Source organism: Dunckerocampus dactyliophorus, chromosome 1 (assembly GCF_027744805.1).
Source record: "Dunckerocampus dactyliophorus isolate RoL2022-P2 chromosome 1, RoL_Ddac_1.1, whole genome shotgun sequence".
Taxonomy (NCBI): domain Eukaryota; kingdom Metazoa; phylum Chordata; class Actinopteri; order Syngnathiformes; family Syngnathidae; genus Dunckerocampus; species Dunckerocampus dactyliophorus.
In genome coordinates, this window is record NC_072819.1 from 20,541,889 (window position 1) to 20,752,737 (window position 210,849).

Consider the following 210,849-nt stretch of genomic DNA (forward strand, 5'->3'; position numbering starts at 1 on the left):
AGTCTCCTTAATGACATCAGGAGGGAATCCGGAGCGGCGTGTCGGGCGCGCTGGACATCTGCTGATGGTGTGGTTGGGCTCGCCGCAGTACAGGCAAAGGCGGAGTCGTAGCCTGCGTGACCTCTCTGCAGCAGACAGGCGTCTTCCCCCCAGTTGCATCGGTTCCGCAAAATCCTCGGTGGCCGCCGTAGATGGGACTCCCTCTGTTCCGCTGGTTCCAGGTGTTAGTGGTATCAGCCGAGTCTCCTGACGGTGGTTCTTGGCTGATCCTGCAGGTAGTCCCTCACTCCGTTCACGATCACGTTCCCGGAGGCGATTATCCAGCCGTATGGCTAGGTCGATAAGCTCGTTGAGCGTGGTGGTGAACTCCCTCACCGCCAGTTCATCCTTAATCCGCTCGTCAAGAGCCTTGCGAAATATTCCGCGGAGCGCCTCCTCGTCATATCGGCTTTCTGCCGCCAGCACCCTAAAGTCCACCGAAAAAGCCGCTACCGAGCGTTTGCCCTGTCGTAGGTCCAACAATTGGTTACCGGCCTCCCTACTACAGATAGGGTGATCGAAGACCTGTCGTAGCTCCTCCAAAAAGACGGAATAGGAGGTGCGCAACTCCGGCTTAGCTTTGCTCACCGCTATAGCCCACGCTGCCGCTTTATCAGTAAGTAAGCTCATTATAAACGCTATCTTGGCCTGGTCGGAATAGTAAGTGCTGGGTTGTTGGTCAAAAATCAGGGTACACTGGTGTAAAAATTGTCTGCAATCCATAGATTCCCCTGAAAAGCGTGGGGGGGGTGGGAGGCTAGGCTCGCGACTATTACTGCTGCTGGCAGCAGGTGCGATTCGAACAACCTCTGATGAGGGAGCTGCACCCTCCGACTGTCCTGGGTGAGCGCCAAGTCCCAGATGCTGCTCAATAGCACTAATGCTAGTGGCGAGGGCAGCCAGGGACTCCATAACTCCCCGGAGGGATTGCTCATGGCTGCCGACAAGCGCACCTTGTTGGGATAATGAGGCCTTGATATGTGCGAACTCTGCGGATTCCATGTTTGGCCAGATTGTTCTGTTAGGAACGGCCAAGGCCGTGATACAGGAACCCAAAATGCAGAGTCAAATACGTGTAACAGAAAAAGTCTTTAATACAAAATGGATAACAAAAGGTACGAAAACAACACAAGGAAAAAAGTACAACAAAAATACCTCCGGACCTAGTCGCGGGAATAGTAACGAAAAACACTGCTAGCACGGAGAGCTGAGCAGGGAAAAATACAGGCACGTAACGAAGAGAGCTGCTAACAAAAACTAGCAGAAGTACCGAAAATACAACTACTGCTGAGGACGTCAAGCAGCTGGTTAGGTACTTACAGGTGAGACGAGCGTGGGTCAGAAAGCCAAAAACACAATGCACGAGAACAAGCTGGAAGGAGCTTAACAGGGTGTAGCAAAGGGACAATCTGGCACTGGATGTGAGTAAGCACACAGCTTAAATAGAACAACTAATCAGGCACAGGTGAAGATGATCAGCAATCAGGGTGCTCAGGAGTGTGCTGCAACAGAGAAGCAGTAGAAGGCAGTACCGCAGCACACAATCCTGACACAGAAGAGTCTTGATCATTACAATGATTGTTCTGTCAGGTTCGTTTTTTTTTTTTTTAAGTTTTGTTTTTTATTTATATTTATTATATACAGTATATATATATATATATATATATATATATATATATATATATATATATATATATATATATATATATATATACACATTCATATTTTTATTTTTTTTGTCTTCTTACTGTTATCCATTATGATGCTGCTATTAAATGCCATTACTAAGTGAGGCCCAGTCCACTTCCCTTCCCAAGGTAACCTCCAGGGAGGATCAGGTAACTCCGCCTCATCCACCGGACTTTCCAGGCACTAATCAGGCAGACTTGTGGGTATTGTTCCGTCACACTCTGTTGGTCACACACCTGCCTCAAATCTTCATTGTCCTCATCCATCATGTCATTGATGCCCAGTCACATAACAGCAAATGTGTTAAATACTACTACAACTGTCAAATCATTAGTATTACCTCTGTAATGTAGCAACATCGTTATCATTTCTTCAATGGAAAAGTAATGACTGCTCTTTTATTGTAATATTGCACTCTGGGAAAGAACAGAAAATGAAACTTAAAAACTGTAAAAAAATTTTTTTTATGCATTTCAAATTGTTATTAAACGGTGGAGAAGCTGTTTGCAACAAAGCAAACTGTTTTTAAAAAATTTAGCATTTTATTGAAAAAAATTGAACATATGTATGTATGTATATAGACAGAAAATTTTAAAACTACTGTACTGTATGTATATATGTATGTATGTATGTATACAGTGCAGTAGTTTTAAAATTTTCATTTGATATATATTTTAAAAATTATTAAATATAGCAATTAAAATATAGATGTGTATGTGTATATATGTATATATATATACACACACACACATATATACTGTATATATATGTATGTATATGTATTTATATATATATAGAGAGAGAGAGATAATACAAGAGTAGAAAGTCTAAAAATGTGTGCAAAAATGAATGTTATGTGTATGTATTTTGAAAAAATTAAAAGCATTAAAAATTGTTTTTTAAAAATTCAATACAAAATGTACAAAATGTCTATAGTAAAAATAATAATATTATAAAAATAACAATTGAAAAAAACGGTCTGCAAAATTTTAAAAAACGTCAAGGTTTTGCCTGTAATACAAATGATTGTACTCAGACTCAAAACAATTTGTCATAATAAACCTAAAAATACATAAATATATATATATTTAAGTAAGCTAATAGATGTTGCTGTTGCGTGTGTTTTAAAATGCAGAATATGAAAAAAGTGATCAGAGTAAGTCATTAGCCCATGTCCAGGCAGGAGTTGAAAAAGGAAGCGAAGGAGGAGTTTGGTCTTGTTGGGAGAAGTGAAAGTGAAATGAATGTGGAGAGCGTATAAGAGGAAGTTTGTGTGAGAAGACGCCAGTGCATGAGGAGGACGAGGTGGAGCAGCAGGAGGAAGAAGAAAAGCAGGAGGACACACTGCAGAGCTGGTGAGACACAACTTTAACACACTCGTACTAACTTTATCCTCAGTGTGGCACTTCATTTGCGTGTCTCTTGTGACAACTGACCTATCAACTTTGCCCTCAAACTAAGAGCAGGTCAGTTTGTGTCACTTTTTTCACCTCTTCGTTGTGTGATGGAGGTCAGTGTGTTGCTTCAGATGCACTGAAAGCTCCTCTCAGTGCTCTTCCTCCATTCACCCCTTATGGCTCTTCCTCATCATGGCTGCTGACCTCATGTGACACTTTTCCTTTCCTTTTGTGTCAACAGGTTTTTCAAGACGTGCAAGTGCCAAGAAAAACACTCACAATGTCCATGAGGAGACACTACAGGTGACAGACAGTTCACTAAACTAGTGCTGCACTCACACTACGTGGCACAGGATGTCAGCGCTGTTATGTAGTGGTATGTACTGTACGTACATCTTAAATACACACAAATAACCGTTACATAAATAATGCATTCATTCATTCATTCATTCATTTCCTCATAGTTAGATACTGTATATTAGCGGGCCTATTTTGAACACACACTCCAGTTACTAAATATGGTATGACATGTACAGTATACATGTACTTCATTAGGTACACCTGCAGTATCTAATGATATCCAATACAAAAGCTGTAATACATATTACATCATAATCTACAGTGCATCTTATATTCTTTAATACTCTTTTACATTTTACAGTGTACATATATAAGTTATTATAATATATATGTTTATATATAATATTTATATTACACAAAAACTTGCTATTGTAATTAATATAAATACGTATAAATAATAATACAAAAATGAATAAAACTATATAATTTTATTCTTATGCTGAATATATATATATATATATATATATATATATATATATATATATATATATATATATATATATATATATGTACACTTGAAACCCCACATGAGGAAGCACTTGGCGATGGAGGCAAGGAAAAATTCCCTCTGAATTATATATTATTAATATACTATCACTAACTAAATAAGGCACAGAGGGAAAATAGCAGGTAGCTGACAAAACGAAAAAACTAACTGGCTGCAAAGTGACGTTGAATAGCGATAACCCACGAGGGAGCAAAATGATGGAAACCGAACTAAATATCAAACAGAGATGACAGACCTGTGGAGTAACGAAACACCAGGTCGTCTCAGGAAACAAGAGGGGATTCACATCTGGCGTTCAGTGGCATCTACAAGTATTCTTATCAAAAACAACTACCAGCGTCTCTCATTTAATAGCCGATGAGATGTAAGCAAACAGGTAGTATTAAGCACCAAACAGGAAACGGAGGGAACAAAATAAAAGCACAAAGCAGGAACTAATGGTGAGAACGGAAATACAGTAAACAACAAAAAAGAGCTGCCTGTTATGCGGAACACGACACTCACATCACATCATTTGTTAGTAATAAGGTAGTTATTTGACATCAAATTACAGACAACAAATGTGTGTGTGTTTTTTTTAAGAAATTATGTAACATGATGTTAATGTAATTACAGCATGGCACATTTAGCACTGTATGAGGGTTGGGACCCACAATGTGTTGGTTATTGTCTGTTGTATTTATCATCTATCATCTATCATCATTTGTGTTAGTATATTGTGTTCTTATATATATATATATATATATATATATATATATATATATATATATATATATATATATATATATATATATCTGAAAATTCTCTTACATAGGGCATTTAGATCAACAATACTGTCTGCACTAATGGCTGGACAGGACCAAAAAAATGCTCTTTCATAAAGCTGTATTTTGGCGGGTGGGTTTGTAACGGAACCCATAATGCAGCTGTGATGTTGACCTCCAGCTGGTTATCGGTTCCGTTTCCATCCCACAATGCACAACACATCTCTACACACCAGGTCTCTCTGTCTACGCCCTGGCTCGAATTCTTCTATTTCTAGGATGATGAATATTCTGGTTGTTTTGTCATTCAGAGTGGACATTTTTGGTGAAAAAGTTGGTGTTTTTCCTCAATGACACGTTTTCTCTCGGCTTGCATAGACAATAACAATGGAACCGGGAATTCCGTGTCAGCCAAGAATGACACTAATGGAAAAAAAACACCTCGAAGATAAGGTTCTGCTTTGAATTGCTGCAGTGAAGTGTCTACATTTTTAAAAACATTGTCATTATAATATACTAGAATATAATATACAAATTGTTTAATTGTAATATGACTGTATTTGTGTAAGCCATATGTTTTCCTCATGTCATTCTTTTAATAGATATTGTTCATTTTCATTCATTCGTTTGTAGGTTTTATTCTGTTAAGTATTTCTCCAGCAGTATCTACAAGAAATCATCACACAATAAATGTTACTTTTACATGAAGTGGTATTTTTTGTCCATAAATACAAGGCTGCCGGTGGTTGTGGTTTTATTTTAACAAGTCATCAAGTCAACAAGTCAATAAGTCACAAGTCATCATAACTACACAATGACTCCAAATTGACAGTTGAAAAGAATGAAAATGGTATCATGCAATATCATTATTATTCTGATTATTTGGTGAAGCTCAGGGTGAAATAAAAAAATCCAAAAGCAGTCAACCTTATATAGTTTTATCAAACTGTGTTAACAATACAAAAATCACATTACATAAAAGATTACAGTGGACAGTCAATACATTTCCAAATATAAACCAGTCAGAATGTACATATATCAAAAAATTACATTACATGCCTAATACATTATATAGAGAGAATAATAATATTTTAACATATTTGCAATGAGTAAATAATAAAATAAACCCATCATCTAATTCAACCAAGCAGTCAAAGTTTTGGAAGTCAATTTATGGTTAAGGCTACAGTTACTGTACAATCCACAAGATAGCGGTAAATGTATCGTCCCACTAGTCCAACACGGAAATTCCCCCGTAAGGGAACACGAAGCAACATGTATAGTTCCGCTGTTAGGAAAAACATCCTTCCCAGCCAATATTTGACATCGACCAACGTTCGACTGTTCTTGTTGATGTGGAGGCTTCGAACGAACAAGCACCCATATACGTCCATGTTCTAGCATGGCGTGGATCTTCTTCTTCTAAACTTCACCTGATTTTTGGTTCGGCCCGGTGACAGCTATGGAGAACATGGAGGAGTCGCCCCTTCGGATCACTCCCACCGTCCGGGCGCTGAGCTCCGCACTGCGGGCCACGCGTGGAAATGTCCACGACTGTGTCCGGAGAGGAGACGGAGGCAACAGGATGTTCCCTGAGCCGGAGAAGCTGTGGTTTAAGGAGAGTACCGGCAAGAACCTCCGAAGCAGAGACTTCTTGTCGCCGAGCACCATGCTCAACACTCTCTATGCGGATGGACAGGTTGGTTTGTAACACATTCACATCCAGAACCTTGTGAAATTTACTCAATTTCTATAATATTTTAACCCAAGTAGTCACTAGTCTAATATCATAGTCACTCATACTTTATTTTTTTACGTTTTTTAGGACGAATATTTCATATTCATACGACCCATCCATAAAACACATGTAATATATCATGAAGGCCCCTATCAGTGGTTGTATCTAGAGATGTGTCAGCTATAGCATCCAATTGCTAACGCTAATGCTTTAGTTTATTTCCAAAATGCTTAACAAAGTTGCATTGACTACTCAATCAATTCCATAATTTTACTCATACACATACATATTGACATGCTAAAAGGGTTTTGCATACATACAGATGTTTTAGGTGTACAGTAATATCTCGTTTATTGTGGTTAATTGGTTCCAGACCTGACCGTGATAAATGAATTTCCATGAAGTAGGATTCCGTATTTCTAAATGGAATATTTTTGTAGTTAGAGCATAGAAAACCTGTTTACGACATTCTAAATATGTTTTTTTAACATGATTAGAGCCCTCTACAGTAGAGAAGAAATAACACCCATATTGCCACCTTTACACTCATATTACTATACTATAGTAGAGACAAAATAAGCCATTGAAGACATAAATAAAACGTGTGCTCATGTGTGTTGAAATAAATGCGTTGCAAATGTCAGGGGTTCAGAGTTAACTTTTAGCTTGGCATTGGTTACGAGCACAACAGTAGCCCGTGTTATTATTAAGATTATTATGTTATTATGGTTGTGCCTACGTAACATAAAAATTTAACATTTGCTAAAATATGCTTTTTTTAAAAAAATTTTTTTTACAAATATTGGGCCGTATTCAGCCACAGCTGACAGCATGATTTATTAATTAATGTATTTTTGAAAAAACATGATAGAGTGAAGCCATGAAATTCGAACCACGATGTAGTGACGGACAACTGTATTTTACAAAAATGTCAGCTTCCCAAAACCTGCTGTAAAAATATATTTTCATGGTTTTGCCACTTTAAAAACAAAAATAACTTCCCTATACATCTCCTTATTACTATTATGAGTCCCTAAGATGAATCAATCATCGGCAGCTGCACTGGTTTTCATGCACTGTTATTTTTCTAAATCAAAATAACACACTCAGGTTCCTCAGGCCAAAAAATGGTTTCCAAAAACTGCTGTAAAAATTTCCTATATCATTCCCCACTGTAAACAAGTAAATCTTTTAAACGTACTTCAGCCTGAATCACACATATGAAATCTGACATATTTTGGAGATTTTATTACATCTGTAATAGGAAAAACACACAACTCCAAATGATTAGGTATGTGGTATTATTGGAGCAGACGCGTCTACATCATGAACGACAAGACAGTCAGCCTGAGGCGATAATTGTGAAGCCATCAGTGGCAGCAATTTGGGTCAGACAGTCACGCACAGCTGCAACTCTTTGTGTGCGTGTGTCTGTGTGTGTGTGTGTGTGTGTGTGTGGACTGCAAATGCCACAACATTAGGTACATTTCCACAATTGTCTCCAATGGGAAGCAATGTAACGTGAATGAATCTGTTCCAACTGTCACCAATATAAAACCTGTACCAATAGTACAGGCAATCATTTGGGTAACATTTACATTAACTGTCACGCAAGTGGAAAAATACAGTTGAAACCAAAACTTTACATACACTATGTAACAAGACACACCAACATTTTTGTCGCTATCTATTATTCAATCAGACAAAACTTTTCCTTTTTTGGGTCAGTTAGGATTACCAAAATGATTTATATTTGGTAAATGCTGCAATTATGAGAGAGAGAATAGTTGAGGGATTTTTATGACTTTTTTCAAAGTCAAAGTTCTTCAAAGTTTACATACATTTCCTTAGTAGGCTATTTGGTAGCATTGCCTTTAAACTGTATGACTTGGGTGAAGTGTTTTGGGTAAAAGTTAAGTTGAGGCGTTGTAAATGGGAAACGAGTGCTGCAGCTATGAATCCAGAAGAGTGTACTGTTTCATTACTCAATTCACTCAATATTTTCCAGCAGGAAGATGCTTTGACATTACGTGATGTTGTCTTAACTTTGTTTTGTAAGTACAATCCTGTATACCGTTTGCCTGAAATTCTTTCTTAATGTGTAAAACTGAATTTAAAATGTGTTGAATTTTATAGGGTTGAGAGTATCGAAAGTAGGCATTTTTAGGCCTTTTTATGGGTGTGTCCATTATTTGTGTTTTTTTTCACCATTCACAAGAGGTCAAGAAATGTAACCCGTACTGTATATACTCTCCTGATCAAAATCTTAAGACCAGTTGACAAATTGCTAGAATTTGCATTTTGCACATTTGGATCTTAATGAGGTTTTAAGTAGAGCTACAATATGCAAAAACAAGAAGGGGGAGTGAGACAAAAAGCACTTTGAAAAAGTAATTTATTCAAAACTGAAATAGGCTGTTGATCATGTTATCAAAAGTTTAAGAACATCGCTCAAAAAATAACAAAATAACTCTCCAAACCAGAACAAAAAATGTTCTCAGCAGGACTCAGTAATGAGTAGCTCCACCGTTCTTGTTAATCACTTCAAAAATTGGTTTGGCCATGCTTGATGCGAGTGTTTCCAGGAGGCTAGTGGGAACATTGCTCCAAGTGGTGAAGATGGCTTCACGAAGGGCATCAACTGTCTGGAACTGATGGCCATTTTTATAAACTTCCCTTGCCATCCATCCCCAAATGTTCTCTATGGGATTTAAATGAGGGAAACATGCAGGATGGTCCAAAAGAGTGATGTTATTCTACCTGAAGAAGTCCTTGGTCAAGCGTGCATTTTGAACTGCAGCGTTGTCCTGTTGAAAAACCCAGCTGCTACCACACAGACGAGGACCCTCAGTCAGGAGGGATCCCCGCTGCAACATCTGCACGTAAGCATCCGCCCTTTGACGACCCTGCACCACCTGAAGCTCCAGTGTTCCACTGAATGAAAAAGCACCCCAGGTCATGATGGACCCCCCTCCACTGTGCCGGATAGAAAACATCTCAGGTGGGATCTCCTTGTCATGCCAGTAACGTTGGAAGCCATCTGGACTGTCAAGGTTACATTTTTTCTCATCAGAGAATAAAACTTTTTTCCACCTTTCAAAGTCCCATGTTTGATGCTCCCTGACAAAGTCTAAACGGGCAGTTTTGTGGCGTTGAAGGAGACGAGGTCTTTGAATTCCTTTTTTGTTTTTTAACCGTTTTCTCGCAGATGCCGTCTGATGGTTATTGCGCTGCAGCCGGCACCAGTAAGGGCCGTTGGGTGGAAGACCACCCTGTGTCTTGATGGATCCTCAGCGCGGGTGTGATTTTTTTTGGGGGTATACCACTTGACTTTTTTGTTCCATAATGCTCAGGATCTTTCAAAAAATGTAGAATGTGTGTCTTATTGCTCCCAACCTCAGCAGCAATGGCACGCTGCGAGAGGCCTTGCTTATGCAGCTCCACATCCGACCACGTTCAAAAAGAGAAAGCTTCTTAGCTTTAGCCATCAGGAGGGCTGGACTGTGTGAATGCCTGACAGAAAATGAAAACTTTGAGCAGATTTTGGCTTATTCAGCCTGTGGTCTTTTGATCAGGTAATAAACAGCCTATTTCATTTTTTTTTTTTTTTTTTAATTACAAGTTCCAAATGTTTTTTGTCTCATTCTCCCTTCTTGCTTTTGCATATTGTAGCTCTATTTAAAATCTCATTAAGCTCCATCCATCCATCCATCCATCCATCCATCCATCTTCTACCGCTTATCCGACATCGGGTCGCGGGGGCAGAAGCCTAAGCAGGGAGGCCCAGATTTTCCTCTCCCCCGGCCACTTCGTCCAGCTCCTCCCGGTGGATCCTGAGGCGTTCCCAGGCCAGTTGGGAGACACAGCATGTGCGGGGTCTTCCCCGAGGCCTTCTACCAGTCGGACTTGCCCTGAACACCTCCCTAGGGAGGCGTCCGGGAGGCATCCTGACCAGATGCCCAATCCACCTCATCTGGCTCCTCTCAATGTGGAGGAGTAGCGGTTCTACTCCGAGCTTCTCCCGGATGACAGTGCTTCTCACCTTATCTGTAAGGGAGAGCCCAGCCACCCTACGGAGAAAACTCACTTCGGCTGCTTGTACCCGCGATCTTGTCCCTTCGGTCACTACCCAAAGCTCATGACCATAGGTGAGGGTAGCAACATAGATCGACCGGTAAATTGATGGTGCTGATTGTCCTTAAGATCCAAATGTGCAAAATGCAAATTCTAGCAATTTTTTAACTGGTCTTAAGATTTTGATCAGGAGTGTATATAAAAACAAACTAATCTAATAGATTCTTATGTCTTCTCAGCTCCCTCCAGCAGTGATGTCCAGGGTTCTGTCTGTCCGTGGCCGTGGTGTCCTCCCAGTGGCGGGTGGCGAAGTAATGGATGAAGGTCTGAGGGTGAGGATCGACCGGGCCGCAGCCTTCAAGGCAGTCCTGGCGGGTGGAGCCACAGAGTACCTGACACCCAGTGCCCAGAGGCAGGGTTGTGTGGTGCTCAACTGTCCTGCCCTGCACCCTAAAACCAACCCCCCTACTCCTGAAAGCCTCACTTTGGGCCAGCTCAGGACCATTCTGTTGGCTGACCACATGGGGGCGCTGTTGAGAGGGCAAGGGTGAGTCAGTGATGTCAATGCTGTAATAATGTAGTAATGTCAACTGTTCAAAATACTGAATTACATTGAGTTAATATATGATTAAAATATGGTAAAATATGAACATATACTGCATGTTGTGATTTTTTAATTTTAATAATTTAGCATTTGCTGTTATTATCCTAATTGTAGGTATTTAATAGGTACTATAATTTGCATGTATATGTTTTTCTTGTTTAATATCTTATTTTTCTTGTTTATTATCTTATGAGCACCTGTAGTGGTTATCTTGTTATGTTATACAGAATTCTTACATTATATCGAATATATATTGGTTTTAACAACTGGCTCTTTGAAATACAGCGTTTCAAATATTGTTCATACAATTTCAAACCAATGTTCCTGACTGTGTCAGATTTTCAGTTTCCCTTTGCCCCCTCATCCCGGAAGACAGCGACATGGTCAGCTTCCTTCGCACACTGGACATCGACTGGCCCACATCCCCGGCCAACTGGACCAATGAGGAAGGTGAGGAGAAGATCCAGGAAGCGCTGGAAAAGTCTACGTACAGAGAGAGGGAAACAGAGAGAGGCAGAAGGACCAGTGGTGGGGGAGGAAGGAAGAACACGGAGGAGGGCGAGAATGAAGCAGCAGTCAGGGTTAACTTGAAGCGAGTGTTCCAGGACGAGGGGCTGCAAGGATACGATCCCAGCCTTGGAACATGCACAGGTGAGCCCGCTCGTGTGTATTCACAATGGACCTTTTATGCATAGACTTTCCTGATTAGAGTCGACTTTGTCATTAACAAGCTACAAATACACGGCCAGTTAAATACAGTCAGCATCAAAGGTTAAAGTCTAGGAATGTTTCGAGATATCATTTGAAGATTGACGTGTGTACATTTTGTTGTAGTTTGACTCAAGTGTATTTTTATTTGTATGGTGCAACAAAGACTTGTTGAAGCCATGTTACAGCTATTAATGGAAATTAGTCACAATTTTGAAAATTACTCGTACCCTTGCACGTAGAACCAAATTTTGGGCCCCCTTAGGTAAGCCTTCTGAAGGGTCCCCCATCCCACCCCTACCACCCCTCATACACACAAGTCAGTATGTTTACATGTACTAAAAAAACAACTAATTATTGCATGAATTTGGTTGAATCCAGCCTTTTTGTACTTTATTCTGCGGTCCATGAGCCCACCACACGTGCGCTATGAAATACAAAAGTAAAAACTTATGCATAAGTGTATTTTATGGACATTTCTCCCTTTCTTCTAACACCTCATCCTTGTTCCCAAATGCTGACGCTGTGTGTGAATGCCTAAATGTGACGTTTGAAGAAGTTATGACGTCTGTGTTGACTGCAAGTGTTAGCTGGGTGCACTTACTATTCGCCCCCACCAGTTGGAATGAACCATTTGGCATTTTTGCCAAGTGGGTGTAGGCAGTCAATCAGACCATAATTCATCAAATCATAATTTGATTCAAGCAACCTCATTATTGAACTTTCACAGCATTTTTTTTTAATTCTCGACATTTATGACGTCTATTTTTACAACTGACTTAAGTAAAGAAATGAATCTTCAAAACTTTACAAAAGTCCACAAAAACAATTAATAGTAAATAAATATGAGTATGATAGGCTAAAAAGATTGTGTTACACCCCTGTTGGGGAACATCAGGGCTTAACATACTGTAAATGGAAGATTTCCCAAGTCCCAAATTACCACTGGAGCAAACATTTTGGCTGTACAATGAATTTATTTACAGAAAAGGGGGAAAAATGAAACAGCAGGTATTTAACAAAGTGTTCACAGTCCAGCATGTCCAGATGCGGCAGGTTGGGAGGAGAGCGAGAGAGAGAGATGGGAGGTGCTCATCCTCTTGCCGGCGTCTCCCTCTGCCTCTTATGGAGGGCTGGGTCCTCGCTGCAGCCAATTAGGGGAGCGGGAGTCCTCCATACAAAAAAAACAAAACAAAAAGCAAAGCAACAAGAACACAGCTGCACCAACTTTGGGCAATCAGCCACAACTACTTGTACAAACAAAAATGCAAAAATTTACGATCCAGCCTCGTGACAGATGGACATGATTTAAAAACTTTTCAAATGTGTCAAGGGAAAAAGGTTCACAACAGACAGGACAAGCACTTTGAGGATAATGGTAGATACAATTTCATAAAAACGTGGATGCAAGGAGACACTTCACATACAACCTTGATGGATGGTAAAAGAAATGTCTTAGTTATTCTAACACGTTATTCTAACGTGTAGCTATTCTAGAAGGAAACCCCAGAGCAGTCTGCTTCAACTGTCTCAGCGAAAACAGAAGCACATTTATTCAAATTTTATTAGTAAGGAACGCACAGGCGCAAGCTTGCCTCAGCCTGTTGACAAGGAGACACCAATGTAGAAATTTGTGCTGGAGAGACAATGTCTCTAACACTGTGCATTGGATCATTTCATTATACTGACTTCTAAGCAAGCCAATGTGACAAGATGTATCCAAATCTTTGATTGGTACTGTATGTAAAATCTGAATTAAAAGTATCTTGACTAAGCCCTGATTGATGAATTATACTGTGTATTTTAGTACCTTTATCCACATTATAATCCATTTGCATGTGAAATAGTATTGTTGTGTGTGTTTCAGTGCACAGAGACAGTGTTTCCCACCTAGCACAACTGGACCTGGCCACAGCTGACTGTACAGTAAGTAAGAGTCATTAGCAAAGGTCACATGATCACAGAGACACATTGCTTTAAAAAAAAAAAAAGTCCTACAACAGTGACATGAATGATTGCTAAGCATTTCATAACAAACGTTGTCAGCAGGTTGCCGCAGCAACCGCCTTGCATGTGACTTCCTGTCAGGACGAGTTCCGCCAGCAGCAGATAGCGATGCTGTGGAGAGCCAGTGGAGCGACGCACACACAGGTAACTATCGCGTCTGCACGCACACACACACACACACACACACACTCTACTGGCTTGTGTTACTATTTTTACCTGCTTTGGGTGTTTGCAGAGACATCTGGTGTGTGGGCCTGTGAAGACTCCTGCTTCTCAGCTCTCTGCTGCACAGTACCTGCAGTAAGAAACACCATCTTCATCCATAGTGTTTCTCCTTCTCCTCCTCACTATACTTTCTTTCTCCCTGCACAAATCTCCATTGGACTTCATCAAAAACAATATTCTCTGCACAATAACAGGCAAATGGCATTTTAAAGAACTTTTCTGCATTAACTCAATGAGGTGTGTATTTTTTTTTCACGTTGTTATAACAGGCTGAGAAGAGGTCAAATGAAGGAGGCCTCAGAGATGAAGTATGGAGATCAAGTAGAAGGTGTGTGACTAACGTTCCACATTAACCTCAGCTGCAGTGAATTAGTTATTTTTTTTCCTTACCCCTTGTAGGACAGACATGGGATGACATCATCAGGGTCATGACCTCTGCTACAATCAGATTTGAGCTTCTGTCCACCGTCCACACCAGTCCTGTGAGTCTGAAACGCAACATATAGTAGCGGGTTATAAAGATAACATATTTCATAGACATTCAGAGATATTTCTTTGAATTTGTTGGTATACATTTTTTAGTTCAGATAGCAGAAAATATAAAGACATTTTTAATATCTCATTTTTGCATCATATTTCCAACATGTCATTTGATTTTTATTTTTACCAAGAAAGGATTGGGGATTAGTATAACATGACAATTAACCGCCTTGATGAAAACAAACAACAAAAAAAAACAATCAAACCAAAATGATGAAAACAAAGGCAGTGAAACCTGGGGCTGAGAGCTGAACATCTTTACATTAAAATGTAACAAAATACAAAAATACATAACTCTCATATGCCATTTTGGGTTGAAAAGTATTACAAGAAATAAGAAAACCTTCAATGAGAATGTTGTGTCACAGAATTACAGATTTTTTTGTTGAAAATGATTACACTTGTACTTTTACTTCCTGTTTACTTGTTATTAGGCAGCAAACTAGTCGAGCATGAATTCATGAATTGCTGGTCGCTGCCAGATGGTGTGATTCATTTTTGTGTTAATTCTTACTTATATAAACAACACAACATTGATATGAATGTTGATGAAAGTATTTAAGCCCCTTGGGTCCCTTTAATTTTCTACCCTTTGAGGTCCTGAACACAAAAAAGGTCTACTTCCAAAAACTGCAATAAAGACATAACAGGTTCATGTTTTTTTCAAGTTTTTTGCTCAAATCTTTTGCTCAAGTCTTTTAACCCGGTTAAAATCATACAAATATTTAAATGTTTGGTATTTTAGATTAGAACTCAAGTTGATTGAGATATTTGAGGAAAAAAAGTAGGAACAAATATTGATCTGTTATGATTTTATAGTAGTTTTTGGGAGTAGACTTTTTTTTGTCAAACGGTAGGAAATTTGGCCTGGGTAACACAACCAAAGTTATGAGCAAAAAACAATCAAAAATGCACCTGTAAAGACAAAAAGTTCTTTGGGAACCCAGAGGTTTGGCAATTTCAACCCCTCATTTTTGTTCTAGTTAGTTATGTTTGTATGTATGTATGTATGTCTGTCAACTCATCATTATAATCCTAACCTTACTTCACTGATTGGCAGGTACAAATCCCGTAGTTCCTCTGCCTCACAGTGGGAATGGTTACCAATTTTCCATAATCACTGTTGCTCCGAGACATCACAAACAACACAATTATGCACAATGCTTCTGTGCGTGCAGCCACATTGCCACTATGACGGGCAGGGGTTTGTGTTATGATGTAACACATGGATGGACGGTGTGCTCAGGTGACTCTGGATGTCCAAAGGGAAGGAGGCGTGTCCACCAAAGGGCCGCGAGGAGGCGTGTTTGTGATGTACAACTGCGCCAGATTGCACACGCTTTTTGACAGCTACGATAGAGGAGTGGAGAAAGGTAGGAACACAACTACAGCACTATTCAGCAACTTTAGATCAGAGGTGAGAGATGGGCTAAGCTGCTGACTTTAAAGGCACTGTGAGTCATTTCGGTAAACTGTTGAAGCAACAATAAAAAAAGACGACAGGAAATAGCATGACCTCACGTCAATCACTATGATTAAACCCTTATTGTCATTTATGGAGGAGGCAACATATTCAGGTTTATTCATGTTACTTTTAACAGAAGCTCATCACATTGTGTATGTTAACAGTCGCATATTACATAACATATTTGTGTCAATGTGCGTACTGCTGACCATTTTATTCAGTTGTGTGCTGGCCCAGTGTGGTTATTCATGGTATCGGAATAAGTGCATCAACAATAATATTGTTTTATCAATGTTGCATACTTTTACCTTTCATAAAACCGCAGATTTTGCTGCACATGAACACACCAGGGACTTGTTGTTTTTATTTTCACTGCCCATCTTCAGGTCTGTACCCAGATATCCCTGATGGTTCCGAACTGGACTTCTCTGCCCTGAAAGAAGAGGTAGCATTTGATTTATATAAGTTCAAGTTGACACTTGTTAGTGTTTAGTACTGTGTGTATTTTACTCCTGCGTCTATTGTGTGTGGTTTTTGTTGTTGTGCAGGGCGAATGGCTCCTCCTCTTCAATTACCTCATTCCCTTCTCTGAGGTGCTGGACCAATCAGGGCCGGCGTTGGACTGCGAAGGAGGTGGGGCTAGAGTCAATCTTAAAACAGAGCAGGTGAGAGGGGAACCAAATGTTGACATTTTGCAGGTTTTTGTTGTTTTTAAGTAATGCGCATTACGTTGTTTGTCCATCAGATCTGCAAGTTTCTGGTGTCTCTCAGTAGAGACTTCAGCTCCTACTACAACAGAGTGCATGTGCTGGGGGTGAGGCCATCCTTTAAGTTCTTTACACTCTGTTTCCCATAGCAATGATTGCAAATAGAACAAATAATCTGTTCCAGGGTCAAACTGTGGCCGTCATGAAACTGTGCAGACTGCAAAAACAGATTCAGTGTCAATCAAGGTCAAAAATACTCACTTGTGACAAACAATATTTGTTTTCTTATTTGCCCACTAAGTAATATGTATTAATTGACATCTGAGATATATGACTTAAATTAAGCAAACTAATCGAAAATGTGACTTGCCAAAACTCTTAAATGTAAAAATAAAATGGCATTTTGGCAGATTATTTAGCTTATTTTAAGAAGTTTGCCTCATATTTTAGTGCATATTACTTAATGTAAGCAAATTGGTCTAACATACAAATTGGTCTAACATAGAAAGTGCTTGGTTTGTAATAACACATTAAGTATTTTATTCCTTCAATCCCAGCTATTTCATTTTGTATTTGCAGTGGAGATGATGTTTTCAGTAACATATTAACATCCATAATTGTGTAAAAAGAAGTGAACCGCTGTAAAAACAACAAAACACTGTGCCTCAGCGTGGACAAAAGGAATGTCGTAACGTCCAGTGTATATTCTTCCTCTCTTAATGCCCTTCTTGAGACTTTCTTGTTTTGGAATAAGTAAAGAAAGGCCCAAAAAGCCCAAGAAAACATAAAACAGGCTGAATGAATACTTTTGCTGCTCACTGAACGGAGCTCTTATGCAATACGCTGACATCGTGCATGATGGCGTGCTTGGCTTTTGGAATAAAACGCCACAAAAAGCAAAAGCAAAAGAAAAACGTACACTCGGATGTATTGCTTGCTGAGCAGTTTGAAGCTCACATTTTGGTTCGGTTCCAAATTGTAAACGCTTAGGGGGCATTTTCCTTGTCTCTCATTTCTGGGTCTTTTCTGCTTTTCATAATGTTTCACTCACTTTCCTCCTCTCCTTCCTCCCATGCAGGAGCCGCTGCCTCACCTCTTCAATCAGATGTTCTGCCGCCTGTACCTTTTGAGAGCCCTGCGAGAGCTCTACCACAGCGCCCTGGAAACACTCAACCTTCCCCCCATTCGACAACTATAGCCTCTCCGCCTGTGTCACTCACTCACTCACCTTTGTCACCTTACGTGCACGTCTTGAAGCCATTCGTAGTACCTACCTCCCGGCCTTTTTAATTCAATTTCAAAATGATCCAGTATTATTAATGCCAATGATAAGATGCTCTGACCTGCCCACTATGTACCCAAACACACCATAGCTGCAACCTTAAAGAGACACCACATTTTTGCACCAGTATTTCCCCTAAAATCTTGTTTCTAATAGTTCTCCCTTCATTGTTATGCTGTATATCTATTTCACTGACTGAAGAGAACAAAAATGGCTTTTAATGTGATTTACCCACCTTGTATTTATGAATGCCACAAACTGTAATATTTATTGAGGCGTGTACAGAATAGATATTCAACATATAAAGTTAAGTCTAAGAAGATGAAAATATCACATATGATTGCCGAAATTATTCACGTGGGAAGGGCAAGCTAGTGACTTCTTTTTGATCCATTAGTATTGTGTTGCCATTTCGCTCGTGTTCAAATGTGCCATAGCTTTTTTGCATTGCAAAACTAGACTGCAACCACATTTTCCTGACTGCATGAACTGAAATGTTGCTTGTTCACATTTTTGAACTGCCATTTTTTTTCCGTTTACGTAAAAATGAGAGCTGATGTATTCACTCGGTTAACTGCCTCCACTCCTATGATCCTATTATTAAAACAGGAGAATTTTACTCCAGTATGTTGTATGTTTCATCCTTTGGCATCTATCACGCTAACGTCTGTCTTTTAGTTCGTTATTCAGCCAAATTGACACTTACTATTTACAATGACTATTAAGCGCCTTTCCCCCAACAAATTTAAATTGGTAAAATATCCAGTAAAATCATGGAAAAAAATATCTATATATAATTCATATAAAACTATGTAATAACTTAGTATGGCGGATGGGGGCGTCACAAGATCTCAAGATTAAAAAACGTGGCAAAATTTGACTTACACAAATTTCTCGTGTGCACTAGGCCTGGGACGTTAATAAATAAATGAATGAATCACACAGTAAATGAAAATGAACTCGGTGATTTTGCCAGCTTCAGTATATTGCCATGTGCGTGCGTGTCTGTTTCCCTTGGCGGATTCACTCTGTGCACTAGCTTCAGCACCTTGGTGCGTTTGTTCCATAGAACAACTGCATGAACAGTGTGAGCCCTTTTGTCGTACATATAGTCTCTTTGTCTTGGTGGGTGGAGCCAGAGCCGGTAGGATACACACACAGAGTGCAGCAGAGTGTAACATAGTAGAAATTATATTAGTAGATTGCAATATATTGTCATATATTTTTTATATTTTTCATTATACTTTTCTTAAAAGTAAAATTAAAATCTTGCCTTGTCTCGTTCTCATAGACCCAATCTTGTGTATCGTCTCATCTCGTGAACTGAGTGTCTTGTGACACTCCTAATGGCAGATGTACTTTTAATAGAGGTACTGTATACTCAAATGAACTGCTAATGCACTGTTGAAAATGTATAGAAACTGTCATTCGCCTGTTATATTTTACTTAGTGGGAGGGAAAATAGCTTCAGCAATGTCTAGTCTGTTTGTACATGTAAATGCTCTATACAGTAAATATAGTCTATACCAGGGGTCACCAAGGTTTTTCCTTGTGAGAGCTACTTTTACAAAATGAAAATGGCCAAGAGCTACTCATTTTTGTAACATTTATTTTCAGAGCTTTTTTTAAAACCAAACAAAGCGAATATGCTTGTTTTACCAGAACATTAACAAAATGCTGGTGTCCACAACTCACATTTTGTATTTCAGAATGCGTTTCTTTCTACTGTTCTTTCATTATTAACTGAAAACCTGAATGAAAAGCAGGCTTGCGGGCACCTCATGTGGTGGTGGGGGGCTACCTGGTGCCCGTGGGCACCATGTTGGTGACCCCTGGGCTATACAAACTGACATTTGTACATTTTGTTGTGTGATTTTTCTTCCATAGTAAGTGTGATGTGTGCACTAGTGTTATCTTGTGGTTTAACACAGACAGAGACATGAATGAATGCAGGTCAAATCCTATAAACGCACAAGGTCTTCGGGGTTTGGGCAGGATAACGCATGCAGTGCACAAGGTTCACCGTTAGAGGGCGACATGTTTCCAAGAGGCTCAGAAAAACTTCAACTCATTTACTTGTGTGAAAGTAAATCGAAGTTACATGACACGGTTTCACTAACTACGTCATTAAATTAATGCTAAACAGATTCCAATCATTTATTAATAACTCTATGGTGGAAAATACATGCAGATTGCTATTATATTAACATAAGTACATATCTTGTATTTATTTGTATTTTTTTAGTAGGCTAATTTTATTAAAATACTACTACTATTACCACAAATAGTAATACTGGAATTATAATTAATAATAATAAAATATATGATAAATGTGTTGATTATTCATTTTTTAGCAAAATACCTCATAAAACGCTCATTGTCATTAAAATAATATGGGCCATGTAAAAACAATATGTGTAAATATATATAAGAATAAGACATTTTATTAAGCTTCATGCACATTACCTGTGCACACTATAAATACGGGTAACACACAATGCATTCAAGTAAAATCATCTTAATTTATGTTTTGTCAAAAAGGTGCTGTTTTTCACACGACCCCTTTTTGCACATGTAATAACGTGATGCAGTAAACACCGCTATTCATTGACATTATTCACTTGCTTGAAGTCTATGTCTATTTGTCTATAATGTTTTTTTTTCCCATCCTTTTTCCAAGTGTAGAAACGCCTGGTCCAGAAAGCATTGTATGTTTTTCATCTTCACTCCACTCCACCACCAATGAAAAAGTCCCTTTTTACAGTACAAGACCGCTGCTTGCTTGTTTGTCAATCACTTCCCACAGGCGATAGGTTGGAGCGAGACAGAGGGGGAGGGGAGGGACAGAAAGGGACTACAAAACCAGGAGAAGGAAGTGGTGGTGGTGGTGGTGGTGGGGGCGGGGGCGGGGGATGTGTAAGTGGTTGGGGGAAAAAAGAAAATACAAAGATATTAGAGAGAGTGGAGCATGTAGAGTCATGGCAGTGTTGAAGAAAGATGAATGAATGAGGTCAGGGGCGCTCCAGAGAATAGAGGCAGGGTGGTGTAGGGTGACTTTATAGGAAAAGAGAAAGGAAAAGGAAGTTCAGATGGAGTGTCTGGGTGTGATTGACACTGTCAGAAATGTATTCATTTTGCAATATTTTGATTATTTGGCTAATATTTCGGCCACGTCAAATATCTCTATTAATGTTAAAAGACACATGTTTGATTTGATTTGACTTATTTCAACATTTCCTTTCACTTCAGTATACATCACATATCACAATTCCACATGTTCAAAAGGAGTAGGATGAAGCAGAGCTTTGATCCATTTGGCCTAAGATAGCCTGAGGTAGCCGAGGTCAAAGGTCAGATTCCGTGCCGAGTTAGTTTTACAAATAAATCATGAGTGAGAAATCTAAGGTCAAAGCTTAGCTTGCTGGGTGTAATTTATTGCTGACTTGGATTGAGAACTATTTTTCTCGATAAGAAATAATGTAAGTAGAAATGGTCTGTTCCAGGGTCAAACTGTGGCCATCATTTAACCTTTATTTACAGTCCAGGTGACATTTTAAGCAACTTTTGGAGCATAAAAGTGAAAGTAAAGGTAAGCTAACCACTGCGTAATGAAGTTAAATACAACTAAAGCAAAACCACTCACACTGTGAAGACGCCTGACAGATGTTCATGGTCATACAAGTGTAAAAAGAAGTCACCGCTTTGAATTTGAGTGTGCTTACTTCATGTAACTTCCAGTATATGTGTTGAGACTCCTCCTTCTTTTGGAATGAGTTGCAAATGTGTTCCAAAAAAGCCAAAGAAAAAGTAAAACACACACACAAGTAATCCTTTGATTTGAAGGTGTCATGAAGTACACAGTAGTTGGGGGATCAATGTTGTTTTGGTCCTGAAGCAGCCATTTTGTGGCGTCTCTTTAGGACAGAAGAATGACCGACAGGCTGGGGGTGTGGTCATGATGAAGATAAGAGTGGGGGAGGGAGAGGATGATCAGCTGAAGCAGAGCCTGTTTTCTGCCTTAATGGAACAAACGGAGAATTGAATTGAATTCAATTATTTTAATTAGGATTCCATGCATTTCCTAATTGCCGTGGACTGCTGTGGTGCGTTCACGACCACAGCTTGTGTTTGACACGGTGCTTGCTCTGCCCTTGGGAGGCATATTACAATTATTAGTACTTGTACAGACCAAAACCATTTTAATTTGCAACTACAGCAATTTGCCCCCTTTGCAGTGAACTGAAGCAATTCAAATCCTAGAAACTTGTTTTTACTTTGGCCATATGAGAATACTGTATGTGCAGCCCCACTGAAGGGTGCATTGTGGGTAATTGCTGTGCTGTACAACGAGGCAGCGTTTTCCCGATAAGACAACCCTCCGTGTGAAGCACGGCCATTTAACGGGCAGCCCATGTATGTCATCAGACTGGCACACGACTAATGTTGCAGGGATTCTAAAAAAGCTAAACACAGTGCTCCTGTCATCTTTGAGAGGATCTTTGACGAGCATACTTGCAGTATCCATCCATCCATCTTCTATGCCGCTTATCCTCACTAGGGAGCCTATCCCAGCTGACTTTGGGCGAGAGGCGGGGTACACCCTGGACTGGTCGCCAGCCAATGGCAGGGCACATATAGACAAACAATCATTCACACTCACATTCATACCTATGGACAATTTAGAGTCTCCAATTAACCTAACATGCATGTTTTTGGAATGTGGGAGGAAACCGGAGTACCCGGAGAAAACCCACACACACACGGGGCGAACATGCAAACTCCACACAGAAATGCACAATGGAGATTCAAACCATTCTTGCAGTAGTTCCTTAAAAACAGCATAGTGCTCCTGGCATATATAGAACATCTTTGAATAGCTTTATCATGGTGCTTTTCCTTAAATTGGACTGTATTTCTTTATTCATGAGCATGTATTTGGTGAAGTATATATTTAAAATATGACATCGGGTCATGCAGTGAGACTTGTGTTGACATTTTACACAAACTAAGACGAGGGAAGGGAGAAGTTGGCTTTCTAAACATGCGGCTCGTGAAACACTTTACTTTCTGTAAGCAGCCATCGTGCACAGTATTGTGCACACACTTGTCACAATACAATGTTTTGTGGGTGTTTTTGGACCAGGTCAAAGGTCACCCCCTCAGCAGAAGCTCATTTGGAAGGAAATGGGCCCCACACACCATTAAGTCAGATCGGGTTAGGCGCTGCTCTGGAGTCTTTTCACCAAAACTAATTGGTTATTACATGAAATGAAGATGAGAAATTCTGGGTACCTAATGTTCTAATGTTCTAATGTTCTAATGTTCTAATGCAGAGTGCTCTGGCAGTCTGTGTGGGATTTCATACTGCCCTAACCCTTCCTTGGAATAATCTGTAGCAGATGTTCTGTGCACAGATGCACATATGCACACACACACACACACAAACACACACATCATCAGCCAAATTTAACAACCACCACTCACAGCGGCATCAGATCACAGATACAGTGTCATCCAAAAGTCTCCAACAAGGAGCGTAGCGGGGGCCGCAAGAACCCTCTAACTTGTTGACCTGTGCCAGCTCCATTGTCACGTTTCTCTCATACTTCTGATTGATTGCCACTTGTTTAGCCTTAGATTGGTTTCGGTAAGCTATACCGTCTTCCACCTGGACAACACAGTCATAGTCCATACTACAGTCAGCTGTTACAAAAATAATATGAAACATATTATAAACATAATATGAAAAGCTCTCTTGTATGTATTAATATACAGCAGGGTTGTCAAACTCGTTTTCATGGAGGGCCACATCGCCGTTATGGCTGCCTTCATTGGGGCACTTGTAACTGTTAAGATCTATGAATATAAATATAACCTCATGATATTATTACACAATTGCCCGTGCATTTGATTATTATATTTTTACTAACAGAGTGATGGATAACTTGCTTGGAATTGAGAAGTGAAATGAAAATGTCAAGGTGACAAGCAGGCATTCAGGGATTTATTTTTGATAACAAAAAATGCTTGGAAGATAATATTAAAGTTTAGAAAAACTGCACGCAGTACAAATTTTCCATCAAAATGAAAGCATAAATACATTTAAAAGGAAAAAGATGAAGTCATTATTGACACACATTATTCCCAGGCTTTCCCCGGGCCTTGAGTTTGACACCTGTGATATACAGTATGTCTATCATGTCACGCTACAGCAGGCATCACCCCCAGATTCATTAATTCCTCTTTTTGCAAGGGACCTACAAGATCTTGGACTCCAGAGAAGACACTCTCTTTGCAGGAAAGAAAAGATGTCCATAATATCAGGCAGCTGCAGTACTAATGTGGAGGGGGATGGAGGAGGACTATCCCTTTCTGCAACGTCCGACTCTCCTTCTGTCTTGGTTTCTTGTCTTGACTCTTCAAGTTGAGGCACTGCTGGCCTTCCTCTCTTTCTGGCTGTTTTCTGGGGCGACATCTTGAAGCAGTATTGTTTGAATTTTCTTTGCGCTCTGGCATTCAGCCCCGTGCAGTTTATACATACTTCACACCTGTTTACCACAAATTTACTCATTGACACGCGTACCACTGCGGGGACAAAGTTTTTGTTGTAAAAATCTTCTTACCTTCTGCTGAGTTAGGATATATAATCCTCCATCTTGGCAGTCAAATTCATTCATTCATTCAGCAGAGCATAAAAATATATTTAATGCATTTGACTTGCTGTTCAGCAGCTGCTGCTGCTGCTGTAAAAAAAACAAAAAAAAGCTGTTTTTTCCTCTGGATGGAAGGACGGCAGTGACAAGCACCTTCCAGCTCACGCACAACCTCGCCCCCTTCACGATGAGGAGAGTACTGCAGGCGCCTCACCTGCCTCCCCTGACTGCCTGTCCTGCCCTGATGTGACTGACTGTCACATATCCAAAGAGGCCTTAGGGTTGGCAAACGTGATTGAACTACAATTTACTAGCTTGTACGCTTTTGTGATATAATCCACTGATTGACTTAATTTGTTCCAATCATTTTCATTGGCGCTCTATTAGTCATGTGCATTACTGCCACCTACAGGACTGGAGTACGCGTGCGTGTGTGTGTGTGTGTGTGTGTGTGTTTGGTGCCTTTGGGGGTCATTGGAGGGGATAGTTTAATTTAATCTGATGACGTTGTCTTGATTGAACAGCTGTCACCCAGACTTGCTCTGAGTTTGTTTTTGTTTTTTTTATCCCAACACCCAACGCCTTAATGTTTCTCTACCACCACGTTGCTTGTTTCTGTGAAGAATCTGAGCCTCTACTGGCCTACAAAGGCATCCGGCCATGTATTTTTGTATGTATTGTATTTATTTGGCAAAGGATCTCCAGCAAGGGAACTCACAATCTGGTGATACCCGTGTGTTCTATCATTCATTCAACATTAAAGTGATGGTTACATTTACAAGTAGAGTGGTACCTCAGTTTTCATTATGAATTCGTTCCGAAAGATCTGACGAAACCAAAACTTACAAAAACCAGGCTATTGTTCTCATAGGAAATGATTTAAATCCAATTAATCCAGTCAGTCAGTCTGTGAGCCTCATTTACATCTGATCTCAATGTGGCAGGGAAGCAAAGCATTGACCAGTTCACGGATATCCAGCTGCTTTTTGAGGAATAATTATATGCAGCATATAATTCATGTGATCTGTCATCCTGACAGTTTTTAATGATAACCACCACCTAGCACAATGGAAACAGAACAACCTGAAATAATAAGAAGAAGAATCTCCGTTGGGCATTTCTGTGTGGAGTTTGCATGTTCCCCTCGTGCATGCGTGGGTTTTCTCCGGGTACTCCGGTTTCCTCCCACATTCCAAAAACATGCATGTTAGGTTAATTGGAGACTCTAAATTGTCCATAGGTATGAATGTGAGTGTGAATGCTTGTTTGTCTATATGTGCCTTGTGATTGCCTGGTGACCTGTCGCCCGAAGTCAGCTGGGATAGGCTTCAGCATACCCCCGCGACCCTAATGAGGAGAAGCGGCATAGAAAATGGATGATAACATGGGCTGAAATGTTCTTGTTCCACAAGCAGGTCCATAATAATAATCCATCCAGTCAGGAAGGTTGCAGTAATATAGCGTTGTATAGTGCAGTGATGGCACACATTAATGGGGTGACGTGTGAATGCTGTAGAGTAGTGTGAGTTTGGGGGGGGGTCTGTGCCTTTATTTTTCAGCTCATTTGAATGTCTGTTCACATCAAAAGTGTCAGTGATGCATTGTTTCTTTCATCAAACACTAAAAATGTTCCTCACACTTGGAGGTGGTTAGCACATCTTTGGTGTTAAAAGGTGTTGGATTTTCTATAATTGAGGCCTCTTCTTACCTTCTCTCATGCGTCTGAGCTCCGTAATTACCCTCTTTGAAAGGCTTTTTATGATAACATGATCATTTTTTTGGACTCTCTCCAACTCTGCTGCTGACTGCACTTACGATAAGTGCTGTAATGGCACTGGAATGTAAATGTGGAAATATAAATGTAGTAGAAGAGCCTGGCTGATATCTGCTGATATTCCTAAGGAATACAAGACAGTACCGTTGCTAATATTGAGCGCTAATGTATGTCTTAAGACCCTGTTCTTTTTTTGGCGATTACGGTATGTTCAAAGAACGGGTACGCCGCAGAGAGATGGCTGGCATTAACTTCAGTTATCCTGTCAAGAAATACGGTCATTGAATTGTAGTTTAAGTGTCCGCTCAAAGTGATTTAATAGGCTTTAGTTTGGATTCATCATGTGTGCTTCACTCCCTTACACGAGCATGTAAAAAGTGACATGGAATAAACTGAAGGTCACGGTTCCTTTCTATTTTTGAGCGCATGTGATGTTAATGATTTACCAAAAAAGTTCAAACTTTGAAATAACTGTTAACTGTAATATATGAAATAGGAAAAAAAAGAAGTATAAATAAGGAATGTGGCTTTAATGCTACTTTATCCACTTTTTACATATACAGTCCCTCACAATATCGCGATTCGTTTAACGCTCCCTCGCTATATAATAAATGATCGCAATTTCGTGGTAGTCTATGGTCTATTATTAGTCAGAATATATTGAAATACAAGTGATATGTAGTATTCTGGTCACTAGGCGGCAGTAATGACACAAAACATTGAGACATTACCTTACATTACATTACCTTAACACTGCATGAAGTCATGAAGTCAGCCGTGGCATGTGCGACATGAAAAAAAGTTATCCCATTCTGTGTTGAAGTGGTAAGTTAGCTTCTTTCTTAAATCCAAGGTCCCCGCAACAGTGTACCAGAATGATTTAGAGGACTTCATGTAGTTCAAGTTTTGAAGAAATAAATTAGAGGCTAACTGATTAGCTCGCTAGCTTGATAGCTTGATAGCTTGTTAGCTTTAAGGAGTGGGGCATGAGGCCACACACGTTAGCAATACTAACATAGCTATGTGAGCTACAGTGCTAACATACCGCTCACATTTTAACAGCAACATCATGCTACATTAGCCTATTTGCTGAAGAAAAACAAAATGATCAAACTGACAGCTCCCACTAGTGATATGCAATACCAGTGATTTCGTTTCCGATCCGATACTGAGTAAAATTCCGGCTGGTATCGGCAACACCGCTCCGATGTCGATATTTTGTGGAAATTCATTTAATGTGTCTTGTAAATTTTAAATAGTAGTTATAGCATAAAGAACACAAGGCATTTAAGTGATTTATTGATTAAAAAAATCTTAATTTAAATAGAGGCTGCATGGTGGCCTAGTGTTTAGCATGGTGCCACACCATCAGGAGATCTGGAAGATCAGGGTTCCAATCTCTGTTGAACATCTCTGTGTGGAGTTTGCATGTTATCCCCATGCGTGGGTTTTCTCCGGGTACTCTGGTTTCCTCCCACATTCCAAAAACATGCATGTTAGGTTAATTGGTGACTCTAAATTGTCCATAGGTATGAATGTGAGTGTGAATGGTTGTTTGTCTATATGTGCCCTGCCATTGGCTGGCGATCAGTCCAGGGTGTACCCCGTCTCTCGCCCGAAGTCCAGCATACCCCTGCAACCCTAGTGGGGATAAGCGGCATAGGAAACAAATTAATTTAAATAATTTAATTCATTAATTTTATTTATTTAGTAATTTATTTGAAACCCTGAAGTATTTTGGCGTAGCAGGATGATTTACGATGTAGCCAAGCCAATATACAGTACGACACCAGAAAAAAATTGTGAAAATGGTATTTTAAACAATAAAAAAGAAAATAAGTAAAATAATAAAACCATTAAAAATTCAAAAGTACTGTCAAAATGAAAACTTTATTCACAATTCACACATGGCTCCGTTTCAACAGACAAATGTTTCAGACAAACATTACCCCGAATGAATATCAAAAGTATTGATATTTTGATTTGAGAATCAATTTTACAGCATGAAGAGTTGGTATCAACATTTTACTGTAGTATCGATCTGCACATCACTAGCTCCCACATCTGTAGCTGACTGATGGAGAGTTAGCAAAGCTCCATGCATATATACCGTGTGTATATGTGTATATATATATATATATATATATATATATACAGCGTATATATATACAGTATATATATACTGTATATATATAATTTTATTTTATTTTTTCCTTGAGAACATGAAAACCAGGAACTTCTAAAGTGTGCGTTTGAGCGCCTCGTCTCTCTAAAGTGGAGCAAACAAGTGAGGGGGATGATACTACACCTGCAGAGTTCTTGCTTTGACCTGTACAGTTCAAAATGTTAAGTCTTGAGTGTTCCTCAAAGTAAAATATTCACTCGTTGCATTAACTTCCAAAAAAAGCTGTTGAGATGACACTTTGAAGTGCTTTGGCCGTGTATTCATTTTATGTCACGCTGGGAGAGGGTTGTTGTGTGGAGTGAGCCGATGTGCCACTTTTGCACAACTTTCAGCAAAAATGTAAAATAGGCGAAGAATAACAAGTTGAGATATTTTTATCTCGCTTGCTGCATAATTTCAGCTCCAGTAATGTCATCGCTCTCCCTCTCTTTGTTTGCCTTCATTTTTCATGTTATTTTATCCACTCTTGTTTCTTGCCTCCCCTGCTGTGTTTATTCTTACCACAGAGTTGATCTGATAACCCACATCATCCCACTTTCACACTCGGTCTTTTTCCCCCCACCGCCTCGTTCCTTTTATTCAGTGATTTAGGTCAGTGACTGAGTAAAAGACGACACACATCTGGCTTGTAAAGAGCTCTGTTCTCCTCTTCGGCCACCTCCCATCTCTTTCTGAGCGTGTTTACTTTGGGCCATGGTGTGTGTCTGCACGGCGTTACAAACCTCCAATCTATCCCATCGCTTCCGCCTTTACTCTCCTGCCGTCTCTTATCTTTATGACTGGGGAGTCTCCATCTTTTAATGGTTTTTCATAGCTAAAAGCTACACTAACCCCTTTCTGTGTGGGCTCACTTATCGGACACAATTGCCGAGCCACGGGAAATCATGGAAAAAGAGATAATCTGTTCTATTGTCAAACTTTCGCTATCATATGACTTGTTTACTTGTTTACTTTCATGTTTATCCACCAGTTAAGTTCATTTTAGTTATTTTTTTGTGCAATCATGACACAACACACAAAGCAAAATGCATTTGTTCACGCAATAGGAACAATTTATGTATTATATTATGTGATTGATTGTATTATGTTGTCTATCTGAAGCACGCGTGCGCATGCACACACACCCACACACACTGTCATTGTCATTCATATTGTACAGGGCAAGCTTAACCACATAATCTCAAATCTCCCAAATAATTAATGACATCATTTTGTTTGTCGCTGTTCCAATGCAGAGCCAATTGGGCGCCAGCAGTAATGACAGAAAGATGGTGAACAAAGAGAGAGAGACAGAGAGAGAGAGAAAGAGGCTGTTTTAAAAGAGAGAAGAAAGGCAGACGATGAAAAGATAAGACAGAATTGAGAGGAGGGAAAGTGACTGAAACTGAGAAGAAAAAAGGTTCATTGGCAGAGGTTACCACTGTTAGCGCTGTTCCATCATTTATAAACGCAATACTTGCTTCCTTTTCTCTGACTGACTCTGACTGATTCTGCTTTGTTTTCCATAGATCACAAAATGTTTCTGCAGACTTCATAATGACACAATTTCTCACACGAATTGTTGCTTTTTGTTGGGGAAGAAGCAACAAAAATGTGTTTGGCTTTCTTGCAGTACTTATTCCAAAGCGGGTCTTATTCAAAGAAACGTTTGTTTACCCAAAATGCAAAGAGGACGAAGCAGACGGTAATTTGAGACTGTTGTCTTTGAAATGTAAATACAGTCAAACCTGTCTTAGCGGCCACCTTTATAGAACGGCCACCTGCCTATAGCGGCCACTGAAAAATCCCCCGCAGAAAATTTACATGTTATAGACCCTGTGTATAGCAGTCACCTGTCCAACGCGGCCAGCGGCCACCCATTTTGTCTCCCTTGGTCAATATCTGACCGCATATAGCAGCCAAATTACCGACTCAAGTAGAAGCTTCATGCACGAAAAAGTTTTGTTTTTTAAGCAATGAAGCCATCGTGTGTACACTTTAATTACTGAGTCCTAGCTCAGTCACAATCATTCACAAGATCCACACAAACTGTCAGTTGTTCCACATAAAAAAAGCCGTCTTCTTTGGAGCTTGTTGCAGACAGTGACACCGTTTATTTCCTGGCGTGAGACAATGTGCACTGGTCAATACTGTAATGCCCCTTGTTGTGGGGAAGGAGAGACTCACGTCGCCGATGCACTTTAATCGCTTTATTAACAGAGGTTTATTAACCTAGTAGTTCTTTACAACTTTTATCCGCAGTCTCACAGTGCCCTTTACTGGTCAACATGTAACAGTATAATCATATGTATCTGCAAAGACAACAAGCGTCTAATCACAGACATGTTAATATTTGCGTGCACAAATTCAAAATGGCCGACAACCTGTCAATAACGGCCACCTGCCTATTGCGGCCACTTTTGCCGTTTCCTTTTAGTGGCCGTTATAGACAGGTTTGACTGTACATACTGTATATTTACACTTTAATAATGGATTGGCGTGCTTGAGATACATACGTTATTTTGGTGCGACAAGACTTATGTCCAAGCACAATCTGACCTTTCTGCCCTAATTAAATGATAAAACTCAATGAATGACACAATACTTAATTTTGCTAAAATCAGCATAATCGAGAGGCCTTTGCCATTCATATAAGTTATTTCTCAATCCAAATGAGCAACTAAAAGTGAAGTTATTATTTACTGCTATTGTAATGCTGTAGGTGATTTCATTATAAACAACAACTCAGCAAGTGTAATAGCTGAGCAGTGCAACCAACATTTTAAAGTGCACGCAGAGGCACAGTAAATAAAGTTGCTGGATACTGACTCCTTGATACGTGATACTTAAAATGCAGCAACTGCCATCTTGTAGAATGAATAAAATGTACATCAGGAGGTTGCCTACAGCCACAGCTGGCTGTTATTGTAATTTTTTTTTTACTCCCGCAAATGAAAGGCTAAAGTGGTCATTTGCTTTGCTAGAGCACACAACCAGCAAGTACTGTAATCCCTCATTTATCACGGTTAATTAGTTCCAGACCCGACCGTAATAAGAATTTCTACAAAGTAGGATTGAATATTAGCAACCGGAATATTTATTATTTATTTAGAGCGTAGAAAACCTGCTTATGACAGCCTAAATACAATTTTTACCATTATTAGAGCCCTCTAGACATGACATAACATCCCTATAGTCACCTTTACACTCATATTATACAATATAGCCGATATAATCAGAGAAAATAAGCCATTTAAGACATAAATAAGACTTGTCCTCATGTGTGTTTCAATAAATGTCTTCCGTTGGACAGGAAGTTAGATGGCATACGACCACAGCAGTAGATCGTGTTATTTTTATGATGATGATGATGATCATGATTATTATTATTTTATTACTGCGCCTGTTGTGAGATAAATAATTCTAAAATAATAAAAGTCCGTCATTGGGAACCAAGTCTGGTGCATGTTACTAGTGACACCTAGTGGCCAGTGTAGATTACAGTCCATTAACATCTTGTATTACCTTAAACTGTATTTGTATTTTAGTTCATTTAGAACATTTTTTATGCTTGAAAATGATTAATTTAGGCCAATAATACATACAATTTTTTAGACTAATAATAGGTCGTTAATTAATAAATTTTTCAAAAACTGCGAGAGTGAGGGAACGATGTTCGAAGTGTGATGGAGAGAGGAACGACTGTGTAGGAGACCCAGAGATTAATGGAATACACGCGTTAAAACGGGTGTATGTCACAATTGGCGGCGGCCCATCGAACGCACTGCAAACATTATATCCCACCCTCTTCCTGCTTTGATCACGCAAGTTACGTCCTACATAACATACATACACGCATAACTTATGTTTGTTGTCAGCCCATGATAGCTCGTTGGCAAAGTTTAGCTATGAATGTTAGCTACCATTGAATGTATAGCCTAGTGCAACAACAACTTGAGTGGAAATTGTTGATGGCTTCTCTGAAACTGCTTTTGAGCGCGTTTACGCGCTACGAACATGTACAGTACATGAATATGAATACCAGACTGCGGTGAGTGACCAGTCGTTTAATATTTGTGCTGAATGACAAGTTATGCCACTTTTCTTCTTTTTTTTGTCCAAACTGGTGTTTTAAACATATTATATGATATTTTTTTGGTGAAAAAAGTGTAGTTTGGGAGCCTGGAGCCAAGGAGGGACAGCACCTTTAAGATCAAGTGTGCTTTTCCATTTTACTATTCACAGTGGTTAGCTTATTTTTACACTCCATATGACAGTTTAGAGTGTTAAAATGTTGCCTAAATGGATGCTTTTTTTTGTTGTACAGAAGATCCACAGATCAACACCTCGTAGGTCAAAGAGGTTAGACTTGAAGACTTCATGTCTTTCCTCTCCATCATTCTTTCGTCTTTTCAACACGTGAGGAGAGCCTTGCAATTTAGACAATCACGGCACGCGCCAGGGCTGCTCACACCATATGTCGCCTTCAGACTGTGCGGAGAGAGAACGGGGGGTGCGGGGGGCGGGGTGGGGTGGGGGGGTGTTCTAGCAAGTGGCTCTTCTGTCATTGACTGCTCGCTTCATTTGAAAGGGAGAGGTGTCTCTCTGTGTGTAACACACACACACACACACGCACACGCATGCCACACACTGAATATGCATCATTTAGAAAGTGGACAGATGAGCAGCAGGCCAGTGACCACCTGCTGGCCTGCCGCTCACAATCTCCCCAGGCTTTTTCGGATGGGGGGGCGGGTATCAGGGTTACAGACAGCCTGTGGCAGACTGCCCCCTTCACATCTTCACCCCCTCCATCAGTCCAACCCCCCTCTGAACCACCACCCGACAGAGGCGGAGGGGCCAGCAGGCAATTAGAGGGGACCACTATATGCATATAGGGGACAATATAGATCTATCACTCAGAAGGACGTCTTTTTCTCTGTCTATGTGTTTGTTTACTTTCCTTCAACCTTTCTACTGTACCATCTGTCCCTATCTCACCTTAACACACACAATTGTGGCAATAATCCACCAGTCCCAGCGTACGCCCCAAACCCCATTCTCACACACACACATTCTCTGTTACCATGGAAACCACCATGCACACAGCCCGATGCCTGGAGGCGCAAGACGGCGAGAAGACTTCCCGTATAAGGAGTCAGCCGGTTATTGATCCCCCTAGTGCACAAGTCCAGATGATTACACACACAGACACACACGCACGCACGCACACACACACACACACACACACACACACACACACACAAAAGCAAGTGAATGCATCCTGTCCTTTCAGAAAGCTGTCCAGCTTGCCCTTTTGTCTTCAGTCAATCAGAAGCTACTGTACTTAAAAATAATATTCGTTAGCGGGAAATTAGCCCTAAAAACCTCCACTAGTGCTTGTTAAATCATCATTGATTAAATGCTGACGTTTCCAGTTTAAGAAGCAAAATGACATACTGTATCTGGTGTCCAAAAAGCACAGGGTTTCCGCTACATGTAACTGATCGTGGCGGTGCGCCACTACAAAATAAAAGCCGCCACACCTTAAAAATTAGGTTGTTTTTTTTTTAACTTGACAAAAATGTTAAGTAATATATTGTGTGAATGTATTGTGTATGTATTGTGTGTATATATGCTATATACTGTAGATACATATATATTTATTTTGATAAGCATGCACTGGAATTGCCTGTTTGCCTGGCTGGCACTTGATCAGTGACCAGATACACGACTCTGTTGACTTTCACTTTGTTTCTTATTATCGGTAGAATGAACAATAGCCCTTAAAATGTGCAGTCAATTGATGACAGCTTGTCACATGCTAAGCCTATCTATGCCACTTTCTGGCATTTTTGTTTACATGCCTTGCTGGCAGCATCTAGCTAGCTCGGAGCTACAAGTGGGATACATCAATCATTGATTATCATCACAGGTACATTTTTTTAAGTGTCACTTAACAGTCTTGCTCTCTTGTTATCATTATAATACTGATAGCTTGTCTTTAAAACACTAGTTGTGTGTCAAAGCTGTGCACCTGAGACACGTAGTGTGTCCAGCTTTAGACAGTGATGCTATCACAGGTAGCACATAAGCTAGCAGCAGCTCACCAGCTGATGTTGAGTAGTTCACCAAAGAATATTTGTTTCACCTCTTAGTATTTTTGTAAGTGTTCTATTCAAACATGACACCTGTATTTAATGACAAATGAGCACACTGAGTGGAGATGTGCTTTGTAAATAAAGTTCCATTCACAGTAAATGTTGGCAGTGCTCTCAGCAAGCTTGCCATGTTCTCGGTTCATGTTCGGGGAGTTGAAAAAGTTAAATAAATAATAGTAAAAAGTCATAAAAAATTGCTATTTGTCTTTTTTTTTTTAATGCAGACGCAGCAGCAGCAGCACGACACAGCGGCGGCAGTCCGCCCTCCCATGCAGCCCACCAACACAGCTTCAAAAAATCCTACGGGAAACCCTGAAGCATATCTATAAATGGATTGCACACAGCAACTGAATGGATCAGCAGCAGGCAGGCAAGATCCAGCTGTTCATGTCCCACATTATCTCGGCTAGACTGCTGGGAATAAGATTTTGTCATTAGAATTAGACCTCAACAAGCCATGTTACAACCTACACACTCAATCCATCCATCCATTTTCTATGCCGCTTGTCCTTATCAGGGTCGTGGGGGTATGCTGGAGCCTATCCCAGCTGACTTTGGGCTAGAGGTACAGTACGTCCTGGACTGGTTGCCTACACACTCCAATCATTAAATGAAATGCAGTTGAAAGTGCATATTTTTATAATAAAGCTAAATACACATAGACAAACACTTGCTATCTGTGATAATGAGAGCTTCACACCAAGTTCCGGTAATGTTAGTGTTTTTGTGTTTTTTCGGCTCCACTTTTGTACCACTATCGAACTAAAATAAGTAGAAATTTATTGTACGGCCCACCACAAAATGACAAAACAATGAGATTTCCACCATCAGAGTCTATGCAAAGGCCATTTAAGACTGCTTCAAATGACATGTCCAAAATAAGGTTTTTCTCTGTGTCTATAAAGTCTACATCAGGGGTGGCCATTATGTCGATCACAAGGTACCGGTAGATCGCAAAAGCAGTTTGGGTCGATCACGTCAACGTCACTTTGTAGATGTCATATGACATCAGTCAGCTGACATTAAGCTCCCCTCCTGATTTGCTCTTGCTCCCCCGTGGCGTTTCAAGCTACACACAGAGATGCAAATTTCATCTTTATTTTTCTGATTACAGATAAACTAACTCAGCGGAAAGATGCTTACAGCTATAACAAACGTTATCTGTTCACTTGTAGCGGCTAGTTATGTAGAAAAAAATTGTATTGTTTGATGGCTTTGCTTCACGTCATGAACTCTCCTACAAAAATCTGTTTTCTACACGTCCGCTTCTTAAACTATTATTTCATGATGAAATTAAAATTGTGCCCATTGGTGAAACCTTTTCAATATGTTGCCTTGACTTCGGCTGCATTTTCTTTTGCATAATCATTTTAAATTCTTGTATATTGGTAATCTTTGATAGCAAATGCTAACTGGATGTAATACATGAGCTGTGTGCCCTAATGAATGTTACAGAGCTAAATTTGGCTGACATATTACCAGTACTCAACTCTTTAGGAGTTAAGTGGAATTATCTTGAAAGTCATATTGAATTGGATTGTGAAGTATTTGTGAATGACATCAACTACTTTGATTACCTGTAAACTTTGAAAATGTGAATGTGAAATACTAATCAATATTTACAACAGAATTTCAAAGTTCTCCTGCTGCCATCCTCCTCCTCGTCCTACTTGAACCGAAGATTTATTTAGCCGGTTAGCTTCTTCTTCTTCTATTGTTTATTGGTGGTTAGCAATCAGCTCACACAGTTAACGAGTTAGTTAGTGACTATTGACCACAACAAGAAACGGCACAAAGGAGATTGATTGACAATGGTCTACAGGACACAGCGCACAATGGGTGGGTTCTCCCTTAGCCAATAAGGACTGTTGTGGCTTTATATTTAACCGGCTATTGTCTACTGTGGGTTTCTACTGTAATATGCTTACAGGCACGTAAACACATATGAGGCGGAGCTGCACTGTCTTCAACTCTCACGTGAGTATACAACACCCTCTACTGGTAGTAGTAGTAAATGCAATAACAGACACATACAACAGAGCACCAATAGATCGGTCTAATACACCACAAGAACGCAGAACACAATGCACATTATTATGCATTCAAAGCAAAATTGCACTTAAAAAATCGGCGAAACAGCGAATCCGTGAAAGGTGAACCGTGATGTAGCAAGGGAGCGCTGTATATGTACAGCATATGTATATGTATTACATTAGTGCCCTCCTCTCCTGGAGACCAGTGAACATGCCCGTATGCCTCACTGCCCTCCAGGCAGCAACCCGCATGCTCCAGCCTAGAGCCCAGTCCCTAAAACTCGGCCAGGGAAATTAGCGCACGTGCACTGGCTCCCCTCGCCGCGGGTTGAGTGAGCAGCGTGTAGAAGGGCTGCAGAAACAAAATAACATTTAAAAAAGAGCAGAAATGGTAAAAACAGAGCGAAAGGCACAATGATAAGATGTTGCCAACAACCAACAATAACACAAAGCTTTATATTTAAAGACGATGCTTTAAATATCTTTAGTTCTACAAAATAAAAGTAAACCTTTCTACAATACATACATTACATTACATTACATTACATACATTTCATATCCTGTTTTAGATCTTCACGGCCGAGGGATCTTGGCCTCAAAAAGGTTGGTGACCACTGGTTTACATTATCGGGTGATGTTTAATGGACCAAATAAAAAGTTTTGGCGGGTCGGATGTGGCCCGCGAGCTGCCTAGTATTGAGGACCGCTGATATACATTTTTAGGTTACAGCATCTTAGCGTTTGTCTCATCTTGTCCCCTTACTTCCTCTCCTCCCGTCATGGCTCTCTGATGTCAGAGCCCCACAGGGTGTTCTACTGTCAGTCAGTCACTTTCGCTTAGCTTTTGTAGTCCGTGGAGCCTCTCTGATCCATTATAAATAGCTCTAAGTGGCACAATGCAGTGCTCAGTGCTGTCACTCAACACCTCCTATTAGACCTTCTACTTGTTATCCTGACCAGGTTCTCAGAGTGGAAATGAAGATGGACATGAAGCATTTGTATATCATTACAGAATTACTATTGAGCCTCTTCTCACAACATTTTAGTAGCATTTTGTACAAAAATGAATCCCCCAATTAAGTCCCCCAAATATTTTACAGTATATAAAATGTGTTTGCATTAAAAATAATAGTCCAGTTATTTTAATCCACTGCCTATTCCTGCTAATGCATCCTACTTAAATATGTTAGTCTCTCATTTGTCTTTTATTGGCCTCACGTGGCTGATTATTCCCCCTCTAGTTTGATTTTACTCTTCAAATATGTTTAAATTTCCCTCTTATTTCATATTCTTCTCATACTATACAATACAATATTATTATTACAGTTCCCGCTCGACTGTATATAATTAACTATCTATATTCCAGAATAGGAATGAGATGATTTCATGGCAAGAGTGTTCTCCTGCCTGGTGATGAAATATTATTCACCGTAAAAAGACCACAGTCCAAGACTTTCAAGGCCAAGCAAGGATTAAGCTTTTTGCTTTCAATAACATGAATTATAGGAAGAGTTGTATTAGAAGGTCATGTGATGGCGATGCTTTCTTCAAAGCCTTTAAAATCTGTTTACTTCACACAGAAGTTGCTTACATAAAAATGGCTTCTGAAAGTAAGTCTTTTCGTGTTTTCTGAGTCTGGTGACATAGAAATTATACAGCTTTTTTTTTCTTACACCGAGCTTGTTTGACAGTTAATGAGGATGCTAATAAAGGGATAATCTAAGTACTAATTTATTGCCTTTGCTAAAACTTAAGGGAGATTTTCCACCTATTTAAGTTTCAGACCGAAGGAAGACCTTCCTGTTCACCTGGAATTCCAACCATCTATCGAGATGAAGTGACCTCATGCATGACATTGAGTCCTGGCATAAGAAGAAAAAGGTACAATTTGCCCTATGACCTTGCACATCATGGATGGCTTCGTTGCTTCACTGCTTCCTCAGCATATCAGCGCATCTCAGCTGTAATGTGTGAGTATGTAATAACAGTGTCAGACTGCGTTTCACACGCTGCCTCGTCACACAACTTCACTAGACATCCTCCGACACGCTCCCCCAACATGCAGCCATTCCAAATCCTATTAAGGGCACTAGCCAGTGCCAAGTAACCTACATTCCACTGTAATCACACTGTGTAACCGAGGCGTGCGATGCAGCCACATTGAAGGGGGGAAAAACCCCACAACAAATCCTGTTGACAAAGTGAAAGGCTGCAGGAAGGGTGCAGGCATCCCAAGGCCGAGGGAGGAGAACAGTATCTTTTGTGTGTTTAAATCGTCTTTAGAAATAGACGATGGGCTTTTGGGGGAACCATATCATTTTGGATATGCTCCAAGTTTCTATGGGATGAGGAAAAAGGAGGAGAAGCGGAACTTCACATTAAAATCGCCTCACTGGGAGCATATTCTTGGTTAGGGTTTAATTTTAGTCTATTGGATGTCCATCCATCCATTTTCGATATACCGTTTGTCCTCATTATGGTCGCGCGTGAGCTGGAGCCTATCCCAGGTGACAATACAAAAAATAGGGAAAATTCTAATTTGGTGACAACACTTGCCCAGGGGGGCCCAATGTGATTTTTTTTCAGAATTCCTGGTGGCGCCCCAATCACACGGCTTATACAGACAAACAACCATTTATATTCACATTCTCACATATGGACATTTTAGAGTGGGGATGTCCAACATGCAGCCCGGGGGCCATTATTGTTATACAAAATGGATCAAAGTGGCTCCCCACATCCTTTCATGTTTCTGTATATGATTTAGAGTCTCCAATTAACCTAACATGCATGTTTTTGGGATGTGGGAGGAAAGAGAGTACCCAGAGATTTGACCTGAATCTGTTGATTGGAATTATTTGACATAAAAAGCGGAACTTTTAGGTTGCATTTTCAAGTACACATCTGCCTATTTTTACTGTTTTTCATCATCATATTTGCTATACAGTACATTTGCACTCCAAACAAATCAACCCTCATTGTAAATGACATATATTTCCAAAGTATGCAAACTTTTATTTAACAAATAGTGACAGTTTGTAAATAATGTTTTGCTGGTTACAAACCACTGCAAGTTTATACCCTTGCTGACATGCAACTTATAATTGACAAACGGGGGATAAATGATTATGAGTGCAGCGGTATGCGAAACACTAAACTGGCCACACAATTAGAAACACCTGCACACATCATTGAATGAGATCATGTCCAAAAAATTGCCTTTACAAGGATAATGTACATTATCAGAGTCCGGTACAAATTGTAGTCATACTTTAGCCATCTACATTGATTTTTTTTTTGTGCGCTAAATTTCAAACTTCAGTCAAATAAAAATAACGTATAAAGGATAATGTATGTTTGAAGTTTACTCGAATCCGCCTTTATTTAGGCTACCTACCCTGTACTGTATCTTTCCACAAAATCAAAATCAAACAAACAAAGCACCCTACGTGTGGCTGACTCACTGTCTGTGCATTTTTTATTGAGTGTGACTGCTTAATAACCCACCATGGGGCCAAAGGCATTTGCGAGTGTCAGCAATTTGGTAAAGAAGATGAGAAATAGCGATGTAAACTCAACTACTTTTACGGACTCAATGTCTTGCTCTGCTGCTGCCTGTCTGCCACTTTGTTGCAGTGCACCCCTTGCTGCAGAGGCGGAGCCAGAAATTCCACACCTGTTGCCAATTAAACAGTGGACTACTTATAAGGCTGGCAAACCATACCTCCTGGCCAGATTGCCTCCCTTGCTCACCTGATCACCGACCCCGGTCTAGTTTTGTTCCTTATGTCCTGCTTTCTGGTCTGACTTGTAAGTATGTTTTTACCCGCTACGCGTTCTCCAGCAGTGGAAATCTTTTGTTGTTAGAAAATTTTTATCCTTGCTTCCTGCCCGGTTCTCGGCAGCACCTTTAGTTCTGAGTATTTTGTATTTTCCTGCCAGTTTTTTTTCAGCGTCTTTAGTTAGTTTTTTGACTTCTGCCGTATTTTGTTTTTTGTTTCTAGTTCATCTTTTGCATGCCTTTTTTCCTCCTGTGATTTTCTGGAATAAACTTTTTGTTGTACTTTTTTGGCGTCATTTCTCTGCATCTTGGAATCCAAATCAAATTGTCCGTTGACAAAACTAACACTGGTAATTTGCAAGTCAAAATATTAGTTCTCATTATGCACATACAGTATTTCATTAATAAATCTCTGAATGTGTAATTATTGTTGTAAAGGTACATACAGTATCTTGTATTGTATCTTATATTGTGCAGGTGTGTCTAGTGAGTGTAAACACCTGACCATGTAAACAAGACCTTTTTATTGAAAAATATGACTGTTGTTGCCAATATTCAAACCAATTTTTTTTGTCTTTTGTATAGGCTCCATGACGTCACATTGAAGCGCCGACGCCCCCCCAGACAAATTTTGTACCCTACATAATTAGCAACACACATAGAGACATTGTGCACACGCATGCTCGTGCACATTTGGATGCTGCTCAGCTTCTTCGAGACCGACACGCCTTGTGTGTTTGTGTGTGCGTTTCCTCCCATCATCCACGGCAAGAAATCACGCTCAATCCCACCCGTGTCCCATTAGGAAAAAAAAACCCTGCCCACGCAGCCAGAAGGAACGATTTGCTGGAGAAAATGTGCAGACTACATATTTGCATAATGGGATTTTTGGATTCTTGCTCCAACACTATCAAGCAAGGAATCTATCCATTTAGCCATGCACAAATTTGTGTAAAATTGGAGCGATTGATTAGTTGTGCGCATGCGCTTAATTGATGTTAATAAGACACCTATAAATACTAATATTAGCCACACCTTAATAATGATCATGCTGGGAATACTACAACCATGTCATGTTGCTTTCCACCTGGTGTGTGTATGTGTTGATGTATTACACATCAAAGCCGAGCCTGAACATTACGTCACTGTTGAGCGATACACCGGCATCTCGGAGGTTACGTCACCTTACTGGAATTTGCACAGTACACAAAATGGTATCAGATGATATATTTGGCCATTTGCGACCTAGAAAATGTGTAGTGTAATGTGTAAAAATAACATTTTGTATGGTAAGTGAATTTGTTGTTAAAAACACAGAGTTCATTAGAAGACACCACGTCATTTCTCACAGCCAATCACAGATTATGTCATGTAAATAAATATAAAATAAAAAGTAGGGAAAAGAGAAAAAAAAATATTTGTTTAAAAACCCTTTTAAAAAACCCTTAAAAAACCCTTACAGCTAATTAGAAAGTTACCACATTCTCGTAGTCAATGTGAGACAATATAATGAAATTAAACAAATACAATGAAGTAAAACGGGTAAAAAAAAAAAGTTACAACTCCTGCCCAAATATTACATTCTGTATCCGTTTTATCTTCCATTTCAAGGAAAGTCAAAGTGTTGTAAGACTTACACTTTCAATGTTATTGTGTGACTGTATTCTACAGACTGAATGGCCACCACATTTTAGACTGATCGTGGGTTGCGTGTTCAAGCCCACGCTAACCATTATGAGAATGAGAGATGTAAAGATGCAGGACATGGGAGGAGGGGTAGAAATATGGGGAAAAGAGGAGGAGAGTTTGATTGCATGTGTGTGCGTGTGCGTGTGGATGCAGGGGGCGTGCACAGACGCCAGGAGTGTGTGTGTGTGTGTGTGTGTGCATGTGTGTGTGAGGCAGCCAGTGAGAGCGTGAGCCATGTTGGATGTGAGTGAAGGTGTGGAGAGATGCTGCTGCCGCCGCGCCGGTCCTGACTCACACAGCCTGAGCATCACACACCACAGCGGGTAGATGCCAACTCTTCAGGCCGAGGAAGAGACGGGGGACCCTGGGGGAAGGTGTCGGGCGGTGCCGGCGGTCCTGGAAGTAGCCACCTAGCCGGAGTGGAGGAGTGAGAAGTAACGGGGGAAGAAGGCAAAACGAAGAAGAGAGGGGGAGAAAAAGGAGACCGAGATAGGAAGAGACTAAATGGCTACACTGCTACCGGGCTTTACCCAGCTCTCGCCTCTGGTACTTCACCTGCTTCTCCTGGGCTCTTTGTTCGCCCTCACCCCGCGGACGGTGGATGCAGCCGGGGCTTCCGGCCTGTGGACCCAGGGCCCCCGCCTTAGGGATGCCGGCAAAGCGAGCAAGCGGTGCGAGCAAGCATGGGAGTCGCCGGAGGACAGCTGGGATCTCCCCGCAAGCAGGTGGAGCGTGGAGTGGACGCAGCCTGAGGGATGCACCGGAGCGCATCGCTTAGGAAGAGGAGGAGGAGGGATGCCGGGGGCACGGAAGGAGACGCTGGAAGGAGTCGGGACGTTCTGGAGGCGCGGGGACGCCCCGCCGATCGTACCTCCACCTCCTCCTCTCCTCCCTGGTGGAGTCAGTGCGGGATGGGGAGTGGAAATGGAGAGGCCAGGGAAGAAGGGCGTTGTTCCGCCCTCCAGCTCCTCGCCGGTTCACAGCGGCAAAAAACGGACAGTACAAAGGACTACAACGTGCGCGCTGCCACGGCCACACCTAACTAAACGTGGCGCCGTTACAGCCTTTGTGAGAGCATTTGGCCTGTGCAAGGCACCCGGAAGTGGAGGAAGGCACTGTGGAGGGGTGTGGAAGAAGACTGGTGATGTGAGCAGGCACAGATCCTCCTCTATGAATCACAAATTATCACTAGTACCGTCTTATTGCAACCCTTATCTTTGTGGATACAATTCAGCTTTTCATCATACATATGAATCTCATTCTAACATTTCTCTTTGGGTCCAAGCATCAAGATGTCTGAGTTATGAGAACAAAAAGGCTTCTGATGATGATGATGGTGGTGGTAGTGGTGGGAGCCCAGGCAACATGGTAAGGGCTGGTAATTGTTCTCATTTGGGCAGGCACAATGTTATCAACCCAGGCAGCATCCGTGAGGGGGGTGAGGGTGCATGTAGTACCCAGAACGTTAGCGAGGAGAGGGAAGTGTGGTCAGAGGAGGAAGAAGGAGACACACTGGCAATGTTTATGTGCAGTGAAAAAGGTGAGAGGAGGATTAAAAGAGGAGGGGTTAACCAAGGCAACAAACACATGAACTTATCTAATTATGCGGATAGTGATTTGGCTTATCCAATTCTGACGCTCCAGCATAAGGTGCGTAATGAAGGGAACTCTGCAGATGGAACCAGGAGCAGGGGAGAGAGCCAGGAGACTCCTTGTGGTTGTTCTGATTGTTTGGAGGGACAAGAAGCAAAGTGTGGATTGTTAGCTGAGTTTATAAGTCTCAAGGGAAAGATAACTCAGAGTTATCCCAAATGGCAATTTGCCACCAAAGCATCAGGTCAGTGTTTTATATGTGACAAAATGCAAAATGTGTCACTCATCCAAATACAAACAAACAATTATGCAAAAATTGAAACTCTTGAACAAGTCAGTTTGTCTCCAGCAAAGGTTAAATCAGAGGCAGCTGACTCAGCATCGTCTGTGCCTGGGAAGTTTACTGCTCACTTAATCAGGCTAAGTCCTCCTTCTCAGCATCCCTCTTTTTCTTTACAAGCCAACTTGACCACATGGCCCAGTGAGTTTCCTCTTTGGCCCCTCTTTATGGGGGATGAGGGGGGTTCAGCACAAGGGACAGCTCTTACAGATAGAGTTTTTTTGTTGGGAGGTTTCAACAGAAACAGTAACAACAACAACAAAGAAGATGGGGGGAAAGAGATGCATGATTTTGGTGATGAATCAGAGCTGATAGAGTCCACTGAGCAAGTGTTGTTAGAAAGTGTCAGACCGTCAGGAAGGCGGAATATTTGGGGTGAGGAAGGAAGGGAGAGGGACATTCAGCCAGAGAGGGACGGACTGGAGGGCTCTGCTGCTGATGCTGCTGGGGGAGGAAAATTACAGGTGGGGGAGGGTGAGTTAATGGGAGGGAGAGGACCGCGGGGAGAAGCGAAGGATGAGAAGCAGAGTCAGAGGGGGACAACAAAGCTAGGCCAAGCTGAGGAGAGAGAGGCAGAGGGAGGGAAGGGTCAGGATAGGGTCAGTACTACCACCACCATCACACAGCCAGATAGTAAAAGATGGAGGAGAGAGAGCCAGGCTGATGAAAGCCATGAGGGTGAGAGGGAGCCAGAGGGGGAGGCTGAGGGGAAGCGCAGTTCAAGGGGAGAGAGGAGCCTGGAAAGGCTGATAATAGAGCCAGGTGATAAAACCTTGCAGGAAGAACGGGCGGATAAGGTTTTGATGGCATGGCCTCGCTCTCGACGGGCAGCCAACAAACATCCCCATTTTTCCCTGTATAACTACCAAGTACAAGTAGCTGAAAACCAGCCACCTGGGACCTCTGTTATTGTCATGTCTGCCACAGACCCGGATGCAGGGGATGGAGGCAGGCTCAGCTACAGCATGGCCCCACTGATGAATAGCCGATCCTCTGACTATTTCCACATCCACCCCGACACCGGCTTAATCACCTCCACCCAGATTCTAGATCGAGAACATATGGATCTGCATTATTTTCGTGTCACCGCGACTGATCATGGCTCCCCTCGCCTCTCTGGCACCACAATGGTCGCCATTACTGTTGCAGACCGCAATGATCACTCCCCTATATTTGAGCAGACAGAGTACAGAGAAACTATCAGGGAGAATGTAGAAGAAGGGTATCCAATACTTCAATTGAGGGCGACAGATTTAGACTCCCCGTCCAATGCTAATATCCGCTACCGATTTGTCGGCGAAACTGCTACAGTTGGGAGAGCTGCTTTTGAGATTGACCCCAGATCAGGCCTCATAACTACCCGTGGAATTGTTGATCGAGAAACAAGCGAGCACTACACGCTCCAGGTGGAGGCTAGTGACCAGGGAAAGGAACCAGGACCGCGCTCGGCCACAGTTAAAGTCTTTATAACCGTGCTGGATGAAAATGACAATGTGCCACAGTTCAGTGAGAAGCGGTATGTGGTGGCAGTGAAAGAGGATGTGAGGCCTCACTCGGAGATCCTCCGTGTGAGTGCCACAGACCAGGACAAGGACAGTAATGCTGCGGTTCACTACAATATAATCAGTGGGAACAGCCGTGGACAGTTTTCCATAGACAGTTTTACTGGAGAGATCCAAGTAGTGGCACCCCTGGATTATGAGGCCGAGAGGGAGTACACACTGCGCGTACGTGCGCAGGACAATGGCCGACCCCCTCTTTCAAACAACACTGGCATTGTTAGCGTGCAGGTGACGGATGTCAATGACAACCCACCCATCTTTGTATCCACACCTTTTCAAGCATCTGTGCTTGAGAGTGCGCCCGTTGGAAGCTCCATCCTCCACATTCAGGCCATCGATACTGATGCTGGTGACAATGCACGCCTCGAATACAGACTGACAGGCACCAGCTCAGACACACCGTTCCTGATCAATTCTGCAACAGGCTGGGTCACTGTCAGATCCATTCTTGACAGAGAATCTGTAGAGCACTATTTCTTTGGCGTAGAGGCCAGAGATTATGGAATGCCACCTCTTTCTGCCACAGCAAGTGTCACAATAACAGTGATGGATGTTAACGATAACCGACCAGAATTTTTACAAAAGGAATACTATGCTCGCCTGAATGAGGATGCTGTGGTTGGCACCAGTGTGGTAACTGTCACAGCTGTGGATCGGGATGTCAACAGTGCTGTGACCTATCAGATAACAGGTGGGAACACCAGGAACCGCTTTGCCATCAGCACTGCAGGGAGCGCTGGGCTACTGTCTTTAGCCCTCCCGCTGGACTACAAACAAGAGCGGCGCTATGTCTTAACCGTCACCGCCTCAGACCGCACACTTCATGACACCTGTCAGGTGCACATCAACATCACTGATGCCAACACACACCGGCCTGTGTTCCAGAGTGCACACTATTCTGTTAGTGTGAATGAGGACCGGCCAATTGGGAGCCAAGTGGTTGTCATCAGCGCAACAGATGACGATGTTGGTGAAAATGCTCGCATCACATACTTCCTGGAGGACAATATCCCTCAGTTTCGCATAGATCCTGCATCTGGGGCTATTACGCTCCAAGCGGAGCTTGACTATGAGGACCAGATGACCTACACTTTGGCAATAACAGCCAAAGATAACGGCATTCCACAGAAATCAGATACTACATACGTGGAGGTGAATGTCAATGATGTGAATGACAACGCGCCTCAGTTCCTCAGCCCTAGATATCAGGGAACTGTGAGTGAAGACGCTCCTCCATTCACAAGTGTCCTCCAAATCTCAGCCACTGACCGAGATGCACACGCCAATGGCCGCGTTCAGTACACCTTCCAAAATGGTGAGGATGGGGATGGAGACTTTACCATTGAGCCAACATCTGGAATTGTCCGAACCGTTCGCCGTTTGGACCGTGAAAGTGTGCCATTTTATGAGCTCACAGCATATGCCGTTGACCGAGGCGTGCCTCCCCAGAAAACTCCTGTTCACATCCAAGTGACAGTTCTTGATGTGAATGATAACGCCCCTGTCTTCCCTGCAGATGACTTTGAGGTTCTAGTCAGGGAAAACAGCGCCGTGGGCTCTGTGGTAGCCCAGATCACAGCCACAGACCCGGACGAGGGTGCCAATGCCCAAATCATGTATCAGATTGTTGAAGGAAACATCCCTGAGATCTTCCAGATGGACATCTTCTCTGGGGAGCTGACCTCCCTCATTGATCTTGACTATGAGGCTCGCAATGAGTACGTCATTGTAGTCCAGGCCACCTCAGCCCCTCTGGTCAGCCGAGCTACTGTGCGAATCAAACTGGTGGACCAGAACGACAACAAACCCACTCTGCAGGACTTCCAAATTATTTTTAACAACTTTGTATCCAACCGTTCGAACAGTTTCCCCAGTGGGATAATTGGGAGAGTCCCGGCCCATGACCCTGATGTGTCGGACCGGCTGTACTACACCATTGACAGAGGGAACGAGCTTCACCTGCTGCTGCTCAACCACACCAGCGGAGAGATGCGACTGAGCCGTAAACTGGATAATAACAGGCCGCTGGTGGCTCCCATGCTGATCACTGTCACAGGTAAGAGAGCATGAAAGGGGACGTCGGAGGGAAGTGCGGGAGTGGGGGGGAGTGTATATAGCTGCATCCATTGTGACAAATAGCGTGAAGATAACTGACATAGAAGGTTTTTTGTGTGTACATATTCATATTGTTGGGATTTTGGTATGAGAATGAGATGAGTGTAGGATCTGTCAAAACAGTAGAGCAAGGCCTTTTAACTGGCGTCCTGTGGAACCACCTGTGGTCATTCCAGGGTCATTGAAAACTTGGGCACGACTAACATTTTTGCAGCACATTCCTAAAAACACCACAGCGCTGCTATATAGAGGCTCTTTCACTAGTATTTTAACAGTAGGTTCTTAAAAATCTAAATTCTCTCCTGTCATATTGAGAGAGTCTTTGATTAGCATTTTTCAATAGGTCCTTAAGAACAACAGAGCATTTCTGTTTTAATAGAGGATATTTGACTAGTATAAACATATTGCTTGTGTTTTAATTTATGACTCTTTAAGCCATTTGGTGACATTTTTGTAGGTACAGCAGAGCCTTGCCCTATCAGGATAATTCTGAAGGGAGACATCTGGCCCCCCCAGTCCTTTAGTGTTCTGAAAATGTGGCCACAGAACAATTTAGTTCAATAGCCCTGCAGTAGTGCTAACAATCAAATGAGGTCATGAGTAAATTGGTGAATGAGGTTGCAAGTAAGTGAAATAATGAGTGAATGAGTGAGTAAGGTGTTAGGTAAATTAATCAAATGACTAGTGACTTGTGACTAGTAAATAAGGAATGAGTGAGTGTAAGTCTAGTAATGAGTGGGTACTGCAAGAATGTCAAGTGCAACCTATCCACAAAGGTTCATGGAAATCAGTGCTTTGCAATCTTACTAACATAAAAAACAACACATAATATGCGTGTGTGTTTACTAGGGCCTTTAACGTGTATACGAGTGTGTATATCCTTCTGTCTGGTTCGAACACAGCATTTAGCATGCTTGAACCAGATGTATGGTTTCGTGTGAGATTTGCCTCACTATCTCAGCCCCTACAGTATGTGACAGTTATGAGATTATAATGAAACTACAGTTGGTGCGAGTCAAGCTCGAAGCAAAGCTATCACTTTTTGTGTGTATATGTATGTGTGTGTGTTATCTGTGACTCCTCTGCTTTATTCTATCAACTTGTGTGCACACGGGTGGATGGATGAATCCATTCCAATGAGCTGCCCTTCTGGTCATCTTCCTCTCACTTCAGCATATACTGTTTTCCACCAGTATATTTTTCCACTCATGTACAGCAGCTTATGTTATCTTCCCTTCATATTTAGTCATGCTTCCTTCTTCTTTCATTTTAACCCCACTCTTCTTTCCCAGCAATTCCCTGTTATCGCCCCAACGTCTCCTGGGTCGGCTCTTCTCTTTTTGTCTCTGCTACTTCTTTTTGTTTTCTCTGTTTTTCCCACCGCATATTTCCTCTCACGGTGTGAGTGTGTGTTGTCTATTTGCACGTGCATACCCGATTTGTGTTGTTGTGCAAGTTATGCGCAGCATTCCTGCAAGCGTTTCTTCTCTGAGTACAGCACAGTAATGCTTATGCATGATTTTGTGTTTTCCCATGTGTGACATCACGGAGTGCGTACTCTCGGGTGTCTCAAAGATTTGCACTCCACAGTGTATTCGTGTCTTTTTAGTCAATAATATCTCTGCATGGCAGAGAGCGCTGGGCCTGCACTCCTCTCTTTTGTCTTGGTCTCAATGCTCCCCTTTTCTCTAGTTCTTTGTATCTGCTTCCACACTATGGATTCTCTGGATAATTCCCATTTTTTTACGGTTTGTGGTTTAAATATCTATTTATACACACAATTATGCAGGACAAACATCTGGCTGCAGGGTCAGTAGGCTGAGGAAAATCATGTTTTATTCTGGTCAGGCACCCCAAAGGGCGTCAGTTGAAGGTGACCTTGATCAAAGCAACCGGCAAACTGTTTGGCCAAGAATGGCTTTGGTTGTACTCGCCAAATTGCAGAGGCAAGGCTTTGCTGGAGGACAAAAACAAAAAAGGAGGACAAAAACAAAAAAAACAAGCTCAACGGAACATGTGTAGTTGTAGTTGTAGTTTACACTGGTGACTATCACAGCATATGATGCATAGCATAGTCCTCCAAAAGTATTGGAACAGTGAGGTCAATTCCTTTATTCTTGCTGTAGACTTAATACATACGGGTTTGACATCAAAAGGTGATATCTGGATCGGATAGAAGATAACACCTTTTTGTTTGAACCCACCCATTTTTCATGTGAGCAAAAGTAGTGGTGTGTCCTATTACATTGCTTATTCAATCAATAAATAGCACTGAATGATGAAGCTCAGTTTCAGACTGGGTAGGATATGTTTGTGCCTATGTAGACTGCATTTAGAGGCAAAACAACATGAAAACCAGAGAGCTGACCCTCGATGTCAATTGTCAATTGTAAATCTGAGAGAAGACGGAAAATCAAGCAGAACCATTGCACAAACGTTCGTCGTAGCCAGTACAACCATTTGGGATGTCCTGAAGAAGAACGAAACCACTGGTGTACAAAGTAACAGACATCGAACAGGTAGACCAAGGAAAACATCAGCAGTTGATGACAGAAACATTGTGAGAGATGTAAAGAAAGACCCTAAAACAACTGTTGGTGACATCGGCAACAACCTGCAGAGGGCAGGAGTGAGGGTATCACTATCTGCTGTTCATAGAAGACATGAACAAAAGTACACCAGAAGATGCAAACCACTCAGTAGCAAGAAGAATAAGGGAAGGTCAGGATGGATGGAACTTATAAAAAGTAACTTCTCAGATAATTCATGAATCCTAATCACAAAACTCAGGCATCTACTTGGCCTTGGTGGAGGACTGTGCTCTATTGAGTGCCATTCTAGCTTAATATGTAATAGATTTTATTCAGGGAGAAGAGACCATTACTGGCTCAAATCCCATGAGCATATGCAGCTGACTATGCAAGCACAGCTGCCAGATGCACTGTACAGTATACATTCTGGCCAAGCCACTATAAAGAGCACCTTTACCAGCTCATTACAATCCATTAGATGTGTTCTCTTCCACCACGGTTGCTTGCCAGGAGTTAAATGTTTCAGGTGGAGCAGCCAGACCCTGTTGCCACTCTCCTAGAGGCTCAGAAGGCCAGATGGTAGCTTTTTTTTTCTTGTTGAAATGTCATTGGCCTGCAGTGACTAGAGACCAAACTTGTGACCCTGTCTGTAGCCACGGTGGCCTGCATATTTTCTCATGTTGCTCATTGTGTGCTTAAACCGATGAGCGCACACACACAAGCAAGCGCGCATCACAGGAGTTATCCCTGCTGCACTAATATGCCGCCTAACAGGAGCAATTGTTGGGGAAAATGTAAATTTAGGCAGGCTTCATGCCACAGGCAAATCAGCCTCAGGTGCTTGACTGAGGCAATGATTTTAAAAGCTTGCAAAACACAGTTATATCATAGCCACACTGCACATAAGATGAGGGACCCAAACAAACAAACTTCTGACTTTAGTACAATTGCACATTTTGAGAGATTTGTCCACAGAACAAATAGAAGACAGATGCAGGAGGATGGCATCTGCCACATCCAGCTGCTAACCGCTGTCCTGTGTAGAAGAGGTCAGTGGATTTGTGTGAGGCTGCAGATCTACTTAAGGACTACAATAGACATGATGTGTGTATACATGTGATACTGGCTAATGGGCGGAGACTTGACATGCCGCTGGGCTTTTGTGTCAGTGCAAGTATCCTCTTTAATGTAAAGGATTAAAGCTTCCCTTGTAAAAGGCTGCTTTAAACCCTAATGTCGCCAAGGTCGTTAACTGTGTGTGTGTGTATGTGTGTGTGTATGTGTGTGTGTGTGTGTGTAGCTGTTTTTTCAACTGAGTTCTACTTTTAGTATAATGACTGACCTCAGGGCTTGAAAGGCTTTCAAAACAAACAGAGCAGAAATCAGCTGTCAAGTCAGTGCACAAGCTACTTGTGTATGTGTGGTCTATGTGTGTTGCAATGACAACTGGAAATTGAAATTACGCTATAAATTACATTTGAATACTAAGAGCTGCTGATACTGAGGTCCCTGTGTTGCGGCTGCAGCTCTCCAGGTCACTGTTGTATTTTCTGTGAGTGAGTAGAAGAAAAGCTTGTGGGGTGAAGTCGTTTGGCGCGGCTTGTTGGTTTTCATGTACAGTCGGCCCTCGGTGACTGTGCAATGCTCCCTCACTCGTACGGCGTTTTTTCTAAAATTAATTCATAAATGACCGCTGTTTTGTGGTTGATTATGGATTATTATTAGTCAAAAAATATTGAAAGAAAGTTATATGCAGCTTCCTGGTCACGAGGTATCAGTAGGTACCTCATTTATGAGACATGACATTAGATTAGATTATCTTCACACTGCATGTATTCAGCCATGGCATGTCCGACATGACTGAGTGGAAAAAAAAGTTCTCAGATTCCGTGTGAAAGTGGTAAGGTTTTGGCTTCTTACTTTGTCCTTTTTCCCCACTCCGTTTGAAACCCTTTCTGAAGTTTAGAAAAAATAAATTGCAGGCTAACTAGTAGGAATGAGCGAGTACACCACTATCTGTATCTGTGTCTTTATCTGTTCACCCATCTAAATTATCAGTATGTGTATCTGTACTCGAAGTGGTTGCGGCATAAACCAGAAGTGAGCGTAGTTTAACCAAAATGGGTGGAGCTTAAATTGGTACGTTATTATTCTGTCTGAAATTGACATGAATTGATTAGAAGTTGCTATATTTCTGGTCTATTATTCAGCTATATGTGTAAGTGATCTGTAAGACTTTATTATTTCATTATTTTTTAATGATCTGTGTGAAGTTGGTCATTCATGCAAACATCCAGTGATGGCAAACAGGGAAAGAATCTGTGAGCTTTGTTCACTGTATTTTTCTCAAAAGCACCACGTTCAGTACTACGAGCAAAGTTTTCCACCCGACTTTATATCTCCAGCCAAATTATAAGGAAGCAGGCAAAAAAAATAACTGACGCACGAGCCATATATAGCTATCTTGTGAAATGCACCACGTACGTTACGAAACAAGTTTAAGATTGCAGCGTGCACACTGCATCGTATTGAGAGGGGTATAATATTTCACCACGCTTATGTATATAATGTAGTATGATAGCCATACAGGCAGAATGTTTGATGTAACTGTACTGTGAAGGTGTACCTAATGTTGTGGCCAGTCAGTGCATATTACTGTTACCACTGTCTGTGTACTGCCAACTGAAAATTAACAAAATTATTTTATTGTAGGTAGCACGCCAGTTTTAAGATGACTTCATGGAATAATTGAAAAATACATTTCAAGGAAAAAAGCGGTCATGCTACCCCAATTGAGTTGCAATAGTGACTGAAGCAACACAAGCCTGCACAGCGCTGTCTTGTCAAATGCACTGCGTACTTTACGAAACACGTTTACCAAGTAACTTTAGATACAGACCAAAATAGAGGCGAGCTATAGAAAACCTAATAAAGTGGAGGCAGTGGGCAACGCCGCACGAGCCGTTTTCAACTTGCCAGTTGCACCTTGCACATGAATGAGGCACCAATTGACTACTCTGTGGCTCCAGCCTGCACAGTCTGTCTCGGGAGGGGCGGTTGCTGTGTGTGATTGGCCAATCACAGAGCGTGAAGGGTGAATACGGATAATGAGGAGATGTACGTTTCATGCTCGTATTCGGCAAAAATGCATTATCCGTAACGGATACTCGTTTATAACAAACTCACTTAAAAGACCCAGCAGCTAAGCAGAACTAAGTTCCTCGTCACGGAAATCCGACCAGAACTGGACTCGCGGGACCAAATGGAGGAGTAAGTCACTGTTGAAATAGTCCACTGCTGATGGGGATGTCATACAACTTCATGTCAAAAAATCCAAACTATCCCTTTAAGAAACATTTACATTTTAGATGGGCGAGATCCACCCCGGCGGCATCACGCGTAGTGTACGCGTGATTCATGGATGGTGCTGTGTGTGCTTAGCCCCGCACCTCCGCTACTCAGTGTGAACACAGAGACGCCGCCACACATCTTAACCAACAACATTCGCTTTTAACAGAAAAAAAGATGAGGAAAAACTAATCGGCTAGCCACTTTAGCAGAAGATGGAGACGGCTGTAGCAACGGTTGTAGAAACGGTTGTTGCCTGACAACCAGGCTCAAGGCTAGATCGTGGGTTTGATTCGATTCTATCTGTTCTATTGCTCATTTTACACTATTATCCATTAGTGGTGAGTACCTATACATTTTAAATGTGTTTAATAAGTGTGTGAAATGAAATGCTGTAGAACTAAAATGTGAATTAGTCGGGAGCAGTGTTTTATCAAGTCAACCTGGTGATGCATTTGCAGGCTTTTCAGGCAACAGAGAGGAGAGCCAAACAAAACCCTGTTGACAGCACAGTGTGAAATAGGATTGAGCCCATCTGATGGTGGATACACTAATGGGCTGAAGGCACCATGTCAGATTTTTGTGTACTTTGGAGAAGCAAGCAAATGGCTTTTGTTCACTCTAAATTCAATTTTTGCTGTTCATTTGAAGATGGTTTGTGTGCTAGTTTGTAACAAATGCACTCCCTTTGGGCTTTTTACTTTTGTAATCCTCATCGCTTACATTAGCAAGAGAGCAGCTACTTACTTAGACTCTTTAGCACAGCAGTGCCAACCAGTGCCAATGAATATGAATGACGGGACCAAGAGGGGCTTTTAAGCATTTAATCTTGTCAGACATGGCTGTCTGCATGTACAGCCCATGACGTTGATGGGATATGGAGAGACATCTTTCAAATAGAGCATAAGCATTCTTCCTTAAAGGTGTTTTCCCTTTGCCACCATTACCAAACTGATGCTGTGGCATTCAATGGTTTTCTTTAATATGTATACTGTAGGACTATAGCTCTAGACCTGCACTTTGTATAAAGTGCCTTGCAATAACTTCTGCTGTAAATTGGTTCAATATCCAGATGGAAAGAGTACTAAAATATTGTACTCAAATAAAAATACAGTTTATTTGCTGAAATGTTACGGTACAAGTAAACTGGGCAAACAATTTCTCCTGAAAATGTCATTTGATTTCTGAATTACCTTGTAGGCACTGACAGTCAGTGATATTTGTGGTGCCCCTAATGTGCACAAAATGCATATATAGTGGAACCTTGGTTAGCGGCATTCATTTGTTCCAGAAGGTCCGACTCTAACCGAAACAGAGGTTCACCGATCAACTTTTCCCTTAAGAAATAATTTAAATCCAATTAATAAAAGGCAAAAATGTTAAAGGGATGGTTTGGATTTTTTGACATTACGTTGTATGACATCCCCATCAGCAGTGTAGTCCATCAGCAGTGACTTACCCCACACTTGGTCCCTTGAATCCAGTTTTGGTCGGATTGCGGTGATGAGAAACGTAGTTCTGGTAAGTTATTGGGTTACATAAGCAAAGAGTTTGGCTTCTCAAAACAATATGCTTTCCAAAGAGTAATACATTTGCATGATAAAAATGCTTGACAAATCCTCGAAAAAATCAGACCTCAGAAATCTCTCGGCTTTACTTTCTCTGACGTCGTATTAATGCGCGCTATCGGCTGTCCATTGTTGTGTTGAAGATGCATCCGAGCGTTGCAGCCATCTTGTTTACGTATATGTTCCACAGAACATGAAGATGCGAGGGTCGCAGCCATTTTCATCACACTAGTGCAATAGCAGCTGGACACACTACCATAAATTCTGATGTATAAGCCGCACTGGTGCATAAGCCGCACCCATTAAATTTAGGAAAAAACAGATTTGTACATACAGTATATAAGCCACACCGGTGTGTAAGGCGCACATGTCCACATCATATAATGGCATACTGTGGTGCACACAAGTCTGTGAGATCCAGGCAGCTGTTTATTTGGCACCCACAACAAGCTTGTCAACCCACTGGAAATCACAGGAGGTCAGTGTGACAATATGACAGTCTGACTCACTGTGTCGTCCTACTAGGAACATTAACCTCATCACACAGCAACTTAAACACTCAAAAGGTATAAGAGAGAAATATACAAACGTACCAATACGAGTTTAAAATAAAAAAAGAAAGCATATTAAAGTTTCCCCATAATGCATTTTGTTTGAGCAAAGCATTTCATTGGAGGACAAGCAGCATAAAAAATGGTGCTGCAATGCTGTCTCTGTCCACCAGCGGGAGCCAGAGGAGCCCAGAGTCCAGCGGGAGGCTGATGACATTCCAATGAATGTGTTGCTCACACGCAATGCATTATGTGAAAACTTTAAAAGTTTTTTTTTCCATTTTAAACTTGTATTGGTACGTTTGTATATTTATCAGGTATACCTTTTGAGTGTTAAGTTGCTGTGTGATGAGTTTAGTGTTATTTGTAAGATGACACGGAGTCAGACTGTTATATTGTTATACTGTTATACTGTATATAATGACCTCCTTCGATTTCTAATCGGTTGACAAGATCGTTGTGAGTGCACTGATAGCTTGTGATTGGCTCCTGCCAAAGAAAGAGCTAGTGTTTCCTCACTGGCTCGTGAGCAGCACAGTATTTGAACAATTCGTAGTAGTTCTGAAGTAAAGGAGATGTCACAAGAGTAGAACTTAGCCATAAATTAGCCGCACCGCTGTATAAGCCGCTGGGTTCAAAGTTTAAGAAAAAGGTAGCAACTTATACACCAGAATTTAGTGTTTTGAGGACAAGACATAATTAATGACAACAAGAAAGTAAAGTTGTTTACTGACACTTGAAAAAGTTAGTACGTACCCCATGAACGTAATATCCACTTCCCCGTGGGACAAAAACTACCTCCGAACTAAAAGTCACATTTGGTGTCTGAAGACCGTAAGCTAGGCGCATAACTCTAGCTAACTGCGAGGTAGCTGGCTGCCACCAATGCAAAGTACAGCCAGTGACAGCTAGGCAAAGCTTGTAAACAAAGATGCAACAATAACTGAACTGAGATAGATTTGCTAAGCGAGTGGCATCGATTGGCGTAGCATGTGTCAAGCTCAATACGAGACACGTCATTTTGTTGGGAACCCGAAGTGACACACCAGAAATGTAGGATTTGCCGCCAAACGCCGATCGTTTTTTTGTGACCGGCTTTTGTGATCCACTTTATCAGCATACGCCGATCACATGGGTTTCTTATGGAAATCAGCCGATATTGAGCGATGGCCGATCGATCGGAGCATCCGTAGTTCATTTATCCCTTTCATTTGTCATTTATGTACCGGTACATTTTTATGCATTTTTTTTATAATTGGAAAACTATAAAAAGGTGTTTTGTGTGAACATTTTGCGTGTCTTGGACGGATTAAATAGGTTTGCGTTATTTCTTATGAGAAAAACTGATTTGGTTATAGTACGTTTCGATTTGAGGCGAACCTTCTGGAAGGGATTAATGATGCTAACCGATGTTCCACTGTATCCTACATGTTTTAGACAAATGGCCAATGACCTAGGGGCAATTACTTGCTAAGTCCCACCCATGCTTGTGCAAAGACATTTTGCTTGATGTTGGCAATGTTTTTCAACCAATCGTGCTCAAATTTGACAGAACATGTGCTTGTCAGTCACCTAAAGGTCTGTGCCAAATTTTGTGGTGATTCAACAAAAACACCCTCAAGTTGCAGCTGGTGTTTTGTAGCGCACATTGAGCTGTGCGAGAAATTGCAAGCCAATTTGACTTATGGCGTTAATAACGGCACCACCGTGTGTTGTATTTGTCATATGGGGGAGAGAAGGATGTTGGCTAAGCTGACATCCATCATGGACAACACCTTTCACCCGCTACATGACACTGTGGGTTCCCTTAGCAGCTCCTTCAGCAGCAGACTGTTACACCCACGGTGTAAGAAGGAGAGGTTCCGCAGGTCCTTCATACCGACCGCTGTCAGGCTCTACAACACCTGAACCACCTGAACCATGTTGTAGTCACTATGTATTCTTTACTTGCGTATCTTGCTTGCTGCTGTAACAAGTGAATTTCCCTGCTGTGGGATGAATAAATTACAATGCAATGCAATGCAATCAAAACAGTAGCACAGGCATATGGTGCATGTTCTAGCCAATTTTTACCCTTTTGCATCCACGGATTCAGGAATAGATGAGTTAGCTTACACAAATAAATACATCTGTCCTATTTTTTCCACTGTTCATAGCGTGAGACCACTTTTCAAAGCTGAACCTGAGTAGACAGCTCGCTTGCTTTCCAATGCAGCTGTTAAAAATATTTTTCTCGAACTGGCTTCTATTATCCACTACTTTGCAGACTATTTCCATACACATTGCCAGCAAGTGAAAGTGGGATGCTCTGACATTTGAAGGAGCTTTCAATGTGCTATTAGTCAGGCTACCTGGCAAAGTGAGATAGCACTGAAATCCCCATTTGTCGACCCACCAAGCATCTTCGAGGCAGAACACTGATCGAACCCGCCTTTTTCCTATCACTAGTGTCTGGCACCAGTGAGACCCCACTGCTGATTCTACATCGGCGTGCTCATTCTTTAAAGGCTTTATGAGCACTCTCCCCTCCTCCTGTGAAGCTTAGATGGGAAGCTTCTTGAAAGCCCACAGGGGTTGTGAAAGCCTCTCTTGAGTTGTTATTTACAAAATGCTTTGTTTTGCCACCATGCACAAAGACGTCAAAATAGCTTTCTATTTTGTGGTCTTTGTGTGATATTAATGTTTTATTGTTTCCATGCACGCTAAAGCGGCAGAGTGGTGATGCATTAGTTATGACTGAGCTGTTTTATTTGGAGGTTATAAACAAAATCACCTGTCCTCACTTCGCATCATCACTCTAGAGAGATTCACAATGCAGCCAAACCTTTCTATTCCACAGCTGGATGTATTTCTGAATTAATAATGGCATCAGTCAACATCTATTCTTCCTCTTGAAACCTCTTTCCATCTTGTTAGAGTGAGCTCAGCTATTGTTCTTTGTAGAAGCAACTTCTGCTGCACTGCAGGCTCTTGCATCCCCGCTCGAGATGAGGTTTGACCTTGTTTGTTCATGTACGCTTGTCTAAATGGTTGACAGTGGATCTGGGATTTGCTAAATGTCAATCAAAGTCCCATGTGCTGTACTGAAGAATGCTGAGACTTCTTAAGCTTCTTCAGACCCGTGGGGCTGCTCTTGCTGATGAGTCAGATGACTGACTGTCGTTGCTATGGGAAGGTCAGCAAGCAAAGTGAAGACTTTTTTCAAGACACAAACCAAACTGCTACATTGTATTATACATTTCTCATTTTTTGTTTCCTTTCTGGGGACTGCCTCAGGTTTGAAAACTGTATTTTATTTGCATTTGAGCACCTAAAACTGACCCCGGACTTTTTAATTGTGCAGGGAAATTTCCTGTATTGTGCCTGCAGACGCATTAGCTATGACTTTTTTGTGCTTGAACAGAACATATTGTTGTATTAAGTCCACCATAGGTTAACGTAAACAACTCTAAACAATCTAAAACTTTGTCTATGTACACAAGAGCCTATCTCTCTTAAATACTGTTCATAAATCTATTATTGAGCTCGAGTGATGGAAATTTTGGCTCTTTTTAGAGAGATGGTTCTTTTGTCTCGGCTCACTAAAAAGAGCCGTTTCTTTCGACTCCCAAGTGGCTCCTCAGATTTTTTTGTTGTGTTAAATTAATTTCTTACCAAATTATGTGTATTGTGTAAAATGAATTACTAATGTATAAAATACATGTCATCAAATGTTTATTATTTAAATGGATTTATTTAAGGGCCACACGGTGGTTTAGTGGTTAGCATGTTGGCCAACACTGTAACAGTCTGGAGATAGGGAAGACCTGGGTTCGAATTCCCGTTGGGCATGTCTGTGTGGAGTTTACATGTTCTCCCCGTGCGTGCGTGGGTTTTTTCCGGGTACTCCGGTTTCCTCCCACATTCCAAAAACATGCATGTTAGGTTAATTGGAGACTCTAAATTGTCCATAGGTATGAATGTGAGTGTGAATGGTTGTTTGTCTATATGTGCCCTGCGATTGACTGGCGACCAGTCCAGGGTGTACCCCGCCTGTCGCCCGAAGTCAGCTGGGATAGGCTCCAGCATGCCCCCGCGACCCTAATGAGGATGAAGTGGTATAGAAAATGGATGGATGGATGGATGGATGGATGGATGGATGGATGGATGGATTTATTTAAACCTTGATGAGCAGCTTCAAAAGTCTAATGTTATATTATATGTTATATATAAAAATACACACACATATATATATATATATATATATATATATATATAATACAAAAACAAAGACACATTGTCAATAGACAAATCAGGTCAAAACAGGTCAAGCCTCTTCTTGCATTCTTCTCACGAACGAATCGGCTTTAAGAGCACCACAGTGTGTGTTTAACCCCGCCCCTCCCTCTGCTCAGAGTCGCTGCCACACATCTTGACCAATGACATTCGCCTTTAAGTGAAACAAAGACGAGGAAAAAGCTAATCGGGTCCCAGTTGGCTCCCGAGGACTCAGCCAGCTCCTGTTGTGCATTTCAAAGAGCCGGCTCTTGGAGCCGATTCGTTCGCGACCGACACATCACTATTGAGCACTTCATAGTTCATCCACGTCACAGGTGTGGTGATTAATAAAGTTACACAAAAGGTACAAACATGCAGGAACAAAAAAAATATTGTGCACATAAAAAGAGTTGGAGAAAGCCGCAGGGAAAGTACACGCCAAAGGTTTGGACATAACTTCTCATTGAATGCGTTTTCTTTATTTTCATGACTATTTACATTGTAGATTCTCCAAACTATGAATGAACACATGGAATTATGTACTTAACAAAAAAGTGTGAAATAACTCTAAATATGCATTATATTTTAGACATACCTGTATATTTTATGCCTTAGAATTTTTCTGATAGCGCTGCTAACCCTTGGTGTGCTCTCAATGATCTTCATGAGGTAGTCACCTGAAATGGTTGTCATTTCACAGGTGTGCCTTGTCAGGGTTACTTAGTGGAATTCCTTGCCTTAGTAATGGGGTTGGGACCATAGGGTTGTGTGTCCAAACCTTTGCCCTGTACTCTAGAAGGCACCAAAAACGGAACCAAGGCTACATGAAAGTCAGACAAGCTACCTGATTAGCAGGAAGGTGAGCAAGCTTGCATTTACAGGAAGACTTACACAGGATAGTCAAATGCTAGCAACACCAGAATCTTTGAAGAAGAATATCCAGTTTGTGTGGCATGAAGCATCCAGCACAAAGAATAATCCGTCAATTTCACCGCCCAGCTCAGGGAATGTCAGCGTCTACACAAGAGAAAAGAGCAGTGGGAAGTCCAAAACACAGCAAATACAAGGAGAAACAAGACAAAAGCAATAATAACAACAAAGGTGTAAAACCAGTGTCACAGCGGAGTACGACAAAGTCGTTGTCATGGTCCTTATTTCATAATGTTACTTTTCCATCCATTTTCTATGCCGCATACCCTAATTAGGGTCGCGGGGGTATGCTGGAGCCTATCCCAGCTGACTTTGGCAAGAGGCGTGGTCATCCCAAAATATGTTACGACTGGCCAGGACTTTGGGGTCACTTGTAATATTTCACCCCTTGTTTTTGAGATAATGCCATGCATTTTTCGTTTGTGTTGCGCCGGCATTTTTTGGGCCATTTATTAGCAGACACTTGAAGCTAGTTTGTGAAGCTGTTTGAACACATTGGGTTAAAAGATCACAAAGCTACACTCTAAAAAATAATACATTGCCTCAACGACCAAAATTAACGCAACGATTTATGTTCATTATTTTTAAGTAATGAGAACATCTTCTAAAATTATGTTCAATGGGCAACCTACATTGAATGAGAAGAATGATTTTTTTCTGTTTTGTCAGAGGAAGTTTAATTTGCATGGACTTAATATTTGGACAATTCAATCACTTTTTTGAAAAATTAAGTTGATCCAGTTACTTTTGTATATTATTGAAAATGATTTTAAAAATAAAATGTTCTTAATTGGCATAGCTATTACTAATTAATCTATTATTAATTTACTTTTAAATTGACGTGTTTTTTTTAAATTAGGTCAATCAAATTTTTATCAAAATTCAAGTTTTCTAAACAGTTTTTTACTTGAATAAAAAAATATTCAGTATCAACATGCAATTACAGCACAGCTGGCACAATTATCCTTTTGTATACTTAACCAATGTAATAAACATCTGTGTCGTGCTATAAACTACATAAATACAAATCAATTCAGGTTCAATAATGTGCATTAAAAGCAGCTGGCATACTTAACATTACACTTAACCGTTTTGCAGGTGCTTAGTTGGAAAAACACAAAGAAAACCCTTTAGATGAATTGTCAAAAGAAATGTGATTTTTTTTTTATTAGTACTGTGACAAACTAGCTGGACATACTGTATGTAGGCCTAATGCTAAATTAGCATTAGCTTTCTCGACTAGTAGACAATGTAGTCTCTTAGAAGTACTTACCACTAGTCTGTTTGTATGTTCTAACATAAATCCATCATAAGATGCTAAGTGAATGTATTTGTATGTTGCAAAATGGATTTATAAATGACAAGATACTCACTTGAAAATATCCGTTTACTTTCAGCTTCAAACTTGCTCAGGCATGTTCAGTGGGTGGGAGGAGGAGACCTCAGAAATTTGGTCAAGGTGGAAAATTAAGTTCCATCCATTCATTTTCGATGCCGCTTATTCTAATTAGGGTCATGGAGGTATGCTGCAGCCTATCCCAGCTGACTTCGGGCAAGAGGCGGGGTACACCCTGGACTGGTCCCCAGCCAATCGCAGGGCACATATAAACAAACAACCATTCACACTCACATTCATACCTATGGACAATTTAGAGTCACCAGTTAACCTAACATGCATGTTTTTGGAATGAATTAAATGAATTAAACATATTAAGTTCATGCAATTACCAGCATTACTAAGTTAATACAACTCATAATAATAAAGTTGTCAACATAGTACAGTGTTAGTATTTTTATTTTTTAAGGATGTATTTAATTAAGTTACTATAATACATATGCTAAATTTGTTTTTACAGTGTAGAGATGTAATAACTGTCCCTGGTCTCCCTCACATTAAAACAAAAAAAACACAATATCATATCCAGTATATTATTATTAAAACGTGGTGCTGATTGTCAGAGATAAGATAATTATATTAATTCTGAGTGAAATTACAGATGTTACCCCACAGTGGCAGCACACAGGGGACTTGTCTACCATTCTTGTTTTTTTTTGCTAAATTATGTAATTTCTGTGAATTTAAATACTAAATAAGATTGTATTATTTGTGGAAAATAAGTCCTGTTGATTACACCGGATGCTAGAGGAGTAATTACAAAATGTGTTCTAATACTCTAACAGTAACTGTGTGTGCGTGTGTGTGCGTGTGTGTGTGTGTGTATGTGTGTGTATGTGTGTGATTAAATCCTACTCCAGCAGATTATCCAAAGTCGTTTCCAAGATCGCTGTGTCATTTAAATGACAATAGCAGATCAGCTTCAATTTGTGTTACATGATGTGAAGTGCTGGCAATAATGTAATAATGCTGCCTTTTGTCTGCCCCCACACCGGAAGATGACGCAATGAAGACGTGTCATTGATTGAAACTAATGTGCAGTTTGTGTGTCCATACAGTAGGTCTGTGTCGCCATGTACTGTTGTACTGCATGTGTTCATTTTTAAGTGTAAGTCCCTCTTTCCTTCTTAATGTCTCTCTTCCTTCTGCCTCCTTATTTATCACAGAGGGTCCTCCGCTATAGTGTGTGTGTGTGTGTGTGTGTGTTAGAGGTCAGTGGGGAGTGAGGCGTTTCATAATCCGGTAATCAAACCAGCTGCCACCCCCACCCAACCCCCATCCTCACATACCTTTTTCTTCCACTTTTCTCTCTGTGTCTGTTGCTTGTACTTATTGTGTTTTCTTCGCAAATTGTTGTCCCTCTATCCACAGTTTGTGTATTTGTTTTGTTATTTCTAACATCCTACATTTACTGCTCAAATCCCCTGCAATGTGCATGTTGTGCCAAATCCATTCTACAGTAAGACAAAAAATAAATACAACAGGTTAATTAAACAACTTAATTGTTTCCTTTGGGGGGAGGCCATTTTCGATGTCTATTAGGGGCAGAAACGGTGTTCTGGGTGTTTTTTTAAAACGACGTCCAGAGTGAGAAAATCTGAAATTGTCCTTTTTGTGTAGACAAGCCAAACCACTGTTTGTCAGAAACAATGATGTCACCGACCCGTCGCCACCCCGTCGCCGTTACGTGACCAGAAGTGAGCTTTGACGACCAGCCAAAATAATGTCTGAATATTTTGACGGATATGACTCACCCCAGTCAATATTCTCCTGATGTTTCTTGTCTTTTTTTCCAAAATGGCTAGTTTGATGTGTCACGTAGTTCCGTCTGTGTGTCCGTGTACAGTGCCACACAAAGGTATGCCTTGTGTATTACATTGTTTTCACCTAGTGATCCCTTCTTGTCTGGATGGAACTATTTATTAATTTGGCACAGTGTGGATGCAATTGTTTTTCAATCCACTCCCCAAAAAACCCCCCAGGAAAGTTCCCGTGCGGCCAGGGCCTTAATCTTCACTAGGGTTGCGGGGGTATGCTGGAGCCTATCCTAGCTGACTTTGGATGAGACTGGTTGCCAGCCAATGGCAGGGCACATATAGACAAACAACCATTCACACTCACATTCATACCTATGGACAATTTAGAGTCTCCAATTAACCTAACATGCATTTTTTTGGAATGTGGGAGGAAACCGGAGTACCCGGAGAAAACCCACACACACCTGTAATGCTAGTTAAATGTTGGACAATTATTGATTTTCCATTTGCAAACAGGCAACATTCCCGATCATTATTTCATGGTGTTCTACCCTACTTCCTCATTTATCTTTAATAAAAGGGCCCTTCTTGTGTTCTGAGTCCTTTTTTTTTTTAATGAAACCATCACCCTCCATCACCTCGCTGTCCTCAAGCTACTTCCTGTGTTGACATTCTTGCTCCGTCACCTTCCATGTGTCCATGCCCGTTTTGTTTTTCTTCCTTGTGTTATTTGTTTGGTTTGGTTTGGTTTAGTTGATTTGAACATGAAGGTTACAATGGAATACATCTCATGAATCATTCTTTCACAGTTCCACATGTCCAAAAGGAGTAGGAAGAAGCAAAGCTTATTTAATCCTACCCCCCATCTATTCCACATCTTGTACAGTACATATTATTCACTTCCTGCATTCCAGCTCATGTTTTATATGACAGTCATTAGAATAATAAACAAAAAACGAGCATGACAGAACAATCATTGTGATGATCAAGACTCTTCTGCCTTGTATTTAGCAAACATCAACTGCTTGTATTGTTTTTTGAATTTGCTCATCTCTGTACATTGTTTGAGTTCCTTACTCAATCCATTCCATGATTTAATTCCACATACAGAAATGCTGTGGGTTTTTGTTGTTTTATTCTGTGTAACAGGCACCTTATTTGTTTTAATCTGCAGTAATTACATCATAATGAGATAAACGGTAATAGGAGTTAGTTTTCTGTTTTGCGTGTGAGTGTGAGTGTGACTTTGTGTGCGTGCAGAAAACATGCCAGTGTGAATTGTGATGTGTTCAAATTTAGTACATTTGCTTGATTTTTCAGCATCAGCCAAAAAAAAAAGCATTTTCAATTTTGGTGAATCTGACGTTTTTTGCCAGCTGTAATTTATAATCTTCTCCGCTAGGTTGAGCAACTCTACCGCAATTTGTTTTTCATCCACTGAATCCAAATGCCCAGTGGGATACATTGTTGTCTTCTACAAGTATGCATTTCTACTTTGTTGTAGCGTATTCGATCTGTCAATGTTTTACTACAGTATATTTCAACAAAGGACAACACTATAGAAATTAAACTTGGATATACTTTAGAGTACTCAGTATACAGCTTGAACAGTATATGCAGCTCTGGTGAATACCATACCCAAGACAACTAAGGCAGTGTTAGATAATAATGGTGCTCATCGGGTGTCACGAGCTCTCATGTCACAAGATCTTGCGATTAAAATGTGAAATGTTAAATTTTGCCGGCCTCCATATATTGCCATGTGCACGCGTGTCTGTTTTTCTCGTGTCTCGCCTCCAAATAAGAAGGTGTACAATCTAACAGCTGGGAGGGAAAAAGATGCTTGCGAAGCCAAATACTACAGCCCCAGTGTGGGAATATTAATATTGAGCAAGGTGAGCCCATCAACACGAACGATCCAGTAGGCCGAAATTCATTTGAAAGTGGTAGCAACATAAAAGGCAACAAAACGAGCTCGCCCACCTCCAACATATCCACTCGACCCAATTTTCTACCCATCAAGATGCAGACCCTTCTTCCCAACAGTCAACACTCACTGAGACGTTTGTTTTGCAAAGTAAATACAAACGGAACAGCGCAAAATTGTGTGCGTGCACAGAAAGTCATCGCAAAGAAATGCTACTCTTTAATAGAGTTAAAAAGCCAGCATTTCAGTACGAATTGCCTGTGAGAAAATACAATTCACAAACGTCAATTCCACAACTTTACAGAGTGTGGCACACACACACACATGGCATATTAAAGAAAATAAATGTTGACAATAATCTTGTTTAGCGTCAATTTGTGGGACAGTAACCATTTCAAAACACACCTGCATTGTTTTGTGATGGGGTTAAATAAAAAAGTTTGTTTATCCGGTCATATTTTTTCACTGTACTTTTCTTACAATGAATGCAAAAATCTCATCTCGTCTCATTCTTGTGGACCCAATCTCGAGCAGTCGGGTGTCTCGTGACACTACTACTATTTAGAATGGCTGTGTGTTGACTTGTTTTCAGATGAAAGTAAATCTATACTGCTCTACAAGGTGTACATAGACTACATCCAAGTATGCTGTAGTAATGCTGTAGTATTGTACTTTTAGATGATGCAGTCCTTGTTATTCCATTCACTTCTTACTTATCAATCTAAAAGTTTCTTTTTTTCCTCCATAGATGGCGTGCACAGCATTTCTGCTCACTGTGTCCTACGTGTCCTCATCATCACCGAGGACATGCTGGGCAGCAGCGTCACTGTCCGACTCCAGAACATGTCCCAGGAGCACTTTTTGTCACCGCAGCTGGGTCACTTCTTGGAGGGAGTGTCGGCCGTGCTCTCGGTGCCTGTTGAGGATGTCTTCGTCTTCAACATCCAGCCGGACATGGATGCCGCCCCGGGAGGGATCCTGAATGTCAGCTTCTCTGCCGCACTGCCGGGAGGACGCTTCTTTCCTTCTGAGGCCCTGGAGGAACAACTGTACCTAAACAGGCCACGCCTGACGTCACTCACACAGATGGAGGTTAGTTAAATGGGAAAGTTGCAGGCTTGATCCCCAATTCCACCTCAAATCCAGTCAAATTATTCCAACAAGATGCCTTTGTTGCCATGGCAACATGGGCCATCATGTGAATACAAGTACAAGTACAGAAGCACTTTACCTTGAAGGTGCTCAATGAATACAGACATTTTCCGTTTATGTAAGAATTATTTGAATGCTAAAAAACAAGAATTACTGTAAAAATGATTTCCACATTCACACAAAAACCATTGCTGAGAGACATTTTATTTCTTTATTTTGCTTTCGCACTCATTCAACAATCAATGCATTTTGTTCAGGTTTTATCCCTCTACTGCTCACAGCTCAACACTCAATCGAAGAAAAAAACCCCCGATGTACTACCGATAGGTGGAGTAGTGCAATTTTATTTTGTATGTTTGCATAACTGATCAGTAAAAAGTTACCTAACCATCTATTTTTGCAAAATATTTAATAATGGCGTATACATTTGACAGCTGATATTTGAAGAGTATTATTTATTTCCCTAACCAAAAAGTATCGGTAAAACAGTTTTACTTATCATAAAATAAAAATGTGTCGTATGACCCACTGCTAACAGTGTTTTCCCTCTCATGTCCCTTCAGGTCCTCCCATTTGACGACAATGTGTGTCTACGCGAACCGTGCCAGAACTACATGAAGTGTATCTCTGTGTTGCGCTTCAATAGCTCCGCCCCCTTTATCTCCTCGCCCTCCATCCTGTTTCGGCCCATCCACCCGATCGCTGGCCTTCGCTGCCGCTGTCCGGTGGGCTTCACTGGTGACTACTGCGAGACGGAGATCAACCTTTGCTACTCCAACCCCTGCCTCAACGCAGGGGTTTGTGCCCGAAAAGAGGGAGGGTACACGTGCATTTGCCGCGAGGACTACACCGGTGAGTAGCGATAGACTGTGTTTTGAGAGACAGTGCACTTATAGACAGAACAGAACAGAAATTCTGTTGCAGATTTACAACAGTGTCAGATTGGGTAACCACACGTTCGACCATTTTCTTAAATCTAATAAAGACGCTTGTGTTTTTTCTTCTTTATTGAACTCACTTGCAAGTTTCGAGCTGTCCTGCAGCTGTGGTGTCAAGCTATTTACTGTATGTACATAGCTTATGCAGCTCACTGTACTGTGGTGGAAACACTAACCAATCTGGGTTTAGGGCACTAAACCCAACCTGACCTGTACCACTTGGTGGAAATGTGATTATAGTAAAGGTACAGAGTAGCATAACGTGTTGTTTTGGTGTCTTTATTGAGGGAGGCAGTTGGTTGTTTAAATGGATCATGTACTCAGAGACTAATTAAGACATGGCTTCTATTACCAGAAGGCAACTACAGTGGAATCTCGGTTTATGTACACCCCAATTTTCGTAGATTTTGGTTTTCAACAAAAATGATTGCTAAAAATATGTCTTTGGTTTTCACTGTCACGGTTTTTGCACGGCCAAACAAAGTAGTTGAGTGGCCAAACAAAGCATCCATGAGTTGGTGATTGAGTCTGTGAAGAATGGATAGTGGTTCTTTTAGAGATAGGACACTATGGATAGATTCCGGTCAGGGAATCCTTTCATCATCTCTATTATGTGTGTGTGGTTTATTTGTTCATAGAATGCACATAAAACGATGAACAACTCTGTATCTGTTTCCTTGTTCTTCTTAATAAGTAGTATGCACTGTTTGCTGATGATGCTTTTAAGCGCACTACGTATTTCTGAGTGCTAGACAAATTGGTGCTTTTTTTTTAAATACGACTGCAAAAAAAGTTGTAAGTGCCAAACCTTTGATAAGGAAGGTGCAAAACACTATTGTGGAAATCTCACATCAAATGTATACAACACATATAACATACAACATATACTCTGGACTCCGTGGAGGAAGTGGGGGAGAGAAGGATGTTGGCTAAGCTGACATCCATCATGGACAACACCTCTCAGCCGCTACATGACACTATGGGTTCCCTTAGCAGTTCCTTCAGCAGCAGACTGTTACACCCACGGTGTAAGAAGGAGAGGTTCCGCAGGTCCTTCATACCGACCGCTGTCAGGCTCTACAACACCTGCACCACCTGAACCATGTCGTAGTCACTATGCATTCTTTACTTGCGTATCTTGCTTGCTGCTGTAACAAGTGAATTTCCCTGCTGTGGGATTAATAAAGTACTATACAATACAATACAATACAATACAACAAAAGGTGGTGAGAAATATTTCAATAATGAATAAAGCAAAAATCAAAAATCACTCCATACACTCTCTTGCTTTCTAGCATTACCATATCTAACTTATTGTGTGGAGATACGGACTAATAACTATAAAAGCAATCTTCACTTGCTAAATGTACTGCAAAAAGGAACAGTGAGGATAATCCATACTGCCGCGTATAGTGAACATACAAATCCCTTATTTCTAAAATCACAAATATTAAAATTTGCTGATTTAGTAAATTTTCAAACAGTTAAAATAATGCATAAAGCTAACAACAACCTCTTACCCAAAAATGTCATACAATACTTTTCTACAAGAGGGGACAAATATGACCTTAAGGTAACACTAAACTTGAAACACTTATATGTGAGAACAACGCTAAAAACCCACAGCATTTCAGTATGTGGAATCAAATTCATTATTATGTATTTATTATTACACTGGTTATTATGAACGATTTCTATTTATTATGTAAAAATCTTAATAATTACGTCACCATATTGTTACATTACTTTATCACTGTTCTATGTATTAAAAATAATCACATATAGAATACGTGAAGTGAATAAATGCACTGCAACAGATGTGGAATGGATGAGGGGTAGGATTAAATAAGATTTGCACCTCCCTACTGCTTTGCAATTGTGAATTGAATTATTTGATGTACTCCATTGTAACTTGTTGGCATGTTCAAATGAAATGAAACCATTAGGATTACCATTACCATATTGTTTTGAGAAGCTAAACGCTTTACTTAAATGACCCAGCAACTAAGCAGAACTACATTCCTCGTCACAGAAATCCGGCCAGAACTGGACTCGCGGGCCGAAATAGGGGTGGGGTAAATCACTGTTGTTATAGTCCACTGCTGATGGGGATGTCATACAAAAAAAATCCGAACTATCCCTTTAACAGCGCCAAATTAAATGAAAATTTAAATCAAGTTAAGAGATGGCACACGTCTGAAAATCTCTTTACATAACACTGGTTTCTTGAATAGCAGAATATTTGAATCAGACTTTAACTGTGTTGTTATGACCAATGAGGAGCTGCGTTCAAAGACACCACGTCATTTAAGTTGAATTCACCTGTTTTGAGTGAATTTTCTGGGATTTCCGAGCACACTTAAATGCAGCAAATTGTACTTCCGCATTAAGAGTTACAAAGTGAATGATAAGAATATCCACTTATTGTTTTTCATTGTATTTCTGTTGATTTAGACCACCCATACACGCATCATAAAGATGTTGTTGTGATGTTCGGCGTGTCCATGAATGCATCTCGCGGCCTGTCTCATGACAATGACGAAGTGTCGTTGCAATGACGAATGGACTAGAGATGCGTTTGTTTGGAGTTGGAGGTACATATATGGTGTTGGACTTGCACGGCTGTTGTTGTGTTCAGGTCAGAATAAAGTTATAAAAGACACTATGTGACTCTGTGGGGAGCTACACAGTGCCGCCGTCTGTCGTCATAACATAGCCGTGGCTTGCCATAATGCGTATGCGTTAATTACGCTAAAAGAATTTACGTAATTAATTTAATTGATTAGTTACCGCCGTTAACGCGCTATTTTTGACAGCCCTAATTACAATACAAAATGTTTTTGTATGAAATCCTATTAAATACTAAAAGCGAAACTGCTGTTGCTTAATAAAGGATGGCGTTTGTTCCTGTATTGGTAACACAAGTAGGGTTTACTACTCATTGTCATGTGCTTATGTAGTCCTGCATGTGGTCCCTATCTGAGACAGATAAATGTGTATTTCATGGATTTTCAGTTTGGATCACCTGCAAAGAATAAATGAAATGTAGACGTTTCAGGTGTAAAATAGGTTTTTGGTAGGAAGGTGGTGAGTATGCTTGTATGTTTGTTTGGGTGAGGTCAATTGTAGCTGATTGAGCTGAGAAGCTGACTGTCTTGTTTTGACGTCCCACATCGGCATCCTTTTTGATGTGCTGCGTTTTCCCCTCTTTTGTCATGTTGAGCTTGACAACATGGCATAATGCGCTGCAGCCCCGTAGGAGAACCTCCTTCCTCTGCAGTCTACATGTTACTTTGAGTTATTCGCACGCACACACCTCCACTACATCACACTATTGCTTTAGTCTACAAGCCATTGTGATGCATAGATGTCTTTCAGGTGCTTCCCTTTTTTCACTTCATCTTTTATTTTAATTCAAAAGAGGCAGTTTTATAACTCCCACTGAGACATGCAGGAAAAGAGTCATTGAGAAACGTAAGTGATGAAATGTAGGAGTTAAATGGAATTCAGGAAACAGGTAGACTATCTGTCTAATGAATTTATATCTTTCTGTATAATCTGTCTTCCTATGTTTACTGTACCATCTGTTTCTGTAGTTGTTGCAGGCTAGGGTAACCTTATTGTAAGGTATATGCTATAAGAGAGATCATTATTTAAGCATTAGGTCATATGATTTATAAATAGAAAATGGTCAAAACAATAGAGCCTAAGTGTAGCCTCACTGTTTGGCAAGCAGGTGGTCATTCTTGCTTTTTTTTATCTTAACAGTAACCTAATTAGAAACCGCCTATGGGGGTGCCCATGCTAGTACCCATGTTGGTACTGAAATTATGGTTCTGTATGAACCAAAGAGTGTAAAACCTCCCATTTAAAATTTTAGGTGGTGACACATGTAAAATCTATCCACATGTAACTTGGTTTAAGATGGCTATTGTGGAAGTATACTTACCCCTATGCTTTGAGAATATACAATCACTCAAGATGGACTCATTCTCATTAAGACAATGGCTGTTTTTCAAAAGTGGGGCAGCCCATGACCATAGCTGTTGCAGGTGTGGAGGAGTAAAAATAGAGTGATAGATGGATGAGGACAAGAGAACACAAAAGGGATCAAAAGCTGAGTGGAGACCGAGGAGAACGATACATTTACAGAGGACGTTATATGGAGCGAGCACTGCAGGGGAAATGGGATGAGTGATGTCCTCGATTGAAGCGAAGGAAATCCAATGGCTTCTGGGTGGTTGGTGTGTGTGTGTGTAGGCGTCGGGTGAGTCTGCCTCTTGTCAAAGCCTGGGGGCAAAGAGGTGGAGCATAAACAAACAGGGCAATTGATTCTGTAACACACTGAAATCTCCAGTGTGCTTATACATTTTTTCCACACAATTTTGCCTACATTTTACACCCATTCACTCTCTGATTATGAGAGGACCTTTTTTAACCCTTATGTCTCTGGACTTTCAGTTAACCTTTAGCTCTGCCTATGACCCTGTTTTACATCTACTGATTGTGTGTGTCGGCTGATTTAGCGAAAGTGAACACTTGTAACCTCTAGTCTTCCTCACTTGGTAAAGGATGGGAAGCTTGCAGTGATGTGCGGTCAGGAGAGGCAGGAGAGGCAGAGCTTTGACTCCAAGCTCACCAGAAGGTGATCAGACTTTTACCACAAAGTATCAGAGCTTTTCCTGGATAAGGATAGGTCACATTTGTTTTTCAGTTAATTAAAAGTTGTACAGAAAGGACACTCATGGAAAGAGCTCTGTTTTTTACTACCGGAGTTTTAAGCTTTTTGGGAATATTCCTGAACATAGCTTGTTATCACAACTCTAGAAGAGTATGCTGACATTTGTGCCTTAATTCTGACTAGCGAAAGGACTGAACTCAGCAAAACAAAGGAACAGTTGGAACAGCTGTTATAGGCAAGCTATCAGGCTAGCTGCGGCTTTGAATTAGTGGCTGTTCACAAAGCCGGACTCTTAAAACATCTTGGACTCTGCTTGAAGAGATGTCTCCGACTGTAACAAGGACTGGTGAGAGACACAAACTCGCTGTTATAACGAATATTAAACACTGAAGGAAGTGTAAAACAAGCTAATGGGCTAATCGACAACACGGCGAGACAGTGTTGCTTAGCAACCACAATAATGCCAAAGATAAAAGAGAAAAGAAGCAGATCTGATGGTGGCTCGTATAGTTCAGGTGGAAGCGCTCCAACTTCGATTACAGACATGGAGTCACCTATGATGAAAGAAGGCGCAGGTTTTGTAACCTAACCTAACCTATACTAACCCTAACCCCCCCACCGCTGAAACCTGCCGACAAGCATTTAACCTATTTGAAGTGCCAACTGACAAAGCATGCTGAATTACAACAAGAGAGAGTGTCGAAGCAGTTGCAAAAGACGGTGAAAAAGCAAGAAGATACCCAAGAACAAATACTACTGAAACTAGAGAGGCTGGATCATATAGATAAGAAGGTACAGATGCTGGATCACACGGAACAAAACATGGGCTCCATATTGCAGAAGGTCCAGGACTTGACGGATGAAGTACAATGTCTGAGAGTGGAGAACAAAGAATTACAGGAAAGTAATGCAGCACTGAGAGCCACTCTAAAAAAAGACATTGAAGAAAAAGACAAAATCATTGAGCAATTGAAAACCAACTTAGATGACATTGATCAGAACACACTAATAAATGATGTGATTGTGAACCCAGGTCTTATGCCAGGGAAGTTGGGTATTAGGACTAACCAGATGAAATGGATGTCGCTTCAACGGAGCAACCAATTGTCACTTTTTTGCAATCTAAGGAGGTGGAGGTAGACATTCAAACTATTGACATCTGTATCCCACGGTATGGCAGGAACAGCACTACACCCATCATCATCGTCAAGTTTACTAACAGGAAATTCAAGATTGCACTGCTGAAACAAGGAAAGAAGCTGAAAGGAACAAATGTCTACATGAATGACCATCTGACAAAGCACAATGCTGAAATCACTACGAAAGCACATGATCTGAGGAAGCAAGAGATGCAAAAGATGTGGATGAACATATGAACACTTTCTATGCACTTACAGTATATGGAACTCTACGATAAGAACTGTCCCTGGCAAGAAATGTCCAAGAAGCAAACGAAAAATAATCAGCCATGAATGACAAAAGGATTAAAAAATGCCTTTAAGAAGAAGAATACATTATACAGGACATTTATCATTCACCAAACTAAAGAACATAACATAACACAACACAACACAACACAACACAACACAACACACACACAACACACAACACACAACACACAACAAAGAAAGCAGACTACCCTCATTATGTTATGGTTGGAAACACTAATAATGATGATATGAATGAGGTAGTTGTAATGTTTAACAACTACTTTGTAAATATTGGATTAAAACTGGAAGAAGAAATTCCAAAATTCTGTACAATGGAGGACAGGAATGAAACCATAGATAGGGATCCTAATTCCATGATTCTCACTGATGTAACTAAAAAGGAAATCACTGACATTGTCAACAATTATAAAGCAAAAACTTATTCTAATGGAATCGAACTGGAAACAATAAAAAGGGTTATCAATGAGATCGTAGAACCGTTAACGTAACATTTAGGAGCACTGATGCCATGAAGAAGATGTGAACTGGAAAGCGAGTATGCCTCACAATAATTCTCCATTTAGACACTCAATATGGGGAGCATTAATAAGGTAAATGCACCTTGGAGGTAGAGCTGAGGTGATGAGAGGCAGGCTGAATGAGTTTGTGAGCAGACGAAACGGGAGGTGCTGAAGGCGTAGAGAAGACACAAATAGAAAATAAAATCTCTCAGCGGTTGTGCAGCAGGTTTTATTTCATTCAGAGCCAAGATGAGACAAAGCTAAAGAGACAATGAGGAAATGCAGTAAAGGAAAAGGTCAGATTAGTTTCTGTTGTTAAAGTGAGAAATGTAATTCAACTGGTAGAGGTGGAGAAAAAAAAATCACAATAGTTCAGGAAGTACATACAGCAGTGTGAAAAAGTGTTGAAAAAGTGTTCCTAATTTCTTATTTTTTTTTTGCATGTTTGTCACACTCAAATGTTTCAGGTAATCAAACAAATTTAAATACAGACCACAGAAAGTGTGCAGCTGCAGTATTTATGGATCTGACAAAAGTTTTCGATACAATTAATCACACCATCCTTATTACAGAATTAGAAAGGTACGGAATCAGAGGGTTAGTTTTGATATTGGTTCAAAAGCTACCTAACAGGAAGCAATATGTGAAGCTAAGAGAATGTACATCTGCAAGTTGAAATATTACGTGTGGAGTACCCCAGGGGTCAATACTGGAACTAAAACTGTTCAACTTGTATATTAATGACATTTGTAAAGTGACAAAAGACTTCAATTTGGTATTATTTGCAGATGATACTACTGCTAAAGAGTTAATTTAAAAAGGTGCAGATGAAATGGCCATATTAAAAAGATGGTTTGATAAAAATAAATTATCCTTGAACCTAAGTAAAAATAAAATAATGCTATTTTTTAATAGCAGAAAGGACACGTATGACCAAATACAAATAGACAGAGTGGACATTGAAAGGATGAAAGAAAATTTGGGGGATCATAATAGATGAAAAAATGAGCTGGAAATCTCATATTAAAAATATACAACATAAGGTGGTGAGAAATACTTCAATATTGAATAAAGCAAAATTTGTGCTTGACCAAAAATCACTCTATACTTTTTACTGCTCACTGGTATTTCCATATCTAACTTATTATGCGGAGATATAGGATATTAACTATAAACGCAATCTTCACTCGCTAAAAGTACTGCAAAAAAGATCAGTTAGGATAATCCATAATGCCGCATATAGAAAACATACAAATCCTTGATTTGTAAAATCACAAATATTAAAATTTGCAATAACCTGGCACCCAAAAATGTCAATTGTCTCCCAGCCGAGGGAGTGGCCACTAGAGTGGGGTGGCCACCCTATAGCTCTGCCAATGAACGTAGCTAAGATGCCATGATTTGCGCTACTGTGGCCGTCATCTTGTACGGCAACTCCACTTAAGCAAACTTAATTCCGTCCCTTACCGTACAGCCTGTTTGCACGCTTTCGGCCAAACTTCAGTTGACGTGCTAAATTGATGTAACTTTGGGCAGTGACAGACAACTGAATAAGCTGAAATGACTGCCACTATCAACAGTAGTGCGTTATAGTACTGCTTAACAGACAAATGTGATAAGATTACACTGCACCCCGCTAGAGTGATTGTTCACATTTGACAGCAACAGTTCCCATAGGTAATAATAGAAATATTCACAGTCCAACTGTCCTCATTGTATCCTTATTAATTGTTCAGGCACTTTTAAGTAACATTTTAATATTATTAACTAAGTGTATAAATATGTTAACCATGGCACTCCACATCCTACACTGATGGTAATTTCACACACAACACTCACAATTCATCTGTAAATGCTCACTGACCCGGGGTCTCATGAGGTATATGTATAGTCTTGTGCGAAGTCATGCATGAACAGATTCTGCGCAACTTTAGAAGGATATTTTCCCCAAATATTCTATATGTGAAATTATTAATTGTACCACCTTGGTCTTTTTGTACAGTTTTGTACTTAATTGCAATGCAGATGCATAGTAACATAATCGTGACAGCCTGTGTAAAGTGTGTGTAACCTTGCAAACCTACCCTGTTTGATTGCTGCTAAAAAATCTCTGGTAATTTCCAATTACCTTCTGAAAAATCAACTCACAGATTAAAAATTGTTGTGTTAAAAATAGAACAAAATTCACAAAACCCCCCCGAAAAAAGTCAAAATCATATCTGACAACGATTTTCGGGATGTATTTTTTAATTTAATTTCTTTTTGCAAAAGCTGTTAACAAGCAATTGAACTCTGCAATTGGAAACAGCCTTTCAGGATACAGCTATCAACAGCCTCGCATTAATTGATGACAGAATAGCCCATTTATGTATGCGAAAAAGTCACAGATTAAACAAACTGGGAGATTTGGGGTTCATTATACATTTCTTTAGGCGCTGTAAAGGAGAGAAAAGGCTTTAAAAGGGAGTAAGATCTACAGGGGGAAGACAAGAGGAAAGATGGAGGGATGGTGCGTGGAGTATATTGGCCTCCAGGGATGTACCATGTGTTAGGGAGGAGGAGGAGGTCGGGGGGGACCAGGCGGTGGAAGGCAAGGCGGAGCAAACTAAGATGCCGAGGGGTGGCTGAAGAATATGCTGGCTTTGATGAATAAAACATCTGCATGAATGAAGGGATGCGGTGAATACATTAAGCGTGGAGGAGGAAGAAGGGATGATGAACAGGAAAAACATGGAGATAGAACAAGAGGTAAGACAAGGAAGGAAGGAGCAACAGACAATAAAGGAGGTAAAAATATGATTCAGGCCGCGGTGCAAAGTGAAAGTTGTTCTAGAACTTTATTGCGTATCATTGACATTCCACGAGTGGGCAACACAATTAGAATATTGTATTACCTATTGTTGAGCGCTCTCTCAATTTCCTGAAAGTCCTGTTAGAGTTCCACTAATGTACTCTCACATCCAAAGTCTCCTACAGTAAAAGAAGGCGTCTCATCCTCTGGAAGCTGGGAGCGTGTGCTTCTGCTATTTGTGTAGAAGCCATGTGACATATGTGTGCATACATTCTAGAGACATATAGTAGATGTGTGTATATGTGGCATTTTTGTAAAAGTACACATCTTCACACCATCTTGTCACAACAAATCCACAATCTTGCCTGTAGCTTACTTTACTTCCTCTAAATCAGGGGTGTCCACATTTGTGGCCTGTGGCTTGTCTTTTTATCGGCCCACGCACATTGTATAAATACAATGAAATAAAAACAACAGCAAAAATGGGAAACAGAGCAATAGGACACAATGTAAAGAGATGCTGAAATGTTGATACAAATAACTAGTACAAAGCTTTGTCTTTATATTTAAACAGTTTTGGTGGAAAAAGTTTGGATACACGTGCACTGAATGGTCCGTGTGTATGTTTCTTTGTGATAAAGCACTGTAAACTGTATATTTAAAAAAAAAAACTATTCCCCAATTTATTTTTAGCCCCTCTCCACCTGTTCTCAACCGGGTGTGCATAATGAATCAGACTGTATGTGTGTGTTTGCGTGTGAGTGCGTTTAAGTCTCGCCACGCGCATAATTCATGAGTATTAATGTCTATTTATTTATTTTAATATTAATGAGTCTGTGGAGAAGGCTGGTGGTGCAAAAGACAAAGGCAGGCAAATCTGCAGCGTTAAAGCAGTTATTCTAGGTCGTAGGTTGCCTGTTGTGTGCCCTTGTTTGGACATATGCTATGTTTAGTTGATGACAGACTCACCCAGCAGCCCGTGGGTAAACTTCGGCCCGTGGGTTATATCAAAGACACCCACAAGCTGATTCTGTTTACACTTAAGACGTTTAAAAAAGTCCCACAAAATATTAAAAATAAGTAAATCCATTTAAATCCTGAAAGTAGCGTCTTTACAGTTATTTTTGCATTTTTGTACATTGCTTAAATCTGCTGATGATCTGCTGCAGCTCTTTAACATAGACCAGTGGTGTCCAAAGTGTGGCCTCGGGGCCATTGTTGTCCGGCAGCTCATTTTTAATGGCCCTAGGCATTTTCTAAAAATAAAATGCATGAATTATTTATGAAATATATCATAAGATATTACACTAATTCAATTAATAGTATAACACAAATCTAAAATGTGGATTGTTCAGATAGTTTAGTATACAGTCATGGAAAAAATGATTAGACCACCCTTGTTTCATCTCTTTCTTGTTCATTTTAATGCCTGATACAATTAAAGGTACATTTGTTTGGTCAAATATAACAATGACAAAAAAAATGGGTCATAAGAGTTAAATTTTTTGGCAGTACAATGTTATAGCTATTCATGCGAGAACTTTTATTTTGGTTATTATCAAGAAAAACATGGAAGCTCTTATGAGCTTCTCTCAACTCTTATGAGTTATATTTGTTATCATCATTATATTTGTCCAAACAAATGTACCTTTAGTTGTACCAGGCTTTAAAATGGATCAATAAACTGAAGAAACAAGGGTGGTCTAATCATTTTTTCCATGACTGTATATTGACCTATGTTGAATTGGTTTTAGCATCTTTAATGTACAAAATGATTGAAAGTGGGCCCCTGCATGCCGAAAAGGTTTGGACACCCCTGACATGGGCAATCTTTGACTGCTCTCCCCTTTATTAAAGAGACCATGTAGGTTAACGGGCTGGACAATCGCTGCTCTGCATTTTTGTTGACATTTTGTCTTCGTGCACTGCTTGCTGCTCACTAGAAAACAACACTCCTGTAGACAATGTTCAACTATTGTCTCATCTGTTAAATAATGTTATTGGGCAGGACAATCACCCCTGTTAGTTTGCTCTCTGAAAATATGCCACCCCGAGCAATGTCGTTGAACGACCCTGTCTTATGGTGCTCACACAGACAGCATATTTGCATGGCACTGTATCTTGGGCTTGCTATGATAAACTGTAATATATTATTAAGCAGTTTAGTCCACAAGTCATTTATTTTATGATGAAATCCATCAAGAACATGTGCTTGACTCACCATCATACAAATGTCTCTTTTGTTTTTAAGACAGCAAACGAGGGAAGTTCCTATCTTTGATTCAATTTTAGACTGGAGTGCTTTTCCAGCCTCTCCATTGTGGACTGTGTGCTTCCGACTTGCCCTCTAAACATGCGTATCTGTTGCTTGTGTGTGTCCATGTCTTTTGTGTCTGATGGTATTTCCATCCAAAGCATCATGAGGAAAGTTGAAGGCTTCCATCGATTTACAACTATGTGTGTGTGTATGTGTGTATGCTATGTGTCTGTGCATATTTGGCTCCTCTGATGTGAAGACTTTTTGCCAACGGGCAGCAGCTAAAAGCAGTACAAACAAAGTGCCAACAGAGACGGTTGCATGATGAAACCTGACAGCCTGGAGGACAACACCAATGATTCTTTATAGACATATGTGTGTGTGTGTGTGTGTGTGTGTGTGTAAAGAAGATAAATATAACAGATAAGAGAAACGTTCAATGTAGTGGTTATGTATTAGAAGGAAAAATCCACATTTTTTACTTGTGTTTTTGTTTGTGTGTATGGTGGTCAGCAGGTTCTAAAGTGGGTCCTTAAAGAGTAGTTTGTCTCCAGGCTAGTTTCAATCCCTTGTCTGCTCTCTTTATGTGATAAAGCCAAAGGGACGGTGTGAGTGTGAGCAGCTGCTGTGTCAGACAGTGTTTGTGTCCAAATGTGCTCTAGGAAAAGTGAACACTGAGCCAGTCTTTACTGGATGTGGTGTGCCGTAGTGGACGGCTTGTGTGGGTGTTTGTTTTCATGGATGTGTTGAGACAGATACATTTGTTTGTTTCACCATGGGGCAGTTTTTTTTCAGCCAGTTTTTGACATATCAACATGGTTTATTTCATGACGGGTAAGGCATTCTTTGCACACAGTAACTCTGCACTTGTCTAATGTAACTGATGTCATATAACACATACAACAACGTAACATCAAGGAGAGCGCAACGAGGACACAAATGCCAGCAACACCAGCAAAACAACATCATGCAAGGTTAGCCTGTTCATTGAAGAACAGCAAAATGATCAAACTTACAGCTCCAATGTCTGTAGCTGACTGATGGATATTTGGCAGAGCTGCAGGATTTACTTTAAGATGTGTAGCGAAGCCTGCTTTTTGTTTTTATTAGGGCTAGAGACTGTATAATGTCCATGAGGATGGCTTTTACACGTCATGAAACATGGAACTTCAAAAGCGACCATTTGAGCGCGTCTCTTCTCAAAAGTGGAGCCAGCAAGTTTGGGAGTTGATAGATTTTTCTCACATTTGGTGCTCATAAACACATATTACTGTTTTTAAAAAGTCCATTGTGCATAATAGGGGACCTTTAATGCTAGATGACAAGCTTGTCAGCCATGTTTTTTCTATGAATCCAGAAGAAATTTTGACCCTCGAGGGAACTTAACCTCCAGTGTGTGACCAGTGTAACCATGTACTCATTTAAACCTTGGGTGGGTGTTTTTTTTCTCCCTAATACTCTGTGTTCTTTTGTTAAGGACTGACCTTTACTCTAGATCAAATGAAGCATTTAGTCCTCCTCAAGGAATCAGATCCCTGCTGCTTACACTCCACAATCAAGATGTAATTTGCATAAAGATGAGAGTGTAACTGGAGTGACTCCCTGAGTGCAGTAAAGAAAGAAAACCCACCGTTGCCACGTCTATGAATATGGTTCAAAGTTCCGCCACTTTTAGGTTGTTGGGTCGCGTGGTCTCAGTAAAAAAAACCTCTAGGGCACTTTTCTATGCCTTAACACTGCTTTCACAGACTATAGTGATGTATAGGTGATGTTTTCCAATGTCATTTGTATTCATGCACAAATAAATTAAACCATAACCATAGCCATAAGCGTAATGCAAAAGATGAAAAATAATTATGAGGTAAAATAGGTAAAATGTCAGTTTATCTGACATATTTCAATGAGTATATTTAGTAATAATTTTAACTATTTAAGGTTCAAGGTTAAGCTAAGCTAAGCTAAGTCACTAACAACAGGTTAACTCATGAGGTCAAAGTAATTAGCATTAGCATTACCACAGTACAGTATTTGTTTACCTAATGCCACTTTCAATAGAATTTGAAATGTATTTATTTTTAACACTTTTCCCTGTCAAGGGTCGCCAGAACGACTCAATTGAGTCAGTGTTTTTTTTAACTTAGTTTTTACGCCGAAAGCCCTTCATGATGCAACCCTAGGTAGAAATGGCAATGCCCTCAACTGCCATTAAAGCTAATTAAAAATTACCTAAAGATTAAATGTTTATAACTGACTAATTTTTCACTGTCACAAGCTAATTAGTCACTCTCTAAGCTAACACTTTTATAAGCTTGTGAGATTGCCGTGCTAAATTCTTCTAATGTGGAATCAGTTAATGAAAGAAATATTGATTATTTTGGTGTACTTAACTAAGTGTAACTATTAAAAAATAATAGGTTTTTAAAAATAGTTTTTTTTTTTTATATAGTTTTTTAAAATGTGACTTTTGGATAACAAATTAGGTAGAATGGTGTTAATCTCTGTTACACTGCAATATTTTTTCTTTGGGGATGTATATCAATTTTGCTTTTGTCTTTGTACTGTATATATGTAATAAGATGATCTATCTGTGATATCTTATGGTAAAATGCAAACCTCTTCTACACAGGTGACCGCTGTGAGATTGATCGGCGTCATGGCGGCTGCATGCCGGGCGTGTGTCGTAATGGAGGAACATGTCGGGAGCTTTCAGGCGGCGGCTTCCGCTGTGAGTGCCCTGCCGGCGGGTTCGAGCGGCCGTATTGCACTGTCACTGCCCGCTCCTTCCCGCCTAAGACCTTCGCCATGTTCCGTGGCCTCAGACAGAGATTTCACCTCTCCATCTCTTTAACGTAAGTAGATTCTTTCTTGTTTTTTGTATGACTTGTTTCTTTGGGTTGTCACCTCTCAAAATCCAATTTCCCTCATCCAGAGATCTGTAATTACATTCTTTGATTCATCAAGGCGCCATCTTTTTAGTTCATCACTATCGCAGAGATGGATCCTATTAGTTTTTTCTCTTTCTTTCTTGCCTCAATCAGTCACCCGAGTAAGAAGCGCAGTGTCTTCTCTTGTCTTACATCTGTCCATCACCGAGTCTCATTAACATTCTTTGGTTTCCTTCTTTTTATCTTAAATCCTTTCCGTCCATGTGGTCTTGTTTTTTTTTTTCCAGTTTTCCTGGAAAAACCTGGACTAATTATAAGAAAACCTGTGTCACGATATGCTACAAAAAATATGGCGAGTCCTGCTATGACACAGACGGAGGACTGAAAAACACTTAATACACTTAGCACTATAATTTGTGCATGTTCATGCAATTCAGTAGCAACAGTAAATTACATAAACATTCAAATATGTGCCTCTTCTACTTTTGTGCAATTTTCTTACTAAGTTTACTATTGAACAGTGTCCCTGAGTCCAGGCCCACTGTTTTGTTGCTGAAACCAACATTTCTTCTTTGCTGATTATATTTGCTTCTTGACATGCAAAGTAAGTATCCGTGGGCAATTTCAAGTGGTCACGCTGTGTTATGGAACGTTCACTAATGCTAGTTACGCAAGTAATGGCAGCTGCTAGACGACATTACGGTCTCTTAATTCCTGCCAAACAACCTTGTGGGCATTGGTAACAGCAGGACTGTCTATTGGTTCCAAAACCGACTACAATAAGTGAATTTTAATTTTAATAAATGAAATATTTTCATAGTTACTGCATAGAAAACATGTTTAGGACTTTCCAAATCCGATTTTTACCATTATTAGAGCCCTGTAGAGATGAAATAACGCACCTACAGTGGTGTGAAAAAGTGTTTGTCCCCTCTCCGAACATTTTTTCACACCACTGTATCATTACCTTTACACTCCTAGTATTCTTTGTTTACACTACATTGCTCAACTGTAATGCACAGGCTACGGGATCACTGCAGGGACACAAGAGACGGCCACCGCTAAACATTGCATGCTACCGAGCTAATTGGTTAGCCTCCAATTTATTTATTCTAAGTTTAAGGGGCTCAGGGTTTCCCCTAGGATTTTTTTTAAAGCTGTGGGGGTGGGCTGCATGGGAGGGCAGACTGCCGCCGCTGTGTCGTGCCACTGCTGAGTTTGCAATAAAAAAAAAAGACAAATAGCCAATTTTTTATAAATTATTTATTTATTATTTATTTAACTTTTTTTAACAACTAACCGAACATGAACCGAGAACATTGCAAAACTGTTAATTGAATGGCAAAGTTGCTGAGAGCACTGCCAACATTTAATTGTAGTTTATTTACAAAGCACATCTCCACTCACTGTGCTCATTTGTCATTAAATACAGGTGTCATGTTTGAATAGAACACTTATAAAAATACTAAGAGGTGAAACAAATAGTCTTTGGTGAACTACTCAACATCAGCTGGCGAGCTACTGCTAGCATAGGAGCTACCTGTTGGAGACCCCCTGCATCACTGTCTAAAGCTGTACACACAACGTGATTCTGTTGCACAACTTCGACACACAACTAGCGTCTTTTAGGCAGACAGACAATTCTGGTGCATGCTTAACAAAATAAAGCCCAGTGAAACATTTTTATGGAAGAAGCTAAAACTTACCACTTCCACATTGAATGGGAGGAGAACTTTTATTTCACCATGTCATGTTGACATGCCATAGCTGACTCTATGCAGTGTGAAAGTAATGTCATGTCTCATCAATGTAACATTACTGACGGCTATTTACAAGAATACTACATATAACTTGACTTTCAATATTTCTTTTACTAATTATAGGCCACAGACAGACACAAAAAGGCAAGTTATTAATGAACTAATTTTTGAAAAAACACGTCCTTTTTTTTCTAGTTTATGCCTTCTTTCTGATCTTTCCGTATTCTCTTTGTGCATCTGCTATAGATTTGCCTTACTTCTATGCAGAGAACTTCTCTGGATTTCAACAACAACAACAAATAGAGGAATTAATGAAGCTGGGGTGATGCCAGCTGTTGCAGGGTGTCACGTGGGACCAAATAATGGCATGACTGCTTCACAGATGTGGGAAGTGGTGGTGACAATGCCTACCCATACGGGAACACTTCCTGCATACATGGAAGAACCATGCAAATAAAAATGCAAATAACTGGCAGGAAGCAGAGTCTCAGAAAACTCAACCCAAAGTCCGATCTGTCAAGCGGAAAGTGACAGGGACATTCCTTTGAGGTTAGTGATGTCCAAATTCTGGATAGGGAGGACCACTAGTTTGAAAGAGTGTGAAAGAAGCCATTTGCCAATCTAGAAAGGTCCTGCCCGAAACAAAGGAGGTTTCCTTACAACAATGTCCTAACATCCACCAAAGATTTTCTCATTGGACGGCCACTAACAAGTTGTTCTGCCACCAGGCAGTCAAATGACCAATCATTATGCAGGAGCGGTTGTTCACCAGCCACAATAACAACAACCCTATATTGTGACCACCCCCAGGGGACACACCCTCCAGGGACATAAATAGGGAAACTCCACAGCTAAAATTTTAGAACTGAAGAAAACTTCAAGTACAGAGTGCCTTGCTTCAGGGAACCATAGTACTCGCCATTAAGACATATACTTTGTAAGGGATTCTGAGCTTTTTTTTAATTGAATTTGACCTCCAATGGTGACCTACAAGGTTCTCCGTGGTATTCTTACTCAAATGTAATATCTTATTCATCACTTTCTTTGTTTCATGGAAAAAATGTTTGGCCTGATTTCACACAACACTGCAATGCAGGGCTGTATTTTCTCAAGTTATTTTTCCTCCAAAGGTTGTATAATTCCTTTAAAAAATGTTCCCTTTCATCAGTCACCTTTAGAGGTGCAATATTTGTCTTTGTAATTTTGCCTAAGGACAGATACTGGGTAAATATGCTGTTTTCTTTAAGGAATGCAGCATTTACTGTTTGTGTGTGCAGGCCAGCTGGAGGAGAAATGTGTGCTGCTAAGATGAATGAATAGCTGAGTGAACAGATTTTAAGGGGAACAACATCAATATGCTTTGCCCTCAGGGGAGACAAATATTAAGTAAAGATGTTTTCTGCTCAGTTTGTACAACATATTTATTTAATGTCCAATTAGATAATGCAACAACTTGTAACAGACCTATTTAGTTTATCCTTTCAGCCTGTTCCTCTGTGTTTTTGCTGGTGATTGTGCAACTGTTGGTTGCTTTGGAGAAATCTGATAGCTCTGCATTCTGCTGCATAGCATGGTGCAGCACTGGGTGGCCCACTGCAGAGACATGCATACAATAGTTATAATAGCTACTTGAAATGACCTACGTATATCTATTTTTCTCACTAGCAAGAGGAGCCATCACATTGTAATCATAGTAATAGACAACTAGACACACCTACTTCTGACACTTGAAAGTCCAATATTGGCAATAATTTGCTAATTATAATTATTCTACAATATTTACAATCACATTTTTGTTACAATATGCAATGTTAGGACATTTTAACTACACACAGGGCTACACAGAACTAGCTAAGTTAGAAAAAGTATTATGTAGTCTATCGATCGTTTAGATTTTTTTAAGTGTGTTTTTAATTATTCCTATGAACTGACTATGACATAATAATACTGACGTGTGTGTGTCTTTTCAAGTTTTGCAACCCTTGAGAGCAACGGCCTTCTTTTCTACAATGGGCGCTTCAACGAGAAACACGACTTCATCGCTTTGGAGATCCAAGAGGGACAAGTGGTGCTGAAATATTCTACAGGTACCTTTTTGTTTTTGCAAACAATGTGCACCATATATCGTGTTGATAGATTTCGCTGAACAAATGCATTCATTTCGATTTTTTATGCAATACCTGCAGGTGAATCGTCCACTCAGGTGAGTCCCTTCCTGCCAGGAGGTGTGAGCGATGGGGAATGGCACACGGTTCACATCCACTACTACAACAAGGTGAGTTTACCCTCAATTGTGCTTTTATTCTTGCCATTTATCACTTATAATTGCATACTAAGTTTCTATAATTTAGCTTTTTACTGCATGTGTTTTCATTCAAGTCTTTTTGTGCTTTTGTCATGTCTGCAGAATTACAGTACTTGTTTTTATTTGAGCACAAATGTGTGCTTCCGATCATGTTGGCATTTGCTCGTCATTCTATCCATGCAGAATGGATGCACATTACCTTTAATTTTTTTCATTCTTTTATTTTCCTCAGCCAGCTATACGCTATGTGAGTATGAGTGTCTGCCATGTGAATGAACTTCTTCCTATCAGAGTTTTCCTCACTATTTGTTTTTGTTGCCTTACGAACTCTTTTCCCCATTCCTTGCTAACAATGAGATGAAGTGTATCCCACTGGTATGCATTGGAGTCATAGTCTACCATGTCCAATGCAGGATTTTTGTGCAAAAAAAACACAACGCACTGCTTTTTTAAGACATCTTCCTAATTTCTGTGTTTATAATAGTTCTTTAGATTTCAACATGGGCCCAAAAAATATTATGATGGACACTGCAATAATATACTTTTCAGTCTCCGCTTTGCTGTAGCAGCCCTTTCCGCCCTTAACCTTGCCTTGAATAAAAATTTGTCTCCATACTGTCGCCAACTGCTTGTTCCAACTAGCGATGTCCGATATTGACTTTATTGCCGATATCCGACATGCCGATATTGTCCAACTCTTCAGATTCTGATATCAACCGATACCGATATGTGTAACACACTTATTTTGGCACCTACATTGCATTTAAAAGAAAACAGGATCGAATTCCACATCCAGCCATCCATATTCTATGCCACTCCAAATTTCACATAAATAATAAAAAGTTTGACTGTACAAGCAATGAATGAACACAAGAGGCTTATTTTTAAGTTAAATAAAACTGCAGCGGTTTCTCTGAAAAAAAAGATAATATTAAGTCATAATTTAATAAGTGTCTCTTTAACAGAGAAGTTGCAAGAGTACATTGTTTACCTTTGAGTAAGGTTTCTGCAGCAGAAGCACTCCACCACTCTCCCGTCAGCGAGAGATGTTGTTGTTTTGCTCCAATATCCATACAATCTCATTTGCACGTTGCTGTGCTGTAAAGTAATGTGCTATGATTCTCGTAGAATTTCGCACGGTGCCGAGTGGTTAGCATGTTGGCCACGTAGTCAGGAGATCGGGAAGATCTGAATTCGAATCTCCGTGTGAAGTCTCTGTGTGGAGTTTGCATGTCCTCCTCGTGCGTGTGTGGTTTTTCCCCGGGTACTCCGGTTTCCTCCCACATTCCAAAATCATGCATGTTAGGTTAATTGGAGACTCTAAATTGTCCATAGGTATGAATGTGAGTGTGAATGATTGTTTGTTTATACTGTATGTGCCCTGCGATTGGCTGGCGACCAGTCCAGCAGGGTGTACCCCGCCTGTCGCCTGAAGTCAGCTGGGATAGGCTCCAGCATACCCCCGCGACCCTAGGCATGGAAAATGAATGGATGGATGGACTCTCGTGGATTTTTCATACTGGGCGCTACAGTTTCAGAGCATATGAGACACATGGATTCTGGAAGAATGAACATATATTGGTCCATCCTTTCACTTTTAAATGCTCTTGATCAAAGTCTTACTTTTGAGCAAGCCATGGTTCTATTCAAGGATCAGCAACATAGAAAATGGATGGATGGATGGTTCCCGGCAAGTAAACAAACAATTTCATTGGCTCATTTCATTGACATTACCGCGTTTGCTGTCACGTTAACCGTAATAATTAAAGTAATTACACCCTCAAACTGCCACGGAAATCGGTCCGAGAGCATGATTATATTTCCCATTCATTGTAATTGGTCCGTAAAGGGTCATAACTGGGTCTGGATCCGGACCGAGGTCCGCCATTTGGTGATGGCTGCCATAGACATTTAAATGAATGAATTGTGCATGGGAATACAGTGTTTTCCACAACGTTGGCAAATTATGCTCTCAAAACAATGTTATAATGGCCAAATCATGCAGTCTATGGCCAAATACTAGCAAAGGTAATTGTTAAGTCTTACCTGTGAAATGTTATTCCCTGGGATTTGGTTTGTAGTACATGAATGAGGCATCTTCTCCGCTCCAACTCTTGCCACATCCAGTATGGCGGTGATGTTGACGTATAGCTCAGCGCTCGATGCGGCGTCTACATATATATGTCTATGAGCTACCCGGCTCACCATTAGCGGTGTTTTGTAAACCCACCATGTCCTGCCACCCTGAACACAGTTAAGCAAAATCATCTCAAGCATATGCAGCGTGTTGACTGTTATGGCGACAGCAATGTTACTTGTGGCGCTGAAAGGACCATATTGACTTTCATCATAGGGAAAAAAAACAATACTGATATTGACCGATATTACATTTTTATGCCAATGTGGGGCCAATATAATCGGACATCCCTAGTTCCAACTGATGCATTCAGCACACCTTGTAGTTTTTGTGGAAAAGCGCTTTCATCCACTTGCATGTCGGTTGATACACAGTGGGATACAATGAGGTGGTCTACAACCATGTATTTCTATTCGACAATGCAGTGCTTTAATATTGTATGTTGTGCTGTCTTACTTCCTTGTGTTGTTGAATATAACCTGGACATTTATCCTGCGTTCCTCTGCACGTCTGCTTGTGTATTGTTCTGTTTCTTTACATCACGCATTTAATCTTCTGTGCTTGTTTGTGTGTGGTCAGCCTAAGCGCAGCATGAGTGGCGAGGCCCAGGGTCCATCAGATGAGAAGATTGCTGTGGTAAGCGTTGACGACTGCGATACAGCCTTGTCACTCCGCTTTGGCACGCAGCTTGGAAATTACAGCTGTGCAGCTCAGGGCAAACAGACAAGCAGCAAGAAGTGAGTGTTGTTTTCCATACACACATTTATACTTAAATTGTCATGCAATATATACAGTTTAGGGTTTCCCCTAGGATTTTCTGAACCTGTGGTGGTGGGCTCCATGGACTGCCGCCTCTGTGATAATAAATAAAATAACAATTTAAGTATTTTTGTTATTGAAATCTGTCCTGTAAAAAGAGTATAAATTGAGAGTCCAGGGTTATGATAGCACAGGTGTATCCAACCTTCAGCATTATTAAATCTACTTTGACAAAAAGAAAAGAGAGCTATTTTATGTGACTGCCAACGTTTAATTGTACTTTATTTACAAAATACATCTCCAGTGTCTCAGTGTGTTCATTTTTCATTAAAGGGGACCTATTATGCTTTTCCTCTTTTTTTGACCTATAAATGTTGTTACAATGTTGTATTCTTGTGTTAAACGATGCCAACGCGTCAGATAATGAGGTTTGGGGATTTGGAAGTGAGACCTGAAAGCAGCTGTGGATGGCTCTGCATACTGTGTTTTACAGAGCTTTTTTTTAACACCGAGTTCCATTGGCATCAATGCAACTCGGACTTCTTTACATGGGCATGCCCAGGCAAACGCTGTAGACCTACCTTCCCCCCGCATGTAATTGGAGGACAAGCGGCATAGAAAATGGATGGATGGCGCTGCATTGCTGCCTCTGTCCACCAGAGGGAGCCAGAGGAGTCCAGAGTCTAGAGGGAGGCTGACATCATTACAGCGCCCCGACAGGCACCAATGAATGCTGTGCTCAGATGCAATCAATTATGGGAAAATGTTAAAATAGCTGTTTTTATTTATTTTAAACTCGTACTGGTACTTGTAGATTGTATATTTCCTAGGGATCTTTTGAGTGTCAAGTTTCTGTGTGATGAGTTTAGCATTCTTTGTAAGATAACATCGTGAGTCAGACTGGCATACTGAGCAATGACCTCTTGCGATTTCCAATGGGTTGACAAGCTAGTCGTGAGTTCACTATTAGCTTGTGATTAGCTCCTGCTAAAGAAAGAGCTACCGTTTCTTCACTGACTCGCAAGTGGGACAGTATTTAAACAATTAGTAATAGTTCTGAAGTAAAGGAGATGTCACCAGATTAGAATTTAGCCATAAATTAGCTGTAGCGCTGTAGGGTTCAAGGTTTAAGAAAAATGTAGCGGCTTATACACCGGACTTAACAGTATGTGTGTGCATGTATATGCGTGTGAGTATGTTTGTATAGGATATGCTGTAGTAGGCCATATGGATTTCTTTTGAAACTATGACTCATGTACTGAAACTCCCCAGGAGTCCTTGAATGAAAAGAGCCTGAAATTAGGATATTAAGTCGCCTTTTATGAGGCTTGACAGTTCACCAGTTGACTCCGTGCTCCCTGGTGTTTAGCTGTGTCTCTAATCATTTTATTACCCTTATCTTGTTTTAGCATCTTTATTTCTTTCAGCACTCTCTGCTTGTATCTCTTCCCCATCTGCAATAATAAAACCCCATATGAGCCAAAACACCCATATGAGCCAATCTGTCCTCACAGAATTTAGGAGATCATATGAAGTTAAGCATGGTATTACATTCATAACGTAATTCACTTGCTGTGTTTAAAAGGTTACGTTCCACCTTGTCATCATGACATTTTCCATGTTTGGCTTGCCATCACTGGTACCCTTACAAAGAAAGAAGCCTAAGAAAAAACACACTTGCATAGTTAATCCCTTAGACCAGGGGTGTCCAAACAAACCACAGAGGCCCAGACGGTCACACACTGAAAATTGAGGAATGCGTGAGCCACTTTTTTTTCTTTACATTGTGGCCTTAATTTTCATTTGCGATGTTAATGAGGAGGATGATTGGATGTTGGAAGGCATGCATTGTTTAGCTTTATTGTATAATATGTCATGTCTTAGTAAAAATGAGCAAATAAACTGCAGGCCACAAATGACCCCTTCACCAGATTTTGGACTCTCCTTCTTTAGCTGCTCACTGGCTTTCCATTAAAAATTCTTACTTAAGCATCAAACTGTTTGACTAAAGGTTTTCCACTGTCATTTTGGAGGATAAGGGGTTATTTACACTTGGAGTGGCCTTTGCAGTAATCATGCTGTCTAATCAGCATCTTGATATGCCACACCTCTGAGGTGGATGGATTATCTTGGCAAAGGAGAAGTGTTCACTAAAACAGATTAAGACAGATTTGTGAACAATATTTGAGAGAAATAGAGCTTTTGTGTACTTAGAAAGTTTTACACCTTTGAGTTTAGCACATGAAAAATGTCAGCAAAAACAAAAGTGTTGCGTTTATATTTTTGTGTATTTTTATAACATGCATTGATTAATGTATTTTTTTAAACTTGCACTAAAATGCGAAAAAAAATCTCAGCTTTCTACTAATTGGAGTGCATTAGTTTGTTTGTAGCTTGTAGGTTCTATTATTTTATGTTATAATTTTTATTTTCCCAAAGTGTGGTACACGGGGCACGTGAATAAAAATGAAAATCAATTAGCGTCTGCCGCTTACAATTACGAGTTTGCCTGAACGTCTCATGGTACAAGGAGAATGGGGCAGAAACGAGACAGCGCATGAAGTTGTTCATTGCTCAGTGTGCTTTAAATGAACAAATGAGTAAGTTTGATGATTATTCTGTGCATTAAGAGTGTTTAATCTCGACTGTTTCATTGATATTGGTGTTCCAATCCCCGCACGACGTAGCGGTGAAAACGTGTCACTGTTAGTGGGGATTCCCCGAAAATGAGACTTTATCTTTGTACTGTATGTATTTTTGTACATCGGATATTGCTTTATCATGACTGTTAGACGTTCCCCTTCAATTTGGTATTAAATTAATATGCAGACTTAAACCCTAGCCATCGTGAGTGGACAAAAAAGTGAAGCTCCAATTCAACCCATTCGAATGGAAGGATGTCAACATCAAACTGGAATAAAAGATATGTAGGATTATCTATTTATCAGTGCTCAGGTGAAACTTTATCAAAATGCGACCATGCAAAATACATTTTTTTTTTACCCGGATGTACTATAACTTTAATTAATTAACTAATTAATTATGTTTCAAGCTAATTAGAATAAAAAGGTTTATGTTTTTTAAGTGTGCTGGAGTAGGGGTTACATGGCTTCAGATCAAATGTCTGAAGGGCTACATGACCGTAAACAGTTTGGGAACCACTGTTATAGGTTACTGTTTATTGTTACGTGTCATAATGTTTTCCATAACATTTGTAATCCTATACTTGTGGTGTCTGCTGGCAATTTTGTATAACAGACCCATGCAGTATAGACACAAAAGAAGCTTGTCTTAGTGGTGATGTGTGGCCTGTGGGTAATCTGTAATCACGTTGGCTGTTTCATGTCAGCATTAAGAAAAGCTTGCAGCAACAGAGGATGGATCAGAGTAGGTCTAGCTGCGTAACTCTCTCCTTCTCTCTGCATATCTCATCTTCAGAACTGACTTTTTTTGTTAATACGTAACAAAAGTTGAGCTTAAAGCTCTTGTTTGTGTGACTCCTGGGCCGTTTGTCTGTTTTTGTCGCCTCTGTCACACTCACGTGCTACCAAGGCAAGCTATGGAAACAGAAAACCCAGAAATCCCAGTGACGGCACATTCATGTCTCATTTTTTATGTAATGTGACATCTTCTTTTGTTTCCTCTACTCACGTTCCTTCCATCTTTTTCTACATTTGTACTCTCTTGATGTTTGCTGTAACTCACACTTAATCTTTGTTTGTTCATCAGCCTCCCCGGCTGCCTCCTGTCATCCTTTTGTCTTTTTTTTTGCCTCCATTTTTTTGGTTAACGCTTTTATTTTTTGCTCCTGTCTCCGCTCTATTCTCACTTGGCCTTGTAATCCACCTGATATTTAATGTCACTCATATTTAATCTCCTCCTCCTTCATCTCTCTTCTCGTCTCCTCTTTGCAATTCCTTTCTTCCCCTGATTTATTTTTACCCTCAACATGACCACCATTAGCATTTTGATTCCTCCTCAAAAACCACTACAGTATCTGATTGTTCTTTCCCCTGACAACATATTTAATCTTTGGTTTGTTTAATCTCTTTCCCCTTCCTTTCTTATTATTAAATGACTACATCCATAGGTTCTTCCCTTTTCTCCTGACTCTCTTTCTTAATTAACTATTTCCTATATCCTTTGTTATTAGGTCTCTAGACCTAACAGGTCCATTGTTCCTGGGTGGAGTCCCCAATGTTCCTGACAACTTCCCGTTTGGCACCAGGGAGTTTATCGGCTGTATGAAGGAGCTGCACATTGACAACAAGCCGCTGGACCTGGCTGGGTATATTGCTAACAACGGAACCCTCCCAGGTCAGCACTACTCATCATTATTTTTCATTTGTGTCCACGAAAGGTCAAATGGACATCTTATGTCGTCCTTTGCGTGCCTTCAGGTGTCATAAATGCTTATTTACATTGTTTTAAAAAAAAAAAATCAGTATTTACAACGATGACCATTGTTCTTCTTCGTTAGAACATCAGCAAATTCAGGCATGCCAATTTCTTTGGGAATCACAATTATGTAATACCATATAATGTAATATAGAAAAATAATTCTACATTACTAAAATACAAGTATAGCATGAAGTAGAGGTGGATGATACTACATTTTTGGTATCGATGTAATACCAAGTAAATAGATTGTAAAGCAGATTGTGGTGCCCATATTTTTTACTTGGACATTTTTCACGATCACTGAATTATTTTAGGCAAACAAAAAATATTATTCAACTGACTTATTGGGATAAATGTAACAATATTTAATACAAATATATTAGATAATGTAACAACATAAAAAATATTAAAATCATTCACTTATTTCCTTTTATTACATGATAAAATTGCTTTAGAAAAATAAAGTTAATAGAGCAAAATAACTAAACAGAAGCAAAAACTACCATTGGCTCTCATTCAAGTCCTTTAGCGTGTTGTCCCCAAAGCCCCTACTATGCCCAAGCACTTATTTGCTGAGTTTGTAAACAATATAAATATATACAAAATACCTCAACAAACACACAAATATTTTTTAAAACTATCAATATCAAAAAATATCACACGAGTATCAGTCCAATACCTATACTACCCTGGTATTGATAATATCAATATTTAGATCAATGTTTTTTTTTTCTTTTTCTTTAGTTTGACTTGACGTAATGCATAATGTTTTATTTGCATTGTGTACACAGTTGAGTAAATAAACACACCCAGCAATTATATCAGCATTATATGAAGATACAATTTGGATATTTTTGCTTTTTTGCATTCATGTAATGTACGATGTACCTTTCAATGATAGGCTGCACTGCTAAACTTCCCTACTGCAAGTCCAACCCTTGTCAGAATGGAGGATCCTGCCGGGTCAGCTGGGAGACGTTCTCTTGTGATTGCCCACTTGGGTATGGAGGGAAGGACTGCAGCCATGGTGAGAGCCTTTTCAGTTTCATTTCATCATTCATTCTTGGCATATTTTGCCTTCTCACCCCTTGACGGTTTTCGATATAACTCTCTAACATGTTGTGAAAGCATCCAGTGAGGCACTTAGCAGAAATTGATCACAGTATTAAAAAATGCTTTTGGGTTTCAGTGGCAGAGAGGTACAGAAGGGGTCAATGTATTAATACAGTGATCATTTTATAGTCACTTTGACCAAAAGCACGTCAGACACATCAAACATTAGAACTGTGCTCGCACCACATGGGATTTTGAGCAGCAAATGAAAAGCTGTTACAGGCGTGGGCAGAAATGGAGTGGGGGCAGGAGTCACGCAGCAAAATGCCATCAGGGTTAGCAAATGTGTTTATAAGTAAAAGAGTAAAAAGTAGTGTATGAATGTGAGTTACACTTCCACTGAGACTTCAGGTTAACCTTTTACTTTCTTCAAGAAACGTTGTGTGGTATTCATGAAAAATTAAATTCCATCTACATCATATCCACTGATGACCAATGACTAGTCCAGTGACTCATCATAATCATCCTCATCATCGTCACTTCTTTTTCCTGTAGTGATGCCCCACCCCCATCGCTTCCTGGGAAACAGCGCCCTCTGGTGGGACCTGAAGAACGACGTAACAATCTCCACCCCCTGGTACCTGGGCTTGATGTTCCGAACCAGAGCCAGAGAGGGGACACTACTCCAGGCCCAGGCCGGCCAGTACACCAGCCTGCTCTTCCAGGTCTTTTCAGTTTGTCTTCTTTCTCTTTGCTTGGCTTCTAGACTGTGTTTGCTGACGTTTTCCATCCCTTCCCAGCTAACAAATGGCCAGCTGGTTTTCTCCGTGACTCGGGGTTCAACCAGACCAGTGAGGCTTAGGCTGGATCAGGTTCAAGTGGCGGACGGGCGGTGGCATGACCTCCAGCTTGAGTTGCGTGATGTTCACAGCGGGCGTGAGACGCGTTACGTCGCCACACTTCGCCTTGACTTTGGACTCTATCAGGTAAGAGAATCAATATCACGATAAATTGGGCAGCTTTACCTTGATAACGATAAATGCACGATAAATCCCCAATAGGGAATAGGCTCCAGCATACCCCCGTGACCCAAATGAGGATAAGCGGCATAGAAAACGGATGCATGGACATCAAATACAAATATGACATGAATTTTTACAGGTTAGGTTCACAATCAAATCTCTGCTCTGCATTAAATATAAAAATGACAATGACCAGAGGACAGAAAATAAGGACTGAACTAAGAAGTGGCAAAAACCTTGCGCATGCATAATAGTATAAAAAAGAAAAAAAAGTAAAAAAATCGGATCTTACTGCATATTTCCATTAATGTGACCATTACAATAGCAATAATCGTTTTTTACTATCTTAGATCGTTTAGATAAGACAGCAATAAGTTGAAATATGAGATGATGACTCACAGCCACCACCAGTTAGCCTGATTGTGTCTGTTTGGCTGTGACTGTCAGCTCGACATCAATCCTAACTGCTGAAAGAGGAACCCTGCAAATGGGACTCATTAATTTGTATTTCATGCTTGATGTTCCCAGCCAAGAATGTTACTGCTATTATGTGAGCATTGGCCTGCTCTACATTGATCTGATTGTTATTGTTTGCTTTTACTTAATCAAGTCAATTGATGTCTGCAGCTTGAAAATAATTTTCTGTGTGTTCAAATACAACCCCTTTAGCCTCTATGAAGTCACATAGAGCAGTGGTCCCCAACCCCTGGGCCACGGCCCGGTACCGGGCCATGGGTCATTTGGTACCGGGCCGCACAGAAAGAAAAAATCATTTCCATTATTTCATTTTTTTTGTTTTATTTTGAAAAGTGGCTGGATTCTCTCTGTTCCATCCATCTCACTTGACGCATGTCCATCGTGCGTGTGCTAACGTTATCTCATGCCGCACAGATAGACTACTACTGTATTTCTACCATTTTTCTTTCACCTCATATTTGGTGTCAAATGCTGATACTATGTGGGAATGCATAAAGGTAAGTTTTGATGACTTATTGAGTGCTAATGTGCACATTTGTCTCAAGTTCATTCATGCTAGCACACTGCCTTTTACCACACACGTCAAACAGCGATGTAATAATCTCTCTGGAAAAACTTGGCTTGAACTTGAACTGGTGGATGGTGGGTCGGCATTCATTTTGTGCTTTTAATTTGATGTTATTCATGTCTTAGTTTTACACAATACATAATAAATAAGATAAATTAGATCGCTATAATGTACGAATCCCCCCCCCCCAACATATTGAAATACAAGTGATATGTTGTATTCTGGTCACTGGGCAGCAGTAATGACACGCAACATTCACATGTCCTCCCATTCCGTATGGAATTGGTAAGTTTTTGGTTTCTTAAGTTTGGAAGAAATTAATTTGAGGCTAACTGGTTAGCTCGCTAGCTTGCTAGCTTGCAAGCAAGCAGCCGTCTCGAGTCCCTGCAGGATAAGAGTTGCGCACTGTGTTGTAAACAATAAATAATAGGAGTGTAAAGGTGACTATAGGCATGCTGTTTTATGTCTACAGGGCTCTCATAATCTTAAAAAGCGTATTTAGAAAGACACAAACAGGTTTTCTATGCTCTAACTATGAAAATATTCCATTTATTAACATCAAATCCTATATTGTGGAAATGAATGAATCGTTGATGGGTCCGAAACCAATTAACTGCTATAAACAAGGGACAACTGTATTGGAAGTGCGTTGTTCAAAGTATAGCCTTAATGCTTGGAATTTAGACAGTTGAAAAGTGACTTACTAAGCTTTCTGGGAACACGTCGTTTTGTGTGTCTGTAGCTTTAACGCTAATGAGCTGTGTTTGTCCATGCCTGTCTCTGACATATTGTGCACTTTATCCACTTTGTACATGTAAACTGTATCCCTGCTCTTGTCCAATGTGATAGATGCCATATATGACATACAACAATGTAACATTAAGGAGTGGGACAGCAGGACACAAACTTTAGCAACACTAGCATAACTATGTGAGCTACAGTGCTAACATTGTCACATTTTAACCACAACTCCATACTACCAACAAAATATGAAACTTACAGCTTCCGTGATGGAGTTGGCAGAGCTTTAGGTTTTATTTTAAAATGTGTAGCGAAGCCTGCTTTTTTTACAATGCTGTCCTCTGTGAAATGGCGGGTGTACACACGGGTGGGCTCATCTAGCTCAGGGCAGGTCAGAAGTGGTATCATGCATGAGGAAGGAGGGTTTTCCCTTCATGAAGTCATGAAAACCCAGAACTTCAAAAGTGAGTGTTTGAGCACCTCATCTCTCAAAAGTGGAGCAAACAAGTGATTTTACACGTTTGGTCCTCATAAACAGGCTCTAGGGACACATATTACTGTTAGAACATTAATAAAAAGTCTATTTTACATAATAGGGGACCCTTAATGTATACATCCTCACAACTGCTTGTGACAACCTTGACATCTCCACTCCGAATCAATTACGTTTTACGAGGTCAAACACTGTTATTCAAATGATATCTTTATGCATCTTTGTTCAGGAATTCAGTTTCCATCCATTATTAATGATCATCCTCTCTCCAACCTTCTTTTTCTCTCGCCATCATTTTTCCTTCCATTAGGGAACAGCAATAGTGGGAAATGAGATTCATGGTTTGAAGGTGAAACATCTGCATGTGGGAGGAGTGTTAGGCTCTGGAGAGGTCCAGAACGGGATAAGGGGATGCATACAGGTGAGGAAAAATGGATGGATTATTGATGAAGCAGAAGCCAATTTGCTCCTTTAAATGTTATGTGCCTTGGCACACTCTCTGTCTTATTCTAGGGCGTTCGTTTGGGCGTAAGACCGGACTCTCCCCTGCTGCCTCGGCCCTCCAGAGCGGTCAAAGTGGAGATTGGCTGCAATGTCGGCAACCCCTGCGTCTCATCTCCTTGCCCCGCCCACAGCCGATGTTCTGACCACTGGGAGCGACACACCTGCATATGTGAAGCCGGTGGGCGTCTTCCCTTGATGATATGGTCTAATCTACCTCATATTTAGGAGATCATTGAGATGAGGGAGAAAGAAACCCAAACTTCTTAATTGGCTGAATCTAATGAGGCAGAATATGAAGGAGGAAAAGATTAAAGCAGAAGTAGGCACAACAGAGATGGAAAACACATGAAGACATGAGCCAAAAAGATGAAACACAGCAACAGACAGATTAAATGAATTAATTAAGTGAAGGCGGTGGCAGACGGGAATAATGTAAACAGCAGAGGTTTGGGGCGGCAAATGGAAAGAGGAGAAGAACAAGAACTGGAGAAGGTCTCACCAAATAGCCCGGAAACACTGGCGACACATTTCTTGAATGTGTCTACAGTATCAGAGCAGTGAGAAAGAAAATCAATGTAACAAAAAATAGAGAAATATACTTTATTGATCCCATTAGGGATATTAGTATATTATTTATTTAGTTATGTTGATTGGTAGAACAACCACAAAAAAAAACGCAAAGTCACAGGAAATACTTGTGATATTACAAGGAAAGAAAAATCATTTAATGTGACTAAAGTCCAAGTGCCACAAGAGTAAAAAAAAATCTAAATTCATGAGAATAAAATTGTAATTTTAGGAAAATATTTTTTTATATTATGATCATAACTTTTGATGGAATTACAACTTTTTTCTGGTGAAAGTACGACTTTACAATCGTAATGTCACAATTGTATTCTTGTATTAATGGGACATTTTTCCAGAAAAATGTACTTTTTGTCCTAAAAAAATTAGGACTTTAATGCTTGTATTGTTACATGTTCATTCTCCCAATGTTAAGACTTATTTCCTCAAATGAAGGACTTTTTTCCTTGTTGTTTTACGACCCTTGACTATTTTCAGTGTGGCCCTTAAGCAAAAACTGCAAGACAGTGTATGTGCAAACTCAACAAATTAAGAAAGTAAGAGTGAAGTTGCTAACAAGAAAAAGTTTGAAAATGAGAGCAAGTGCTTGCAGCAAAGATAGAGGGAGTAAAAGAGGAGGCGTGAAGAGGATACAGTGTGTGTGTTTAGGAGCCTCGGGCCTGGAAGCCTGAAAGAGGAAGCATAGAGGCAATGCTACTCCTGCAGCATCGTTTGTATGCATGAGCTAATGCTTGCACCTCGACTTATTAACTTGGAACACCACAGACAAACACATACACACAAGAATCATCATCTGTAAAAACTTCCTGCGTGTACACTAGTAGTTTATTTTAAGCTACAGCTCTCATTATCTTTGATTAGCACGATGATCATTAAAAATGGAGAACGCTAGACAACGAGTGCAGCTCAAAGACAAATAAAAGTTTAATAAGACCACAGAGAGAGAGAAAAAAAAAGAGAGGTGCGCTGTAAATAATTCTCTTTCATTTGAGAGACCAGACATACAGTATGCAAATGACAGTGTATGGAACTGGTGTAAGCTTAAATGTGACATTTGTTTTACCATTCTGATGTATTTTAATCAAAATAACACAACGGCGCTCACTGATAGCCTTGTGTACTCTAATTAAAATGTCACTTTAGAGTTTTTAATAAAAGTGCTGCTGGTCAGTATAGTTTGCATAACAAAAGAAATCAGCTGGCATCCCTGTATCTGATGTCTGAGTTTTATACATAACACACTGGTTGTACTATTATCTACCAATCAACACTTTGAATCAAACTGTTAGAGAATATATACCGTTAAGTCATATATGTCTGTCTCTTATCAGTGTGAGAGGGAGAATAGCCTATTCATAAAAAAAAAAACTACTTATGTCTGTGTGTGTGTGTGTTTCCGCTTCTTCTTTCCCATATTGTTGCGACAAGGCCAGTGTCAATAAAAGTGTGTGAACACAGCCAAGGCCGTCGTCACGGTGCTCAGTCAGTTGCCATGGTGAGCGGGTGAAGATGTATAGGGCTGACAGTGGATGATTGAATGTATCTTTGCTTCAGAGCAAGCAACAGTAGTAGTAGAAAATGACAGACAAACGAATGCAAACATAGTTATAATATGATCATCCCAAGATATAAGCTAAATACAGAGAGAGGAAGTCCAGAATTTAAATTCATTTATTGTATAATTTGGTTTGCAATGCTGCATTTTTAATTCCCTCTCATTTTACGGGTGTGCCAAGGCCACGTGCTTTAAATTAAATGTATTGTGCTGAAATATTAATGTTTAATAGCTCACTTCCTGCCAAAAAGGATGGATGGATGGAACTCACTTCATGCGCCGCAGCCTGCAAATGCAAGCCACACATTAGAAGCTGAACCGTGACGCAAGTGGAGAGAGTAAAAGTGGTACATGCTTTAAAAAAGTTTGAGACCCATTAGAGCAGGTGTGTCCAGACTTTTTTCACCGAGGGTCGCATACTTAAAAATTAAAGGATGCAGCTGTCATTTTGACACTTTTCATTTAGTAAAAAAGACTAAAACCAGTCCAGTATGCTAAGAAGTTGTATACATCTAAAAAAAAAAAAAAAAGCAGCTTGAATATCAGCTTTGTGTGATTAGCATCAACATTTCTTTTCCAACTTTTTCTCCTTGCATTATGCCTTTTTTGCTCTTTTTTTTGTTTAGTTTTTTTAAGTACTTGTATTTTTAGAATGTGCTGTGGGTCAATAAAAAATGAACTGTGTGCCGCAAATAGTTCCCCTCCTGCACTTTAGAGACCCCTTCTATAGAGCCTTTTGTTAGCGTCCCTGTTTGATGTTTGTGGTGTGTCTCAGTACAAATCTTTTAATCCATCAAATGGAATAAACTCATTTAAAGTACAGTACAGGTCAAACGTTTGGACACACACAGTACAACCTCATGGTCCCAACCCCATTAATAAGGCAAGAAATTCCACTAAGTAACCCTGACAAGGCACACTTATGAAATGACCCTTTCAGGTGACTACCTCATGAAGATCATTGAGAGAACACCAAGGGTTTGCAGCGCTATCAGAAAAGCAAAGGATGGGTAATTTGAGGAATCTAAAATATAAGACATATGTAGAGTTATTTCACACTTTTTTGTTAACTACATAATTCCACGTGTTCATTCATAGTTTGGAGAATCTAAAAAGAAAATAGTCATGAAAATAAAGACACTGCATTGAATGAGAAGGTGTTTCCAAACGTTTGGCCTGTACTGTATTAAAGAATCCAAATATACAGGTTCAAAAATAGATTGCACTGTTTTCAATCTGCACTGTGATGTTCTTCTATGATGGCATGTTATAATATTAACCCTCAAGTATGTTTACAAAATGCTCAATGGTATGAAAATATTCATAAAGAACATGTCTGCAAAACATTGGCGATACTCTCTTGCATCTAATGCATAAATAATATTGTTGCGGTTCAAGTGGAAATCAGCACTGGCGTGTATAGCTTAAGGCAGCAATAACTCTTCCTTACAACATGTGTTTGACAAAGAAAATGAGCTTTCCATAAATGACTTTGTATTTTTCTCTCTCACTGTCTTGCAGGTTACTTTGGCAAAGGCTGCACTGATGCTTGCCATCTCAACCCATGTGACAATGAGGCTCAGTGCCACATGAAGCCCACATCGTCGCATGGATACACCTGTGACTGTGGAGACAACCACTATGGACAGTACTGCCAGGACAGGTATCTCTGTGTGTGTGTGTGTGTGTGTGTGTGTGTGTGTGTACTCTACCCATTTTATTATTACCCCTGCTTGGTCAAAAACAAGATTTGATCAAAACGACTCAACATACAGTCATTGTTGTTTAAATAGTTGGCAACACAAGTGAGTAGCAAGAAAAGTGTGTCTTGCATGGTGTTGGTAGTGTCATGGTCTGGGGCTGCATGAGTGCTGCTGACACTCTGGTAAACATAAATTACAACTTGTACTGTGACAGTGTGAACAGAAACCGCACTGCATGGCAGTTTTCGAACCTGCTAACAAGCCCAAACACACTTCTAAGATGTCAGTGCCTTGCTGAAGAAGCTGAAGCTGAAGCTGAAGGTGATGGCGTGGCCAAGTATGTCCCCTCCAGACCTTAACCCAATTGAACACCTGTGGGGCACCCTCAAGCAGAAAGAAGGAAGGTAGAGGAACGCAAGGTGTTTTAACATCCCCTATGTCCACCAGTTATGTCATCATGGATGAGTGGAAGAGGATTCCAATAACAACTTTTGCAGCTCTGGTGAATTCCATGCCCAGCATTAAGGCAGTGCTTAATAACTAGCTAGATAGATAGATAAATAGAGTGTCATTTCTATAGTATTGTCCCTTGAGAAAATGGGACAAAATGGCTTTGGAAATGTGAGGGTCGTATTACTAAAACTCTCTCTGGAAATGGATAACATCTGGTTGTTTCTTTCACCCAAACTGACTCGAGCCTGTTGTGTGCTCATTTAGGATAGACCACCAGTGTCCAAGGGGCTGGTGGGGGTCTCCCACCTGTGGACCTTGTCACTGTGACCCCAATAAAGGCTTCGACCCCGACTGTAACAAGACCAGTGGGCACTGTCAGTGCAAGGTAAGGAACAAACAAACAAACATACGGTACATACACGTGTGTGACATACTAGATAGACTGCTACTTTGAAAAATATACAGTGTTTTCATGTACATCTAACATGTTGAGCATGTGCGTGGAGTTTGTACAAGTACATTCATTTACTAGTTTCTTCTTTGGAAAATAGCCCACTCTTAACGTTACATTTTCAATATTAATGATGACAATTTTGCATTGCAGTGATACCTGTGTATTGACTTGGCTTGTGTATGTATTTATTTCATTTGTGTGAAAACAGTATGTCTAACCTGGTTTTAATCTGCTCTTTTGACCCTAATCTCTAATCTCTGACGGTAACACTCACACAGGTCATACATGTGGACCCAGGCAGATAAATACAATATGGAAGATTTCCCCTGATATCATATGCAATATGTTTCTTGTATTGTCACGATGCTATCAGGACCAATAGGTTATGTGTTTATATTGGAGCCACATGCTACAGGTTACCATTCATAAAACTATTAATATGGCCCTGGTTAAGACATACAAATGTGATTTCAGGACATTATTATACTTAATGATAATTGCCATCCTCTTTGCATTAATTTATCCTAGTGATAGTCTCATTAGTTTCAGCATTGGGCATTATTAAATATATTATTTGAGCAAAATTATATTATTTTTATGCATCCGCACATTCAGATTAATCGTCCCTGGCTCATGATATAATTGTCTGCTGTTTACAAACTTAATAGGAATAACCCACTAACAGCATGACCTAGAAGTATCACCATGTGAGCCTTGAGGTTCACAAAAGGAAACGTTTAAGTCTATTTTATTTGTGCACTACAGTCCTCAGTTTTTTCAATCATGTAATTTTCTTACAAGGCCCACTGGGAATGTGGTCCAATTACTGCCAGTTAAGGTTTGCACAAAGACACACACATTTATCATTCTATCTTGGGTTTGGTACCTCGTTTTTTTGTTATTAGTTTGTTCCAAAAGGCCAGACGAAAAACTTAATGTATGAAATTTCCCATTGGAAAAAATGTAAATCCCATTAATCCGTTCCAGACACCCAAAAATATGTCCACTTTATAGAGAATAATTATAGTTTTACATGCAGAAAACAATGTGAAATAATTATAATTGATGAATGGATGGAACTTGTTGTTGGTCATACCGTACATCCTGGCAAGACTGAATTCAATAGTGTTTCTCACCTTCTTTATCAAATTGCTGGCACTTGCAATTTTGGCACCACGGCGGATTATTTAACAGTTAGTGAGTCAGCAACGTGTAGAGTGCTTTGTTTGGGAATTTCGCGAAATGATACAGTACAGGGCAAACAGACTAGTTTGTTACGTGCAATACTGTACGAAAACCGAGGCAAAATTTTGGCAAAATGTTTTGACACAAACTGAATCATGCGAAAACTGGATCCGAAAAAGAATCAAGAAAAGAACCAAAATGGGACTGTTTTTCTGCTTTTTAATGATGTATTTTACATTTAATATAGATCAGAGATTCAATTGTGAATCTCTGCCTAGCAACAGGGAAAAACATGACTGGAAAAAATAATCTGAAAAATTCCGTTGAGCTAAGATGCAGCGTCTGCTATATCTTAATTCAAATTGTGAGATTTTATCATGAGAGAAGAATAATTTGTATGTTGCTCTTGGAAAACAACCTGAGAAAGAAATTATCAGACAGAAAGTGAGAGGACTGCAGTTCTGATATGAAACCTAACTAAACGGTTAGTGCTTATTTTCCATACAGAAACACTGCTGGATGCATGACTTGTTTGTGTTGTGCTGCTCCGCTAGACTCCTGACTCTGGGACATTTCACATTAGTCACACTGTGCATGTGTGTGTGAATTTATTCAGGAGTTTCACTATCGTCCACGGGGCTCAGACAGCTGCCTGCCATGTGATTGCTACCCGGTCGGCTCCTTCTCACGGACATGTGACCCTGAGACCGGCCAGTGCCAGTGCAGGCCCGGTGTGATCGGTCGCCAGTGCAACACATGTGACAACCCCTTTGCTGAGGTCACAAACTCGGGGTGTGAAGGTAACATCAGTGTTTATTAGTTAAGAATAAATTGTAACACATTATGATACTGCCTTATCGTTTTCTTATGGTATTTCAATTTGGTTTCTATTTCAAAATTGGTAAATGGTACATGTTGAATATAGGAAGTGCACAAAGAAATGTATTCGCAATTAATGTGAAATGGAAAGGAGGAAGGATTAAATAAGCTTTCCTTCTTCCTACTCTTGTTTTGGACATGTGGAACTGGATTTTAACATGTAATGTATTCCAATATGCATGTTCAAAATAAAATTAAACCATTTCCATTAGCACACTGTATGCGCACACGTATTGTGTAATGCTTCTATGAAAAGAGGTGACAAGCCTTCTTTCAACTTTGTAATATATAATAAGCCTTGTAACAGTCACCTGTGGATAGGTCAGTGCAATTAAAAGCAATATAATGTGTTTGGGGCTTTGAAAATGATTGGAAAACGAGCAACATATTTATTGTTACTAGTGATACTAGTTTTAAGGATCATTTATGATTCATACAGTACAATAGGCAGAAAAGTGGAGGTGACATCACTTCTGTATCTTTTTGCAGTAGTTAGGCATAATTTCTGCTTTAATTCCCTTCAAAAATATATTTGCAAATATATTATTATTAGGTTGACCATATAATTCATTTTAAATCAATTACACATTCCATTATCCACATAGTTTAGATCGGTCATCGTGTAATCCTGTCATGTTTTACGTGAACTGATGACTTGGAACTACATGAAAATGAAGTATAATTGAGGGTGACAATTGCGGGTTGAAGAACTGATGAAAGCAACGCTGTCCATCTTACTGAAATTAATCATCAATTGTTTTTTTTAGTTTTTGACTGATTGGTTTCAAACCGATTTCCTTGTTGAGTGACAACACATTATAAAAATTGAACAGTTAAATAATTTCATTTATATCATTCTATCATATATTTTTGGTTTTCTGCCACTAAAACAAACTATATTATTTCCATGTCATGAATAACGTCATGCTTTGCGCTTGCTCTCTTTTTTATGCAGTCATTTATGACGGCTGCCCAAAAACCATTACTCAGGGCATCTGGTGGCCGCGGACCAAGTTCAACTTGCCTGCAGCAGTTCCCTGCCCCAAAGGCTCTGTAGGTGAGTCCACATATTCACATTAACAGTTTGTGACCTTGTGGAATGTTTCTTATTCTTAGAAAAAACACTTCCTGTTTCTGTTTGCCCTGTAGGTGCTGCCATCAGACACTGTGATGTTGAGAGAGGCTGGATGGAGCCAGACCTTTACAATTGCACCTCACCTCCATTTGTGGAGCTCAATGCTGCCGTATGTTGAGCAGTCATAAGATACTCAGTGTCAATGTGTCAGTCTGAATACTTTAACATAGCATCAAATCCATTTTTTGTTTTTATCTAGCTGGATTCTCTTGAACGCAATGAAACAGAGCTGAACACAATAATGGAAAAGAAGCTGGCACACCAGCTCCGTGATGTCACTGAAGCGACCGGCCGCCTCTATGGTAACGATTTGCTGATTGCAGAGCGACTGCTGTCGCGCCTCTTGACCTTCGAGACCCAACAAAGTGGTTTTGGACTCACCGCCACTCAGGATGCACACTTTAATGAGGTAGGATGCTGAATACATACATGCATAGCACACACGCCGTGACTTTACGTTTTTCTTTGACAATACTTCTGTGACATGTATTGTATTTAAATGTAAGTGCAGAGAGACTTGTCAAGTCCAGAATATTGGCTGCTCAATTCAGCTTGCTGGGTCAAGCCCAATGCTTTCAAAGACGCTGTACAGTTTTCCCCATAGGTCGTAATATCAATACAAAAGAATTGGTTCAACCTTTATTAACTGTACACGTAATGTTTTCAGTAATATTCCTAAATGTCATAAAATATTACACAACAAAATACTGCACATAACTTCCTTTTGAGGATATACTTTTGTCACACATCAAGACTATTATAACTCTGAAGCACATTGTCTCTTCCCAATTGTATGACTTCAGACACACTCAACTTTTGCAGTTTCTACTCTTTGTAACATTTCCAAGCTAATGTCATCTTTTTAGAGAGCTCAAAGTAGTATTTTAATGACTTAGGAATAGTCAAGACGGTGCATGATATGCCTCCAAAACAAAACAAACTTTTCTCATAATGCAAGGGGTGTTATGCTTTGTTTGGTTGTGTTTAGGAAGCAGAAAAAAAGGAAACACATCTTACACTAAAGTGTTAGATTAAAACAATATCCAAACTAGAGGCTGACATTTTTTGGGGAATCCCACAATTCATGGGAATCACTTGATTTGAACAGTAAGGGATAAAAAGTTACCAGGAGCAGACGGGATCAGGAACCAACCAATAGGAAAACAATACAAATCAAAAAAAGATAGGACAGGCGCCGTCATTTTGTAGTTTTCTTTAAATAAGCCCACACTGTAATGGAAGTCAAACGAACTACACAGCCTAGAGGCCAAAAGTGCTTCCGGCTGCTGCTTTCCGCCAGAATTCAATGAACAGCAATGGAAATGGAAAGTTGTAGGGAGTGAAAAGTAGACTGATATGGCAGTTGTATTTTTATTAGGGCTATCAAAAATAATGCGTTAACGTTGGTAACTAATTTATTTCATTCATTACTGTAGTGAAATTAACATATGTGTATTAATGCAAGCCACACCTCTCTGTTATGATGGCAGACGGAAGCACAGTGTAGTGTCCCCACAGTCACACAGAGTCTCAGGCTTTTTTATAACTTTGTTCTGACCTGAAAACATCAACAGAACACACCAACAGCAATTCCAACACAATATATGTATGTCCAACAACACTCCCCGAGGTACATTCGACACGCACATGAACTCTGAACATCACAACAAAATCTTTATGATGCGTGTATGTGTGGTCTGAATAAACAGAAAGACTAGAAAGAACACTAAGTTGATATTCTTGTCAACATTTACGTGTGCTTGGAAATCCCATAAATACTCTCAAAACATGTAAAGTCATCTTAAATTACGTGATGTCTTTGAACGCAACTCCTCATTGTTCATGATCACACGGTTTAAGTGTGATTAAAATGCACTGCTACTATTAAAGAGATTTGAACTCATTAGCTTTTCAGACATGAGTGCTATCTTTTCGCTTGATTTAAATTTTCAGTTCATGTGGAGCTGTTAATACATACAAATGTATAATGTCGGGCTATATAATATAATATATAATCAAATCAAATTCAATATATTGCCCAAAGACTAAAAGAAAAAAAATGGGAGCGGTACAGGAGAGGGATTCAATTTGAATGGGAGTGGGACAAGACAGGATTTTTTTTTTTAATTCTTGGGTTGGGACAGGAGTGAAAATCCACTTGTGTCATCCTCTAACCCAGACCAAACTTTGTAGCGACCTAATTCTAAATTTGGTACGTGGATATTGCCACTCTTTGACCTTTCATAAACCTGGCCGGATATAGGCTTAATTTTTACTTATAAATTCCTCAATTACAATTTATAATACGGAGGGTTTTTCTAATATTGTGAAATTCATTTTTGAAAGTGGCGCATATATATTTGTCATAATGCACCATTTTACTGTTTTACATCTATTTACCGTGAATTCATTTATTAAATGCAACATATTTCCTGCATGTGCATTAGTAGTCGCTAGTCATTTTAATGTGTGACTATGTAAACATGTTATGAAATTCACTACTGCCACAGTGCCAATTGTGCCTCCTGGCACAGTGAACCGTGACAATTGTACCCTCCCCAATCTGATTGCGTTATGACATTGTAGATTAAAGAGAGCATCTCTAATCCATGTAAATGCAATCAATTTGGTGCAATTTTGGCATCACAAAAGGATTACTGCCATGCTACTGATAATGCAAACATGGTATTGTCAGTAAACCCCTGTATAACAGATGCACATGCAATAGTAGTTTAGCATGATATACTTCAGTGGGTATTGTTTCCATGGCAATGCAGTGACGGTAACTCATCTAATATTGCAAATATCAGCTTGCCAAATCAACAGAACCTCATTTTACCTGATATGAGGAAGCGGGAACGCAAATCTTCCTCTGCATGATGGTATTTGGGCACGCTAACAGACATTTCAGCCATGTTATATTTCTGCAAATATTCCTCCTGTTAGAGTGAATGCTTGTTGAATGGACATCTCTTGCATAAACTGTACAGCCTTATCCCACTCGTGGCATTTCATTCCTTATTAATTTTTGTAATTGGAACTGGCTTTTTTTGTAATGGTGGATTTTCAGCTGCTTCCTTCCAGTTGCTGCTGTGGCTACATGCTGTTTTACTGAAAGGGGCTCAGTCATTGTTATACCTTTCAAGACGGGTTGCTATAGAAACTGACCTGCCTGTGGAAGTAATGCAGTATATGATATTTTGTCATCAGTGTATGCTGTAATTACTGTACATTTAATCATACTTGAGGCAACACTGACCTTCTAAAAGCAGCAATATTTAGGATTTCAAATATATCAATGCAAACATTTTCTCTTAATGTCATAAAAGTATCAATCTTTATTCTTTCTAAACAAGCACACACACTGTAGTTCATAGTTTAAGGAACAGCAAATTAAGTCTAGAGGGGAACATTACATGAAATAAAAAAAAAAATCCCTCATTTAAATGTGCTTTAATTGACGCTTGTGGGGCATACCTCTGTCACTCCTGTTTAAGTCATTAAAGGAAATTAGAAGAAAGATGTAAGCATACTTAAAAGGGATTTGATTGTTAATTTTGGGCACACAATCATCAGTCCAAAGTAGTTTTCATGACCTTAAATGATCAATAGAGGCTTGAATAGTTGTCATGGCAACCCATCTTACATCTTACGGTGAGCGAAATGAAAAAACACTGGTGTCAGGCATTCACCTGGGGGGAAAAAATATATATATATATATTTGAAAAGAAAAATGTTTATTTTAAGATAAAGCACTTTTTAATAGATTGACTGGGCATTTAAATAGAACCTCCAAACCTCCGAAGTCAAACACAACTTGTTTTATTACGCTGTTTGTCTTTCAAGTTGTTCTAATTCCAAAACAAAGTTTCCCATTGGAATGATTGTACTTACTATATATATTTTAAGTAACATGTTGATATTCTTAACTGCATGCAAGCGTTTAGAGAAATTTAGGGGGTTAGTAGATTCCCTCTATTTGCGGGGGTTAAGCATGTTAAGACCCGAGACCAACCAGAACTAGCAAGTAAATGAGACACCCATAAAAAGTTCATTTTTGACAGTCTAAAAAAGACTGGATTGTGCTATTTTATCGAAGCGCCACCGTACTCTACGCCGGCTCTCTCCAGCCCCTTCAAACCCTCCTCTAGCTTGATGTTCTCCTCCGATTTCACATCAACATTTGTCACAAAAGTGACTATTGAAATTATTTGAATAGATTCAGCTCCGGAACCCTCCCAGCTCTTTCAAAAGCCATTGTTTACTCACAACAAAGGAATCTTCCAAGCTAAATGCATAGAAGTACAATTCAGCTAAATATGCCTCAAATATGTATTAAAAACATTTTAAATGATCAAATGTTTAGGTACTCACCACTAATGGAAGATCATTGATAGAACAATTGGACTCTCGGTCTAGCTTTTAGACTGATTATCAGGACTACAGGATATCAGGATTATCAGCACTACAGCCATGCTTCCGTCTCCTTCCGCTGCCTCCATCTCTGATCTAAAGCAGCTAACTGGGCTGCAGGGTCATCTCGGCTAGCTGTCAAAAAATGTAATTCCAAGGAAAGGCAACGAAGTATACGATCATATATTAACTTGTGTTCACCTAGTGTTCACCAAGTTTAGAGGTCGGCTTGTAAGGAGGTTAGTGCTTCCATATCCACACAAACTGCCGTCATCTTGGACTGACGTCACATTGTTACTTTGTACATGTATGATGTACATTTTATACTTCACTGTCATGTATTTAGCGTATTTAGCGTAAACCTTGCGCACTCCTCTACCATTGTCTTGAGGAACAGCTGGGTCCAGTAATTGTACTCCGCAAGGTCATCTTTTGGTTGGTGCATTCTGTCACGAACTGATGTAGCGATGACCCCAAGATACAGAGAAAGGAACCCAGTGCTGGTAAAATGGGTTTAAGTATAGTAACTGCAGAGCAGAAAAAAGGAATCTAGCAGAAGCATGTAGCCAGAACACAAACAGATCACACGAGATTGACATACTGTGCATGCAATGCTCCAACCACAGTGAGATGCTACCAGATGAACTAAAAAATGGCAGCACAAATTAGCAGCAGGTGCATAAAAGCAGAAAAGCAAAGGCAGCAGAAAACCGAACGGACCTAAACAGGAAATATTGCAAAATAAGGACATGAAAACCGGAAGAGAGACATAAACAGAGAAATAAACTGTCAGGCTAGAAGTAGCAAGTAACAAAATAACAATGCTCAAAAAAATAAAGGGAACACAACACAATGTAACTCCAAGTCAATCACACTGCTGTGAACTTAAACTCTCCACTTAGGAAGCAACACAGATTGACAATTTCACATGCTCTTGTGCAAAGGGAATAGACAACAGGTGAACAGCCCTTTCACTTTAGTGGTAGAATGAGACGGAGTCTACTACCCACAAAAGTGGCTCAGGTAGTGCAGCTCATCCAGGATGGCACATCAATGAGAGCTGTGGCAAGGTTTGGTGTGTCTGTCAGCGTAGTGTCCAGAGCATGGAGGCGCTACCAGGAGACAGGCCAGTACATCAGGAGACGTAGAGGAGGCCGTAGGAGGGGAACAACCCAGCAGCAGGACCACTACCTCCGCCTTTGTGCAAGTAGGAACAGGAGATGCACTGCCAGAGCCCTACAAAATGACCTCCAGCAGGCCACAAATGTGCATGTGTCTGCTCAAACGGTCAGAAACAGACTCCATGTTAATGGTATGAGGGCCTGACGTGCACAGGTGTGGGTTGTGCTTACAGTCCAACACCGTGCAGGACGTTTGGCATTTGCCAGAGAACATCAAGACTGGCAAATTTGCCACTGGCGCCCTGTGCTCTTTGCAGATGAAAGCAGGTTCACACTGAGAACATTTGACAGACGTGACAGAGTCTGGAGACGCCGTGGAGAACGTTCTAGTGATGGCAACATCCTCCTGCATAACCGATTTGGCAGTGGGTCAGTAATGGTGTGGGGTGGCATTTCTTTGGGGGGCCACACAGCCCTCCATGTGCTCGCCAGAGGTAGCCTAACTGCCATTAGTTACCGAAATGAGATCCTCAGACCCTTGTGAGACCATATGTAGGTGCGGTTGGCCATGGGTTCCTCCTAATGCAAGACAATGCTAGACCTAATGTGGCTGGAGTGTGTCAGCAGTTCCTGCAAGACGAAGGCAAGGATGCTATGGACTGGCCCGCCCATTCCCCAGACCTGAATCCAATGCCACGTTGCACCACACACTGTCCAGGAGTTGGCAGATGCTTTAGTTCAGGTCTGGGAGGAGATCCCTCAGGTGGCCATACGCCACCTCATCAGGAGCATTCCCAGGCGTTGTAGGGAGGTCATACAAGCACGTGGAGGCCACACACACTACTGAGCCTCATTTTGACTTGTTTTAAGGACATTACATGAAAGGTGGAGCAGCCTGTAGTGTGTTTTTCTACTTTAATTTTGAGTGTGATTCCAATCCAGACCGCCATGGATTAATAAATTTGATTTTCATTGATCATTTTTGTGTGTGTTTTGTTGTCAGCACATTCAACTATGTAAAGGACAAAGTATTTAATAAGAATATTTCATTCATTCATATCTAGAATGACTGAAAATTGTTGATCACCTCTCTGGAACTGCTTTTGTGTGTGTGCACGAGCTACGGAAATCTAAGTGAATACCAGGCACGCCGTGAGTGACCGATCATCTTATTCGAGCCGAATGACAATTTACAGCAGTTTTTAGGCAGTTTAACTCTCAATTGTCAACAATATACAGGTAGATATTTTTGTACAATCTGTACTATTTTACTATTGGTAACATATGCTCGCTGGTGGTGGTCTTATTTGGAGCCGAAGACATACAGAACCTGTAAGGGAATAGAATTGGTTTTCTCCTGAGTAGTGGGCGTATTTGTTTTCTTAACAAAACTGCTTTTTTACAGTAGCTAAAGGAAAACACCATTGTGTCAGTCTTTTTTAAATTTTATTTCCCTTTTCCCCCGCATTTGCAAACATATTCAGCCCACCTTTGTCTTCATTTCCAGTTCATTTATTTTCTTTCTCCACTGCACTCTATGTGCTGTCTTACTTGTTTTTTCCCCTGAGCATCACGAGGCTGCAGTACTTTATTAGATCTGATGCATTCTCACTTTCTGACTGACTCGCTTTACCACTGCCTCTCATCCAGACAAACCACGCTTGTGTCGTATTTTCTTTAGTGGTCTAAAGCAGTTTAGTTTTGTTTCAACTTGTGTGACCCGGGTTCAGTGGGTCGCGTCTTTCCCTGGGCAAAAAAAAAATAATACGAAAATAGTCTTGCACTTTTATTCTGAAGGTTTTAATGCAGCAAGGTGTCATTTATTAATACTCCTTAAAGTGACAACAACGCTGTGCTGTACTATTTGAAACCTGCTTTCATAGAAGACCAACAGAGTTTCCTTAGAGTCACACAGGACATCAGGCATCTTCACTTTGCTTGAAAGAAGTTCTCTTGTTTGAAAGTGATGACAAACCAACAAACACTTGCAGTCAGGAAGTCGTCAACACAGACCTAACTTGCGGTGTGGACAAAACCAACACAAGTCAGCACAAATGGAACACACAACGCAACTGCAGCACACGGACTATGCGGTTTTCAAAATAACGCTTACACACTTACATGCAATACTATAGCTGCATCTACAACCCACAAGGCATGGTACCCCGCCCCCTCATGAACTGGACTGTTGATTTTATCAAGATTTTTGCATTTCATTCAGGTCGAAGTTCAGTTGCTTTGATTTATCTCCTCAGATATTCCATGTACTTAAAAACTTTACAGGTTCCTTTTGTTAAAAATAATTTTGAGTTTGTGAATAAAATCATATTGTTCATTAAACTTCTTTTGTGCTGGAATACAGTGTTATTTTGCACTACCTCAAATTCAAACTGCACTGTCTCTTCATTAAATATAAGATATTTGAGAATTTTTTGTTGCCTTTTGCCATTAAGGGGTAATGGTAGGTCCCATAGCTAAACCAATTGAGAACCACTGATATAAAGTCTGTGAACCTTCAGTGACCCTTAAGAGACATCACTTTATGATGTATGACACAAACGCCATAAAGCTGATTAGTTTAGACTATATGGTTTGTTTTCTTGCTCCTTTTTAAAATTTTTAATGGTTCTTCTTTTAGAACATCCTGCGGGGCTGCAGCGTACTTTTGAGTCCCGGAACGGAGGGGCTTTGGCGCGCCCTCGCCCAGGGTCAGAACCACATTCCTGGCGGTCCTTCCGAGTTGACAGAATTGCTGGGCCAGTATACGCAGAATCTGGCCCAGAACATGAAGCTCACCTACCTCAACCCTGTGGCACTGGTAGCTCCTAATATTGGTGAGTTGAAAGTGACACATACACAAAGCTAAAAACAATTTTATTTTATTTATTAGTTTTATTTTATTTTATTTTTTTAATTTGCATTGTTTTTATTTTTTCATGGTTATAAAGGTTCATACTGATGCATGCAGGATCCATTTCAGTACCTACTTTTGTTTGTAAATATGGATCGTTGTCAGATACAGGGTAAAATGTAATTTCATACCAAGTATGATAATATAACTACCATTAATGTTCATAAAATTGTAACAAAACATGCCGATGATGACTGTGATTTCACACATTTTCATGCTGAATTCCTTGCTTTTCTGCAAAGAAACTGCTGTTAAACTGACGTGACTGCCCCTCTCATCATCGTGTGTATAATTTACAATGGTTAGCGGATTAACAATGTTGTAATTGTATTGTCATCTTTTTCTGCACTTCAGTCATGAATCTGGATCGAGTGGAAAACCACACCGACGTGCGGCGACGTTTTCCACGTTACCACACCACGCTGTTTCGCAGTCAAACCGTCTGGGATCCCTACACCCACGTGGTACTGCCCCCTGCTGCCTTGGGGCCACAACGACAACAGCAACAACATATCTGGAAAGAGAAGGAGCGGAAAGAAAAAGAACTTGAAAAAGAATGTAAGAGTGCATTTCTAAGCACACATAAGGTACAGGTAAGAGAAAATACTAACTATAATTGCTCCATCTTAGACATCCCTCCTGTTCAACCCCCAGTCAGCATGTCAGCCAATCAGACGAGTGAATACACAGCAGCCAGACGCACCCGTGCAGCACCTGAACCGCCCATCACTATAGTCATTTTACTGATCTACAGAAGTCTGGGCGGAGCACTACCTCCCAAGTATCACACAGACCGACGAGGAGTGAGGTGAGTAGTGAATACTGAATGATGCTTTCATAGTGTTAATACTTTGTAAATACAGTATGGCTTATGTAATCTCTGTATACTCTTTCGTCCTGTCCCAGGCTTCCCAGACACCCAGTAATGAACTCCCCAGTGGTCACCATCTCTGTCTACAACAACCAGACGTTCGTGGGTGGACATTTGGACCAGCCCATCCTACTGGAGTTCAAACTATTGGAGACGGCCAATCGCAGCAAGCCGTTGTGTGTCCAATGGAACCACAGCAGTCAGTGAGTACACACAATACTGATGCAAAAGCTATTCCCTTTAAAAAAAGTCTGAAAAAGACAAGATGTCTTAAATTCAGGTTTATACATGCAAAACAGCAGTCAGACCTTTTCTTCTTCCTCTCTCTCTCTCTCTCTCTCTCTCCCACTCTCTCTCTCTCTCTTTCTCTCTCCCTCTCTCTCTCAGTTGGCTGATATCACTGATGGTGATTCATCATTTTAAGAAGATAGATTTTCGATGATTTTGGCTTGAGATGTTCTTTTTCTTTAAAATTCTCCAAAAAATTAGACCAGAAAAAAAGCCTTTTGTCTTGTTGGCCACCTTTTATTTTGATCCATACAGTACTCGAGTGAAGTTTCCTGGTAATATACAGTATATTCATAAACCTCATCATTGATTTCTGACTTGCTTTGTTTCTGGGTCCATTTTCACCATCTTGCGTTTCTTCGGCCAGTACAGTAATCAAACAGCTGTTAACCAACTAAGAAATCTATCTTTTTTTCCTTATCAACCAGTTATTTCAGTGATATTTAAAACACATTTTGAAAAAAAAGAGAATTTATATGTTAGTATAGTTCAATTACTTTACTCAACCTTTTATTTGATTCATTTGATCTATAATTTGACGTCCTCTGGCTGATGCAAACGTGTGTTTTTGTGTGTCCCTGCAGGTGTGAGATAGGAGGTTGTTGGACAGTAAGGGACTGTATGGTGGTGTATAGGAACACTTCACATGTCCGCTGTCAGTGTCAAAGGTTGGGCACCTTCGGGGTGTTGATGGACAGTTCTCACAGAGAGGTTTGTACAATAGGCTTACACTCACTTGCTGGACTTTTCATCTACATATATATAGTCAAATGCATGCAGAAATACCCAGAAGATGCCTAATGGGATACAATGTGGTCGTCTGTGACCATTCATTTCTTGTTAAAATATGATGAGCTTTCAGATGACCTCAAAGCTGTTATTGACTACAGCTACATGCCACCATTATCCATCAAATACTTGAACTAGCCTCTTACCAGCTTTTTTTCCATCCACACCTCTTTCCACAAGCAGCAGTTAGAAGGCGATTTGGAGACACTTGCCCTGGTTACCTATTCCTCTCTGGTGCTCTCCATGCTGGCTCTACTCCTCACTGTCCTGGTGCTGTCATGCCTCCGAGGTCTAAAGTCCAACACCCGGAGTATCCATTCCAACACGGCGGCAGCCATGTTTTTGTCTGAGCTTGTGTTTCTGCTGGGGGTCAATCAAACTGAGCAACAGGTTTGTACTTGACTTTAATTATTTTCAAATTTAAAAATCCCCTTTTAACTGGGGTCTGCAGGCAGTAATGTTAAGTATATATCTATTTAAGAGTATATAGCATCCATTCCATCCCTCTGGCTACTTCTTAAGACGTTTTATTAATCATATAAATGTGTGTATGGTGTGCATCTTGCTTTGTTCCAGAGGAAGTGTGACACATATGTGCTCAGTCAGCATGAAATCACATTAATTCAAGTGCATCCTCACACAGACAGCTGTACAGTGAGACCGGTTACCTCAAGCTTTCTCGTTCATTCACATCACACTCTGGAGAGCATGTTAGTGCTCAAAGCGGTTGCTTCATATTTTGCTATTTCTGTCTTACTTCCACAGTTTACTTGATTCCTTACGCGTGTGTGCATGTACGTGTGTGTGTGTGTGTGTGTGTGTGTGTGTGCGTTGATGCATGCGAGTCACTAAAATATACCATATGGCTTTATTTCTGCTGCTATTGCTTTGATGCTGCAGTTTCTTTGCCATCTTAAAGATTCGATTCGATTTTGTTAAATATGTATTTATTCTTCATAAAAATGATTGCACCATCGGCTGCATTTTCAATATTTTTGTTCTTTGTTCATCTTAAATTGTATTCAATAATTATGAAGGATTAAAATATATTACATTTTTATTGAGCAAGAGACCATATTTGGTATCTTAATGTAAGGCATACAGACAGTACATAAGTAGACGATTACATACAAAAGCTAAGTTAAAATAAGCATAAATAAATAGATTACATTTTTATGCAGTATAGCATTTTTGAATACATTTATTTATCATTGTATTCAGATGCATTATTCTGTAAAACAATAATTAAACTGAAGTCACTCAAATACATATATACCGTATGTACCTTTTACTTGTCATCAGAGCTACATTTTAGTGAGTCTAATAGACATACAGTATATATATATGTATATGTATGTATGTGTATATATATGTATGTATATATATATGTATGTATGTATGTATGTGTATATACTGTATATGTATATGTATGTATGTATGTATGTGTATATATATATGTACGTGTATATATATATATGTATGTATGTATGTGTGTATATATATATATATATATATATATATATATATATGTATATATGTGTATATACAGTAAGTAAATACCTTGATAATTACATTACATTAGGCATAAATAAATATACAATAAAGTAAGACACCTATTAAAGTTGTTAATGTTGTTAAAGTTATATATTCTACACATAATTTAGTTATCTTTTTCAGATTTCTGTTTATTCGTGTTCACTTTTGCACAATTTTCCCTAGTAAAATCCCATTAACCCTCACTTGCATATTTGCATACATTCATTTGTACGATTTCTGCATTTCCTGCGAATTAATTAGCTGTGCTTTAGTGGTATTAGTGATTAAATCATTGATGCCTGTCACCTCGTCGCGCTATATTGTAAAAAACTGTGTTACTAGCCACTTTCCAATATGTATGCCCAGTATAAATCCATTAGAGAGATTATGTACACCTCTTTAACTCTTGCTTCACACTTATCTTCTTCCTCATTCGCCTTCTGTCTCTCTGTGTACTTCATCTTTTTGTTCCCCTCATCGCTTCTTATCTTTGGGCCATCTGTCTGGCCTTGCTTCTATATCTCCTTCGGCTCCTTCATCCATTCTTTTTTTTTCATCTGAGTGACTGCACTCTTCATTTTCTTCCAGTTCCTGTGCACGGTGGTAGCCATCTTGCTGCATTACTTCTTTATGTCCACATTTGCTTGGATGTTTGTGGAGGGCCTTCACATCTACAGGATGCAGACGGAGCAACGTAACATCAATTTTGGAGCCATGAGGTTCTACTATGCCATCGGCTGGGGCGTGCCTGCAATTATTACTGGTATACACACGCTATATTTTTGTGTGAATAAACATGCAAAAAAACTATAAGCTAAAAATCAGGAACAGTACTTTCTTTAATATGCTTCCTTTTTTTATCCAGGCGTTTGCTTTGTACAGTATTTCTTGCTAGGCAGATTTGAGACGGATCAATGAAAACATTGTCATATGTCAGTCACACACCCTTAGACTACAGTATTTGAATGACAAAATTACAGGGATCTTGGCGTCTTATTCCTCGACAGGAACAAGAAATCAACCAGAGGATAGGATCATGAAATGTGTTTAGGTACACACATTAATTATACAATTGTCACTGTAGTAAATATAGAATATCATATTGTGCAGAAAGAAAAACTGCACCGACTACTAGGTCAATACATGAGCTCACACCTTTCAGACAAGATGTCGATGCCAGCACATAGCCAAGTCTCGCACGTGCACACGCCTTCACCAGCTGTCAGTGCAGATAAGCTGTCCTACTGGCATTTTTATGGAACCAGTTTCCATTTAAGCTATGAGATAGTACACTGAAATGCACACACAAGACAGCATTTTTATTTTTTCGTTGACACATCCCTTTAGCTAGTCATTTCTGTCAGCGTCTCCTTCTATCTCCCAATTACTTGCCGTATGCAACTCAATTTCTGTCACTGAGGCATATACAGTACATGCATATAAGATATAGAGTACATACACACTACACTAAAACAAATACAAATTTCCCCATAACCACTTTAGACACTAACATGATGATTTACCAAAAACAAATTGTACAAAAGTATGCATTGTTATATTTTCTATTTAGTTACAGTGTATGTACTGCATTTCTTCTTGCATTTTAATATTTTTTTTTCATTTTTATACTGCCAGTCAGGCACAGGGCACATCAGAACTAAGATTGTTCCATTTATTTAATTACTTACGCAAATATTTTGCTCATATCATGACAAACGAATAGAAACACTCGTTGTGTTTGAATGCTGTTCAGTATATAACAATTAATATGTATATTATTAAATGAATGCCTCAAAACGGGACATGAAGGCAGAAATATTGTGTCTTCATGTAGACATACAATTTAATGAAAGCTACATGTTAGAATAGTCAAAAGACGTTATTTGTGTAACAGTTTATTTGCTTGTGTGTCTCTTCATGAAAGGTCTTGCTGTGGGCCTGGACCCTGAAGGTTATGGCAACCCAGACTTCTGTTGGATCTCAATCTATGACAAGCTGATTTGGAGCTTTGCTGGACCCATTGGCATCGTCATACTGGTAACCATTTCTCCCTGTCCGTCTCATATGGGGAACTGAACATTTTTGAGTAAAAATATTAAGATAATAGAAATAGTAAAAGTACTCCATTAGTGTGCAGAAAAATGTTGATTGTGCGGCTGGGAAAATGACTGCACTGGTGTTGCTCTTCGTCTGTCCAGATCAATGGAGGCATTTTCATGATTGTAGCCAAGATGACTTGTAACCCCTCTCAGAAAGAGACCAAGAAACTCCCTGTCATGTGAGTACAGCACCACAAAGGTTCTATTTTCAATGGTTCACTGATTTACTTTTCACAAAAATCCACTCAACTGGCTGTTTTCCATACTTAAGTTACCTTAAAATATTATTAATAGGGCTATCAGTAGATTAAAAAATTTAATCGGGATTAATCACATTTTTGTCCATAGTTAACTAATGATCAATTAACCGCAGATATCATTTTTTGTATCTACAGTATAGTAAGTCTACCTAAGAAAGGTTTTTAATACTCCTATCAACATGGGACTGAACAATATGTTACCTTTGTGTAAACTTTCTGTTAATTTTAAACAGCTCAACACAAAATGGACCTCAGTATGTCATAACATGACATAATGTACAACAAGTAGACATTGGTAGGATAAACTCTTCATCACTCAGATAGCATTCTCTCCAAGCAAATAATCCCACAAAACATAATTGTGACAAACATAAAAATGAAGATTCACAAAAACACCCAAAAACTAAGTGTGTTATGTCAGTGGGTCAGAGTCAGGCTTCACACCTCTTGTTTCTTTCAACAAATAATTTAACACAGTGCAAATACCACTTGATCCAAAGGCCTGAATGAATCATTTAAAAGTTCCCATTCTGCATTAAATGGCCATGAACACTACGATTCAGAAGCCTGTGATGCGATGATAAAACGATTATTGATGCATCCTGATGCATCTTTTTTTGTCATCAACAGTTTGTCAGTTTTTTCATGCACAATTTTTTTCTATATAGAATTACTTTTTACTCAGTGTGTACTACTGAAACAAAGCATATTTTGTAATGATCCGCAATTAAAATACACATGAAAAAGATGAATTTACTTTCACTGTCTTTTCATAATTGGAAGGGTACATCTACCAACATATTTCCCATTGCACAGAACCAGCAGGAAAACTAAAGTGCACCAGTAGCAGCATGGATAAAATTAACAAACTTCAGCATATTCTGAGTAACCAACATAAAAAAGAACTGCCATTATTCATAAATAAATAATAGACTTCTGAAATCAAACTAAAATCCTGAGCATAGAATAAAATAATATTTTTGTGGGGTAGCAAAGTCAAAAACAGCTTTCATACAAAACATAGATTTCTGTACCAGCGGCTCTCATAAAAGAAAGATGCTTGCAGACGTCAGTATATTATGAATAACCAAAAAAACGAGGCTGCCCTTATTCACAATTGCAGTGTCAGTGAAATAACGTTGCGATGGGACGTTGTATCTGGGTTCCAAAGTGTGTAACAAAGCACGAAAGTCCTGCTTCTCAACAATTGAATACGGCCACAAAGCCTTCGCAGTAAAAGTTGCTTTGCCTTCTCTGATTTGGGTGGAAAATGAGTGCTCTCCTGCTCGATGGTTCTCTGGTTGGCAGCAACTTCAGCTGGCTGTTTTTCTTCCTGGTTCGCGTGGAAACGTGCTATGTGGTTTCTCATATTTGTCGAGTTCCCAAAATATTTTAAGCTTGTAAGACAAAGCTTGCATATTGTCTGGCTCTTGTCCAGCTCATTTTTACCTTCAACTACGTGAAAGCCAAAGTGCTTCCAGACGTTCGCTTTAAATACAGCGGGTGCGGGTTGGAGTTTACGCTCAGCAATTTTGGTAGCGTCTTACACTTAGGTGCACACCATAAATTGTCCAGGCGGCACTTCCGCTTTCCGTCTTTTTGTTCCATTATTTTGTTCCGTCAGAATCTGTCTCATCAATGCATTGTAAATGCGGCTTTAAATGGCTTTACATTCGTATTATGCACTATAGTAGACACAATAAGAGTAAATAAGCCATTTAAGACGTAACTAAATCTCCTGTTTGTGTGTGTCGCAGTAAATGGGTTTGCCAGGGGACCTCAATGGTGGATGTAGATAACAGGAAGTGACGTCAGAAGTTAAGATTTGAGTTTTAGCTTGTCGTAGGTAATGGCCCAGACAGTAGCCCATGTTATTATTGTGATTACTATGTTATTATTATTGTGCCTGTTGTGAGATAATTTAAACCTTTTCTGGCAATCACGTCTGGCCCTTGTCTCACCGAACACTAACACCTAGTGGCCAATGTAGAATAATTTCCAATTACAATGCTTCTTCAGCCTCGTATTTGTATTCTAGTTCATACATTAAGCCATTTTTATGCTCGAAAAGAATAATTACAATTTGCTTAAATATGCATATAATTTTTACTAATAATAGGCCGCATTCAATCATAAAACAGCATAATTTATTAATTAATTACTTTGTGAAAAAACACGGTAGAGTGAGAGCACGATGTTCAAACTGCGATGTAGTGAGGGACGACTGTATATGTAAATATTTTTAATGCACAAATTGTGCAACCAGCAATGAGTGTAAAACAGTAAAACAATGCTTTGTATTTGCACAATTAAACTCACATAAATTCAATCACATGTTGATCACATCAGTCAAAGACTCCTATCTTCTTCTGCAGTGCGACCATTCGTAACGCCTTCCTGCTACTGATGATGGCCACTTCCACCTGGCTGTGTGGCTTGATGGCTGTGAACAACAGCATCCTGGCTTTCTACTATATATTTGATGTCCTCTGTTTAGTGCAGGTATGAACAAAGTGTATGTACTAGACACCCATGTGAGCTACCAGGTACTATTGCTAATACTGCTTTTTAGGGCCTGTCTGTATCACTGGTCTTCACGGTGTTCAACTCTGAGGTGAAGGAGGCCTGGAGAGTGGCCTGTTTGGGGAAGAAGAGTCTTGAAGAGCCACCAAGACCAGCACAGAATACAGTGAGTTACACACACACACACACACACACACACACACACACACACACACACACACACACACACACACACACACACACACACACACTGTGGAAGTCTAGTGTTAAAGGTGAGGTGTGTCTATTGTTTGGCTACTTTATTTATCGATATGAGAAAATGCAGTGCACTTCTACACCACTGCAAACTACAATCACAACATATTGCTAAATTAATGAAACTGTACAATATTACCTTCTGTAAAGGCACATTTTTGTCACATGGCTCTCATTAGAGGGTGTAAATGTGCTGAATGAAGTGTGCAGTGAGTGTGTTTACTGTTATAAATCATTTTATAGGTATATACTCTTTATCTTCTGCTGCACTGACCTCAGTGAGCTAATTTCTGCCATCCATTCTCCCATCCATCTCCTCCTGTACTCTCATTCTCCTTCTGCCTCCAGGGATTGGTACTGACCCAAATAGAATCATATATACCACCCAACGCAGCCGTGCTCACACTGTGTGTGCATAGTGGTGCCGTACGTTAGTTAAGACACAGTTCATCCATCCTTTTAACCTCCATTTCCGTCAAAACTCTCACTATCAAAAATAAAGTCAGCTATTCTTAGATGTACAAATGCTCAGTTGAACTGTATGTACAGTACATTATAGATGATATGCTACCTTTCTGACTCATCAAATATAAATGCGGAGTGCAGTGGTCGTATACTGTATAGAAAGCTGAGGTCATGTCCTATTTAACTGCTGCTGTCAAAGCTCATCGTCCGGGGGAGCTAACAGTGACAACTAACGGGACATTTTTGCTTTGTTCAAATAAACTTCACCTTACAAGAAAAAAAAAATGTAGATGAAATAAACTGGTAGGACATAATGGGATACACCTCTGCCAAGGCCTAAATATGTGTTGCCTGCAAACTCAAAGAGTGCATGGATTAAATCTAGTTAATCTTAGTAGCGGAAAATATGTAAAGAAACAACTTAAAGGCTAAAAGGAAGTATAAAGTAATTTCCGGTGTTTAAGCCACACCCACTAAATTTAGAGAGAAAAACAAATTTGTACATATATATGCCGCACCAGACTACAAGCCGCACATGTCCATGTCATAAAATGACATATTGTGGTGTGCACGAGTCTGTGTGGACCAGACAGCTCTTTATTTGACAGGAGCCAAACATGAGCTATGCGAAAACTCACAACGGGTCCATCAACCCATCGGAAATCGCAGGAGGTCATACAGTATTACAACAGTCTGACTCATGGTGTCATCTTACAAAGAACGCTAATATCATCACATAACAACTTAACACTCAAAAGGTAGCTAAGAAATATACAAGACAAGTAGCAATTTGAGTAAAAAATTTACAAAAGCTATTTTCACTTCTTCCCAAAATGCATTGCCCCCAGCATAGCAGTTCATTGGGTAACGGCTTCCATGGGTGCCAGAGGGAGCTCATGAGCTCCCAGAAGCTCAAGTTAAAATAGCTGTTTTTAATTTTAAACTCGTATTGGTACTTGTCTTGTATATTTCCTAGCTACCTTTTGAGTGTTAAGTTGATGTATGATGATTTTAGCGTTCTTTGTAAGATGACATCGTGAGTCAGACTGTTATATTGAGTTGAGACCTTCTGCGATTACAGTGGGTTGACAAGCTTGTCGTGAGTTCCCCTATATCGTGATTGGTTGCTGCTAACCATTCATTTATTTATTTTATTCATTAATTCATTAATTCATTTATTTTGTTTATTTCTGTTCTGTTCAAAATAAAAAAAAAGAAGTATTCCGATCGATTAAGATAGACGAGCTAAAACTTTACATCCTTGGCAGAGGTGACAACTCAATCAGGAGTTGGTGTGGACCCATTTGAGCCCCCTAATCTTAATGCTTCATAAGACCTTTAGGACAATTGTGCAGTTCCAGCTGTGCGGAAAGGCCCTTTTTGTAAGCACGGTTCATTAAGGTATGATTGGATGAGTTTGGTGTGGGAAAAAGTCTGTCAAATCACCTGAGGGATGAAGTGCAATAGAGATCGTTATGCAGTCGTCCAACATCAGTGACCTCTGACCCTACAAATGAACAAAAAAATCCAACAGACACACTCAAAAATCTTGAAGAATGGCTTCCCAGAAGTGTGGAAGCTGTTCTATCTGCAGATGCTGTGGCTTTTGCTAATATCAGGTCTTGTGTAACACAATTCTTCTAATCTTCTTGACTTTCTTCAGGCACAGAATCCATATCACAATGCTTCATTGTTGGAGCAGAGTGGGCTGCACCGCATCACTCTTGGCGCCTCCACCGTCTCCTCGGTCAGCTCGGCCAGGTAAAAATGGACATTTATTGCATATACTGTAAAAAACTTGAAATGCTAAATGAAACTAATGGAACTAATACAAAGATGAAATATCAGTCATTCAGGAGGACGTGCGTGTCTTCACTGGTTCTTTGTGTCGTTAGATTTGGGACAGTGTCGCTTCAGGGAGGAAGTGACTGCTGCCATTAAAAGCCTGTTGTTTATTTAGTGGGTCAGTGGGGTAAAGATAAAACTGTACTGTACTGCATGTAGAGCAACACTAATGTTCTTTTTCTTTGTAGCTCACTGCTTGTTTGTACAAGACATGCAATATTTGAGTGGATGCTCTCTATTAGTCTGCATGAGTAGACACACACTGTAAATATACTGTACTGAAGAGTCACTCCTCTCCTTGTTTGGCTGTTTAGAGAAAATCTCTTAGCTCGTCAAACTCTGGAACAAAGCATTGTTCAAACTGGAGCGACGGATCTGGATGTGGCCATGTTTCACAGAGATGGAGGTAAACACTATATAAGCATATGTCGACATGTTGCTTTTATCAAGTACAAACACTTTACATTAATGTTTGCTACAAAATTACCTGAATTATTTTACAATACTAAACCCTCTCTCCCTAACAAGGTGAAGATTCCGACTCAGACTCCGACCTTTCCATGGACGAGGAGCGCAGTCTCTCCATCCCGTCATCTGAGAGTGAGGACAACGTCCGTCTACGCGGGCGCATCCAGCGGCGTTTCAAACGCTCCAATCACGGCGAGCGCCTGCTCACTGAGCCCACCCACAACGGTACCAAAGGTAGTTGACCACCCAAGGTGTTTCATAGCACTTCTCATTTGCCTTTATTTTCCATTTAAGATACCATATTTTCTCCTTCAAATTGTTGAACGGAGGATTAGTTTAGGTTACCATGGAGGACTAAAAGATGTTTACTTTTAAATCTCGTATCCTTGCGGTGGAAGCATACTTATTTTGGGTATGTACTTAAGTCTTTTGAATATCTAAGGTTGCGTTCACACTTACGGTTTGGTATTCTGGTCCGAACCAAAAAAAAAAGATGCTTGATGTGCACTTACTGTAGGTTTGCTTAGTTCGCTTCGAAAATGTTTTAATCTCGAGACGTTGTGATCTTGTGATTTCATGGCACCCATAATCAATTGTAACCTAATAAGCCATCTGCGTGCTGTGGACCAAGAGTGTCAGCTCTACTGAGGACAACATCAAAGATAAGAGGAGCCTTTCAATCAACCACAACATCACAATAATAATATTTTCTTCTAAAAGAAGCTATCTCATTCGTCTTGATGAAACATTAAGACCCTCATTGATTTAGGATGTGCATTTAGAAAACGGAATGTAGATAAGATTATTATCATATGACAAAAGAACACTACATTATATTTGCTGCAATGCCAAAATGTCACATTGCTGCTTGTTTAGTGACGTTCCTAACCACTTTAAAACATACAGTCATGGAAAAAAATGATTAGACCACCCTTGTTTCTTCAGTTTGTTGATCCATTTTAATGCCTGCCACAACTAAAGGCACATTTGTTTGGGCAAATGTAATGAGGATAACAATTCTAGCTCATAAGAGTTTAATTTAAGAGCTGATATCTAGCAACTTCCATGGTTTTCTTAATAATAACCACAATCACCTAATTTATTACATGAATAGCTATAGCATTGTACTGCCAAAAAATTTAACTCTTATGAGGTATTTTTGCTGTCATTGTTATATTTGTCCAAACACATTTTTTCCATGACTGTAACCTGAACATAGTCTGAATAAGTGCTGCTTAAGTGTAATTGCCTACGAGATATTCTTGGTGCAATTTCAAAGTTTGACTATTTCCTTAAAAGAATATACTGTAGTTATTACTGGATTGATCGCTGATCAAATAAAACATACTGTATGTGCTTAAACCATTTTTTTTTTCTGAAATTTTTTCCCTCTCTCTTATTTTAAAGCATAGTTTCATTTATTTTTATCCCATCCCATGGGAAATAATGAAAATTAAGTTAATATCTACCTTAGTCAAGTTATTGCCATTATGAATTGTTTAGGCAATGGTTTAAGTGACATTTTAACATTTGTTGACAGTAAATACAGCTCATTTTACGGCCTACCGTCCATTCAGCTTCTTGTGATTGTCAACATATTGTTGACCTGCCCATATTGTACTGAGCAACCAGGACAGAAACACCAGAACCCCAACTGTTGCTATGCTGTGGTACATTGTCATCCTCATGTTTCTACTCTTCGCCATTATTGGTACTATATCCGTCGGTGGCGGCATTCCAAAAAGGCCAAAGAAAAAGCAGAAGACACTTGTGACATTAAATCCTGAGATGCTCACTGAATGCTCTGAAATCTTGTGTAACTTTTGAAGCATAATTTTCAGGTAAACTTCAGGTAAAATCTCATAGACAATGTGATGGATTGGTCCTTTGTTCTGTGTGACAGATCTGGATGGCAACGACCTTCTGTCTTACTGGCCTGCCTTAGAGGAGTGTGAGAAACATACACTCCAAAAGTGGGGTTCGGAGCGCCCTCTGGGGGCCGACTACAGCAAGGACGCGGCCAACAACAACCAGGCAGACGGAGCACTTACTAGCGGGGACGAGAGCGGCCTCACGCAGCCACACAGGCACCGCAAGGGTGAGCTTAGCAGCTTGTACAGTATATACTGTATTGTATACACTCATAATGGCAAAGGATGCTTTCATATTATATTCTGAAAACATGGCTGACTTTTCCTTTTAGCAGTAACTGCATCCCTAAGGGCGTGCTACTCAAACCCAATGTGTTGATTCAGCCTCATTTTTATGTACTCCTCTTAGGTATCCTCAAGAATCGTCTCGGCTGCCCGCCAGCCCTCCAGGGCATTTCAACAGTGGGCCGGGGTCCCAGTGAGCTCAACTGGTACCGCACCTCGACCCTGGGCCACCGAGGTGTCCCTGCAGCCTCCTATGGCCGCATGTACTCTGCCTCAGCTGGTGGTGGAGGGGGCACAGGCTCCCTCTCGCAGCCAGGTTCCCGCTACTCCTCCAGGGAACATCTGGACTCACTGGCTCGGAGGCAGCTGTCCCGGGATCCTCTCGGAAGGCAAACAGTCGGGGGATCCAGGGACCGGCTGGACTCACGGGGCTCCAGAGACAACCTGGACCTCTTACCCAGGAGGAGGGAGCTTGGCCAGGGTGTGGGGCTCACAGGCCTGGGCCTGGATCACCAGAGAATGTCGTCATCTAGGGAGAATTTGACCACCTCCAGGGACAGACTGGACAACCATCACTCAAGCACTATCCACGCCTCAAGAGAAGACTTGAGGGGGAATGGCATGGAGGGAACCCTGAGTGGCTCCAGATCGCAGCTGAACACACTCACTCGCCGGCAAGCTTCATCCAGGGAGCACCTGGCAGGGGCGCTGATGAGCAGTAGGTCCAGAGAACAGCTGGAGGCCAATGGAGTGGGATCGCAGGTCCAACCGTGTCGGGAATGGCTGCGCTCCCTGCCGCCTCGCCAGCCCTCACACCCGGACCAACCTCCACCTTCCTCTCCACCGCCGCCCATCTCAGAGGAACCCCAGCAAGAGGCCTTCCCTCCTCCAGGTCACATTAGAGGACGACTGGACTCTGCATGTAGGTACCCTGGGCAGACCCCGCCTGTCACAGGTTTGAACCCTTTGGGGCGACAGCCGTCCAGTGAACACCTGGACATACTCTCCTCCATCCTTGCATCCTTCAACCCTTCTGTCCTCACTCCTCCAAATGCTGCCTCAAACTCTGGGCCTAATGCCTCTGCCCAGGGCCCCTCCCCCTCTGCCACCTCCCACAGCATATCTGAAGTCTGTCCTGACTCTGAGTAAGTGTCCTCTTCCTTTTGTCCCCAGCATTAGATGCATATAAAAGTCTCATCTTTTTAACAATTAACAAATGTTCCAGCAATCAAATTAGACTTTTTTCGCTCGAATGTCAAAGGCGATGATGTCATGAAATCACGCCAAGGCACCTGCCTGACTGGATGTGATTCTTCTGTTATTCCTATGCTATTCACAGCCACTAGGGGGAATATTATAGGACTAATTCTGTCATGATGCGTGGCGGCTGTCGAGTGCTTGACCCCCCCAGTATGCAGAGATGAGGCGATGGTGTGCAAAAATAAAGTCTTTAATAATTCAGATACTCAAAAAGACATAGAAACAAAAGGCGACAGAGAGGAAAACTATGGAAAAAACTGACAGGTACATCCAAGACACAGGTAAAGAGACAATCTAAGTTACAGCACCAGTAACAAACTCAATGAGCCAGCGCCGTACGTCTGATGACGCTGGCCTTTTAACTGCCACTAATTGGCGACAGCTGTGCGGCCACCAGGCTTGACGCGGCTGCCACTTCCTCCCCGGAGAAAGTGCGACCCGCCAAAATAAGAGTGCAGAACAGGAAGCACTCGTTCCTGTCCTCCGAAACGTGACAAATTCCGACACTTCTCGCAGCCACTAGAGCTTATTCTATTTTCTTATTTTTCTTTTCTCTCATGTCTTGCCTTAGTTGCTTTATTTTGTGATTAAGTGATTACGTTCATTATGACATGGCAGGAAATGTGAATTTCTCTTGAAGATTAATAAAGTATCTATCTATCATATACATACAGTATGCATCATTCCTATACTACTCACAACCACTAGGAGGCCATCTTGGCATTACCGTAAAGCACCGTGTATAAACCGCACTTTTTTTCCACTGGTAAGAAGCAAAAAATCGGGGTTCAGTTTATACACGATGACAGGTCTGTGACCAGACGCAGAAATTGACGAGAAGCCCATTTTAGAATAGCCGTCTGTGGGTCAGACAATTGCTTTGACTTTAGCGCCCTCTGCTGTACAGTTGCTGAAAATGCTTGTGTATGCAACTAACTTATCTGACGGCTGTCTGTATTTTCACACAGTGAAACGATCTCTATATACACTGAAGCTAGCCTAAGCTTCCAATGTAAAATACAATACAACGTTGGAGTTTATTCAAATTCACACTGAAGCAATGCAATAAAATAATAGAGAAAAAGAGAAGCAGTGAAAGATAAGATATCAAAACATCTCTGAAAATTGCAAATTTCTTTATTTTGATTTATTATTATTATTATTATTATTATTATTATTATTATTATTATTATTATTATTATTAATCTGTGCTTAGCCATAATATTAAAGATCTAGATGCCGAAGTTCAGATTTCTCCTTTCTTCTTCTTTTTGAAATTTCTTAGTACCTTTTATGCATGTTGATTTGAGATGAAAGAGTTGGCAAGCATTTATGAACTAAAAATTTTTTTTCCCCCGCCATGAGCCTGAAAATGGGGGTGCGGTTTATACACTCCCTGCGTGCTTTACTGTACTCTTTTTTTTTTTTAGGACCTAAATTCCTTTTAAGTCAATCAATCAAGTATTGGGAAAGTCAACATTTTAACCACAAAAAATATTTTTTAAACACTTTCATTACCATTAAACTACCTGTTTCACTGTGCATATGACAATAAAACTCTTGAATCTTGAATAATAATTTCCATCCAAATGTATTTATTTTTATTTTAAAAAGTAAATAAATATTTATAATACATTGTAAATGTTTTTACATTCATTATTTTAGATACTTTTATTTATAAGCCATCTTTGTAGGAACTGCGGTGCCTCCACATTGTTCAACCACTTGTCTCCTATCACTTCATCAAATAAATCCATCCATCCATCCATTTTCTATGCCGCTTCTCCTCATTAGGGTCGCTGGGGTATGGTGGAGCCTATCCCAGCTGACTTTGGGCGACATACGGGGTACACCCTGGACTGGTCGCCAGCCACATATAGACAACCATTCACATTCACATTCATACCTATGGACAATTTACCGAACATGCATGTTTTTGGCACGCACGGGGAGAACATGCAAACTCCACACACACACTCCCAACGGAGATTCGAACCCAGGTCTTCCAGATCTCCAGACTGTGACTGTGTGGCCAACATGCTAATCACTAGACCACCGCACGGCTCCAAATAAATATATATATAATATATAAATATATACATAATATATATAATGGTATATGAAAAATTATAAAATTGTAAATATAGCGTATTTATAATTTTCCAATTTATTTCACACTTAAAAGCGGCATAGAAGATGGATGGATGCATTTCACACTTATGAAGTATTCCTGAGTCTTTTTTCCCCTCCCATTTCTTTACCTCAGAGCCAACAGAGGTGAAGGACAGTCTTGATGACGGCCTCTGTATCCCTACAAGCTTTTGTGAGGACAAAGTCAAAGGCCTTGGAGTATCCCGAGGTTCATTGGAGGACTCAAACACAGTTTTGGACACAGGTGACACATAGACATGTCTTTAAAACTGTTTACACACAAACCCAGACAGAATCAATGTAAAAGGAAAGAGGACTGTACATACTTAACACAAAAAAACACTTTTATACATTTTGTATCTTTTTAATTGGAGACAAAGACGTCTCTTATGATGTTTTACTTTTTTGTAACGTCCGTGTGAGTGAGGCTGGTGTGAATGAGCTCTATCTATTTCCGAAAAAAAACAACAAAAAAACATTTTCATCAAATGTGGCAAAGTGTTCAATATCTGATGGAGGGAAAACATCAAAGAGGTGATGTAAATAGGGGTCGGGGTGTACCATAAGTGAAGAGAGTTGAAGGAAATGATTGTATTGAGGATGTCACACCAGGGTGCAGGGTTTTAACCATTAAAGCTCCATCACAAGTTGTCATGTTTTTGCTGTTCAATGAATGTGACCTTGTCGTCTATGTACCTCTTGTGCCTGGACCTTGTCCGTGGATCCGCTGCACCATATCCTCAGTGGGTGAAGGTTTGATACTGGCCTCCCTCCCTCCCTTCAATGCCACAACCATTGAAGACTGTTTTTACATAACAACCTGCCTCAAGACATCACAGGAATAACTTCCTCCTGTCTGTGCACATCCAAGCCAAAGGGAAAACTGCTGAAATGTAGAGGCATTTCTATTCCAGAAAGTATGGCTTTGTACCACTTTGGAGGTTCTACGGTATGTGAACGCCTTGTCACTTTCACTTTGACCCTGAATCGATTTCAATCCATTGAATTATTCACTCACACTTTTATTATCTGCCATGTATGTAATTTTTTGGTGTGGGTATCCTCTCCATATAAACATATCGTCATTAATAGTGGATGTAAATATTGTTTAAAATGGACGTCATCTCCTACCACTTGACTTAACCAGCATCAATTTAGTTTGAATACACTAAGCATTTACAACAAGAAAGGAGGCACTGAGGTTGACTCTTTGTATTAAAAGGGATGTGCTCTGAGAAAAAGAAGAAGGGAGTAGGGAAGGGACAGGAAGTACACAAGGAGGAGGAGGGTTGGAAAAACGATTATGAATGGGATTGTCTCTGATTGCCTTTGTGCTCATTATGGAATGCCTTTTTGGCATGACAAAATTCCATTCCTGTTACCACGGATACAAGTGAAATGTTGGACATTAAAAAGAAAACAAAACAAAGTATTACTACAAGGGTGTTTTTTTTGTGCATAGATATGTATACGTGCGTGTGTGCATGTGTGTGTGTGCGTGTGTGTGTGTGTGTGTGTGTGATCAAACGTAAGAATCTTAAATTATTAAAGCTACGGTAGCTGAAGAGTGGAGTTTTTCAAGTGGCTACACTGTGGATACTGAAGATGTACATATTGCATGCATGCCAAATGATGTGGAAAAATATTGTTTCATGGCAAGTATGAAACTCGAGTCAACACATCACTATCTTTAAAATGTGACACATAAAAGGCTTAATCTAAAACGTAACTTTCTATTTAAATTCCAATATGTGCATGAAACAAAAAGTTAAAAAGGGATAGATTTTTTGTTGTATGACATCCCCATCAGCATTGTACTACAGCAACAGGACTTACCGCCCCCCCAATTGGTCCCGTGAGTCCAGTTCCGGTCGGAGATCTGTGACGAGGAATGTAGTTCCGCTTAGTTGCTGGGGCCATGTAAGTAAAGAGTTTGGCTTCTCAAAACAATATGCGTTCAAAAAAGTAATGCATTTGCGTCACAGAAATGCCTCCTCAAAAAAATCAAACCCCACAAAACGCTCTGCGTTATATTTTTCTCCGGCTGTATCCCTGCGCACTGTCGCCTGTGCATTCATATGTATGGGATGAAGACGCTCGCATCTTCTTCTGCTGTGGAACACATACGTAAACAAGATGGCTGCGGTGCTCTGTTGAGGAAGAAGAGTGGCATTACCACGAGCGTCTTCATCACATACACGTGAATGTACAGGCGACTGCCCAGGGATACGGCAGGAGACAAATATAAGTGTTTTGTGAGGTTAGATTTTTTTGGATGAGGCATTTTTGTGATGCAAAGGTATTACTCTTTTGAACGTATATTGTTTTGAGAAGCTCTTTACTTAAATGGCCTCAGCAACTAAGCGGAACTATGTTCCTCATCATGGATCTCTGACCAGAACTGGACTCACAGGACCAATTTGGGGGGTAAGTCACTGTTGCTGTAGTACACTGCTGATGGGGATGGCATACAACCTCATGTCAAAAAATCGGAACTATCCCCTAAAGGCATGCCTCCTCTGGACGCAAGAGAACTTCATTGGAGGCATAAGCGGCTAGATAAAAATAAGGATCAAATACTTGATACACTGGTTCCTCAGCAGTGATCTCTGCAAAGACAACACAACTACACAATTCAGCACATTCCTGACCTTCTACCAGCTAATATTTTCCCAGGAGCCTATCAGTTGACTAACTAGGTGAATGCACTTTAACTTGGGTGCTCCCACAATCCACCTGAAACTAATGTCTATTTGCTCAGCCAACTAGTTAATAAAACAGTATTAACCTACACTGGCACACACAACAAACACTGCATTTGGCGATAAAAGGTCTTTTTATTCACCTCACATTCAGGTAGGTTTTTTGGACACATGTACTTTAAAAGATATGTATATGCACATAAAACCTGTCATGTATTGATTGTCCATGGAAAAATGAAGATCTAAAACCTGAAAATAAAAATATTTTCTGGCTGTGCAAAGTAAAGAGGGATCGCAGGAGGTGTGTGTGTGTGTGTGTGTGTGTATTTATATATGTATATACAGTGGTGTGGAAAATGTTTTTGTCACCTTCCTGATTTTTTTTTTTTGCATGTTTATTACATTGAAATATTTCCGATCATCAAACAAATTTAAGTATTAGTCAATGACAACACAACTGAACACAAATTTACATTTTTACATTAAACATTTTAGTAAGGGAGAAAAAAACCCTACATGGCCCTGTGTGTGAAAAAGTGTTGTCTACCAAAAAATCCTGAAGGTGAATGTCCTGTCATCTGTTCGTCACCTCAAGCTGAAATGCATTTCGGTCCTGCAGCAGGACAATGATCCAAAACACACCAGCAAGTCCACATTTGAATGGCTGAAAAAAAATAAAATATAGCCTTTGGAGTGGCCTAGTCACAGTCCTGATCTGAATCCTATTGAGATGTTGTGGCATGACCTTAAAAAGGCGGTTCATGCTGGAAAATCCTCCAGTGTGGCTGAATTACAACAATTCTGCAAAGATGAGCGGGCCAAAATTCCTCCACAGCGCTGTAAGAGACTCATTGCAAGTTATCGCAAACGCTTGATTGCAGTTATTGCTGCTAAGGCTGTACAAAATTCGGAATTGATTTGAGAATGACCTCTAAATTCCAATTGAATTCTTGAATTTGAATTGTGGTTGCAAACAGGAAGCAGAATTGCAAATCAAATTCGAATAGTAGAATTGAAAACCCATAAAATGTAAATAAATTCATGATGCATTATTAAGGTGTATGTAACAATGAAGCTTTACAGTATATATTTAAAACATTAATTTTATCAAATATTGTATACTGTATTGTATGTGCACAATACTTTATTATAGTAGATCATTTAGTAATTGTTTTTTTAATCACAAATTAACTTAATTATAAATAATTGAAGGCCAAAGCTGGTTTATACTTTGACTTCTCATAAATTGCTAAACTTTCCAACATTAAGGAGTATTCTTAATATTAGTGTCATTTGGAAGAAAAATGTATGTTAAAAGTATCTCATTCTCACTGACGTGATGAGAATGAATTTCTCTGAATTGCATTGAGTTCAATTCCACTTCCTGTAATTCAAATACAATTCAACATCCTGTGGGGTGGAGTCAATTCAAATTCATCCATTGAATTGTATTGACTTCTGAAATTCAGAATTTTGCAAAGGCCTCGTTGCTGCTAAGAGTGGCCAATCACTTTTTCACACAGGGCCATGTAGGTTTGGAGTTTTTTTTTCCTCCCTTAATAAAAACTTTCATTTAAAAACTGCATTTTGTGTTCAGTTGCGTTGTCATTGAATAATATTTCCATTTGATTATCTGAAACATGCAAGTGTGACAAACAAGTACAAAAAAGGGGCAAACACTTTCACACCATTGTACCTATACCTGTACATACACACACAGCATGTGTTTGATATCCTCTCTCCATCAGTGGTTGAACGACATTAGTGCAAGTGGTGTGGCCCCTTTAAAGGAAAACTGCACTTTTTTTGGAATTTCGCCCATCATCTACAATCTTTATGTGATACATGAACACGTCTTTCTCTTTTCTGTGTGTTCTAAAGACATAAAAACAGCTAAAAAGACTTCGCTAAGAATGTACGTAATGGGAAACACTTATTCCGCCTAGAGGGCCTTCTTAAAAAAAAAACACACACACACACAAAACTTCCAAAAAACGCCAATAATGCTGCATTTACATATAATGTGACGTGCATATAAACAAGCTACAGCGACATCGTTATTAACATTGTTACGCCAACCGAACTATGTTACTGGCACACCGACACTTGGCCAGAACACACCGGCTAGCTACTTGCCGTCTAGCGACTAGCTTCACAACAGACTCACCCACAGAGCATTGGCGTCGCACTTATGCCTCAAACCACTCCAAAAAAGGTCAGGCTACATACAGTATTTGAGCTGACACCACTGCTGCTGTGTTTATTTCTGAGTTTGGAAAAGTTAATGCTAGGTGTAGGCATTCGCTTCTATATTGCCATGTTAAATCAATGTGCTGAGGAGGGAAGTTCCAGTAATGCTTAAAATGACTCAAATACGCAAAATATTGGAAGTATTACATGTCATCATGATTGTAACTGTTACTACATGGTCCCAGCATGTATATAAAACCCCAAAACCTTGTTGGGGGTGTTTTAATTGTCTTTGTATGTGGCATAGGTGGATCCCATCACGTTCACTAGTGAGCTGTCTTTTATATTATATACAGACCCTTTCCAAAAAATTAGAATGTCATGGAAAAGTTGTTTAATTTCCATAATTCCATTCAAAAAGTTAAACTTTCATAGATTATAGATTCAGGGCCCACAATTTCAACGATTTCAAGTATTTATTTGTTTATTTTTACATAATTTGGGCTTCCAGCTCATTAAACCCACAAAAACAGGAATTCAAAAAATTTGAATACTGTGAAGAAATCAGCCCAAATTTTGCAGGGCATGAATGTTTTAAACTGAGTGTCACACACTAATCATCTACTAAACTCAAATCACCTGCACAGGCTTCCCCAGGTGTCATTAAATTGCTTCAGTTTGGTTCAATTGTCTCAGTTGGGTTCAATATGGGGAAGACTGCAGACATGACAACTGGCCAGAAGACCATCATTGATACCCTCCATAGGATGGGTAAGCCACAAAGGTTCATAGCTAAGGAGGCTGGTTGTTCACAGAGTGCTGTGTCCAAGCATATCAATGGAAAGTCTAGAGGAAGGGCAAAATGTGGCAGGAGAAGATGTACCAGCAAAAGAGATGACCGTGGGCTTCAGCGGATTATCAAACAGGGAAGATTCAAGAATCTGGCAGAGATCCAGAAAGAGTGGAATGAGGCGGGAGTCACAGCTTTAAAAACCACCACATTCAGACGCATCCGGGAGATGGGCTACAACCGTCGGGTTCCTCGGGTCAAGCCACTTCTGAACCTGAGCCAACGTAGGAAGCGTCTCCACTGGACCAAGGAGAAGAAGGACTGGACTGTTGGCCAGTGGTCCAAGGTCCTCTTTTCCCATGAAAGTAAAGTGTGCCTTTCATTTGGGAATCAAGGTCCAAGGGTTTGGAGGAAGACGGGTGAGGAACAGAACCCAAGCTGCCTGAGGTCCAGTGTGAAATATCCACAGTCCGTCATGATTTGGGGTGCAATGTCCGGTGCAGGTGTTGGTAAACTCTGCTTTCTTAAATCCAAGGTCACCGCAACAGTCTACCAGAATGTTTTAGAGGACTTCATGATTCCTTCTGCTGAGGATCTGTATGGAGATGCAGATTTCATCTTCCAGCAGGACCTGGCCCCTGCCCATACCGCCAGAAGCACCAAAACCTGGTTTGATGCCCATGCCATCACAGTGCTTGACTGGCCAGCCAACTCACCGGACCTAAACCCCATTGAGAATCTATGGGGTATTCTCAAGAGGAAAATGAGGGGCACCAGGCCCAACAACAAAGAAGAGCTGACAGCAAGCATCAAGGAAATCTGGGCTTCCATAACTCCCAGGCAATGCCACAGGCTGATTGCTTCAATGCCACGTGGCATCGAGGCAGTGATTAAGGCAAAGGGATTCCCAACCAAGTATTGAAGATTGACATATCGTTTTGAAAGTACCATATTTTGATTGATTTGATGTGATCCTAATTTCTTTTTTTTTTTTCCTGCAAAAACTGAGAAGTAAATGGTGATTTTTTTCACAGTATTCTAATTTTTTGAATTCCTGTTTTTGTGGGTTTAATGAGCTGGAAGGCCAAATTATGTAAAAATAAACACTTGAAATCGTTGAAATTGTGGGCCCTGAATCTATAATCTATGAAAGTTTAACTTTTTGAATGGAATTATGGAAATTAAACAACTTTTCCATGACATTCTAATTTTTTGGAAAGGGTCTGTATATACAGGATATATATCTCTTTAGAACACACAGAAAAGAAAAAGATGTGTTCATGTCTCACAGAAGGATTGTGGATGATGGGCAGAATTCCAAAAAAAGTGCAGTTTTCCTTCAAGAGAGATAATGGCCAAAACATTCATTCAACTAGCTTATATTAATGGGAAAGCCATTTTGCTGAGTAAACAAGCATTTAAGTCCAAAACCATGTATAAAAATAGTTCAGTGGCATGTCTGACTACAGCAAAAATGGCTATGGATCCAAATTAGGGTCTCTCCTCATCGTCATCATCACTGCTTCCTGGAGAAGACGGCGGCACATCTTCTCCCATCCTCTTTAGCTTGGCCTTGTAGTAGTTCTTCTTCATCCTGAAAGCTTTTTCCTTCTGGCGAGCCACTCGTGTCTTCTCCCTGATCAGCTCCTGCTCCCATGCCAGCACCTTCATCCTGCTCTCCCACTCCAGCAGCCTCATCTGCTGCTGCTGCTGCTCCAGGACTTCTGCCCTCTGCTGGTTCTCCAGTGGATCACGCGCTGCATCTTGTGACCTGCTGCCTGCTAATGGGACCAGACGCTGGCTGTGGAAGCTGGAGGTGCCTGGGAAAGGAGGTGACACGAAATTACAATATTAATTTCATCTAACAGGAGACTAAGGGCCGCAAAATGTAGACTGTGCAATATAATAATGCACAGCACCAGTCCCAGCTATGGTTAGCATTGATTACTGTCATTTCAAGATATACAACGCTACTGGAGGACATTTTTTTCTCCTAGAGCAGCTGGAGAGCAACAAGAAAAAGGACCTGGCAAAACGGAGACTGTAGAGTACAGGTCACTAAATGGCAGACCTCGGTCCGGGTCTAAACCCAGGCACCGTCTTATACGGACCTGGACATATATAGTCATGAAATTATTAGAGCTGCAGTTATCTAATATTTTAGTATTCGAGTATTCTACTGAAAACTTTTTCAATTCATTGAGTAATCGGAAAAAAACATTTTCTTGAATGAAGTGCAATTACAAATACACCAAACAATTAACTAAATAATGAATGACCAATTGTTTACATTTTTTAGATAATCATCCGTTTGATTTCTTAAATTCACATTTACAAACTGTATTGTTTTGGGTCTGATGAACTACATGATGGAACTTTTGTAGATGAATTTATCCATCCCAGACTATTCACTGGAAAAGGAGAGAAATAATCATTACTTCACTAAGACTAAATTACATATTACATCATGTTGATGGCTGCGCATTTATAAATCCTAAAGGTAGACAGGCTGACTAGAAATAAGACAAATAATCTTTATATTAAGTTTTTGCAATGTTCAAAGTGAAATGAAAACACTTGTAGTGGAATACATTACTCTCAACTCACAAGGAGTTCCTTGTTTTTATTACACAGTATTGTCTGCTGGAAATGAGCAGCTACTGATTAGTGAGCTAAAATGTTTTCATTTTCCATCTTAACTCACAGCTCTGTGTTTTTGCAGATGAAATAAACCTTGTATGAAGTAACGTCACCATTGTAATAAACTGCCACACATTCGACAGTAGTCATAATTAAGAGAACGCCAGCACTCCACACAGCTAACGTTATGTTAGTAAGGTACATTAACCTTCATCCCACTGATATGCGCTACGTTCATTTAACCGAGATGATGCAACATGTAAGATGTGCTGTTGTGGTATGCAAGTGCCGCGTTACAACGGATACACATCACGGTGTTCAACCTGCTGTATAGCCACATTTTCTGTCTGTTTTTTACATTTTTTGTTTGCCGACAAGTTTAATCTTTGTTTTCCATCATTCCTTTCGTTGCCTTGTTGCATTCTCTCGCCTTTTCAATCTTCCCGCACCGTCCGCTTCCTTCTTTGTCCTCTGCGTGGGTGACGTAAGCGATTCCTCGAGGCTGAAAAAAATCTGAATATTTTTTGGAATCGAGGCACTCAAATTATTCGAGGAACCGTTGCACCCCTAGAAATGATTAAAGTAGTCAAAGTATCATGACCACTTTTTTAGACTGGTTGATCCAAATCAAGAAATCCACTATGCACTGCATGCCAGTTAAACCATCCCACATGATACTACTCAGCTAATCAAATCTGTGCATTCCAGGGAGAAATATTGTGACCTTAAATACAGAGACAGACGAAAGAGGAGATCATACGGAAGAACGAGTGAGATACAGGGAAATAAGGCCGATACGGAGGTAGACACACTCAAAGCAGCGACAAAAAGGTCAGCTGGAGTATATTGGGAGGCGACATTACCTCCACTCTTTTCATTTTCAATGGAACCTGCGAGTCACCGTCCAGTCAAGCGACAAGCGAAGTTCATGTGTGTGAAAGCTTGTGCTTTTGCATGTCGTCGTGCACACGCTGGCTTGCGAAGCGATCCAGAAAGTTGGAAAATGTTCAACTTTTCATCCCTGTCGCCCAGACGAGGACCAATCAGCAGGAGTTTCGTTGATCAACCAATGAGCGGACGGGATGCTAATCAGTACACTCTCACAGGTAAATGTGGAGGAAAAAAGTAATACTTGCCGTGTCAGATTTCCCGGAGCTACATGATATTTCTATAAAAAGAATATAGAGATATTAAGAAAAAAACAGCGGCATGGGAACTCGTTGGCGCCAAAGTAAACATTAAAGTTTACATTAATTTACACAAACATTTATGTAAGTTTATCTTCAATACTAGCAAGACGCGGTATTAGCAAGAGTACTCGATCAACACCGGCTGCTTTTCCTCCTCTGAACTACTTTGATACCCCGAAATTCCCTCCACATCTGACAGCCAATCAAACCATGGGAGACAATTCGCTCTGGATGTGAACGCGTCACTCACCAGTGTGGCTGGTCACAGCTGCTCGTCACGTCCCGTGTGCAGGGTTTGCTACGCGTTGGCGATGAGTTTCGCCTATCATATCCCGTGTGTGGCGCCCATAACCCATATTAGCATGTGTGTTTATTTTTGTCAATTCTAGTCATACGTAAGACTCATTTTATTCTAGATGAGACTGAAGTCTACCTGCTGCGGTGAAATAGGTGGAAGCAAAGGACGCATCCTGCAGCTCGGCATTCAGGGAAGTTCTGGAGTTTGATTTGGGGCTGTGGTGCATTTCGGCCCAGTCATTCCCTGCTACCCTGTCCAAGTCGTGATGCTGCAGGGAGATGGCTACGTGCTCCTTGCTGTCTTCAGTCTGGGGATGACACTGACATCTTAGTTGTCTTCTACAGGTGAAATAATACTTTATGTGCATGTATTTTCATGTATTTACCCAACTCAAGCTGCCATTCATCTGCCCAGCAACATGTATCATCCTCAAGTTTCCTGCTTGACAGTAGAAGAAGAAGAAGAAGAAACAAACAGGGAGGAACTGCAGGTCAAATGTGTTTGAAGGGTATAGCGCTCCTCCTGGTGGTCAAAGCAGTAATGGCACACTATAGTCTCTCACAAAACACTATGAAACAGCTAAGAAATATTATAAAAATTAGGGCTGTCAAAAATTGTGCGTTAACGGCGGTAACCAATTGATTTAATTATGTTAAACTGTTTAGCGTAATTAACGCATACGCATCACGGCAAGCCACCGCTCTCTGTTATGATGACAGACGGCGGCACACTGTGTACATCCTCACAGAGTCACACAGTGTCTGACGCTCTTTTAGAACTTTATTCTGACCTGAACACATCAACAGCAGTGCAATTCCAACGCCATATATGTATCTCCAACTCCAAAGTCCATTCGTCACTGCACTTCATTGTCACTAGACAGCCCACGAAATGCATTCATGGACACTCCGAACATAACAACATCTTTATTATGAGTGTATGTGTGGTGTAAATAAACAGAAATGTAAAGAAAAACAATAAGTGGACATTCTTATCACTCACTTTGTAACTCTTAATGCGGAAGTACAATTTGCTGCATTTAAGTATGCTCGGAAATTCACTCAAAACATGAATTAAACTTAACGGACGTGGTGTCTTTGAACGCAACTCTTCATTGCTAATAATAACAGTTAAATTCTGATTGAGATATTCTGCTATTAAAAGGGCCCAGTGTTAGACATGTGTGCCATCTCTTAAGTTGATTTAAATTTTCAGTTAATTTGGCGCTAATATATACAAATATATATAATTTTGCCCTGTCATTTATCTTTTGTTCAACCAAATACAAAAAAAGGGCATATTTCAGACATAGTGTGACACGGAGATTAATCATGATGAATTAATTTGCATTCGATTAATCTGATTAAAAATTGTAATCATGTAATAAAAATTGAATATAAATTTGTTGTAAACTATCAAAATGCCAACTTTATTCAATTTAATATTATTCCTTACTTAAGTATATTATTTGTTAATTGTTGACTACTACAAAAACGCCTCTAATTATATTTGACTTTGATTTGATCCTTTTTAGATTTTTTTTTTCCTGAAGTCGACATTTTCAGCATAAATTTGCTGAACTCTAAAAGATGCACAAAAATACATTGTCTTTTCCATCTGTGTAGTACTGCTTAACAGTACTTATTTTTTTTACTTGTATGAGTGTTAAGGACTTAAAATGGGACTTTAAACATTGCCTTTGCAGTTAATAAAGATGTGGTGATAATGTGACACTGCAATTCAGACATGTTAATGGTTTCAGTGGGTGAAAGATGCTTCCATATGACAACATCCAGTCTTGTTGACACGTACCCAAAATAATAAGGGCTACACATGGCCTCATTGTATGAAACAGAAGGAACACTGTAGCACGTGCACAATGTTGATGGTGCTGATTAGTGATGTGTTACATTTGAAGTAGCTCATCTACCTTCTACGAGCTTGCGCACCGCGGCTTTGTGGCCAGCTCCTCCTGCGTGGCTGGTGAGGGCAGCCTCGCCCATGGTCTGAAGTTTAATGGATTTACAACAGGCCTTGCATCGGGCGAAGTGAATGTCCTGGGTGTCCTTAAGGAGCCACTCTTTGTAGATGTCCTTGGAGAGCCAGGACTCTTGAAACTTGCACTTCCCAGGCATCGCCAGAAGCTCAAGTTAGCTGTGGACGGCTAGTCCAAGCAGCTTCACGTCAGACGATCACGGTGCATTCGTGTCCACTCGGAAGATGTGGCGAGCAGCTGTTTTTATGCTATGCTATGTTTACAATTACGACTCGACAGTTTGTCTGTACGGTTCCGTTAAAAACGGAGAGTCTTACATTGATTTGTTATTGATAACGTTGAACCAACAATATCCTACAATGCTAACACGAAACATTTGGAATCGTACAATAGCCTAGTCTACAACCAAATATACGTAAATGCAACTCCGCTAAAATGTAACACGTGACTTATTTTGTCCAATAGAAATGCGGTCAGAATATTTTCGACCATTCAGTAACTAGGAAGCCACCAAATAAGTCTGATTGGTCAAAAGACCGGAAGCCGGATACGGCTCACATGGTTGTTTTAATGGACATTTGTAAATAGACAATTTTCAACCGTCGTTGTGCATCTTGTTACTCGCAAGGCACTAAATGGGTAAGATACAAACAGCAGTATCTTATGTCGACGCAAGGGCGTCAATTATATTCTTATTATAAAATGATCATTTACTAGTTGTACATAGCAAACACCTCACCGGTGTACTTTGCTTTATTTCAGCATTGACCATGTTTACACGATATAATGTACGTTACAATGTCATAATGCCTTGTCTGTCAGGCTTCAATCACTGAGATGATGGAGACAGCAGCTTTAGTAGCGCCTGTCACTGCGCTGGAGTTCTTTCAGGATGCATTTCTACTGACTGGTAGGCTTCTGTTGTTTTATTTTTGCGAATTTTAACAAGAACATAGCAATAGAATATAGGATGTTGACATACAAATGCTTGTACTGTGCAGAACTCCGCTATTCTTCACATGACCTAATTCATGACTCCCAAAAAAGTTTGTCACAACACATATTTACTCCTAATATTAAGTCATCTTTGTTTTCAGGTGAGGGTCCGGTGTTGACCGCGTACAGTCTTCAGCCTAAACCTAAAGCATGTACCTCAATGGCTGTGCTCCAACACTACCGCATCCACGGGATTAGACCAAAAATATTGTCAATGTCGCCAAGTTCTGACACGGAAACCAAAGGTAAGCCTGATAAACATGTTATTTACAGTGGAGACACACTGGATGCAATCAGCTGTAATCGTAGGAAACAAAATCGTGTGCTTTTAACGTTTTTTAGTGTATTTCCAAAACAGGTCAATTGATTTTGAACTGTCTGGAAAAGTAACAATTATAGAAATACTACTACTCATACATTATTAGAAATACTACTACTCATACATTATTAGTACTATGACAACAAATTGTTTAAAATGTTTTAAATTAGCATAAACAAATTGATGTTGAATAAAACACAAAAGAAAAAGGGGGGAATTTTCATATGTAGAAAAAAGTGACGTTTGAGGTTGAATATCTGACTGATACCCGGTACTTGCAAAAGCTGAGATCAAAGGTTATACCAGTAGGCTTGGGACATTCAAGGTTTAACTCGTACGGGCCAATTTGAAATCTATTTTAAATAATGATAACAGAAATAATCCGTTTCAGGGTCAAACTGGGGCCATCATCAAAGCGTATATTATCTTTACAGGCCATTTTGACAATTGTACATCTTTTAACTGCCAAGTATAAAAATAAGTTAACCACTGTTTGTTTCTTTGATGAAGAATTAGGGATGCTCCGATAGATTGGCCACCGATTAGAATCGACCGATTTCCGTAATTGGCATATGCCAATAAATGCCTTTCAAAGCTGATCACCAAAATCGATCGCCGTGCGGCGGCAACATAACAATTCATGTCATGACAACAAAGACATGACATGAATGTGCATATGGGTTGACAACACCCATATTGGGCCGACAAGGAACGCACTTTGTCCTGTATTGCCGCGAGAATCAACACTAGACCGTAAAACCTCCAATGGTTTCAGTTTGACAGCTTGACACAGGCTACGCCAATTGATGCCAGTGTGTTTGATCACTCCCTTGTCGAAAACCTATTAGCGTTCGACTTCTTTGCATCTTTCTATACACGCATTGCCTTGCTATCCGCAGCTAACTAGCTTGCTAGCTAGAATTATCCGCCTAGCTTCTCGTCGTCAGACTCCAAATGTGACTTTTTACCACAGTGACATTTTGTGTTTAAAACAAACATGCAATGCCGTTAATTTGGGGCTCCTTTTTCTCCCACGGGGAAGTGGATATTACGCCCATCGGGTACGTACTAACTTTTTCAAGTGTCAAGTGTAGTTGTGTGTTGTTTAATGAACATGACCTATTGTCCAGGGGTCCTTGGGATTGTCTAATGGCGATCTCACTCATGGATGGTCGGTATTGGAATCGGCAGCATAAAACCCTGATTGGAGCATCCCTATAAAAAATAATAATAACCAAAACGCTGCTGTGTCCAATCCCCTAGGGCTGATGTCGACTGACCTCGCTGTATTTGGTGGGAAAGCAATCCGACTGCTAAGGCTCCACTTCGATGTCTCTGGTGCGCAGCATCCACGCTTAGAGATACTGGGGCCCCTTGTGGAACTACAAGACTGGGCCCTGGATGTCCGTTGGCTATGTGAAGACACACAGCCTATCCTGTGTGTGGCTGTAGCCCATAACGCTGCTCTTCTTCTGGACATGAACACGGGAAGTGCCCTGGCTCAGCGCTCCTGTCTGGAAGGCTGTCTGCTGTACTCTGCCCTGCTTGTGGTGCATAAATGTTGGGATGATACCATTCTGGTAGGAGGGACTGTTTTCAACCAACTGGTTCTCTGGAAGCCTGGAGGTAAACAAAGTGAGCACAAAGGTCCAGTTGAAAGACGTCTGCTGGGGCACACTGGCGTGATCTTCAGCATCTTTTACCTCCAGGAGAAAGGATGGCTGGCCTCAGCCTCTGATGATCGTAGTGTGAGAGTATGGGCTGTCGGTGCTTTAGGGGGGCCTGGGGGCAGCTGTGGCCACTTGAATCCAACCTGTTTACAAGTCCTTTTTGGACACCAAGCAAGGGTATTTTCTGTGCGTCTCTCCACAAGGAGAGTGTTTAGCGCTGGGGAAGATGGAGCCTGCTTAGTGTGGGACTTGGCTGGAGGTGGGACAGTGGTTCGCACCTTGAAGGGACACAGAGCGGGCGGGATTCGGGCGCTGGCAGTCACAAAAAAAAGGGTGGCGACTGGGGGAGCGGATGGAGGGGTTAGGTTGTGGCAGGTTGAGGAGAATGAAGATGAAGAAACACTGGAAGCAGAGAAGATTACTGATCTGGAATTTTCCGGTGACGGTGCGCCTAAAGTGGTTTGTCTTCTAGAGGATGAGGATGATGATAGAACCAAGTGGAGTAAGTGTAAGATTGCGGTTTGTACGGACCAAGGAATTGTTTACCAGTATGACAATGGTGACTGGGAGTTACTATGGCGAGGAACTCCTGAGTTTCAGTCCTACTGTGTGATGGAGACGGTGGCTGTTAGAGTGAAAGCTTCAAGAAGAAGAGTTAATTTATGTGCTGTTGGGAGCCTCGGTGGAGCGTTGAAGGTCTTTTCAATCTCTCAACCTCAGAATGGCATTTTCCTCCAAGTGGGATCAGGCAAGATCTACAGTCTTATATGGCAAACTGGTGGTAAAGATCTATATTTGCTAGCGTCCAGTGCGGAGGGTCACGTCCATCGCTGGTGCATTGATGTCACATTAAACCCAAATGATGATGGTTGTTCATTGGGCATCGAGGTGAATCGCCTCCCTTCATTTGTGCTACCGCCATGTGCCAAACGGTGGCTGACGGCTGCAGTGCGACTCCCCTCTGAGGCAGAGGGGGTACTGTGGGTGTGTGGAGACAGAAGGGGGTCCTTGCTTTTGTTTCAGGACAGAAAAACAGATGAGATTAGCGAAGGATTGACGCCGTTAAGCTGCCTGTTTGGTGTTCATGGTAAACAGGGGGTAACGTCAGTGTGTGAATATGATGGACTTCTATACAGTACTGGGAGGGATGGCTGTGTGCGTGTTTTTAGAGTGCATCAAGCACCACAAGAATCACTTGAGGGGAGTAGAAAAGACAGCCTTCAGCTGGAGGTTCTGAGGGTCCAACGGGCCTGCAAAGGTATGGAGTGGTTAGAGAAGGTTTTGATAATGAAACCTACAAATTCTGAGGAAGATAACGACATTATAAATGAAAGTGAAAGCCAAGATAGGACACAAGGACACGGAGACGATGACAAAAAGTTCAAGATGGAGAATAAGGGCAGGGAAGCACGCTTTGTCATCTTCGGCTTCCACGCCTTCCACTTTGTGGTTTGGGACCCGGTGAGACAAGAGAGGCTGCTAGTGGTGCCTTGCGGCGGTGGACATCGCTCTTGGAGTGTCTGGCCACCGCACAAACAGATCTGGCCCGGATACGGTGCTTTGGTCTTCATCAAGCAGGGCACCGTCCTGGCTTCAGAGCCTCCAGGAGAGCTGCCAAGGTGGTCCGGCAGTGTCACAGCGAGGAATGAAGGATGGAGCCTGAGAGAGGGCATCCATGGAAGGGGGATTGGGTGTGTTTGCAGGCTGGGGAGCGTAAAGGAGTGGGAGATAATAGTGACAGGCGGTGAGGACACAAGCTTAACCGTCCTGGCCGTGCACCCCAACTCTGGCAGCGTCAAAGTCCTCTCCATTATCACAGACCACATCTCAAGCGTCCGCACCATGGCGGTGCTGACTCGTCAGGAGAGTGGCACCCAGTCACAATCCTTCTCTGCGCTGTTGGTATCAGCCAGCGGACGGGCTCAAATGCAATGCTACCGGCTATATGTCGTTTGGGACGAGCAGAGACTGGCGCCGTCCTGCCAGGTGGTGCAGGTGGCAGGTCACCGATTGGACGAGCACTGGGAGAGGAGGCGGAACAGACACAAGATGGTGAAAATGGACCCAGAAACAAGGCAAGTCATAAATCGATGAAGAGTTTATGGATATAAATTGCCAGGAAACTTCCCTTTCTCAATAACTGACTCATCATCATGGCTGTGTGTTTTCAGATACATGTCTATGGCAGTGTTGGACCAAAACCAACACAGTGCTCTTGTGGTTCTTGCGTGCAGTGATGGGGCTGTCAGGTTAGCCATGCTGCAGCAAATGCATTATATACTGTACCTTTGGCCCAAAACCAGAGAGAAGTACTGAACAGTGTTTTACTGTTCTTCATTGCCCTTTGCTGTCTTTTCTAGATTGTTCTCAGTCAGTGAAAGCAAGCATCAAATAGATTTGTTGTGGGAGACATTTCACCACCAGCGGTGCGTTCTCAGCGTCGCCACCTGTAGTCTGGAGGATGGAAAAGGGAACAGGTGAACATTTACATTGTTACTGTCTGTTTTGAGTATCTTGACTGCAACTATTTGATGGTTGTGCCTTTAAAATAACCATAATAAAATGTTAGTTATTAATAAAACGTCCACACTGTGAAGTACTGCACTTCCTCCATCAGAGGGCATCATACCTCAAATAGCCACCAAATGCCACCACTTTTAAGGAATAAGAGCTATACCACAAGATGACTGTAAATAGTTAACCAAATCATAACCACCATGTGTCACTGTAGACGCATTTACCATAACACAGACATGGCAGACATGGCATCAGCTGATGTTGCCAAATTGCTGCAGTATGAAACATTCTGGAGCAGAAGCTGATGACATTTCTATATAGAAACAAAAAAAGGGATTGGAAAAAAAGTAGCGAACAATCTGATAACTTTGTACTGATCAGAAAATGAATACATTTTTTCATTAAAAATGAAATTTGTACATTTAGAATAAAATGGATTTTAATCTAAATAATTTATATATTAAAAATAAATATAAATATGCATTTGTATCATTATTTTTAGTGGGAAAGATTAATGGAGTATAGATTTAATATATATACTGTAAAAATGTATTAGTATTTGTAGGGACAAAAATAGTACATGTATACTGTAGTAAAAGAATTCTAAAACTGTATTTATATCAAGGGTGCATCCCCTAGGATTTTTTTGAAGCTGTGATGGTGGGCTGCATGGGAGGCGGACTGCCACCGCTGTGCCGTGCCGCTGCTGCGTCGCTGTGGCAGGAATTTTATTTTAAATATTTAAATTGACTGTTGGTAATAACGTCAACGTTAGGGTCGTTTTCACAGGATTGAACAACAAATACATTAATTAACTTTAAATGCCTTTCTCTAGTTCTTTTCTTCCACTCCTTATCTGTCAAGTGCCAACCCGGGCAGACAGGTGATTCCGATGCATGTTTTTCAAAATAAAGCGTAAATAAAATAAAGACATTTGTTAGGTATTTTATTTCAAATTAATTGTGGTCAACATGTAAATAATAGTCGCCCTGCGATTGGCTGGCGACCAGTCCAGGGTGTACCCCACCTCTCAGCTGGTATAGACGCCCGCAACCCTAATTAGGATATGCTGCCTGAATGTAAATAATAGGCTTTACATGCATCTATATAGCACAGGGGTGCTCACACTTTGTCAGACTGCGGGCTATTTTGTCCCAAAGATCTACATCCTACTATAAACATAGAGAATATATATACTGTATTTATGTATTTTCTTATCATAAAATGCACATTTTCTCCTCCCTGAGCTATCACCTTATCGTGGTGGAGGAGTTTGCGTGTCCCGATGATCCTAGGAGCTAAGTTGTCAGGGGTTTCTATGCCCCTGGTAGGGTCACCCACGACAAACAGGTCCTAGGTGAGGGACCAGACAAAGAGTAGCTCAATAGACCTCTATGATGACAAAAAACATTGGACCATGTTTTCCCTTGCCCGGACGCGGGTCACCTCTGGAGCCAGGCCTGGAGGAGGGGCACGATGGCGAGCGTCTGGTGGCCGGGCCTACGCCCATGGGGCCCGGCCGGGCACAGCCCAAAGAGACAACATGGGTCCCCCCTCCAATGAGCTCACCACTCATGGGAGGGGCCAAAGGGGTCGGGTGCAGAGTGAGCTGGGTGACAGCCGAAGGCGGGGACCTTGGCGGTCCAATCCTCAGCTACAGAAACTAGCTCTAGGGACATGGAATGTCACCTCTCTGGTAAGGAAAGAGCCTGAGCTGGTGCATGAGGTTGAGAAGTTACGGCTAGATATAGTCGGACTCACCTCAACGCGCACAGCAAGGGCTCTGGAACCAGTCCTCTTGAGAGGGGTTGGACCTTGTTCCACTCTGGCATTGCCAGCAGTGAGAGGCGACGCCTTCGAGTGGGGGGACGGGTCCTGACTGTTGTTTGTGCTTATGCGCCAAACAGCAGTTCAGAATACCCACCTTTTTTGGAGTCTCTAGAGGAAGTACTGGAGAGTGCTCCCTCGGGCAATTCCCTTGTTCTGCTGGGGGACTTCAATGCTCACGTTGGCAGCAACAGTGAGACCTGGAGAGGCGTGATTGGGAGGAACGGCCCCCCTGATCTGAACCCGAGCGGTGCTTTGTTATTGGACTTCTGTGCTCGTCACAGATTGTTGATAACAAACACAATGTTCAAGCATAAGGGTGTCCACATGTGCACTTGGCACCAGGACACCCTAGGCCGCACTTCCATGATTGACTTTGTGGTCGTATCATCGGACTTGCGGCCATATGTTTTGGACACTCGGGTGAAGAGAGGGGCGGAGCTGTCAACTGATCACCACCTGGTGGTAAGTTGGCTCCGATGGTGGGGGAGGATGCCGGTCAGACCTGTCAGGCCCAAACATATTGTGAGGGTCTGCTGGGAACGACTGGCAGAGTCCCCTGTCAGAAGGAGTTTCAACTCCCACCTCCGGGAGAACTTCGACCATGTTCCGAGGGAGGTGGCGGACATTGAGTCTGAATGGGCCATGTTCCGTGCCTCTATTGTCGAGGCAGCTGATTGGAGCTGTGGCCGTAAGGTGGTTGGTGCCTGTCGTGGCGGTAATCCCAGAACCCGTTGGTGGACACCAGTGGTGAGGGATGCCGTCAAGATGAAGAAGGAGTCCTATCGGGCCTTTTTGGCTCATGGGACTCCGGAAGCAGCTGACAGGTATTGGCAGGCCAAGCGGTCTGCGGCTCTGGCAGTCGCTGAGGCAAAAACTTGGACATGGGAGGAGTTCGGAGAAGCCATGGAGAACGACTTCCGGACGGCTTCGAAGAGATTCTGGACCACCATTCGGCGTCTCAGGAGGGGGAAGCAGTTCACAGTCAACACCGTGTATGGTGGGGATGGTGTGCTGCTGACCTCAACTCGGGATGTTGTGGATCGGTGGAAAGAATACTTCGAAGACCTCCTCAATCCCACCGACACATCTTCCTATGAGGAAGCAGAGCCTGGGGACTCAGCCTCCCTGGTAAGGTCTATTCAGGGGTTCTGCAGAGGAGGATCCGCCGGATAGTTGAATCTCGGATTCAGGAGGAGCAGTGTGGTTTTCGTCCTGGTCGTGGAACTGTGGACCAGCTCTACACTCTCAGCAGGGTCCTTGAGGGTGCATGGGAGTTTGCCCAACCAGTCCACATGTGTTTTGTGGACTTGGAGAAGGCATTCGACCGTGTTCCTCGAGGAATTTTGTGGGGAGTACTCCGGGAGTATGGGGTATCGGACCAGCTAATTCAAGCTGTTCGTTCCCTGTATGACTGGTGTCAGAGTTTGGTTCGCATTGTCGGCAGTAAGTCGGACCTGTTTCCAGTGAAGGTTGGACTCCGCCAGGGCTGCCTTTTGTCACCAATTCTGTTCATTATTTTTATGGACAGAATTTCTAGGCGCAGCCAGGGCGTTGAGGGGTTCCGGTTTGGTGGCTGCAGGATTGAGTCTCTGCTTTTTGCAGATGATGTGGTCCTGCTGGCTTCATCAAGCCGTGAACTTCAACTTTCACTGGATCGGTTCGCAGCCGAGTGCGAAGCGGCCGGGATGAGAATCAGCACCTCCAAGTCCGAGTCCATGGTTCTCCCCCGGAAAAGGGTGGAATGCCATCTCCAGGTCGGGGATGAGATCCTGCCCCAAGTGGAGGAGTTTAGGTACCTTGGGGTCTTATTCACGAGTGAGGGAAGGATGGAACGCGAGATTGATAAGCGAATTGGTGCGGCGTCTGCAGTGATGCAGACTCTACATCTGTCTGTTGTGGTGAAGAGAGAGCTAAGCCAAAAAGCAAAGCTCTCAATTTACTGGTCGATCTACGTTCCTACCCTCACCTATGGTCATGAGCTTTGGGTAATGACTGAAAGGACAAGATCGCGGGTACAAGCGGCCGAAATGAGTTTTCTCCGTAGGGTAGCTGGGCTCTCCCTTAGAGATAGGATGAGAAGTACTGTCATCCGGGAGAGACTCGGAGTAGAACCGCTGCTCCTCCGCATTGAGAGGAGTCAAATGAGGTGGCTTGGGCATCTGGTCAGAATGCCTCCCGGACGCCTCCTTGGGGAGGTGTTCAGGGCAAGTCCGACCGGTAAAAGGCCTCGGGGAAGACTGGACGAAGTGGCCGGGGAGAGGAAAATCTGGGCCTCCCTGCTTAGGCTGTTGCCCCCGCGACCCGATCTCGGATAAGCGGTAGAAGATCGATGTATGGATGGAAAATGCACATTTTATTGTTATTTTATTCATAAATATGAGTATTTATGTACATTGTACAGGTATATCAGGTGTGCACACAATCAAAATGATCTACCTCTTACTTTACTGTAAAACATATATAAAATCTAACTGGTAAACTTTGCAACTACTATACTAAATACTAATAATTAGTATTTCACATTCACAGTTTCAAAGTTTACAGGTCATCAAAATAGTTGATATTTTTAAGTAATTCACAATTTAAACCAATATGGCAATAAAGATAATTACACATAATTCCTCAATAGTTGTGTACATAAACTGAGTAATATGTATGTGAAAATAGCTATGTAGTGTTCATCATTTATAATGTCCAGTTAGCATTTGCTATACAACATTACAGATACTGTATACGCAAAATTAAAAGGATTATGCAAAAGACAATGCAGCCGTAGTCAAGGCAACATATTAAACAGCTTTCAGCAATGGGCACATTTTCCAATTCATCGTGAAATATTAGTTTAACAAACGAACTTGGAGAAAACACACATTTCTATTGTACAATCCATGACATGAAACGCAGCCATGAAACAATTGACTTTTTTTCTACATAAGTAGCCGCTGCAAGTGAAAGGATACCTTTCGTTATAGATATAGGTATCTTACCACTCTTTGGAATAATCAAGATGGAAGTTGCATTATCCGTGTGTGCATGACGACATCTGTTCTCCACTTTTTTTTATGCCACCGTGGCACAACAGCGAATCAGGAGGGGGCTTAATGTCAGCTGACTGATGTCATATGACATCTACGAAGTGACTGTTATGGTGGAGGTGACATGCCACCAACATTGCCTTCGCAATCGCTGCAATGGGCACCCCTGATATAGCATATATGTCTATTCACACACTCTATTACTTAACATTGTTTTCAGGTTAAAAAAAACAAATTTCCAAGGTGTGTCAGCTTTTATTGAGCCGTGGCCCCCCATCACAATCCATTACATGTAGCGGGAACCCTGGGGGTGTCTTAGAATAGTCGACTATTCGATGATTCGATTCAGAGATCAATCTTGCCATCGAATCATCTAAAAATGTCATGCGATCAAGATGGTACCTTTCTGACAGGAGGGGTGCCCACAGCCGCTGCTGGGCAAACATTCTTACAAATAACATCTTTGTTTTTGTTATAAATAGCCTATTTTGATACAAAAACAGCCTAATTTGTGTTAATAGAGAATTGAAAATGACATGTGTGTTTAATACTTTTATATACTTACCATGCTTTGATAACATCACACGCTTCAGTGGCACATCCATAAAAGCTGAGGTGAGCATTAGCTTTTAATACTAGGAAGGCCGTCAACATCATCCACAGCATGCAAGTATTTTGAAAAGGTTAAAGATGACTCCAGAAAGTGAAATGCAACTTGTGTCAGCAGCTTCTCACATATTATAACCACCAACAGTGTATCATTTTCTACTTCATTTGATATCCCAAGTTTCCAACAGTGAATTTTAAGGCAGGAGATACCTGCTAACTGAGAGTTTTGGCAAATATATGTTGACATCTTTCAAGCCATGTTGTTCGTATTTTATGTGCACTTTTTATGTGTGCCGACAGCGACTGTGTTTCAGTTTTATTCGTCTTGCTTTCTGTGCCACTAAATAAATTAAGTTACTGTTGTTGCTCACCTACCATGTTTATTTGTTTATCTGAGTGTTTTAGCCCTTTTCTGTGAGGTGAAAAAAGCCACAAATGAGATCTGTTTATTTGTCAGGAGCTCTGCTCTTAAAAATTTTTAAAAAAAAAGTGACTATATGTCGACTACGCACAAGATCTAACAAATGAGATTTGACTGTGCAAATCCTTAGTCGGCAAATCCTTCGTGTCCCATTACATCTGGCCTAAAAGTAACGCCGCATTTCAGAAAAACAACATCATACCAACAGTAAAATACGGTGGTGGTAGTGTGATGGTCAAAGTCCTGACCCGAATCCTATTGAGATACTGTGACATGACCGTAAAAAGGCTGTTCATGCTGGAAAACTCTCTAATGTGGCTGAATTACAACAATTCTGCAAAGATGAGTGGGCCAAAATTCCTCCATAGCGCTGTAAGAGACTCATTGCAAGTTATCACAAACGCTTGATTGCAGTTGTTGCTGCTAAGGTTGGCCCAACCAGTTATTAGGTTTAGGGGGCAATCACTTTTTCACACCACTTTATTTAATGTATAAAAGTATATTTGTATTCATAGTTTTAGTGAATTAAAAAAATATATAAAACTGTATGTGTGTGTGTGTGTGTGTGTGTGTGTATGTATATATATATATATATATATATATATATATATATATATATATATATATATATATATATATATATATATATAAATGCATTTGTATCCATATTTTTAGTGGAAAAATAATTACAAATAATAATAATGAAATTATTCTAAAAAACAAAAGTAAACCCCCAAGTAAATGCCTTACCCATAAAAGGCATCTGGCATTCTCTGTATCTGAGTAATCACACGATCACAATAACACTTTTCTGAAAGACTAATATTCATATGTTTTTGCAGGTATCTGCTGCTGTTCAGTGCAGCAACAGATGGTCAAATAGCAGTGTGGGACCTGACCCAAACAACCTGGCTCTCATCCCTTGGCTCTCCAAGTGCGTCTGCAACTCCACCAACCCCCTGCCTCATTATTGCCGCCCACCAAAGCGGTGTCAACTCATTGGCCGTTTGGGCTGACACACACCAAGATGGCAGTTGCCTGGTAAGGGTTTCCAGTGGAGGGGATGATGGGCAGCTGACGGCATCCATCATCAGGGTGCAGTACCCTCAGGAGGATGGCAGGACAGGGGACTTTACTGCTCTTTGTCTTCATCTCCTCTCCCAGTGGAATGTCCCTCTGGCCCACGCTGCCCCTCTGACCTCCCTGAAGCGCCTAAAATCTGACCTGATAGTCACGGCCTCCTGCGATCAGAGGGTTTGTCTGTGGAAGCTTTGCAGTACGGGCATCAGCTGCAGAGGGGTGCTGTGCTCCCATGTTGCTGATGCTGCAGGGCTGGCAGCATGGGAGAAGCAGGTGATGCTGGAGGATGATGGAAAAAGGAATCCAACTTCTGAGGTCAATTGTGGACGAATGGAGAGTCAGACGTGCTTGGAAGGAGCTAAACTGGGGAAGACGGGGGGGTGGGGTGGGAAGGACCAGGAAGTAACTGATGAAGCAATCAGGAAGACAGAGAATTTGAAGATGGAAGAGGAGAACACTGAAATTGCTTCCTGTGAGAAAAAGAAAGCGAGAGTAGAGAAGACGGGGTGGGTGCTGGTCTGCGGTCAAGGCTTCCAGCTGCTTCAAGTTACAAATAAACACGGTGATGAAGACGAGACAAACTAAAGGAGGAAAAGCAAGAAGAACACAGCTTTACATTAAGTTAACAGAAGTGGAGCAAAAAGTGGCTTTTACAATCACGTCCCAATTGGTCATCTATAAATTCATTGTATATATTTTACATTTGTGCATTTTGTTGTATTATTTTTTTAATAAAGTTAATTTATTCTATCTCTTAATTGTCATTAGTGAGGCAGCAAAGAAGCATGTTAATTGCTTGAGTGGCTGAAAACTTGATTATAATGAACAAAGCGGATGCCAGATAACATTGAAGATAAGGGTGTTTCTTTTGTGCTATTTTATTACTTTAAAAACATGGTGTTTGCAGAAAATTAACATGTGGGCAGTGCTAAAGGCACACTACACAACTCGCTCAAAATTACATTTTTAAGAACACCATTACCGGCTAGAATAAGTTTCTAATCGCGGTTTCAAAGAACAGATTGTACAAAAAAATCTCTGTACTTTCCACAATTACAAATTAAACTTACATTCGACCCAAATAAAAGAAGTGACATTTATGGCTGGCTGGCCGGCCTTTGGGTATTCAAACCCCTGCAGTTATTCGCTTTTGTAGACAATGCACCTGGCAACTACAGGAGACTCGGTGGTTAACTGAATAGAGACATTCATTGGAAATGATCTGGATGTGATTTGGATGTGGATTTTTTCCCCCAAAGGACAAATCCAATATTTTCACAATAAAAGTTAATAATAAAAAAAAATCGAATTAGTTTCCTGGATGTGTGCCATATTAAGAAATACATATAGATAAATATACAAATTTATGTGCAAAAATATTAGTGCACTATGTCACATTCACATCTTTTAGTAGAGCAACAACAACTAATTGATTAATCGATGGTTAATCGATTACCCAATTAATTGACTATTTTAGTAATCGATTATTTGTATTTAAATACCTTCTGATTTCAGCTTCTCAAATGTGAATATTTTAGCTTCCTTAGTCATCCATGAAAGCAGACCTATCTGTTTTAGCCAAAACAAGATATTCACTCATATCAGCTTTTACTTTGGAAAAGTGATGGGCCTTTTTCCCTCTTTTTTGATATGTTGCGGACCCAACCATTAACTGTAGGTGTTTGCCTCATATTAATTTGGTCTGTCTATGGCCTAACCGATTACTCTATTAATTGAAACAAGCTTCAGATTAATCGACTAGGAAAATTAGCACGATTATGTTTTTATGTACATTTATTGCTTTAATAAAGCGATTTGACAAACATTTACATTTTTTATTGAACATTATTTTTAACAGAATATTCAAGCAGCATCCTGGTGTTTGTGCACTTTATTTGCTCTGTCAGTTCAAATCTTCTATTTCTGAATAAAGAGGCGTTTTATATAAGGAGAGGTTTTTTTTTTTAATCCGATTAAGCGGAAAAATAATGGACTGATTAATCCATCCATCTATTTTCTATGCCGCGTAACCTCATTAGGGTCGCGGGGGTATGCTGGAGCCTCTCCCAGCTGACTTTGGGCAACAGGCGGGGTACACCCTGGACTGGTCGCCAGCCAATCGCAGGGCACATATAGACAAACAACCATTCACACTCACATTCATACCTATGGACAATTTAGAGTCTCCAGTTAACCTAACATGCATGTTTTTGGAATGTGGGAAAAGAAAACATGCAAACTCCACACAGAAATGCCCAACAGAGATTTGAACCCAGGTCTTCCCAATCTCCTCACTGACTATGTGGCCAACATGCTAACCACTAGACCATCGTGTGGCCCTGACTGGTTAATCGGTTATTAAAATAATCATTAGTTGAAGCCCTATATTTTAGGCACTTTAGTCCCTTGGTGACTTGAAAAACAAAACATAAAATATCAAGTACTAGTTAATTGTCACTCATCATTCCTAGCCAAATAAAATTGTAAATAAGTATTGTACGATCTTGGGACAAACAAAAGTATGTACTGTACGCTCTGTATGTGTATGTGTGGGGCAAACGAGGGTCATAGCACATGAAGACTCCTGACTCTGTGTATCCATTAATATTTTAATGTATTATCCTCGTCTCATGTTGCCCTTTTTAACTAGCAGCCATCTGTCCATCTGTGTCATCACACAGAGAAAGGAGGAAAGTGAATAGGTCTCTCAAAATACATAGAAAAGTAAGGAGTGTGACAGAAGAAGAGGCAAACTACGTGGAGAAGTTGTATTGTGAAGCAGGTGGAGGCTGGGTGAAAGCACAGCAGATGACAAGGTGAAGAAGGTGAGCCAAGGGAGGGATTATGGGAATTTGAGACTTTTGGAAACCTGGATGTGTCCCTGGTATTGATTTAAGACAAGTACAAGATCTTCTGTCAATCTAGTTAACCACACAAGGAGGAACATTGACTTCACACTCACCCTGAGTGTCTCAAAGACGTCTGACCACAGATAAGAGAGCTTTATTTCATTTAACTAACAGCAGAGGTACTCGCTCTTTACACATTCTTGTCTTGGTTGTCCACCGCATGGGGAACAAGTGGTTAGAATGTTCGCCCCACAGTCATAAGACTGAGGGTTCGAATCCTGTGTTCTGCTACCTCTCAAATGCACAGTTGTTAATACTGTAGGTGTGTGTGTATATGCACCCTGTGATTTAATGGTGATGAGTCCAGGGTGCACCCCGCCTGTGGCTTGAAGTCGGCTGGTGTAGGCTCCAGCCCACTCAAATGTGAAATCTTAACAAAAGATTGCATTAGTTTACGTTAAGATAAATGTGGGATCAAAACTGTCATCTACAATGGGACATTTTTTGTCATGAGGAACAAATGTGTTCCTTTACAGTATACAGTAGACGCCCCTACAACGTAAATAATCCGTTTCGAGAACGTTTACGTTATAGGGTTTTTACTTTATACGAAGCGTAAAATACATGTAAATAGCATAATCCGTTCCAAGATCTTCCCAAACTCACCCCTTTGGCACTTCAAAATATTTAAAGTCCACCAAATATGGTGGGAAAATATAAGAAAACATTAGCATAAACATAGTAGAGTAACATTCCAATATAAAATAAGGTAATAAATAAGATTACTGTAAATGAATAAAACTGAAAAACAAAAACAATCAACTAGTTTAAGGGCGACTACGATGAGGAAGGGAGGTTGAAGGGAGAAGCCTGTCTCTCACACAAACTCACGTACACGCTGTATAAGTCAGCCAATGAGATGAGAGCGTAGGCGGTGACCCGATAATCAGCCAATGAGATGAGAGCGTAGGCGGTGCCCCGATAATCAGCCAATGAGATGAGAGCGCAGGCGGTGCCCTGATCAGCCAATGAGAGCGTGAAGCGTCAGAAGGCGTCACCAAGTGTACTCTGTTAGTCATGGAAAATATTTCCCTCTCTCTGTCATGCGAGCTATTCAAATAGAATTTCTGAACTTGCACCGACTTGACGCTTTACGTTATATGGAATGTCTTACGTAATACGATGCAAAAACTTTACATAAATTCTTTACGTTCAGTGGAATTTACGTAAAAGGAGGTTTACATTATGCGAGGTACTACTGTATGTAACATTGCCATTTTAGGCTCATTTAAAAGGTGCTGTCTGCCTTGGTTAGGTGCTGCACTTGGGGCTCTAACATTCGAATGTGCTTAAAGCATTACCGTACAAACCCGCCGTCTTCCTGTTCCAACCTTGCAAGCCAAGCCCCACTTAACGCACGGGCATTATCCACGTTGTTGTCAGCTCATGATAGCGATTTGGCAAAGCTATCACTGAATGTATTCCTATTATTATAACCACACAAATTGCTTTCAGACCGCTTTTGTGTATGTGCACATGCTACAGACGTGTACATGTATACGATACAACGGTGATTGACACTGACAGCCATGAAGCATTTTATTTGGGCAGAACAAAAATGTCTAACTTCAAATTGTGACAAATACAGACATTTTTTTGTTCCATCCGTTCTTTAAAACCACGGCTGGTAATGCGCTACCTCCTTTCTTTGAGGTGATTGGTTGGGGCACAAGCATGGAAGGGCGCCCATGTGAGTGCAGGCCAGGTGCATGTCATCACCCTAATTGGACTCTTCCAAGTTTCACCTGGAGGAGGGGATGGTTCACTATGCCATGCTTTTTGTCAACATAGTTACATATTGTATAATGTAGAGGATGACGTGTACAGAGGTTGAGGCCTAAATGAATTGGCATTGGAATGCATTTGTGACATGAAGAAGGGATCTTGAGGGTGTAAATATGACTTCTATAGCAACTACCTCACCCTCCCATTAAGTAGTTATGGTTGGGTTCTCACTATATACAGGGGTCTAGGTGAATTGGTGTGAGTGTCCTGTTCTGTGTGCTGGGGAAAATGCTGTCGGACTGTCTTGCGGTACCTGCAATAAATGTGATGAGCTCGCAACCTCTGCTTCTGGCGTATACTTTAGATGCTACGGCTATCCTGGGCTAGTAAGAGGCCATTTTTTAAACTGGAAATCTTACAGGGGCGATTGAACAAGTTTGTGACAAGGGTCACAAATGAAAAAAAGGAATGGGACAAAATGTCCCCAGGACAAAACCAGAGGTGTTTAAAAAATATTCTTCAGACAAACCAATCCATGAGAACTGGGTTAACAAAGAGTCCACATTCGCATGGTCTTACAGCTGTGCAGCAAGTGAAAACTTGAATAGACACATCACATCTTAGTCAAAGTCATGCCCATGTACCTGACAAGGGTGTCTCAAATATCAACCATACGCCTGGCACACTCTGCAGTTGAGTAAATGAATGCCGCTGGCCAATATTTGGGGAAATGCAGGATGTTTTCACAAGAGATGACTACTTTTTATGAATAAAAATGTCATCTGACAGCAAGATAAAATGTTTACAATACGTTTCAGTCTTTCTTGGTGATGCCACGTGAACGTCTGCCTCTCATTGGTTCATCTGGGAGTAAAACAGGTGATGGCATTAATTAAACGATACGAAAAAGCAAGAAGGTCCATTAGCAATGATCCAACCTGACCTGTATTTCCACTTTCCTGTTACAGTCAAGCCTCCGAGCACCAATGGCAGAAAGCGCAGCCAGAAGCAGAGACCCTCTGCTCGTGCCAGACCACCTCTCCACGCAGACTCCACCATGACACCCTGGAGAGGACTGGTTCTCTCTGACTCCTCCTTTTCATCCATTTACGTACCCCCTTCTCCGAGACCCCCTCAGTCGCCCCCTTATAACGACATTCACAACAAAGAGTTCACTTTAAGTTTCAACTCTCAAGCTTCTTCCCCAACTGTTCGTGCGGACAGCACAAGTACGGTCACATATTTTTCTTTATTTTTGTGAAGCTGCCATCCCTCCTTTGAAGTAATCTCTCTCTCTGTCCAGATGGAGAATTACCCAAGCAGCAGAAGATGCCCACCCAGGCCAGGACTCCTCAGCTGCCCCGTCTCCCTCCACTGCATCCCATCACCAACCTGAGCTTCTCTCGTAGCTTTACCTTCTCTTTCTTTGAGCTTCCTCTGTACCAATCACCCCCATTGCGTTCCGAACGTATGAGAAACCTCATGACACTTTTGAGAGAGACACACTACTGATAAGTTAACATGGAGACTGTTTAATTATGGTGGAATGTTAGTAACCGCATTCCATTACAATACTCTTTTATAGTGGGTGGAGACATGACATCACGTCAGCTGCTGCAGTGCTTTCTGGAATTTATCTGCTGTACAGTCATGTGCAAAAATTTGGATTTGCTGTTGTAAGCCAGCTGGTCTACTTCTGAAGAAAAGGGTGAACATTTGTTAAATCATGCACCCCAACTGTGTTGCCTGTGCTACTTTTCTCTGACAAATACACCACATGTTGGCATTGTTATTAAAGTTTGACTCGCATAATTCAAACTGACTTTAAATTTTATTGTTCACAAATCTGTCTAAATCTGTGATAGTGAGCACTTCTCCTTTGCTGAGATAATCCATCCCACCTCACAGGTGTGCCATATCAAGATGCTGATTAGACACCATGATTAGTGCATAGGTGTGCTTTAGACTGCCCACAGTAAAAGGCCACTCTGAAATGTGCAGTTTTATCACACAGCACAATGCCACAGATGTCGCAAGATTTGAGGGAGCGTGCAATTGGCATGCTGACAGCAGGAATGTCAACCAGAGCTGTTGCTCGTGTATTGAATGTTAATTTCTTTACCATAAGCCGATGTGGCAGTACATCCATCACCTCATGTTGCAGCAGGATAATGCACGACCCCATGTTGCAAGGATCTGTACATAATTCTTGGAAGCTGAAAACGTCCCAGTTTTTGCACGGCCAGAATACTCACTGGACATGTCACCCATTGAGCATGTTTGGGATGCTCTGGATCGGCATATATGACAGCGTGTACCAGTTCCTGCCAATATCCAGCAACTTCACACAGCCATTGAAGGGTGGACCAAGAGTCCCCAGACCCCCCCCCCCAATAAAACAAAACTGCACATTTCAGAGTGGTCTTTTAAAGTGGGCAGTCTAAGGCACACCTGTGCACTTATCATGGTGTCTAATCAGCATCTTGATATGGCACACCTGTGAGGTGGGATGGATTATCTCAGCAAAGGAGAAGTGCTCACTATCACAGATTTAGACAGATTTGTGAACAATATTTGAGAGAAATGGTGATATTGTGTATGTGGAAAAAGTTTTAGATCTTTTGAGTTCATCTCATAAAAAATGGGAGCAAAAAAGTGTTGCGTTTATATTTTTGTTGAGTGTATGAAGTAATCTATTATCTTGTTCTTGTGTGGATTCAGAAGATCAATATTGAAGTTTCTACATATTTTAAAATATGGCTTTATTTACTTTTACTTTATTTGTGCTTAGCCATAACATTGATGGCGTCCCTGAAGAAAGAGGTGTGCTTATCTTGCCTTCAAAGCTGGAGCACACGCCCACTGTGACCCATCACACAGTCACCTCAAGAGGAGAAAGGATTGGTGTTTTTTTTTTTAATGACATGAGGGACCATTTGCTTATCAATTTAACATCACCTTGCCATCATACCCTGTCGTTTTGTGCGTATAAATTGAGTTAATATTAGTGTGTCGTAGTAGTAGTGACAGCATACTTGTCAGTGTATTAGCCAGATATCTGTATTTTGTATTTTTCTATACTGTTATCGCAGTAAATGAAGTAAACTGTAAGCATAATGGACTTTTTCAAAGTACTTTGTGAGACTGGGGGATGTTCTCTTCAACATACCAGCAAGAGAGCAACACACCGGTTCCTCATGCCTACGTACAGTACTTAGTGCCCTGCTCAAGGGCATTTCACCATTCACTTTCTCCAAACACAAAACAAGAACAAAAGAGGCATTCAAAGAAAGAGAATGGTGTTGAAGGGGAAGCAGAGAGAGGGTGTTGTAAATGCTGTGCAGTGTGTAGAGTCCAAAGCTGTTCTCCACCCTCCTGGACTCACGTGTGCGTTTGTGTGCTTTTGTGTGCTTTGCCCACACCAACTAGGTCATCCTTGCTGGCTTATTAGTTCGTACTACACCGTCGCTTTTGCTGTGACATGCAGAAAGGCACACTGAAAGTGAAAGTGTTTTGTCAGTCTTCTCTCTAGATGGATGACACAGAGCAGTATAGTTACCATGACAACAGGCCTCCCTATGTCCATGTGGCCCTGGATGAAGCCCAACTGGAGATCATTGGCCAGCGAGTAGACAAGTCTGTGCCTTTTCTGGAGAGGGTCAAGACACAGTGTCGGTGAGTGACTTGATGGATTATGCTGGATGGTCTCATCTGGAGAAAAAAAACCTGTGTACTCTCCCAGGTGTTCAGGTTCCAGGTTAAAGAGCATTCTGCTGGGCTGGTTTCCTGTGCTGTTATGGCTGCCTCACTACTCCATCAAAGAAAGCGCCCTGAGAGACCTGGCGTCTGGGCTGAGTGTGGGCATCATGCATCTGCCACAGGGTGAGGCACATTCAACAGATCTCATACTGTTAAAGGTCCCCTAATAAAGTATTTTTCAACCAATTTCCATAAGTATCAGAAGTACCACAATAGTGTATTGGAAATGTGTATTGTGTTGTTCACACCTGTGTCCAACATTTTAAGATGTGCAGAGAAGCCTTTCTTCCCATTCTTTCTTCCGTATTTGCACAGTTTGGGGTCATCGAGGTAGGGGTGGGTCAGAGGCGGTATTATGTCTGTGAGGAAGGGTGCTTTTCTTTCATGATGTCATGAAAATCTGGAACTTCAAAAGCAACTACTTGAGCGTTTTTCTTATATTTGGTACTGGTATCATGAACAGGCATACAGTATATAACTCTTATAACATGATTAAGTCAGTTTTGCATCTAGTTAAGATCTATGGTATCCATGTTTCATTATCTAAAGTCATGTCTCCTTCTCTGTCCCACACAGGTATGGCCAATGCCATGTTGGCGGGCATTCCTCCAGTGTATGGACTCTACACATCACTCTACCCGCTCGTCATCTACGTTATATTTGGAACTTCCAAACATCTCTCTTTGGGTGATTGTCTAATTCAGTTCCACCAAGAAATGAAGCTGGAAATGAAGCTTTTAAACAACAAAAAGTAGATGCTGGTTTTAACTTTGTTTATGTGATAGGAACTTTTGCCGTCCTGGCCATCATGATCGGCTCTGTCCCAGCCATGGCAGAGTTGCCTAGCAGCGGTGCTGAGGCAGCTAAAGTCAACATAGTCGTCCAGCTTACCTTACTCTGCGGCCTCATACAGGTCCACACACACGTACACAATGCATTGCTCGGTGACGTGCGGTCAGGGGCGGCAGGGGGAGCCTCACCTGTCATGATGAAAAATACAAAAACAAATAATAACAGAAAATAAATATTAAATGAATGTAATATATGTATTTATAATATAGTATTTTCTGTATGATTCCAATCGTTCTTACCATTTTTCTTAAGTAAAAATCACAGAATTTGCACATTTCCTGATCAAATACAGGGAAGAAACCTAGCGTGAATGTGAGCGTGGCTTCTTGGCTTAGCACGTAAGCCATCTGACAGCACACTGAGTTGACTTATGGTGCCTGCCAGTTTCTGTTTGTCAGCATGTCGCCCATAATATAACATTTATTATACACCGTGACTTCCTACAGCCTATGTAATGTCTTTAATGTAAGTGTGGCATCATTATTCTTGCTAATCAGACAATAAAATAGATTAAAAAATTCATACAGCAGGCACTTGCACCGCTGCATCCTGAAGGGATGGAGGAAGGCGTGAGCTGAAAGGTGCTTGTCACTTACATCCTCCCACAGAGGAAAAGTGTTTTTGTTTTTTGTGTTTTTTCCTGCTAGCACCAGCTAGCAGAAAATCAAATGCATTCAAGATATTTTTATGCTCTGCTGAAGTATCTGAAAACATTTTTGAACCAAAGGGAATTATTCTCTTTTTTTTGTTATCCTCTTAATGAGCAACTTGTATTAACATAAAACAAAACTCCAAAGGAATCAGTGCCTCACCAGCCATGAACCTGTCCACACGTCACTGGCATTGCTAGACAACACAAACAAACACACTCATCACTGGCCAACATGTGGAGAACAAAGCGCCTCAAAGTGATCCAAAGTTGGAGTTGAACCACAAATTTCTGGAATAAAATGTGTCTCCAAAGTTAAACAAAACTTGGGAGCTCAAACTATTACCATGCATCGATTTTGTGTGAGTTAACTCCTGTGATGCCAAGAAAGTGTGATGGTAATTACAACTTACAGCGACACAGGAAAGTATCTGGCTGCTTAGGAAAGTATGAGCAATACTATGAACTATCAACTGTATACAGACATGACTTAAACAGTAGATACTGTTCTGATGCCGCCCGCTGATGGACACCTATCAATCCCAGCAATGCCTTTATAACGTCTCTAGGTGAAAGTATCGCCCTGCAATCACCTTCCCGCTCACCCTCCATGAGCTGTCATTTTGAGCCGTTTTATTTGATTGTCATTTTATTTTACAGCAGTTAACAGTTGAAGCCTGGAACGAATGAATTCACTTTACATGATTTCCTATGGTAAAAAATGCCCTGAAAAAGTCTTTTACCTTAGGCTTTACTTCAGTGTATTTTCTGTAGGTACACACATGCTGCACATACACACAAATTTAAAAACTAGGATGACACACACACACACACATTACAACACCTGTCACATACATCTACTATTGATATCACGATAATTACTATTGATATCAACATAATACAGAAATAGCCCAATTTGACTAACCATGTGTGCACTCATCCAGCTCCTCCTCTATGTGCTGCGCTGCGGTGCGGTGTGTCGCTGGTTGTCAGACCCCGTCATAAGAGGCTACACCACAGCTGCCGGCCTGCATGTGATCATTATGCAGTTGCCCCTCATGACTGGAATACCTGCACAGAGACACATTGGAGTGCTGGCTTCTGCTTGGGTTGGTAGTAAAACAACACAATAACACACATTTGCTCCTACTGTACTAATAATAGGTGTCAACGTAGAAAAGTGTCATTGTTCCATGTTTGACTTTGTTACATTGTGACTAATTGTGTCTTCTCCCAGACTTTAAAAGACGTCCTGTACGGAGTGACCAGCATGACACCAGGAACTCTGTCAGTGTCTCTGGTCTCAATGGCAATACTCAGTGGAGGCAAGATGCTGAATGAGCGCTTCAAAAACAAGCTGCCTGTAGCCATACCCTGGGAAGCTCTACTGGTAAGACACACACACACACACACACATACACACACACACATTGTAACACCTATGTGGACAAATGCCATGATGGCTGATAAACTGATAAATTAGTCCTAATTATACATACACAGGCGCATCGCAATACATTACAATGTTGTGCAAAAGTGAATAGCTTTCAGAAGTTCAAGCAATTATAAAAAAATAAAAAAATAGAGCAAAAGGGTAGAACGTGAACACAAAAGGCTGAAATGTTGATACTAATACCTGAAATATATAATACCGTACGCTTCCGGACTATAAGTCGCTTCGGAGTATAAGTTGCACCAGCCGAAAATGCAGAATGAAGGGGAAAAATACATATAAGTTGCACTGGACTATAAGTCGCATTTTTGGGGGGAAATTTATTTTATAAAATCAGAGACCAAGAACAGGCATTTCATCTTGAAAGGCAAGTTATAGTAATACCAATAAAATGGAGAACAACAGGCTAAACAGGTGTCATATTAGCAGTTATTCAGATAACTACAGCCTAAACAACCCACAAAGTCATCTATATTCATCACTATGGCACCTACCAGGGGACGGAGACGGAACTACACTGTTGACGAGCCTCTCCCTCAGCACGTTGTTCAAGCACCCATTTGTAAACTTGTTTCTCTAGCTGTGGCCCTCTAGCTTTTATCTGCGATTAGCTTTTTTTAAGTTTTCTTCATTGCAGTGTATCCTCCGCTTATTCTCACCAGTCCCTCACAAGTTTCTCGTTCACTCCAAACTTTCTTGCTGCTGCTCAGTTACCGTTTTTGGCTGCATATTTCACTACTTGCACCTTGTGATCTGCAGAATATGATATTCTTTTTGGGGGCATTTGTGGCATGTGTCATGCGCATGCCAAAGTAAGGGGGCGCTGCAGCCGTAGACTGTTAAGGCGATTTTAACCATTCATGACGATGGTGTCATTTCTGTAGACGTATCATAACAAACATGACAATGTGCAGTGGAAGCTACATGAAATGCTGGCGAAGTGACGTTACTTTTCAGTAGGTTATTTCACATTTGCGAGCAAAATTTATTGAATATAGAAGTGAAAATGGATGAAACATTCATGTAGCAGATGTTGATTATCACTACAATGCTGTGAAATTTTGTTCATTTTATTGAAGTGCTGTGATGCTGTCGTTGCTGAAATAATGAAATAATTTGTGTCTGGCAAACTGTCCTTTTTTAATTGTCTCCATGACAATAATCATGCAGAACAAGGCAGGCATATATAACAGGGAAGCTTCCAATGTACGGGCGAAGCAGCTCAGGCAAACGCAATCACAAATGCACACATGAAATGATACTTTCTAATGTGGGAATAACGGCACATAATTGTTACTGTCTGTCTTCACCATCCACACGAATACGCTGAAGCCAAAGTTTTAAAAAATCTTCACCCTGGCCAGAGTTTTCCAAAAGCTCAGTTTTTAAGAACCAAAACCTCCGTATTCGTGTGGATGAGAGACCAAAACGCATAGAAAAATATGCGGTTTTAAAATATCCGTATTCGTGCGGACAGAGCATCAGTTGTCTTTCTAAGCTGATGTTTACATTGTAAAGTTGCAGTGGTACAGGAGTGATAGGAGTAGAAGATACTGGCACACAAGCCTAGAACGCCCTCTCGCGGCTGTCAGTGTGAAAAAAAAACATATATATACATAAGTCGCTGTGGAGTACAAGTCACAGGACCAGACAAACCATGAAAAAGTGTGACTTATAGCCCAGAAAATACGATAAATTACATTTTTCTTAGCCTTTTTACAAAATTAAAAAATATATATAGAAATATCAAAGTGGCCTCCTGCTTCTTTTGATTGTTTACTATGTAGCCCTCGGTTGAAAAAGTTTGGACACCCCTGAATTATGGGGTTCATTCACTGATTAGAGGACAAAGCAGTAGTTTACAATATTGAACTTTTCATTGAACGTTTTCAAATTTCATGAGATACTGTATTTGGGGGTTTTATTAGCTGTAAGATGAAATCATCTAAATTATTAGGAAATACATTATTGAAATATTTCACAATATTTGTGCGTCTGTGTAGGCTCTCAGTCGTACAGGAGTTGTCCATCGAGGGAAAGGCTTCTTGAGACGTCATCTGTACTTCTGTGAAGAAGGTGTCGGACGTTCCGCTTTTCATCCGAAGACCTTCGTCAGCGAACTAATAAGTGCTGGTAGCCTAGGCCTTAAATAAAGTAAGAATGGGCAGAATTGGTGTGCCAACACCCTCCTTCTATTGGTTCCTTACACTAAGCCTGGGCGGAGTAGTGGTATAATCCTCTCCTGCTATTAACACCTCCGATAAAAGGGAAGTGTCGCTCCCTGAGTTGGGTATGAACGACTCTGGTACGAGCCAGTACCAGAGTCGTTCATACCCAACTCAGGGAGCGACAATTGGCACACCAATTCCGCCCACTCTTACTGTATTTAAGGCCTAGGCTACCAGCACTTATTAGTTTGCTGACGAAGCTCTTCGGATGAGGAGCGAAACGTCCGACACCTTCTTCACAGAAGTACAGATGACGTCTCAAGAAGCCTTTCCCTCGATTTCACTCTGTGTGTAATCTATAGGATATGTAGACTTTCATTTTTTTAACTACTGAAATAAATTCACTTTTCAGAGATGATGAATTTATTGAGATGAGCCTGTATATCTCTTTAAATGACATTTTAAAATGTTCTGGTTATTTTCTCATCAGTTTTTGCTACTTCACCTTTATTTATTCAAATAGTATTTTTCCAAATTTTGAAATAGAAAATGAGATTTGATATTTTTTAAAAATATAATTAAAATAGGCCGCACGGTTGCCGAGTGATTAGCATGTTGGCCACATAGTCAGGAGATCAAGAAGACCTCAGTTCGAATTTCCGCTTGGGCATCTCTGTGTGGAGTTTGCATGTTCTCCCCGTGCGTGCGAGGGTTTTCTCTGGTGGGCGGGGCATAAACCGTAAAATGTGTGGGGCTTAAATCGGTACATTATTTTATGTCTGAAATTGAGCTGAGCTGAGGAAAACCTAAAAAAAAACGTCCGGAGCGGAGGCAGTGACCAATGCGACATGGGCCATTTTCATCTCTGCCTTGTCTAATGCACCGTGTGCTCCTCTCTCTGGCTGTGGGGAGTCTGTCTAGGGAGGGGCGGTCACTGTGTGTGCCTGGCCAATCACAGAGCGTGAAGAGTGAATACAATACATAAGTAGTTACCCAATTTACAGATAATGAAGACCTGTACTCGTTTCAAGCTTGAACTCAGCAAAAATGCATTATCTATAACGGATGTTCATCTAAAACGAGTATCCAGCTCATCCCTACATGTTAGGTTAATTGGCGACTCTACAGTAAATTGTCCATAGGTATGAATGTGAGTGTGAATGGTTGTTTGTCTATATGTGCCCTGCCATTGGCTGGCGACCAGTCCAGGGTGTACCCCGCCTCTCGCCCGAAGTCAGCTGGGATAGGCTCCAGCATACCCCCCCCGACACTAGTGAGGATAAGCGCCATAGAAAATTGATGTAATTGTATTTGATTTTAAAAATCCTTTATTACAATTACGGTGTTAAAACAAGTAGTTTTATGTAAAATGAGACCAATATTGGAGTTGACTGTATCATACTAATGTGATACTGTCAACTGTGAATGAATTACAGCTCTTCAGCTCATACACAGGTAGCCTTTTTAAATAGTACTTTATGATGTGTATACATTCATATGAAGAGCTGCTCAATGATGCAAAGCTGTCAAGGCTTTGCCCTCTAGTTGAACTCAGTGGACAATATGCCATTATAACAACTAATGTGTGGTTGTTCTTTTCCAAACCGTGCCTTAACTCCTGTCTTTGTCTCCTACAGATTGTCTTGGCCACTGTCACGTCTGTGCAGATGGATGTGGCTGGACAACATAATGTCCAGGTGGTTGGAGACATTCCCAGTGGGTCAGTAGAATGGTTGTATTGTCTCTTTGTCATTGTTTTCAGTTTGACATGAATCTCTTTAATACTGCTTACTAATGCTATTGTTTCTATAAATGGCATCATGTTTATGAATAAAAGCTATATGTTGACCGACCTATCTTGCCATGCCATGATCCACATTTTAATCTTTATGCCTCACTTGTGTTGTCAGCGACTGAGACAATAATAACTGTGACTTATTTTCAGTGGATAGTAAATCTATACTGCTATTCATGCTGTACACTGACTACTCTCAAGTATATCAAAGTTTCACTTCTATTGTATTTTCACTGAAATGTGGGGGTTGTACTGCGCTCACTTTTGTATGATACTGTAGATTTGTCGTAACTGGTATTTTTATAACATAATTATGTCATTCAACATAAATTCTTTCTTCCTCTTGTGCAGCCTGTCCACCCCCATCGTCCCCTCTCTGTCCCAGGCCAGGGAGCTCTTTATCCCGGCTCTGTCGGTCGCTCTGGTGGGCTTCAGCTTCCACACAGCCATGGGTTCAGTGTTTGCCCGAAAACATGGCTACCACTTTGACTCCAGTCAGGTGCAGAGGTTCTTCTAACGCACTCATTGTGGGTTACTAAATATTCAGGCTTTTGGGCTAGTTGAACTCCAAACTCAGCACTTTACTATAAATATAGTAACTGAAAACCTGCAGTGATACAGTATATTTGAAAGGTACCATTTCTGATTTCAAACCACCCCTGCTTAGGACCTACTGGCTTTGGGTTTGTGTAACTCCATAGGAGCCATGTTCCAGTGTTTTGCTGTCAGCTGCTCTTTCTCACGCAGTATGGTGCAGGAAAGCATTGGTGTCAAATCACAGGTATTGTTCCCTAAAAGAAACCTTTGCGGCTTTGTTCAAACAGACAACATTGTAGCTTTTTGTATATTCATTCAAAAATGCATCTTTCTGATTTTAATCTGTCTCATTGTCTACTGTTTTTCCTGTCTAGATGTCAGGTTTGGTATCGGCTCTGACCATTTTAACCATCTTGCTAAAGATTGGTCATCTATTTGAGCAGCTGCCAAAGGTTAAGTGATATCCTAGCAGTTATTAGTCCTGTTTTCCTTGTTTATTACTATACTTTATACAGTGGCCTATAGCTGCAGGAGCAAAAACAAATGCAAAAGAAAAATACTGCAAATGCCACAAACACACACAAACCTCAAAAACACATGCATGACAGAAACACTGCTAGTTCATAGAACTTACCAGGGGCTCCGGACTTGAGGGATATCCGTCTTTAAAGACTTAAAATGTAATATATTACAGTATTACAGAGCAACTGATTTTTACGGTCAAGTGTTTAACAAAGACGTAAAGAAAAATGTAACTTTTCATTCCGTCAACTTTCTTGAAATACGGCTGTCCCTGGCGCCCCTGATAACCTGGCTAAGTTTGTTTTGTTCCATGAACTTGCAGCATTTCTGTCATGTAGTTGTTTTGAGGGTTTGTGTGTGTTTGTGGCATTTGAAGCGGGGTTTTTTTGCATTTGTTTTTGATCTTGCACCGGTCAGCTACTGTATAAAGTCACTTACAAAACACACATCTTCAACAAACTCTTCTTAAAAACTAATAATAACTACTGTAGATGCCTGAGGCCGATGTCAATTATCAATGGTTGTTTTGTCACCATGTGTCATCCCAGCGATGTATCGGCAATGTATCCAAAATGAATGCTTGATGAATAGATGGGTCCCCTAAAGGTTTGTATTGGCAGTAATAGTTTGCTGTGTGTTCCAGGCAGTGTTAGCAGTGATCATTGTGGTCAATCTGCAGGGGCTGCTGGCTCAGTTTAAAGATGTGTTTACACTCTGGAAGATTGACAGATTGGACCTGGTAATGTGCAAACACAGAGTTATTGTGTTTGATTATCATGACAATGGTTTCAAACTGTGCCAATCCCCTCCTGACATTGAACTTTTCACCTCTCCTCTACCAGCTGGTGTGGGTGGCATCCCTGGTGGTAACCCTGGTTCTAAACCTGGACGTGGGTCTGGGAGTAGCCATCGCCTTCTCTCTGCTCACGCTCATCTACAGGACACAACAGTGAGTATTTAATTCATGACATATCATTTCAGAATAATAAGTGTTACTTCATAATTTAAAATGCCCCCAAAAAACAATAATAATAATGTTATATAGGTTTTAGTTAATTATTGTCAGATCCATTCATTGTCTTTGTACTCAATGAACAAACTGCACGAAATTAATTGGCAGGCTGATTGATTGCCTACACCAGGGGTGCTGACACTTTTTTAGCCTGCGAGCTACTTTTAAAATGACCAAGTCCCAAAGATCTACCTACTACTATCAATATAGAAAAGTATGTGTATTTACTATATTTATTTAAAAAATATGAGTAGGTATTTATATATGTTATACATGTATATCAGGAGTGCACGCACTTTCTCAGCATGCAAGTACAAGTCAAAATGATCTACCTCTTTCTATAAAACATAACGTTTACAAAATGTAACCAGTAAACTCTGAAATTCTATTGTAAATATTAATGATTAGTATTTCACATTCACATTTTCAAAGTTTACAGGTAATCAAAGTAGTTGCTGTCATAATTCACTTCAATATGGAAATAAAGATAATTCCACATAACTCCTAAATAGTTGTGTACATAACCTGAGTACTGGTAATATGTCAGTCAAATTAGCGATGTAACGTTCATTAGGGCACACACTTCATGTATTACATCCAGTTAGCATTTGCTATCAAACATTACCCATATACTGTACAAGAATTTAAAATGCAAAAAACAATGCAGCCGAAGTCAAGGCAACATATTAAAAAGGTTTCACCAATGGGCACATTTTTAATTTCATCATGAAATAATAGTTTAAGAAGCAAACGTGTAGAAAACACTGATTTCTGTAGGAGAGTTCATGACGCCAAGCAAAGCCAGTAAACAATACACTTTTTTTCTACGTAACTAGCCGCTACAAGTGAACAGATAACTTTTGTTATAGATATAGACATCTTACCACTGAGTTAGTTCATCCATAAACACAATAATAAAGATGAAACTTGCATCTTCGTGTGTAGCTTGAAATGCTGCGGGGGAGCAAGCATGTCACATGACAACTACAAAGTGACGTTTATGCGATCAACCCAAACTACCTTGGCGACCTACCGGTAGCTCGCGATCGACATAATGGTCACCCCTGGCCTTCGCCCATGGGGCCCGGCCAGGCACAGACAGAAGAGATGACATCGGTCCCTCCTCCAATGAGCTCACCACTCATGGGAGGGGCCAAAGGGGTCGGGTGCAGAGTGAGCTGGTTGGCAGCAGAAGGTGGGGACCTTAGTGATCCGACCCTCTGCTGCAGAAGCTAGCTCTTGGAACGTGGAATGTCACCTGTCTGGTGGGGAAGGAGCCTGAGCCGGTTCGCCAGGTGGAGTAGTTTGACTAGATATAGTCAGACTTACCTCAAAGCACAGTGAGGGCTCTGGAATCGGTCCTCTCGAGAGGGGCTGGGCTTTATTCCACTCTGCGTTGACTCCCCTGTCAGAAGGAGTTTCAACTCCCACCTCCAGGAGAGCTTTGACCATGACATTGAGTCAGAGTGAGCCATGTTCCGTGCCTCCATTGTCAAGGCAGCTGACCTGAGCTGTAGCCGTAAGGTGGTTGATGCCTGTCATGGCGGTAATCCCAGAACTCGTTGGTGAACATCAGCGGTGAGGGATGCTGTCAAGCTGAAGGAGTGCTATTGGGCCCAATTCACCATGATAAGTGAATTTCCGTGAAAGTTGGATTCCTTATTTTTAAATGGAATATATTCGTAGTTAGAGCATAAAAAACCTGTTTACAATCTTCTAAATACGTTTTTTACATTTATAGAGCCCTCTGGAAATTAAATAATAAACATATAGTCACTTTTACACTTGTATGACCCAATTGTTTAATATCTACTATATTGCAATATAGTAGAAATAATCAGAGAAAATAAGCCATTTAAGACATAAATAAATCTTGTGCTCGTGTGTGTTGAAATAAATGTGTTACGGATGTATGGACAGGAAGTGACGTCGGGGCTCAAGGTTGAGTTTTAGCTGGATTACGGCTGTAACAGTAGCCTGTGTTATTATTATGATGATGATTATTGTGTTATTATTGTGCCTGTTGTGAGATAATTTAAACCTACAATAAAAGCCTGTTATCAAGTCTGGTGTTTCACCTACTGACCCCTACCAGTGTAGAATACTGCATATTGCAATTTGAATGGGTGCACACATTAATTGTTGCAGCTCTAGTAATACACGTCTATTTACTCAGTCTGGAAATAGTATGGAATTTTGAAATGTCAAATCCTGGGAACCCTGGACTCACAATACTTGAAATGCAGCTACTGCCTACTACATTTAATAGAAAACTACATCAGATTGCCCACAGCCTCAGCTGTTATTGTTTTTTGATCGAACGCTAATTAGAGACCCTGGCAGTTATTTGCTTCGGGATTTCATTCAATAAAGGTGTTAAGTGGAGCATTTATGGGGCTGATCAGTCTATCAAGCTATCTCCTACTTGTTAGCTGAGAGGTGGTCTGCCAGTGTTGTCATGAATTAATGAATATTTTCCTCTTGCAGCTCCTCCACTGCAGTGTTGGGTCAAATTCCTGGTACAGACTGTTACAGAGATGTGCAACTCTATGCTGAGGTGTTTTCACTGTTGTTCCCATATCCTTTTCTATTACTCCTTGTAAGCTTCACTAATGTAAAATGTGTTACATTTGTTCTACGCTTCACTGGAGATCCTCAGTCTTAAAAAAGACAAGGGATACAAACAAATTCTGCAGTTTAGTCTGAAAAGATGTCTAAATATTTGGGTCAAGCCAAGGCAAGGAAATTAAATGTTGGGACAAGTGCAAACTCTTGCAATTTTTTTTCATATTTAAGTATGTACGTATATATGTAAATTGTGTGTTTTTTTGTGTTTTTTTTTTTACAGGCAAAGCTTGTTCCTGGCGTTACTATAATCTCCTGTCCCAACCCAGTTTATTTTGCTAACTCGGAACTGGTCTTCACTGAGATCAGACAGGTGAAAACACACACACAAACACATTGTTCAGAGCTGGTCCACAGAGTTTAATTCTCCACCCAGATAGTGAGTCGTGCTCAAAAGGAAAACGCAGCAGTGGTCCAAACATCCTTGTCGTCTTCCTCTGCCCAGTTAATGACTCACAGTCACTGCTTGATTCTGGATCTCAGCTCAGTCCACTTCATGGACTCTGTAGCCCTGACAAGACTTTGTGAGGTAAAGACCCACAATTCAAACCAATGATTTATGTATTTATTTATCTTGTTAGTGCACATGTAAGGCAAACATATGTTGCTTTTCTCAACCTCTCAACCACCCCATCCACAAACACACTTTGTAGTCACCATCTTTATTTGGCATTACGGCTTCGAAAGGGTCAAAGTGTCACAGATAATATAAAAGGTCAATGTCACCACAATGGTTGAAAAACATTTTCTGAATTTGTTATCCAATTGTCTCACCTGCATGTGTAACCCGCCTGGTCAGGCCAGCCGCTAGCCATTGAGCTAAAAGCCAAGACTGTCAACTGGATGTCCACCGCGACTCATAAGGCGCCAGGGAGTGAGGTTTACCAATGTACTCTGGCCTTGCTGCACCAGATGGCATCCATTATACTGTATCGTGGGTTGATACAGTGGTGTGAAAAAGTGTTCCTGATTTCTTTGATTTTTGCATGTTTGTCGCGCTTAAATATTTCAAATCATAAATATAGGGCCCTTCCGCAGAAAGAAAGTAAATGAGACCTATCAGTCTAGAAAAGGTTATAAAGCCATTTCTAAAGTTTTGGGACTCCAGCAAACCAGAGTGAGCGCGATTATCCACAAATGCTGAAAACATGGGACATTGGTGAACCTTCCCAGCAGTGGCCCGCCAACCAAAATTACCCCACGAGCGCAGCAACGGCTCATCAAAGAGGTCACAAAAGACCCAAAAACAACATCCAAAGAACTGCAGGCCTCACTGAGGCAAGTGAGGCCTGCAGTTCAGTGTTCATGACTCCACCATAAGAAAGACACTGCGCAAAAATGGCCTGCATGGCAGAATTGCAAGACAAAAACCACTGTTGAACAAAAAGAACATTAAGGCTCGTCTCAATTTTGCCAGAAAACATCTTGATGATCCCCAAGACCTTTGGGAAAATACTCTGTGGTCTGACGAGACAAAAGTTCACCTTTTTGGAAAAAGTAAAAGTAACGCCGCATGTCAGAATCACTTTTTCACACAGGGCCATGTAGGTTTGGATTTTTTCTCCCTTAATAATAAAAAGTTTCATTTAAAAACTGCATTTGGTGTTCAGTTGTGTTGTCATTGACTACTTAAATTTGTTTGATGATCTGACACATTTCATCTGAAGTGTGACAAACAAATCAGGAAGGGGGCAAACACTTTTTCACACCACTGTAGGTGCTCATCTGATCATTTTTTTATGGCAAATGATCTTGACCTTCATAGCGAATGGGAAAAGAGGTCAAAGTTTAGAGGTCTGTTATTATTTTCTCAATATGTCTTCATGTGATGACACAATAACCCAAATATTTTGATTATGTTTGGTAAAGGTAAATAAAATCTCCGTCTCACAATGAGACAGATAAAACTTCTATCACAATTATTGAGGTCAAAAATCTGTTTGCAATCCACTCTATTGACTCACATCTCATATTAAAGTCTTGATGAGAATGTGCAATTCTAATTCTAAATAATCAAATCAAATATTCCTTCTTATAGTCAGAGAGACTATTGATACAATGTCCTAGTCATGTGATGGTGACAATACACGCCCTCTCAATTATAAACATCGTAAAACCTTTCATAGCTTTTGATTAATGAATGACTAACGCATTCTACAACTTTATCTCCATGCTCACAAGGCGTGTGTGTGTGTGTGTTTTCAATAGGTTGTGCACAACTTGAAAGCCCAGAGTATCAGTGTGTTTCTGGCCTCCTGCCCAGGTCAGTTTCTTTTTGCCAAACACCTCACTGACTACGTTTACATGCAGCCAAGATTGGGGTTGAGGTCAATATTCTGTTTTCGGAAACATTCAGAATAACCCGTTTACATGCCTGACATGAAAAAAAAACAAAAAACGTGCGCAGACAATGTTTCGACGCACGGTAAACATCATGACGCAGACACGTCATTTCCGCTTCTTCTTCCTGTATCCAGAAACAACAACAACACCGGCACGGCAGGTAATGAACACCTTTGTTTGCGTTCTGGTGCTGGTACTGACCCACCAGCAGTACTTGACACTACGCTGTTTCACTTGCTTCATTAATGGAAGGCGAGAACGTGAAGAAATAGGAAATGGAGCCTGAGCTGTGCCATCCACATCCATGCTATATATTGTAGCTCCAGAGCCCCCGGAACACTTTTGAAGATGCGTTCGTACAAACCCTGCTTGGCGTAACTGCTTGCTCACCTTCTAATAGATTTTGCTATTGCGGTACGTTCTACTGTCAATAAAAGACATAATGTTCCTGTCTTTCACCCCAGCTGGATGGCATGTGGATGGCACAGCTCCGGCTCCATTTCCAATTTCTTCACGTTCTCGCCTTCCATTAATGAAGAAAGTGAGACAGCGTAGTGTCAATACTGCTGGTGGGTCAGTACAAGCACCAGAACGCAAACAAAGGCGTTCATTATCCGCTGTGGCGGTGTTGTTGTTGTTTCTGGATACAGGAAGAAGAAGCGGAAATGACGTGCGTGCCTCATGACGTTTACCGTGTGTTGAAACATGTCCGGGCACAATTTTTATGTGTTTTTTCAGGTCACGCATGTAAACGGGTTATTCCGAATGTTTCAGAAACCGGAATATTGACCTTAACCCCAATATTGACTGCATGTAAACGCAGTCATGCATGCTGTGTGTGTTTTCACTCACTTGTTGTCTCAGCTGCTCTCGCATGCCTGCAAAGCCAGACTTATTTAAAAGTGGTTGTGTATGGAAGTTTTGTTACAGCACAAATACAGCTCTTTAAAACCTGAGTTGTGTACTGTGTTGGGAATAGAGATCCTTTTATCCCAGCTGCGCTATCAGGGCTGCATAGCCAACTGCCTGTTCAGCTCCTCCATGTTCCCATCGGTCCATCACGCTGTCAACCATTGTCTCAGCACCTTGCCTATACTTCTTGAGGTATGTTGTCCCTTATTTCACTTAAAGGTTCAAAGAAATACATCAGAGCATGTCATACTGTAGATACACCTATACACCTGAGCTGACATCAGAGCAGAGTACCTTTCTGGCAATGCCGTGACATACATTGTTGCATGCAGTGCCTACATTTTGTTCAGATTCCAATTTTTCATAATCATAATATAAGACCTTTGTTACCTGTACAGGCAATGCTGTCAGTAACATTTGTAACTGCTATAAAAGTGTACAAAATATTACATCAATAATAATGGATAAAACCACCACGTTGCCTCTGGCTGAATACATGGAAGTACTGGGGCACGCTACAGTGTTACAGTGTCAGGAGATGAAGCCAAAGAAAAAGCGTAATGCAGATAGTTAAGGCCTTGATGCTGGCTGAACGGCTCTTGTGTGGTCTGGTGAAGTTCCACGCTATATTGTGACATCTCAAGAGACATGGTTTGACTCCCACATTTTGAGTGGCTTCTAAGACCGTGATTCTCAACTGGTAGGTCGGACAGCGTGTATTTTAACTTGCATTAAAATATTTAAAATACTTTTTGTTAACACAAACGATGTGAAGTATCTAATTTTGTGGTCTTATTAAGTGCCGTTGTGATATTCAATTTTACTTGGCTAGTTTTTATGCATGCATTTGTCAATTGTCAGTTCATGAAAGGCCCTTTTCACAAGTAATTATGTGTATTTATGTTCAAAAAGGTTACAAAAAAAACAAAAACATAACCTGTTCTTGATCAGACTTTAATAAAAGTAGATGACAACTTAATGACCGTGAGGAAATGTGGCTCCCAGGTTGAAACCAGTTGAGAACGCCTGTCTTGGGCATGTTTTAGTATGAAAAAAAATGACAGAAAGAATATGATTTGGGGTTTTTTTACACTAAATTTGCATTAGTGTAAATGCTAGTCTCTTTCAGGCACACAATTTGCGCAGACTACATGGCAACATCCTATCAGAAAGAGCTGGAAAGATAAGCTAGACAGATATCTTATCTACAAAGAGCTGTCTAATTTTGCATATGTTTTTGTATGAGATGCGTTTTAATTTTTTTCTTCGTATTTTGCAACCTCTTCTCAGGACTTTACCTCTGATGCAAGTTTAAGTTGAAAGTACAACGTGGACTGCTTCCTCTGTACGTCAATATTAGCGATGTAACCTGGAACAGTTAATCTAGCCTATTCTACTACCTATCCTATTTTATCTTATCCTATCTTATCCTATCCTATCCTATCCTATCCTATCCTATCCTATCCTATCCTATCCGATCCTATTTCCAAAGTTTCCGATTTATGTATATGTTAAAAATGCTGTACCCTTGTTCTACATGACATTGAAGTGCCATATCATGAGGTTGGTATGTTTTTAAGTTATCCCTGGTTTAATTTTGTGCCATTCCTAAATCTCGTAAACGGTCGGGCACGAGATTTCCATGAAATCTTGTGACTTTCTGACGTCACAACTTTGGGAAGTCCATGTATGGCAACTTGCCAAGTGCCCATCAACCGCTGCTCAGTACCGCTTTTTCTACAAAATGGCAGCCAGAAAGTGTTTTTTTCCGATGTAAGAATTGTGTATCTTTCCACTAGATTCCCAAAAAAACTGGATTAAGATAGCAATGGGAAGATTTTTTTGTTTTCTGGGGATCTAAAGACCTACCTCATAGTCACTGCTTCTCCGCTTTTGCCACACGCCACAACAGGTTGAGGGTTGAATGGTGGGGTGTGGGGCTGAGGGGATTGAGCCCACCCTTGACCCATGACCAATCGCAACAAGGTACGCATGGTCGGGAAGGAGGCTGCTGAATCCGAGTGTTTCAGCCAAGAGGAACAGAATCCAGATTTGCACGCAAATTGAGAATTATGGAATATTTACTACTACTAAGAAACTTACTTAGTGCTTAGTGCCACACTAGGATCCACTATCATTTTAAAAGCCCCTGAATTGGGCAGGGTCCCTTTAAACTGTAGTACTCCCAAGAAGCATTTAGCACTGACAAATGTTCTTAAATGTGTCTTGTCTGTCAGGAATCTTTAAATGTGTAACCTTTGATAGTGCTGAGCAATGTTCCCTTTAATTTTACACACAAACGACCTGAGCATCGCCTGCTGTGAACGCCTTCAGACGTGCACACCTGTAGTATCACACCTGTCCAAAACCTGAGAACTTGAGGTAGTCCAACGTCCATTCTGTGGTATTTTGTATATGAGTGGGTGCCAAAGGTCAGCAAGGCGTATTTCACTTCCTTTTTTGTCCACCTCAGACAAAACAAGCCGTGGAACTATCTCATCCAATTAATTATCTGAATCTTGTAGGAAACCCCTACTTTATTATTTTATTTTCAATTTATTTTCTTGTTTACCATTTATTTTGTCAATTACATATCCTTTTCTTTCCTTTCTGTTTTGTAGCAGCCTTCTGGACATTTACTCGAAAGTGATGCCACATATGTTATGTATATGTTTACTGTTGTCTAAAAAATTAAAATAAAAAAAATGTCATCCAAAAAAAAGCACTTTCCAGTCCCTTCGTCATCACTCGCGCAAAGTCTGCGTAACACTTACGGTATGTCCAGCCATCAAAATAGAAGCATGCCCCAGTACCAGTTTTGACTCTGAAAACTGGCTCAGAGCAGCCTTTTCTCATTCGGAAAAGAAAAAATCTCACCCATATTCAACTCTTGTTCTCCTGTTCCCACAGACTCCGATAGCCAGCCCCCCTTTACTTTAGCTTGGTGAGTGGGGGTTAGCAAGCGGGGTTAGCAAGCAGCATTTAGCTCCCTAAACTCCTCTGCACCAGTAGCAAACCTGCAAAACAGCGGCACATACTACGTAACGCGCTGTTAATTAATTGATTGGTTGCATAAGTAAATACGTACCAACAGAATGTCATCATTGGCTGGGCTTCGTGTTCGTCATTGTGTTGTTACAGCTTGTTGCTGCCCGTCACTCACGGAGTTGCATTGCAAAATGGTACAGAATAAATTATGTGTTTATTTTAGTTACAGTTGCTGCTGAATTTAATTTTGTTGCGCTGCAAGGATTTGCGGTGCCCTGAGAGCACTTTAGGGGGAACGTGGGTGTTGACTTTCTAGACTACTTTTTAAAATAAACTTCTGAACAATATAATAGTCACACAGTCATAAAGTAAGGCTTCTTCAGACACTCAAGAAAAAGTAAAATAGCACTGCTCAGTTTCCTCTTTATTTAAACACTTTTTATTACATCGTTGTATCTGATAGCTGAGGTTAGAATTAAGTGGCGCAATAAATTGTGATTGCAGATTGCAGTTTTAACAAATGGTAAGAAGATTTATCTAAGATGGTGTTACAAATGGAAATATGGAAGTGTTGTTTCATGTGTGCTGTGTGTGTTTATGAAGTAAAAGGCCAACAAGGAGCCATTATAAAAGGTAAGCATACACACTCATACACATAAACACACGATAGAAATACTGTAATGACTTCTTCAGCTGATATATGAAGATTGACCAAATGACGCCGAATGAAGGAGAGTGATTATGTGTGGCTTTTTCTTTCTCTCTCAATTAGCACTGAGATGGTGTCAGTGATGATGATGGTGGTGATGATTAAAATCCTAGGACTATGAGGTCAGACACACCTGAACTTCTAAGTTGTAGGAAAAAAAGCACCTTTCTGATTCTGTTAGAAGGATAAATTTCGGTTATATACAGTCATGGAAAAAATTATTAGACCATCCTTGTTTATTAAATATACCTTTAGTTGTACCGGGAATTAAAATGGATCAACAAACTGAAGAACCCAGGGTGGTCTAATCATTTTTTCCATGACTCTAGATTGATCAATGTTTTTTTATGAAATTCAAATAGCTAACAAAAGATCTACCACAACACATAGTACTTCATACATTACAGCATACATACATGTATGACATAACGACGTGACGTCAGCACAATACAGCGGCGCCCTGTGTGGCTTCGGAAGCACTAGCTGCGACAGTCAACTTTGTCACAATGTAGCTTCAAAACGTGGAGCGAGGTGAACACAAGGTAACATGATCAAATGATACCTTGTGTTCATAAGTCGTAACTGGAACTACGCAACAAGTGTGGATTACACAGATGCGGCTTGGAGAACACCTTCTCTGACAGCAAGCCAGGATGACCCAGAGGCCTATGGAGCAGTTGAGCTATGTATCATCATCGCTAGCTAAAGCAGCGAGAGGAAAGTGGCGCCACAGCAGATGGAAGTGCAGTTGTAGCGCTAGCTTGACAACCAGGCTAAAGGCTAGACCAAGCGTCGGCAACCCACAGCTCTTCAGCCTCCTTGTTGCGGCTCCCTTCGCCAAGCTTTGTGATTTTTTTCTAACAACAAGTAAGGGAAATGTGCATTTTCAAATAGAACATGAAATATCCCACTCACCGCAAGTCTGTGAATGTGTCTAGACTGCGTTCTGACTGCTGATTAGATGAGCAAGGGAAGGGGAGGTAGGCAAGTGTATGCAGTGCGTCTTGCTGGAGAGAAAAAAGGTGAGGGAGTTTTTAGTTGAAACTGAAGCAAGTTACTGCGCAATAAAATAAAAAAATGTAATTAACGACAGAATAGCAATATGTTTTAGAAGCGCACTGTCGCTATGGGCTCAGAGCCCGTGACACACTAATCACCGAGGTGGTGACTCCTGGAGAGACAGGTAGTGTGCCGAGGGAGCTGACTGTGAATTGACCGCTTGTGACTGCTGTGATGCAGGGTGGACCTCTCGGCAGCAACCGAAGAACAATAGGTGCTTTCACTTTTAAGTCTCCAAATACCAGATGTCTTCCAACAACGCCAGGAAAAGTACCTAGATTTGTCGCTGAGAAAATAAGTTGCCAAGATGGTTTGAAAAGTCGCCAGATTTATTGAGAAAATGGCCAAGTTGGCAACACTGGGCTGCACATGAGATTGGAAGGAGGGAGAAGCCGTTCACAGATGGAGAATACATGAAAGAATCGTTCAGAAAAATAGAGCATCAGTTCTCAGAATTAAAAAATAAACAGGAAATTATTCAGAAAATGAAGAATGCCTCTCCGCAAAGGCAGTCAAGGACAGGATCAACAGAATGATGGACTTTTTGTGTTAAGGTTAACTTATTTTACACAAATACGGGAGCCGCTCAAAAAGGCTTATAAAGTTCAGTGTTTAAAAAATGTCAGAGTAGGCCTACACATGCACTTGCATCTGTAACATTTAAAAAAGATTAAAACTTCTACAAGTTTATAGACTAATGTTTTGAGGCTTTTTTACTGGAAGAGGAGGTAAAATGGTTGTTTGGATAGTAAAGGTTGTCGACCCCTGGGCTAGCCCGCGACTCCCGATTCCATCTGTTCAATTGATCACCTTACATTATCATGCATTAGTGGTGAGTACATATACATTTTATCATTTAAAATGCATTTAATCAGTATATTAGGCATATTTAGGGCTTAAACCTGGATTGGGGTTGTGTGGATTTAGCTTGTTAGCTTCCTTCGTCTCCTTCACGAATCACCACCATATCGTTTTGAGTGCTGGAGTGCCTCGGAGCTATGTTGTCTGGAGCTAAATGCCTCTGGTAGGATCTCCCAAGGCAAACGGACACTAGGTGACGGGCCAGACAAAGGGTGATTCAGAAGTCGGGCTGGGACCAGCCCAAAAAAGCCACATGCAACCTCTCCCCCATAGACCCATCACCTGCGGGGCAAATACAAGATTTGGGTGCATTGTGTGTTGGGTGGCAGTCAAGGGCGGGCGCCGAGGCGACCTGGTCTTCAGCGGACAAATTTGGTTCTTGGGCTATGGAATGTCACGCGTGTACTAGTTTTTGTCAGCTACTGTAAGTCGATTAATACTGTATATACTTCATATTCACAATAGGTACAGTTGATTGGTCTTGATTTGTGGCATTTCAATGAACTTTTCTGAGGTAAAAAATGTTGACATTTACAATTTTTTGGATTGTTGGAAAAGCACAGTCTTTCAGAAGGTGTCAAAACACATTGAAAGTATCTGGGTACACTCGTGGGAAAAATATAGGAAAAAAAGCGACATCCATGAAAAGATGGTTGTGGGCCTTCCAGGAGTAACATTACAGGAGCAGCAGGGAATCTGGCAAGTACCAGCAGTGCACTAAATGTGAGTTTACCCCAAAAATGCATCAAAGTCTCCCAGAAGCCTGTGAGCAAAGGCTTATACCGCTCATTGGTGTAACTTGACGATTCTATAAACATTGAGTATATTGTTTTTCCTGCTGCGTTATCAAAGTTATCTGCTTGTCAGACCATTCATTTGGCATCATATTTTCTTTTGTGCAGTCTAATCATTGAACAAGAACAACCCTGACTCTGCTCAAATGGCTGACTTATCTAATCTCTCACAGATAAAACAAGAAGGATGATTTCTTCTGGCTACATGAAAAAGACTTGAAGGAGAAAACATCCACAAATTGGGTTTGAAGCTTGAGGGACTGTGCAGGAAGGATTTATTCGTCATAGTGTGTGATATGCCATCTTAGGACCAGGCAAACCTTTTTTTTTTTTTTTAAATCAATTGGAAGACTTCTTGAAGCAGGAGAAGGTGGGTCTATTTTTCTCTAATACACAAAAAACAAACTAGCTGCAATTAATCTCCCCTTTTGGATTTGTTTTTTGTTTCTTTTAGTTATGGCTGAGAGGAGACCAGCAGGCTATCAGGTGCACAGAGAGATCCTGGATGAAGGAGCTGTGGACAAGTTGGCAGAGAAGTCGGAATCGAAAACATCTGTGTGTGACAAGATCAAAAATTCTCTGAGGTAAAGTCGGCCAATTGCTCCAGTGTTGTATAAAGATAATGAAAGTTTGCTGGAGAGATGTTAGTTTTCCAGTAATGTACCCTCAAATCATTTTAAAACATCTTCTACTCTCAAAAAGAAAATATTGTTTCGATGCATTATGTTGCAACCTAAGCAAAGTCCACTGTTATCTGGTTTAGATTATTTTACTGCTCAAAGGAAAGCCCTCTAATTTTTTGGCGTCTTTCAATATACGTCACATAAAGTTGACTAAATAAAATACAGTAAGATAAACATGAATAAATACACAGTGAAGTGATTTATATTGAAAAAGCTACCAAAGTAAAAAGCATAATGTTTGAACCGTAAGTATTTTGCATCAGAGATGTTTAGTATATTAAATCAAAAGATATCCAACTAAGGTCTAAAGCTAAATTATTTAAATACTACCTATACACTATTAAAATACTAGAATTTTATGCACTTATCAATACATATATATATATATATATATATATATATATATATATATATTCTGTGTGGAGTTTGCATGTTCTCCCCGTGTGCGCGTGGGTTTTCTCCGGGTACTCCGGCTTCCTCCCACATTCCAAAAACATGCATGTTAGGTTAATTGGCAACTCTAAATCGTCCATAGGTATGAATGTGAGTGTGAATGGTTTTTTGTCTATATGTGCCCTGTGATTGGCTGGCGATCAGTCCAGGGTGTACCCCGCCTGTCGCCAGCTCCAGCTCCAGCTAGGCTCCAGCATGCCCCCGCGACCCTAATGAGGATGAAGCGGTATAGAAAATGGATGGATGGATATATATACTGTATATATATATATATATATATGTAGTCAGCTGGGATAGGCTCCATACCCGCGACCCTCGTGAGGATAAGCGGAATAGAAGATGGATGGATGGATGTATAGTATTGAAGTTCCATTCATGAGTTCTTTGCATAGGCAACGTCTGTCAAATGCATTTTATAAATAAATGTTACAAAAACAAAATGTTTATTTGTATTTTGCATAGCAGACATCTGTTAAAAACTACAAAAAGGGATCCAACTAAGGTCAAAAGCTAGTTGCTTTAATAGTAGAATTTTACAAATATATACGTGTTCTATTACTGTAATGGGATTTTGTGTATTTTTGCTGTAGATATAGTTTATACAAAAAATATGGCCAATGCATGATACATAGTAACAAACATGTATAGCAGTTTTACATATGTAACAAAACTAACTTTAATAGATCACCACAACTAGTATTACAAACCAGGGAAGAGTAAAATAGAGTAGACTAATATAAATTAAATAATTAGCATCTTTTTTTTAGGAGCATAGTACAGTACACAAATGTTGATACATTTAGAATGGGGATCGAATAATTTTAGGATAACATAATATGTCTAAAAACATGATTTCATGCACACATGTGGCACTTTCTGGTAGAGATGCATGTGTACAAGTGTGTTTTCACAAACATTTGGTTTTTAAATGATGGCATCAATAATTTGGCTGGTAAATGCAAAGCGGTTTGGTGAGTAATGTGTGACTCACAGCAGCATCAAGTGGACGAGTGATCGTTCAGCAACACTTCTTAACGGTTGACAAATCAGTGAGTCAGCATTTGAAGGGGTTCGATCCAAACAGACCTTTGGAGAGTGGATGTAAAAGAAGACACATGATTGCTGATACTGATGTCAAATCCAGAGAAAATGAATTTTCAAATTTGTATTAATGTCACTGAGGTCATCTCTTCTTTCGCAGGTGTTCTGGCCCCAGGGTAAAGAGCTGTCTGCTGGGTAGTGTCCCTGTTCTGTCGTGGTTGCCTCGTTACTCCATCAGAGAAAATGCATTGGGTGACTTCATCTCTGGAATCAGTGTGGGCATCATGCAGCTGCCCCAAGGTCAGATCCATACAGTCTGTCTTGTGTTTGTACGACTGTAGATACTGTAATGCTATGTCATTATGTGTCCTTCTAGGTATGGCCTATGCCTTGCTGGCAGCAGTCCCTCCTGTTTTTGGCCTTTACGCCTCCTTCTACCCCGTCCTCATCTACTTCATCTTTGGCACATCCAAGCACATCTCCATTGGTTTGCATTTGTGTTTGTTGGCCCGAATGTAGTCATCTGTGAAATGTCATCTTTCAAATCTACTGTATACGGTTTTTGTTTTGTCCTCTCCTTGATGTCCTCCAGGAACATATGCGGTGATGAGTGTGATGATAGGCGGCGTGACAGAGCGAGTAGCCCCAGATTCAAACTTCATGACATGGGACAACGTAACCAACTCCAGTGTAGTGGACGTCTTTGCCCGAGACGCAGAGCGAGTCAGAGTGGCCGCTGCCGTCACTTTCTTATCGGGAATATTTCAGGTATGGTAAATCATGCAAACACTGCAGCATTTAGTTTCCATGTCAGTTGTAGTTATACTTGTCTGTTATGTTAGATCCTGCTTGGTCTGGTCCATTTTGGATTTGTGGTGACCTACCTGTCTGAGCCACTGGTGCGAGGTTACACCACAGGCGCCGCCATCCACGTCATCGTGTCCCAGCTCAAGTATACCTTTGGAATCAGCCCTTTGAGATACAGTGGACCCCTCTCATTGATATATGTAAGGAAGACTCTGTCATTATTATTTTACCGAAGTAAAATGTATGTATGTTAAAAAAAAAACAGTGTTTCCACAGGACTGCAGTCTATGTGTGGGCGGGATGACGTATTGACATACATATTTGCTTAATTCGCCATGACACATTAGCAAAAAGTGAGTGAAAAACATGAAAGGCAAAACAACTACAAATGTTGCTGTCGCTTCTTTTTGTCTTTTTTTATGTGACTAACAAGACGAAGTGGTTTTGCTGCTCGTTGAGAAGAGTTATACATGGTTTCATATCAGTCGCCAAAAGATTTGAAAAAGAGTATCTACAAGGGTCTGATTACTTGCTTGAATTACTTGCTAAACATCAACAAAGTCGCCAAGTTGGCAACATTGATTCCTCCGCTCCATCTTCTTGTCGCACAGATGCGTTATAATGTGTCTGTGAGTGAGGGCAAACAGGTAGCGGCAAATTTATTTGTGGCAGGCCACAACAAATAAATAATGTATGGAAAACGCTTACTACAGTACGCATAGTATATTAAATATATTATATTATTATATGTCGTTACTGGGAATGCATACAAGTTAGATTTGATGAGTGCTAATGTGCATATTTGTTGGTGCACCGCTGTGAAAAAAACATGTTCTGCAGGCGCGTACTGGCAGATGGTGGCTCTGTATTCATTTAGTGCTTTTAATTTGATGTTGTTCCTGTCATAGTTTTGCACAATACATAATAAATAAGATAAATCAGATCGCTATAATGTATGTATGTTACATGTGAATTGACAATATTTTATAGTAACGCAAGCAAGAGCTAAAGCTATTTACATTCATTGTCATTGACACAAGCCCCAAATAGCTGTCCTCGGCTATGCCTGCCAGTAACTAGTAAGTCCTAGCCCAAATTTTAGCTATCAGTTCAAAGCAAAAATCCGCCGAGAGACGGTTTGCATCTAGAAAAACACTCGTTAGTTGGGACACTCATATGCCACGGTACCACTGCATTAATGACAATTACAAAAATACCTGCAGTGCAACAGTAACTTCTCTCTTCTTCCCGGCGACGTACTTTGTGACAACTCGACTAAACTTGCGTTCAAAATACAAAGATTTGTTTAATTCACTATAATCCAGTGACTGGATTTTTAATAATTATGACTTTTTTTGTATGAATTAATGTGTTACACTTGCGATACTGCTGTTTACAATAAAGTCATCAGCAGTATTAATGTTGGCTGAGCAGTTTGCGCCTTGCCGCTCTTACAACATTGGTTCTGTTGTTGCTGTGTTGTGTTAATAACAGTTTATCATGCAGTCTAAAACATTATTACATTTTTTAAATGATGATATATGTGATGAGTAACAGCTTCTCTACAATTACCACCTGCTTTCAATTAATGCCCCGTCCTCTTTGTGGTTTAGGTAAATAAACGCCTCAGCTACCACAGTATCATAAACAACTAGGAGAATGCCTGTTGGGATACATTGTGGGCATCTATGACTATGAATTAATGCTAATGTTTTTTTTCATTTCATTTCATTCATTGCAGACAGTACTGGAGGTGTGTTATCTAATTCCACAGACCAACATTGGCACACTGGTGGTCAGTATTGTCGCCATTATCGGCCTCATTCTTGCAAAGGAGCTCAATTCATACTTGAGTAAAAAAATACCCGTCCCTATACCTGTGGAGTTGCTTGCTGTAAGTATGAACACACCTCACATTACTGCATGTACACGACAGGGACATCAATATAATCAATATTGTATACTATAGGGTAAGCCCTCGTTTATTGCTGTGATCGTGATAAATGAATAAGTAAATTTCCGCGAAGTAGGATTCCTTATTTATAAATGGAATAGCTGGCGCATAGAAAACATATTTAAATTTTAAATGTTTTTAGTATTATTGGAGCTCTCTAGACATGAACCAACACTCCTGTAGTCACCTTTACACTTGTATTACCCAATAAAGTAGTCGAAGTAACAGAAATAAGACATGTTAGACATAATTATGATAACAGACTCACAAGGCAGGCTGACAGATGCTCAAAACGCAGTGTCACTACGCAATACGTACCCGGAACACAATCTGTTCAACTGGGTTCTACGCATGTGTAGAACGTGTCTACATCTGGTCATCCTATTTTTCTGTAATGACATGTTAGGCATGTGTAGTCTACACCATCCTTCGATCTATTTTACAGCAGCAAGCAATATAGCCCCCCCCACTCCCAAAAGCGTTATTAAGATAGATAGAAATTTGACAAATAACTACATAATCAATCTTTTTTCTTATATCATATCCATGGTGCAAGTGGACAATTTATAAGCCCTCTTTTCTTTATTCCATAAATAATTTCACATATTTTTTCACCACTGAAAAAAATACACACGAAAGCATTTGCTGAGAAGATATGTTTGGATGGATGGTATTTCCCCGTTTAGAAAAAAAAACTCTAGCTGAATCCGCTAAACCGGGGGTCACCAACGTTTTTTCTTGCGAGAGCTACTTTTAGAAAATGAAAATGACCACGAGCTACTCATTTTGTAGAAAGGATTTTCATACCTTATTTCAACCCAAACAAATCAAATATGCTTGTTTTACCAAAACATTCACAAAATGCTGGTATCCACAACTCACATTTTATGTTTCAGAATACAGTCAAACCTGTCTTAGCGGCCACCTTTATAGAACGGCCACCTTCCTATAGCGGCCACTGAAAAATCCCCCCCCCAAATTTACATGTTATAGATCCTGTGTATAGCAGTCACCTGTCCAACGCGGCCAGCGGCCACCCATTTTGTCTCCCTTGGTCAATATCTGACCGCATATAGCAGCCAAATTACCGACTCAAGTAGAAGCTTCATGCATGAAAAAGTTTTGTTTTTCAATCAATGAAGCCGTCGTGTGTAGACTTTAATTACTGAGTCCTAGCTCAGTCACAATCATTCACAAGATCCACACAAACTGTCAGTTGTTCCACATAAAAAAGCCGTCTTCTTTTGAGCTTGCTATTTCCTGGTCAAACATGTAACTTTAAGAGCATTTGCACCAAAACATTACCGCAAAGTAGGCTGGGAACAGGACGTGCTCCCAGCGATGCTACAATACAATACTGCATGTTAAAAGGCAGCGGGAGCAAAACTGAGTTTGGTTGTACTTAATTGTCACTTCCTGTCACTTCCTGATGAACTAAAGCTGTAATGACACTCTGTCGGATAAAAAGTAAAATATTAAAAACAAGCGTAAGACATTAGTAGCACAGCTTTGTTCTGTGGGTCGTGGATAATAACAAACCTTGTAGTACTGTACAACTTTTATCCGCTACTGGTCAAAATTCCCCCCCCCCCTTTTAAAATTTTTTTTTTCCTCTACTGGTCAACATTCAAACTGGACGCCAACCTGTCTATAGAGGCCACCTGTCTATAGCGGCCACTTTTGCAGTCTCCCTCTAGTGGCCGCTATAGACAAGTTTGACTGTACTTTTCTTTCTAGTGTTCTCACATTATTAACTGAAGACCTGAATGAAAAGCAGGCTTGCGGGCGCCTCATGTGGTCGTGGGGGGCTACCTGGTGCCCGCGGGCACTGTGTTGGTGACCCCTGCTCTAGATTAATCCATCATTGCACTCTGCTTTTGGTTGTTTACACTGAAATATCACTGCATTGAAATATCACGTTTAAGTGTTTTATTCTATTTATTTATGTATGTTACACAAAACCCGGATATGACGTTTACGTCTGCGCTACGTGCAATGCGTACGTTTTACGTAGCTCAGTCTTTTTGGATGTTATAAGGCGATAGAAACATCGCCCGCTAACGAAATATTTGAACAAGAGTCACTTATAAAATAACCTCCCAACGTACTACATACACTGTATATAAAGTATGGTTATTGACCATTTATGTTCATACATTTAAAAAATAATAACTACCACAGTGCATGACGTCGCAGAAGCGCTGTCGTAAAAATTAGCTAAAGGAGGAAGTGACGTAGTCCTTGCGCATGCGCGGGACCGATTGCGTTCCGGGTACGTATTGCGCAGTGACACGCAGCATGAACAGTTCAACACTTCGTAGTTCTCTTCTTCTTCTTCTTCCGAAATGCAAGCCTTAACCCAGCATGCAGAAAGTCACTGCCCTCTTTAGCCCACACTCTAAACAGCAGCTCAGAACTACACAGCACATACGTTTCTACAATAACATGACTGATACCTAGTGAGCAGTGTAGAATACTACATAATCACATCTTTAAATCCATCTTTTGAATGCCTTATATTTGTATTTTCGTTCATTTAGACATTTTTACGCTTGAAAATGCTTAATTTAGGCCAAAAAAATTGCTAAAATCTGCATATTTGTTTACTAACAATAGGGCATATTCAACCACGAAACAGCGATAACTTCATAAATAACATCATAAAGTGAAGCCACAAAATTCGAACCGCGAAGTGGCGAGGAACGACTATATGTAGTACATACTGTACAGATCCACTAACACAGCATGTCTTCTACAGATTGTCATAGCTACACTGGTGTCATGGCAAGTTAACCTAGTGGGGAAATATGGAGTAGATGCGGTTGGAGATATTCCATCAGGGTGAGAAAGACTGTTTATCACTGTAAGGTGAAATACGATACAATATTCCTCCCGTTTCCTCTTTTGGTGTAGCCTTCAGCCGCCTGTCTTTCCGTCCGCCTCTCTCTTCGTCGACGTAATCGGGGATGCCTTCGCCTTGTCTGTGGTTGGCTACGGCATTGCCATCTCGCTGGGACGCATCTTTGCACTGAAATACGGATACAAAGTGGACAGCAACCAGGTAAGTTGGATACAAGCATGGATAATATGATAAGGTTGATATGACTTCAAAAGTGTCCTTTCTATGCTTTAGGAACTGATCGCCTTGGGTCTCAGTAACTCTGTTGGGGCAATTTTCCAGTGTTTTGCCATCAGCTGCTCCATGTCCCGCTCCATGGTGCAGGAGAGCACAGGAGGGAAGACACAGGTTGGCAAGATATGTTCAATTCTCTTTATAAAGCAGTCATAGACCTAGAGCTATTGTCATTTAATATTTAGTTATTGGAAATTTGGAGATACTTGCCTTTCATTGAACAGTGACAGTATACACATATAGTACGCATATACTGTACATATAGTACTATACACATGTAGTATACACATATACACAGTGGGATACATAGTGGTTGTCTACGACCATGCATTTATTTCACCCTGGTTATCCAACCCAAATGAATTCAAATTGTATATTTGACAAGACCTTTTCCACTTCTTTCTGTGCATTGTTCTCAGATCAGGTTGTATTTTCTTGTCCTTATGCTGGACCTGATTGTCCTGTTTTTGTCCTGAACCGCTGTACACAAAAGGACAAAAATGTGTCAAAACATGCAACCCCACTGTGCTGCCTGTGCTGTTATTTTTCTGACAAATACACCACTTCGTGACATTGCTAAACCCAAAAGTTTTAGCCCATAAATTGGCTTGACTTAAAATTTCTCACACAATGCAATTCGCTCCACAAAACACCCACTGTAAGGGACTCAACCTTGAGGGTATTGACAAGCACATCTGTAATATTTAAGCCAAGATTGGTTGAAAACCATGGCTGCCATCAAGCAAAGTATCTTTGTAGGGGCACAGGCGGGACTTAATCGGCCATAAGTCATTGACCATTTGTCTAATGAGTATACAAGTTAGAGGATCCCAATGTTACATGTATGCTAGCATGTCTTCCAAAGCATTTTGACTACAACCCACAAATGTCATGACTAACCTAGACTGCAGCTGTTCACTCATTGATTATGTTGGTGACAAATGTTGGTAATGGTAATGGTAATGGTTTAATTCATCCTGAACATGCACACAAGGTACACTTGAGCACATCACATAGCACAATTCACAGTTTTGCATGTCCAAAATGGAGAAGGAAGAAGCAAAGCTTATTTAATCCTACCCCTCATCAGTTTCACATCAGATGCAATACATTTATTCACATCTTGTTTTTCAAATGTACTTTTTGGCCTTTTGTAAATACAATAGTGCAATGATAGTCAGGGTTTATGCTTACTGTAAAGAAACTACAGACTTAATGATAAGAATTAATAACTGATAACATGGTTGACAGAATCATAACATGATAATGAGTGAGTACAGACCATGTACTCAGCAGAATGAAGAGTTAGTAGTCTGTGTAGTAGTGGTTAGATATAGTATTGTATGTACACAGTGGTTCTGGTGTCTTCCTCTTTGTATTTGGTAAACATCAACTGCTTGTACTTTTTCTTGAAATCACTCGTTTTAGTGCATTGTTTGAGTTCCTTACTCAATCCGTTCCACAACTTGACTCGACATACTGAAATGATGAAGGTTTTTAGTGTTGTCCATGCATATAAGAGTTTTAAGTTTAATTTTCCCTTAGATCATATTTCTCCTCTCTTGTTGATAAGAATTGTTTTACGTTTTTGAGTAGAAGGTTATAGTTTGCTTTATGCATAATTTTAGCTGTTTGAAAGTTTACCAGATCAGCAAATTTTAATAATTGTTATTTTAGGAATAAAGTGTTTGTATGTTCTCTGTAAGCGGCGTTATGGATTATTCTAACTGACCTTTTTTGTAGCACGGTTAGTGAGTGAAGTGTACTTTTATAATTATTACCCCATGTCTCCCCACAATAAGTTAGATATGGTAATACTAGAGAGCAATAGAGAGTATGGAGTGACTTTTGGTCTAGGACAAATTTAGCTTTTTTCAGTATTGAGGTATTTCTTGCCACTTTATGTTGTATATTTTTATTGTGAGGTTTTTATCAAACCTTCTTTTTAGTGTAGTTAATTCATGTGTGATTATTTTTTATTAGTTCGTGTGATGTCTTTTGTATATGGATTGAACAGTTTTGGTCCCGCGTACCCGTACGCGGCATGATATATTTAAACTCATGGATGTATATTCTCCTAGCTTCACATACTCCTGTTTGCTAAGTAGCTTTTAACCCAGTTCAAGACTAACCCTCTGATTCCATACCTTTCTAGTTTTGTAATCAGGATAACGTGATTAATTGTATCGAAAGCTTTTGTCAAATCCATAAATACAGCAGCTGCGCACTTTCTCAGTGTATAGCATTGGTAATTTCCTCTGTAATTGCAATTAGTGCCATGGAAATTGAAATGTTAGTTCTATATCTGTATTGGCTATCCGCAAGTAATTCATTTTTATTAATACATTTGTTCAACCTGTTTTTGAATAGCTTATCAATAATTTGGGAAAATTGTGGCAATATGGACAATGGTCGGTAGTTTGTGAATTGTTATATGTCTCCATTTTAAAAAATTGGAACTACTTTAGCTATTTTTATTTTGTTTGGGAATTTACCAGTCTGGAAGGATAGGTTACTAATGTACGTTAGCGGTTGTGCAATCTCATTTATAATCTTTTTTATTGTTTTTCAAGAAGAAAATTTACAAGAGGGAAGCTGAAATGAAATAGTTGGGAAATTAAAAAAAAAACAAATGGAAAAAAACAGATGTAATTTTACAGGAATAAAGTGAAAATATTAAGGAAAAAAAGTCATAATCGAATGAAGAACAAAAGTTGCAATTTTACAAGAATAAACTCATATTTTGGAAAAATTTTTTAGTAGCATTTCACCGATATTAAAAAAGCTGAAATGCAGTTTTTTCTTGAGCTACATATAGCTTCTTAGCATATCTCCATGTGTTGGTTTACAAAACATCCAAGTGTCCCTTGCGTCCTTTCATTTTTCAGAATGTGGCCCTCGGTGGAAAGAGTTTGGACACCCCTGCTCTAAATCAACATCTAGATTTATGTATGCATCCATGTTCGAGTATATGTCCATTTTCTGTATCCACTCTACAACCCGTTATCCTAAGTCTATATCTAATACTTTCAATCAACAGCATTGCTTCATTTTCCTCTTCTAAATTTTTCAAATTCTTTGAGGTCTCTTATCATCCTAGCCTGTGACTCTTCTTGTTCGCGTATACATACTTCGCCATTTCGAGGCCATGTTGCCATGATTTTTTTTCTGCTTTCTTAGCATCCTTGCCTATCGTGCAATGTCCCCATTTTTTGTTGTTGTTAAATGTTGGTTGAAGTATACATTAGTACCTTTCAATTTCTTTGCTCTACTGATGAAACTTATGATGATAGCTGGTTTTTCCTTCTCTGTCTTTCTCGGTAATACGTGACAAACAGAAATCAAAACATATCATCACTTTGGATGTTTATGTTCTTACTGTGCACAAATCCCACTACTTGTTGTTCCAGTGTCAACAGTTCCTCCCACGGTGCATCTTCAGCTCGAGCATAGGCTCGGTGTCGAGTTTCCAGGCCTGTTAATACCAAATTGTATCTTTTTGTGTATTGTTCCAATTCGTCCACCCTCTGCTCCAGCACAATAATCCTTTTATTTTTCTCCGTTAGCATGTCTTTCAATGCTTTTACTTCCTCCATTAGTCCAATTAGTCGTTCCTGTTGTGATGCTGCTGTTGTCAGCTCACCCGACATAAAGTTTAGTAATCTTTTAATTTCCTCCAAGTCGTCTGCAGTTGCCATGTCTTTGTCCCGTGTACTGCTTCTTCCGCTCGACATTCTCTCTTCATCAATCAGTCAAAAATAAATGAAAAATAATCAGTGTAGTTAACTCCCTGGAATCCTACGCTCAAACACACCACGCTGCAGCTCCCGGTGTCGAGCCCGCTTCGTTATCGAAATCATCCACACGGGAACGGCGTTCTTTTCCCGCCGTTAAATGTTAAGAAAGTTTTTATATGCCTCGTTCACATCATTCTCACTACACACGCACTCCCATCTTTGTTTTTCCAAATCCGTCTTAAAGGCGCTAATACTTTCTTCTGTATGTGATCTTTTGAATGTCCTGATAGCATCCCTCTTTCTCTTTTTATAGTTTTCATTGTAAATCGTAAACACCGGAAGATGGTCACTGACATCATTAATTAGCAGTCTACTAGTTGTGTCGTTATCAAAATCATTGGTGAACATATTATCAATTAATGTTGCGCAATGATCTGCTGTCCTACCTGGCCTGGTGATTTTGGGATATAGGCCTAAACTGTGCATTGTATCTATAAAGTCATCTATTCTGTTTTGCTTATTTGAATTCAGAGGGTCAACATTGAAATCTCCACATATAAAGATTATTTTTTGGCTAATGTCTGTGAATGTTGCTTTGATCCAATCCTCGAATACTTCCATGCTAGACTCAGGCGTTCAACATAAATAACATTTTAATACCTTTTTACTTTTCTCTTCACCAATTTCAATAGTTATGCATTCTAAAATGTTACCTGTTCTTTCCCACTTTCTAGTTCAGATGTTTATCCACATACAGTACACGACCACTCCTCCTCCACTTCTCTTGTTCCTATTGACGCAGTTCATGTCATAGCCTTCCAGCTCAAAGTCCAAGCCCTTGTCAACATTAATCCAAGTTTCTGAAATTGCGATTATTTTAAAGGGTTTCTTAAATTGGCTCAAGTATTGTCTGATATTATTATAATTTGCATACATGCTTCTACTGTTAATGTGAATGATTGACAACTTATTGCCAATGTGAAAGTTACCATTGTGTTGTTTGTACCGTATGTATAGTAACAGCAGTCGTTTCTGATATGTCAAAAGAAGTTTGTATCTGGATCAATATCTTCCTCCAATATTGTTTGTGTATGTTGTGAAATTTAGCAGTTTGTCGTCCACATGTGTTAACCAGCAACCATTATCATGAGGTCCACCATAAGCTATCGTAAATGAAACAAGAGTTGTATTATATTAGTTTGTCTAAGTCCTTCAAACTCCTGAGCCTTAATACTTTTGCTCGTTCTGGAGTTCCGTTTAACTTTATGTAAATTTTGCAGTTGGAGTTCCATGTTGCTTGAATTTTGTTTTTCTTTCTGTAGATATCTCTTTCTCTTTGCTATTTCCGCATTGTTTTTGGTCAGGTGTTCATTGAGGTCAACATTTATTGTTTTTTGAAATCGTAAGCCTCTCTCTGAGTAACATTTCTAGCATTAAACACACCACCTACAGCACCAAAGGAGTAAACAGATGAATCCATTCAGAAAGGCAGCTTGTTGACTGATGGAGTCATGAGTGTAATTGTCTCATCTGCTCTTCTGCTTCCATGCAGGTTGCTGGAGCTCTATCAGCCGTTGTTATTCTTTTCATCACCCTCTGGATTGGCGCTCTATTTGAAGAACTGCCCAAGGTGCAATAATGAATCTTTGTTTGTCATTTATTGGGAAACTTTACAACTGAAATAACATGTCTGATGCGGCAATGGAGATTACTTTTCTTTGCATGACACGTTTGCAAGGTCAATCATAACTGCCCCATAGAAAGCCAATGAAAAACTGGTCATCACACAGCTCTCGTGGAAAGCATTTCTACACAGGTGGTTGACCCACAACCTTTTGTTTTAGAGGCAAGCACTCAACACAACAACATGAGTCACATGCGACCTGGTTATTCTTGTCTGTGTACAGTACAAAGGATATTCAAGAATACACAGCTATGAATCACCACGCTTCATTATTTCACCCACTATTCGTTTAGTTAGATAAATGAATAGATATTGAAGACAAATCTGAAGGTATAATGTTGTGCATTATGCAGGCAGTTCTGGCCGCCATCATCTATGTGAACCTGCATGGTATGATGAAGCAATTCCTGGATATACCTGCGCTGTGGAGGACCAACAAACTAGACATGGTGAGTACAATAAATCATAGTTAGATGCCAGGGAACCTCTGAGGTTGAACTAAATTTTTGACATACATACATTTGCATACACTACAGTCATGCCTTGTTTCCACATAAGTACAAGGAAATAGATGCCTTCATAGACACAATGTACAGTTTGAGTTTATATGCTAAAATTATTAGACCAAGTAGAATAACAGACCACTGTGCCACACTTATCGATAATATATTCACCAATGACTTTGATAATAACACAACTAGTGGACTGTTGATGATCAGTGATCATCTTCCAGTGTTTACACTTTACAATGAATTATAATAAAAGACAGGTGGAGGCTAAAAAGACTTTTCAAAGACTGCGCACAGAGGACAGCGTCAGCACTTTCGGGAAAGATCTAGAAGATCAAAGATGGAAGAGTGTCTACAATGTAAAAGATGTGGATGAACATATGATCACTCTCTATGCACTTATATGGAGCTCTACGATAAGAACCGTCCCTGGCAAGAAAAGTCCAGGAAGCAAAAGAAAAACAACCAGCCATGGATGACAAAAGGACTAAAAAACGCCTGCAAGAAGAAGAATACATTATACAGAACATTCATCATTCAACAAACTAAAGAAGCAGAAAAAACATATAAGACTTATAAAAATAAGTTGACAACAATCTTGAGAGCGTGCAAGAGGGAATATTATAGTCATTTACTAGGTAAGAATAAAAATAACATGAGAGCAACTTGGGGTATCTTAAATAGTAATATAAGGAAAAGCAGACTACCGTCATTATTTGATGGTTGGAAACACTAAGAAGGATGACATGAATGAGGTAGTTGAAATGTTTAACAATTATTTAGTAAATATTGGACCAAAACTGGAAGAAGAAATTCCAAAACTGTGGACAATGGATGAATGGAAAGAAACCAAAGATAGGAATCTCAATTCCATGTTTTTCACTGTTGTAACTAAAAAGGAAATCACTGACATTGTCAAAAATTTCAAAGCAAAAACATCAACTGATTGTAATGGAATCGAAATGGAAACAATTAAAAGGGTCATCAATGAGATCGTAGAACTGTTAACATATATTAGTAACTTATCATTTCAGACTAGAAAATTTCGTAACAAAATGAAAATAGCTTAAGTGGTTCCAATTTTTAAAAATTTAGATAAATGTCAATTTACAAATTACCGACCAGTTTCTTTATTCCTCCTCTTCCTGGAGCGGAAAAGTGCAGTTGAAGGAAGTCGAAAAAAAAAAATTATGTCATGGTCCCCCATTACCACTTTTGTCAAAAATCAACACCTCAAAAAACTGGCATTTTCTGCCTTTTTTGGGGAAAAGTAATGCTTCCCCATTACCACTTTGTCACTCTCGCCGGGTTGAGAATGAGGTCCTGCCCCAGGTGGAGGAGTTCAAGTAATTCGTGGTCTTGTTCACGAGTGAGGGAAGGTTGGAGCGTGAGGTCGATACGCGGATCAGCACGTCTGCAGCAATGCGGTCGCTGTACCGGACCGTCGTGGTGAAGAGATTTACCAATCGATCTATGTCCCCACTCATCACCTGTGGTCATGAGCTTTGGGTCGTGACCGAAAGAACAAGATTGCGGATACAAGCGGCTGAAATGAGTTTCCTCCGTAGGGTAGCTGGACTCACCGTAAGAGACTGAGGAGCTCGGTCATCCGGGAGGAGCTCAGAGTAGAGCCGCTGCTCCTTCACATCGAAAGGAGCCAGTTGAGGTTATCACGTTCTCGGTGTGGTTTGGACCCCAGATGCAGAGGCTGACAGCTTGTGTGGTAGTACAGGAACTTTTATTAACACAAAATGCAAAAAGGTAGTTCCAGAAACAGAAGGCGATGGTGTCTTGGCAAAAATAGCGACAAAAGGCAAGTAAAGGTGACACCATGAATATTAGTAGTAAACTAAGGAGTTAGCTGGATGGCAGGGAGGCGGCAGGGCCAACTTGGCATAGAGCAAAGAACAAATAGTAGAAGTTCTCGTGCGTGTGTAGCCAGCATTAGCGAAGCAATAAACCAGCGGCTTCCAGCTGCGGGTTGTCAGCTTAAATGGGTAGTGAGTAATTAACAACAGGTGTGCCCAGCGTCCCCGCCTCCAGCCCACTCAAGGTGTAACTGCAAGAAAAGAGAAACAGGCCAGGAGAAGGCAGGTACCAAAACAACAACCACAACAAACAGCAGCCACTAGCAATCGTGACAGAGATGGCTCGGGCAACTAGTCCGGATGCCTCCTGGACGTCTCCCTGGTGTTCCAGGCATGCCCAGCCGGGAGAAGGCCCTGGGGCAGACCTAGGACACGCTGGAGGGATTATGTCTCACAGCTGGCCTGGGAACGCCTTGCTGTCCTCCCGGTGGAGCTGGAGGAGGTGGCTGGGGACTGGGAAGTCTGGGCTTCCCTACTGAGACTGCTGCTCCTGCGACCCGGACCCGGATAAGCAGAAGAAAATGGAATGGAATGAGAAAAAATGTAACCTTGACGGTCCAGATGGCTTCCAACGTTACTGGCATGACAAGGAGATCCCACCTGAGATGATTTCTACCTGGCACAGTTGGGCGGGGGTCCATCATGATCTGGGGTGCTTTTTCATTCAGTGGAACACTTGAGCTTCAGGTGGTGCAGGGTCGACAAACGGCGGCTTACGTGGTGCAGATGTTGTGGCGGGCATCCCTCACGACTGAGGGCCCTCGTCTGTGTGGTAACAGCTGGGTTTTTCAACAGGACAACGCTGCAGTTCACAATGCTTGACCAAGGACTTCTTCAGGTAGAATAACATCACTCTTTTGGACCATCCTGCATGTTCCCCTCATTTAAATCCCATAGAGAACATTTGGGGATGGATGGCAAGGGAAGTTTATAAAAACGGCCATCAGTTCCAGACAGTTGATGCCCTTCGTGAAGCCATCTTCACCACTTGGAGCAATGTTCCCACTAGCCTCCTGGAAACACTCACATCAAGCATGCCCAAACCAATTTTTAAGTGATTAACAAGAACGACGGAGCTACTCATTACTGAGTCCTACTGAGAATTTTTTTTGATCTGGTTTAGAGAATTTTTAGTTATTTTTGGAGCGATGGTCTTAAACTTTTGATCAGCTGATAAACAGCCTATTTCAGTTTAATTATTGTTTTCAATAGCTTACTTTTTCAAAGTGCTTTTTGTCTCACTCCCCCCTTCTTGTTTTTGCATATTGTAGCTCTACTTAAAACCTCATTAAGATCCAAATGTGCAAAATGCAAATTCGACCAATTTTTCAACTGGTCTTAACATTTTGATCAGGAATGTATATTAGGCTAAGTTCACAGTGCAGGTCAATTCCAATTTGTTTTGCTCATATGTGACCTGCATCTGATTTTTTCATGTGATTGTGAAAAGTACAATTCAGATATATAATATGTATCATATGTATATAATATGCATCCAATCTACTGCAGTCTGAATGGTCCCGTTGCGTATATCCGAACTATACGTCATCGAAAGGTGTGTTTTGCAGTGTGAGAATTCAATAAAGATACTCACAGGTGTAGGCAAAAGTTCCTCTTGTCATCAAAAAATTATTTTAAAGAAGTATCAATAATCTCCTGCGTGCAATAATTTGGTTAAGAAAATGTTGACTCCCTTTGCACAAAATCTTTGAAAGTGCCACAGACGCGCCAAGACGAGCACAAACATCCCTAAACACATGGCAATGTGTGTGATGGCATTCGCGTCACTTCCCGCACACACCGCGTCCACATTTACAAGTCATGTTTGTTTTGGTAATGTGAACGACCACATAAAAAAATCGGATTTTAACAAAAAATCCGAATTGGGCATCATACCCTGCATTTGAACGTAGCCTTAGAGGTGTGTTTTTCACATTGTCTGGCATCAGGAGTGAGTTATTATCTAAAGCATTGGATTTCAAAGTGTGAGGCAGGCCTCCCTTTGAAGCGCAAAATGTGCTCCAGTACCGTCAATCTGTTTCTTCTGGGAGCAAGGGAGTCTCCAACTGTATTATATTCTCTGCGGGGATTCTCACTGTGCCATGCTTTGAAAACCCCTGGTCTTAACTTGAACACAAGCTACCCAGTGGCATTACATGAGTCACTTTTTTTCCATTTTAGGTGATCTGGGTCACCACTTTCATCCTCACCTTGCTGTTGAACCCTGACCTGGGACTCGCCGCCGCCATCGGCTTCTCAATGCTTACTGTCATCTTCAGGACACAGCTGTAGGAAAACACATCCATTATTTAATAGTACATCATCGACTTATTGCTTTCGCTAGTATACTACAATCCTTACTCAGGACCACAACGCATACAAATATTGCAATTAATTTTTGTGTTTTCTCTGTTGCTGTTGTATTCTAGACCTAAATACTCTGCATTGGGTCAGGTTCCAGGCACAGACATATACAGGCCTTTGGAGGACTACAATCAGGTATAACTTGAAGCTTATTACACATAGTAAATATAACAGTTTAAACGTACGAATAAATAGTATGTTAAAGCTGCTAAATGAGCAATCTGGATCATATCCAGATGAAAATTGGTCGGGCGTTACAGAGTAAAAGTAAAAGTAATTAAATTACAATATTACTGTCTCTGAAATGTAACATGCCACACTACTTCTGTGCAAACTTTGCAGTAAGTTTCTTTTCCTTTGTTTTTGTTCTATGATTATACCATACAAACCTGAGGTGATGTTGGTACTTATAATACATGCAGATGAGGTTGGTATTTTTATGAATATTTTTACATTATCTGCCTGATTTTAGGTGAAAGAGCTTCCTGGTATTTTGATCTTTCGTTCATCTGCCACGCTCTACTTTGCAAATGCTGAGATGTATCAGGATGCACTGGGAGAGAAGGTGAGCACAGACACACACACACGTCAACAGAACACTCTCCCTCACAAAAGAAAATCAATTCCATTTTTAATTGTCTTAGAAAAATATCTGCAATCTTGTGCAGAACGGCATCCAACCCGATCCTTCTCATCCTCCATTTGTCTACTTCTGTTTAGCTTTTGTTTGAGATACAGCAATGGCATATTTTAAAATATGCTGACACAAGACACAGAAGACGAGTGAATGAAAATAGAACGTCTTGTTCATGTATATGTCAGTTGGGTATGTGCATTCAAATGTTTAGGGAAGTGCAAATTAAGTTCATCTGTTAAAAATTATAATGTATTTTAGATTCGTCCTGAAATTTTGCCCTCAAGTCGAATATGTGTGCATCCTATCGAGCATGGATGGCTTGTGGGACTCCTGAAGCAGCTGACACGTACAGGCAGGCCTAGCAAAATGCGGCTTCGGCGGTTGTCAAGGCAAAAACTCGGGTGTGGGAGGAGTTAGGTGAGGTCATGGAGCACAATTTTCGGTCGGCCTCGAAGAGGTTCTGGCAAACCATTTGACGCCTCAGAAAAAGGAAGCAGTGCCCAGTCCACGCTGTTTACAGTGGGGATGGCGGCCTGCTGACCTCCACTGAGGATATAGTCGGGCGGTGGAAAGAATACGTTGAGGCTCTTCTCAATCCCACTGGCATTCCTTCCATAGATGAAGCAAAGTCTGAGGACACAAACGGTCCATCACTGTGGCTGAGATAGCTGAGGTAGTCCTCGGGTTCCAGGGGTGGACAACGTAGGCCTCCTGGACACCTCCCTGGTGAGGTGTTCCTGGCATGCCCAGCCGGTAGGAGGCCCCATGGCAGACTTAGGACATGCTGGAGGGATTATGTCTCACAGCTGTCCTGGGAACGCCTTGGGTCCTCCCGGTGGAGTTTAAAGAGATGGTCGGAGACTGGGAAGTAAGGGCTTCCCTACTGAGACTGCTGCGCCCGTGACCCGGAACCTGATCAGTGGAAGAAAATGGAATGTAATGAAATGGCCCTCTAGACAGGAAATAACACCCCTATAGTCACCTTTGCATTCATATTCCACAATATAGTAGATGTAATAACAGAAAATAAGCCATTTAAGACATAAATTCTTGACATAAACTCGTGTGGGTTGCTGTATGTATTCGGGTCCTAGGGGGAGCTCAGTGCCTGGCGTAGACAAAGTGACGTTGGGGGTTCACTTTTAACTTGCTGTGGGTTCACACACAACCGTAGCTCGTGTTATTGTACCGGTTGTGAGATAATTCAAACCTGCAATAAAAGCCTGTTGTTAGGGCTATCAAGTCTGGTGATGTGACATGTGTCGTGTGTGTCATCAAACATTACAGTAACATTGCTGACACCTGGTGACCAGTGTAGAAAACTACATATGACAGCATCTCCCAACGCGTCTTCTGAATGCCTTACATTTGTATTTTAGTTCATTTATCCATTTTTATGCTTGAAAATGCTTAATTTAGGCCGTATTCAACCATGAAACAGCATGATTTATTAATATATTTTTGAAAAAACGTGATAGTGAAGCTGCAAAATTAGATGCGCAAAGTGGCAAGGGATGACTGTAATTGTTTTGTTTTTTGTTGTTATTTCAGTCTGGCATTGATATTACCAAAATCCTGTTGGCGAAGAAGAAACTTGCGGCCAAAAGGAAGAAGTATGAGAAGAAACGAGCAAAAAATGCTTTAAAAAATGGAAACACAGTATGCAAGCAACTACATTTATTAATGGACATCATCAACACTTTTGTATGGGGTGTCATGATTAGCCAAAGCATCAAAAATGTCCTTGATTGACTTGTGTCTAATAGGCGGAAGCAGAGATGGAGAAGGATGTAGCCACCATTCAGATAGATGCTGAGCATAGTCCCTCATTGCCCACAGCCATCATCCTGGACCTCAGCCCTGTCAACTTCTTAGACACTGTGGGAGTCAAGACCTTGCGTGGGGTCAGAACTTTTACACTTTTATATACATATGTACAATGGTGACGGACAGAAATAATAGGACTCATACAACATGAAAGTATGAAGTGTTGTGTTGGTGGATTTTATTTACTTGTAGGCTACATTTCATCAAATGCACTTCCTTTAACAACATACCTCCTTTTACAAGTTGAACTTTAAACCTTCCAGTCATTTGATCCACAATGCATTCAATTAGTCTTAATTGAGTTGGCCCACTAACGAAGCAACCATCTGTCTGAAATTTTCTCTTGTTTAGATTGTCAAAGACTACGGAGAAATTGGTATTGAGGTGGCGCTCGCTTCTTGTCAAAGTAAGTTGACGACGTCACATGAAAAGCATTAAAAAAATTGCATTAAGTCTGGTATAGTTAATCAATTACTGTCTCTCTAGGCAGCGTGGTGGATAATCTGCACACTGGTGGTTTCTTCAACAACAAAGTGACAATGTCTTGCCTCTTCTCCACCATCCATGACGCCGTGCTTCACTTTCAGTTGGACCCAAAGCTCAAACACAATGAGGTGATAAAAAATAAACAACATTAACGTTTTAGTACTAAAAATAGTCAAATATATGACCATTACAAGCTATTACTGATATGCAGAATTTGGATTATTTGTAATATTATTTATAATATTTATTTTTATTTTATTTTGTTGACCTCAAGCAGAGCAAATTACATACAGTCGTAAAAAAAAAAAAAGCTTTAGCTGTGATAACGAATGGGGGAAAAAAGGGAATATAAAGTTGCAATAGTATAAGGAAACGGTAGTTATTACTTCAATTTTTTTAGAGCAAAAATTTAACTTTTAAGTAGAAAAAAATGTGCAAACACCTTATTATTATGGCATGTCTCTTACACTGGGTTGCAGTGGGGAATTTTGACATTCACTTGTTAAAATCCTTCTTGAAAAAAAGTTTGTCTTTGTAATTCTACAATTCGTTTTAGTGTTCTTTCCCCTTGTACTTCTGCGGGCCCTTCGAATGTATGTAGTTTGTTCATTTCCCTAATTAACCTTACAGTCTAAAGTTGCAAAAGACGAAACATAATTCAATTAAGGCCTCACATTGACTTCACAAGTCTTATTGAAACAACATAATTGTGTTTGACATCTTGAAAAAGCGTTTCTTGCCTGTATGTAACATCGCAGTGTGACTTTGTTTCACAGGAGGTCACAGCAACGCGTTTCTGACTGCCAGAAAATATGATGAGGAAGGAAGAGACTCTGCCTGAGGATTATATTGACTGACTGGCTCATATGGACACAAAATATGCAATGAGGCCAATGGAAAGCAATTGTAGACATACAGAATGAATGTACTAATACCACAAAATGGAAGGATTTACAAGCCCTTCAATTACATTCAGAAGCAGAAAAGACAGGAGGGGCAGGAAATGAATGTAACATGTGATTGGAGAAAATCAGCTTTGAAAGTAACAGTGGTAAAAATAAGTATTTTCCATTAATGGGGAATCTAATTAATTACTATTTCAAACTTTACAGCGCTGACAGTGAAAGTTGCCGAAATGTGGCGCATTATTATGCACTGATACTATATCAACAATCTGGATGTGGCTTCAGTTGTCATTGTTTACTACTACTACACAGGAAGCTAAATAGTTAGTCAACAAGAGCTGCAGTTGCTCATTCTCGAGTTTAGCCCCCAGCCCATATCTCATGAAAAAATCTCTCATAGGCCACTACAAAGCTTAAAGCAAATAATTTTACAAATTTGAGGGTTTTTCAAAAAAGAAACACATTACTTTGCCTGGTAACTAATTACATTTATGAAGGGCTAATTCAGTTAGTAATTCAATTCGTTTTTTGGGATAGTAACTATTTAAAGTAATATGCGTAACACTGGAGACAATAACCAGGAAAAGTCTTCAGGAAATATCTTTGGAATTAATATTGAATACACAAAAGCGACTCAAACAAATATTATTTATGGCATTACTGCATATTGTAGTTTTATACTTTGTAACACTAGTCCAAGGTTATTATTATTATTATTTCGCTGTGCTTAATGTATGCATTTAGAACCCATACAAATGTGTAGATCAACTTATTTTATTGCTTAATAAACATGTGTTTACACAGATAAGAACATGGAGGTTAACAACCCAATAAAGAGTTACATTTTATGACTTCATGATTGTATTTGTGAGCATTTGTAACTCAAGTATGTATGGGAATTGTAGCCAAATAATATGAATATTACACATTACTGTCAGGTTCTCGGTGTGGTTAGGACCCCAGATGCAGAGGCTTAGAGTTCGTGTGGTAATTCAGGATTTTTAATGACAAAAAGTGCAAGAGAGAGTAGATCCAAAAACGGAAAACGATGGTGTTGTGGCAAAAATAGGGGACAAAAGGCAAATGAAAGGTACACCATGAAGAAAAGTACAAACACTGGAGTTAGCTGGACGGCAGGGAGGCGGCAGGTCCAAATGGGCATGGAACAACGACTGGTAGCAGAAGCACTCGGGTGTGTTGCCAGCAGAGGCGAAACAATGAACCAGCGGCTACCAGCTGTGGGTAGTCGGCTTAAATGGGTATTGGGTAATTAGCCGCAGGTGTGCCCAGCGTCCCCGCCTCCAGCCCGCTTAAGGTGTAACTGCAACAATACAGGAGAAACAAGCCAGAAGAAGGCAGGTACCACGCAGTGACAACCACAACAACTGGTAGTCACTAGCACATTGTGACAGTACCCCCCCCCTTAATGGGCGCCACCCGGCGGCTTACCTGGCTTCTCTGGGAAACGCTTGTGAAAGTCCGAAATGAGGGTGGGGTCGAGAATGAGGGACCGGGAAATCCATGAACGATCCTCGGGGCCGTACCCCTCCCAGTCAACCAAATACTGGAAACCCCTGCCCCTTCTTCTCACGTCCAAAATGGCCTTGACCGTGAATGCTGGGTGGCCTTCAATCATCCTGGGGGGAGGGGGAGGCACCTCCGGAGGGCTGAGGTTGCTGGTGGTAACTGGTTTAAGGAGTGAGACATGAAAAACCGGATGTATCCTGAGGGACTCTGGCAGACGGAGTCGAACAGCGGAGGGGTTCAGGACACGATCCACGGGGTAAGGGCCGATGAATCTGGGCTGGAGCTTCTTTGAGTCAACATGAAGGGGTAAATCACGGGAAGAAAGCCACACCCTCTGTCCTGGCTTGTAATCAGGGGCGACTGAGCGGTGGCGGTTGGCTAGGCGTTGGTTGCGCTCTGATGTCCGACCAAGAGCTGCCCGTGTGTTGCGCCAGGCCCGGCGGGCCCGTTGTAGGTGGGCGGCCACGGAGGGGACTGTCACCTCTGATTCCAGGGATGGGAATGCTGGAGGCTGGTAACCATAGGCGACGTGGAACGGGGACAGGCCCGTGGCGGAGCAGACCAAGGTGTTGCGAGCATACTCGATCCACGGCAGGTTGAGGGACCAGGAGGCGGGCTGTTGATGGCAAACACAGCGGATGGCCGCCTCCAGGTCCTGATTGGCTCTCTCGGTTTGACCGTTGCTCTGTGGATGATAGCCCGAGGACAGACTGGGTGATGCTCCGAGGGCTTTGCAGAACGCCTTCCAGACAGCAGATGTAAATTGTGGTCCCCTGTCTGAGACCACGTCCAGGGGGATTCCATGCA

The 210,849-nt window shown here is 40.6% G+C and overlaps 7 protein-coding genes and 1 long non-coding RNA gene across 20 annotated transcripts; 7 read left to right on the plus strand and 1 right to left on the minus strand.

Annotated features, from left to right (window-relative positions):
* The first annotated feature begins 3,006 nt into the window (after positions 1-3,006).
* Positions 3,007-5,432, plus strand: LOC129189823 (uncharacterized). The gene is made up of 3 exons (XR_008572885.1): positions 3,007-3,083; positions 3,367-3,501; positions 5,136-5,432. It is a non-coding gene; the product is annotated as an uncharacterized LOC129189823 (long non-coding RNA).
* A 569-nt stretch (positions 5,433-6,001) lies between these two features.
* Positions 6,002-19,026, plus strand: dalrd3 (DALR anticodon binding domain containing 3). Of its 3 annotated transcripts, XM_054797288.1 has the most exons (14): positions 6,002-6,456; positions 10,809-11,116; positions 11,511-11,824; positions 13,749-13,807; positions 13,928-14,032; positions 14,124-14,188; positions 14,383-14,441; positions 14,513-14,595; positions 15,900-16,026; positions 16,505-16,563; positions 16,667-16,783; positions 16,864-16,932; positions 17,010-17,071; positions 17,904-19,026. In XM_054797288.1, exons 1-14 carry the CDS (start codon positions 6,220-6,222, stop codon positions 17,953-17,955), a joined length of 1,716 nt encoding a protein of 571 aa, XP_054653263.1. In that variant the 5' UTR covers positions 6,002-6,219; the 3' UTR covers positions 17,956-19,026. The 3 variants fall into 3 exon arrangements, with proteins under 3 accessions (XP_054653263.1, XP_054653248.1, XP_054653254.1); XM_054797273.1 differs by lacking the exon at positions 17,010-17,071 and having other exon boundaries at positions 6,003-6,456; positions 17,904-18,745; XM_054797279.1 differs by lacking the exon at positions 17,010-17,071 and having other exon boundaries at positions 6,003-6,456; positions 13,931-14,032; positions 17,904-18,745.
* Positions 19,027-42,295: 23,269 nt separating this feature from the next.
* On the plus strand, positions 42,296-134,307 carry celsr3 (cadherin, EGF LAG seven-pass G-type receptor 3). 4 transcript variants are annotated; one of them, XM_054768317.1, is made up of 37 exons: positions 42,296-47,913; positions 66,986-67,329; positions 67,953-68,241; positions 82,634-82,856; positions 86,624-86,739; positions 86,839-86,927; positions 87,190-87,204; positions 89,674-89,831; positions 94,007-94,170; positions 95,156-95,281; positions 95,863-96,032; positions 96,108-96,293; positions 98,919-99,029; positions 99,122-99,290; positions 102,774-102,915; positions 103,673-103,793; positions 105,664-105,847; positions 106,882-106,983; positions 107,076-107,170; positions 107,261-107,470; positions 115,234-115,429; positions 115,861-116,064; positions 116,161-116,314; positions 116,413-116,580; positions 117,250-117,376; positions 117,638-117,844; positions 119,579-119,753; positions 120,915-121,027; positions 121,189-121,268; positions 123,725-123,851; positions 123,922-124,038; positions 126,256-126,353; positions 126,752-126,843; positions 126,966-127,139; positions 128,809-129,003; positions 129,186-130,206; positions 132,588-134,306. In XM_054768317.1, exons 1-37 carry the CDS (start codon positions 42,867-42,869, stop codon positions 132,613-132,615), a joined length of 11,337 nt encoding a protein of 3,778 aa, XP_054624292.1. In that variant the 5' UTR covers positions 42,296-42,866; the 3' UTR covers positions 132,616-134,306. The 4 variants fall into 4 exon arrangements, with proteins under 4 accessions (XP_054624292.1, XP_054624299.1, XP_054624282.1 ...); XM_054768324.1 differs by having other exon boundaries at positions 42,297-47,913; positions 116,137-116,314; positions 129,186-129,983; XM_054768335.1 differs by having other exon boundaries at positions 42,852-47,913; positions 116,137-116,314; positions 132,588-134,307.
* A 175-nt stretch (positions 134,308-134,482) lies between these two features.
* Positions 134,483-157,505, plus strand: wdr6 (WD repeat domain 6). Of its 7 annotated transcripts, none has more exons than XM_054768360.1 (10): positions 134,484-134,899; positions 139,799-139,986; positions 142,401-142,626; positions 142,697-144,917; positions 145,101-145,188; positions 145,376-145,519; positions 146,857-149,338; positions 149,435-149,512; positions 149,624-149,740; positions 156,518-157,505. In XM_054768360.1, exons 5-10 carry the CDS (start codon positions 145,116-145,118, stop codon positions 157,338-157,340), a joined length of 3,717 nt encoding a protein of 1,238 aa, XP_054624335.1. In that variant the 5' UTR covers positions 134,484-134,899; positions 139,799-139,986; positions 142,401-142,626; positions 142,697-144,917; positions 145,101-145,115; the 3' UTR covers positions 157,341-157,505. The 7 variants fall into 7 exon arrangements, with proteins under 7 accessions (XP_054624363.1, XP_054624371.1, XP_054624335.1 ...); XM_054768371.1 differs by having other exon boundaries at positions 139,844-139,986; XM_054768388.1 differs by having other exon boundaries at positions 134,483-134,899; positions 142,697-145,188.
* Positions 135,296-144,720, minus strand: LOC129177364 (uncharacterized). 2 transcript variants are annotated; one of them, XM_054768433.1, is made up of 4 exons: positions 144,213-144,720; positions 142,668-142,723; positions 142,418-142,589; positions 135,296-139,974 (listed from the first exon to the last, which is right to left on the minus strand). In XM_054768433.1, the coding sequence occupies exons 1-4, from the start codon at positions 144,415-144,417 to the stop codon at positions 139,646-139,648; spliced, it is 762 nt and encodes a 253-aa protein (XP_054624408.1). In that variant the 5' UTR covers positions 144,418-144,720; the 3' UTR covers positions 135,296-139,645. The 2 variants fall into 2 exon arrangements, with proteins under 2 accessions (XP_054624408.1, XP_054624417.1); XM_054768442.1 differs by having other exon boundaries at positions 142,668-142,720; positions 144,213-144,716.
* A 4,812-nt stretch (positions 157,506-162,317) lies between the features above and the next one.
* Positions 162,318-163,164, plus strand: LOC129184681 (uncharacterized). The gene is made up of 2 exons (XM_054780888.1): positions 162,318-162,618; positions 162,693-163,164. The coding sequence occupies exons 1-2, from the start codon at positions 162,318-162,320 to the stop codon at positions 162,899-162,901; spliced, it is 510 nt and encodes a 169-aa protein (XP_054636863.1). The 3' UTR covers positions 162,902-163,164.
* A 1,757-nt stretch (positions 163,165-164,921) lies between these two features.
* LOC129177359 (prestin) lies at positions 164,922-181,780 on the plus strand. The gene is given in 18 exon segments (XM_054768421.1): positions 164,922-165,075; positions 165,131-165,271; positions 165,725-165,835; positions 165,934-166,061; positions 167,594-167,758; positions 167,887-168,039; positions 171,908-171,990; positions 172,417-172,564; positions 172,733-172,846; positions 172,977-173,054; positions 173,768-173,863; positions 173,967-174,073; positions 176,624-176,693; positions 176,985-177,074; positions 177,138-177,290; positions 178,970-179,024; positions 180,084-180,208; positions 181,307-181,780. Coding segments are annotated over 18 exon segments (2,001 nt in total). The 3' UTR covers positions 181,337-181,780.
* A 4,451-nt stretch (positions 181,781-186,231) lies between these two features.
* slc26a6 (solute carrier family 26 member 6) lies at positions 186,232-209,009 on the plus strand. Its single transcript, XM_054790074.1, has 21 exons — positions 186,232-186,356; positions 186,601-186,797; positions 186,882-187,011; positions 188,765-188,904; positions 188,981-189,091; positions 189,197-189,372; positions 189,447-189,611; positions 191,153-191,305; positions 194,124-194,206; positions 194,279-194,426; positions 194,499-194,612; positions 199,788-199,865; positions 200,273-200,368; positions 204,478-204,584; positions 204,726-204,795; positions 205,133-205,225; positions 206,849-206,956; positions 207,064-207,201; positions 207,476-207,530; positions 207,611-207,738; positions 208,387-209,009. The coding sequence occupies exons 3-21, from the start codon at positions 186,884-186,886 to the stop codon at positions 208,408-208,410; spliced, it is 2,115 nt and encodes a 704-aa protein (XP_054646049.1). The 5' UTR covers positions 186,232-186,356; positions 186,601-186,797; positions 186,882-186,883; the 3' UTR covers positions 208,411-209,009.
* The last annotated feature ends 1,840 nt before the right edge of the window (positions 209,010-210,849 follow it).

Excerpts from the sequence above, each read along its gene's own strand:
- dalrd3 (XM_054797273.1), top strand. The coding sequence starts at position 6,220 with ATGGAGAACATGGAGGAGTCGCCCCTTCGGATCACTCCCACCGTCCGG. Across the intron at positions 14,189-14,382 it reads TCTGCTGCACAGTACCTGCA|GCTGAGAAGAGGTCAAATGA; the intron begins GTAAGAAACACC and ends TTGTTATAACAG. Across the intron at positions 14,442-14,512 it reads GTATGGAGATCAAGTAGAAG|GACAGACATGGGATGACATC; the intron begins GTGTGTGACTAA and ends TACCCCTTGTAG.
- celsr3 (XM_054768335.1), top strand. The coding sequence starts at position 42,867 with ATGGCTACACTGCTACCGGGCTTTACCCAGCTCTCGCCTCTGGTACTT. Across the intron at positions 82,857-86,623 it reads CACCTCTCCATCTCTTTAAC|TTTTGCAACCCTTGAGAGCA; the intron begins GTAAGTAGATTC and ends TGTCTTTTCAAG. Across the intron at positions 103,794-105,663 it reads GTGGGCACTGTCAGTGCAAG|GAGTTTCACTATCGTCCACG; the intron begins GTAAGGAACAAA and ends GAATTTATTCAG.
- LOC129177364 (XM_054768433.1), bottom strand. The coding sequence starts at position 144,417 with ATGCCTGGGAAGTGCAAGTTTCAAGAGTCCTGGCTCTCCAAGGACATC. Across the intron at positions 142,724-144,212 it reads GGTGCGCAAGCTCGTAGAAG|CAGGAAACTTGAGGATGATA; the intron begins GTAGATGAGCTA and ends TCTACTGTCAAG. Across the intron at positions 139,975-142,417 it reads CACCTATTTCACCGCAGCAG|GCACCTCCAGCTTCCACAGC; the intron begins GTAGACTTCAGT and ends CTCCTTTCCCAG.
- wdr6 (XM_054768350.1), top strand. The coding sequence starts at position 145,249 with ATGTTGACATACAAATGCTTGTACTGTGCAGAACTCCGCTATTCTTCA. Across the intron at positions 145,520-146,856 it reads TTCTGACACGGAAACCAAAG|GGCTGATGTCGACTGACCTC; the intron begins GTAAGCCTGATA and ends CCAATCCCCTAG. Across the intron at positions 149,741-156,517 it reads GAGGATGGAAAAGGGAACAG|GTATCTGCTGCTGTTCAGTG; the intron begins GTGAACATTTAC and ends ATGTTTTTGCAG.
- LOC129184681 (XM_054780888.1), top strand. The coding sequence starts at position 162,318 with ATGATCCAACCTGACCTGTATTTCCACTTTCCTGTTACAGTCAAGCCT. Across the intron at positions 162,619-162,692 it reads TGTTCGTGCGGACAGCACAA|ATGGAGAATTACCCAAGCAG; the intron begins GTACGGTCACAT and ends CTCTCTGTCCAG.
- slc26a6 (XM_054790074.1), top strand. The coding sequence starts at position 186,884 with ATGGCTGAGAGGAGACCAGCAGGCTATCAGGTGCACAGAGAGATCCTG. Across the intron at positions 188,905-188,980 it reads CATCATGCAGCTGCCCCAAG|GTATGGCCTATGCCTTGCTG; the intron begins GTCAGATCCATA and ends GTGTCCTTCTAG. Across the intron at positions 191,306-194,123 it reads TACCTGTGGAGTTGCTTGCT|ATTGTCATAGCTACACTGGT; the intron begins GTAAGTATGAAC and ends TGTCTTCTACAG.